This window comes from Hypanus sabinus, chromosome 6 (assembly GCF_030144855.1).
Source record: "Hypanus sabinus isolate sHypSab1 chromosome 6, sHypSab1.hap1, whole genome shotgun sequence".
NCBI classification, from domain to species: Eukaryota; Metazoa; Chordata; class Chondrichthyes; order Myliobatiformes; family Dasyatidae; genus Hypanus; species Hypanus sabinus.
The window spans coordinates 27,564,282-27,804,238 of NC_082711.1; the positions used below are offsets into that span (position 1 = coordinate 27,564,282).

Below are 239,957 nucleotides of genomic sequence, written 5' to 3' on the forward strand. Positions count from 1 at the left end.
CTGATATCGTTACATCCTTTAGAGGTCTAATCATACAATCAATAGTTCAATATCTTAACTGATTTTATAATTTCTAGATACAAATAGTAAATTTTGCATTTGCATATTTTTTCACTTCTATTTCTAGAAAGTAAGGGGACGCTTACCGTTGAAATCCGGCATTTTAGGCAGCATCATGCCGGCTGTCGAGGCTCGAAGCCACTGGTCTATCTGAAACGTCCCGGCCGTCACTTTGACTGGCTCCGAGTGATGAGTGCCTGCGAGCTGGGGATAAGGGTACGGCAAGGCGCCGGACTGGCCCGTCAGCGCCGAGTAGGTGTAAACCGGGTGGCCGTAGAGAGCCGACGCTGGGATGGCCCCGTGGGGATGAAGGCTGGTCATCCCGGGATGCTGCTGAACACTCAGGAAGCCAGGTTTAGACATGAGGTTCCCGAGAGTCAGTCTCGGCGGTGACGGGCTATCAGTGCGCAGGCAGTCGGAGGTGGCCGGGTGTTGGTCAAGCATAGGAGGGCTGGCACTGGAGGACGGGGGTGAAGTTGCAAGAAGGGGCGAACAAGTTTGCGGTTTGGGCAGATCAACGGCGAGGAGCGCGTCGATTCGGAAGTTTTTGGATTTTTCCATCGGCTTTTTTTATTCCACACCGTGGGAGGAAAAGTAACACGCCAGATTTTGTTGGAAAGAAAACGATGCCACGATCCGTTCTCGCTTCCTGCAGATACGGTTAGTTCTTTTCCTGTATTTACTAGACAGCAGCGTTCAGCTCCACCTTGGTTCAGTATTTCACACTTGAAGATCCTGACCTCTATCCCATTGGTGAAGCCATTCTTCCCTGCGCGTAGCTAAGTTTCTATTGGTCACTGCTCTGAAGCTTTGAAACATTTCAATAGGTTGAATCTGCTGATTTCAAGAGCTCCCCTGTTCAACTTCTCACACGTTCCGATCCCCATTGGTTGATAGGCAAACTTGCGGGAAAGAATCGGCGAACTCGGATTTTTGATTGGCCAATTCTTGGAACGTCACGCCTATTTACCGCATTATTTACGGCGATTGGTCCACTTATTGACACCTTCCTCGCCCATTCGTTGCCGTCATCAACATTATTTGAGAATAAGCCACTGTTTGTTATTGGAGGAGATAATCTCCACAATTAAAGTAATTAAAGGTGTTAATTCTTTTCCTCCCTCTGAGATTTAGCTCCAGTATGAGGCTGGGAAATACTTTGAAATTTGGAGAACTCCAGAGAGGCTGGTTCCTGTGTGATTAGAAATAAAATAAAAAGCAAAAGACCCAATAGCATTAAAAGTCTTATGAGGGGTCTTGACTCGAAACGTTGACTGTTCATTCATTTCCATAGATGCTGTCTGACTTGTTGAGTTCCTCCAACGTTTTGTGTGCGTAGCTCTGGACTTCCAGCATCTGCAGAATATCTTGTGATAATGTTATAGTCTGTGCTTGTGTCATGATTTTTAAGGATAGAAATTGAAGGTTTAGACTGTTTCGTCTATAGTCGATGGTATATAAACAAACAGAATTTTAGGCCGCAGTTCATTATGAGAAGGAATCCGGTGTGAACTGTTCTGCTAAAATTTACCACTTATTTTGCCCGCGGTTATTTCACCTAACACGAGTTCATGCACCTGTGTTGACTGAAGATATTGTTAACCAACCCCCATGTACTAATACCAACCACCTCCCCTCCCCCTACATACACACGCGCAAGAGGTGTGAGAACGCAAGCAAATACCTACTATGTGCTTTATTTTATGAAAAGGACACATTGTAAGCGACTGTGCAAAATGCACTCTTCGGGCTTTCTTTCCTCAGTTCATGTGAAGCCTTTCCCTCGTTCAGCTCTGAGATGGTTGATTGGATTAAATAAACAACCCGGGGACTAGGCATTAAGAGTACAGCTAAGAAACAAGATGCAGATGCTGGAAGAGTAGACCTAAAGTGACTTAAAACAAAAAAAAAGCAACATTTTTGCAAGTGTTTTGTTGGTATCGTTTTGCACTTACGAAAATACTGCAACGTATTTGCAACAGAGTTGTGAATGGCTTGAAACGTCAGTGGATACCACACATTTGAAAATCCCGGCAGTTCGTTTTTACCTGAGCTCGTTTACTTCAGGAAGGTTAATAATAAACTAGACCTTCTCATTAGCAATCCCCGAAGCCTTTACTCCCACATCGTTAAGCCCCCTTCAAATTTGAAAGACTGTTACAAAGTGAAAAAAAACAATATCTCGATTACGTATTGTTTTCATAGTTCTACTGTAAAGAGTCTTGATTCTTATGTTCGGTGACTTCTGCTAACTTCTAATTATACACCAGATAAGCGTAAGAACGTAAGGAACTGAAGCAGAAGTAGGTCACTGGTCCCTCGATTGACCTGATATCTTAAAATCTATCGGGCCATCATCGTAACATTCTGTGAAAAGATTTCTTAATTTTATTAACCACAAGGAATCAAATTTTTTCACAGCTTCAAAATGTAATGGACAGTTTACGATAAATAAGTTTACATAAGTATAATGTAGTATATTTTTTTAAAAATCGGACGAGACCGTTTCTTTAAATCCTGAATAAGGAGTCACCAACTTTAAAGTACTCTCGGTTGCGAAGCTGCTTCACTAGACCAGTACTGCAGCATGTGATTTTTTTTTTCTCTGACACATGGACAGGAACACCGAGAAGAAAGGAACCATCGCCACCACCTTTCCCCGTTTAATTTGGGTTTGCGGCAGCCGCTTTCGCAGCATTTCGAGGATTGATTCTGCTGTAGATAAAGGCATTTGTAAAAAAAGATGTCGTAGAACGTGATGCAATCATCGATAGTCAGCTAAACATCAGGACCCCATCTACTGCAGGCAGGCCATATTTGTGAAACAAATCTGTCCGTAACATTTTGACATAAAGTAACAAGATTGTGATATATTACGATGTTGATGGATAACGACCCTTCTGCCTCATCCCCGAAGAGGCAGCTTACATAGACGGATAATAATGGTAAGTTTATGAAAGCAATTTCTTTACAGAACGCACCGGACCTTCATCGGCCTAATCAGACAGCTCCACTTAATGGATGAACGGGTCATGATCGGAATTATTGACACCCAGCTCTCCGTAACCCGTTTCCCAATAAAGCTGATTACATTTTGTCAATTCATCAGCTAACCACTCTCACTGTGACTGCATCAAAGGCTTATTTGCTCAGGGGAAATCAACAAGGCACAGATCAAATCCATTACCTTCCCGAGGATTTCTGCTAGTCATTTTGCGGGCATTTTAGTTCCCCATCGCCCGTGTCGTTCCAATTTAACCATCTGAAAATAGAACTGACTCCGATCGGTTTTCAAAATAAAACTTTACAATTTCCTTTGTTTTAGAAACAAATAGCCACAATTAGTCAAAACTGTATCGATGGTTGATGTTTTCAAACTTGAAAACACCTTTATTGCAAGAACTGCGTCCATGAAGATTTAAGTTGTTCCGCAGGCATGTTGCACCGTTGAATAACTTCGTCTCCTTTTTTTGAGAAATTGATGCCACGTTAAGTGAAATGAGTGATCTCTATCTCTTTCCCCTCATAATTTGGGAACGTGCAAAATAATTCGTTATTTATATTAATACAATAGCCCGATTATTTCATATGATGTTAATTAACGCGAGGGATCTCCTGCTATTCTGGTATTGGTAGTAAATATGGAGGGTAAAAACAAGAGTTTTTCTAAGGAAAATCACAATCTTTCTCTCAGCTCTCATAGTCCGATTTTTTTTTACGCTTTACTGTTAGTTGGAAACAAAATAGCTTCTTAAACAAAAATAATGCAATACTTTGTGTTGTGCAGCCGGCCACACGGAAGAAAAAACATGCAGTAAAGGTGTTCAATTGAGATTAGTATAGATTCCATTTCTTTTTTCTTTTTCAAGGTCACATTCCTGTAAAAGAACAAGCTAGACCAAGCTGAAGCTCAACGAACTCGGATATGCCAGCCACCCTGACTTCCTCTTTGTTTCCATCACTGTTTCTCCCCTTTATCGTCCCTTTCTTTCCCCCACCCACTTTTTCTCTCTTTCCCGCCCCACCCCTATCTGGCCTGCTTAATTTACTGACCCCTTTCACACCAAAGTCTCTATACTATTCGGAAACACGAACAACAGAATTGGTTTCTTAAAAACACAAAATGCTGGCAGAACTCAGCAGGCCAGACAGCATCTATGGGAGGAGGTAATAACTACGTTTCGGGCCGAACCCCCCCCCCCCCCTTCATCAGGAGGGATGAAAATAAGAAATCAATAGGAATTGGTTTCTTATTATTTCTTCCCCGGGAACATATTAAGCAAAATAAAACTTTTGCTGCAGGTCCTCGTATTGCTTGGGATGTGATACACAATGTAGAAGCTTGGAGTATAAAAGTTACCAGTTTCCACAACACACGAATATTCCACACACTTGCAGCCGTTGTAAATGGATGTGTTTAGTAATCAACTTTGAAGAGTTGTGAAAGAGTTAACCACTGATAACTAGTATGGTATCCAAGGGTCTATTTTTATTACTACAATAAGTCGTAAGATGAAAATGCTGGACTTGGGTGTGTGTTCAGTGATCCTTGTATGGATGAGCTCCTTAGCTTAAGGAATTCCTCTGCGTCTTTCAGCGAACGTTCCACTTTTCATGAAGTATTTTCATAAAACTTAAGATGCGGAATAGAAGGGAATAATTCGTATCATTTTACCAATTTACTAAATATTCTTAACTAAACATATTTTCTGTGTCCTTTTCATAACGTCCTGCAATGCTTCAATAAAACACTGCGACGCGTGGTCACGGTTGTTCGGGGTGGTGGGGGCGGGGGGGGGGGTTGGTATTGCAGCGCATCTGAGTCCGGCAATTCCTAGCAGCGCCAATTTGGTAATGGGATGTTGGTGGAGGGGCATCAAGGGACGATTTCTTTCAAGTTGTAACATGATGTCCACTACATCAGAGATCCAATACGAAGGGCATAATTTGAAGATGATTAGAGGGAAGAATAGGCGGGACGCCGGATGTACATTTTTTGCACAGAGGGTGGTGGGTGTGTGGAGCGCCCTTCCACGGGTGATGTTAGAGGCAGATACATTACGGACAGTTAAGAACCTCTTAGATAGGCACGTGGATGATAAAAGAAATTAAGAACTCGGTGGGAAGGAAAGGTTAGATTGATATCAGAGTAGGTTAAAAGGTACAATATCGCGGGCCGAAGGGCCTGTATTGTGCTTTAGTGTTCTAAGTTCTAGAATAGAAGAGTCAACTTCGGCAAAGTGGAACTTGAACAAGGGCAGGAGATTTATAGGGAACTTGAAGATTCTCTTCTGTCCACCCTGAGAATGGCTAGAACTTGGTGGCACTATCCGTAACGGTGGCGGAGATAAGCATTCTCACAACATTTAACACATTTCTTTCGAGAACTTGAAAAAAAAAACAATCACATAGGTTGAAGTGCTGGCAAATAGTAAAGATGTGATAGCAGCATCTGTGGACGAAAGCATCTATTTCCTTGTTCTATGAGTCTATAACTCTAACATCATTACCATCTGAGCCACATGCAGCAATAAAGTAGATACTGGTATATATTAAAGTCTGTCCCTTATCGGTTCGTCAGGCCAGAGCTTATGCTGGTTTCTGTGGCGTGAAGTGACTGAGAGTACGAGACTCCCCGCCCCCCAAGTCTATCGTGAGGTTAGCCCCCAGCATTTTGCCACTACCCATTTTCAGCTGGGTGGACTGGAGCAATGTGTGGTTCAGTGCCTTGCTCAAGGACACAACACGCTGTCTCGGCTGGGGCTCAAACTCACGATCTTCAGATTGCTAGTCGAACGCCTTAACCACTTGGCCACGTGCCACACATTGGTATATATACAGACATTAAATTGATCAGATTTCCCCCAAAGGCACCCAATGCAGATGGCTAATATAGCTACCGGTGAAAATAGGATCATTTCAGGAAAGATCTCAATTCAAGACAAAAGCTTGTTATCTGGTGACGTGGTACTGGTGAATGTATAGGGTTAGCATGGGTTCCTGAATATATTGTCAGAAGACAGCTTGACTCCAAAGACCTTCAATGAAAACCTCACATCAACCACATCGAAATCAAACTGTTATTCATTGTCGTCAAATGACAGAGATATCTGGAGTGACTTATTATTCACCTAGAGACACAGCGCAGACTGGGCCGCGCTGCCCAGTAACGCACCTATTTAACACAGGTAGCAGACCCACTAACTGTGTAGCTCTTTGGAATGTGGGAGGAAACCCGCACGGTCACCGAGAGAACATACAAACTCCTGTACAGACGGCGCCCGAATTAAAGTCCGAACTCGGATGCTCGGTGCTGTAATAGCGTCGCGCTAACCGCTGTGCTATGGGAGCGCTCCATGGAATAGGAAAATGTCAAATTCCCAACCGGTTTCACCGCGCCGAACAGCATTCACGCAAATGTTCAAAAGGGCCACTCAACTCCTCTGAATCCCGCGGGTGAATAATTGAGGTGGTAGTTATAATGGATGAGGCTTGCCCAGACTATATTCACGTTGTCTTTTGCAAGTCTGCAATGATGCTCCTTTTAAAGTCAGGCTGAAGGACGGATTTCGTCCCCCACATTCATGTTAACGAAAGCTTTGATTATTTTTTCGTACTGGAATTTCTTTATTCGTTTTCCCCCTCTCTTTTTCATTTGGGTTCTGTACCATTTTAAACAGAACGTGCCAGGCGGAATCTTTTTGCTATACGTGTATCAAATAACTTGTGGGAGACTCTATCGTACATTCACACAGGCGAAAATATTCTCGGGTCATTCCTTCACGACGAAGAAGGCTCAGAGAGGCGGGCGGTAACAATGGAAAATAAGATTGTTAGACGAGGTATAAGTAAAGGTCGTCTGGGTGATAACGGATATGGGAGTGGGGGTCACTGTTTTCTGGAAAGGGAGGGCAACTCGAATGTCCTAGGATAGAAAACCTCATTTCGAGAACAAATGCGGCGGAGAAGAAGTTCACCGTACAGAAACACATATGGGGTAGGGGTGGAGTGTCTTTCCAATGCTTTTCAAATAACATCAAGATATAGAGTGAAATAATTTTAATCTTGCCATTGATGTCTCAGAAAGTGGAACAACTATATTCTTAAGGCAACATTAGAGTACGAAATGTTTAATATCGGGTAACTCTGCGGCTTGTTTTAAGTACAAGACATCCTGCAGATGCTGGAAGCCCAGATTCACACTGATACACACAAAATGCTGGACTGTTGAAGGATCTGGACACCAAACGTCGACTCGTTACCCCTTTCCCTAGATGCCTCCTGACCCGCTGAGTTCCCCCAGCGTTTTGTGCGTGTGCCTCTGCGGCTTGTTTCGCCCTGGAGCACAGAAACAGAACAGAATACAAAGTTTTCGTTCAATTATAAAAGAGACGGAAACAGTTAACTTTTAGCTGGTAGATTGGGATCACCTCCAATTGTGAGTTGGCAGACAGAAATCATCTCCTGTTCCTTTCACTGATAGAGTGTGGATCACGCCAGACAGCATGTGAAGTCTACATAAAGCAGATGTTTGCAGAATTGGGACCAGTCGACGTGTTTAATTGATTGTCTATTTAAATTATCTGCCAGCATAATTTTATTGAGGTATTAAAATACCCGTAATAAATAGGTGGGTCGAAATTTGGATGCTTGATACTTCTGCACTTTATTTCCTCTAACTTTTCACTGTGCGGCTTGCTAGAAGTGTAAAGCAATTTAAAAAGAAAGAACGCATTGAATTTGATACGGAGTGGACAATACTAGTAAGAATCAATGCACCTCTATCTGAACGGGAAGTGCGGGGCGCAGCAGTTGTGAAACAAATTGCATAGCGTTGGGAGTTTATTTTGCACGGTTTGCCTTCAACCTAAGCTATCTCTTTTCTATGTGAAAAAAAAACGTCTTCCGCCCTTTAGGGGCCTAACACCTTCTGTTCAGTTTAATTTCATTAACCAGCCACTGATTATTTCTATTAAACCCGGTGATATATGAAGCCATTTAGCTCCGCCGCCGCCGCCCTTCAGTCTGATTTATGACTCGCGATGCCGCTGCTGGCTCAGATGAAAAGGCTGGGAGAGAATTAATTTCTGTGCAACTTGGGTTAAAGGGGGAGAGGGAGAGAATGAGGGGGGAAAACCTCACACTGGGCCCTTTTTCCGGATGCTGTAAATTTGTATTACTAATTACTTTCACAATTAACTAAAATACAAATCAAGCTGACAAATTGTCCCAGTTTATATTTAATTAGCCACTCTAAATTTATGCATTATGAAAAGAGAGCTAAAGGGTGAAAGACCTTTCTGGGCGTCCTCTTTGGCACAATAAATTAGCCCGAGGAAACGAGAGCCTAAAATGTACCATTTTGTTATAAATCTTTTATATAATTATTTCTCAAAAATAAAGACATGATGAGCGAATCATAATATCATTACACGATTACTTTAAATGCATCCAAAAGACAAGGCTTCCCGCGTTGATTTAGTGGGACATCGATATTCTCATTCAGCTTCTATCCGCCGTGGATCTGTGCAAATGTTCGGTGGCTCCATTATGGAATAATTCTTCCCTCACCCCGCCGCTGTCGGTTTCTTTTTATTTTAGCCTAAATAATTAGTCAAAGCAGTCGTTTTAAAACAGCAGTTCTATTTAGTCTTGAGGGTTCTGAAGTCGAGCGGAATCAAAAGCAATGGCATTCAAATGCCTGCACATACAGCGTCAGACATCAAATTGCGGATTCTAAATTGGGTTCAGTTGGGAGACGACTGGGTTATTTGTTATTTTTAAAAAATATATATATACCGGAGTTCAATTATTTTCTTTGTGTAGCCATCAAGCTGAGTTCATTTTCAACGAAGAAGCGCGTTGGAGGAGAGAACTCCTGGTTCTGAGGGTGATGGGAGGTCCGGGCTTTCCTCACGAGGGATGCAGGAGCCGGCTGAATCTCCCTCATTCTGTGGCGAAATTAACCAGATTTGCGCAGGTTCTGGATGTGGAAGGGTGTCAACATATAATGCTTAAAACATATTCCTCACGAAAGTAAAGCTTGCATTGAAATTTAATATGATCCTAAAATACTGTGAATACCATGCGTTGTAGCTACTTGCCTGCTGTAACAGGACTAATCAGTAAATACTCAGGAACGACGCGAAGCAAATAAATACAGGTACAGATAGAGGCAACTTCCCGGCGAATTATTTTAATTTGGCAAATGTCTTTTTTTTTTGCATTTTCATTTATTGAACGGATTTCTCACATATTTGCAGACATGAATAAAGGCTGTAACTGCCTCCTCTTACCGAGTAATCATCATCCCAGTTACGAACGGGATGATAAATGTATCTTACTCTGATATGCGCGAGGTTGATTTCTCTCCCTCTCTCTCTGGAGCGTTGGAGGCTGAGAGGAAACCTGATGGAGGCTCATAAAGTTCTGAAAGACAAAAAAAAAGCGTAGATATTGTTTTCCCCAGGGCTGAAATGTAAAACACCAGAAAGCATAGCTTTAAGGTGAAGTGGTGGTGGTGATAGTGGGTTGTGAGATTAGATAGAGTTTAAGAGGAGATGTGGGGGTAAGTTTTTTTTACACAGTAAGTGGTAGATGCTCGGAACACGCTGCCAGGGTTGGTGGCGGAAGCAGCTACGATAGAGGCGTTTTAGAGACTTTTAATCTTGGAACAGAGGGATAGGGATCATTTGCAGATAGGTTTAGTTTAATTTAGTATCAGGTTAGCACCGGCACTGTGGGCCGAAGGGCTTGTATTGTGGCGATCTATCATTACTATCACGTCAACTGATTCTTTTACCAGGTGCTGGACTCGTCTACCTAGCAGTGCCCGAATTCTCCGACGAGGCGACAACCCCAGAATGACAATTTTATTATTTGTAAACGCTTAAAATTATGGCCCTTCAGAAGAAAGGTGCGATGTCGGCACTACTGCGGTATCACAAAATGGACTCCGTAGCTTTATCTCAGGCTGTTTAACCCGGCATCATGTTCCTCAGTGTCGTGTTCTGCACACGGCAACACACATAGACACAGGCCTCCAGATCTGTGTCTTGTGTAACCGTGATACGCTGTTGACCTCTGGCATAACGGACGTTTTTTATGGCTTCTCGCTAATAGAAAGCCATTAAAAAAAACCTTAAACCAGCATTTCAGTCTGATCCAGGCATGGCCTTATAGAGGAGACCAAAGAAGGGACGCTGATTACTGGAAGCCCACATTCAAACAAGTCTTTCGGTACAAATTAATGAAGAAATAAAGGCTAATTTCATGTCATATCGCCACACTATCTGTCGCGGCCACAAGATTAGGCATCACACAATGCGTGGTATAAATGTAAGCTTAATGGTTTTACCTGGAATTAAATCAACTCCATCCTACACCAAGAATAATTAATATTTTCTGCAATTTCTTCTGTTGACCTTGCTCATATATTTTATGTCCTCGTGTACAAAGTTCATTCGGGAAACGCCACATGTCCCTTCTTTGCCTAACTAATAAGGAGCATTAAACGATATTTCAGCTCATTCACGTTTGCTTATCTATATTTATGGCCCCGAGGTTCTGAATTCATTGTCACATATTTGATGTTCTGCATCCCAAGCGCAATTTTTTTTTAAAGAAAGGAATTGCTAAAATACTTAAAGAATAAATGGACATTTCGGATGATGGAAACTAGGTGGTGGAAGCGAGACATGGCTGATCTTAGACAATCAGCAAAATTAATAACGAGAACGAGATTGAAATTGCACTTAAGAGTGGAAACTGGATTGGAATTGTGCATGGAAGGGGTGGGTTAGAGCGTGAGGAGCCATACATAGAAATTAGGGACAACATATTTAAGAATGTGTGGTAGAAAGTATATTGACTGATTGTATCACAACCTGGTATGGAAACACCAATGCTCTTGAGAAGAAAATCCTACAAAAAGTAATGGATACATCCCTGTCCATCACGGGTAAAGCCTTTGCCACCATTGGCCCTTGCAAGGAGTGTTGTTGCAAGAAAACAGCATCCATCATCAGGGGTCTAAACCACCCGGGACATGCTCTTTTCTCACTGTTGCCATCAGGAAGAAGGTGCAGGTGATTCAGGACTCACACCACCTGGTTCACAAACAGTTATTACTCCTCAACCATCAAGCTCTCGGACCAAAGGGGATAACTTCACTCCACTTGCCCCATCACTAGACAGTTCCCACAATCTATGGACTCACTTTCAGGGATTCTTCATCTCATGCTCTTGATATTTATTGCTTATCTATTTATTATTATTTCTTTCTTTATGTATTTGCACAATTTGTTGTCTTTTGCACACTGGTTGAATGCCCAGTTGGCGCAGTCTTTCACTATTTCTATTATAGTTATTAATCTATTATGGCGTTGGCGCGTGGCCTAGTGGATAAGGCATTGGTCTAGTGATCTGAAGGTCACTGGTTCGAGCCTCAGCTGAGGCAGCGTGTTTGTGTCCTTGAGCAAAGCACTTAACCACACATTGTTCTGCAATGACACTGGTGCCAAGCTGCTTGGGTCCTAATGACCTTCCCTTGGACAACAATGGTGGCGTGGAGAGGGGAAGGCTTGCAGCTTGGGCAACTGCCGGTCTCCCATACAACCCTGCCCAGGCCTGGCCCTGGAAAACTTCCAAGGCGCAAATCCATGGTCTCATGAGACTAATGGATGCCTATTAATCTATTATGGATTGGTCAAGTATGCGCAGAAGAAACTGAATCTCAGTGTTTTATATCATGACATATATGTACTTTGATAATAAATTTACTTTGAATTTTGAACTTTTTGCATTCATGAAGGTCATGGATGTCCTATATTCAGTATACATTCCCATCTACTCCCGATATTCCTTGATTCCCATAGTTCCCAAACAACCACCATAAGGGCACAGAACTTAAGAACATAGGAACAGGAATAGACCATCAGGTCCCTGGGTCCTGCTTGCTATTCAGTATTAATATGTTGACCTATTTTAAGCCTCATTTCCTCTTCTACGCCTATCATTAGTTACCCAGTAGAAGTAGTGGATGGGGGTTCAATTGTACCATTTAAGAGAAGGTTGGATAAGTACAAAGATTGGAGGGGTATAGTCCAGGTGTGGGTCGATGGGGCTAGGCAGAATAACAGTTCAGCACAGACTAGATGGGCAGGATGGCCTGTTTCTGTCCTGTGGTGTTCTACGACTTAATGACTGTTGTCTTCTGTCTGTGCTTCTTCATTGTAACTCATGGTTTTGATTATTTTTCTAAATCTGTCTTTCTTTCTGAATCCAAGGAAACAGTAGAATATTTTCAATTGCTTTTCTAGCAAGTTGACTGAACCATCACCACTGCAGTTAGCACTTCTGTCTGATGGATAATTAGCAGAGCATTTATCAGGCTATTGACCAAGTGTGCCTTGTTATTAGCAGGAGCAAGAGGCCAGACAATGCATTAAGGACCGTAGCAGTGATTAGGACCAGTATGATGTGCAGGGTGAGGAAGAAGGAGCGTGAAAGACTGCAGATGGCAGGTGACCGAATGTGGGAAGGACGAAAGGAGGAACAGGAATATTTAAAAAACCTGTAAATGCTGGAAATCTGAAATAAAAACAGAAAATGCTGGAAAACTCTGCAGATCAGGGAGCATCTGTGGAAGAGTTAATGCTTCAGTTCAAAAACTCTTCATCAGAATTGAGGAAGAGCAGCCGAACCTGAAAACTTTGCAATGAAAACGACTGTACAGACAGGATCAGTGATCAAGAACTTTGAGGGTAAAGTGAGATTGCACACAGAACAGACCAGAAAAAGCTTCATAAGTGATCAAGATTAGGGTGGTGAACTGTCAGTGGTGTGGTGCTACATGAGCAAGAGGATGTGAAGAAAGCCAGCCACTAAGAGCAATGTGTATTATAGGAGTGAGACCATGAAACACAAGGACCAGCGACAGGACTAGAGCTCTGATAATAAAAGAATAATCAAATCACAGAATTTCAGTTAACTTATTAGCATTTGAGTCTAGCATATTCAGTTAATTTAATTTTTAATTTGCCCTCATGCTTGGCGCAGACATAAAATTAGACTCAGGTTTATTATCACTAAGAATAAGAGACATATATATACACATATGTGTGTGTCTGCAAGAAGAGAACAAAAGTCGTAAGCTAGTGTCAATGGGTTCATTCTCTGCTCCGAAATCTGAGGGGAAGAAGCTGTTCCTAAAATGTTGAGTGTGTGACTTCAGGCTCTTGTACCTCCTCTATGATGGTATTATTGAGGAAAGGGCATGCCCTGGATGGCAAGGATCCATAATGATGGATGGCATCTTAATGATGGGCCAAAGGGCCTGTTTCACTGCTGTTCTGTATTCTACTTATTCTTTGGCCTAGTCTACAGGCTGGTAAAATTTAACCATTACTTCATTAAATAGTAAATGTAACTAGATTAACTAGTAATAAAAACTTATGAAATTAGCAATTGAAACATGATCAGATAGGGATGTCAATGTAAGTGACATTCATACTGATAACATAAAGGACTAGGTGGAGATCAGTGGGATTCTAAGCAGTTTTATTTGGAGCAGATTCTGGATGATCATGGAGCTGTTGAGGTGAAATTTGAGCTGCAGAGATTGTATTGATAAGTATTTAAAGTACTTGATTGACCAGAATGTAGCCAACAGGTTTTTGGCTTTTCCACCCCTCCCACTGAGTAAGATTTCCTTCCAGTTCTTCATGTGACAGAAGCTACACCCTGATCAGCTGCTCCTGGTCCAAATGTAAGGATGTGCTTCAATCTAGGGCTGCCTCAGCACACGGACAATCTCTTTCATTCTTTTCTTTAAGTGACTCATAAAATGGTTTAGCAATCAGCAAAATGTCTTATAAAACTCCTCAAATCCTCCACCCACACTGAAATGACTGTTTTAGTCAAGGGCAGTGTTGACTAAATTCTAATTTATTCTGGTTTAAAATCGCACTGGTGAAGAACAGTGATGTCTTGCTGGCAGCAAACACAACTATTAATGACTTTATTAATCACACTTTTCCTTAAAAATGATCACTGCAATCAATAGCCTGTAACATCCCTTTCGGAGCTGAGCTTTTGAATCGCCTGTATGACCTGGCATTTTTGAAGTCTCGAAGGTACAGGATGGTTCCAGCATGGCACGTATGGGCCAAATCAAGGCGGTGGGGCTCGGGTCTGAGAGTGGAGACTGAGCCAATATTTGACTGCTGGAGTGGCTTGAGGCAATTCGAAGTGGCAGAACTGAGACAAGGTGGCAGGTCCCAGGCCCAAGAGTAAGGTACGACCCGCTGTTTGGCCGATTTAAGCACTGGGCCAGATTGAAAAGGCCAGGGTGTCGGGGACAGAGAGGGATGGGCCGGTGTTCAGCTCACTGCCCACAAGATTTACTCGTCTCTGTGCTGAACTGAGGCTGTGGCCTGCAACTAAAGGTTCTTGCATTGGCTATTGTCTCACTTCTGTGAGCTCCTGTTCTGAATGTTATTTGCTTACTTTTATGGTTTGCACAATTTGTTTTTTCATTGTATTAGATGTTTGATAGTCTTCTTTTATAATGGGTTCTATTGGGTCTCTATGTTTTGTGGCTGCCTGTAAAAGAGAAGAATCTCAGGGTTGTATAAAGTATGCATACTTGGATAATAAAAGTACTTCAAATTTTAAAATTCTAATTAATGGGTATCTGAGGTTTGTCCAGTGGTTGAGAGAGAGAGAAAGAGATGACACTTATTTTGTATTAGTTTATCCTTCTGAGTATAACGTTTTAACCCTTTCACTTCAAGTATTTCAAATAGCCCATCAACATTGTTTTAGTCATTTAGTCAGATGTCACCACCCCATTGTTAACACCTATTGACCCAGTACAGAGCACTTCAAGATGATCTGTCAGCAGTTACAATCAAATGCTGCTCCAGTGGCATACCGCTGGCCTCCTTGGTTTCACTGGTCCCTCTCTGTTTCTTTTCACTTGGCATTTACTTTCATTTTGCAGCTTGCAGCAAATTATCTACATGTTGGAACAAATGTTCTGCTTTGGAGGTATACTTAACATCCCATTGTCTTTCATGTACGGAAGATCATTGAGGTATAATGGGAATTTCTGAATAGATATTTACAAAGGTCACCAAATGTAAAACAACTCCAAACATTTTAATTCCACTCCTCATTCCCATTCTGACATGTTGGTCCATAGCCTCCTCTATTGCTACGAAGAAGTCACTCTCAGAATGAAAGAGCAACACTTCATATTCCACTTGCGTAGCCTCCAACCTGGTGGCATGAACATTGATTTCTCCAACTTCTTGTAATTTATCTCACTCACCCTTCATTTTTATTCCATTTTCTGGCTCCCCTCTTACCTATTCTCTTCTCCTCACCTGCCTATCACCTCCCTATGGTACCCCTCCTCCCTCCCATGGTTCACGCTCCTCTCCTATCAGATTCCTTTTTCTTCAGCTCTTTACACTTTCCAGCTATTGCCTCCCAGCTTCTTACTTCATCCATCTCCTCCCCCACCCAACTACTTTCCCTCTCACCTGACTTCAACTATCACCTACCAGCTTGTACTCCTACCCCTCAACCCACCTTCTTATTCTAGCTTCCCCCCTCCTTTCCAGAACTGATGATTTTGGTCTGAAACTGTGACTCTTTATTGCTTTCCATAGATGCTGTCTGCTCTGCCAAATTCCTCCAGGATTTTGTGTGTGCTACTCAAGACGACTATTCACTCCAAACCCTATGCGTAACTATAAACCCACTGATTCCCTCAATGACCAAGACCACTCTTCCTTCCACCCTATCTTGTGTAAGGACTCTATCTTATTTTCTCTCTTTCTCTGTCTTGGCCACATCTATTCTCAAGATTAAGCTCCTGTTCCATGACATCTGAAATGTCCTAGTTCTTCGTGAAAAATGGCTTCCTGTCTTCTGTGGTTAATGACCTCTTACTTATGGCACTTGTGTTCTCACCCTGCCTTTCCCTCAAACAGAATAAAGGAGCAGTTCCCTTGGTCCTTACCTTTCACCTTATTACCCTCAGCATCCATCACATTCTTTGACACTTCAACCAATTGATATATAATCTATCACCAATCACATCTTCCTATCCTCATGACTTTGTGATTTCCACAGGATCAACTATATTTGTGAAGCCATGTTCACTCACCTCCTAACCAACCCTCCCTCCCAGTCCTTGCACAACCTTAAGGAGGTACCACCCTCACGTCTAAACAGGGACCTGAACAGCCCTTCCAGATCAGGCAGAAATACACTTCTAACTTAGTCTATTGCATTGAATACCCATGATCGGTGAGATCAACTGTATACTTGGCTACCATTTTTCCAAGCATTTGAGGCCTATGGTCACCTTAGTTTTGTGCTTTTTTATTGCGTTGTACTGGTTTATGTTTTAAGGTCCCAGTTACAAGCTCCGCTTTTATTCCCAGACTGACTCGTCTGTCCTCAGACTTCTCCACTACCAGGCTGAGGTCAAAGACAAACTAGATGAACAATAGCACATAATCCACCTGTGTTACCTACAGCCCAATGGTATGAACAATGAATTTTCCTATTTCAGGTAATCCACACTCATATCCTTTCAATTCAGTTGAGTTCTCACATCCATCCTTGATTCCAACACCCTGCCCTTCCCCCAAACCCCTGATGTATTTACTATATCCTTTTGCAAAACAAAAGAGATGGTTGTTGACTTCAGGAGGGCATGGAGCGACCACTCTCTGCTGAACATCGACGGCTCCTTGGTAGAGATCATCAAGAGCCCCAAAATTCTTGGTGTTTACCTGGCGGAGAATCTCACCTGGTTCCTCAACACCAGCTCTATAGCAAAGAAAGCCCAGCAGCATCTCTACTTTCTGCAAATGCTGAGAGAAGTCCATCTCCCACCCCCCATCCTCACCACATTCCACAGAGGTTGTATTGAGAGCATCCTGAGCAGCTGCATCACTGCCTGGTTCGGAAACTGCACCATCTCGGATTGCAAGACCCTGCAGCGGATAGTGAGGTCAGCTGAGAAGATCGTTGGGGTCTCTCTTCCTGCCATCACAGACATTTACACTACACACTGCATCTGCAAAGCAAACAGCACTATGAAGGACCCCATGCACCCCTCATACAAACTCTTCTCCCTTCTGCCATCTGGGAAAAGGCTCTGAAGCATTCGGGCTCTTATGACCAGACTATGTAACAGTTTCTTCCCCCAAGCCATCAGATTCCTCAATACCTAGAGTCTGGACTGACACCAACTTACTGCCCTCTACTATTATTTATTGTAATGCCTGCACTGTTCTGTGCACTTTATGCAGTTCTGGGTAGGTCTGTAGTCTAGTGTATTTTTTTTGTGTTGTTTTACATAGTTCAGTGTAGTTTTTGTTCTGTTTCATGTAGCACCACGGTCCTGAAAAACATTGTCTTATTTTTACTATGTACTGTACCAGCAGTTATGGTCGAAATGACAATAAAAGTGACTTGATGCTCCGTCTCCCTGACCTAGTTCCATCAGCCAGCTAACTGCCTCCATGCCTAGTTCCACCCTCCCCTCCCCCTCTCCTTTTTACACCTGTCTCCCCTCCACACTCTCAGTCCTGATGCAGGGGTCTCAACCCCAAAACGTTGATTATCCTGAACCTGTACTTCATCCTGAAAGTACCTCGGTAGCTTCAGTCTGACCTGTTGAGTTTTTCTGGCAGTTTTTATTTTGCTCCGGATTCCAACATTTGTATTTCCGTGTGCCTCCTGTCAGCAATATCCAGGGTGGAGAAACACTTCAAGCTAATTTGTATCTGTCCATTTTGCGTAGGTGATTATGTTCAAAATTTAATGTTGCATGTTCAAACACCAAGTATTATTTGCCTTTTTCTTCTTGCAAGCCTAATTACAACCTCCATATACAGATGGTTTTCTTTAGGGATCAGATATCGATTAGCTGATGGGTGTGGAAGTTTGTTAATGTGCTCCACTCCCTCCACTTATCTATTATCATATTTACTTGTCATTATTGCATCTGCCAATTTTCAATCATATTTAGAGTCTCTGGGTCCATATGAAGTGATAAATATTTTGGTCTTGTTACTATTTAGTACTTGTTATTAGTCAGATTGTGCCATGACTAACCACAAACAATCATTAGCACATTCAGCTGCATTGCATAATTGTGGGCAAAAGACACAATGTAGAACATTGAAGGGTCCCCATTCATATATTGATCCCCTTTGACTTCAATTCTACCTGTGGTCAATTTTGTCACACTTGATTAAATTCTGTTTGTTGTCAAGGACAGCCGATTTCACCTCACCTCCAGAATTAAGCTCTTTTGACTTTTGTATTGATGTCTGGAGGTTCTGATGGGACTGAGCAATGGGTTTGGATTTAGATTCAGAATTAACTCAGAAGAAGGTTTGGTAGTGTGCATTAAATAGACTGGATAAGGGGGTGAAATTGTACACCAGTGTTAATGAGCAATATTTAAACTTGATTTAATGAGCAAAGGATTTCAAATTGTATCTGGAATTTTCTGGTTGAAATTATTTATTAGTTAACGGACAATGAATTTGAGTTTGGAAGTGGTTATTAGACTAAGTATCAGGTTTATATATGTATAAACCACTACTAACTCTTGAATTACAAGGACAATGGTACATTACTGCCTGTAGATTCTTTCCCCCACCTAAGTCACAGCTTCCTGATTAGAAAATATATCATCATTCCTTCAGTTTGAATCCCAGAACTTCCTCTCCAGGAACTCCTTGAAATCCTTCAGTAGAAGGATTGGAGTAGTTTAAAGGGTCATCTTTTCATCATCTTCAGAACATGATTGCATGGCATAGGCAGTAAGGGTGTTTTTCACAGTGATGCCCATAGCTCTAAAATGAATAGGAAAAAAGGTCCTGGAATAATATTGGATGTCAAGGAAGAAGACATGCAATAATTGAGTGCAGTTTGGTTTACTTATCTACAGGGAAGAAATACTGTAAATAAGATTCAAAGAGTACAGAGAAATTTTACAAGGATGTTGCTGAGACTTGATGAGACAAGTTTAGAGAAAGACTGACTTTATTCCCTGGAGCGTAGGAGAATGACAAGAGATTTGATAGGAGCATACACAATTATTAGGAGTATAGATAAGGTTGATGCAAACAGACCTTTTCCACTGAGGTTAGATGAAATTAGAACTGGAGGTCATAGGTTAAGGTTGAAAATTGAAATATTTAAGGGGAACCAGAGGGGCATCTTCTTTGTGCAGAGAGTGAAACAAATTGCCAGAGGGAGTGGTGGATGTGGGTTGGGTTCAATTTCAACCTTTAAGAGAAGTTTAGGTAAGTACATGGATCGGAAGGGTATGAAGGTATATAGTCTAGGTGCAGGTCCAAGGGACTAAGTAGAATAAAGCTTAGCATGGAGTAGATGGGCCAAAAGGCTTGGCTCTGTGCTCTAAGACTATGACTAAAATTTATTTCCCTTAAGTGTTCTGCTCAGTCAAATATAAACACATACTTTAAAAGCAATTAACGGATCCTGAAGTTTTCTTGCATAATAAGGATGTAATTGTATCCTCAGACACTAGATAAAAATCCTTGTCTTTGTGGCAATTTTTATTATCACAAAATAAATTACTCCATGCAAAGAGCTATGGACAAATAAGATTGACATTAATCCTGAAATAGTAAATTCTACATACTTGGAACATTTTCAGTAAAGTTGCTTCTGATGAAGGGGAATTAGAGAAAATGAACTTTAATTAAACAGTCAACATCAATCATGTAATATATTGTTTTAATTCACTGCATCAGATTTAGACAATAGTTCATTCTGGGGTTCAAATGTTAAACGACGAAACACAACAAATCTCCCTTCATTGAAATTGCCAGCACAATGCAAATATAATTAATGGCTTACATCAGGCTAAAGGTACAACGAATACCCTTGTATATCCACAGAACAAATCACCTGCAGGGAAACGATGATTAAAATCATGAATCAGTTGCCATTAATATTTGTGTTGCCTTGAGTTTTAGCACTGTTCTCAGTATTGGAAAAGGTCTTTATGTGTTGCTACCTATTCTGTGCTCATATTTTTGATAGTTTAGGTTGTACGAAAAGGCATATCTGGATTAAATAAAGAGGAGATTCATTCTAGTCTGTAGTGTTATTTCAGCAGTTGGGGAAGGCATTTTACATTCCACTCCTTTTCATTTTTAGCCTTCAATTCTCCTTTGCATTCGCAAGAATGAAAAAGGGTCAGTCAATATAGATGACATTTGATAATATATTTAGAAACAATTTTTAAAAAATCTGAAGTTGTAAAAGAAGCATCATATTGAAAAAATGTAATTGGAAGGAGCACTATTAGTAAATTAGCAAGGTCTTGAGGTAAATGCCAGTTTGATGAATCTTTGCAGAATTATTGATCAATTTGTAAATGGCACTTCTCAATATCTAACCTTTATTGTTTTGGCAATCACTTTCATTTGATTTGCAAGTTTGGTAGAAATGTTTCTTAAAATGATATGAAAATGTGTTTGTTTCATGGGCTTTGTACTGCACTTGTGGGGGGAAAATTCTATAGGTAACATCCCTGGAGTCTTACTGGCAGTGTCAATCTGTGGATTAAAAAAACCATATGCCAGTGGCTTGGGCAAATGCTGGAATAATTCTCACCTTTTATGATCCATAACATCTCACAATCTCATTGATTTATTGTCTGCCTGCATTACACTCTCTTTGTAACTGTAACACATTACTCTGCATTCTGTTTTCCCTTGCAATACCTCAATGCAATGTTGTAAGAAAATGATATGCATACTGCACGCATTATTTCACTGTACTTTGGTGCATGTAACAATAATAGACCATTTAAACTAATTTTCCTCAAAAACTTCACGGAAAGGGCTAAAATAATTTTCTTGCCTGCCTGGGTTTCAGAGGTTACGTGATGTTCTCACTCTTGTTGGGCTGAGCTGAAATGCAAATTTAATAATGTGCTGTAACCTGAAAACAACCCTATCTGCAAGAATAAATAAAAAAGATCAGATAACAAACCAATATTATTATAAAGTTAATCAAACATCAGCAATTATTTGAATATGCTGATAAGTACACATAATAAATAGAAGAGTGGCATTAAGAGTGAATAATCCATTGTCATGGTTAAGATTAGGAAAAAGTCTCTTTATTTAATACCCTACTAATCAATCTAGTTTACGTAGTGAAACTTGGATAAGGCTATATTCTGAGAATATAGCCTTATCCGTCCAAACTGATTTTATCAGTTTCAGTGTACCAACTGGCACAGGAATTAAAATAGATTTTTAGAAATGCAAATTTATAATAATTTTAAAAATTAGTTTGATAATAATTATGTGACAAGCTGCTATTCTTGATATCCAATATCTAAATGTTAAGCGGTCTGTTGACAGCAATCGAGATTAGGAACTGTAACTAAAACTTTGTTTAGAGGCAGATTCACCTGCTATGAGTATTCTCAGCAGACCATGCTTTTCATTATTAACACTGGCAAACTGCATACCATCACGGACACTAAGAACAAAACAAGTTCTCCACCGTTGCTCAACCAACGTTGGCCAAAAGGAGGAAAAAGGTACACAAAGTGAGAAAGTCATTACAGTATAATACAGATTCAAACTAAGAGAATGCACTGCAGGACCCTAGGAGTAATAAGGAACCGAGGGAGCTTGATGTATCTGTCTAAAGATCTCTTAAAGTAGCAGCACAGGCAGATAAGGAGGTTGGGAAGGCTTTGTTGGGGCTTATGAAGAGAATTGGTACGTTACCTAACAACTGTACAAACCATTATTTAAGCCACAGTTAGAATACAGTATGCAGCCCTGTTCACCACATTACTGGATGTGATTGCACAAAAGGGACAGCAGAGGTAGACTGAAGTGCTTCAGCTTCGAGGAGAAGTTGGATAGGGTTAGTTTGTTTTCTTTGCTGTAGAGAAGATTGGGGACAGACGGACATCTATACAAAATTATGAGGGGCATGGAGTAGGTAGATGGTAACAATTATCTTCATCATAGGTGACAATGACCAGTGACCATGTTAAATGGTAAGGGGTAGAAGATTTAGTGGGGATTTGAGAATCTTTTTTTCATCCAAAGGATGAAAATCTTGAATATATTACCTGTGTGATGGTGGAAGGAGCTCTCATAATATTTAAGAAGTATTCGGATGAGCACTTAACACACCAAAGGCTACAAAACTATGGTCCAAGTACTAGGAAGTGAAATTAGTATTTATGGGTACTTGACAATAGCTGGCACAGTCACAGTGATGTATAACTTTGGCTTAGGCAAAGTACAATGTCCAAGGCAAGTTTACAGTGCATACACATAAATGGAGGATATTTCAAGCAAGCTGCAGGCACATTTATCACCACTGGATTACAATATTATGGCAACAAAAATGACTAAGATATAAAAGGGCCAGATTGGGGACCAAATGTTCGTGGATAGAAAGTGTTCAGAAAAAATAGGGAAAGATGGATTGGAAAATATTGGCAGCATTGTTTCACGTGAATACCGCAGTGCTGAAGATGACGTCCCAACGCAGTAGAGAACAGAATCTATTTCAGTCGGGTCAAGTATAGCCATTGCACTGCTGGCTATACTCTATAGTCTGTTGCCCACTGGGAAGGATACAGATGAGAAAATTTGCACAAAAATTACAGAAATGCATAAAGGGCATAGATTGTGATAAAGGGAACTTCTAGTTACCCAATATATGCTGGGATAGGGAAAAACACAAGGTAAAAAGCAGAATCAGTATAAGAATCAGGTTGATTATCACTGACATAGACCATGTTGTGAAATTTATTGTTTTGTGACAGCATTACAGTGCAATACATTAAATATACTATAAATTACAATAAGAGAGATATATGAAAGAATATTTATATAGATTTAAGACCTTATCTATATAAGACTATAGCCTTGTTGAAGTCTATGCTAAAGGTCAGGGAGCTGTGGTCATTGTCTCTGAAATGCTTGCCCACTGAGAGATTTGTCACCTGACCAGGTTCAGTGCCTAATACCTCTTGTCGGCCTGTACACATATTGTGTTAGGTACCCTTCTTGGATACACCTAACATCTTCTGCCCCATCTAAACCTCTTATACTAAAGAAGTGCCAATCAATATTAGGGAAATTCAAGTCAACCATGACTGCAACTCTGTTATTTTTGCACCCTTCCAAAATCTGACCAATGATATTCTCCTCAGTGTCTCTGTTGCTATTGTGGGGAGGGGAAGTCTATAAAATACTCCCAATAATGTGTGTGGTCTCTTGTTTCTGACTTTCACCCATAATGGCTCCCACCACGATGTACTTCCTTTCTGTAGCTGTCTCATTGTCCCTAATTTGCAATGCCTCTCCCCCACTCTTTTCTCTCCTTCCCTGTCTGTTTTGAAACATCTAAACCCCAGAACATCCAGTAACCTTTCCTTCCCTTGTGACAGTTGCTAAATCTCTGTAATAGCCACAATATCGTAGCTATAAATCCATGATCTAAGCACATCATCCATGTTCTAAGTATCATCCTGGTACTTAACATTGCTATGTTTTGTAACTTCAAAACATAAAAACTAATTGAAAGAAAAACTAGAGAGTAAAGGAAAACTCTTGTACATTTGTTTTTACTTTAAGTGAGATGCGCATGTATGATGTATTATGACGGATGCAACTCACTTATTTTTACATATAACTTGTAATGAATTATTTAAACAAACAAAAATGCTTAATCAAACAATATAATTATGATATTACTCAAATATTACTGAAATAATAAATACACAAAACTCCTCCGTTTAGCTATAAATTTCCACTTAATATAGAATGCATCCCAACTATATACACAGTAGACTATATAAAACTACTACTATATAGACATCCACAGCATAGCATAGTAAATTTTAAATTGTCCCCATTCAGGCCTAAAGATTTAATCACTGGGGAGGCTTTCTTACTCTTGTCGGATAACGTCTTTCCTGACAAGGGGTGTCAATCAATCTGCCTGGCAGGTGAGACTTGTGCCTGTGAAACAATCCCAGGTTCTGGGGCCTCTTCCGTAGTGGTTGTAGGAGTTGACTCCGGGACTACAGGAAGTAGATCTGACAGCTCTGGACACCTTTCTTCTGGATGTGTTGGCTTGTCGAACAGTCCATGGCAAGCTTCACTGGATGATGTGGATAAATATGCGTGAGAACAAAGTCTGTTGTCATCATTTTCTTTGTCTTTTAAAGGCCACCTCACACTGCTTTGTCCATTGCTATTTCTTCTCATCTGTAGTAATCAGTCCAATGGGTGGAGCACAGTAGCCAGGTTTGGCAGAAGCCTGTTATAGACATTGACAAATCCTAAAAAGGACCACAACTGTGACACGTCCTTTGGCCTTGGGACATCCATTACTGTTTGAATTTTCTCAGCACACTTGTGTAAATTCTTCTGCATCAGTGGTGTGATCACAGTAAATGATGTTTGTCTTAAAGAATTCACACTTGCTCCATTGTGGTCAGAGCCTGTAATCTTCTAAACTTTAAACACTGTCTTGAGATTTTTGAAATGTTCCTTGCCATCCTTACTGGTAACAATGATGTCATCCAGGTAACACTGGGGGTCTGTAGTTTTCTGCCAGAGTGCTAGTGCAGATGCTACTCCAAAAAAAAAGCCTATTATAGCAACAAAGCTCTTTGTAAGTGTTTATGGTGAAGAACACTTTGGCCTCTTCTTCTATCTCCATTTGTGGGTAGACCTCAGCTAAGTAGGCTTTGCTGAAGTGATTCCCTCCAGAAAGATTTCCAAAGATACCCTTTGTCCTGGGCAAAGGGTATTGATTATGTTCAGTACTGGGTGATGTCACCACAGAACCTGACTGACTCATTCTTCTTGGCTACTGGGATCAGTGGTGTTCCCCTTGGGCTCCACTCAACCTTGGAAAGTACTGTATTCCTTCAACCTCCATGTGATCTAACTCACTGGCTACTTTATCACAGACGGTATCAGGAATCAGACGGGCATTGCAAAACTTAAGTGTGGCATTTTCATTTAGCACTATTTTACCATTGATATGTTTGAGTTTTCTAATGCCATCCAGTAGCTTTCTTAATTTGCTTTCAGTGACTCTATTGTGAGGGATGTGGCATGCAAATAGCGGACAGCTTTCCAATCAAATAGTAGCTGTCTCAGCCAATCATGACTCCACAACATTGCTGGCCCTTTTGTTTTTACCATGCACAAACCCAATGTAGCTTGTTGTTTGTAACAAATGTCATTCCCACAGGTGTTAACTTTTCTCCAGTATAAGTTATTAGTTGGATATCTGCAGGCTTCAGTTGAGTATCTTTGAAATGCTGATTAAACTCATTCTGTAGAGTGACTGAAACAACCAAGCCAGTGTCCAGTTCCATTTTAATTAATTTGCTGTTCACTTCTGGTGTAAGCCATATTGCTTTCTTTTGTTAGTTTTCATATTGTAAATCTCAAGTGCTCAGTCTTGTGTCCCCTCATCATTATCAGATTTTTCATCAATAGCATGCAGATTAGTGCTCTTTTTGAAACTGCAGCTTATCTTTTGATCTTTTTCTCTTCCCGGTTCAGACCATTTATTTTTGTCTGTTGAAATGCTCTTTGTATGCATCCTATTTTTTGCATTTTCTGCAAATTCCACCCTTAAATCTGCATTGGTCTGCTGTGTGTGAACCCCTGCCACAATGGTAATGCAATTTCTTTGGCCAGGCAGGTTTCCATTTAGACTTGCATTTTTGTTTACTGTCATTCCTGACTGCAACTCAACCGTGTCTCTGTCTGTGGTTTCCATTGATACAACAATTTCAATTGCTCGTTTAAATGTAAGTCGCGTTTCAGTTAGTTTTTGATAGCTGTCTTGTAAGTTTCCACAATCTAAACAATCTCTCAGTGCATCATTAAACTCATGACCTAATAGGAAATGCTCAGACAACTTCTTCAATTCAGCTACATACACTGAAATGGACTCTCCTTCCTTTTGACTCTGCTTTTGAAACCTAAAGCATTCTGCAATCAATGATGATTTCAGTTTTAAATGTTCATGCATTACTTTCATAATGTAATAAAGCTCATTTCGGCTGGTTTGGTTGCAGTAGTCAAACTTCTATGCAAATTGTATGCCTTTAAACCTAATGCACTCAGCAAAACCGGTACTTGTTTCTCATTGGCTATTTTATTTGCTTTAAGATACTGCTCAATTGACTCAGTATACATATTCATCTCTTGTGCAATCAAATACATCAATCTTTCTGATGTCATCAGCCATTTCTGTTCTTTTATTTTTATTTATTATTATTATTATTATTATCATCCGGTACTCGATGTTGATGGACCTGTGAATTTGTCCGCTTCCTGCCTTTTTAAAAACTTAATCATCCCTGTCTACTTTGCTGAAGAGACATTTGCTGTGCTGCTTCTTTTAAACTTGAACATCTCGCTGCACTTCAACAGGTAGGTAGTCGTCTTATGTTTGTTTAAAACTCACTTGTCACCACAGTTCCAGTATATTTTGTAAATCCAAAACATAAAAACTATTTGAAAAGAAAACAAGGGAGCCGAGAAATAACTCATGTACGTTTGTTTTTACTTTAAGCGAGGCGTGCGTGTATGAGGTGGTAAGCATCATGACGTATGTAATTCACCTATTTTTACATATATGTAAATGAATTATTTAAATGAAGAAGAATGCTAAATCAATAATCTATTTATAATATTACTCAAATACTACAGAAATATTAAAATACAAATTTCAACACACCCAGCTGACTGTATGTATGCCCTGTCCTTCCTCAGTCTCTCTATACATTGTATCTACCTTTACACCAACTGCTCCATCATCTACTCCATCACTCTGGTTCCCATTTCCCTGTTAAACTCATTTAAACCCTCATGAAAAGCTCCAGCAAATCTGCCTGCAAGGACATTGGTCCTTCTCAAGTTCAGGTGCAATCAGTAATACCATTCCCAGAAGAGATCTCAATGATCCTCAAGTCTGAAACCTGCCCCTGCACCACTTTTTCAACCACACATTTATCTGCCACAAATGGAAAGGGGCAAAGGGAGAGTATGAGAAAAGAATGATGGCAAAAATGTGAATCACAGAATTCTCCTTCGGCATATTGAGTAAATGGGAAGTAAGAGAAAAAGATAAGTGTATCAGGGACCAAAAAGGAAATTTAAGGATGGGTGGTACTTTTCATTGGTCTTTACAAGGAAGATGATGCTATTAGTTTCAGCAAAAGATGTACAAGAGAGTCTGTATGGGTTAAAACACTGAAGAGACGGAGGTACTAGTAAGGCTAGCTGTACTTAAAGTGAAGAAATTAGCTAGTTCTGATGAATGTATCTCAGGTTGTTGAGGGAAATAAGGGTAGAAAATGCAGAGGTATTGGTATTAATCTTCCAGACATCTGTAAATGGTAACACAAACAAAATGCTGGAGGAACTCAGCAGGCCAGGCAGCATTTACGTACGGAAAAGAGTAAACAGTCGATGTTTTTGGCTGAGACCCTTCATCAGGACTGATCCTAAAAGCCCAAAAAAGGAAACATTGGCTGCTTCCTCTTTTCCATAGATGCTGCCTGGCCTATTGACTTCCTCCAGCATTTTGTATGTGTTGCTTTGGATTGCCAGCATCTGCAGATTTTCTTGTATCTGTAGATGGTAAATTGAAGCTGGAGTACTGAAAAAGATCACTGTCTTGTTAAAAAGGGGTGCAAAGACAAAGCTAGTAACAATTGTGATGTGAGTAGGCAAAGATTAGCAAATGGGGTATAAAGCAGTAAATGTGAAATTGTACATTTTGGTGGGGGAAAATAGCTTATTATATAAATGGTGAGAGATAGGAGAACTGAGATACAGAGAGACTCAGACGTCCTAATGCATGGTTCACAAAAGCTTAATGTGCAGATACTCCAAGTGGTTAATAAAAGGATATTATTTCTTATTGCTGGGGAAATTGAAAACAAAAATAGAGGTTACAGTATACTTCAGTTACATGGGGCATAAGTGAGACCTGAGACCTCGTTTGAAGTATTAAAAGCATGTCAATATTTTGGAATTAGAACAAAGAACACCTAGAAGGCTGAGAGGGAATTTCATTTAAATAGATAAAATATAGAGGAGTCTTCGGTGAATATAAAGATAATTGTGAGAAAATCTCACATGAGGGGTAAGTTTTTTGAAGAGAGGGGAGGTTAACAGTCTTTAAACTTTTTAAAAACGCAAATGTAGACAGTTGATTGCAGAGAAGTAAAAGCTTATTGCAATTCAGAGGAAGTTTGAGGGACTGTGTGTCTACTCTTGCTTCAAATTGGTACATTCACAATGAAAGATCAGTCAGTTTACTCTTAGTTTAGTTTCAGTTATTTCCCTCAACAACTTGGGATACATTCATCAGAACTAGTTAATTTCATCATTTCAATATGTGTGAATTTTTAAGGGAAATGTTAATGGAAAATCAACTTAATGTGGTGACAGGGCATTGATGAGGGAAATGCAACAGAGCAATAAGACAAAGAATATGACACAGAATACAACATAGGCCCTTTGGCCCATCCAGTCCATGCTGACTATAGTGCCAATTTCCTGTGATCAGCCCACATCCCTCCAATTACTGCCCTTCCATGTACCTATTCAACTGCTTCTTAAATGATACTGTTGCATGTCTTTAACCATTTCTTCTAGCAATGAAAGTGTTTTCTCCCCTCAATATTGAAGATGATGGAATAAATTACTCTAGCTGCAGAAAGAGGAAATTAGTACATGACAGGAAATGGAACGGAGTAATGTTAGTATTTTTGTTCAGACAGGAAATGTAAAGCAGTGTTCCCCAAAAGTCAGATTTAGACTTACTTATCATATGCACATATAAACATAGTGAAATGAGTCATTTGCGTCAACAGCCAATACTCTCAAGGATGTGCTGAGGTCAGCCTGCAAGTGTTGCCCTACATTCAGGTGCCAATATAGCACGCCCACAATGTTCAGCAATACAATATTATAGCTGGGAGCTTAATGTCCAAGGATGCACATTGTATCAAAAGGACAGGCAGGAAGGCAGAGGGGATGGCCTTGCTCTCTCAGTCAAAAATGAAATCAAATCATTATAAAGAAGTGACATAGGGTCAGAAGATATTCAATCTTTGTGCATAGAGTTAAGGAACTGCGAGGGTAAAAAGATCCTGATGGGAGTTGCATACAGACCCCCAAATAGTAGTAAGGATGTGGTTTGCAAATTACAATCGTAGATAGAAAATGCCAAAAGGGAAATGTTACAATAGCTATGGGGCTTTTAATATGCAGGTGGATCAGAAAAATCACGTTGGTGCTGGATTCCAAGAGGGAAAATTGCTAGAATGCCTATGAGATGGCTTTTTAGAGTAGCTCGTGGTTGAGGCCACTAGTCAATCAGTTATTCTGGATTGGGTGTCCTGCAATGAACCAGAATTGATTAGAGAACTGAAGGTAGAAGAAACCTTAGGGTAAAATGATCAGAGTATGATTGAATTCACCCTGAAATCTGAGAAGGAGAAGCCAAAGTCAGATGTATCAGTATTACAGTGGAGTAAAGGGAATTACAGAGGCATTGGAGAGGAGTTGGCCAGAATTGATTGGAAAAGAACACTGGCAGGGATGATGACAGAGCAGCAATGGCCGACATAACCGTGGCTAACAAGAGAAGTCAAAGCCAAAGAGAAGACATATAATACAGCAAAAATTAGTGGATAGTTAGAGGATTGAAAAGCTTTTAAAAACTAACAGAAGGCAACTAGAAATGTCATTAAGAAGGTACAGATGGAATACAAAAGTAAACTAGTCAATAATATTGAAGAAGATACCAAAATCTTTCTTCAGATACATAAAGTGTAAAACAGAGGCAAAAGTGGATATCAAACTGCTGGAAAACGATGCTTCAGAGGTAGTAATTGGGAAGAAGAAAATGGCTGATGAACTGAATAAGTATTTTGCATCAGGCTTTACTGTGGAAGATACTAGCAGTATGATGGAAGTTTCAGGTGTCAGGAGTCAAGAAGTGTGTGAAGTTACCATTACTAGGGAGAAGGTTCTTGGGAAACTGAAAGGTCTGGAGGCAGATAAGTCACCTAGACCAGATGGTGTAAATCCAGGGTTCTGAAAGAGGTGGCTGAAGAGATTGTGGAGACACCAGCATTGAACTGAATTGACTTTATTACTTAAATCCTTTATATACATGAGGAGTAAAAATCTTTACATTACGTATCTGTCTAGATGTACAATGTGCAATTTATAGTAATTTATAATAAATAGTGTGTACAACAGGACAGTCAATATAACATAGAAATACAGTTGTGTCAGCATGAATTAATCAGTCTGATGGCCTGGTGGAAGAATCTGTCCCGGAGCCTGTTGGTCCTGGCTTTTATGCTGTGGTACCATTTCCTGGATGGCTGGAGTGACTCAGGTCCCCGGTGATCCTTCGGGCCCTTTTTACACACTTATCTTTGTAAATGTCCTGAATAGTGGGAAGTTCACATCTACAGATGAGCTGGGCTGCGATTGCAGAGTCCTGTGATTGATGGAAATACAGTTCCCATACCAGGTAGTGATGCAGCCAGCCAGGATGCTCTCAATTGTGCCCCTATAGAAGACCTTAGGATTTGGCGGGCCATACCAAACTTCTTCAATGGTCTGAGGTGAAAGAGGCGCTGTTCTGCCTTTTTCAAGAATTACTATATCTTTCAAGAATTACTATTTTCTGGAATGGTTCTGGAAGACTGGAAAATTGCAAATGTTGCTCCACTCCAGGAAGTGAGGGAGGCAGAAGAGAGGCAGAGGATAGTGGCACAGACACAGCCAGTTTTCAGCAGGAGTCTTTGATTGGACAATGGCACAAACACAGCCAGTTTTCAGCAGGAGTCTTTGATTGGACAATGGCACAGACACAGCCAGTTTTCAGCAGGTGGCATTGACTGGACAGTGACACAGATGCAGCCAGTCTACAGCAGAAGTCTTTGATTGGACAGTGACACAGACGTAATAGAAGTGTTCCCACACAAGTCTGGAGTGGAGCTTGAAAAACCCAATATCCACATAAGAGAGGTACCGTCCAGTGGAGCGGTCATCATAGTGGTCTGAGTTAGAGTGGTAAGGCTTTGGCTCAACAGGCTTTGGCAAGAACCGGCAGAAATGAGATAAGTAGGTAAGTTTATCTCTTATTGCATTTTCTTATTTAGCTCCTGAAAGAATAGTGGGTATGTCTGCAGGACCAGTGCTCTGTTTTGGGTGTCAAATGTGGGATTACCAGTAAACTTACAGCCTCCCTGATGGCCACGTCTGCACCAGTGTTAGGGAACTGGAGCTGCAGCTTGATGACTTCCAGCTTCTTAGGAAAAGTGAGGAGGTGATAGACAAGAGCTAAAGGGAGGTAGTCACCCCAAGGCTACAGGAGACAGATAAATGGGTGACAGTCAAGAGATGGAAGGGAAAATAGTGGAGAGCACCCCTGTGGCCAATCCCCCTCAACAATAAGTATTCCATTTTGAGTAGTGTTGGGAGGGATAACCTACCTGGGGGAAGCAACAGCAGCCATGCCTCAAGCACTGAGTGTGGTCTTGTGGCTCAGAAGGGAAGGGAACTGAAGAGGCTGGCAGCAGTAATAGGGGACTTTATAGTTAGGGGGATAGATAGGTGATTCTGTGGACATAAAAAAAAAACATGGTTGGTAATTTGCCTCCCAGCTGCCAGGGTCTGCAATGTTTCTAAACGCATCCACAATATCTTGAAAAGGGGAGGGCGGGCTGCCAGATATTGTGCTACATATTGGTGCCAATGAAATAGGTAGAAAAAAGGTTATGAAACAGGGTGTTAGGAAGGGAGAAGAAAGATCTCAAGAGTAGTAATCTCGGGATTGCTGTCTGTGCCATGCAACAGTAAAGATAGAATGAGGAGGCAGATAAATGCATGGCTGAGTAATTGGAATCAGATTCTGGGATCATTGGGGGCAGGTGTCACCTGTACAAAAGGGACAGGTTGCATTTGAATCCAAGGGGGACCAATATTCTTGCAGGCATGTTTACTAGAACTGTTGGGAGTGGTTTAAACTAACAAGGCAGGGGAATGGGAACCAGTATGATAGAGCTGAAGATGAGCCATCAGGTTTACAAGTAGATGGTGGATGTAACATGAATGTAAGGAAGGACAAGTGAATGATTGGCTACAAATGCATATGGTGCAAAGGGTTAAATTCTACCACAGAGGCAAAATTCAAAGGGGCAAATAATGCAGGACTGAAGGTGCTGTATTTAAATGCATGTAGAATTTGGAATAAGGTGGATGAACTTGTGGTGCATTAGAGATTGGTCGGTATGATGTTGTGGGCATCACTGGGTCGTGGCTGAAAGAAGGTCATAGTTGGGAGCTTAATATCAAAGGATATACTTTGTATCGAAAGGACAGGCAGGAAGGCATAGGCGGTGGTGTGGCTCTGTTGGTATAGAGATGGAATTGTATCTTTAGAAAGAGGTGAAAAAGAGTCAGAGAATGTCGAATATTTATGGGTGGAGTTATGAAGGGTTAAAAAAAAACATCATGGGAATCGTATATAGACCTCCAAATAGTAGCCAAGATGTGGGGTTGTGATTGCAAAGGGAGCTGGAAAGGGCATGTGATAAGGCTACTGTCACAATCACAATGGGGACTTCAATATGCAAGGGGATTGGGAAAATCAGGTTGATGTCAGATCACAAGAGAGGGAATTTGTTGAATAGCTATGAGCTGGCTTTTGAGAGCAGCTTGTGCTCGAGCCTACTAGGGGAACGGCTATCTTAGATCGGGTGTTGTGTAAAAATCCAGATTTTATTAGGGAGCTTAAGGTAAAAGAACCTGTAGGAAGCAGTGATCATAATATGATTAAATTCATACTGCAAGTTGAGAGGGAGAAGCATAAGTCACATGTATCAGTATCGCAATGGAATAAAGGAAATTACAGAGGCATGAGAGAGAAGCTTGCCCAGGTGAATTGGAGGGGGATACTGGCAGGGATGATGGCTAAAGTTTCTGGGAATTGTTCACAAGGTACAAGATAGGTATATCCCACAGAAGATGTTATCAAATGGCAGGGCTGAACGACTGTGGCTGACAAGGGAAGTTAAGGACTCCTTAAAAGCCAAGGAAAGGGCATATAAGATAGCAAAAGTGAGTGGGAAGTTGATTGATTAAACTAAATAAGCTCATCAAAAAGGTTGGATCTGTCCTTGGCTACACCCAGACTCTTTTGAGATAGTGGTGGAGAGGAAGGAGGTTTCTAAACAAACTGTTATCCTTTTTGGACAACCTGGCACATCCTCTCCATGCTATACTGAATTATCAGCAAAGCACCTTTTTCAACAGACTCATTCAGCTGCGCTGTCACAAGGATCGTCACAGAAAATCTTCCCTACTAAATGCAATAGGCATATACAACAGTTCATCCCTGTGCCACCGAGCGCACATCATAGTACAACAGTCTCTGCTTTATTATTTTGTACATTATTATTGCAAGTTGGTACATTAGGATTATGTATATTATTATTCTGTACTTTATTATTAGTTACGTCTGCACACTGCTAAGTGTATTTTTAAATGTTGCTGCTGTAATGAAAGAAATTCCTACTCGGGATCAATAAAGTGCTTATTAATATTATTATTTTTATTATCATGATTAGGAGGCTTTTAAAATCCAACAAAAGACAACTTAAAAGCTTTAAGAGGAAAAAGATGAAATAGGAGGGCAAACTAACTGATAATATAAAGCAGTGTACTAAAAGTCTTTTCAGTTATATAAAGAGTAAAAGGGAGGTGAGAGTTGATATTGGACCACTGGAAAATGAAGCTGGTGAGGTAGTAATGGGGGATGAAGAAATGGTAGATGAACTTAATAAGTACTTTGCATCAGTCTTCACTGTGGAAGACACAAGTAGTATGCCAGAGGTCCATGAGTGTTAGGGAGCAGGAGTGATTGCCATTGCTATTATAAAGGAAAAACTGCTAGGCAAACTGAAAGGTCTTAGAGGGATAAGTCACCTGAACCAGACAGACTACATCTCAGAGTTCTGAAACAGGTTGCTGAAGAGATAGCTGATGCATTGGTTATGATCTTTCAAGAATCATTTGATTCTGGCATGATTCCAGAGGACTGAAAAATTGCAAATGTCACTTCACCCTTTAAGAAGGGAGGAAGGGAAAAGAAAGGAAATTATAGGCCAGTTAGCCTAACCTCAGTGGATGGGAAAGTGCTGGAATCCATTATTAAGGACAAGGTTTCAGGAACTGGGAGACTAATGATAAAATAAGTCAAAGTCAGCATGGCTTCTGTAAGGGGAAGTCTTGCCTGACAAACCTTCAAGTTCTTCAAGGAAGTAACAAGCAGGGTGGGCCAAGTAGAGGCAGTGGATGTCATTTACTTAAGATTTTCACAAAGCATTCGATAAGATGCCACACATGAGGCTGCTTAACAAGATAAAATCCCAAGGCATTACAGGAAAGATTCTGGCATGGATAGAGGAATGGCTGACAGGCAGGAAGCAGCAAATGCGAATAAAGGAGGCCTTTTCTGTTTGGCTGCCAGTGACTAATGGTGTTCCACAGTGGTCAGTATTGGGACCACTACTTTTCACATTGTTTATCAATGATTTGGATAATGGAATTGATGGCATTTTGGCGAAGTTTACAGATAATACGAAGATAGGTAGAGGGGTAGGTAGTGCTGAGGAATCTATGTGATGGCAGAAGGACTTTGACAACTTGGCAGAATGGGCAAAAAAGTGTCAGATGGAATACAGTGTTGGGAAATGGATGATAATGTATTTTGGTAAAAGGAACAATCATGCAGACTATTATTTAAATGGGGAGAAAACATCAGATGTGCAAAGGGACTGAGGAGCCCTCATGCAAGACTTCCAGAAGGCTAATTCATAGGTTGAGTCTGTGGTAAAGAAGGCAAATGCAATGTTGGCATTCATTTCAAGGGGAATAGAATATAAGAACAAGGAGATAGTGCTAAGGCTTTATAAGACACCAGTTAGGCCACACTTGGAGTACTGTCAACAGTTTTGGGCCCCATATCTCTGAAAGTATGTGTTGTCATTGGAGAGAGTCCAGAGGAGATTTTCGAGGATGATTCCAGGAATGAAAGGGTTAATATACGAAGAGCATTTAGCTGCTTTGGGCCTGTAGTTATTGGAATGTAGAAGAATGTTGTCAGTACCTCCTGTTGAACTTTGTCTTTTTGTGTGTTTTCTCCCTAGCCGTCAGTCTGTGGTTTTGTATTCCCGTGTGCTCCTGTCCCCACTCCTGCTCTACTCCGGCCCCTGTATCACTGAGTACTCCACCTCTCACCTGTTTCTCATTATTATCTGTTTTGCTGCCACTTCTGTCTCACTGTACTCCACCTATTGTCTGCCTCGCTGTCTATTGCTCAGTGTATTTTAGTCCTGTGTTTTTACCTGTTTGTTGCCAGGTTATGTCAGCAAGTTTTCCTGAGCCTTTTAGCATTTGTATCTGAACTCTTCTGTCTGAATATTGACTTTGCCTGTTTCTCAATTCTGGTTTTTGGATTGCTCTGGAACTTTTTATCTCTGCCTGAACTTGACGCCGATTTTGTTACCTCTCTGGATTTGCTAATCAGTAAATATCACAGTGTGCACAGTACTTGGTCTGCGATTGATTCCCTGCTTCAGTGTCCTTATTGTATAACCTGGCTGGAATGGATCCAGCAGACCTCCGGTGTCTGAGACCTGTCCTGGAACAACAAGGAGTGATGCTGGGGAGACTCCAGAATGAGCTGGACTCCATGTTCAGAGCAGTGGAGTCGCTTTCTGCCAATGTAGCCGATCTTGTGACCCAGACTCAGTCACTCCAGCTGTCCCAGAGCGCCCATTAACATTCTGTGACTACATCTTCTGCCCCGCCCTCCACAGTCTTGCTTACTCCTCCCATCCAAGAGCCCTGCCTGCCTCCTCCAGGAAAGTAGTTGGGTGAGCCCGGTACCTACCGCTCCCCTACCTTCTTCCTGGTTATCCTGTCACCAAGTGTACTCAGGCCTTCAGCTTGTGGTTCTGGTGGCACTCTTAGGAAGATGACATCTGCAACTTTGTCTCAGCCTGCTCAGTCTGCGCTCAAGTCAAGAACTCTAACCAGTCACCTGCTGGTCTGTTACAGCCCCTACATAAGACCTTGGTCCCACATTGCCCTCGATTTTTGTCAGCGGTCTTCCCCCATCAGATGGTAACACCACCATTCTCACAGTAATTGATCATTTCTCCAAGTCTGTACACTTCATTCCTTTACTTACACTCTCCTCTGCCAAAGAAACAGCCAAATTACTAGTACTGCATGTTTTTAAATTCCATGGTTTACCTGTAGATGTTGTGCCAGACAGGGGTTCTCAATTCACATCCAGCTTCTGGAGGGCATTCTGTAATCTTCTGGGTGCCTCTGAGTCTGTCGTCAGGATTCCGCCCACGGACCAATGGCCAGACCGAGTGGGCCAACCAACACTTAGAGACAGTATTGCAGTGTCTGGTCTCCCAGAACCCCTCTGCATGGAGTCAGCATCTACCTGGGCTGATAAACTCTCATCCATCCTCATCCACCAGTCAAGTGCTGTCTTGGCTACCAGCCTCCACTGTTTCCTCCCCAGGAGGAGGAGGTTGGCATTCCATCTGCTGAGGCATTCATCTGCCATTGTCAGCGGATGTGGAAGCTCATTTGCTCTGCACTTCTCGGTGCTTCTGCTAGGATCTAGCGTCAAGCTGACCACCATCGCTCCAAGGCCGCATGTTACCGCCAGGGACAGCATGTGTGACTTTCAACCTGAGACCTGCCTCAAGGATTCCCACAAGCTCGCTCCTGCTTCATCGGCCCCTTTCCCATTGCTAAAGTCATCAGCCCTGCTGCTGTCCATCTCAAGCTCCCCTCCACTCTCTGCCGCATTCATCCCACCTTCCATGTGTCCCGCATCAAGCCTTTCATGAGCCACCCCTTGTGTCCTGTCCCCAAACTTCCCCTCCCCCACGGCTCATCGATGGATCAGAGGCCTTCACGGTGCATCAAATGCTGGACATTTGTTGCTGGGGTCGTGGCGTCCAGTACCTTGTGGACTGGGAGGGCTTTGATCCTGGGTCTCGCTTGTAACATCCAGGACCCCTCTCTCATTAGGAACTTTCATTGTCAGCACCCAGCTTTACCTGCCGTGATGCCAGGAGGCGTCCGTAGAGGGTGGGGAGTAGGTACTGTCAGTACCTCCAGTTGAACTTTGTCTTTTTGTGTGTTTTCCCCCCAGCCGTCAGTCTGTGGTTTTGTACTGCCATGTGGTTTTGTTTGTTTTCATACCCCATGTGCTCCTGTCCCCGCTCTTGCTCTACTCCGACCCCTGTATCACTGAGTACTCCGCCTCTCACCTGTTTCTCATTATTACCTGTCTTGCTGCCACTTCTGTCTCATTGTGCTCCACCTATCATCTACCTCTCAGTTTATTTTAGTCCTGTTTTCACCTGTTTGTTGCCAGATTGTGCCAGCAAGTTTTCCTGAGCCTTTCCAGCATTTGTATCTGAACTCTGTCCGAATATTGACTCTGCCTATTTCCTATTTCTGGTTTTTGGATTTCTCTGGATGTTTTGATCTCTGCCTTAACTTTGACGCCGATTTTGTTGCCCCTCCAGATTTGCGACTCAGTAAATATCACAGTGCGCACTGGGTCCCTGCTCCAGCTTCCTGACAAATGTAGGGGTGGGGGGGGTAGAGCGGTGGTGAGGGAGGGATCTCGTTGAAACCTACTGAATGTTGAAAGGACTAGATAAGGTGGATTGGAGAGGATGTTTCCTACAGTGGGAGTGTCCAGAACTCGAGAGCACAGCCTCTTTAAAACATAGGGAAGGAGGAATTTTTTTTAAGTCAGAGAGTAGTGAATTTGTGGAATGCTCTGCCAAAGACAGCGGTGGAGACCAATACTGTGGGTTTATTTGAAGTGAAAATTGATAGGTTCCTGATTGGTTAGAGCATCAAAGGTTAAGGTGAGAAGGCAACTGGATGGGATTTGATGGCTTTGTGGCTAAGTTTGCTGAAGATACAAAGATAAGTGGAAGGGCCGGTAGTGCTGAGGAAACAGAGAGTCTGCAGAGAAACTTGGATAGATTGGGGAAATGAGCAAAGAAGTGGCAAATGAATTACAATGTTGGAAAGTGTAAGGTCATGCACTTTGGTAGAAGAAATAGACGGGCAGACTATTATTTAAATGGGGAGAGAATTCAAAGTTCTGAGATGCAATGGGACTTGGGAGTCCTCATGCAGGATACCCTTAAGGTTAACCTCCAGGTTGAATCGGTGGTGAAGAAGGCGAATGACATGTTGGCATTCATTTCTAGAGGAATAGAGTATAGGAGCAGGGATGTGACGTTGAGGCTCTATAAGGCACTGGTAAGACCTCACTTGGAATACTGTGTGTAGTTTTGGGCTCCTTATTTAAGAAAGGATGTGCTGACGTTGGAGAGGGTTCAGAGAAGATTCACTAGAATGATTCCGGGAATGAGAGGGTTAACATATGAGGAATGTTTGACCGCTCTTGGACTGTACTCCTTGGATTTTAAAAGAATGAGGGGGGACCTCATAGAAACATTTCGATTGTTGAAAGGCATGGTCAGAGTGGATGTGGCAAAGTTGTTTCCCATGGTGGGGAAGTCTAGTACGAGAGGACATGACTTGAGGATTGCAGGGTACCCATTCAGAATAGAGATGCGAAAAAATTTTTTTAGCCAGAGGGTGGTGAATCTATGGAATTTGTTGCCACGGGCAGCAGTGAAGGCCAAGTCATTGGGTGTATTTAAGGCAGAGATTGATAGGTAACTGAGAAGTCAGGGCATCAAAGGTTATGGTGAGAAGGCGGGGGAATGGGACTAAAGGGGAGATTAAATCAGCTCATGATGAAATGGTGGAGACTTGATGGGCCGAATGGCCGACTTCTGCTCCTTATGGTCTTATGGATTAAGTGGGATTTGGGATGGAATGGCCTAATTCTGTTCCACTGTCTTACGGTCTTAAAGAAAACTATAGGACAGTTAGTCTGATCTTAATGGTTGGGAAGATGTTGGAGTTGATCATTAAGGATGAGTCCTCAGGGTACTTGGAGGCACATGATAAAACAGGCCACAGTCAGTATAGTCAAGCAAGATTTTCCCTTGAGGAAACTAATCTATTGGAATTCTTTGAAGAAATAAGCAGCAGGATAGACAAAGGAGAATCGGTTGATGTTGTGTACTTGGATTTTCAGAAGGTCTTTGACAAGGTGCCACACGTGAGACTGCTTAACAAGATACGAGCCCATGGTACTACAGGGATGATTCTAGCATGGATAACTGGCTGATTAGCAGAAGGCAAAAGGGAGCCTTTTCTGGTTGGCTGTAGGTGATTAGAGATGTTCCACAGGGGTCTGTGTTGGGACTGATTCTTTTTACATTGTGTTAATGATTTGGATGATGGAATTGATGGCTTTGTTGCAAAGTTTGCAGAAATTATGATGATGGGTTGAGGGGCAGCTAGTTTGAGGAAATAGGATACAGAAGGACTTGGACTGTTTAAGAGAATGGGTAAGCAGTTGCAGATAGAATACAGTGTCGGAAGTGTACAGTCATGCAAATGTGCTGTGGTAAATTAGTGGAAAATGCAGAGAGGGAGAGACAAAGCATTCTGAAGACGTGCACTTTAGACACAATTAAAAGCTTAATGGGATTTAGGCAGTGAGATAATGAACTATTTAAATGATGGATACACCTTAGGATAATTGGCATTGATCAAGCCTACTTTTATCTCTGCCAACCACAAAGCTGAACTTAAATATTCAGTAACAGTGGCTTGCAAAGATAATGGCCACAATGGGAATAAATGTAATGGTGCGTCATATGGTTATCCATGAGTACAATGTAATTTAAACTGCATTAACATCTTTTGGGGATGACACTGCAATATTAAACCATGTTATTGAGCTGCAGAAGGGATCAGTGGAATCGGAGTATATCTGCTGAAGTAGCTTTAGGACTAGAACAAGACACGATTGCTCTATATACCACCGATTCTGGGCAAGATGGCACTGGTGAACCACAGTGATGTGTTGCGGGCAGCTTACAAAACTTCTAAATATCCTTCTTCTGAACTCCTCTCACTGCCATCTGCAGCTTGTAATTTCCCTTTACTTTTGAACCGTCTTAATGAACTAGTGATTTCATGATCTTCTGAAGAACGTCGGATGTAATTCTCAGCATATAAGTATGGTACCTTTAAGCAGACGTAGGTACATGGTCATATGAGGGGGAGGAGGAGAGGAGTCCAAGCTAGACTGAAATACAGCGGATTGAAGCTTCCTCTACCCAGCATCTTGAGAGCAAATGTACAATTTCTGGAGAACAAGACTGAGGATCTTAGGGCAAGATTCTGTATTGGGAAATGAGAAATTGCTGTGTTCTGTGTTTCATGGAGGCATAGCTCACTCCGGACACTTCTGGCTATGTCAATAAGACCTGAGGTCTTCTCGATACACCAGATGGAATGCACTGCTGATTTGGAGAAGGCAAAAGGTGGGGTCTGTGTTTCATGATGAAAGCTTTGTGGTGCTCAGACACAGTGGACCCCAGACCCCAGTTTGAACTGACAAAAATATCTCCTCCTCAATATCCATCAGCACTCTTGATCCTCCAACCTGAAACATGTAACGATTAAGTACTGACCATTCTACTTACCCAGAGAGTTCTCTGTGATCCTGGCTGCCGTTTAGGCACTTCCAAAGCAATGTACCCTCTAATTTGTAATGACCAGTGAGCACAAAATTCTTGTGTCGTGCAATTTTTTTTTTGCCCAGTCACATTTTGCCCAACAACATTTGCACACTGAATTTTTAAGTGGGAGTAATCTGAAGCTATTCTAAGAATAATAAGCTACCAAGTCCAGTTTGTTGTTCATTGTTTAAAATAAATAAAATGATACACATCAATGAGTCTTATTTCTCATGTACTACATGACAGCTAGTAATAATATCAATATTTTCACATTATTAAAGTTCTTTGAAATGGTCAAACAAAACTTACAAGATTACAAAGCTCACTGACAAAATGTCCAGATAGGTATTTTATTTGGAAATCATTGCATACAGCACAGATTTTGTAGTTTTATTACATGAGACATAAAATTGAACAAAATAATCAACATATTTATGCTGCTTAGTCAATTTTCTCCCTCCTGTCTTTGAAATTTACCCACTCTTTGTAAACTCTGTCAAGACTACTAAATCCTCCTTCCAACAGATAGCTTTGAATTCTCATCAGTATGTTCAAATGACACTCATTTAAATGATTTCCCAGTTTATTTCTGATTTGATTCGTTAGGCTAAAACCACTTTCACAGGCACCACTAGATGCAAGAAAGGTTCTTCCAATGTCCATCGACTTTGCAAAGTCACTAAATTCTCCATTTTGAAATGCAAATATCACCATTTCAGAAGAGTTGGTAATGAGTTTCGATCTAATTTTTTCTTGTACAACAAATTTGAAGTCATTGTACTGCTTAATTATGACAGTATTTTCATCAAGAAAATCAGAATATTTTCCACACAAGGCACTGAATGGTCCTTGTCAAAACTGGAGTCACAATCTGCAAGCACAGAAAAACCAAAAGCTACCCATTCTTGTGGCTCATCCTCAGGAAACCTCTCTTCTAAATGAACACAGGGAAGGTTTATAAAGGTCAACAGAGAATTTATATCTACTGCCACATTTTGTAATGATTTTGCTATTTCTTCAAACATATGTTTTTGAACAATACTGTTGATAATGTCAAGAAATTCATACGGATAATTTTTGCTTCTCCAACTGTCTGGGATTTGAACACACTTTTCCATATTTTGGAGCTATCAGTTTCGCAGATTTTACTGTTTCCTTAAGTCACTCTTTTGCACTTCATGTCCTTTGCTTCTTTGGAATTCGACAAAGTGAATCAATAATTTCTTCAATAAAAACAGTATAAATAAGTCAGTTCTAAAATCTGCAGGCAAATCATTGCAAACTCCATGTTGTCAACACTGTCTGCATCAGAAACGGGAAAAGGAAATGTGATTGCGTATGATCGCGAAATATACTTAGATGCCAGTGAGGTAGGGGGTGGCAACCTTTTGTATGCAATTTTAATTGCTTTGTGCATTAGTAGTGAAAGATCTGTGCACGCACGCACACACACACACACACACACACACACACACACACACACACACACACACACACACACACACACACACACACACACACACACACCCCCCCCCCCCCCCTTAGAGGGAACAATGCTCCAAAGGCTGATGACAATCAGCAAATAAGAAACAGCCCATTCCAACGCATTTCAGATCACTGTCGAAGATTTCAATCAGGCTTGCTTGTAGAAGTCTCTCCTGTGTAATCATCAGCATATAACCTGCAGCATTAGGGATCCCAATACACTCGACCACTGCTATACTGCAAAAAGGAATGCCTACCATTCCATGCCTAGACTGCTTTTTGAGAAATCTGAACACTTGGGTGTTCTTCTCATACAGGCACAGGCTAAAGTGCAAGGCTCCAGACTTAAGGACAACAAAGAGGTGGTCGTAGGAGGCAGAGGAGTGGCTATAGGATTGCATCTCATCGGTGGACTGGGCTGTTTTCGAGGACTCATCAGAGAATCTGAATGAATACACCAGAGTTGTCACAGACTATAAAAACAGTGGTGGATAACTGAAGCCCCACAAAATCACCCAGTTTTCCCTAATCAGAAGCCCTGGATGAATCCTGAGATCCACAATGTAAAGGCCAGATCAGTGACATTCGGGTCTGGAGATCAAGTAGGATACCTGAGGTCCAGGTACGATCTTCAGAAAGACATCAAAATGGCAACTCTAGACCAAACTTGAATCACTGAAAAATGCTCGGCAGCTATGGCAGCGCTTGAATGCTATAACAGGTGGCTCCCCGGTTTTCGAACGTTCGCTTTATGACACCTCGCTGCAACGAAAGACCTGCATTAGTTACCTTTTTTTGCTAACAGAAGATGCTTTCACTGTTACAAAAAAAGGCAGCGCGTGCCCCGAGTAGCCAAGCTCCTCCCCCAGAACTGCATTCTAGCTGCCATTGCTCAAACACGTGTCGATTTATTTTGTGCATCTGTTAGCAAGATGAGTTCTAAGGTATCAGAAAAGCCTAAAACGGCTCATAAGGGTGTTATACTTAGCATAAAATTAGACATAATTAAGCGTTTCGATCACGGTGAACGCAAGTAAGGACGTTTGTCCGCGCGTTGAACCATTCGCACTATTTATATGCAGACAGAAAGAATCTTGAAAGCTGCCGATGTTACTGTTGCATCTGCTTGTAGTTTGACCATAAGTGGTCTCTCTTAGTCAGCATAAATGGATAAAATGGAAAGTCTATTGCTTGAGTGGATTGATGGGTGTACAAAGCATGGTGTTCCATTAAGTTATCTTATAAGGAGAAATCAGCCAGTCTTTTTAATAAGCTGAAACAGGTGGAATTTAAAGATAGTCATGGGTGGTTTGATTGGTTTCTGAGGTGAGAGCAGCTTCATAGCTTAAAGTTTACTGGAGAGAGTGCTTTGGCTGATACTGAAGCTGCCGAAAAGTTCCCAACAGAACTGAAGAAAGTAATTACGGAAGGTGATTATTCATATAAGCAAGTGTTTAACTGTAATGAAACTGCAATTTATTGAAAAAAATTGCCGAGCACCCCAACCTCCGACGACTCAGCCTAACACACCATTATCAGTGTGCTTGCTGTCTTCCTGATTTAAACTACAGCGTACATACATTATTTCAATTTTATATAGGCTGTGTATTTTGATGTTACTTTGGTAAGATTTGGCAGCTTCATAGCTTAAAGGTTACTGGAGAGACTGCTTCCACTACGTAGTGAGATAATGCACTACGCTAGACTGTGCTGCAATGATTGCAGAAAAGTATTTCTACTTTATATAAACTGTGTATTTATCATATCATTCCTGCTTCTACTATATGTTACTGTTATTTTAGGTTTTATGTGTTATTTGGCATGATTTTGTAGGTTATTTTTTGGGTCTGGGAACGCTCACAAATTTTTCCCATATAAATAAATGGTAATTGCTTATCACTTTATGATATTCCAGCTTATGAACTGTTTCGTAGGAATGCTCTACCTTCAGAGAGCGGGGAAACCTGTACCTCTTACAAAGTGAAACCAAGCAACATAGGTGACAACAAGGCTTCACTCAGTTGAGCTCAATGCCTTCTATGCACATTTTGGCCATCAAAATATGGAAGAACCTTCACGAACACCCACAAGCCCCAATGATCCCGTGATTTCAGTCTCTGAGGCCGACATGAGAGCACCCATCAGAAGGCTGAACCCATTGAAAGTACCCAGTCCAGATGGGGTAGCTGGCCGAGTACTAAAGACCTATCTTCATCAACTGGCTGGAGGGTTCACTGATCTCTTTAACCTCTCACTTCAGCAGTCTGAGATACCCACCTGCTTCAATTATACCAGTGTCTGAGAAGAAGCTGGTAACCTGCCTCAATGATTATCACCCAGTAGCACTGTCTCATGTCACTGCGATGAAGTGCTTTGAGAGGTTGGTGATGATGCATATCAACGCCTAAGAAGTCACTTGGATCTGCCCCAATTTGCTTACTATTACAACAGGTCCACAGCAGATGCCATTTCATTGGCTCTTCACTAAACCATGGGATACTTGGACAGCAAAGATGCAAACATCAGGATGCTCTTCATTGATTGCAGCTCAGCATTCAATCCATCATCCCCTTAAAACTAGTCAATAAACTTTAAGACCTTGACCTCAATAACTCCTTATGCAATCCTCAATTTCCTCACTTGCGGACCCCAGTCAGTTTGGATTGGCAAAAACAGTTCCTCCACAATCTCCATCACCACAGGTATGCACAAGGCTGTGTGCCTAGTCACTACTCCACTCATTTTACCCTTATGACTGTGAGGCTAAGCACAGCTCAGATGCTAAATTTAAGTTTGCTGACAACCACTGTCGTTGCCTGAATCAAAAGTGGTGACGAATCAGCCATATAGGAGGGAGACTGAGAATATAGTTGAGTGGTGCCACAACAACAACTTCCCACTCAATGTCAGCAAGACCGAGGATCTGATTATTGACTTTAGGAGGAAGAAACTGGAGGTCCATGAGCCTGTCTTCATCCTGAGTACAGCACTTAAGTACCACTACAAAGAAAGTATGGCAGTCCTTCTGCTTTTTTGGGAAGTTTATTATCACTGGCATGTGTCATGAAATTCGTGAAATTTCATTCAACATGACCTCTAAAACTTTGACAAACTTCTATAGATGTGTGGTGGAGAGTATATTGATTGGTTGCACCAAGGCCTGGCTTGGAAATAGCATTGCACTTGAATGGAAAACCCTACAAAAAGGTAGTGGATATGGCCCAGTCCATCACGGGTAAAGCTTCCCCACCATTAAGCATATCTATATGGAGCACTGTCACAGAAAATCAGCATCCATCATCAAGGAGTTCCACCACCCAGTACATACCCTCTTCTCCCTGCTGCCTTCAGAAAGAACAAACAGGAGCCACAGAATCTACACCACCAGGTTCAGAACAGTTATTACCACTTGACCATTGGGACTTAAGACCATAAGACAAAACAGAATCAGGCTATTTGGACCATCGAGTCTGCTCCACTATTCAATCATGGCTGATCCTTTTCTCCCCTCCTCAGCCCCACTCCCAGGCCTTCTTCTCGTAACCTTTGATGCCACATCCAATCAAGAACCTATCAAGCTCTGCCTGAAATACACCCAATGACCTGGTCTCCACAGCTGCCTGTGGTAATAAATTCCACAAATTCACCACCCTCCGGCTAAAGAAATTTCTCCACATCTGTTTTAAATGAATGCCCCTCTATCCTGAGGCTGCACCCTCTTGCTCGAGACTCCCTCACCATCCTTTCCACATCTACTCTGTCTAGGCCTTTCAACATTCAAAAGGTTTCAATTAAATCCCCCCCTCAATCCTTCTAAATTCCTGTGAGTATAGACCCAGAGCTATCAAATGTTCCTCGTATGATAACTCTTTCATTCCTGGAATCATTCTTGTGAACCTCCTCTGAACCCTCTCCAATGCTAGCACATCTTTTCTTAGATGAGGGGCCCAAAACTGTTCACAATACGCATGGTGAGGCCTCACCAGTGCCTTATAAAGCCTCAACATCACATTCCTGCTCTTGTATTCCAGACCTCTTGAAATGAATGCTAACCTTGCATTTGCCTTCTTCACCACTGACTCTATCTGCAAGTTCATCTTCAGGATGTTCTGTACAAGAACTCCCAAGTCCCTTTGCATCTCAGATTTTTGGATTTTCTCCCTGCTTAGAAAATAGTCTGCACATTTATTTTTACTACCAAAGTACATGACCAGTACATGACCATGCATCTTCCAACATTGTATTTCATTTCTATTCTCTTGCCCATTCCCCTAATCTGTCCAAGTCCTTCTGCAGCCTGACTGTTTTCTCAACACTACCTGCCCCTCCACCGATCTTCATACCATCTGTAAACCTGGCAACAAAGCCATCTATTCCATCATCTAAATCATTGATATACAGCATAAAAAGAAGCTGTTGCAACACCGATCCCAGCGGGAACAGCGATGTCACTGTCAGCCAACCAGAAAAGGATCATTTTGTTCTCACTTGCTGCCTCCTACCAATCAGCCAATGCTCTAACCTTTCCTGTAATGCCATGGGCTCTCAACTTGGGAAGCAGCCTCATGTGTGGCACCTTGTCAAAGGCCTTCTGAAAGTCCAAATATGCAACATCCACTGCATCCCCTTTATCTATCCTACTTGTAATCTCCTCAAAGAATTCCAACAGGCTTGTCAGGCAAGATTTTCCCTTACGGAAACCATGTTGACTTTGTCCTATCTTGTCCTGCGTCACGAAGTACCCCATAACCTCATCCTTAGCAATTGACTCTTAACAACTTCCCAACTACTGAGGTCAAGCTAACTGGTCTATAAATTCCTTTCTGTTGCCTTCCCCCTTTCTTAAAAAGTGGAGTGACATTTGCAATTTTCCAGTCCTCTGGCACCATGCCAAAGTCCAATGATTTGGACTTCACTCACCCCATTACTGAGCTGTTCCCACAACCTCTGGATTCACTTTCAAGGACTCTTGATATTTATTGCTTATTTATTTATAATTACAGTTTTTTGCATTTGCTCAGTTTGTTGTCTTTTGCACATTGGTTCTTTTGTTTCTTTGATTTATTGTCTATGTGTGCAAGGAAATGAAGGTCAGAATTGTATATGGTGACATATATGTACTTTGACAATAAGTTTGCTTTGAACTTTGATTAAGGATGGTTTTCTCGGGCATAAGTTTCTCTCATCTACTTCAGTGCTTAATAATGCTCACTCCCTCCTGAGTTTTACAGCACACACTTTGGAAATAGAATTTATCAGCTTACTCCACTTTATTGCATTTTCATTATGGACCAGATAACAGCACATTGCTTATATCCTGGCTAAAATAATGTTACTTTGAATTGAAGGCAAACAGTAATATAGCACAGACCCAGGCCTTTTGGCCCGACTTGTCTATGCTGACCAAAATGCCCATCTAAGCTAGTCCCATTGACCTGGATTTGGCCAAAATGGAAAGTGTATGTTAAATGTTGTTGTTGACCCTGTCTGAATTACTTCCTGTGGCAGCTTGTTCGTTTAAAGTACTTCAAAGTAAATTTATTATTTAAGTACAGATATGTCATTGTATATTACACTGAGATTCATTTTCTTGCAGGCATCCACAGTAATGTAAATAAACACATTCGAATCAATGAAAAACTGCACACAGTGAAGATGGATAACCAATGTGCAAAAGACAACACGTTGTGCAATTACAAAAAAGAAAAAAAGTAAATAGATAAGTAATAAATATTGAGAGCACGAGTTGTAGAGTCCTTGAAAGTGAGTCCATAGGCTGTGGAATTAGTTCAGTGCTGTGAAGTTATTTACCCTGATTCAAGAGCTTGATAGTTGAGTGGTAATAACTGTTCCTGACCTGGTGGTGTAGATCCTGAGGCTACAGTACTTTCTTCCTGACCACAGCAACAAGATGAGAGCAAGGTCTGGATGGTAGGGTGCTTGATGATGGATACTGCTTTCCTGCGACAGCACTCCATGTAGATGTGCTCAGTGGTGGGGGGGGGGGGGGCAGTCCCTGTGATGGACTGGGCCTATCCACTGTTTTTTGTAGGCTTTTCCATAACAGGGCACTGGTGTTTCCAGACTAGACTGTGATGCAACCAATTAATATACAGGTAGTCCCCGAGTTATGAATGTCCGACTTGCAGGCAACTCGTACTTACGAACTGAAGAAGGAGAACACTGTCCGCCATTTTAAGTTGGATCGTGACGCCGTCCGCCATTTTAAGTCGTTGCTGTTGACACTGTGTTGAGTGTGTAACTTGTATTTGGCTTAAATTTTTCTTAGTAAGATTCACCCTGACCCCGCCCCACCCTGTTCCAGTCGGCTGGTGGCACAGTGAGATCAGCACTGAGCTGGAGAACAGGGGTTCCCGAGTTCGATCCAGTGATAGACCGTTCCTGTGCCGGGTTGATATCGATCCAGTGACTCACGTACCATCCGTGCTGGGTTGATGTCGAGCTCGCAACTCGACCTCATAAAAAAAACTCTGCCACTTCCAGTTTAAATTCCCACGTGGAATATTGTGGAGGATCAAATACCCAAACCCAGCACAGCCCCTATTTGTCCCATTTAGCCTGTCTCAATGTGGTGCAGTTTAGCACCCAGGGAATCCAGTGCGGTGGTCCTTAGGACCCAGCAGAGCTTGGGACCTGCTGCCCCAATGTTTCTGTTCCATTGACGGGAAGCGATCGCGATTGAAAATAAAGTGGAAATAATAAAGCTTTTGGAAAGAGATGAAACGCCATCGGTCACTGGAAAAGCGTTAGGCTACAGTCGGTCAATGATCGAAACCATTTTAAAGGATAATGGATAAAGTGAGATTAATGGAGCATGGGAAAGGCCCTGTCCCGATGAAAGCTACAATTATTACTAAGCAACACAGTGGTTTAATTACTGGAATTTATACGTTTCTTAAGTGTTTTATATGCATAGAAAGGTAAAATATATACCATATACTAAGACAAACGTTTGACTAACTGACACTAAATAATACCGGATATACTTCCATACAAATCCGACTTAAAGACGGACTCAGGAACGGAACTCGTACGTAACCAGGGGTCTGCCTGTACTCTCCATCACACATCTTTAGAAGTTTGTCAAAGTTTTAGATGACATGCCATATCTTTACAAACTCTAAGACAGTAGAGGCACTGCCATGCTCTCTTTAGAAAGGCACTTATATGCTGGATCCAGGACAAATCCTCTGAAATCCAGTGTCTATGCCTTGAAATAGCCATCCGTTTATATTAATCCTATCTTGCTGAACTTCACTTGTAGCCTACGTCTAGAATATTCACAAATTACACTGCAGATGCTGGGGTCAAAGCAACATGTACAACACGCTGGAGGAACTCAGCAGGTCGGGCAGCATCCGTGGAAATAAGCAGTCAACGATTCAGGCAGAGAACCTTCGTCAGGACTAAAGGAAGGGGCAGGGGCCCTATAAAGAAGGTTGGGGGGGAGGGTGTGAAGAAGGCTGGTAGGTGCCAAGTGAAAAACCAGTAAGAGTTAAGATCAGGGGGTGGGGGGAGGGGATAGGCAGGAGAGGTGAAGAAGGAATGTAAGGGGAAAGCACTATGCGTAGTAGAAGGCAAACTTCACCTTTCCTGCCTATCCCCTCCCCCACCCCTTGATCTTTCCTCTTACTGGTTTTTCACCTGGCACCTACTAGCCTTCTTCTTCCCACCCTCCCTCCACCTTCTTGATAGGGCCCCTGTCCTTTCCCTCTTCAGTCCTGACAAAGGGTCTTGGTCCAAAACGTTGACTGCTCGTTTCCACTGATGCTGCCCGCCTGCTGAGTTCCTCCAGCATGTTGTACCTGTTGTCTAGAATATTCAAGTGACTGATTAGAAACTTCTTAATTGCTGTCAGCATCTCTGCTTCCAGTCTCTCTGGCAGTGCATTCCAGATACTCACCAGTGAAGGAAGTCTGCTTTCATGTCCCACTAAATCTCCTACCCCTTACCCTAAATTGATGTCTTCTAATTTAACTTTGATAAATTTGATAATTCCGATCCTTTTGAACATCGGAAAGACGACATTTACCCACTATGTGCTGCCTTTCCTACTCCGGGATCCCCTGTTTGTGCGATCCATGAGAGACTCATCTCTTACACTGCCACTACCTTGGAAGAAGCGCCAGAGGCGAGGGAGAAGGGCCGACGTCCTGGTGAGGCTGAGACAACTTGCAAATCTACCGCCACTCCCTAGCATAGTCCTGGCTAATGTTCAGTCCCTGGATAACAAGCTTTGTGAACTGAGAGCCAGAATCTCCCATCAGCAGGAAACAAAGGAATGCAACATTTTGTACTTCCTGGAGACCTGGCTGACGGAGGAGATACCAGATCATGCCATTGAGCCCTTTTGGTTCTCCCTGTTCCGGATAGAGAGATCGAAAAACCTCAATGGGAAGAGTAAAGGAGGAGGGGTATGCTTCATGGTTAAAAATGCATTCACTCAAATCTTTATGTTCCCCAGACCTGCATCACCTGGTGCTGCTGTGCAGACTCAACTAGCTGCCTAGAGAGTTCACAGCTGTTATCGTCACAGTGGTGTACATTCTGCCGCAGGCTGTTACAGACCTGGTTCTCAAGGAACTGTACGAGACCAGCAACCAGCCAGCTGGAGGCTACACACCCGGAGGCTGCCTTCATCGTTGCGATGACTTTAATTGAGCGTTGCTGACGAAAGTCTCTCTGAAGTTTTGTCAGTACATTCAGGTGAGCACTCGTGCAGATAACACACTTGACCATTGTACACTCCCTTCTGCAATGCTTACAAAGCACTCCTTCACCCAGCTTTTGGAAAATCAGATCACTCTTCGATCCTGCGTTGAAACAAGGGGTGACCATTGTCAAAGGTCTACTGTTGGTCCGACCAATTGGCCTCCATGCTGCAGGACTGCTTCGATGACATCAACTGGAATGTCTTCCATGATGAGGATGTCTCCAAATTCACTGATGGAGTCATGTGCTTCATCTTGAAGTGCACGGACAATGTTGTCCTCCAGAAGTTGGTCAGGGTCTTCCCGAACCAGAAGACATGGATCAATAGTTCCGTGCAAGCAGCACTCACGGCGCGACATCGAGCTTACATCGCTGGTGATCAACTAGAGCTCAAGAAAAGCAGCTGTGATCTGCCCAAAGCTATCACGGCTGTGAAACAACAATATAGGGAGAAGAATGAGTCAAGATTCACAATGAATAGCACACGTGACTTGTGGGGAGGGCTGCCTACCATCGCAGACTTCAAAGTCAAACATTGTGGTGCTACCAATACTGCGGCCTCTCCCAGATAAGCTCGATTACTTTTATGCTCAGTTTGAAGTTACAAACTCTGAGCTTCCGAGGAAAGCCACCGCTTACAACCTGCAACCTGGTCGTCTCTGAGGCTGAGGTACACAGATGTTTCCAATGAGCAGACAGTCGCAAGGCTGCGGGACCGGACGGCATTCCAGGGCAAGCAGCACAACTGGCAGGTGTGTTTACTGATATTTATAATCTCTCCCTCTCCCAGTGAGAGGCTGGTCGATGATTATATCTGTAGCTTGCTACCACCCAAAATGGACTCCCTACAGTTCGCCTACCTACACGACCAATCGACAGATGATGCAACTGCTCTACATGCCATCATTACACATCTGGAGAAGAAGGATGCTTATGTGAGAATGCTGTTCTTGTACTACAGTTCAGCATTCAACACCATAGTAACATCTTGGCTCAAGAAGAAGCTCAGCGCCCTTGGCCTTGACCCTGCCTTGTGCAACTGGATCCTGGACTTCCTGTCAGATCGCCAGCAGGTTGTAAGAGTGAGCTCCCTCACCTCCAACCCTCTGACTCTCAATACAAGAGCCCCTCAGGGCTGCATAATGAGTCCTCTCCTTAACTCCCTATATACCAATGACTGTATTGCCACTCACAGCTCCAATCTGCTAATTAAATTTGCCGATGACACTACATTGATTGGTCTTATCTCAAACAATAATGAGGTGGCCTACAGAGAAGAAGTCATCACCCCGAAAACAACCTCTCCCTCAATGTCGCAAAAACAAAGGAGCTGGTTGTGGACTACAGGTGGAATGGAGATGGATCAACCCCTATTGACATCAATGGATCTGTAGTTGAGAGGGGAAACAGCTTCAAGTTCCTTGGCATCCACATCACCAAGGACCTCACATGGTCAGTACACACCAGTTGTGTGGTGAAAAAGGCACAACAGTGCCTCTTTCACCTCTGACGGTTGAGGATGTTTGGTATGGGCCCCCAAATCCTAAGAACTTTCTACAGGGGCACAATTGAGAGCATCCTGACTGGCTGCATCACTGCCTGGTATGCGAACTGTACCTCCCTTAATCGCAAGATTCTGCAGAGAGTGGTGCGAACAGCCCAGCACATCTGTAGTTGTGAACTTCCCATGATTCAGGACATTTACAAAGGCAGGTGTGTAAAAAGGGTCCGTGGGATCGTTGGGGACCCAAGTCATCCCAACCACGGTCTATTCCAGCTGCTACCATCCGGGAAGTGGTACTGCAGCATAAAAGCCAGGACCATTAGGTTCCGGGACAGCTTCTTCCACCAGGCCATCTGACTTGATTAACTCATGCTGATTTGAGTGTACTCTATATTACATTGAAAGTTCTATTTATTATATATTATTATAAATTACTATGATTGCACATGGCACATTTACAAACCCCATTTCCAGAAGAGTTGAGATATTTTTCAAAATGCAATAAAAACAAAAATCTGTGATATGTTAATTCACGTGAACTTTTATTTAACTGACAAAAGTACAAAGTAAAGATTTTCAATAGTTTTACTGACCAACTTAATTGTATTTTGTAAATGTACACAAATTTAGAATTTGATGGCTGCAACACACTTAACAAAAGTTGGGACAGAGGCATGTTTACCATTGTGTTACATCACCTTTCCTTTTAACAACACATTTTAATGGTTTTGGAACTGATACTAATTGTAGTAGATTTGCAATTGGAAATTTTGTCCATTCTTGCTTGATATAATACTTCAGCTGCTCAACAGTCCGTGGTCTCCATTGTCTGATTCTCCTCTTCATGATGCGCCATACATTTTCAACAGGAGATAGATCTGGACTGGCAACAGGCCAGTCAAGCACACGCACTCTGTGTCTACAAAGCCATGCTGTTGTAGCCGGTGCAGAATGTGGTCTGGCATTGTCCTGCTGAAATAAACATGGACGTCCCGGGAAGAGACGTCACCTTGATGGCAACATATGTCTCTCTAAAGTCCTAATATATGTCTCAGAGTCAATGGTACCTTCACATACTTGCAACTCACCCATGCCATGGGCATTGATGCACCCCCGTACCATCACAGATGCTGGGTTTTGCACCTTTTGCTGATAACAATCAGGATGGTCGTTTTCATCTTTGGCACGAAGAAATCGATGCCCGTTTTTTCCGAAAACTAGCTGAAATTTGGACTCATCTGACCACAGCACATGGTTCCACAGTCTTTTGGTCCATCTGAGATGAGCTCGGGCCCAGAGAACTCACCGGCGTTTCTGCATAGAGTTGATGTATGGCTTCATCCTTGCGTAATACAGTTTCAAGTTGCATTTCTGGATGCAGCGTCGGACTGTGTTAAGTGACAATGGTTTTCCGAAGTACTCCCAAGCCCAGGTGGCTATAATTGTCACAGTAGCATGACGGCTTCTTAGGCAGTGCCACCTGAGGACTCGAAGATCACGAGCATTCAACAGTGGTTTCTGACCTTGCCCTTTACGCAGTGAGATGTCTCTGAATTCTCTGAATCTCTTCACAATATTATGTACTGTAGATGTTGAAAGACCTAAATTCTCTGCAATCTTGCGTTGGGAAATGTTCCTTTTGAACTGACTAACAATTCTCTCACGAATTTTGGCACAAAGGGGTGAGCCACAACCCATCCTTGCTGGCAAAGACTGAGCCTTTGATGGACGCTACTTTTTTTAAAATTTTTTTTTATTAGTTTTTCAAAACATTTTACAAATTAAAAACCCCAAATCCCAATGAGGAACATTAAAACAGTGCAAAATTAAGCATACAATAACAATATGCTATAAAGGAATTTAGCAAAAAAAAAGCACCTGAATTAAAGACAAGTAAGCTTAGTGTCCTCCCCAAGCCCCGCACAAGAAAAAACAACAGCAACTCCAGACCAACCACAACACAATATAGAGAGTATAAGTCAGGACTGCCAAACTCCCAGACTGTGAATACACTCAGCAACAGAGGGTAATAATGCCTTCTACCAGAAAAAAAAGGAGCTGAAAGCAAGGGACCAAAAAGAAAAAAAAACCCTAGTCAAGAGGAAGGTTATGAAAGTACTCGATAAAAGGTCTCCACACCTTATGGAACTTTAGATCCAAATTGAGAACTGAATAATGAATTTTTTCGAGGTCCAAACAGGCCATGATGTCGTTAAGCCATTGAGCATGAGTGGGCGGGGCAACATCTCTCCATCTGAGGAGGATCAAGCGTCTAGCCAGGAGAGAGGCAAAGGATAATATTCGGCATTGGGTCGGACCCAGACATAAATCTGTCTCGCCCCAAAAACCGAACAGAGCAATTAAGGGGTTTGGTTCCAGGTGCTGATTCAGAATACACGATAACGTAGTGAAGACATCTTTCCAGAATTTCTCCAAGCTAGGACAGAACCAGTACATATGGATGAGAGAGGCCACGCCCCCTTGCATTTATCACAGAGCGGACTAACGCTAGGGTAGAATCGAGATAGTTTAGATTTAGACGAATGGGCTCTATGAACAATCTTAAACTGTAAAAGGCAGTGGCGAGCACAAAGAGAGGTTGAGTTAACCGATTTGAGAACTGAATCCCAGCTCTCCTCAGATAAGGAGATATTTAAATCTTGCTCCCAGGCCATTTTGATTTTATCCATGGGGGCCCGTCGTAAGGCTGCTAGTTTATCTCGGATGATTTATATTAAGCCTTTACCTAGTGGATTCATGGAAAGAAATAGGTCCATAGCATTTTTCGCAGGCATTTCAGGAAAGTTAGGAATTAAAGGAGCAATAAAGTGTCGGATTTGGAGATATCTGAAAAAATGAGCATTGGGCAGATTGAACTTAACAGAGAGCTGCTGAAAAGAAGCGAAGCAATTAATGGACGCTACTTTTATACCCAGTCATGATACCTCACCTGCTACCAATTAGCCTGCTTAACGTGGAGTCTTCCAAACCGGTGTTACTTGAATATTCTGTGCTCTTTTCAATCTTACTTTATCTCTGTCCCAACTTTGGTTGAGTGTGTTGCAGCCATCAAATTCTAAATATGTGTATATTTACAAAATACAATTAAGTTGGTTAGTAAAACTATTGACAATCTTTTCTTTGTATTTGTGTCAGTTAAATAAGGGTTCACGTGAATTAACATATCACAGATTTTTGTTCTTATTGCATTTTGGAAAATATCCCAACTTTTCTGGAAATGGGGTTTGTAGATGGAGAAGTAACATAAAAGATTTTTACTCCTCATGTATGTGAAGGATGTAAGAAATAAAGTCAATTCAATAAGGGGAAGATACCCTGCTATCTACCTATACTGCTTATCACTTCATATGTCTCAATCATGTCCCCACATAACCTCCTCTGTTACAGGGAAAATAGACCAAACCTCTCCATTATCTCCTTATAGATGGATTACTCTATCCCAGGCAACATCCTGGTGCATCTCCTCTGCACCCTTTATAGCACTACCATTATTTTAAAGTCAGTTGCTTTCTTTCCCCAATAAGGAGATATTGAGCTCAACCTTTAACCCTTTTTTCTCCATCTCTTCCCATGATGGGGCTTGAGGTGAGTGACTGCTTTGAGTGTACTGCACTGGGGAGTTGGCCTGTCAATCAGCAACAATGCAAAATGTTGTTTGAGTTTTTTAAAACTGGATATTTTAAAACATTTAAGTGACCGTGTCTCCAAAGCCAATTTGCTCTGGTAGACATTGCCCGTCTAAATGCTCCTTGGCTTAATTCTTTACAGCATCTTGCTGTGCTGCTTCCTCCTCTGTCATTGGGATATGACTGAGGGAGGAACGACTGATATTGGTTCACTTATCTGAGAGTCACAGAGAACTACAGAACAGAAAAAGACCCTTTGGCTCATCTAGTCCATGTCAAATTCCATTTAGACTGGCTACTCCTGCACTGGGACCATAGCCCTGCATACCACTACTATCCATGTATCTATCTAAACCTCTCTTAAACATTGAAATTGAGCTTGCATGCATCACATGTGCTGGCAGCTCGTTCCACACTCTCACAAATCTCTGAGTGAATGTTTACCCTCATGTTCCGCTTAAACCTCACCTTTCACCCTTAACCTATGACCTCTGGTTATTGTCACACCCAACCTCAGTGGAAAAAGCCTGCTTGCATTTATCCTATCTATACCCCTCATAATTATGTTTTCCTCTATCAAATCTCCTCTCAATCTTCGATGTTCTAAAGAATACAGTCTGAACCTATTCAATCTTTTCATAAAACCCAGCAGATCTTCCAGACCCAGCAACATCCCAGTAAATTTTCTCTGCACTTTTTCAACCTTATTTACATCTTCCCTGTAGGTAAGTGACCAAAACTGCTCACAATACTCCAAATTAGGCCTCACCAACGTCTTATACAACTTCAACATAACATCCCATCACCTGTACTCAATACCTTGATTTATGAAAATCAATGTTCCAAAAGCTTTTTTGACAACCCTATCTACCCGTGATGCCACTTTCAACGTACTATAAATCTGTACCCCCCAGATCCTTTTGTTCTACTACACTCCACAGTGCCCTACCATTCGGTGAGTAGGACCGTCTGTAATAAATTCCATCTGCCATTTTTCCAGCTGATGCAGATCTCTCTTCAAGCCATGATGGCTTTCTATGCCCACTACACTGTCAATCCTGGTGTCATCTGCAAATTTGCTGATCCAGTTAACACATTATCACCCAGATCATTGCTGTAGATGACAAACAACAAAGGAACCAGCACTGATCCCTGTGGTACTCCACTAGTCACAGGCCTCAAGTCAGAGAAGCAACCATCTGCTACCATTCTGACTTCTCCAATCTAATTTGATATCCAATTATTCTGACAGACACATTCAAGCTTTGTACTCCCAAAATTTCATTTTTGGAGGCATCCCACTTATCAAAAACACACACAAAAAGCTGGAGGAACTCAGAAGGCCAGGCAGCATCTATGGAAAAGAGATTTCTGAGATTTTGGGCCAAGACCCTTCAGCAGGACCCCTTATCAAGTACATCTTTGCCTGAAAATAGCCTGTCACAATCCACACTTGCCAGATCATTTCTGACACCATCAAAATTGGCCCTTCTCCAATTTAGAATCTCAACCCACGGACCAGACCTATCTTTTTTGCATATTTACTTTGAAACTAATGGCACTGTGGTCATTGGATGCAAAGTGTTCCCCTTCACAAACTTCTGTCACCTACCCCGTCTCATTCCCTAGTAGCAGATCCAGTATCTTTCCAGGGCAATTGGACGATTTTGCAAACGTATCTTCCAAGTGCCTTGAGGTACCTGCTGTAGGTAATCATGCCATCAGCATCACGTAGCACGGCAAATTAGCCACGAGATTGTACCACATCTAAGGGATGTGGTTTTACAGATTTCCTTTTGATCTGCGGAGCTGCATTCATTCAGTTCATCAGGCCCGACCTGCACCTTTGTAGGTACTGGAAGGCTTGGAATGATAACTTGGTCAGTGATCACATGGTTCTGACCACCCTGACCTGAACTGGTTCGGTCAACGGGGACTCGCGGGATGGTTTATGTCAGAGGTGGGAGGACGGACATCTTCTCGATGGAAATAGTCATTGCCAATTTGTGGAGTTCAAACCTGATTGTTGTCTACTTCCTGCTGCGGGCGTACTCCCTCAGCGTTGCACTGGGTTTCAGAGCTCCAGTTTGCGACTCGCTCCTGCCGATTCCTGCCCAAACAGCCGGCCGGATAACTGTACGGTTATTATCCCGTGTCAAAAGTCTTTAAACGGGGGGGGGGTGGTTATAGTCATCTCTCACCACCCTGGACGGACTGACTGAGGGGTGGCAGGAAGAGGGGAACGCTTCGCAAAACGACAACAAACCACCCCCCTCCCATCTTGCCGGCACCCCGCGTCGCCGGTTGGGAGTGGGGGGGGGGGGGGGCGCGACAGGGGAACGCGTGTAACGGACGTGAGGCTGAGCCAATCGCTAATCAGCGGGCTCGGTCGCCGCTCGAGGTGTTAGGCGGGACCTCCGGCGAGGGAGGCGGGCCAGTTTGGAGCGGGGGTGACGGCGTGACTGCTTCCGGTTGTGCAGTTTGGGTTTCGGTTGCTGGCGGCAGGCGGCTGGGGCGTCAGGTAAAGGAGCCGGGCTGGGAGGAAGGGGAGGTGGGGAGAGGTCCGAGCTTAGACTGGGGCACGGCGGGGGCGGCAGCAGCTCTGGTGAAACCCTTTAACTTTTAATAAATAAAATGCTGCGCGTGTCCTTAAAAAATCAAATGAATATTTTATAACATTGAACTGACAGTGTCTCCAAAGCCGATTCGTTTTGGTAGATGTTGCTCTTCTAAACGCCCCCTTGTCTTTAATTCTGCTCTGCTTATCACTGTGCTACGTCCTGCTGAGTCATTTGGAGTGAAGACTAGCAAGAACAGGCTGACAATGCAATACACTACACGGTCAGGCCTTGGCAACACGGCCTATTCTGAGTTGGACAGCGAGCCTTCTTTCTTATTTACTTATAAATTACCGCAAAGCAGTCTCACTGCTCTTCTAAATCTTAAGGAGTTTAAATCTTTCCAGTTGAGTCCCGTTTTAACAGAACTAGAATTTGGGTGTTCTTGTAATAGATTCCCATCGAAAGAGTTACTCAACGTTATGAACGCAATTCATTATGTTCTTGTAAGCAATTTAATATGTTGTATGCTTTATATAGTAACTTAACTGCAAACAGTTCTAAAGATCGATCAGTATACTTGCTAATTCCAATGAGGACTCTGATCTACCTAACTAATCTTAAATGGTTTTGTATGAATTGCATTCATCTAAAATGCATTAATATATAGTTTTACAGCGGAATATTAAACAATGTAGTTTTCTGTTGTGAGGGGCAGCTGTATTATGTTGTTCATTGTCTCACTTATAGCTTATTGTTTAGTAGAAAAATTGCACAGGAGAGAGTGCAGAGATTGACAAGTCTCTAAGATGTCAGTAATCGGGTGTTTCAGCTATGAGGCGTGACTAGATAGGTGGATTTGTTTTTGGAACAGAACGCGGTGGGGGGGGGGGATGTTGACTTTGGTGTACAAAATCGAGCTATTTGGTTAGGGATAATGAGAAACTTTTTCCTTAATCAGAAAACACAGGATTAAGGGGAGGAGATTGAAGGAAAAGTTTATACCCAGAAGGCAAATGAGATCTGTAATAAGGGGACAGTGGAAGCTGTAAATGCTTGGATGAAGTTTTGAAATACTGTGGCATGGAAGCCTACTGGCTGACTACTGGAAAGTGGCATTAGTAGAATAGTACTCATGGCTGCAGGAGCTTGGTGGATCTAAGACCCTGGTTCCATATATAATTTTATGCACAAGAACCTGAAACACACACACTCAATAATTCAGGAACAGCTGCTTTCCCTCCGCCATCAGAATTCTGAACAATGGTCTATAAACACTGCCTCGTTATTCCTTTTTGCAGTAATTATTTGTAATTATTCGTGATTTTTTTGCACTGTACTGTTGACAAGCCTACAAATTTCACTCCTTATAAGTCAATGTTAAACTGATTCTGATTCTTAAATCAGCTGAATCTGAGCTACATTTTGTTTGCTTCACTGAAAATATTTGTTATTTAGGAGCTGTACTTCTACTAGATGGGATAACATACAGACATGTTCAGCTTTGAAGGTGATTTCAAAACACGGCCCAAGGTTTCTCTTGGTGGAGCCAGCAGGAAGGTTAGTAATCAATTATTTTTAAAAAATTTGTGCGTTAAGTGCATTTATTTAGTCTTATTTTGTACGTGAGGTTTAAAACTTGTAATTGTGTAAAACAAGATAAGGAGAACATCAGAAAGTTAAAGTCTACTCAACCCCTCTCAGATCTGTCCTTCAAGATGATCATGGCTGATCTTCTCCAGGCCCTTCATCCTCTTGTTTCAGTTCCTGTAGCACTCCATGCATGACCTTTCAACATTTTACCTACTTCCTCTTTAGCTACCTTCAATAATCTCCACTCCACAACCTTCCTGGGTAGACAATTCCAGAGATTCATCATTCTCTGAGGAAAAAGTCCCATTGCTCCTTAGTTTTAAATTACTGCTGCCTTCCCCCCCACCTGACCCACCCCACCTCAGCCAGTCTTATAACTTATTCCAGTTTCTCCCATTAATGGAAACATCTCAATATCTAGCTTGGTATGTTACCCAAGTTTATATTTCATTAAGATCAACTTTCATTCCTCCAAACTCCAAAGAATATATGTTTTTATATCATTTATATCTGTTTTATCAACTTGTATCTTTAATACTGTTTGTGATGGTATTAGAAAATAAAAACCTTCAGTTTTGTTATAAACATTACATTCTGAAGTATATAGAACATGGAGCAGTATAACACAGGATCTTCGATCCATGATGTCTCTGTTAACCATGGTGTCCAGTCAAGCTAAATCTATCTGCCTTCACTTGATCCATATTTTTCCATTCCATGTATGTTCATGTGCCTTTCTAATTGCATCTTAAACACCACTATTGTGTCTGCATCCACCACTATCCCTTCCAGTGCATTTCAGGCATCTACTACTGTGTAAAAGAAAAATTATTTGTATATCTTCATTACATTTTTTCCTTTATTTAAGGCTTCATAGAGTGCAAAATCCTGCTCATGCCCAAATTTATGGTTGACACCAAAACTGGGGTGTAGTGGACAATGAGGAAGGAGATAAAAATCTTAGTGTGATCTTGATTAGCTGGGAAAATGGGCTGAAAAATGGTAGTTGGAATTTAGTGCAGAGAAGTGTGAGATTTTGCACTTTGGGAGGACAAACCAGGGTAAGACTTGTACTGTGAATGATAGGGATTAGTCTCTTGATTTTTAACCAACAATCTATTTGTTAATCATCACTTGGAATTTCATGTCTCCAATAAAGGAACAATAGGTTGTGGTGATTCCAAAATCCTGCTGCTATTGCCATTTCAACTGATAAAGGATAGTTGATGTTTGGGAATAGATGTTATCCCCATGGTGGGCATTGCTGCATTTCTCATGCTACAAATTGCAGCCACATTGTGCTTTTGGTGGAAGTGATTAGTGCTTCAGATGATTGATAGAATGAGACTTATGCAAGCATCCTGAGTAATGTCATTATTGTACTCATCCAAGAAAGTGGAGAAAATTCCATCACACTTCCTGTAACATACCCTGGTGAAAGATTAAAACTCTGACGTGTTTTTGCAGTAACACCATTATCATCTTTTTTTTGCCACCTTGGATATGAAACTTATTTGCTTCCACTCCAGTCCTTGGCTTCACCTCAGAAACCAACGTGGAATATGTCGAATCTGGTGCAGGCAAGAAGGATTGGAGGTAGTGTAGTCAGAGTACGCTTCTGAAGGGGTTCTGTGTTACCAAAGAGATTTGGAGTTCTCTGTGCCTGATACTCCTTCAGTACTTTAATCAGTCACGTGTTCAGGATTTCAATGAGTTGTTAGAGACGTTACATTTTTCAAGGAGGTCCTGAGCACATCCTTGAAATGTTTCCTCTGTTCTTTTGGCAATTCCTTTCTGTGATTTGCTGCATGATACCTAGTCTCTGGCCTGCTATTGCAGCCATGGTATTGGTGTGGCTGGACCAACTAAGTCTTTGATCATTGGTGTATCTTAATGGGTTAGTTGTGGGGATTTATCTATGATACTTCACTGCATGATAGTCCAGGAAGTTTGGTACACAATGTTGTGCTGACCTTTTAACATACTCTAAGATCAAGCTGACCTTTCCCTCCTACAGAGCCCTCCATTTTTCTTTCATCCATGTCTGAGTTTCTTAAATGTCCCTAATGAATCTGCTTCCACCACCACCCCTGACAGGACATTCCACGCACACACCATTCTCTGTGTAAGGAACCTACCTTTGATATTAGCTCTGTTTTCCTCCGGTCATTGTATAAAATTATGCCCCCTTGTATTAGCCAGTACTGCCCTGGAGAAAAAGTCTCTGCTTATCTACGCAATCTATGCCTGTTATTGTCTTGTACAGCTCTATCAAGTCACCTCTCATTTTCCTTTGTTCTATAGAGGTAAGACCTAGCTCCCCAAGTCTTTCCTCAAGGTAATATAGAAGCATAGAAAATAGGTGCAGGAGTAGGCCATTTGGCCCTTTGAGCCTGCACCGCCATTCAGTATGATCATGGCTGATCATCCAACCCAGAACCCTGTACCTGCTTTCTCTCCATACCCCCGATCCCTTTAGCCACAAGGGCCATATCTAACTTCCTCTTAAATATGGCCAATGAACCAGCCTCAACTGTTTCCTGTGGCAGAGAATTCCACAGATTCACCACTCTCTGTGTGAAGAAGTTTTTCCTCATCTCGGTCCTAAAAGGCTTCCCCTTTATCCTTAAACTGTGACCTCTCGTTCTGGACTTCCCCAACATCGGAAACAATCTTCCTGCATCTAGCCTGTCCAATCCCTTTAGAATTTTATACGTTTCAATAAGATCCCCCCTCAATCTTCTAAATTCCAGTGAGTATAAGCCTAGTTGATCCAGTCTTTCTTCATATGAAAGTCCTGCCATCCCAGGAATCAATCTAGTGAACCTTCTCTGTACTCCCTCTACGGCAAGAATATCTTTCCTCAGATTAGGGGACCAAAACTGCACACAATATTCTAGGTGTGGTCTCACCAAGGCCTTGTACAACTGCAGTAGAACCTCCCAGCTCCTGTACTCAAATCCTTTTGCTATGAATGCCAACATACCATTTGCAGGTAATGCAGGTAAACATTAATGGAAAATGGTTAGACTCTTGTTGCTGATTGTTGCCTTTGTGTCTGTTGTCCACATCATGGTGTTGAATTGTATGCAGTAACTCCTTCCTTAATCTTGTCTGAATTAAGTCTGTTGTGCAGTCATCAATGAATGCCCCTATATATTACCTTGCATTCCAAAAAGGGCATTGCATTGATTAGTTGATCCTGGCTTGTTCAGTTTCATAAACTTATTTTTAATGTTTCATGGCATATGGTTATTCATCTTTTCCAGCTGCATTTGTGGATTTCTAGAAAGTGAGAGATGGTCTAAACAGTGTTCAGTAAAATTGTAGATCTGCATTCTATTGCATTTTACAGTTTATTTTCCTCCTGATCTTAATACTATAGAAAATTACAATAAATATGAGGACCTCCATCGGCTGGGGATGACCATGGTTATTGCGTTATAACTGTGTGATACACTAAGTCGGTATGCAAACTAGGGCAGTAGGACATGGAGGACAAGCTGGTGCCAGTGTAGCAGGCACCCCCTCTCCATGCACCTGCAAGCCAAAGGAACGGCAGAGTTTGGCACCAGCAGTGTTGCAGGAATTGCAAGTCAGTGTTGAACTTAATGTAGGACTGTTTTAGGGACCTCAGCTCTCATTTTTACCCTCAGGGTTTACTCGCAAAACATTTGCCATGAGTGGGTGTGGCTGCAAGGCAGTGGAGATTTGAGATCAGAGTTTCCCTTCTAGGTTAGCTGCCAACCATGGCTGAAGAGCGACTGGCTTTAAGGCACCAGTAATCTGCCTTTGTCCCTTCTCCTGTCAGTAGAAACAGCTCTGCCAGGTTTAGTAACTAAGTCACACGTGAAGGCCAGGAGCTAGACTTGATTGTCAGGCAATTTGCGATGCATGCCATTGGGACCATTTAATAGGTAGTGGGAGCCCCAGCCTCACTACCCCACCCACCCCAGTTTTAACAACCTTAAGGAACAATAAGCAATCAAAGAAAACGTGACTTCACACAAGGGCATTTGGCATCTTGTGCCCTTGCTGATTGGAAAAAGTGTGATCTAACCTAATCCAGTCCCAAACACCAGCCCTGTATTCTGTTGTTCTGTCTTACTTTAACTTGTTCATGAGATGTGAATTTCACTGGCACATTGCAATTTTGTTTTACCATCTCTCCATTTGTTGAATTGAGAGGGTGGCAAGAAATAATCACATGGGAGAGTCCAGTGTGTAGGAACTACTCAGGAAAGACGATGAGTGTGTGAGACTTTTTTACACTAGGGTTCTGTGGAGGCAAAATCAGTGAGTGTATTTTAAAGAAAAAAGATAACTTTTTCAAAAGATGTGGGTATTGAAAACTATCACAAGAGGAAATGAGGCTTTAGGCAGATTAGCCATGGTCAGTTTGAATGGTAGGGTAGTTGTTTTAGTACTGTCACATGTACCGAGATGTAGTGACAGGCTTTACAGAGTTACAGTGAAACTACAGTAGGCAAGCAGGACAAGGGCTGTGATGAGGTAGATTGAAAGATCAAGAGTTTATCTTTGGTATGAAGTTAATTCAAGAATCTGATAACAATGGGATAGAAGCTGTCCTTGAGCCTGGTGTTCTTTTATATTTTCTTTTGTATTTTCTGCTCACTGGGGGGGGGGGGGGGGAGTGGTGGAAATAGAATGACCGAGATAGCAGGGGCTATGTAGTGCAGACAGTTAATGGAGTTTGTGTGAAGGAGGCAATGGAAGGAAGAATGGCAACACACAAAATGCTGAAGAACTCAGCCGGCCAGGCAGCATCTATAGAAAAGAGTACTGTTGACGTTTCGGGTCCAGACCCTTCAGCAGGACTGGAGAAAAAAAGCTGAGGAGTATATTTTAAAGATGGGGAGGGGAGGGGAGAGAGAAACACGCGGTGCTGGTGAAAGCTGAAGAGGGAGGGATGAAGTAAAGAGCTGGGAAGTTGATTGGTGAAAGAAATGTAGGGCTGGAGAAGGGAGAGTCTGAGAGAAGAGGACAGGAAGTCATGGAAGAAAGGAAAGGGAGGAGGAGCACCAGAGGGAGGGGATGGGCGGGCAAGGATATAAGGTGAGAGAGGCAAAAGGGGATGGGGAATGGTGAAGTAGAGGGGGGTGGGGGCATTGTGGAAGTTCGAGAAATCGATGTTCATGCCATCAAGTTGGCTACCCAGACGGAATATAAGATGTTTGTCCAACTTCAGTGTGGCCTCATCACGACAGTGGAGGAGGCCATGGATAGACATTTAGGAATGGGAAGTAGAATTAAAATAGGTGACCACTGGGAGATGCCGCTTTTTCTGGCAGACGGAGTATAGGTGCTTGGCAGAGTGGTCTCCCACTCTACGTTGGGTCTCAAGGATATATAGGAGGCCACACCGGGGAGCACCGGACTCAGTACGTGACCCCAACAGACTCACAGGTGGAAATCCTCTTCCCAGCTGTTACTTGTAAAAATGCTATCCCCTTCTCTCAATTTCTCCATCTCCACCGCATCTGCTCTCAGGATGAGGCTTTTCATTCCGGAACGAAGGAGATGTCCTCCTCCTTAAAAGAAAGTGGCTTCCCTTCCTTCACCATTAACACTGCCCTCGACCACATCTATTTCATTTTGCACACGTCTGCTGTTAACCCATTCTCCCACCATCCTACCAGGGATAGGGTTCCTCTTGCCCTCCCCGACCACCCCACTAGCCTCCATGTCCAGTACATCGCTGCAACTTCCACTATCTCCAACAGGATCCCACCATCAAGCACATCTCTCTTTTCCCCCACCTCCACACTTTCTGCTTACTGCAGGTTTCACTCCCTGTGTGACTCCCTTGTCCATTCGTCCCTCCCGACTAATCTCTTTCCTGGCACTTATCCTTGCAAGCAGAACAAGTGCTACACCTGCCCCTACACTTACTCTGTCACTACCATTCAGGGCCTTAAACAGTCCTTCCAAGTGAGGTGACACTTCAACTGTGTGTCTGTTGTGTCCGATGCTTCCGGTGTGGCCTCCAGTATATCGGTAAGGCCTGATGTAGATTGGGGGACTGTTTCACCAAGCACCTATGCTCCATCTGCCAGAAAAAGTGGGTTCTCCCAGTGGTCACCTATTTTAATTCCACTTCCCATACCCATCTTAATTCCACTTTCCATTCCCATTCCGATATGTCTATGGCCTCCTCCACTGTCATGATAAGGCCACACATAGGTTGGAAGAAAAACACCTTTTCCCCTCTCACCTTGTCTCCTTGCCCGCCCATCGCCTCCCTCTGGTGCTCCTTCTCCCCCCCCCCCCCCCCCCTTTCTTCCATGGCCTTTTGTCCTCTTCTATCAGACTTCCCCTTCTCCAGCCCTGTATCTCTTTCACCAATCAGCTTTCCAGCTCTTAAATTCATCCCCCTTCAGATTTCATATCACCTTGTTTTTCTCTCTCCCTTCCTCCCACCTTTTAAATCTACTCCTTAGCATTTTTTCTCAGTCCTGCCAAAGGGTGTCGGCCTGAAACATCGACTGTACTCTTTTCCATAGATACTGTGTTTGTGGAAGGAAAAGTGGCTTAATTTTGATGTAATTTTCTTATGTATAGTCTTGTATATGCCAAACTAAGGAAGGCTGGCATATTTTTCTCCTTGCACAACACAAATAAATCAGATGGAGTTTCATAATCCCATGGATGCATGTTTGAGTCAAAGGCAACTGACTTGATAACTGTGTTTTTAAAATTAATTACTTGAATTTAAATATCATATTTAACAGTAAAATTCAAACCCATCTCTGGAATTAGTGGGTTCACTTGGTTGCTTTTCCTTTTGTGTGGCACAGTAGTGTAGCGGTTAGCATAACACTATTATAGTAACAGCTGTAAGATCGGGGTTCAATTTCCACCACTCTCTACAAGCAGTTCGTATGTTCTCCCCATTGACGGCGTGGGTTTCCTCTGGGTGTTCCGGTTTCCTCCTACGTTCCGAAGTTAGGCATACTATGTGGGCTCCAGAAGTGTGACGACACTGCGGGCTGCTCAGTATGATTCTTGCTGATTTGATGCAAACTATATATTTCACTGTATGTTTCAATGTGCATGTGACAAATTCAGGTAATCTTTATAGAAACTTAACCACTATATTGAACCTTTTGGGTTTATACGACTGTGGTTAATTTGTGTAGGGCTCTTGGTTATTAAAATACCACATTATTATATTCAATCATAAATTCCTTATTAATACCTGTGCCTTTGGTGAGTTTCCTTCTTTGGTATTATAATATGGTAACCTACAGCATCAGGTAGCTCATTATGAATTTGTTGTCCAACTAAATGTTTAACTTGAATCAATGTGCTTCTGAGCTCTGGTATTGTTACAGATGATCAAGTTCTTATCTAGGTACTGTATGTTTAAATCTGGTAGTTTTCTGTCATCTCCATCCTTTTAAGCAGTGAGTTCCAGATCACATAAAAATTGAATGGGAACATTTCTAATCCTCTCCTCTCCATTCTACAGCTTCTATGTCGCCCGACTATTGGCAAATGCTGCCAATACAAATGGCTTCTTAACAGAGGCTTCTCATGAGCCTCCACATCCCCACATCATTCTTTTCAAATCTTTTTATTATTATTATTATTATTATTATTCAAAAATAGCACAAGTACATTGAAGTAGCAACACTTACAATGCCTCAAAAAAGAAATTATCTAAAGGATTGAAAATTTTTGTGAATAAAAAAAGACCCTACTGAGCAAGAAAAGTGAGGAAAGAAAAGAAACCCATTGGGGGTACAACCCGGGAGCCATGCGTCATACAAAAAGCTTCTAAAAATAAACATCAAACCACCAACAAGGATAAAAGATATATTTTAAAAAATTTACATTTTTAGATTGTGGAGAAAATCTATTAATTAATTGAAATGATAATAACGAGCAAATGAGCCCCATCTCTTCTCAAAATCAAATAAAGGTTCAAAAGTTCGACTTCTAATTTTCTCCAAGCTAAGACACAGCATCACTTGAGAGAATCATTGTGACAAAGTAGGAGCTGATATATCCTTCCATTTCAACAAGATGGCCCTTCTAGCTATCAATGTAAAAACTGCAATAACATGTTGGTCAGGCACAGAAATACCATGGATATTTCGAGGAATTATTCCAAAAAGCATAGTCAATTTATTAGGTTGTAAATTGATTCTGAGTGCTTTAGAAATTGCTGAAAAGACTGACTTCCAAAACTGTTTTAATATAAAACATGACCAGAACATATGTGTCAGTGTAGCTATCTCAGTTTTACATTTATCACAATACTTGTCAACATTGGGAAATATTTTATAAAGTCTCTCCTTCGTCAAATGGTAACGATGTACAATTGAAAAAGGACGGAGGTCTCGCTTTGCCTAATCTAAGAATGTATTATTGGGCTGTTAATTTGCAGTATATGTTTCAGTGCCGGGCTCGGGAACAGAAGTTCTCGGGACTTGGGACAGACCACTCCCTAGTGCGCTCTCCACCGTGCCGTGTTGATGTGGAGGATCAAAAACTCAAAACCCAATAATTAAACCACTGCGTTGCTTAATAATAATTATAACTTTCATCGGGGCAGAGCCTTTCCCACGTAGCCTAATGCTTTTCCAATGACTGATGGTGTTTCACTTCTTTCTGATCGCTTTATTATTTCCACTTTATTTTCAATCGTGTTTATTTTCGTGAACAGAAACACTGCGCATTTAGAGCTCTGGCACTGGGTCCTAATGTCTACCGCATTAAGACAGGTTAAATAAGGTCTGGGGTTCCGCTGGGTCCTAAGATCCACCAGATTGAGACAGGTTGAATAAGGGACTTGAGCATCTGTGAATTATGGTATCCGCGAGGGGTCCCGGAACCAATCCCCCGCGGATAAGGAGGGCCGACTGTACTCCAAAGGATCATGAGATAGAAGTATCAGTCAGGAAATTGAATGTGAGGTAGAAGAGTAGTCATGCTTATGCCAGATTGTGGAGTTGACAGGCTTGTTTTGTTTGTCCATTCATTAAATGAAAGTATCCCATAATATCCTAAAATCTTCTGGCATTTCTATAGAGCTGGGTTATTGTACAGGATGGGGTTGCTAGCCCCTCCTCTCGCAGCCGGGTGTGGGACCATCTGTGGTGGAGTTAACATACACTTCAATATGTCATTATTTATGATTTCCCTTAACTTATTTACACTCAAGTGCTTTTGCTCCTCATATTTTGATAATTGTTTTACAGTAGAGTGGAGTCTCAGTGAGTAACTGAAATGTGACAATTGTTCTCTATTGTATATAATCCTAAACCAGTGTGATCATCTGCAAGCTGTGTGAGAATACTCTGAATTTAATTGTATTCCAGTGCTGTTATTGCATACCACAGAAAGACAGAGTTACTTACATGGGTATTAACTTCTTAAAATATTTTTATTTGAAGGAAGAAAAGGCTTCATTGCTGCACCGAACCCAGGAAGAAAGAAGAAAGCGAGAGGTAAATGTGCTCTAAGTTGTTGAAAACCAAAAATTATAGCAGAAGCAGGAGTTGTGCTGAAGTAATTAAATTAGCAATTAAACACCTAGCTAAGAAGAGGATCTATCCACTGAGGTTGGGTGGGACTACAACTAGAAGTCATGGGTTAAGGGTGAAAGGTGAAGAGTTTAAGGGGAATTTGAGGGGAAACTTCTTCACTCAGAGGGTCGGGAGTGTAGAATGAGCTGCCAGCGTGATTTCAATGTTTATGAGAAGTTTGGATAGGTATATGGATGGTGTGTAGGGGTGTAGTGGGTTATGGTCCTGGTGCAGGTCTGCGAATAGTCAGTTTATATTGTTCTGCACATACTAGTTGGGCCGAAGTGCCTTTTTCTGTGCTGCACTTTTCTCTGATTCTAAGCTCATCCCTTCTACCTAAACCAATGTCCATTTCCCATCATTTTCTGCTCATTCATATACCTGTCCAAAAATAAACGTGCCCTGCACACCTCCATTTAACTTAACACTTCTCATCTTAAGTGCACGCCTTCTGCTATTAGACATTTTGACTCTGGGAAAGTGATACCAGTTGCCAACTCTATCTGAGCATTTCATAATCTTTTAAATTTCTATCAGGTCTTCATTCAATCTCTGCCACTCTTAACAGTAATAGTGTTATATTCCTTTACAGCATTATCTGAGAATAATTGCAAGTATGAAGTTTTTCTAAACTAGGTCACACTTTTCAGAGCTTGCTGTTGATTGTTTTAGTATTATAATGGAAACAGAAAGAAATGCTCAGTATTAATATTTTTTAGAGAAAGTGTGAGAAGTGCTTCAGATATTGGACTGAGCATATAACAAAATGGAAAAATGTAATTTCTAGCATTTCAGGGAAAAAGGTATTTTACTGCTGGGCAATCTGCTTTTATGCTATCACTCTTAAAACTGGATGGATAGAAGCTTCCAATAAATGAACACTGAATGGCTTTAGCCTTGAGTATAATAAAATGCAGTTTTATGGCATAATTAAAGTGTTTATCCTTAATTTAATGAAGTGACCCGTGGCTTTGGTAAAACAATAAATAGAGATGCAGCTCTTAATATTGAAGAAATTATTTCAGGCTAATAGATCTGAAACATCTTTAATTATTTGTTGAAATCTAACTTCCACTGTTTTGCCATCTGCACTGACATGCAGGACTTTTATTAATAGGAAATAGGTGCAGCAAGCAATTAGGAAGGCAAATATTTGACCTTTATCACAAAAGGATTTAAGTACAGGAGCAAGGATATCTTGCTGTAGTTGTTGAGATCCCATCTGGAGTTTTATCTACTGTTTTGATCTTTTCATGAGGAAGGATGTTTTTGCCATGGCAGGAATGCAGTGAACATTTATTAGACTGCTTATAAGTGATAAGGAAACTTGGTTGATTACACTATTATTGATTGGAGTATTGAAGAAGAAAGCCCCATAATATTTGAACAGCACTTGACAAAGTATAGGAAAGGTGTTCCCTGTGGTTGGAGAGTCCAGAACCAGATTCCATAGCCTCAGAATATCAGTATCTCATTTAAAGCAGATGGTAGTGAGCCTGTGCGATTGACTCCCACTGAAGACAATGGAGGGTAAGTATTTAAATATATTCAGAGGAATTAGATACATTTCATGCTAAATGGATATTGGGAAAAGTTGAGATTATTTGTCATGATTGAGTTGAAGGGTAGCACAGGTCTACAGAGTTTGAATAGCTACTATTTTCTATTTCTATGTTTCCATCTCTTATCCTTTTGTAAACTCTGAGATTTGGTTAATTATGATGAGTGCTTTTGAATGGTCATTCATGTTCAAAACATATGGGTCTTAATACAGTGATGTTTCTGGGTATTAGATATTTTTGTTTATTCCTGAAGTCCCTGGTCATTAATATGATTTCAGCTACTATGAGTACATTTATCATGAATGTCTTTTAGCAGTGATAGTTGTAGTATACTACTACTTTAGGTATTATATCCAATTTTTTTCTTTAATCAGTATGTTTTGTCTTAAATCATAAATTTCCCAGCAAAAAGCATGGCACATGAAAGGTGTCAGCTGTTGGAATGACAGCTGCTGCAACTTTCCTGGTTCAAGTACTTTTGCAGTTTTATAATTAGTTGCAATTTTGATACTTCCATTTAATGTTTCATTTTCACAACTGAAACTTCTCCAAGGATGAACTCTATTGGATGTGGTCAGGATTAGGATTTGAATTCTTACTGGTTGTGGGTTCTTTCTGTTAAAGAAACTGTCATGGAGTGTTATTATTTAACATACTTACCTTGGCCTCCAAGCATTCAGTGAATGTCAGTAATTCTCTTGCCTTTCAATGCAATGTATTCTACAATGTCCTGTGTATGTTACTCAAAATGGCCTCTTTGGTTTGTTACAAGTAGGAATGCTTCTTTGTCGGATAAGTGTTTCTCTCGCCGTTGTTTCACTTTAGAATGGCTGATATGGTAATTGTATTCATTTGTTAATCAATGGGGAATGTTATTGTGTCTTGTGATGCTGGGAATTTGGGGGAGGGGTTTTCGCGGGTTTTTTGGTGGGAGGAGAGTGCGGGAGGAAGACGTCGAGGAAGGTGGACTTGCACTGCACTGCTCGGAAGACCCCCGGGCGTGGTCCTAGGTGTGAAGACGTGGAGGTCGGAGGCAAGCGACGAGGGGTCGAATGGTTCGTTGATTGAGCTCCAACGAGTGCACTAAACAGACTGAACTTTGATAAGTTGGCGCCTTTTGTTTTTTTCCTTGTATATATATGTATATTGTATTGCCTACTACTCTTTTAATTTTAGTAAACTCTTTAAAGTGTATGTCATAACGGTATTTGTTGTGGGTTTGATACTGTTGGCGGGCGTGAGGCATAAAACTTGATTCTCACAGCACCTGCGTGTACGGGAGGTGGGTTGGTGAGTGGCTGGATCTCCTTTTTCCCCTAGACATATACCAGCCTGTTGGGTAAGTGTTACATTTGTGGGGTGCTCGTCCCGGATTGGATTGTCAGGGGCTGTGGAATCGTGCAGGCAGCAGGGCGGAGATGGACAGAGATAAGATTTTTTGTTGGTGCCAGTTTGAAGATGTACCAGTACAGTACGCATGCGTAGTGAGCGGAGTGGATGTTCAAGTTTCGGGAGACACGATAGTGCGGGGCTTAAGTTCGGTGAAGGGTATTGGGCAGGTAGAATTGGTAGCTAAACGGTGTGGTAAAGAGGTAGAGTCTAGCTGGGTGTTGGTTCGTACGAGTGCTGAAGTCAGGACGGTGGAACTGCCGGCGACGGTCAATATACCGGGGGAGGAGGGGCCGTAGGGGCTCCACTTCTACAAGGATGAGGCTGAGGAGACATCGGAGGAGGAGTGAGAGCTAGAGGTGGACCCCAGAGAGGTGCCCGGCACTAGTAAAGGGAGGTGGGAGGAGGGAGTCGTGACTAAGCCCCGCTCCCCAGGTAGGGTGGAAGCCTCGGAGCTGGCAGCCGCACTTAATTCCCTGGTGGGAGTGGCCGAGAGGCCACGGCTGAAGCTGGGGGTGTTCTCCGGAGCCAAGCCTACTCCGGATGGGGAGGTGGACTATGAGACCTGGATCGAGCATATGTCTTTGATGTTAGAGGAATGGCCAGGCTCAGAGGAGGAGAGGAGGCAGCGATTGGTGGGAAGTTTGAGGGGTTTAGCAGCCAAAACCGTCCGGGAGTTGAAAGCTGAGAAGCCTGGAGCCTCAGTGGAGGAATGCCTAGAAGTTTTGGAGGGAGCGTTTGGGTTGTCAGGGGAACCCTGGCTGCTTTTAGCAGAGTTCCAACGCCTGGAACAATGGAGAGGGGAAAAGCTCTCCGAGTACATATTTAGGATGGAGGGGATGCTCTCTGGGCTGCGGCGCCGGGGGGTAGTGAAGGCGGCTGACGTGGCTAGCGTGAGGATGAGTCAGCTATTCAGTGGCTCTCTGGAGGAGGACAAGGTGGCGTGGACTATCCGGCAGGCTTATAGGAAAGGTCCCCCTCCATCGTTCGGGCAACTGATTAGAGAGGTGCGAGAGGAAGAGAGAGCGTTGGGGCGGAAAAGGGGCGCGGGCCTACGGGAGCGATCCTCAGCGATACAGGAAGTGGTGGCTGGGTGGAGGAATGACAATCCCCCGGGGAGTAGGGAACCCCCTTTGGAGGGGAGGGACAGGGGAGGTACCTACTCTCAGGGGCGATCAGTGCAGTGGATTGGGAGCAGGAGCCGTCCTGGGAGAGGAGGGGTGGCAGGCAGCGTGTGCTTTAACTGTGGGAAAGAGGGGCATTTCAGGTGGGACTGTGGAAGGCCGAGGGTGTGCTATAGCTGTGGAGAGGAGGGACACTTTAGGTGGGATTGTGAGAGACAAGGAGTCCCGCGGAGGACAAGCCCCCCTATGACTAAAAAAGGGAGAGGTGTCGGGAAACTTAGGAGAGGCTCAGTGAGGGAACAGACTGGAGCCTCTGGAGGAACACGTTCCCAGAGATCAGCCGGAAGACCACTGGGTGCCCACGCCTCTATTCCGGATGGGCTGGTAGGACCCCGTGCCAGTGTGGGTCTACGGATAGAGGGAATTTACGCAAAAGCCTTTCTTGATACGGGATCGCAGGTGACCTTATTGTACCGGTCTTTCTACAATCAATATCTTAAGCATTTGCCCATAGCCCCATTTGACGCCCTGCAGATTTGGGGTGTGAGCGAGGGTGACTACCCGTACGATGGGTACCTATCGGTGAGATTGGAGTTCTCGGAGGGCGATGTGGGAGTGTCGGAAGCTATTGAGACGTTGGTGTTGGTGTGTCCTGACCCGGTAGAAACCGGTGGTGCTGCCCTCCTGGTGGGGACTAACTCCCCAGTTGTGCGACGGCGCCTGGGAGCTTGTAAGGAGAAAGGGGGGGGGGGAAGACTTTCTGGAGACCGTCTCGGTGCATCCAGTGTTTCGAGCAGTGTTCGCAGAAGGGGTTGCCTCCCAAGGGCTGGACCCGGAGTGTAAACGAGGGACAGTGTGGTGTACGCAGGCGAGGCCCAAGGTGATCCGACCAGGGGAGGTAGCACTAGTGATGGGGACCCCCAGATTCCCAGGAGTGCCGACGGGAGAAGCCCTGTTAGTAGACACCCCAGACGATCTTGAAGGGGAGACACGATTTCCGGCGGGGGCGCTGGTGAGGCCCGAAGTGCAGAGACCAGGGGTGGTACATGCAAGGCATATAGTTATAAGTGTCAGGAACACCACGGCAAGAGAAATCACCTTTAAGAGGGGAATGCCGCTGGCACATCTGTTCCCGGTGATGGTAATGTCTAGCGCACTAGTGAGGACCCCTAACGGGGAGGGATCGGAGCATCGAAGGGAGCTGACCGCTGAAGCCTTTAACTTCGGGGATTCCCCTGTGTCGCCGGAGTGGAAACACCGGCTAGTGGAGAAGATGCTGAAGATGGAAACTGTTTTTTCTCGGGGCAAGTTTGATGTTGGCTGCGCCAAAAGCACTCCAGGTGACGGAGGACACCCCGTTCCGAGAGAGATCCCGGCGACTGGCTCCGGCAGATGTTGAGGACGTGCGACAGCATTTGTGCAAGTTGAAGGAGGCCGGAATCATAGCTGAGTCTCGAAGTCCTTATGCGTCCCCAATAGTGGTGGCACGGAAGAAGAATGGGCGAGTGCGCATGTGTGTTGACTACAGGACGTTGAATTGGCGAACTGTCCCTGATCAATATACTGTCCCAAGAGTCGAGGATGCGTTGGCCTGCCTGAGTGGTGCGAAGTGGTTCATTGTGCTGGATTTAAGAAGTGGGTATTACCAGATCCCGATGAGTGCGGCCGATAAAGAGAAGACCGCTTTTATCTGCCCGCTGGGGTTCTTTCAGTTCGAACGAATGCCCCAAGGTATATCCGGAGCCCCAACCACCTTCCAGAGGCTCATGGAGAGAACTGTGGGGGATATGAATCTGTTGGAGGTGCTGGTGTACCTGGACGATTTGAAAGTGTTTGGATCGACTTTGGAGGAACATGAGGAGAGGCTGTTGAAGGTGTTGGGCCGGCTTAATGAAGAAGGGTTGAAGCTTTCCCTGGACAAATGCCATTTCTGCAAGTCGTTGGTTAACTACATTGGCCATATCATTTCGCGAGAGGGAGTGGCTACTGATCCAACCAAGATAGAGGCCGTGACCACCTGGCCGAGACCCCAGAAAGTGGGTGCTCTGCGCTCATTTATGGGGTTCTGTGGGTATTACCGGCGATTTGTGAAAGGATATGCCAAAGTGTGTCACCCGTTGACTCAGCTGTTGTGTGGCTATCCCCTGGTGGGGAAGAAGAGGATGGGGAACCAGAGGCAGGATGCTGGAGGATACTGGAACCCGGCAGAACCTTTTGGCTCGAGATGGGATGATCAATGTGAAGAGGCGTTCCGATCTTTGAAAAGGGCACTGACCCAGGCCCTGGTGTTGGCTTTTGCCGATCCCCAGAAGCCATATGTGCTGCACACGGATGTCAGCCGAGAGGGTCTCGGGGCTGTTCTGTACCAGGAGCATGGCAAAGCATTGAGACCAGTAGCCTTTGTCAGCCGAAGCTTGTCGCCATCGGAGAGAAACTATCCCACTCACAAGTTGGAGTTCCTGGCGCTGAAGTGGGCGGTGGTGGACAAGCTGGGCGATTACCTGTACGGAGCCAAGTTTGAGGTTAGAACGGATAACAATCCTCTCTCTTATATTTTGACTTCGGCGAAGCTGGATGCCACAGGACATCGGTGGCTGGCGGCCTTGTTGGTATATGATTTCAGCCTGAGGTACCGCCCCGGAAGCAAGAATGTTGATGCGGATGCATTGTCTCGTCGGGAGCCGGGGTAGGAGGAGAGGGACGAGGAGTGGGAGAGTGTCCCTGCCCCTGGAGTGAAGGCGATGTGTCAGTTTGCTATCACCGTGAAGGCCGAGGGAAGAGGGAGGCTAGAACGAGCCGTGGACCATTTGGGGGTTTTTGACAACGCCATACCCCTAGTTTACTGTGACCTGACCGCACTGGGGACTAAATAGTTGCCGGAACTGAGTCTGGGGGAAGTGGCAGCTGCTCAACAAAATGACCCGGGCATTGGCACAGTGTGGAGAGCGGTCGAGAAGGGGGATGGGGCGTTGGCTGAGAAGGCGAAACACCCATGCGTGCCTCTGTTGTTGAAGGAGTGGTCTTGGTTGAAGTTAAAGAACCAAATCTTGTACCGGGTAACGACGCCTCCGGACCAACCCCGCTGTTGGCAACTGGTCCTGCCGGAGGAGTATCGCCAGGCTGTACTCCAGGCCTTACATGATGATTCTGGACACTTGGGGGTGGAAAAGACATATGGATTACTCAAAGACCGGTTCTACTGGCCCCGGATGAGGGGGGACGTCGAAGAATACTGTAGGGGATGCCGTCGTTGCATCCAGAGGAAGACCCTGCTAGCATTAGCGGCTCCACTGTCGCACTTGCAGAGTGCGGGACCTCTGGACCTGGTATGTATGGATTTCCTGTCTTTTGAGCCTGACACCAGCAACACCGTGAATGTCTTAGTCATCACCGATCATTACACTCGCTATGCTCAGGCATTTCCCACCAAGGATCAGAAGGCGACGACAGTGGCGAAGGTGTTATGGGAGAAGTATTTTGTGCATTACGGCCTTCCCAGGCGAATCCATAGTGATCAGGGGCGGGACTTTGAGAGCCGCCTTATCCAGGAATTACTGACTATGTTTGGGGTTGAGAAATCCAGGACTACCCCTTACCACCCACAGGGAGATCCTCAGCCAGAGAGATTCAACAGGACCCTGTTGGATATGCTCGGGACGCTGGAGATTGGGCAGAAAAGCAGGTGGAGTCGTCATATTGGACAATTGGTTCACTGTTACAATTGTACTCGCAATGATGCTACAGGGTATTCGCCCTATTATCTGATGTTCGGGCGGGAGGTGAGGTTGCCCATTGACGTGTGTTTTGGAGGTGGAGTGGGTGAATTTCCCGGGAAGTCCCATCTAAAGTACGTGTCCGACATGAAGAGGAAGTTACAGCGGGCGTACGAGTTGGCCGAGGCGGTGGCTACCAAACAAAATCAGAAGAATAAGATGCGGTATGATCGAAAGGTGAAGTTTGTACAATTATTACCGGGCGACCGGGTCCTTTTACGGAATTTGGGACTCCCTGGTAAGCACAAGTTGGCAGATCGATGGGCGGTCACCCCCTATGTAATAGAGAGCCAGATGCCGAACCTGCCCGTTTACCGGGTGAAACCTGAGGATGGAAAAGGGCCTATCAAGGTACTCCATAGGAAGCACCTGCTGCCACTGGGTCAAGCGGTGCAGGTGGATAAGGAGCCCAAGAGGGAGGTTGCGCCTAGTACAAGGACTCTGCGAGGGCGTGGAGAACGGGAAGAGCCCGCTGCTGAAGAGTGGGGACGGGTCCCTCACCCGGGAATGGCTACTGATTCAGAGGAGGATGACTCAGATGATTGGGCCCTGTTCCCATTCGCTGGTGCTCCAGTACCAGGAGAGGAGGCTCCTGGCCCTTCCCATACTGAATTGGGTGAGAGGAGGGAAGGTCTTGAGGGTCAGATGGAGAGGCAGCCTACATTGGTGGGAGAGAGGGTGGAACCCGAGCGTGAGCCGGAGAGATCTCAGGTGACGGAGGACCCCTGTGAGGAAGGGGGTGCGGGTCTGTCAGGTAGACCTGGGGTGTCCGAGACAGTGGGTTCGCAGGTGACAAGGGAGCCCAGTGGGGCAGAAGGGGTATGGAGATCTCAGAGGATTAGGTGCCCCCCGGAGCGGTTGACATATGTGGTACCGGGAGAACCGAGTGTGATTTCTACTGCTCTGGGTAGTTATGTCACTGCTTTCTGCACCTGGGTTGGGTTTTGTGTGTTGCAAGAAGCTTTGGGGAACTCTAGTAATGCCATGAGGGCATGACATTTGCTGGTGGGGAGAGAATGTACAATGTCCTGTGTATGTTACTCAAAATAGCCTCTTTGGTTTGTTACAAGTAGGAATGCTTCTTTGTCGGATAAGTGTTTCTCTCGCCGTTGTTTCACTTTAGAATGGCTGATATGGTAATTGTATTCATTTGTTAATCAATGGGGAATGTTATTGTGTCTTGTGATGCTGGGAATTTGGGGGAGGGGTTTTCGCGGGTTTTTTGGTGGGAGGAGAGTGCGGGAGGAAGACGTCGAGGAAGGTGGACGTGCGCTGCACTGCTTGGAAGACCCCCGGGCGTGGTCCTAGGTGTGAAGACGTGGAGGTCGGAGGCAAGCGACGAGGGGTCGAATGGTTCGTTGATTGAGCTCCAACGAGTGCACTAAACAGACTGAACTTTGATAAGTTGGCGCCTTTTGTTTTTTTCCTTGTATATATATGTATATTGTATTGCCTACTACTCTTTTAATTTTAGTAAACTCTTTAAAGTGTATGTCATAACGGTATTTGTTGTGGGTTTGATACTGTTGGCGGGCACAAGGCATAAAACTCGATTCTCACAGCACCTGCGTGTACGGGAGGTGGGTTGGTGAGTGGCTGGATCTCCTTTTTCCCCTAGACATATACCAGCCTGTTGGGTAAGTGTTACAGTATTTTCATCCTTTTCATGAGAATTGCTGTACTATATGAAATTAATGGAACTGCTGAGTGAAGTATGCATGTTCCATTCCAAAGCAAGTGAAAGAAGGGAAAAATATCTCTGCTTCAGAGTTTATTAGCCTGCTATGCTCTTCACGCCTGAGCATACAGTAAGTGAATCCAAGATACTGTTCATCAGTCATAGCGTGGCATTCAATAGCATTTACACCTCAGCATTAACTACCAAACTTCTAAACCTGGGGTTCTGTAACTCCCTCTATAACTGGATTCTTGACTTCATTATTGGGAGACCACAATCAGTGGGGTTTGGCAATGACATATTCTACTTACTGACAATTAACACAAATACACCTCAAGAATTCATGCTTAGTCTAGTGCTGTACCCTCTACACTCATGACTGTGCAGATAGGCACAGCTCAAATGCCATCTATCAGTTTGCAGATGACACCACTATTGATGCTGAAATCTCAGAGGACGATGAAGAGGTATGAGATTGTGGTCGATTGTTGGTTGAGTGGCATCACAACAGGTTCTTGCTGACATTGTGTACAAGGCTAAGGAATTGATTCTTGACTTTAGGAAGGGGAAGTCATTAGAACACACACCAGTCCTCATTGAAGTGTCAGCGGTGAGGGCAGATTAAGCAGCTTCAAGTTCTATATCATGAACATCTTGAAGGGTCTTCTTAGGATTTTGAGGAGATCTGGTATGTCACCAAGTATTCTTGCAAATTTCTGTAGATATTTCGCAGAGAGCATTCTGACTGATTGCATTAGCCTCGTGCATAGGATTACAAGAGGATGCAAAGGGTTGGAGACTGAGCTTCGTCACATGCACAGCCCTTCCACTGTTGAGGACATCTTTAAGAGGTGAAGAAGGAGGCATTCATTACAAGAAAAGAAGAGCTTACGAAAGGTTCAAAAAACTAGGTAATGATAGAGAGCTAGGAGATTATAAGGCTAACAGGAAGGAGCTCAAGAAAGAAATTAGGAGGGCTGGAAGGGGGCCATGAGAAGGCCTTGGCAGACAGGATTAAGGAAAACCCCAAGGCATTCTACAAGTATGTGAAGAGCAAGAGATAAAATGCGAGAGAACAGGACCAATCAAGCGTGACAGTGGAAAAGTGTGTATGGAACTGAAGAGATAGCAGAGGTACTTAATGAATACTTTGCTTCAGTATTCACTGCGGAGAGGGATCTTGGCGATTGTAGGGATGACTTGCAGCAGACTGAAAATCTTGAGCATGTAGATATTAAGAAAGGGGATGTGCAGGAGCTTTTGGAAAGCATCAAGTTGAATAAGTCACCGGGACCGGATGAGATGTACCCCAGGCTACTGTGGGAGGTAAGGGAGGAGATTGCTGAGCCTCTGGTGATGATCTTTGCATCAGCAATGAGGACGGGAGAGGTTCTGGAGGATTGGAGGGTTGCAGATGTTGTTCATTATTCAAGAAAGGGAGTAAAGATAGCCCAGGAAATTATAGACCAGTGAGTTTTATTTCAGTGGCTGGTAAGTTGATGGAGAAGATCCTGAGAGGCAGGATTTATGAACATTTGGAGAGGCATAATATGATTGGGAATAGTCAGCATGGCTTTGTGAAAGGTAGGCCATGCCTTACAAGTCTGATTGAATTTTTTGAGGATGTGACTGAACACATAGATGGTAGAGCAGTAGATGTAGTGTATAGCAGTAGTTGGAGCAATGCTGCCAGGATAATCAAGGACACGACCCACCCAGCCAACACACTTTTTGTCTCTCTTCCCTCTGGGAGAAGGTTCAGGAGCTTGAAGATTTGTATGGCCAGATATTGGGAACAGCTTCTTTCCAACTGTGATGAGACTGCTGAACGGATCCTGACCCGGATCTGGGCTGTACCTTCCAAATATCTGGACCTGACTTGCACTACCTTACTTTCCCTTTTCTATTTTCCATTTATGATTTATAATTTAAATTTTTATTATATTTACTTTGATTTGTACTTCAGGGAGTGCGAAACTCAAGAGTCAAATATCGCTGTGATGATTGTACGCTCTAGTATCAATTGTTTGGTGACAATAAAGTGAAGTATATGGATTTCAGCAAGTCATTTGACAAGGCACCCCATGCAAGGCTTATTGAGAAAGTAAGGAGGCATGGGATCCAAAGGGAAATTGCTTTGTGGATCCAGAACTGGCTTGCCCACAGAAGGCAAAGAGTGGTTGAAGACAGGTCATATTCTGCATGGAGGTCGGTCACCAGTGGTGTGCCTCAGGGATCTGTTCTAGGACACCTACTCTTTGTGATTTTTATTAATGACCTGGATGCAGAAGTGGAGGGATGGGTTAGTAAATTTGCTGATGACACGAAGATTGGAGGTGTTGTGGATAGTGTGGAGGGCTGTCAGAGGTTACAGCAGGACATTGATAGGATGCAAAACTGGGCTGAGAAGTTGCAGAAGGAGTTCAACCCAGATAAGTGTGAGATGGTTCATTTCGGTAGGTCAAATATGATGATGGCATATAGTATTACTGGTAAAACTCTTGGCAGTGTGGAGGATCAGAGGGATCTTGGGGTTCGAGTCCAAGTTGCGCAGGTTGACTCTGTGGTTAAAAAAGCATACGGTGCATTGGCCTTCATCAATCATGGGACTGAGTTTAGGAGCCGTGAGATAATGTTGCAGCTATATAGGATCCTGGTCAGACTCCACTTGGAGTACTGTGCTCAGTTCTGGTTGCCTCTCTACAGGAAGGATGTGGAAACCATGGAAAGGGTGCAGAGGAGTTTTATAAGGATGTTGCCTGGATTGGGGAGCATGCCTTATGAGAATAGGTTGAATGAACTCGGCCTGACGGAGGATGAGAGGTGACCTGATAGAGGTATATAAGATAATGAGAGGCATTGATAGTGTGGATAGTCAGAGGCTTTTTCCCAGGCCTGAAATGACTAGCACAAGAGGGCACAGCTTTAAGGTGCTTGGAAGTAGGTACAGAGTCGATATCAGGGGTAAGTTTTTTTTTAACAGAGATTGGTAAGTGCGTGGAATGGGCTGCCGGCAATGGTGGTGGAGGCTTTGTGGGCCGAAGGACCTCTATTGTGCTGTAGGTTTTCTATGTTTCTATTACCCTTGTCTTTCAAAACATGTCCTCTTCTCGATACTGCTATAGGGGATGTGATACAAGAGCCTAAAGATGTACACTCAACATTTTTGGAATGTTCTCTTCTCTGCCATTAGATTTCTGAGTGGTCTGTGAATCCACAGATATTCCTTTCTTTTGCACTAGTTATTTAATTTTGCACCATACTGCTCCCACAGAACGACTGGTTTCATATCATTAGACAGTCATCGTAAATTTGATTCTTTTTCACTAACGCCACTGTTGATGGTGCACTCAATCTTGATTTTCTGTTTTCTGATGTTTTGCTCTCTCTCTCTCTTCTCTCAGTTAGACAATAGGATTTCCCTTGTCCTTGCCTTCCTCCCTCTCAGCCTCTACATTCAGTGGATAATCTTCATAATTTCTGCTGCCACCAGACACACCTTCATCTTCCTTTTCAGTATTTTAAAATGACTGCTCTTTCCATGGCTTTCTGATCCATTCTTCCTTCTCCACCAACCTCTTCCCTCTTCATGACTTTATCCCCATGCAGTCATGGGAGATAAATATTCTTTAATATGTTCCTTTCAGTTACCCAAGTAAAGTAGCAGATCTCTTGAGTTTTCAATTTAACTTTTTGTTTGGTTTATGTTGAAAAAACTTAATGCAGATTAAATGATCACTGCAGAGCACCTCGTTTAATCTTCAAGGGTGATTGTGAGCTTTTATACTTGTTACATTAATTCTTTGTATACTAGCTTTAGAATGTTGTATTGTTCCAATGTAATACCCAGTATAAGCTTGAAGAATAGCACTTTTTGTCATAGTTTGTCTTAGTTGTCAGGATTAATTGCTAAATTTACAATTTCTTGCTTTTTGCACACTCTCCTTCTCTTTCTTTCTTCTCTCCCCCCACCCCTTCATGGCATTGCTGTTCCTTTTGCTTCCATTCATCTCCTTTCTCTTTTATGTCTCCACCTGCTATTTTAAAAAAATTGATAATTCAACATCCTTGGTCTCCACCCTATCACAGACATTCTCATTGTTTTCTTCACTGCTTCTTGGCGACTTAAGATGTGCATGTCTTCCCCTCCTTCCAATTCAGAAGAGTCTTAAATTCTTAACACTTTCTCTCCCAATTACCATAGCATGATCTGACTATTGCTAGGATTTTTGTTCGCTATTTTCACCATTTACATTTTCTCCAAATATGTATTAATATTTACACATTTTCTTTAAACTGTACATTTGCTCTGATTTTTGATGTAGGCTATTCCTCGAGTAGGTACTGTTCATTTTACATTCATTGTGATGAACTGATTGTTGAAAACTGCAAATTATAGGAAGGCCTTAATAATTTTTTTTCCTTTTCAGGAAGAAAGACGAAGGCAGAGGAACGCAGTTATTATTCAGTCCTTCCTCCGAGGATACAGGGACAGAAAACAGCAAGTATGTTATATAAATTAATGAAGTTTCAGGGTGCTTGAAGAAAGTTGAAAATTTTATAGAGGTGCAGCGTGATCGCCAATTTATTGTACAGCTACATAGATTTTAAATGTATTTGTCTTCAGATTACTAATAGTTTAAAAAAGCGATCAAATTCCTTTAAAAGACAAACCAGTTTGGAAATACTGTGTATGTTTTTGAAATGAAACAATTTTCAGTAAAATTTGCTCTTAGGTGAAAATGTAAACTATTCTTATCTCTGTGGTATTCAGAAAATTTACTGTGTTGGTGGTTCCTAGTTGTAATCCTTGGTTCACTTCTTTACTGTTATGCTGTAGGTAATTATAAAAAGTGGGGAGGATTATTTAGAAGTGGGAATAACTAAGAAACATAGAAATCTGCAGCACATTACAGGCACTTCAGCCCACAATGTTGTATGGACCATATAACCTACTCTAGAAACGGCCTAGAATTTCCCTACTGTATAGCCTTCTATTTTTCTAAGCTCCATGTACCTATTGTATCTGCCTCTGCCACCTTCGCTGGCAGTGCATTCCACGCACCCACCACTCTCTGTGTGAAAAACATATCTCTGACATCCCCCTTGTATCTACTTCCAAGCAGCTTAAAGCTATGCCTCCTCGTATTAGCCATTTCAGCTCTGGGAAAAAGCCTCTGGCTATCCACACGATTATTGCCTCTCATCCTATATATCTCTGTCAGGTTACCTCACATCCTCTGTTGTTCCAAAGAAAAAAGGCCACGTTCACTCAACCCATTCTCATAAGGTATGCTCTCCAACCCAGGCAATATTCTGGTAAATCTCCTCTGTATTCTCTCTATGATATCCACATCTTTCCTGTAATGAGGTGACCAGAACTGAAAACAATACTCCCAAGTGGGGTCTAACTAAGGTCTTATATAGCTGTAACTTTACTTATGGCTCTTGAATACAATCCCATGGTTGCTGAAGGTCAACACACCATATACGCCTTCTTAACAACACTGTCAATCTGCGCAGCAGCTTTGAGTGTCCACTGGACAGGGACCCCGTTGATCCTCCACATTGCTAAGAGTCTTACCATTAATATTATATTCTGTCTTCAAATTTGTCCTACTGAAATGAACCACCTCACACTTATCTAGGTGGAATTCCATCTTGCACTTCTCAGCACTGCTGCAACCTCTGACAGCCCTCCAGACTGTCCACAACACCCCCAACTTTTGTGTCATCAGCAAACTTATTAATCCACACTTCCACTTCCTAATCCAGGCCATTTATAAAAAATCACGAAGAGGAGGGGTCCCAGAACAGATCCCTGCGGAACATCACTGGTCAACTTCCTCCATGCAGAATACAAACCATCCACAATCACTTTTTGCCTTCTGTGGGCAAGCCAATTCTGGATCCACAAAGCAAGGTCTCCTTAGATTCCATGCTGCAGTACTTTCTGAATGAGTCTTGCATAGGGAAACTTTTCAAATGCCTTACTGGAATCCATATACAGAAGGGTTGGGTGCTACAATGATTGGAAACATCATTCAATCATATAAAAATGGTTCATTCTTTACTGATAATAGAATTCCAATTTTTAAAATTTTGTTTGCAGCATACGATACAGCGAAGTGAATTTGATCATTGTGTCTCCATTGCACAAGCTGGCGGAAATTTTTCTATCAGTGACGGATACAATCTGACTGTTTTAATAAGAAAGCTCTTATTTTTTTACAAACAAAATGAAGATTTGGAGAGATTGGTAAGAGAAAAAATATCCCTTTGCAATTAACTGCTTGATTTGTGTAGCTCCAAAGTCATCATCCTCAGCCCCATCATCCCTACTGGGGCTTAGGCTGCCAACAGTAGCTCACCAGTGTCCTCTGTCCTGGGCCAGTCTTTCACGTTGTCTCTAGGTATAGCGCATCTTCTTGCTGTATCCTTCCAATCCATGAATGTCTTCTTTAGAGCTTCTGTTGGTCTTTCTATAGCATTGGGTTTTTATGGGAAAGGGTTGTTATCCTCATGCCCAACCCTCCTCCTTTCGCAGCCAAGCTTAGAACATTCATGGTAAAGTTAAGTGGAAAGTACACAAACAAATTGCTTTCAAGAAGCACTTGATCATTTTACACATTCTTGGCTAGGTCACTTCCATTTGTTCTTCACAGGCTTATATGGGTGTAAGTACCATTTTAGATATCTAGGACATTTCATATAACATAAATGTTGGAACATTTTACAAATCAAAAGAACACCAGCAATTGTCTAGTGTTTATACTATTAACTTAGGGAGCCCACTAAATTAATAGCCTTTCCTTTTTGATGGCTCAGAAAACTCTTTCAAAAACGTATGATCCTAGTGCTAAATTTTGAAGTTTGAATCAGTAGGGATGGTGCTGGTTTAGAGTGCAGCACATTCTTGTCCATCATCCTCAGCTGTTTACCCATTTGATTTTTTTTAAGTCCATGGTCTTCTTTGTCTTTGAGCCTGAAGCCACGTGAGTAATAGGATTATTTGAAGTAGTCATTGACCATTACAGCATGGAAACAGAACATTTGGCTCACTTTGTTGAGGCCCACCATTGAGCATCCATCTGTGTTAATCCTACCTTCCCTACTTGACCCATAGCCTTCTATACTTTAGTGATTCAAGTAGTTCAATTGTTCCATTTAATATCAGAGTATGTGTACAATATACAACCTGAAATTCTTGCTCTCCGCAGACATCCTGGAAACAGAAGGAGATCCCCAAAGAATGAATGATTGTAAAAAGATGCATGAGCCCCAAAGCCCCTGACCCCCCTCCCATGCACAAGCAACGTCAACCCTCCCCCTCCCTCAAATTATTCTATCATAAAGCATTGGCATTCCCACTATTCCCCATGCAAACAACAGCATGATGTTAGTCTGAAGCATTGCTTTTTTATTTCGAGTTTCCTGACTTGAGCATTGGCAGATCAATTACTGAGTGCAGAGCCCTCCAACAGCTACTCTTGCTGTCTTTGATGTTCTGGCTCCCGCTACATTTCAGTATGCGACACCAATGAGAATTTGTGTCCACAGGGCTGCACAGGCCCTAAAGTTGCCTGACTTCAGGCCAACCCTGGACGTACTGAAACGTGGCCGATTGGTGAGCTCAAAGAGCGGGTACATGCTGTCGTGTAGAATTGCAGTTTTTGAGTGCTACTGCAGATTAAAAATCTTGATAGGGCCCCAGCCACCCTGAAAAGGAAAACACAGACATTAGAATAAGAAGAATTTAACTGTCTTACTTACGAGCTAGAAGTTGCCCTCTTGCACCATCTTTCGCTCTGCCCATACAACCACTTAAGCTGTCAGATGTGCGATTCTGTACAAATGAATACTAATTCCATCACAGCAATTGGGGGAAACTGAGTTTGTATGACCTCGATTTAAAAAAAAAATTATTAATGGTGAATGTGAATACTAGGTTGTCATTTTCAAAAGAAAATTTCTGGTCATTGATAGTTGGGTGCTTGACTTTCAACTGATGTCTCAAATAGCTCAGAGAGCTACGTAGTTTAAGTGCATTTAAGTGTAGGTATTCCAGAAAGTATATCTGCCTAAAGGGTCTGGAAAGAGATGTGAGCTCCCAAAAAGCTGTGTAACACAGTGCTGCTCTAGTCTGTTCCCAGAGACACATCCTGTGACCAATTGCTGCTGGAAAATTACCAGCTCAGTGAAAGATACATTTCGGTCTGCTTCACATTTGCTGGTATTTCAGCATAAAAGGTTGCTACAACTGAAGATTTTAGACCAGAGCATTTTGAAATCCAGGACTCCATATTAAGGAATGCATGGAAACACCACTGCAGAATCTGTATGAAGACTTAACTGACATTGCAGATTGAGAGGCTGGAGCATGTAATTAAAGGAAAAGTTGATATAATGTAACTTTTGTGCCAAATATTGTATTGTAGGTGGTGACATAAGTAATGTTATTTTGAAAATAGATACATAGTGTGTATTAAATGGCAGTGGCAAAACGTGCTGACAATTTGAAACAGATTGAAATATGAATGCCATATAAAATACACGTTAAAATGATGTGCCTGATTTAAAGTGACTAATTTCTCTTTCTCTTTCAGACATGGATTTGTCAAAATTTGGTTAAGCATAGTGGTTTGTATGTGCAGCAACTAGTCGATTCTAACAAACAAATATGTTTGTATCAAATAAAGCGCTTATTGGCTTTATGTTGCAGGTAAGCAGTTTTGTGACAGTGTTGGTATCTGTAAATATCATTAGCTTATTGGAGAATGGGAGCTTGTAATAATGATGTGAAAAGGTAAAATGTGAACTGAATTTCTTGTAATTATCAGTAAAAAAAATATTGAGCATGTTATCCATTGTAATCGAGCATTTCAATTAAAATAATTAACAATGTCATAGCTCATCATAACAGTCATAAACTTGAGTACGATACAAAAAGCGGCAGTGGTTCTAAATTGAAACGAAACATCAAAGGTAAATACAAAACTTGCATATAAATATCAAAAATGGAAGGATCAGCAGATGATGTATGCACTGAAAGATCAAGGCTTACCTGTTGGAGAAGCCAAAAGCTGCAGATGCTGGAAATTTGAAAAATGTGCTGTAGATACTCAGTAGATCAGGGAATATCTGCAGAAAGAAACACAGTTAATACTTTGTGAGACTTTTACGAAAACCCAAGTAGACCTAATTCATTGATTTACTCCATCTAGTCCGCTAGATATAGTCTCAAAGAACTCAGTAAGTATTTCAAGCATGACTTCCTTTTCCTAAATCTATGTTGACACTGCTCCATCATATTTTCTAGTATCTTGATATCTCATCTTTGATTGTAGATTCCAGCATTTTCCATCTGTTGCTGCCATGCTAACAGATGTGCGGTTCCTATTTACACTCTACTCCATTTTTAAATAGAGGATTCTATTTACTACCATGCAATCTGTGAGGACCTTACAGAGTCTATGAAGGCACATACACCCACCATCTTACCATCTTTATTTTTTCAAATCTTGGGGATCTAGATCATCAGGTCTTTAGCATTTAATTTTTAGGTTTCATTAACTGTGCCAATAGCATTTCTTTATAAATATTAATGTTTTATTTCATTATTTGATTCATCAAAATTTCTGTATCCAGCCATCTGTCCCTCATACATAATTTCTATAAGTTAGGTGGAAAGCATTAGATTCAGATTGAACTTCAATTAAGCTTCTTTCAATTTGAATTTAAAAAGATTGTAGACTTGACCAAAATTGCCTGCTTTTATGTAATGTCCGGACTTCCACTTGAAGGATAGCCATTAAGTGAAGGATTGTTGTTATCAGAGGATCTATATCTCAAAAAGCAATCAAATCTATATCAGAATAAACTTGTGTATCAAGTTAACAATTTGCATCATAGTTTCAAAAATGTTTTTGACCTTCTAAAGCTTAAACTTCAATGGTAAATATTTTTCATTATCGTTAACTGTTATGAAGAAAGTCATGATACTATTGTGACAAAACCCTAACGCTAACTTCACTTGATATCAGGGTTTTTAAATAAAGTAGGTGGGATTATTGATGGTGCCCTAACTCCCAATTCTCCATTCTTAAGGAATTGTTCCATTTCATTGGAAAATTACAGGCCACTGCTCTGTTTAAGAAATGAGATGAAAATCAGGAAGTTAAACAAGTTTTCTTAACATCCGTTGCTAGGAAATTGAAGTCTATGATTGCAGATAGAACTGAATGAATATTTTTACAATGTTTCCTTTGATTAGTGAGTATTCAGCATTGTTTTGTAAAATGTTGTTTATGCTTGTTGCATCTGACTTAATTGGACAGGAGAAAACTTATGAATGTTAAAAGGACCGGAAGACCTTTAAGTCTCTCATAAGCAACTGTTGGCTAAAGTTGAAGCTCATGGTAATTGAAGGCAATTTAAGAAATTTTTGAATTTTCAAAGATAATAGAAATATTCATAAGCTTATTAATAGGATATAACTTGTGATGTAGGGAATTGTGTTTGAGTTATTAATGACAAAGGTAACTAGTGAGAAATGTCTGAGAAATGGAATGTCATGAGATCAGAGGAGATGCTTGGGACTAAATTGTTTCTTTGTATAGCGAAAATGGCATGTAATTTGAAAGCATATTTATCTCATTAAGCTTTCCAAGTAATGTACTTTTGTGCCTTCATAGATTACTGAAGAGCTGTAATAATGAAACCTTGAATGTTACTGTGCCTTTGCGGATGTTGGAGATCTTTTCCTCAGAAAAAACATATCTGCCCTTTGTACGGGATGTTAATAGCGTAACATCAATAGTTGAACAAATTTTGCACTACATGGTTCAGAAAGGTTAGTAATTTCTAATCAAGGTCAATGCTGTCCTAAAGTATTTTTAAATATTGGATTTTGAGCTTAATTTCTTCATCTTGAGGTAAAAGTAAACATTTTATTAACTGCTGCTTTTAAATTTTAATTCTTATGGTTTGTGTACATCTGGGGAAAATGTTGCTTTAATCATTTAAGTTTGTTAGATAATTTGAATTCATAAATTGTCCTTGCTCATGGTTGATGGCTCTACCCTTTCTGATGGCAACTGGTAACTATCACTTCCACTTCTTCCAGCCTAGTTTGAGTTGAACACTCAGTGGAAAAATCAGATAGTTTGTTTTGGAGAAATCAAATCCAGATTGAATGACTACTTTGGCCAACACCTCTGCTCAGTCTGTAGGTGTGATACTGAATTTCAAGTGGCCTGTAACTTTAAAATTTCATACAACTCCCACTCAGCCCTTGTAGTCTAGTCTCCTGTTCTCACCCAACAAGGCCCATTCCAAACTTAAGAATAGTATCCCATATTTTTTTTGTATGGTCACTTTGGATTTGACATTGAATTCAACATATGATCTGCTCATGTTTGTTCTCTATTTTGCCCAAACATTTTCGGGTCTAGATATATATAATATATGCTGGAAATCTGAAATGAAAAAAATGCTGGAATCTTTCAATTGATCAGGCAGTGTCTGTAGAGAGCAGAAAACGTTATTTCTGATTGATGACTTTTCATCGAGATTGCAAGGTCTAAATTTGTTGGGTGTATAATAGGCATAAAGACCCACTGTTTTCAATGCATATGACACAATGTTGGTGCTGTAGCATTATTCACTGTATTTAATATATTTGGGCTTGAAAAATTATTTTGTCTTGGCCTAAAATATCGAGAATTAGGTGTATCATGCTTGAAAAAATAATGACTAAAATTTCTTCAGTGGAGTAATTTAAAATTGAGCCTGAATTTATTATTAACAATATATAAAATTATCAATTTGATTCCATTTGCTATTGTGCCAACTGGAATGAGCCTGGCTGTTGTTTGCGTCCGCACTGAAAGGCAGTTCACAATGTAACTTGTGTATGTTTAGTTGTAGGGTTATGAGATACAAACCATTCACTACATATTAATATTTTGTGTACTTTAACAATGTTTATTTTCCCCTGATATGCTACCTTGTGTTTTCTTTTGCAGGTTACTATAAATCACTTTACATGTTAATTAATCATAGGCTTCCGTCAAGTTTAGAGTATTCTGATATTTCACAGATTTCACGTGTTCCACTTGCAATGACACTGTTGGAGAATTTCTTGAAGCCCCTGCACTTTCAATATGCTTCATGCCCAGAAGGTTCAAGGTGAGAGGAAAATATCACATAGTGTGTAAACACTTGATGATACTAAGAAAGATTTCTTATTTAAATTTTTTTTAGTATTTTGGAAGCGCTGATGACAGTGTGTCTTGTTGATATTGCAGTGTAGTGTATCATAGTTTCTGTTGAATGCATATTAGTTGTTTTCATTCAGGAGTTATACTTAAAAGTTCTTTTTATAATTGATTCCTAATGATTTTTAACTTAATGCTTTTCAATATATAGTAACTTTAATGCTGGGTTACACAAAAGTGTTTAATTCGTGAAAAGTTATTTGTATTTACATCCTTAAGTTTTCATAACTTGGGAAATAGAAGCATTCCATGTCTACCAAACAGAAAGTCCCAAGTTCAGACCCTAGTTTCTGAATTTTGCAAGGAAATTCTAATGTTTCCGTCTCAGAAAATCAGTCAGCAGCCCACTTTGGGAAAACTGGTGAGAAAAAGGGCAAAACATTTTGCACACATTGCTAGTGCAGGATGAAGGGTAGTGAGTCAGTTGTAGCCAAAAGAAAATTTCTCCACAGCCTGAAAGCCAGCTGTTATCTTTTGTAACTCTAAAACATAAAACTAATTGAAAGCTAAACAAAACATGGAGCCAGAAATGTGTTTTAGTTTTGTTTTTACTTTAGCTTGACACACGTGTGTGAGGTGGCGTGATGACATAGGCCGTTCACATACTTTTACATATCACCCGTAATTAAAGGAATAAGTATGCTTAATCAAACACTATATTTACAATATTACTCAGATATTACTGAAATATTAAATACACATTTATCACCTATTTAATCAGATGGTTAAAACTGTTAAACATTGTCCAACTAGAAGAGCGAGTTAATAATTTGCTGGTGGTTTCACATGGTGGTGGGGCTTTCCCGGGCTGGAGAGGAAACATGTAGAAGTGGGAGGGGGAAGCAGAGAGAAAACATGGATGTAGACACCAATGAGCTGGAGAAGAAAAGAAAAGATGGCTGATTTGTGGAAGCAAGGAGGTGGCAAGGTATAAAGGAGAAATATTGAGGCAGAGTAAAGAAGGTGGAATTTTAGGGACTTGTGACATGCAGAAAGAGAAAAGATTTTAGGTACTGGAAGGATCAAGGTTGAGAAGATTTAGCTAAGAGTGTGTAGAGAAATGGGAGAAACTCTGAGCATAGTTCAAAGTAAATTTATTATCGAAGTATGTGTACACTGCCTTGAGATTCATTTTCTTGCAGACATTTTGTGTGTGCTGGGAGTAATAGTGTGAGTGTGTACATGTGTGCTACAAAGCTGGTGTCTGTTATTTGTACTTCCTTGCTATAGGAACTGGGAGGAGTCTAATCAGACCAATCTATGTCAGCTTTTTGCTTGAACAATTTTAATTTCTGTCTTTTGTTAGGCATTTAGTTTCTTCAAAGCTAGTGATTCTCAAATTTTAGATTCTAAAGGTGAACATGTTACTGCTTTTAAATAAAAAATGCAATGTTGGCAGCCCTTTGAAAACGTGGATTACGCTTTCCCCCATTGAATTGAAAGCCAACTATTGGAAGGGTCTTTTTAACAAAAAGTTGAATTGATTTACTCTGGCTGATGTTCTTGCATGAACTCTTGGAACAGTTTCTAATGGTAGTTTCAGGAGTGAAATGCCTCACAGTTTTTCCAGTGCGTGTTGGGAATAGGGAGATTACATTTGATTTAGATTCAACTTTTTCAACCAAAGTACAAATTCTATCTTTATCAAATATGTAGGTAGGGGAAAGAAATATATTTATTGTGTCCATCCCTTTAAATACAGCAAAAAAAAAGATTCTGTGCACTTTAATACTTCACAGTATGTGCAGTTTGCTTGTCTAATATATTAACTAACAAACTTTGCTCTTATTTATAAATTATGTCCACACAGGCATCAAGTCTTTGCTATATTGGCAAAAGAATTTTTCACTGCACCGTTCACAGATCAGATCTTCAACTTCCTTGTTCCAGCACTGTCTGCTGTGGGGACTTCCTTTCCTTACGTCCCTTTCCTAACTGCACTATTAATACCGAAAACAACCTCTTCAGTAGGACTTACTTATACCAAGGATATGGCACCTTGGCTCCTTTACTTTGTTCTTGCTGTAGGTGAATCACAGATAGGTAAGTTTCTTGACTCCCTTCAGTATTTTTTTTGTATGTAGAGCGGGCACCTTGTAAAATTTGAAGGTAATGACTTGCCAACAATTTTTGTCTTGGAATTATTTGTGAATACAGTTTTTCTTTTATGGATCAAATGTTTTTATAGTGAATTTACTTTTATGTATTTTTCATTCGTTTAATTGCACATGTTTCTCAGATACCAAATATAATTTTGCTGTTTTAACATTGTTACTTAATGGTATTCTGTATTGTTAAGTGTTCTTTAATACAGTATGAGCGAAAGGAACATAACCGTAAATTTTGTGTTTTTTTTAATTAGCATTTCTGTCTGAGAAAGGCATGCTTGTGTACCTAAAGATGCTTCAGATTATTTTACCGCAGTTACCTGTTTCTTTGACTGAGTCAAATGGCAAAGAAATTGGTAGTGACTCAGAAAATGAAGAGGAGGAGGAGCGCAAGATGGTTACCAACAAAGTAAGAAAAATATGTGATTGCTTTAGTTTCCAGTTGCTGTTAAAATAGCTTTTAATTGTGTAAATTTTATTGAAACTGGTTTCCAAAGCTCATTAAGTTTCCACAGTTCTTGATAAAATTATGGACTGCTTATCTTTTGTGTGGAAAAGCAGTGAATAATAATCGCAAAGTTACAAGCTTTCAGGAAATTTCTTTGGTCAAGTTAATTGGAAGTGGTTTAATTAAAAATGATATTGACTTATCAGTGAATTGATAATCAAATTCTGCTAAACACATGGTACCATTCTGAAAGTATCTAATCATGTACAAGAGCAAAATGTGCAAAGCTAACAAGATTTTTTAATTAGGCCTTCATTTAACTTCATGGAATGGAAGTTAAACAAAGGCCTGGAATCATGGAACACTACAGCATGGAAGCAAGCCCTTCAGTCCATCTAGTTCATGCTAAACTATTAAACTGCCTGGTCCCACTGACCTGCACTGGACTAAAGCCCTCCATACCCAGTTGAAAGGATTAGATAAGGTGTATCTGGAAATGATGTTTCCTCTGGTGGGGTATCCAGAACTAGAGAGCACAGCCTCAAAGGTGACCCTTTAGAACAGAAGTAAGGAGGAATTTTTTTTTGCCAAAGAGTGGTGAATCTGTGGAATGCTGTACCACAGACTGTCGTGGACAAGTCCGTGGGTATATTTAAAGCGGAAGTTGATAGATTCCTGATTGGTTGGTGCATCAAGGGATGTAGTGAGAGGGCAGGTGTATGGGGTTGACTGGGATCAGCCATGATGAAATGACAGAGATTACTCAATGGGCTGAATGGCCTAAATCTGCTCCTATGTCTTATGGTCTTCTACCACTAGTCTTTAGTTTGAGTACTTTCTCCACAGTGGGCAATTTTATCATGATTGGCTACAATTTTTCTGGTTGTTCTTGGTTTCTGTAATCTTGATAGTGTTGTGAATGTAACATTTATTCAAAGGCTGAACAACATGTATTAGAATCTGAATTTGTAGTTTTGCTTTCTGCCAGGGTTTATTAGAAAATGATAAGCCATTGCACACACGTGTACCCTTCCTTTTCCAAATGACATAGGCTTATACAGCAGAAGCAGACCTTCAAACTGGGCTCAACCTAAGATTAAAAGCAAACCAAAGAATATATTGAACCAATGGATGGCCAACCACATCATTGGTTCTGAGCTATCTGAGTTATGCTACCTAACTAATACTAACTATTCAGGTTTAAGGTAGACTCAGTAAATTATTTTAAAAACAGTCAGGTTGCTTGGAAGGGGGATGGGAATCTGATAATTATTTCAAAACTGAGAAATGAAAATTAGTGACGGTTTAAGAGAGAGAAGAAAATAGCCGCAGGAATCTGACTGTACTTAATGGTTTATACATAAATGCAGTAAGTTGAGTGAATAAGATAAGTGAACTGATGCTCGAGACAGCTGTGTGGAGAAATGAATTTAAAAAAACAAAAATACATTAAAGAAACTACTATAGTTATGGGAAAGGATATATTTTAAGGGTTGAATTGCAAAGTGAGTAAGGAACAATCGCTGTTGGGGAAACTAAAGACTTCAAAAGTAAAATTGAGAGAGGGCAATTTGTAGGCTAACTTTTTTAACCATTGCTAAAGTGCTAAGACAGTATCTAGGAGACTTCAATTCTTTCAACTGGGACGCAATTAGAATAAAAATTATTGAGAATGCAAAGTTTGTAAGTTGCATTCAGGTGAATTTTATAGGTAGTATGGTGCAAATCAGACTCCTGAATTCAGAAGGGGTATGTGGGGGAGTGGTGCAGTTTGGATTTGGAGAATGATGCTGGGCTGGTGGAATTTAAAAAAAAATCTCTTGATATCTTTGTTTTATCATTTTCAATGGTGTGTATGGAATAGATTTTTAATGCTTTAATGTTTAGGGGAAGTCTGTTGCTATAAATTGGATTTAATTATGAGCATAAAACATAAGATATAGGAGCAGAATTAGGCCATTTAGCCCAACGAGTTGCTGTGCCATTTCATCATGGCTGATCCAATTTTTTGCTCAGCTCAGTCTCCTGCTTCTCCCTAACCAATCAAGAATCTATCTGCCTTAAATATACATAAAGACTTGGACTCCATAGTTAAATGTGACAAAGAATTCTGGAGATTCACCACTGTCTGGCTAAAGAAATTCCTTCTCATCTCCGTTCTAAAAGGACACTCATCTGATGTTTGGGGAAATTTTTTCATAGAGGAGTGGATGCCTGAAATGCACTGTCTGGGGTATTGATGGAGGCGAATATAATAGAGGTGTTCAAGAGACCTCAAACACAAATGTACAGGAAGTAAAAGAATATGGACATTGTGTAGGCAGGAGGGTTTATTTTAATAGGGTATTCGATTACTAATTTATTTGGTTTATTTGGCAACATTATGGGCCTTTCCTGGTGCTGTGCAGTTCTATGTTGTATAATTTGTTTCAGAACCGGCAGATGGAGTTCAACCCAGATGAGTGTGAGGTGGTTCATTTTGGTAGGTCGTATGATAGAATATAGCATTAATGGCAAGATCCTTGGCAGTGTGGAGGATCAGAGGGATCTTGGGTTCCGGGTCCATAGGACATTCAAAGCTGCTGCGCAGGTTGAATCTGTGGTTAAGAAGGCATACGGAGCACTGGTGTTCATCAGTCGTGGGATTGAGTTTAAGAGCCAAGAGGTAATGTTTCACGAGAGGTAATAGGACCCTTAATTGAGCCCACTTGGAGTACTGTGCTCAATTCTGGTCGCTTCACTACAGGAAGGACGTGGAAACCATAGAAAGGATGCAGAGGAGATTTACAAAGATGTTGCCTGGATTGGGGAGCATGCCTTATGAGAATAGGTTGAGTGAGTTTGGCCTTTTCAACTTGGAGTGACGGGGGATGAGAACTGACCTGATAGAGGTGAATGGTGAGTGCGTGGAATGGGCTACCAGAGGCGGTGGTGGAGGTGGAAATGATAGGGTCCTTTAAGAGACTCCTGGATGGATACATGGAGCTTAGAAAAATAGAGGGCTATGGGTAAGCCTAGGTAGTTCTCAGGTAAGAACATGTTCGGCACAGCTTTGTGGGCCGGAGGGCCTGCATTGTGCTGTAAGTTTTCTGTTTTTCTAATCAGAATAATTGATTTTGTTTCTTTTGCATATTTGTATCTGGAATGAATGTACTATTATTTGGTTCTTTTTAAAGGGTAATGGTAGAATTTCAGTGAACATAATTACTGCGGAATGTCTCAAGAAGCTGGACACTAAACAGCAAACAAATGCCTTGCTTAACTTGGTTTGGAAGGAATCTGTAAGTGAAGATGTTTTCACTATGATGGCGTCAATCTGCCACACACTGATGGTGCAACACAGAATGATGGTTCCAAAAATCAGGCAAGTGAATTCTCAGAGAATAAAACTTAGTTCTGAATATTTGTTTGCCATAAGTGTCTCTAAGATTGAAGGCAAGCAGCTATTGAAGATATTTTGAATTGCTAATTTGCTTTGATATGGAAATAAACTTGAGTCATTTTTTAAAGTGGTGTTCTCCAGACCTCATTTTGCCTTGACATAGTCAAAGCTTCTGTGCTTCAATACTGTAAGAGATTAACCATCAATGTGTTTGTTTCATCTGCAAATCTTTTAAATTAGAATCTTAAAAAAAATTAGATTTTTATTTCAGATTCTAATTTGTATTTGTAGGCCACTGTTCATTTGCAAAGTTAATATTGAATTTTGAAATAATGATATGATGACAATATATGTGAACAACAATTAGACGGAGCACATTAAACTCGAAGACAAATTTTGTTAGTGGAGTGTCTGTGCACAGACACAATATGGAGATGTACACAAACTATGACTCATCAATTAACCAGATCATTGGAGCTAAGTCACCTTTGTACACCTGTGATCATTGTCTACAGCAATCTTTGAATCATCAAAGTGCAAAAGAAGCCATTTGGCTTGTCAAGTCTTCTGGTATGACTTCCTTCTGTGCCATAATGACAAATATTTAATTTGTAATTTCTCCATAGCTGTTAGTTTTTTTAAAAGTTCTTTTTAAAGTGACTGCTGAAAATTGCGTGGTATGGGATTTTGTGGTTTATAGGGCACTAACTTAAACATGTGGAAACTATTAAAAATTGACCTAGACAGATTAGGAGAATGGGTAAAGAAGTGGCAGATGCAATACAGTGTTGGGAAGTGTATGGCCATGCACCTTGGTAGAAGAAATAAAAGCATAGACTATTTACTAAATGGAAAGAAAATTCAAAATTCTGAGGCGCAGAGGGACTCCGAAGTCTTAGTGCAGGATTTTCTAAAGGTTAATTTACATGTGGAGTCTGTAGTGAGGAAGACAAATGTAATGTTAGCATTCATTTTTGTTAGCAAGAATATAATGCTGAGGCTTTTTAAGGCACTGGTGAGCCTCACTTGGAATATTATGAGCAGTTTTGGCCCCCTTATCTAAGAAAGGATGTGCAGACATTGGAAAAGGTTCAAAGGAGGTTCATGAAAATGATTCCGGGCTTGAAAGGCTTATCAGATGAGGAGCGTTTGATGGCATGTACTCACTGGAATTCAGAAAAATGAGGGGGATTTCATTGAAACCTATAGAGTGGATGTGGAGACGATGTTTCTGATCACAAACAAGAGAAAATCTGGTGATGCTGGCTGTTTCCAAAGGTGAGGTAGTCTTGGATTAGAAAGGGCAGTACGGTAATGTAGTACTTTGCATAACTCTTTACAGCACAGGAGATGTGGGTTCAATTCCCGCTGCTGCCTGTAAGGAGTTTGTATGTTCTCCTCATGACCAAATGGGTTTACTCCAGGTGATCAGGTTTCCTGCCACGATCTATAGGCATACAAGTTTGTAGGCTAATTGGTCATTGTTAATTGCTGCATACTTAGGCTAGGATTAAATCAGGGGATTTAATCGAAGGGCCACTTCCATGCTGTATCTCAATAAGTAAGTAAGTAAGTAACTAAGTAAAAAAGAAAGAAAGATGCAGAGCTATGCCACTCATCCCTTTGTGCCTGTTGTGCCATTCAAAGAGATCACGACTGGTCCTTCAGGAACATTTCTGAGTACTAACCATATATCCCTTGATTCAATAATTTGCAAAATACTAGCATTCTTTCTTAAATATGTTGAATATTAAATATATTAAATTAATATATATTCTTAATAATATATTCTTTCCTATCAAGGGGGAAAGAATTCCAAACATTCTAAATGAAGAAGTCTTCTAGACCCCAATGGCTGGTCTAGACTTCTCAGCCAAAGGAAGCAATCTTTTACATTTCCCTTGTCATGCTCTGGAAAAGAAATATTTCATCAAGATAATTTTCCATTCTTCAAGACATGTCAGATTATATAGGCCCATTCTACTTAATCTAATATTATGTACCTACCATCCCAGGAATCAATCTACTAAACTGTACTTGTATCATGCGTTCATCCTTGCAGAGAAAGGCTTGACAGTACTCCAAGTGTGCTGTCCACAGAACCGATGATAATTAGACAAAAGTTAGACACTTTGCTCTTGTATTCAGACCCGCGTGCAATAAAAGGCCAGGGTACCATTTGCCTTCCATGTTAATTTTCAGTGATCCATATGTAAGGATGCACAGTCTCCCTGAACAACTTTTCATCTGTCATCAGTTTTTAAAAAAAATTGCTATTCCTGATTGTTCAGCATTAATTATGCCTGTAAATAGGATGCCAATACATTGATGTTAATTAACATGCAAACTGCAAAAGTAAAACTGTAAAAGTATGCAGGTGGTAGCATAGGAACAATTAATTAGGAGGATGGCACTCAGGAGGGTTTTTGGAAGCAGGTTTTGCATTTTATTCTTTGGAATTGGTGTAATAACTCTCTCATGGCTTCTTCAGAGTTAATTGTCACAATTCCCCCTGCAACCATCCCCTCATAATGGCTTCGTGCATTTGCTGTTTGGTTACTCAGCTGTAAGACTTGCTAGTAATTGCTCAATCCTCTGCTATATGTTGCTGGAAAAAGAAATGTGTGCTTTTGATTTCTGGAATGCAATATTGGGACAGGGTACCTTGAGGATAGGGGGTTAAAAATAACAGGGAGGTTTGATTATTCTACCATGTGGCTTATTACTCTTCATGGGTTTATAAGGGACAAAGCTTTCCTGGAGAATATTAATTAGGTGAAGTAAATTCAATTATAATGTAGACAGATTGTGGCTGGTACAAGAAGATTTACGTACCAGATTTATTTTCCAATCTAATTGTCTTTTTGTGCCTCTACATAAATTTGCCATAAAGTTATTGTGGTTTCAGCTCAGAAGTAATGCAAGGTTTGTTTAATAGATGTAGGTATACTTTCATTCAAGTTCAAGGTAAATGTATATTGCCATATACAACCCTGAGATTCATTTTCTTATGGAAACTGCTCCCGGTTTTTGAATTGCAGTAATTACCTTATTTAAATTTTCTCAAGTTTTGCTGTTTCCATTTCCCATATATTTTTAAAGTCAAGCAACAAATTATGTTAAAGGTTTGGTTCAATTTTGGAGAAATGGTTAGAGCAATGTTTGTTTTTCATTCATGTACTTCTAAATTTTTTTCTAATGTACTGTGCAACATCGATGGATGCAATCATAAATTTATGGCTTTTGTATGCTAAGGCAAGGATCAAGTTCAAAACCGGGATTTCAGCATTCAGATTTGTTTTCCTATATTTAAAATAACAAGGTACGTTGTAAAAACTGAGATTTTTCAGATGAGATGTTAACTTTGCAGCTCTGATATTTTGTAAAAAGGCCTATTCCACTGTTCAAAAATTTCCCAGTATACTTGTCACTAAAATCAACAAGTCATTTGTCATTGTTTCTTCTAAATTTGTCTGTCATATTTTGCTGCTATATTATTTATGTAATTTCAGAAAAGTAATTATTTGGGGAGTAGTGGAATAAATTCAGTTTATGTTGCTAAATCAAAGAAATCAAAATTCTCAAATTTAATTTTGTGTTTCTTTAATGGATCACTGTTAAAGTAAAAAAAATTGGGTCTTGCAAATAAGCTGTTCTTAGTCCATATTTGGATGGAAAAGTAGGTTGACTGGTTAGTAAGTTGGTAGATGACATCAAAATTGGCATAGACAAGAAGGGTTGTCAAAGAATGTAGCATGTATTAGATGAGCTGGACATTTGGGTGGAAAACGGTAGATCAAGTTCGGTGCAGAGAAGTGTGAGATGTTGAATTTTCAGAGGCCAAGTAAAAAAAGCAAAATACACTCGACCCACATATAGCTGTTTGGGTTGCAGAAATTTCCTGTTGAGGATTCACAAATCACAATTCAAGAAACGGAGATACAAAAAATAGGAAATGGACCATTTGCAGGTAGATGGAATTAATTTAGATTGGCATGTTGGCATTTATAAGGTAAGCAGAAGTGCCCATTCCTGAGCTGTACTGTTCTATAGAAGAAGAAGGAAAATGTGCTAGGGTATTTTTACTGATGTTTATGAAATAAGCTTTGGGAATTTTATGATTATTTAAGCTAACTTCGGGCTTACTATCATATTGTATTACTATCATATAGTTTAGCAGCAGTTCTTACAATTGGTTAAATGCAGAATTTGATAGCTGTTTAAACTATAGAACTACTTTCAGTCATTAGCTACTGTTATGCCAATGTACAATTAGAACAAAACTACTTTCTTGAAGATTGCAGAACCAGTCATTTTTCTAGTTGCTTCAACATTATTTTCCATATTTCTTCCTTCAGACTTTTTCTGTTGTTTAACAAAGCCTCACATTCAGATATGAAGTAGTTTGTCCCGTAAGAACACATGTAACATCAGGTCCTCTGGCTCTTATTCCCTACAGTTCCACTTAATTCTCTCTAAATTATTCTGTCACTTGTCATTTTCCTCCAAATTGTCATGCCACCTTAGTGTATTTTTGTAATTTACAGTATCCCATTAACCTACCAACCATGTAGCATAGTACAAAACCTTTTATTTTGTGCTGAGGAAGCATTTATCAAATGAATCAGAATCAGGTTTAGTATCACTGACATGTTAACATTTGTTTTTGTGGCAGCAGTATATTGCAACACAATAAATTACAATGAAACATGCGCGCACACAAAATTAAATGTAACGTGAAAAGAGAGCGAAAGGGCAGAAAAAAAGTGAGGTGGTGTATATAGGTTAATTCCCTTTTCAAAAATCTGAGGGAGGGGAAGAAGCCATTCGTAAAATATTGAGTGTGTTCTTCAGGCTTCTGTACCACCACCTAGATGGTAGCAGTGAGAACAGGACAAGTCCTAAGTGACGAGGGTCCTTAATGATAAATGCTGCCTTTTTGAAGCATTGCATTTTAAAAGTGTTCTTGATGCTGGGGGTGAGGGGGCGAGTATTCAAGATGGAATTTTCTGCAGCTTGTGACAATGTGCAGTGGCCCCTCCATACCAGATGGTGATATGACTAGTTAGAATGGTCTTCATAGTTCATCAGTAGAAATTTGCAAGAGTCATTGTGACATACCAATTCTCCTCAAACTCCTAGTGAAATATAGCTGCTGTTGTACCTTCTTTATAATGTATCAATATGTTGGGCCCAAGTTCTTTAAAAAGCTAAAGCTTTGCAAGTTTTTTGTGTAAAGAGATTAACCCATCTTGAAATCTAAGGACTGTCAATACGTGAAGCCAGTAAATAAAGAGATAATGAATGATTTTAGGAACTCCACTATGGTGATGCTATGCTCAGTAAAAGTGATTTAGAGCATGGCATTCCACACAGGAAATGGCAGCTATGCTCAGTACAATATAGCCATAGTATGGCTTTCTTCACTTCAGTAAGCACCTTTACAAATAATTTGCTGGTAGATGTGGTCTGTGAGACGCATTTAAAATTAGTAGTTATTGCCCAGGGAGGTAGGGTATTTATAGCAATAAATGCAGACATCCCAATTCAGCATCATCCATGTTCTTGAAACCTCACATCCTGCCTTGATGTAATTAGCCTGCAAAATGCTAATTATCCTAATTGAGCATTGACAATTTCATTGACATCTTATTTCCTCTGGTGGCTATAAAGACTTCTAAACTAAAAGAGTAGCTAATAGGCTTTCAGTGCATTATTTACATTGCTGTTTTACAATGGACAGCATTCGGCACAAAACAAGATGAACAGAGGCACTTAAATATACAACCAATTACTTTGTGGTTCTGGGCTTTAGTGTTAGAGTATTTTGTCAACTTTCAAACTTATTTTTGATACAGTGATGGTGATACCAAAATTAGCTAAGATTTATTGAATAACCAACTTGTAGTTGGTAAGTTGGATGATGCTTTTACATCTTAGAGTAGATTTACAGAGCATTTGAACATATGTTTGGTTAAATAATATCTGTATATGTATTGTTAGTAGTTGCCAAGTGTTACAAGTCCATGCTGACACTTGCACGTGAAGATTTGGGCAATGCTGATAACTGCAGTTTCCAATTAAGTGCCAATTAAAAGTGTAATCTATTCTGATGTGCAAATTGTTTAGTTAGACAGAGCAGTGAAAGTTACTGGAGGCACTGGTAGTTTGTGTGAGATTCAGGAATAGATATTTAGTACCTGTGTTGTGCAATCTTAGTGTTGACTGAGATTAAGATGAAAATATAATTTAGTAAATATATTTAAAATAAGTATTTTGCTTTTTGCATTTGTAACATGTTTGTATACAAAAGTGTCTCTCTCTGGCTCGAACTTCAGAACAAATGGGAAATTGTTCATCTTGTAATCCAGAACCAAGATCACCCAAACCTCAGTGGCAGAAATACAACACACTGCAGTTATGTTAGCTTGTGCTTGGAGTCCAAATTCCAGAAGCATGAGAGATTTGGCCTTCCAATAAAGACCCACAAAGTCCTTCTCCTCTATAGCACAGCCTCCAGCAATTAAGGTTTATGATGAGACTCTGAACACAGTAGGCCACTTGTTATATCTTTGGAGCCACCTTTCAGTGAAGGCTGAAGAATTTTGACATTGCCATTGATGTGCCTTTGTTCAGTGGAGGAAAAGGCTATTTGAAGATGAAAACATGAACCCTGTGATCTCCTGGGCAGCTGTGATCCCAACCTTCTGGACTATGTACAGAAGCCATTTCAAAAATACCATTGATGGTGTTTCTGAAAATCCCTTAAACCTTATTAACCAAAATAAGTCAAGCAACATCATTGTCCTCTTCCCAGGCTAACCTTCCCAGTGTTAAGGCTTGGGTTACATCCTGTCCTACTGCGCATGTTGCATTCATGTGACCAACAGTATAGTTACTATTCCTAGATCTGTCAGGGCAGATTTGTGGATCCTTGGTTGAAGACAGCTGAAAAATGACAGAGTTCTTGAAATGGCATTGAAAACCTTGAGTCTGCATTGTGGGAACACAGAACTTGTGTAAATAGCATTTGGATTGCACCACCATGCAGGCTAAACACTAGCTTGCTTTGCTTGTTATATCTGTTGATGGCTCTGTATTTCCCACCTTGGCCTCATCAACTTCCTTAAAACCCAGAGACCTGCAGTCGAAGTAATTCATCTGTGATTCTGAGGGACAGCTGAAGAAGAATAACAATTTTGCAAAAAGTGTAAGTAGACAGTGTCAGAAGATCTTTAATTTTAAGATGGGGATGGGAACCATATAATGGAGCTGAGAATGAACCAACAGGTTTACACATAGATGATGGGTGTAATATGAATGTAGGGAAGGACAAGCCAATGACTGGCTACAAATGCGGACAGAATGAAGAGTTACATTGTACTACAGATGCAAAATTCAAAAGGGTAAAGAATGCAGGTGCTGTGCTTAAATGCACGTAACATTCGGAATAAGGTCCAAGAACTTGTGGCGCATTTGGAGATTGGTCAGTATAATGTTGTGAGCATCCCTGTATCATGGCTAAGGGAAGGTTATAGTTGGGGGCTTAACATGAAAGGATATACTTTGTATTGAAAGGACAGGCAGGAAGGCGGAGGTGGTGGTGTGGCTCTGTTGGTAAGAGATGGAATGTAGTGTTGGGAAATGTATGATAATGCATTTTGGTAAAAGGAACAATACTGCTGACTATTATGTAAATGGGGAGAATGTTCGAACATTAGAGTTGCAGAGGGACTTGGGAGTCCTCATGCAAGATTCCCAGAAGATTAATTCATAGGTTGAGACTGTGGTAAAGAAGGCAAATGCAATGTTGGTATTTATTCCAAGGGGAATAGAATATAAAAGCAAGGAGATAATGCTGAGCCTTTATAAGACACTAGTCAGACTGCACTTAGTGTTGTCAACAATATTGGGTCCCATATCTTTGAAAGAATGTGTTGTCATTGGAGAGTCCAGAGGAGGTTCACAAGGATGATTCCAAGAATGAAGTGGTTAACATATGAGGAGTGTTTGGCAGCTTTGGGCGTGTAATCGCAGGAATTTATAACAATGCAGGGGGATCTCATTGAAACCTACAGAAGAAAGGACTAGATAGGGTGGATGTGGAGAGAATGTTTCCTATGGTGGAGGTATCCAGAACTAGAGGGCACAGCCTCAATATTAAGGGATGACCGTTTTGAACAGAGGCAAGGAGGAATTTTTTTAGCCAGAGAGTAGTGAATGTGTGGAATACTCTACAACAGACTCTTGTCGTAGCCGTACCTACATTTAAGGCGGAAGTTGATCAATTCCTGATAGGTCAGGGCATCCAAGGATATGGGTTTGACCATGATAGAATGGCAGAGCAGACTAAATGGGCTGAATGGCCTAATTCTGCTCCTATGTCTTATGGTCTAAAATAGTGAAGGATCTGAAATTTTAATTATTTGTTCATGGGATAAGGACAACATTTACTACCTTTTGCTAATTTTTCTTGGAAGTTTTGCTGAAGTATTGCAATTTGTATGATGGTACTCCTGCAGGTCTTGTTGGTTTTGTCAGTGGTAATAATTATTTTTATTCCTCTTGACCAGTTCAACTGACAAAAGTTGTGAGTTTAGAATGTGAACTTTGTGTTTCCATTGTTCATTACTTGAACCAGAGTGCATAGTTTTGGAAGGTGGAATGAATGAGGTGGTTGGGATGGATTGCTTTGTCTTGGCTGACGTGCTGGTTCTCTGGTTAGAGTTGCACGTGTGCAGGTCAATAGAGATTACTCTGACTTGTTGGGGAAAAATAAAACAGATCATCTAACCATTGATCTGCATTGTTGGCATGAATTTTGTGGTTGAAATAGATGACTTTGAGACAAAGGTGATGATTCCATGAATGTTGGCAAATTTGATGCCATTGAGTGTTAAGAGTAATGATCAGTGCCAGGCTTGATAGAGGTACTTATTTCCTTATGCTTATTCATATTTTCTTGCAACACAGAATGAAGTTGTTCATCCCAAGCACACATGGGATATTTTACAGCAGCCAGTTAACCTTTGAGATATGGGGGAAACAGTCACATTAGAGGAGCAGAAGTACAGACACCAGACATCCACATGTACCGCACCAGAGGTGATGGTAAAACCTGGGTATCTGGTGCTGTAACATGTGCTGTTCATTTGCATATTATCCCCAAATTTATGCCATTGTTTTTCTGCAAGTGAGAGAGCTCTATCATAATCTAAGGAGTCTAGAACTGAACACACTTACTTACTTGTGTTCTTCTTTCTACCATCAGGGAAAAGTCAGTTTAAACTGGTTGGTTTTGATTTAAGTCACTCTCCTGAAGTATTCTCATAGTGATGCCCTGTGGCTGAGGTGATTGACCTCCAACAACTACATTCTTTATGCTCAATAGAACTGCAGTCACTGAAGTGTTACGCTTTGAGCTTAACATGGCTCTCTTGATATCAAGGGTACATGTGTCTGCCTCAGCTTTGAAATCTACCTTTTGCCCAGAATTTGGTCAAGACTTTAAAGTGTTTAGGAATGGAGCGTGGATCAATTCAGTGTGTGCTTGCCTTCTCTTGGAAGTTTGCTGATGCACTGAATCAGATTAGTGGATTTAGCAGGATAGTAGGGTAGATGTTTCCTTTAATTTAAGATGTTTTTTGTGGTACTGACCTTTTTGGGGTGTGTGCAGTATGGTATTTGGTTATCATCAAATTGTAGCATAAGTGAGAAGAGCTGAAAGTTGAAGGAAGTTTTATTAATGCTGGACCTGTCTTGATTATATAGGCTGCATTTTAAACTGGTATGTTACTTAATGGTATATCTGCAACTCTTTTCGATCAGTATTCAAAATGTAATCAGATGTCACCTTTTGTTTTCAGTACAATGTGTGTTTTTGAGAATAGCTTTATTTGTCACTTGTACAATATATCGAAACATACAGTAAAATGCATCATTTGCATCAAATCAGTGAGGATTGTGCTGTGCAGCTGATGCACCATCAATAAGTCTTGGAGACATGAGGCGAACAAGCAACAAATGACCACCACACTACATCCTGGAGACTGAGGCCGGGGCTGTGTCTCCAATTGCCTTAAAACCGGGGTCCGTGGGAGGAGCCACAGGAGCAGTCAGCAGGGGGGCGTGTCCAGACAGGTATCTGCAGCTCACCACAGCGACCACGTCAAAATATAGGAATAAAATAAAAACACAATATTCTGTTACAGTGGCATGCAAAAGTTTGGGCACCCCGGTCAAAATTTCTGTTATTGTGAATAGCTAAACTAGTAAAAGATTACCTGATTTCCAAAAGGCATAAAGTTAAAGATGACACATTTCTTATAATATTTTAAGCAAGATTACTTTTTTATTTTCATCTTTTACAGTTTCAAAATAACAAAAAAGGAAAAGGGCCTGAAGCAAAAGTTTGGGCACCCTGCATTGTCAGTCCTTAGTAGCACCTCCTTTGGCAAATATCACAGCTTATAAACACTTTCTACAGCCAGCTAAGAGTCTTTCAATTCTTGTTTGGGGGATTTTCGTCCATTCTTTCTTATAAAAGGCATCTAGTTCTGTGAGATTCTTGGGCCGTCTTGCATGCACTGCTCTTTTGAGGTCTATCCACAGATTTTCGATGATGTTTAGGTTGGGGGACTGTGAGGGCCATGGCAAAACCTTCAGCTTGCGCCTCTTGAGGTAGTCCATTGTGGATTTTGAGGTGTGTTTAGAAACATAGAAAATAGGTGCAGGAGTAGGCCATTCGCCCCTTCGAGCCTGCACCGCCATTTAGTATGTTTATGTGGGGGGAGGGGGGAATGTCTTTGTTTCTTGACACAGGTTCAGGTGGCAAAACTTCGTTACAGAAATTTACAATATAGGTCTGCATTTTGCAAAATATGAATAGTGTTATTTGGGCACACTGATTCTGTCAAGCAGAAAATAACCTCTCAATGGTTTCTCTTTTGACTTTGTTCACCTCATCATGTCTCGTGAAGATAGCTGGCTGATTTTGAAATTTTTTATTAGTGAAACCTTTTTACTGGGCATCTAGAGATGTGGCTCATTAGCTCCTCACTAACAGCCACTGGAATCAGCAGTGAGAAAACCCTTTATTGACTCATATAGGGTAGATACGATACGACTTGGATCCCACCAAACCCATGAGGTTGGGATGTCTTGACCACCCAAATGCCGATTTGTGTGAATACTGTGTACAGTAATTTACTGCTCCTATGAAATTGCCTGGCAGCTAGACATAACAGAACCGTGCGCCACAGACACACATCACAGGACACATAAAAGACGAACAATGTAGATCACCAACATTTCATTTGAAGTTGCACTGATGATGTTTCCTAGCTCGGTAATGAAACGTCTGCAAGCTAGCAAGCCAGCTCAGCGAGCTACTCAACAGCAACTAGATACAATGATAATGTATATTTATGAAAATTAGCTTAACCAAACAGTTATTAAAGAAAAGGAAAAAAAAACACATAAGGGCCTATCAAAACTAAATAGTCAAATGTGCACAGATTGGAGCTCAAATCACCAACACATGTTCAACTCATATTTACCAATCCCTGGTGGAATTCCCCATTTTGGGCTCCATTCCCGCTGGATCCAATCCTACGGCTGGTGCTATTGAGCTGCTTCTCTCTCCATTTCCCACTGAAGGAAAACCTCGACCCACCTCAGTGTCCATCACAAAAATCTCTCCTGCAGTGTTCTCTGGAACCTTCTCCCAGTTCCACCATCCTGATTGGATGACGCAGCATTCCTAAACATTCCGTATCTTTAATGTAACCCAAATACTATCAGCGGAACATGCTGCTTCGACAAAAAACCATTATATGAAGTACCCTACAACATTAGCAGTAAAATCATAACCAGGGCATTACATTTGTAAACTGAAAAGTGCTTTGTGGACATTCTTTGGGCAAGAGATAATTGCTTGATCAAGTGGATGGGGAGCTGAAAGAGAAAATGGTATATATCTTAATCACAGAACAGAATCTATAAGCTATTAAATCAGAGTGGTCTTAATTTAAGGACTTAGTAATGGAATGGGCTGGTCAGCCCTTTTCTATGTTCTGCCTTTCTATCCGATCTGTGCCATCATTCAGTATAAGCCTATTCAGCCTCTGATTTGAAAGAATTTGTCCCATTGAAGAGTTTACTATTGCTCTTTTTCAAACAATTCAATTTAAGCTAATTTTAACAGTTTAATTGAAGGACAAAGAATCAACAGGTGTTCAGCTCACTTCTTTGGGGCTTTTCTCAACTCATCGCTGAACTGATTGTGTGGCTGTGGCCTACAGCCACTGGGCTCCTGAACTGGCTCCATGGCTGAGAACTCAATTTGGGGGACCCTGCAGTTCATGTTCTGTGTATTATGATTACTTTTTAATTGTTTACATGATTTGTTCTGTTTTTGCATGTTGGATGTTTGATGGTCTTTGTTGTATGGGTTTTTTCATGAGTTATGTTTTTTGTTTTGTGGCTGTCTGCAAGAAGATGAATGTCAAGGTTGTATATGATACACATGCTTTGATAATGCACTTTTGAACTTCTTGATTATGGGTAATATTTTGTTCACTTAGTAAATGAAACAAAAGTTCTTGTTAATTCTGAAATCTATAAAAAACTATTTGAAACCATTATTAAAACAGCTTTTTACTCCTCTCAACATCACACACAAAATGCTGGTGGAACACAGCAGGCCAGGCAGCATCTATAGGGAGAAGTGCTGTCGACATTTCAGGCCGAGACCCTTCGTCAGGACTAACCAAATGGAAAGATAATAAGAGATTTGAAAGTAGTGGGGGGAGGGGGAAATGCGAAATGATAGGAGAAGACCGGAGGGAGTGGGATGAAGCTAAGAGCTGGAAAGGTGATTGGCGAAAGTGATACAGAGCTGGAGAAGGGAAAGGATCATGGGACGGGAGGCCTCAGGAGAAAGAAGGGTGGTGGGGGGGGGGGGGAGCACCAGAGGGAGATGGAGAACAGGCAAACAACTAAATATGTCAGGGATGGGGTAAGAAGGGGAGGAGTGGCATTAACGGAAGTTAGAGAAGTCAATGTTCATGCCATCAGGTTGGAGGCTACCCAGCCGGTATATAAGGTGTTGTTCCTCCAACCTGAGTTTGGATTCATTTTAACAGTAGAGGAGGCCATGGATAGACATATCAGAATGGGAATGGGACGTGGAATTAAAATGTGTGGCCACTGGGAGATACTGCTTTTTCTGGTGGACCGAGCGTAGGTGTTCAGCGAAACGGTCTCTCAGTCTGCTCCTCTTTAAGGTTTCTCGTGGGATTTACTCCAGTATTTGTTGTTGAAATTTCATTATTTAAGGTGCACATTTGAAGAAACCTGTGGTTGTCTCCATTTAATGTGTGTTTAAAAGTTCATGAGTAATTGAACTGACTGGTTCAGTACCAAGCCTTGATTAATTGTGTGTAATAGTAAAGTAAATGCATTAGACACTGGAAAAGGCTTGGGTAAATAAAGCAGCAAGAAAGACCAACAGTCCTGGCTGGAACACTTATTTAAATTCTGAGTAGGTGTTGGATTGAGCTCAGCTGTGCAGATTTTTAATTGTAACTTGGATTATTATTGTCACATGTGCCAAGGTACATTGAATGCCATTAGTATGGATCATTTCATTACACCAGTGCATTGAGGTAATATAAGAGAAAACAACAGCAATGCAGAGTAAAGATGTTACAGTTAGAAAGTGCAGTGCAGGCAATGAAGTGCAAGGCCATATCGAGGTAGATTGAGGTCATGAGTCAATCTTTGATTAGGGATTGTTTTGTCGTCTTGTAACAATGGGTTAGAAGCTGCCCTTGAGTTTGCTGATAAACTTTTGATGGGAGGAGGGAAAAGAGAATGTCCATGGTGGGTGGGGTCTTCAATTATGCTGGCTGCTTTATTAAGTACAGACAGAGTCCATGGAGAGAAGGCTGATATCCATATATTAATCTGTGTTCACAACTCTCTGCATTTTTTTTGTAGTCTTTGGTGGAGCAGTTGGCATACCAAGACATGATGCATCCAGATAGGATTTATAATCATTTAGTACGTTTATAAAAATTGATGGTCAAAGGTGTTGTGCCAAATTTTGCTATCCTCTTGAGGAAGTAGAGGTGCTGGTGTGCTTTCTTGGGTGTGGCATTTTACATGGTTGGAACAAGCTATCGGTGATGTTCACTCCTTGGAACTTGAAGCTCCTTATGCCCTTATCATTGTTGAAGTAACAGAAGTATGTTCCCTGCTGCTCTCCATTTCCTGAAATTAATGATCAGCTCTTTTGTTGGCACTGAGGGAAAAGTGTTGGCATGGTACTATGCACTGGGTATTCTATCTTCTTCCTGTACTTTTATTTGTTGAGATTCAGCCAACTTCAATAATCTCATCTGTAAATTTGCAGATGGAGTTAGAGCGAAATTTGACCATGAGGTTGTGAGTGTAAAGGTAATGAAGTAGGGGACTGAGGTTCTGAAAACAGCATAGAGTTGGGAAGGAAGCTGAGAAGCAAGATTTCAAGAGTAGTAATCTCGAGATTGCTGCCTGTGCCTTGCAACAATGAGGACAGGAATGAGGTGGCAGATAACTGGCTGAAGAATTGGAGCAAGGAGCAAGGATTCAGATTTCTGGATCATTGAGTCCTCTTCTAGGGCAGGTGTGAGCTGTTTTTTAAAAAAAGGGAAGGGTTGCATCTGAATCCGAGGAGGATCAATATTCATGTGGGCAGATTTACTAGAGCTATTGGGAATGGTTTAAATTAAGCATTTTGTGTGTGTTACTTTGATTTCCAGCATCTGCAGATTTTCTTTTATTTATGATAGTAATGGGGGACTTCAATATGCAAGAGGATTGGGAAAATCAGGTTGGTGTCAGTTCGCAAGAGAGGGAGTTTGTTGAATGCCTACGAGATGGCTTTTTAGAGCAGCTTGTGCTCGAACCTACTAGGGGAAAAGCTATCTTAGATTGGGTGTTGTGTAATAACCCAGATCATATTAGTTAGCATAACGTAGAGGAACCCTTAGGAGCCAATGATCATAGTATGATTAACTTTATTCGGCAATTTGAGAGGGAGAAGCCTAAGTCATATGTATCAGTATCGCAATGGAATAAAGAGAATTAAAGAGCTATGAGAGAGAAGCTTGCCCAAGTGGATTGGAGGGGGATACTGGCAGAGGTGACAGCAGAACTGAGATGGCTGAAGTTTCTGGGATTAGTTCACAAGGTGCAGGATAGATATGTCCCACAGAAGAAATTGTTCTCAAATGGCAGGGATAGGCAGCCGTGACTGACAAGGAAAGTTAAAGACAGCATAAAAGCCAAGGAACGGGCATATAAAGTAGCAAAAGTGAGTGGGAGGTTGGATGATTGGGAAGGTTTTAAAATCCAACAAAAGGCAACTAAAAAAGCTATAAGAAAGGAAAAGATGAAATATGAGGGCAAACTAGCCAATAATATAAAGCAGGATACTAAGATTTTTCTGTTATATAAAGAATAAAAGAGGTGAGAATTGATATTGGACCATTGGAAAATAATGCTGAAGAAGTAGTATTGGGGACAAAGAAATAGCAGATGAACTTAATAAGTACTTTGCTTCAGTCTTTACTGTGTAAGACATGGGGAGTGTACCAGAGGTCCATGATTGTCAGAGAGTAGGAGTGAGTGCCATTGCTATTACAAAGGAAAAATTACTTGGTAAACTGAGAGGTCTTAAGATGGATAAGTCAACTGGACCAGATGGACTACATTCCAGAGTCCTGAGAGAGGTCGCAGAAGAGCTAATGGATGCATTGGTCATGATCTTTCAAGAATCACTTTATTTTGGCATGGTCCCAGAGGCCTGGAAAATTGCAAATGTTATTCCACTCTTGAAGGGAAGAAAACAAAAGAGAGGAAATTATAGGCCAGTTAGCTTTAACCCCAGTGGTTGGGAAAGTGTTAGAGTCTATTATTTGGGATGAAGTTTCAAGGTTCAAAGTCTGCATGGTTTCTGTAAAGGGTAATCTTGTCTGACAAATCTCTTAAATTATTCGAGGAAGTAACAAGCAGGGTGGACAAAGGGTAGGCAGTGGATGTCGTTTACTTAGATTTTTGGAAAGCACTTGATAAGATGCCTCACATGAGGCTGCTTAGCAAGATAAACTTCTGTGGTGTTTCAGGAAATGTACTGGCATAGACAGAGGAATGGCTGACAGGCAGGAGGCAGCAAGTGGGAATAAAAGGGGCCTTTTCTGGTTGGCTGCTGGTGACTGGTGGTGTTCCTCAGGGGCCAGTATTTGGACCTCTACTTTTCACATTGTCAATGATTTAGATAATGGAATTGATGGTTTTTGTGGCAAAGTTTGTGGATAATACAAAGATAGGTGTAGGGGTAGGTAGTGCTGAGGAAGTAATGCAATTGCAGCAGGCCTTAGACAGATTGGAATACAGTGTTTAGAAATGTCTGATAATGCATTTTGGTAAATGGAACAATGGTACAGACTTTTATCTAATTGGGGACAAAAGTCAAACATCAGAGGTAGAAAGGGATTTAGGAGTCCTTGTCCAAGAGATAATGCTGAGGCTTTATAAGATGCTAGTCAGGCTGCACTTGGAGTATTGTCAATGGTTTTGGGCCCTTTATCTCAGAGGGGATGTGTTGTCATTGGAGAGAGACCAGAGGAGGTTCACTGTGGACGATTCCAGGAATGAAGGGGTTAATGTATGAGGAGTGTTCGACAGCTTTGGGCTTGTAATCAGTGGAATTTAGAAGAATGCAGGGTGGTGGTGGGGGGTGGATCTCGTTGAAACCTATGAAATGCTGAAAGAACTAGATAGGGTGGATGTGGAGAGGTTCCCTCTGGTGGGGGTATTCAGAACTAGAGGGCACAGCCTCAAAATTGAGGGGCAAACTTTTTGAGCAGAAATAAGGAGTGATTTTTCGCCAAAGAGTGGTGAATCTGGAATGCTGTGCTACAGACTGCGGTGGAGGCCAAGTCTGTGGATATATTTAAAGTGGAAGTTGAGAGATTCCTGATTGATGGGGGCATCAAGGGATGTGGTGAGTGGGCAGGTATATGGGGTTGAATAGGATCTGGGATCAGCCATAACAAAATGGCGGAGCAGACTCAATGGGCTGAATGGCATAGTTCTGCTCCTATGTCTTAAGGACACAGCCTTGTGGCACCAGTCTTGAGGATAACTTTAAAATGTTTATTTTGAGGGTAGGCAGTGGCTGATATGTTACTGCCTATCCTTACTGACAGTGCTTTGTTGATGAGTAGGTCAGGATCCAGTTCCAAACTCGATGTTTTGGAGTCTCATATCAAGAAATTTGCAGATGAGTTTTCTTGGAATTACTGTATTGAAGGCAGAGCTGTAATCTATAAACACTAGCCTAACATAATCTGATTTCTGGTCAAAGTGGGAGAATAAAAGCTTTAAAAACAGAAGAATGGCATCAGAATGCCATCGCCTCCCTCTTGTGCTCTTCCCCCCTTTTCTTTCTTTTCTTTCATGGCCTTCTGTTCTCTCCTATCAGATACCCCCTTCTCCAGCCCTGTATCTCTTTCACCAGTCCTGCTGAAGGGTCTCAAATCGAAACATTGACTGTACTTTTTTTCCACAGATGCTGCCTGGCCTGCTGAGATTCTTAGCTGCTGCTTCAGTAATCTATTTTGCTCACTAAACTTGATGTGTGAACTGGAAAAGAATCTAAGTTTAAAGTGCTGGTGTTGGTTTGTTTTGAATGGGAACAATGCAAAGCTAGGGAGGAAGGAAAGAGAAAAGGTGTTGCTATAAAACTCCAAGTTAATCCTTGCTGTTATGGCTGTATGTGGATGTACAAGAGGTAATGGCACTAAGAAGGCCTGAAATTATTTTTAAGCAAATGTGCAATAAGACTGGCAACTTTTTCCACACAGTATTTGAATTTTTTCTATTTCTGGAAATTTGCTGTTGTCTGCTTTATGCTATCATCCAAGACCAATTTCTGCCAAAAAATCTTCGTAGGTTGCCTATGTATGTAATGGATTTGTCAATGATATGAGATAGCATGTTGAAAAAAAAGAAATTGGAAAGATTCCCATATCAGCTGTCTCAAATATCTGTAACATCATATTTTTCCATTGGTTCAGTGGGAAATGAGTTTTATGATAGCTGGTTATCAACTTTGACAGTTACTTTCATAAGATTCTGTCTGTTATAAAATTTGGCTATAAGTGTCATCATTGTACATGACCTTTACTATATTATTTATGCCAAAAGAGTTTCTCATTTACATTTAATTTCATGTAGAAAATATGGAATTTTTTTTAGGAGAATTTTGCATTTGCTGATTTAAATTTGGTCTTACTAATTCACTTTAGCTTATTACAAAAGTGAACTTGTCATGGGAAAAATAAGTAATACTTTAAAAAAAATAGAATTGATTCTCGGCAGGTAATTGACATTCTTTGTCAAAATCCCCGTCCATTAAAATTGCTTACAGTTTCTCCTTAAGGACTGAAGTGTATTTTTTATACTAGAAAACAAATTTGTATTTTCTATTTTCCAAGATTTCATTGGGCAGACAAATTTATTGTCATGAGTTAATTAAAAAAACATGAGAAAAATTTGAAATAATGATGCTAATGTCATGTAATTCTGTGCTTGAACTGACGCAATTGCAAAATAATATGTTTGAGCAATTATAACTATTCAGTCACTAACAAAGGCAGCAAAAAAAATAAAATTCATATGGTTGGAATGTTAGTATACTTCACAGATTTGTTCTTTCATATTCCTCATAGTCTGATAATTAAAATTTGTATGAAACCAAGCTCTTCTCATTTTTATTTCCCAATTTTCTTTCGATTTATAACAAGTTTTGTACTGAGCATCATACTATGTTTGTAGTCAGAAAATGATTAGCCATAATAAATTATTGTATATGGCATAGGATTGAGTTGATTGTCTGCTGGGGAAATTTTTGAATTTAGAATTTAAATTAGGCCTTTCGTAATTTATAAATGTTTCTGACAATATCTTTTCTTTCAGACTTCTTTATAGTTTGGCATTTAACGCACGATTCATGCGTCACCTTTGGAATTTGATTACATCTGTAACAACAAAAATGATAACAGGGTAAGCACTTTTTGTGTTTGTATTCACCTTTTTTTGTGTTTTCTGTACTCTTAAATTTCTGAGATGTGGGCATATTTGACAAGGCCAGCTTTTTATGCCCATTCCTAATCGTCTTGGAAGATGTTGGTGAGACATTGCTTTGAGCTGCTGCTTTGAAGGCCACTTTGAAGGTGCTTAAGTTATTGCTGGTGGAGAGTTCAAGGGGTGAAGTAGTTCAAGAATTCTGAGTTGTACATAAAATTTGCATCTTTTGACATTCTTATCTGCTGCCTGCCTATGTCTTTTTTTTGCATGATATGGGTCACAGGTCTAGCTAAGTATCTTGCTGAATGACTGCACTACAGATGCACCTGTTCTTAAATACTTAATGTAACTCATTGTTCTGATAAGCAATTTTGGTGCGTAAAATGCTCTTCTTAATTTCAAGGATTGAAATCTGGTTCTGTTGGCATCTGTTTACCATTGCACCTTTAAGTCCTATTTGTTTTACAATTGCTTTTCTGTTGACCCTGTGTTATGCACAACTGTTTCATTAAACCTATGCAATATAGAATCTGGCTCAGGTGAATCATATTAATTAAATAAAAACAAAGATTCGCTTTTTGGGCAACACAAACAATGCTGGAGAAACTCAGTAGGTCAGGCTGCATCTGCAGTCTCATATCTCTGATTAGCTTTTTGAGTAATTTGTAAACATGCATCTAAAAGCACATGACTGTTTCAAACACCTCATAAATGACTATTCACAAGCTGAATCAGATAAAAACATTACATGTTTAACAGGTATAATACCCGCAAAATGTAGTGTAGTAGCTCAGCTCACATTTACTTCAAGGATTTTAGGGAATAGCAACACACACAAAATGCTGGTGGAACACAGCAGGCCAGGCACCATCTACAGGGAGAAGCACTGTCAACGTTTCGGGCTGAGACCCTTTGTCAGGACTAACTAAAAGGAGAGATACTAAGAGATTTGAAAGTAGTGGGGGGAGGGGGAAATGCGAAATCACAGGAGAAGACCGGAGGGGGTGGGATGAAGCTAAGAGCTAGAAAGGATAAGTTTTCTTTTATCAACTATCATAGCTTCTTGAACACCAAGTTACAAAAACAAGTTCCAGTTATGTATCTTCATTTAAAATATTGCATGGGAATTAACAGAAAAAACGTACTGTAGGACTGTGCAGAGTAATTCGGGCAGGGGACCTTAAGCCCAGTTTAAGATACGGGTGTTGAGGAGCTTCTTAGAGGAAGGGGGAGAAGCGTACTCATTTGCTTATGCAATACATACATATGCCACTATTTACCTAGTTTTAAGATAATTGAATAATAAGTGCAGCTTCTTTAGTTTTCTGTATTAATGGATTCCTTGGCATCAACTAATGTTATTTTGATAGGCATGAAATAAATATTTCACCAGGTTTAGAATTAAGTGGCTAGTCTCATGATAAGGAGTTACTGAAGCATGCGATGAGAAGGAATAGCAGTGGTTAATCCTTAGAATCCTCTGTTCCAGAGAACTGTGAATGCTGAATCATTTCACACAGTTGGATTTTTTCAATCATATAGAACTGAGGTGATGGGTATCTGGCAGAAAAATGAACTGAGACCAAAATCAAATTAGTCTTGTTATTGCAGGCTCAAGCAGGATGTATCACCTTCTCCTACTCCTATTTCCTGTTCCTATAAAAATATATTATTGTGATATATCATTTTTAGAACCTGAATGACAACACTTTTCGGACTTTTGGGTCTGAATTTGCAACACTTTGAACTGATGAGTCATAATACTATGAAATTAATATATTCAAATACTGTGTGCACTAAATCGTTGCTAAATGTTTTAAGTATCCTTTATACTCCCAAATTACTACATCCACTTGTATTTGGAGCTCTGCTTTCACTGTCAATTCTGAATTACATGACCGTATGGGTAACCTTAGCAATATTAAAGAAGGGTTTTAAGCTGTGTGCGCTGTAAAAAAAAATGTCATTAGCCAGTTCTTCAAATAGAAAGATTAATTTGACCAGTTTGAGGGCAAGCAAGATTTTAGAGAATTTTTTGTTGGACTTAGTTTTTGAAACAACTACTGAGTCCTATATCAAAAGAGGCATATGCTTTAACTTGTATAATGTTTACATGACCTAGATAAACCCAAGTCATTTTCATATTGGGACTTATTTGCTTAAAGAAAAGTCATATTTACAGTAATTCATTTTCTATTCAGTGGTGTTTCCTAGAGGTTAAGTTTGGGGGTTTGATAGAGAGTGCGGCAAGTTTCTATTTTCAGTATAGCCTTCAGGAGACTGAAAAATTATTCTCTTTCAATGTTGCACACTTTCCTAAAGGAGCTGATCCCTTTTATTGATGTCTAGTATTAGCTAACTTTCCTCTTGCTATTATGAGAAAAGAAACAAATCCAACATTATTTTTGTAGCAACTCTCGAAAACCTTACTGGGACAATTGTTTTTTCCTGTTGTGTATTACTAATTTTTCCACTGATTAGATAAAGAAGATACATTTTCAGATATCAACTGGCCTATTTTGTATAGGTTTTGATCATTTTATTTGTAGAATAGTATTTTAATGATTGTGCTACATTTATCAGAATTTCTTCATTAACGTTATGTTTTTGTGCATTTTAGGTCTTTGGTCCCTTTGCTTCATCTCATCTCACGAGGCTCTCCAATGTCACTTGAGGACTCTCATCGGATCATACCTCTCTTTTACCTCTTTAGTTCCCTCTTCAGCCATTCCCTTATTTCAATACATGACAATGAATTCTTTGGAGAACAAGCTCAAGGAGGTAACGTGCATAAATGGAACATAGCTTAAAATAGTTTTTTTTTCCACAGTGCTAAGCTGCTACAGAAGATATTTTTAAGTTGAATCATGTACCGAAATGATAAGCATATATACCTTATTTTTTCCCCTTATAGCTGTTTTGCCATAAATGCCAATGTTAATTCTGGGGAGTATTTGCTACTTTTTTTTTCATTCCTGAATCGTACTTTGCACCAAAGCTTATTTAAAAATTATTATTATTAGGGTACCTTGTCTTCTCCCCCACCCCCATCTTGCCATAATTGAAAATCCTAAAAGACTGCAGATGCTAGAAATCTCAAATGGAAACAAATGCTGGGAACAGTCAGCCAGTAATGCAATGTCTATGGAAAGAGAACCAGTTATGTTTCAGATTAAGGATTCTTCATCAGAACTCATTGTGAAAACATCACAGCCAAGCTCTGCTTTTGTCCGATAATCCTTCTTGAATGTTTTAGTTAAGTACTGGATAATATGGCACAGCATGTTTGCTTTTCCACGTTACTTGGTTATTGAGTTCTATTGTTACTTTTGCATCCATGTTTGTGTGTTATTTTAACTTAATTTCTGGGATGAATGCATACTGGCAATGCCAGGATGTGTTGCTCATTTATAATTGCCCTTGAAAAATTGGTGTTGATCCATTTTCTTGGGTCACTGAATTTCTTTCAGTGAATGCAGGCCAACAGTGCTGTTGGTAGCAACTTGTATTATTTAGATCAAATAATGAGGAAATGGTTGGATTCGAGGCCAGGCCAATGCGTGATTAGGCTTTTCACATGCACCTAATGTCCTTGTTCTGTTTTGTGTTGCACATTTTGGAAACTGCTGTATGAATAGGTCAGGTGAATAACTATACTGCTTTTCTGTATATGATACACACTGTAGCCACAGTCTTGCAGTAGTAATGAAGGGAATGAATATTTGGAGAGAGCTGGGGTGCCAATTGAGCAGGCCACTTTGTTCTGGATGGTGACTACTTGATTTTTGTTTTGGGAACTGCACCTATCAAGACAAGTGGAGAGTTTTCTGTAGGTCTGGACATGAGCCTTGTAAATGATGGAAGGACTTTGGGGTGTCCGGTTCTGAATTGCTCTCATAGAATATACAAGACTTCATATTTATTGTCATGTACACAAGTGCAGTGAAGTACAGATACAATGTCGATTCAGACAACACAACATACTTCTGTTATTGTTCAAAATTCAAAATAAATTCACTAACAAAATACATGTTGCCATGTACAACCCTGGGATTCATTTTCTTGCAGGCAGTCATAGTAAATACAAGAAACAGAATAGAATCAATGAAAGACCAAACCCAACAGGATGGACAAAAAACAATGTGCAAAAACAACAAACAGCAAAATCCTAAAGGAAAGAAGCGAAAAATATAATTAATGAATTAAAAATAAATAAACATTGGAAACATGAGTTGAAGAGTCCTTGAAAGTGAGTCCATAGGGTGTGGGAAAAATACAGTGATGGTTTGAGTGAAGTTGAGTAAAGTTATCCCATTTGGTTCAAGAGCCATATGGTTGAGGGGTAATAATTGTTACTGAACCTGAGGCTCCTGTATCTCCTCCTTGATGGCAGCAGTGAGAAGAGAGGATGACCTTGATAGTGGAGCCCTTGATGATGGATGCTGCTTTCCTGCGACAACACTCCACATAGATGTGCTCAATGGCAGGGAGGGTTTACCCATGATGTACTGGGCTGTATCCAATTTTTGTAGGCTACTCCATTAAAGGACATTCGTGTTTCCATACCATGCCATAATAAAAGCAGTCAATATACTCTCCACTGCACATCAATAGAGATTTGTGGAAGTTTTAAATGAGATGCCGAATCTCTGCAAACTTCCAAGAAGGTAGAGGTGTTGCTGTGCTTTCTTTGTAATGGCACATATGTGCTGGACCCAGGAATGATCCTCTAAACCTCCAAGGAATTTAAAGTTGCTGAGCTTCTCCACCTCTGATTCCCTGATACCCCCAGTAAGACTGGCTCGTGTACTTCTGATGTCCTACTGAAATCAATAATCAACTCCTTGATGTTGCTGACATTGAATGAGAGGTTGTTGTTGTGGCACCACTCAGCCAGATTTTGGCTTCACATCAGACGGAAAGGGGGGAAAAAGATTTGGCAAAGCAAGACAATGCAACAAAAAAAAAGTCCATGTTAGTGCAAGAAATCATCTGTAGTGTTCTATTGCTGAGGTAGAATTAGGGTCATGCAGGGCAGTTCAAGAAACTGATGGTTATAGAAAAGTAACTGTTCTTGAACCTGGTGGTGTAGATAGTTGATCAGCTAAGTCAAAAGGTTTGATTCTGTACCAAATTAAGTGAGCAATTAGAGGAGGTTGTTAAGTTATAATTACCTAATTACATGTTTATCGTATTTATTTTATAAAATCCAGCTATTGCAGAGCAATGAAGGGCTATGAAAGTAGGTGTTTACCAGATACATTCCTTTTTGCTGCTTATTAAATATTGTAAAGCTATAATTGGTTACATTATTGTTCACAAATCCTGGTGCTTGAGCATCTGAATCACTTCATTCCATTTCCAGCAGTTTCTTTAAGCTCACAAAGGCTCCACTTCCCATACTGCTTAAACTCAATTGGGCCTATTCCATAGTCCTTTGAAACTTACTAGGTTTTCCTTCCCTGCACTCTTTTTCATGGGAAATTTTATTATATTATTGTATAATAGCAAATAGAGTGGTTTAAAACATATTGATATATTAATAGCAGTAATATCCAGTCTAGATAATTTTCATTGGCACTAAGAGTTTAGCCATTGAAACCATTACAATTTATTTAGTCCATTTACTTAATGATTTTCAAATTCCTAGTTGGTTATAAATGTTAAATTACATGAAGTAATTGGCAATTAAGAAGGGAACTATATCCAGGATATTTTCTCAACTATAGTTTGTTTACGTGAAAACTTGGTTGAATCTCAGTAATGTTGCTATTTTGCTTCTTTAGGTGTGAGTGAACATCCGGTTACAATGATGCCATTCACTTTAAGAGAGTTAGTAACATTATCCCGTTGTCTCCGGGATGCTTGTCTTGGAATTATTCATTTGGCATATCCAGAAACTAAACCGGAGGTTCGTGAGGAGTACATTGTTGCATTTAAGAGCATTGGTGTCCATACAAATGCAGAAATGCAAGAACGAATTGAGTCTGAGAGGAAAAGGTGGATTCAACTCTTTAAGGTATAGTAGAAGAGTAAGAACATATTAATAACTAGCATTTTCAGTTGAACCATAAATGCAGCAAATATTTTGAAATTAGCTATAATATTTATTTTGTATCTTGTGTCATTCTGAGGTTATTCTTGGAAAGGTTTGGTGCCACACTTTCTTTTGCTTATTCATGTAGACTTCAAAGGCTGCGCCAGTATTTAATTGCCCAACCCTAATTGCCCTTGAGGTGGTGGTGGTGAACTGGCGCTTTGAACTGTTGCAATCCTTGAGGTATGGATATGCCCCCAGTGCTGCAAGGAATGGAGTTCGAAGATTTTGAGTTAGCAGCAATGAACAAATAGTGATATATTTCCAAGTCAAGATGGTGTGTGGCTTGGAGTGTAACCTCCAGGTGGTGGTATTCCCATGCTTTTGTACTCCTTTACTGTCTGGCTGATTTAGGTTGTGGGAAGGGTCATGGTGAGTTGCTGCAGTGTATCCAGTATATAGTGGAATGAGTAAATGATTGTGCACTGTGTCTTACTGAATTGGCTGTTATGTCCTGTAACATGTCAGGCTCCTTGTGAGTTTTCGAAGCTGCACTCATCTGAGCAACTGCAGAGTATTCCATTACACTCATAAGCCCTGCAGATGGTGGGTGAACTTTGGAAAGTTAGGCAAGTTACTTGCTGCAGAACTCTGAGCCTCTGACTTGCTCTTATAGCCGTTGTATATGTGGCTACATATTGTTGGATGTATTTAAGGTAGAGGCTGATAGGTTCTTGATTAGTGAGGGAATTTGAAGAAAATGGATTAATGGTGTTCAAGGGGGAAAAGATTGAATGGCGGAACAGACTCCAGGTGGAATGGCTTAATTTTGCTCCTGTATCTTCCAGTCTTATGGTTACTCCCATTCTGATTCTGATAAATGGGTAGTGATAGTGGAGGATTTGGTGATGGCAGTGCTGTTGAACGTAAGAAGGTGATAGTATTTTTTTTTTGGATATTATTATTGGAGACAAAAGACTATATACATTATTCACTGGTGTTTTTGCGGCATGAATACCTGCTATCTGCAATTTATGACTTGGTAGTGAGTGTCTGAATGTGCAATAGTAATGGCATGTATCAAAAACTGAGATGCATATATTTTTGTATTTTTAAACAGAAACAAGAGGCTTGACAAGATACAGCATTAGCCATAACCTTGATGGTGGAAAAGGCTCATGGGCTTACGTTGCTTTCCTCATTTCTTATAAATGAAAGTAGAATTAATCTTTTCAGGGTGGCTTTGCCTATTATTTGAAAAATCCATTTTCTCAATTAAGAACCAGCACAAAGATTTTCAAAACAGAAGGAAACCATACAATTATTTGAACTTTTTATTTAATTTAATTTGATCACAGCTGGTGGATAGCTTTCTACTATTTGCATAAGTGGGTGCCATAACCTGAAATGAAACCTTAATTTGAAACAGTTTCTATGAGAGTCATTACAGCTGTACTGAGTGGGTCCTCTATATAAAGTGGCATCAGTGTTTTACAGAGTGTGTGTAGGCCTCTATTAGTCTCATGAGACCATGGATTTGCACCTTGGAAAGTTTCCAGGGTGCAAGCCTGGGTAAGGTTGTATGGAAGACTGACAGTTGTCTAAGCTGCTAGTATCCCCTCTCCACACCACCGACGTTGTTCAAGGGAAGGGCATTAAGACCCATACAAGCTTGGCACTGGTGTTGTCACAGAGCAATGTGTGGTTAAGTGACTTGCTCAAGGACACACACAGCCTCAGCCAAGGCTCGAACTAGCGACCTTCAGATCACTAGACAAACACCTTAACCACTTGGCCACGTGCCAACACTTTTACAGAGTAGAACAGCTGCTGTTTTTAATTTTCTTTTAACAATACCTCATAACGTTTCTGTTTAATGATTCTTTCAAACATATTCTGTAAAATTAACATAATATAATTTGAATTTACTCTCTTAAATTAAAAATCATTCACTTTTATCCCATGATTTAAGTTTTGGAGTATGATAGAATAGTTATAGAGTTTTGTTAATTTTTGTTTTATGCTTTATCATTGTGAAATTGCTGGAAAGTCTCAGCAGGTGACATCTGTGAACTAACTAGGAAAGAAGAAACTAGTTAGTTACATGTTGCAGAGAGGGTGAATCAAATCAAGTTTAATTGCCATTCAAACCATACATGGATACAGCTGATTTGAGAAAGCGTTCCTCTGGGGTCAAGGTGCAAAAACATACACATGCATTCAAAATAAGGAGAAAGGAAAAAAGAACATTGTTGTGTCAGAAAACAAACTTTTAGACCAAGTTACTGAACAACAAGTCCTGCAAATTGACGTTTCCCTCTAGTTCAGCCTGTAATTCCATTGATCCATCACTGGAGGGCAGCACTGACGGGAGAGGCCATCCCAAACCGAGCCCGGATGCCATGCTACAATGCAGGCCTGAAGACTGAGGCCTAGTCCGAGCTACAGCTGAGACGACACTGCTGCCTCGTTGCCTGTAACACCATTAAACAAGAGAAGCAGGCCTATGGCAATCAATGTCCCACAGGGTCTAAGAATCACACAGAAACATCCAAGACAGTCGCTCGTGGTTTCACTGCGTGCTACATTCACGCCAACTTGAAGGCACCGACTCTGATACCTCTGAGTAGTAGACAGCAGCACAATCTCCAACCAGGTCAGCTCTTCCGAACACAGTCTGGTTTCTCTTGTGGCGTGGCTCAAATCCCCTGGACCACTGGCCTGTTCTTAATGACACCCTAGCTAGCTACTTGGAACAATGAGTAGATCACGGATGCAATGGGCCTGCTGTACAGGTAGTTGTTGGAGTAAAGAATACTCTTACTGTGTATAAAAACACATTTAACAAGGAAAAAAAAAACTTTGGTTGGCCCCTGAGAGGCCACTGCGTGTATACGCGTTGCCATCCTACTGGAAGGCAAGGTTGTATGACAAAGGGGACATATCTATGACAGGGTATGACCAGGATTGCAATTGGGATGAGCTGCAGATGAAGCTAATTTAATAGAATAGTAGGTTTATCTGTGCTTCAAGAACTCTGCTGTAATTTGCTAAGTTGCTGTTTTCTGAGTTACCATTTTAATCAATACAAGATGCAATACAGCAGATGCTGATGAAATTAATTAGATCACAGTATGCATGGTATATGCTGGACTAAGTAAAAGAATGGCTCCAGTTGGCCCTTGATATGAATGCAGGGTGATGGTGGATAACTTGCTTTTCTCAAAGCTGTTTCAATGTGTAAAGTGTTTCAATGTACTTCTTCTTGCCCTTTAAATGCACATTCAGTCTCAGTGCAAGATACACAAAAGGTCTTAATTATGTTTCCTTTGAATGAGTTGCCAGATTATTTGTAATGGGGATCAAGAAAAGATGAGCTCATAGTGACAGAAGCAAAATGAAGTGTTAAATTATAAATGGTTCACCTCATTATTGGATTCTATATTGCTAGCTATAATTGTTACAAATAAACTGTGAACTTTCATTGGAAAAAAATTTGTAAGTGACATAGAACAAGAAACATGGTGGTCTACTGATGCTTTTCATTTAAACTTTGCAAAACTGAAATGCATTTCCCAGATTGAATATTAGATTTATAGTTTTATTTCCCAGTGACCCATAACACGCTAATGTGGAGAGGAAGCCATCAACCAATTCTTCTGTTCCTTTATCGCAGCTTTTTTTGGATCGGAACAAAGCAATCTATTTAATTGAAAGAAGTTAATTGAATGAAAATGATCAACTAAGCTTGTATTAATATTGCTAATGGAAGATTCTGCCTGGCCGTGTTTGGAAAGAGATGTCATGCTGGAGTTTTGCAGGCACCCATTAATGCTTGCACTTAACCTGATGGGCTAATTAAGGAATGCTTATTCATTCTACAAGTCAGGGATAGCTGCTATTCAAACCAATCAGCTTATTCTTTATAATGTATTGCACTTAAAGAAAGCTGTTAGGACTGGCAGGGATAGTAACTGATGATCTTTTGATTGAGATGAATACAGTGTTAATATATTAGTAAATTTAAAATTATAATTAGGAAGGCTAGTGAATCATTGGCAAAATAACTTGTTTTTTGACTAATTTTAGTCAATTTATATGGAGTAATTAAATAGTTCAATTTGATTTATAGGCTGACTGAATGTAATGCTGGTTTCTTGAGAGAAGACAATTGTTTTAAATTGTGCAGTTATCATTCAAGTGAGCTTGAAGATCTCTTGGACAGTTGCCTTGCACTTGCTGTAAATGTGAACCATATGTGTTCCTTTTTAAGACATGCTGAAAGCAACTTGCTAATTGATATGGTCAGCCATTTGCAGAGGATTTGAGGCATTTATCACTTAAATTGTTTAAATGACAGCTTGTTAAGGTAATGTCCAAATCAGGATTAATTGGAGTGCTGGTTCGTTACTATTTCTTCTTCTGGCTTTAAGATTAGCTTTAAGTTTACTATGATTAGATTGTACATTGTGTGGCATGCGTGTCATACTTGATTTTTTTTCCCCCAGTGGTTAATCCATATTCATGATTGAAATGCTGGAACTATTTAGCAGGTCAAGCTTTATTCATTGTGAAAAACAATTAACAGTTGAGATTTGTGACCTGTCTTCAGGCTGTAGTGTTCACATTTATCTGCATTACCAACTTTGAAGTTTTCCAAAGTTTTTTTGTTGGATATATAACTTGCTTATATTTTCTATGGTTCTGTGCATTTTTCATTATGGTTTTGATAAATGCATTGCAGTAAGTACCAACTATGTAGGTTTTCTGTTTATCACAGATTATTTGATTAAGGGGAGCATGCCTTATGAGAATAGGTTGAGTGAACTCAGCCTTTCCTCCTTGGAGCGAAGGAGGATGAGAGGTGACCCGATAGAGTTGTACAAAATGATAGGCATTGATCATGTGGATAGTCAGAGGCTTTTTCCCAGGGCTGAAATGACTAGCACAAGAGGGCACAGGTGCTTGGAAGTAAGTACAGAGGAGATGTCAGGGTTAAGTTTTTTTTTACGCAGAGAGTGTTGAGTGCGTGGAATGGGCTGCCAGCAATGGCGGTGGAGGCAGAAACGATAGGGTCTTTTAAGAGACTCCTGGATGGGTACATGGAGCTTAGAAAAATAGAGGGCTATGGGTAACCCTAGGTAAATTCTAAGGTAAGGACATGTTTGGCACAGCTTTGTGAGCTGAAGGGCCTTTACTGTGCTGTAGGTTTTCTATGTTTCTATATGCTCACACTGAATATTTGATTTGCTATGCATGATTGTAATGTAGTATATTATTGGTAAATTGGTTTATTATTGTCACATGTATTGACATACCATGAAAAACTGTTTTGTATGCCATCCATTCAGTGCATTGAGTTAGTACAAGGGAAATCAATAACAATGCAGAATAAAATGTAATGGAAGAAGTGTAATGCAAGCAGACAATGAAGTGCAAAGTCATAATAAGGTGGATTATGAGGACAACAGCCCATTCTTATCGTACTAGAGGCTAGAAGCTGCCCTTGACCCTACTGGTACATTCTTTCAGGTTTTTGTATCCTCTGCCTGATGGGATATTGTTAAGAGCAAATTTCCAGGGTAGGTGATGTTTTTGATTTTAAAGCCATAATGCATAGGAGCATAATTAGGCCATTCTGTTCATTGAGTCTGTTCTACCATTCCACCATGGCTGATTTATTATACCTCTCAATCCCATTCTCCTGCCTTCTCTTCATAACCTTTGACACCCTGACTAATCAAGAACTTATCAGCTCTGCTTTGAATATGTTCAATGACTTATCTTCCACAGCCATTGTGGCAAGGAATTATTACCCTCTGGCTGAAGAAATTCCTCCTCATCTCCGTTCTAAATGGACGTCCTAGCCTGAGGCTGTGCCCTCTGTTCCTAGACTCACCCACTATTGAAAACATCCTCCTTACATCCAGATGTTTTAATATTTAATAAGTTTCAATGAGATACCCTCATTCTTCTAAACTTCAGTACAGGCCCAGGGCCATCAAATGCTCCTCATACATTAACACTTTTATTCCTGGAATTATTCTAGTGAACCTCTAGACCCTCTCCAATGCTAGCACACCTTTTTTCTAAGTAAGGGGCCCAAAACTGCTCACAATACTTCAAGTATATTTTGCCCAGCGAATTGTCGGGATGGAGCTCCCAGGACTGGACACCATCTATTCCAGCAGACTCAGGAGGAAAGCAATCAGCATAACCAGAGACACCACACACCTTGGCTACTCTCTGTTTGACCTGCTGCCATCCAGCAAAAGGTTCAGGAGACTAAAAGCCAGAACAAATAGACTGAGGAACAGCTCCTACCCCAGAGCTGTGATCTCCATCATATCACTCCCACAGAGCAATGATTGAAACTGTGAGCACACACATGCACACACGAGGACTCAAATACTTGCACTAACGGCACTTTGTGCATTACTAGGATATTCTAGTGCTTATTTTATCTATTTAATACTGTTTTTCATTACTGTCTTTATCTACTGCTTTATTTAATTGCCTGAGAGGAAGCTAAACAGAGTTTCATTGCACCTGTGTATAATGACAATATAGATCATTCAACTAATACCTTGTAAAGCCTCAGCATTACATCCTTGCTCTTGCATTCTGGTTCTCTCAAAATGAATGTTAAAGTTGTATTTATACCTTCCTTACCAATGATTTAACCTGCAAGTTGACCTTCAGGGAATCCTGCACCTCTGATTTTTGAATTTTCTCCCCATTTAGAAAATAATTTACACCTTTATTCCTTCTACCAAAGTACATGATCATACCCTATACAATATTCCATCTGCCACTTCCTTGTCTATTCTCTCAGTCTGTCTGCAGACTTGCTGCTTCCTCAACACCACTTGCCAATCCACCTATCTTCATTTTGTCCGCAAACTTGATGACAAAACCATCAATTCCGTCATCCAAATCATTGACATACAATGTGAAAAGAAGCAGTCCCAACACTTATTCCTCTTGTGGAACACTACTAGTTACCGTCAGCCAACCAGACATGGCCTCCTGTATTTCCACTTTTTGCCTCCTGCCAGTGAGCCAGTCTTCTATCCATGCTTGTATCTTTCCTGTAATACCATGGGCTCTTACACAGCCTCGTGTACAGCACCTTGTCAATGGCCTTCTGAAAATCTAAGTACACAATGTCTGTTGATTCCCTTTTATCTATCCTGCTTGTTATTTCCTCAAAGAATTCCAACAGATTTGTGGCAAGATTTTTCCTTAAGGAAACCATGTTGATTTAGTCCCGTTTTGTCATGTGCCTCCAAATACCCTGAGACCTCATCCTTAATAATAGATCCAGCATCTTCCTAACCACTGAGGTCAGAATACTTGACCTAACTGGTCTTTCTTCTGCCTGCCTCCCTTAAGGAGTGGAGAGAGATTTGCAATTTTCCAGTCCTCTGGAACCATTCCAGAATCTAGTGATTCTTGAAAAATTGCTAATGCCTCCACAATCTATTCAGAACCCTGCCTGGGGTGTAGTCCATCTGGTCCAGGTGATTTACCTATATTCAGACCTTTCATCTTTCTCCTTAGTATTAACAACAACATTGATTTCTGCCCACTGGCACACTCGAATTTCTGGCATACTGCTAGTGTCTTTTATCGTGAATACTGACGCAAAATACCAATTAAGTTCCTCTATTTCTATGTCTCTCATTACTACCTCCCCAGCGTCTTTTACCAGAAGTTCAATTCCATTCTCGCCTCTTTTATGCTTTATATATTTGGAAAAAAACTTTTGATATCTATTTTATATTATTGGCTAGCTTGCAATACAAAATTAGCTACCAGAAATTTTTTCAAATATGTGAAGAGTAAAGGAGAGGCGGGAGTGGATATTGGACTGGTGCAAAATGATGCTGGAGAGATAGTAGTGGAGGAGATAAAGAAATAGCAGCGTAATTTAAGTACTTTGCATCAGTCTTCATTGTGGAAGATATTATGCCAGAAAAATATGCCAGTATACCAGAAATTCCATAGTGTCGAGGGCAGAAGTGAGTGTTGCTGCTGTTAATATGGAGAAGATACCTAGGAAGATGAATGTTGGCTGCTTTACCAAGGCAGCTGGAAGTTTCTGCAGTGTTCAAGGTGGAGAGGCTGGTTTCCATTAAGTGCTGTGCTGTCCATAACTTTACTTTTTCTTGCATTGTTGGGCTGAGTGGTTGCCATACCAAGCTGTGATACATTCAGATAGGATGTTAACTTATTGGAGACAGCAAATAGGCCTTGAAATGTATTTGTGTTTTTATCTTGGCATTAACACTGGGGACAAATGTCACCTCTGGTTCATGCAGAATAGTATTAGCACATGGTTTTTTATTGGTAATGAATATCCTTGAAACAAAATGGTGCAACAAGTTTTTGGTGTAAGTTTTAATACAATTATATTAAGTACTTTATTGATCCTGAATGGGAAATTATTTTGTTACAGCAGCAACATTTAAAACACACTTAGCAATGTGCAGATAATAATAAAGTATGAAATAATAATATGCACAATAATGTACTGATGTACAATAATGTATGAAATAATAAAACAGACTATTGTACTATTACATGTGTTCTGTCACACAGAGATGAACTGTTGTATGTATGTGCTTATTGCATTTGGTAGAAAAGATTTTCTGTAACAATCCTTGTGACAACAGAGCTGAATGAGTCTGTTCAGAAAGGTGCTCCGATGTTTATTCAGTAGGTCTTGGAGAGGATGTGCTAGGTTGTCCATAATGAATAACGGTTTGTCTAGTGACCTCCTTTCCACCACTAATACAAAAGAGTCTGGATCTAGGCTTTTTGATCAGTTTATTTAGTCCTTTTGCATCACCAGCATCGATGCTGCTTTATGTTGGGGCACCAGTAAAGAAGTCTATGCTCGCTACAAGTGACTTGTAAAAGATGTCCAATGTCCACCTGCACAACATTGGAGGATCCTTAGCTTCCTTAGAAAATATGAGATAATTTCAGCATGTATTCAGTTTCATTTCAAGTGACAATTTATATCTAGTGTTCTAATAACCGATAACCTTTAGTATGGCTGAAACTCCCAGACACCATGAGCATGGCAGCACTTTACTAATTTAGCCACTTGTTATATCTGAAGACTGTGAAAATAGTGAAGATCCCTATGAGCTTCATCCAGAGGGAGTAACATCACTATCATCACCTGAAATCTACAGCAGAGTCAATAGATGTTCATTAGAAATGGTAATTTATCTGTTCTTTGTTAGTGGACAATTCTAGCAAAAGCTGCTTTGAATATCATCACTTGCTTGTCCAGAGAAGATGATGGTTATTCTTGAACAATTTGTTTATGTGACCTTCTCTTGAGATGCAGCATCAAAACCACTACAATTATATTAGGAAATTCAAGTTGTAGTTTAAAAAGATAGCTCACCTAATTGACTTGTGAGTGCATAATACTAAACTAAGTGCTTGTTTCATTCCCTGTAGCATCAGTGAACTCTGGGAAAAGAATGATCATTACAACTAGCCTCGGCCTTATTTAATTGAGCGAGGAGTTTATCCTTTTGAGTCATTCCTTTTGAATATTAGTATTCAGTGCTTGGGAATGTCTTTGGTTTTGATATAGATTTGATGTGTGAGAGGGAGAGAGAGAGAGAGAGGGGAGGATGAAAGAATTAACGCCTTTTGTTTAAGATGCTATTTTGCTGGTTGAGTGTTTGAGTTTTAATCCAGCAAGTTTTGGACTATTTAAAAAGCACAAGCACATTAGTTATACAAAATTAATGTGAACTTGTCTTGCATAAAATTTAAAGTTGGAGCAGTTAGGATTCAAAAATTCTGGTTAATATTTTAAAATCTTTATTCCTCAATTTCTTCTGTACTTGAGAAATATATATCCATCATAAAGATTTGGAAAAATAATAACAGTCATTGAGTAGCAAGATGTGCCCGTATGAAATGAGCTATTACTTGTGCAGAAAAAATATAGCGGTGATATAATTTAAATCACTTTATTTCTTTCATACAGGTGATCTCTAATTTAGTGAAAATGCTGAAATCGAGAGACACAAGAAGGCAGTTTTGTCCACCTGATCATTGGCTTTCTGATCAAGTTAATATAAGAGCTGATAAGGTGTGTGTTGCTAATTTGCATGATCATAGGTGAAGGAACTTTCAAATAAGGTGAAGTGAATGGATTTTTTCAGACTCTTCAGAATTTAATAATTAATAACATGCTCGATCTGGTTTTGTGAATTTGGTTATTCTAATGTAATCTACCTGACACATGAATTAAAAGAGTGATGTCAAGTACTTGTGGTAGGTTTTCTTTGAGTGTCACATCCAAATGGGTTAGTGGTTTTCAAAGGCATTGTCAGTAATTGAACTGTCATTCTGATATACTGATTAAATTTCTCTTTTTGACTAATTACACTGAATTAAGGATGACTTGCTTCACTCCTGTTGAGTAGAATCTTAGATCTGCCACAAGTTGGGCAAGAGGTGCATGACACGATGGGTGTCTGGAATCTCCAAGACGTGATGCACTCCTTCCATTGTTTTCACTTGACTTCCACATTCTACCATCAGTGATTTGAGATTCTTAATACTGTCAGGCATGCAATTTCACTACTTTGCTCCATCACAAGCTATGCATTCCAGTGATTCAGCAAGCATGTTTTTTCCATCAAGGAGACCTCCTTTGAAATACCTAACAAAAACTGCAGCTGTCATTCAGGGCTTCAATTTTTGCTCGATTCTAGATACTGAAGTCGATGACTTGTGAATAAGCTGCTGTTAGCTGTTCATCCAGTTGGAACTTATAAATAAACGTAACTAATAACGTCAAATCAAGCTCTTTGGCTTAACTAGTTCTCATTATTCTTTGCCATTGGTGAATCTTTGTCATATCTACATACTTGGTAGCCCTTCAGTTATCTTTATCCTTCGAAGGAAATGTCTGTAACTTATAGCAAAGACAGAAATGCTAGAAGAACTCAGCCAATCAAGCAATATCTGTGGATAGAGAAAATGTAGTTCACATTTCGGGTCAGCAAGCTTTCTTAGAACGTTGACTGATTTCTCTTTCCACCATGCTACTTGTCTAGTAGGGTTCTTCCAGCATTTGTTTTTCTCATTCCAGACACTGTAGTACTTGTTCTGACATCTATAACATATATTTTGATTTTGTTAATAAATTAGTGCAACTGTTAACCAAATAATTAAGAAAGCATAAATAGCCCCTGAACTTAATCATTGAAAACTTATCCTTTTTAATTGGCTAATATAAATTATCCCCAATAATGTTTAGATGAGTGTGATAATCTAGGGGAGTTGTTAAGAATGTGGGTTAATTAAGAAAATTGAATTAATGTAGGATTGCTGTAAATGGATAAGTCACCATGAAATGCAGTGGATCCCTTTTTAGTGCTAGCCTTAAACCTTGTTTAAAGGCTATTGTAAAAAATTTTTATACTATATTCACTGCAATTCATCTTCTGATCTTTGGGAACTTGGTATTTCTAAATTCCCTTATGGCATCGTGAAATTTGATCAATCACATTCTCCCACTAATCTTTCTTCTAACCTTTTCTTTCTACATGCCTATCAAATCCCCAAGGTTTTATTACCTATATGCTAGAGGCAATTAACAGCTGTCAATTAACCTACCAACTCACAAGTCTTGGTATTGTTGTAGGAAACTGGAGCATAGGGTGAAGCACTGTTTGTGTGGAGTTTATACACACTGAAACTCCACAGAATGCACAGGATTGGACTAGTTCATTGATGTTACAAGGGATCAACTCTTCCAGCTGTGTCTCCTCAAATAATTCTGAAGTTATCAGATTTTTTGCTTTTGAAATTTGTGCTGGCTACTTTAACTTAATCTTGTTCTTATAGATGACATCCCATCCTACCCACACACACATTCTAAGTTAACTGGCCTTGATTATAGCTTTACTTTAAAAAAAAAACTGTGATCTATTCCTTTGCATTTACCCATTCTAAGTCCTAAAATATAATTTTAATATCAAAAGCAAATTCATTCCTCAAAATTAAGATTTGTTAGGTTAAGGTGGTTTTTTCATGTATTTTAGACACAGTGATGAAAATCTTATGAATTACGCAAAATTGTGTCATAAAATTAAAATTCATTTTGCATCTCAGTCTTGAGAAAACAGATCTAGCCTATCTTATAACTTGGGCTGTCTGTCATGGCAATGTCATTGTGAATCTTTTTCTGCACTCTCCAGCTTAATGAAATCCTTTATAGCATGGCAGTCAGAATTGCAAAGATCTAACTGTGGTCTCAACAGTGTCATGATGTTCTAACTCTTATACTGAATGTCCTGACCTATGCAGATAGGTGTATTACACACCACCTGCACACCCTGTCTACCTGTATCACCATATTCAGGGAACTATGCACGTATACTGCTGGTTCTACAGCACTTTCCAGAACCTTGCCATTTACTCTGTATTTCCTACCCTTACTTAAATTCTCAAAGCACATCACTTTACCCTTGTCTGAGTTAAGTTCCATCCGCTGTGCCTGTGCCTACTTCTCCAGTTTTGATTCTGTGATAAAGTTATCTATCACAAATTTTAGTGTAATCTGTAAACTTGGTTATCCTGCCACCTGTATTCTCACCCAAATTATTAATATACGTGACTAATAGCGAGGGACCCAGCACTGATCCACGTGGTCCACCACTGGTCACAGGCCCCCAGTGTGAGGGAAAACAGCCCTCCATTATCACCAATTCTGATTCCATTCCTATCACCAAGCCAATTTTATACACAGATCATGTAGCTCACCCTGGATCTCATGATATCTAATTGTGAGGGACTTTGTCAAAGGTCTTACTAAAGTCTGTGTAGAGTATATTTACTGCCCTGCCCTTGTCTGTCATCTTTGTTACCTCTTCAGAAGAAAAACTCATTTGTGAAACATAAATTTCTGTATACAAAGCTGTGCTGATTATTGTCTTTCCAAAGGCAGAGAGATCTCCTCTCCCAGATTTCCTTCCATTAACTTTTCTACCACTGACATTAAGCACTGACCTGCAGTTCCCTGGTTTGTCCTTCTTGCTCTTCTTAAGTGAAGGCACAAGATTAACCTGCCTCCTGGTATCTCAGCTGTGGCTGTACTTGAAACAAGCTGGGGAAAAAGAAAGTTCTTGAAATGTACGTCTGATGATTTTTTAGAGTATTTTGAAGAGGTAACAAAGGAGGTAGATGAAGGTGGGGCAGTGAACATTGTTTATATAGACTTTAGTAAAGTCTATATAAATCTTCACCACAGGGTGGTGAAGCTGGCTTTCATCAGTCAAGGCATCAAGTTTAAGAGTAGAAGAATTATGCTGTAGTTATAAAAGTCATTGGTGGGACTATTCTTGGAGTGTTGTGTACAGTTTTGGTCACCCTATTATAAGAAGGACATTATCAAGCTGGTGAGGGTGCAGAAGAGACTTGAGGATGCTGCCTGGATCAGAGGGCCAGAGTTATAGTAGAGGTTGGTCATGTTGGTTCTTTATTCCTTGGAGTGTAAGCGAATGATTGGTGACCTCAGAAGCTTATAAAATTGTGAAAGGTATGGATAAGGCAGACAGTCATTGTAATCGTCAGGATTAGGGAGTCAAAAAACTAGAAGATGCAGATAGAAGAGGGGGAGAGATTTAAAAGGTACGTGAGAACTAACATTTTACACAAGGATAGTCAGTACCCGGAATAAGCAGCTTGAGGAAGTGATTAGGTGGTACAGTTGCAACATTTAGGAGGCATTTGAATAGGTACATGGAGGGAAAGGGCTCAGAAGGTAATGGGAGTAACACAGGCAGCTGGGGAGGATGCTGTGGTTAGAATGGACCTGGTGGACAGAAGGGCCTGCTTCTCTGCTGTATGACTCCATGTAATGGGATGTATTAAATAAAATGCTGCCAATGGAGTTGCTGCACTCAATGCACTCACCCTGCATCAAAACTGGGGAAAATTAGACAAATAACAGGTCTTTGGCAAGTACAAAGGTAAAGAGAGGGAATTGATGGAAGATAGAGGTTAATATGATGTGAAGCAAAAGGAATGGATAATAGAAATTTTTTAGAAGTGTCCATAAAGATAGCAATGATGCCAAGTAGAAATCATTGAAGTCATTCAGTTTATAAAGTTAAATAGGGTCTAATCAGATCTTGTATGGACTTGAACAGTATGTTAAAATATTGACTTTTTTTTGTAAAGCTAGTTATTGGCAATGATAATTTCTGCTTGTGTCTTCTTTTGGCTGTTCACTCGTTACTTTCAGCCATTTCCTCTTCCTTTGCACCGTTATTCCTTTTTTAATTAATCTCCGACCAGTCACAGACCTTTCTTGCTCTTTCCTTTTCTATCTTCTTTCCCTCCCTTCATACATAAAACCTGTCACATCTAACCTTTGCCAGTTCTGTTACAAAGGTCATCAATTTGAAGCATTAAGTATTTTTCTCTCACCACTATATTTCTTGACAAATATTTCAAGATTTTACTTTTAATTTCCAACATCAACACTATATTGTTTGTGTTTTACTTAGCTTAATTGCCTTCGTTTTCTGGTCACCAGTTGTCAATACTAAATTGATTATTTGACATGCCATTTTGTGTTTTATAGAAATACTAATGTGAATTCCTGTGAGGCATTTAAAGTAAATGATATAAATTGTAAAGTTATTGTTTTAAGACCTGCAATTACTTAATGTCAGCATCTCTTTAATACTAGGTCACACAACTGTATGTGCCCTCAGCCAGGCATGTATGGAGGATGCGTCGAATGGGAAGAATAGGACCACTGCAATCGACTCTCGATGGTAATTGCCATCCTCTCACTATAGTTAATTTATGTTGGTGGTACTTATTGCATTAAATAAGGAGTTTATTGCACAATTCACTGCTAAGTCAATACATGTCTGTAGAAATTGCTGTCACCGTTTCCATCAGAAGGGTTAGGAGTACACTGAACAGAAAAATAACAGAAGTATGAATGATGGTGGACTAGAAACATAGAAAATAGGTTCAGGAGTAGGCCATTCGGCCCCTCAAGCCTGCACCGCCATTCAGTATGATCATGGCTGATCATCCAACTCAAAACCTGTACCTGCTTTCTTTCCATACCCCTGATCCCTTTAGCCACGAGGGCTAACTTCCTCTTAAGTATAGCCAATGAACCGGCCTCAACTGTTTCCTGTGGCAGATTCACCACTCTCTGTGTGAAGAAGTTTTTCCTCATCTCGGTCCTAAAAGGCTTCCCCTTTATCCTTAAAATGTGACCCCTCGTTCTGGACTTCCCTAACATCGGAAACAATCTTCCTGCATCTAGCCTGTCCAATCCCTTTAGAATTTTATACGTTTCAATAAGATCCCCCCCCCCCCCAATCTTCTAAATTCCAGTGTATAAGCCTAGTCGATCCAGTCTTTCTTCATATGAAAGTCCTGCCATCCCAGGAATCAATCTGGTGAACCTTCTCTGTACTCCCTCTATGGCAAGAATGTCTTTCCTCAGATTAGGGGACCAAAACTGCACAGAATATTCTAGGTGCGGTCTCACCAAGGCCTTGTACAACTACAGTAGAACCTCCCTGTTCCTGTACTCAAATCCTTTTGCTATGAATGCCAACATACCATTTGCCTTTTTCACCGCCTGCCGTACCTGCATGCCCACCTTCAATGACTGGTGTACAATGACACCCAGGTCTCGTTGCATCTCCCCTTTTCCTAATCGGCCACCATTCAGATAATAATCTGTTTTCCTGTTCTTGCAACCAAAGTGGATAACCTCACATTTATCCACATTAAATTGCGTCTGCCATGAATTTGCCCACTCACCTAACCTATCAAAGTCACCCTGCATCCTTCTCACAGCTAACACCGCCACCCAGCTTCGTGTCATCCGCAATCTTGGAGATGCTGCATTTAATTCCCTTGTCTAAATCATTAATATATATTGTAAACAACTGGGGTCCCAACACTGAGCCTTGCAGTACCCCACTAGTTACTGCCTGCCATTCTGAAAAGGTCCCGTTTACTCCCACTCTTTGCTTCCTGTCTGCCAACCAATTCTCTATCCACATCAATACCATACCCCCAATACCATGTGCTTTAAGTTTGCACACTAATCTCCTGTGTGGGACATTGTCAAAAGCCTTTTGAAAATCTAAATATACCACATCCACTGGCTCTCCCCTATCCACTCTACTAGTTACATCTTCAGCTAGTTAAAGAAATCCAGAAATTTGTGGCTTATGCCTAGTTTGTGTGAAACATCAATGGATAATAAATTTGCACTGTATTGTCAAAACAGACAAAAGTACAGGTAGTCCCCGAGTTACGAACGTCTGACTTACGGACAACTTGTACTTACGAACCGAGGTCAGAGAATGCTGTCCGGCATTTTAAGTCGGATCGCAACACCGTCCACCATTTTAAGTTGTTGCCACTGACACTGTGTTGAGTGTTTAACTTTGCATTTGGCTTAAATTTTTCTTAGTAAAATTCACCCTGACCCCGCCTGCTCCACCCCCCGTTCTGCTTGGCTGGTGGCGCTGTGAGATCAGCTGGAGAACTGAGTTTCTCGAGTTTGATCCAGTGATAGACCGTTCCCATGCTGGGGTGATGTCGAGCTCGCAACTCAACCTCAAAAAAAAACAACGCCACCTCCAGTTTAAATTCCCCACACGGAATATTGTGGATGATCAAATACCCAAACCCAGCACAGCCCCCACTTGTCCCATTTAGCCTGTCTCAATGCGGTGGTCCTTAGGACCCAGCGGACCTCGGGAGCCGGTGCAGCTGGGGACCCGCCACCTGCAGTGTTTCTGTTCCATTGATGGGAAGCGATCGCGATTGAAAATAAAGTGGAAATAATAAAGCGTTTGGCAAGAGGTGAAACGCCATCGGTCATTGGAAAAGGGTTAGGCTACAGTTGGTCAACGATCGGAACAATTTTGAAGTATAACGGGTGAAGTGAGAATAATGGAGCATGTGAAAGATGCTGCCCCGATGAAAGCTACAATTGAGGCACGCAGTGGTTTAATTATTGGAATACATACGTTTCTTAAGTGTTTTATAAGCATAGAAAGGTAAAATATATACTATATACTAAGACAAATGTTTGACTAACTGACGCTAAATAATACTGGATGTACTTATTCCGACTTCGTACAAATCCGACTTAAAGACGGACTCGGGAATGAAACTCGTATGTAACCCGGGGACTGCCTGTATGATAAAGTTCTGCTTGTGCTGTGCTGCAGTACAACTGTTCCTTTATGTATCAAGACTGAGGTTTTAGAGACAGTAGAGAGAGAAATTGAAAGTACATATTTTCAGCAAAGAGTTAGAGGGGGTGAAATTATTTTTATTGTGCTCCAAATAACTTTGTTAGATAATTCTATTACCGCCAGGTAAGGATGCATGTTAAAAGTAGAAAAAAGCAGATGTAGGGCTAATCTGCTTATCCATTGCTCCTGTATCTATAGGTATATAGTTGTTGGAACTGTGTGGAAACAAAAAAAAAGAGATTTCGCCTTGTGCAGCCCATTTCTTTACATTCTCTAATGGCTACACCTGAGCCCTCCCCTTATGTACACATCCTTAAGTGAATCGTTTTTGCCAAACCATCTTTTCAGCTCTTTCCTTGGGACTGTTTTTATCTGTGAAGCTCTAGGATGTTTTTTACATTAAGGGTATTGTATAAGTGATGAGATAGTGACGATCAAAATTGTGGAATCATTTAAATAAAACACAGTTGGATGCAGTTATAGCAGAATAGAGAGATATTTCACTTGAAAAGATGGTCTGCACTGAATCACATCTTAACCTTTATCTATTATGTGAATCAAAGATGCCAGTTATAATATCACTGTTTATTATGTAGCCCCTGGGCTTAATTTGGAAGTATTTTTAAAAATTTGCATTAAAATAATGATTTAATAAATTATACATTGAGTCATTCTTGATTTTACTTTTAATAGAAAAATGCAATAAAATTGTCATTTATAGTGTCAAAATAATAAATGTATTAGAGGTGGAAAAGCTCTTTGCCTCAAAGCTAATTGTGAATCTGATATTTATGCAATGTGGACATTATTTTGCTATAGTTCTGATACATTCTATTTTATGTGGATTTGGATGAATTTTCAAGTCTGCCTGTGATTCTAAAACTCTTTCCTGATGGAGCAATTATACCTTTAATGTTAAATGACTTGAAGTTTGAATCCAATTCAGTGAAGAGTACAGTGTGAAACAAGCAAATAACAATGTGTGTATGATTTGTTTAATGCCACTTGACTCCACATGGAATAAACTCAATTAGTGTGAAAGTACCGTTGAAGCACATATGGCTGTGTTTATTTGGCCTTTTTCATTTACTTAAATGGCAGCAACTGGAATGATAAATAGGCTTCATTGATTAGCAGAGAACATATTTCTCGTAAAAGATAGAATCTTGATGGAGAAATTCAGATAAAATTGACTAATTGACCAGAATAATTGAGCTCTAGTGGTAGGATGGTGGCTTTACTTTGCTGCACAGGCAGATTTTGTTTGAATGCTTTTTACCCTGTGCGGATTAACAAGTAACATGGAGCTAATGAAAAATATTTGACAGATAAACAATTTTCTTCCTGTTTTGGTAGACATTTGTTCATATTATGATTATGTCCTTACCTAAGCATAGTACAAAGTGTTGAATAGAGATAAAGTTCAATGCTGTCTCTCAAACTTGCAGTCTTTAACATTTAGAAAGAGAAACTGTTACCTGTAAATTTTCCTTGAGGTGTCAACATACCTCGTATGTAGTGTAGTGGTTAATTGAGCCAGCATTTGGGGCTCAATTCCTTCCCACTGCTATCTGTAAAGAGTTTGTACATTCTTCACATTTCAAAGTTGCACTAGTAAGAGTTAGTAACTTGTGAGCATAATATGTTGGTGCCGGAAGTATGGCGATACTTGTGGACTGGCCCCCACCCCTCCCCCAGCATATTGGTTGTTGGCGCAAACAACACATTCTCTGTATATTGGATGTGTATGTGACATAGAGCTAATCTTATTCTGATTTGGAAAGGTAGTGATGAATCTTTCCTATTTTTTTGCTCCCAGAACTTCCTTTCTAACAGTTCCAAAAAGGCAACTTCAGGACTACTAAGGGTTACTTAGAATAGTTAATAAATGCTGACTGAACAATGCTTGTTTTTAATTTTTATGTTCTACATGTTTGGGTATGTGAAATGTACAACCAAAAATATTCTGTTCAAAATTAGTATTGCTCCATTTCACAAATTGTAAGTGCCGTAGCTTTATTTTTATACAGAATTTATTGTATTGCTATGTATGCCTTATTAACCACATACTGAAATTGCCTTGCCACCTTTACATGTTCATGCTTACCTTCTGGTCTCTCTTTTTTTGAAACCGTATCTTTCAGTCTGCATTTGCCTTATTCTTCCTATCAAATGCATCACCTCTCATTTGTTTAGGTTGAACTCCATTTGCCCTTTTTCATCCCATTTCACCAAAGCATTAATATCTCTGCAGCCTAAGACTACTTTCCCCGCTGATTTCAACACTTGTCAATTTCTGTGTCACCTGTGAACTTACGTGATCAAGTCATTCACGTTTATTTCAAACAGTAAAGTTCCCAGCAGTGGTCGTTACTGGATACAGTCGGTCACAGGTGCCCACATCACCTCATTCCGTCTGGGTAGCTTCCAACCTTATGCAATGAGCATTTTCTCCAACTTCTGGTAAATTTTCCCTTCCCCTCTTCCCTTCTTCATTTCCCTACTCTTTTTCTCTCCTCACCTGCCTATCACCTCCCCCAGTGCCCCTTCTCCTTCCCATTCTCAATGGTCCATTCTCCACTCTATCAGATTTTTTCTCTTGCCCTTTACATTTTCCACCTACCATGTTCCAGCTTCTTACTTCACCCCTCCCCCACCCACCTGGCTTCACCTATCACCTTCTGGCTTGACCTCCTTACCCTCCCCCACCTTTTTCCGGCTTCTTTCCCCTTCATTTCCAGTCTTGATGAAGGGTCTTGTCCCAAAATGTCGACTGTTTATTCATTTCCATAGATGCTGCCTGACTTGCTGAGTTCCTCCAGCATTTTGTTCATATTGCTATAGATGCTTTTAATGTCTTCTTTGTCTGGTCCTCTGTTAAACTAATGAAATTGGCCTTCTCCTAATTTAAGACCTTAATTACTGGTTCAGCCACTATCTTCTTCCATAACCATAGAAAATGTTCTGATTATTGATTACTTTGTTCAAAAAGGTCCTTACTGGCATTCCCTCTATTTGACCAGCTATGTTTGCCAAGATAATGCACTTTCCCTTGTTTGTTTGTCTACTACTAAGTAAAAACACATTCCTGAATGCACTGAAAGAGTCTGCCCCTTCTGAGCCTTTAACACAATAATTCAGATTTCTAGTGATAGAACATTTCATCTGGTGATTTTTGAACATGTCTTTTTCATCTGCATTTTGCAATTTCCACATTCTTTTCTGTTTTTGCTCCAACTGCTGTTTATTCATTGACCAGATGATCTTTCAACTTGTTCCTATGATCATTCTGATCTTGCACTCAGGCATCACCTCCCTTAGCTTAAGTTTATTTTGTCCAGTTCTAAGAGCTTTCAACCTAAAATGATGACTGTTTCTCTTAACGCTGATGCAAATCAGATTTTCTGTGTATTCCCAACATCTTTGATTTTACTTTGCCTCTGATAGATAGCCTAAAAGTGCATTGCAGACAGTAAAGTTGGCTTATGTGTGTATAGTTAAATTCTAGCTCACATCAGAACATCAACTTATTCTTGTATTTTGATAGTGGCATAATGGATGATTTGCAGTTTGCTGATTTAAAATTTTGGCTTTATTGGCTCATGCAGCTTTCAATAAACCAAACTTTAATATAGAATTTGACTTTGTTTTCCAGTTGGTCAAGAGCCAGCTCAGTTATCTGTAGCTGAAGAGCGTCATCTTGCCATTTTAACTGAACTACCGTTTGTAGTTCCATTTGAAGAACGAGTAAAGGTAAATATTATTCCCCTGTAAAGTTACACCCTGTGATTGTGTTTATCAATTTACCGTTAACTTATTTCATGGAAAGTTACTTTCAAAAAAGAGAACAGCGCAAGAACAGGCCTTTTGGCCCACAATGTTATGCCAAACCAATTAAATTAGTAATTAAATGAATTAAATGGCTAACTAATCACTTCTGCCTACACAATGTTCATATCCTTCCATTTTCCTCATATTCATGTGCCTATCCATCTATATCTATATACACGTGTGTGTGTGTACATGTACATATATATTATATTATACCCCTTGCCCCTCACATCTCCTTTGAAATTAGCACCTCTTGGCTCATGCCCTGTGGTATTAGACAATTCAGTCCTGGGAAAGATATACTGTCTGTCTCCTCTATGCATTTCAAAATCTTATAAACCTCTCAGATCTTCCCTTAGCCCCCTGCCGCTCCAGAAAAACAGCCCAAATTTGTCTAATCTCTAATTATAGCATGTGCCCTCTGATCCAGGCAACATCCTGGTAAATCTCTTTAGCACCCTCTTCAAAGCCTTGGCCTCCTTCCTATAATAGGGTGACCAGAAATGTATGAAATACTCCAGATGCAGCCTAACTGGAGTTTTATAAAGCTGCAATGTGGCTTCCTGACTTTTGAGCTCCTTGATGCTTTTTAAGAGACCCAACACTACATCCTTCTTTGCTTTGAAATGCCCAAAAAAACAGTATCAATGCACTGAACACAGATCTCCCTATCCTTTGCGTCCTTCTCCATGCTGAATACTGATGTAAAGTACTCTTTGAGGATCTCACCTAGATCCTCTGCATCCAAGCAAGTGTGCCCCTATTTATTTTTTAAAATATTTTATTTATAATTTTCTACAAACTACAACAAAGAAAAGAAAATCAATAATATATATAGAGGGATCATTGCCATATAAACAAAAATAACAATAATACATGTCTTAACAAATGAGCAAGTCACCAATAGTAAAAAAGGAAAAAAAAGAGAAAAAGAAAGAAAAGCACCCAATCCATCACCTATCCAACTCTCAAGCCAATCATTATACGAGATACACTTTTATTACCCCAGAACTATATATTGTAATAAAAAAAAAGGTGGGGGGCAGCTGGCTACCTGATCAGAAAAAAACAAAAGTAAAAAAAAAGCTGGAAATGTAGGGCCCGATTATCAAGGAAGAAAGGAACAAACACCTGTCAATCTAGCTGAGAGTTATGAAAATATTCGAGAAAAGATCCCCACACCCTATGGAACTTTATGTCCGAATTAGGAAGAGAGTAGTGAATCTTTTCGAGATCTAAACAAGACATAATATCCCTAAGCCTTTGAGCATGGGTAGGGGGAACTACATCTCTCCATTTAGGGAGTATTGCTCGTCTGGCTAAAAGAGAGGCAAAAGACAATGTTCGTTGTTTAGCCAGGGTCAAATGCTTGTCAGGGTCTCGAAGAATACCAAAAAGTTCAAAGGATCAGGTTCCAAATGACAATTTAATATAGAAGATATAGTTAAAAAAAACATCTTTCCAAAATTTTTCCAGAGTAGGACAAGGAAAAGGGAAGCCTCACCTCCTTTGCATTTGTCACACCAGGGACTAATATCAGGATAGAACTTCGCCAATTTGGTTTTGGACATATGAGCCCTGTGGACGACTTTAAACTGCAGGAGACAATGACGAGCCCATAAAGAGATTGAATTGACGGATTTAAGAATTGAATCCCAAACCTTGTCGGACAAAGAAAAACCTAAATCATGCTCCCAAGCAGTTTTAATTTTATCACAAGGGGCTCGTCTGAGAATCATAAATTTAACATGAATAGTAGAAATTACGCCTTTGCCCAAGGGGTTCATTTGAAGAAACAAGTCTACAACATTTTTATCAGGTTGTTCAGGAAAATGTGGTATTAAAGGGCTAATAAAATGTCCAATTTGAAGGTATCTAAAAAAATGAGTATTCGGTAAATTAAACTTTATAGACAACTGTTCAAAAGATGCAAACCAATTATCTATAAAAAGATCTTCAAAACGCCTGATACCTCTCCTACACCAGTCTTGGAATGTGGAATCCTGCATAGACGGTTGAAATAAATGATTGTATAGAATAGGACTAGAGAGGGGAAAACTATGAAGACCATGGTATTTTCCAAATTGAACCTATATTCTCAGAGTATGCCTGATTACAGGATTAATAATAGATTTTGGCAATTGGCAAGGAAGAACAAATCCAAGTAAAGCTGGAATAGATAAGTTCTTATAAGGGTTTAATTCCATTGCCACCCATGTTGGACAAACAGACTGATTATAAAAGTAGGACCAAAAGATAATATTACGAATATTGGCTGCCCAATAATACGAACAAAAAATTAGGCAACGCCAAGCCACCTTCCCTTTTAGGCTTTTGGAGATGAGCTTTATTAAGTCTGGGCTGTTTACCCTTCCATAGGTATGACGAGGTAATAGAATGTAAAGAATCAAAGAAAACTTTAGGAATAAATATAGGTAAAGATTGAAATAAGTATTAAAATTTAGGGAGAATATACATTTTAATTACATTAATTCACCCAATTAAAGACATGGACAGAGGTGACCACTGTGCTAATCTCTGTTTTGTAAAATTTAAAAGATTATTGAAATTCTCATTGAACAGTCGATTATAGTTCCTTGTTACGATAATACCAAGATAAGTAAAACAATTGTTTACTGCTTTAAAAGGGAGTTTGTGAAATTCTAATTCTTGTGCTTCCTTATTTATCGGAAAAAGTTCACTTTATGCAGATTAAGTTTGTATCTGGATAGCTGACCAAATTTATTGAGAAGTGAAAACAACAAAGGTGAGGAGGTGGTCGGGTTTGATACAAAAAGTAACAAATCATCGGCGTATAGAGAGACTTTGTGGTCAAAATCGCCCCTCCAGATCCCAGTCAGTTCGGTACAACTGCGAAACGCAATTGCCAATGCCTCGATAGCCAGATCAAATAACAGAGGGCTTAAAGGGCATCCCTGTCGGGTGCCACGTTTAAGATCAAACGGTTGGGATTGCTGGGAATTAGTCAAAACTGATGCAATTGGATGGGAATATAGTAACTTAATCCACTTAATAAAATATCCAAAATCAAATTTTTCTAAAACCACAAATAAATAGTGCCACTCCACCCGATCAAACACCTTTTTGACATCAAGAGAGATAACACATTCAGGGGTCCCTGATGAAGATGAATATAGAATATTAAAAAGACATCTAATATTGAAAAAGGGAAGGCGATTTTTAATAAAGCCAGATTGATCCTCAGAGATAATTAAGGGTAAAATAGTCTCCAGCCTATGGGCCAAAACTTTAGTTAAGATTTTAGCATCTACATTTAATAGAGAAATCGGCCTGTATGAAGCACATTCTAATGGATCCTTGCCTTTTTTCGTTAAAAGAATGATAAAAGCCTCATCAAATGATGCAGGCAATTTATTTTGTTTAAAAGAATCAGAAAAAACTAAACTATGTTGGGATAAGAGCAATGAGGAAAATGATTTATAAAATTCTGTAGAGAACCCATCAGGACCAGGAAATTTACCAAGTTGCAAAGCAGAAATAGCAGAGGATATTTCCTCTAAGGATAATGGCTCATTCAATTTATGTTTAAGATCAGAAGAAAGTTTAGGAATATTTGAACTATCGAAAAATTGCATAACAGTAGTATTTCCATTAAAGGATTCAGAGGTGTAAAGTTGAGAGTAAAAATTCTTGAATCATTAATTTCAGACTGGTCTACACCAATATTCCTATTACTCATTAGAATTTTAGTGATGTGTTGTTTTGCTTTAGAGCGCCTAAGTTGGTTAACTAAGGACTTACCAGATTTATCCCCGTGAATATAGAACTTACTCCGACTGCCTAAAAGTTGGCGTTTAATCAAATAAGTAGAAATAAGATTAAATTTAGTTTGAAGTTCCATTCTTCTCTTGTATAACTCCGGATCCTTGACCTGGGTGTATAATTGGTCTATAGCTTTAATCTGATTGATCAATTCTAAACATTCTTTGTGAGTTTTTCTTTTAAAATTTGCTGTGTAGGAAATTATTTGACCTCTTAAATATGCTTTCATTGCATCCCAATCCACCTGACTAGAGGTTTCTGGTAGTGCGTTAGTATTTAAAAAGAAAGTTATCTGATCCTCCATAGATTTTACAAAGTCGGATTAAAACGCCAGTGTTTATTTACTTGAGAGAGGCCAGGGAGAACTATGGACAATGTAAGTGGGGCATGATCTGAAATCAATATACTCTTATAGCCACAAGAATGGACGGATGGGATCAATTGATTATCAATTTAAAAGTAGTCGATTCTAGTAAATGTATGGTGAACTTGTGAGAAAAAGGAGTAATCTCTTTCATGTGGATGAAAGAAACGCCAAATATCAGATATTCCATAATTAGAAAGAAAAGATTGAATAAATAAAGCAGATTTACTTAATTGTCTAGGGATAGAAGAAGATCTGTCCAAAACTGGATCCAGCCAACAGTTAAAGTCACCACCCAATATAAGAGAGTATGAACTTAGTTCTGGCAATGAAGGAAAAAAACGGTCAAAAAACCCTACATCATCTGAGTTAGGAGCGTGAAGGTTGGATAAGACCACCCTTGTATTATAAAGTTTCCCCGAAGCGGTAATAAAATGACCATTAGGATCAGATATCTTATCCTTCAGTTATCAGTTCAAAAGAAACATTTTTGTTTATAAGAATTGAAACGCCCCTCGCCATGGCCTGAAAAGCTGAATGGAAGTGTTGTCCTGCCCATCGTGCCATAAGACGAGAATTATCTGAGTGATGAATATGTGTTTCTTGTAAAAAGACTAAACTCTAAGCTCTAAGCTGTTTAAGATGTGCGAACACTCTCTCCCCCTTTTAACTGGATGGTTCAAACCCTTAACATTCCAGCTGACAAAGTTCAATGGACTAACCATTGAACATAAGGAAAAAAAAGGATAGCAGGCATTAAACCATATCTGAAATTTATATGTAATTCTGGGGCAAAAGTATAGAAGAAAAAAAAACAGGATGAAATTACATCCTGTATAGTACAAACATGTCAAAATTCCATATATAATATTACCATTGGAGTTCCCACCCACACTCCCTAAACCTACAACAAGAAAACGGCAAATACAAAGCAGCAAGCTCTCCCTGAGAAAAACTAACCCCCTACTGGACTTCCAATTAGGTAACATCTTAATTATCTCCACTCCAACTGTTGATACAGTAATGGAAATAAACACCAAAAAGCTTTAAGAGTTACAAAGGTTTACCTTAACAAGAAAAAACAATACATTCAAAGTTTGTAAATCTTAAAGTATAATAATGGTCTAAAAAAACTTTACCCCAACCTTCCCGCTAGAGTTGATAAACCGAAAAAAAGATAATCTATAAACTCAGTTATACAGGAAAAAAAACCTTTAACGTCAAAGTAAGTACTCCAACCGAATCAAAAAATAAGAAAAAAAAACACACAAGTAGCATCTTGAAACACAGGAAAAAAAACACTAAAGAAAAATCCATTCGAGAGGAATTTGATCCAAACCCGAAACTGAGTTTAAAGGTACAGCATCAACTGCTGCTTAAGGTTAAAATAATCTAACTGGAGAGAAAAAAAATCATCACCTTTAAAGAACTAAAATTATGTAAGATAGAAACTAAAATTGAAAAAATGGAAAAAAAACACTTCAATAGGACAATGCAACATAATTAAGCTACTAATTAAATAGATGTGACAACAGCTACATTTTAGGTTTAAAAAAGAAAATAACAAGATTTGTAGAAATTGGAGACTGACGTCTGAAAAAAAAACAAAAAATCATTCAAAGACATCGTCACTTCATGAACCAATATCAATTTTTTAATGCGACACTGACTCCATTTTGAAATAAAGTCTCCAAAGACCTTTAAGAGGTGTCTAATTACATAGTTTCACAGTCAGCTCTATTTAAGGAAAATGAAAATGTCCATACTGAAAAATAATCCATCGTATCGAAATATATTGAGTTAAGTGGATAATGGAAAAGATAGAAATAAAGATTAGAATATTAGAGAAAAAAATAACTGTTATCTAAACAGAAACGAAAAAGGCTGAAAAGAAAAAAAAATCATATCATATCGTATCTGAGGAAATCGAAGTAGCAGATAGGCTATCAATGAAGGTCTGTGCCTCTGCAACCGAATTGAAATGTTTGAAGTCGCCATTCCTAAGCTTGATTCGGAGCCGGGCTGGATAGGCGAGAGACGGATGAAGTCCACGATCGTAGAGAACTTTCATTACTCCTCTGTATTCAGCACATTGACTCATAACTTGAGGTGCATAGTCCTCTACTAAACGGATAGCATGACCTTTATATTGAAGCGTTTTACATCGGTGAGCTTCTTTAATTAGTAAATCCTTGATTTGGTAACGATGGAGGCCAATTATCACTGGACATGGTCTCTGGCCATCCGCTGAGCGAGATGTAAAGATACGGTGCGCTCGATCAATCTCTGGAGGTCTGGAAAGTATTTCGCTTCCAAAAATCTCACATAGAAAGTTTAAGAAAACTTTGACAGGAGATCCCCCTTCAACAGTCTCAGGCATGCCGAGAATTCGAAGATTTTGGCGTCTACTCCTGCTTTCAAGGTCCATAACTTTAAGAGTTAACTTGCTATTATGCTCCTTTAGAATAGAGCAAACTCTTTCCTGGTCTTTACGACGACGGTCTAGTTTCTCCGTGACTTCAACATGTGATAAACGTTGAGCGTGATTCTCCAGTGTAGAGTTGATTTTATCCAGTTTCAGTTCCAACAAACTAAATTGAGAAAACATATCTTGTTGGGTTTGTTCTAACAGCGACACAATTTCACTCAAGGTTGCTCCCAATGGAGTGTCTTTTTTTGCCGATTTAGTAGGCTTAGATACACTCATTGTGCAGCCAGCAACTTCAATAGTGGGAGGAAGAGTAAGAAAGAAATGCAGGTATATGAAATGGAGCGGAGCAATAGTTTTAGCAACTTAAGCTACCGCCATCTTAACCGGAAGTCTGCCCCTATTTATCATTGAGTGGTCCTACCCTCCTACATATCCTCTTGCTCTTGATGTGTGTATAGAATGCCTTGGGATTCTCTTGGCTACTTGCCTCTCTTGGCTTTCCTAATTCCCTTCTTGAGTTCTTTACTGGCTTCTTTATAATTCTACTTGTTATTCAAAATTGATTAATGTTTCCAATGAAGTATTATATGATGACATATTTGATTAAAAATCAGTAAAAATAGTTTTTTAGTTGCAGTGCATATGAGTTTTATTCTGTAAAGTTTTTAGTTCATTCTAATCCTTTACAGATTACTTCCATTTCAAAGTTTTCCACTTTTCTCAACAAAATGGATGTTAATCCCATTAGTTCATTATTTTGCTTCTGAAGATCACCAAGGTTGAATTCATTATATAATTATGCTCATCCTAATTCTGCTTGTTTACAATCCATTGCACCAAAGTATATTGCCTGTAGTTGAGTTGGAATTACAAACACAGATATATATTGTTTACTTTAGCACATTTGAGTTCAAATGAGGTGAAGGAAAATCAAGGAATTGATAGATGCTAGAAGTCTGTAACAAAAAAAAAAGAAAATGCTGGAGAAACTCAGCAAGTCAGACAACAGCTGTGAATGAGAAATAGAATTAATGTTTCAGGGTAAAGATCCTTTATTTGTTCAACTCTTAAATATGCCAGTTAATTGCCATAAATTGATATCTTGAGTTTGCATTTCATCCAAGTTATTTAAGCAGAAAATTACCAAGTATTTTCACAATGTTGATTTGACAACAAAACATACTGGGAATGCTCTAGAACTTGTCTGGCCATGTCTTATTTACTACAAAGGAGCTACAGGCATGACACTGAGTTGAAGACAGTGGCATTTTGATGATGAGGGATTAAAAATATAAAATCTAAATACAGACGGCTGAGTGGTTATTACTATGACTTTCCAAAACAGGTATTTGTAGCATTAGAGGCAAGCTAGTTTATTGTGCATTTTCTCCTGAATTCCCTCACACTTACACAGATTAAATATATATTTCATATTTATTGACGATGCTGCTTAAGGAAATGGGGTCTTGCCATCTACTCACCCTAAAATATTGCCTTGATTTCCTGCTCCAAAATAAATTTGATTGTCAGATTGAGTATTTTACATTATAGTTTTTAACTGGAGTTGATAATGCACATCTCATTTTGAGATAATGATAGTTAATGACTTGTTGGGAATTTATTCTCCCTGACGGCAGGTTCTTGTTTTCAGTTCAGCTTGAATGTTCATATGCTCCTCAGCTAGGCTAGTGCAGGTGGGGATGTCAGGTTCATTTGCCCACAATCTAATCATAGGAAATTAAGTTTAATATGATTCCTTTTAACAGATCAGTAGTTTGGGCTCATGGATCCTGGAAGTGGTCTTTATTCTCTTCTGCATTCACTCATAAAGCTGTGTCCTAATTAATGTTTTATCCAGTTTGAGTTTAATTTCCCTTTTCTATAATTCAGTGTCATGAACAAATCATGCTAATTGCCATCTTAGTTGCATTGTCCGCTTTGCAATGTCTTTGGGGATCTAGGAATGTACACTGTGATTCCTCTATTCACTAGGGTTGTCTGAAAACCTTATAATTGAGATGGCTGATATTAGTTAATTGTCCTTTAAATAAAAGGTACTTTGTTGTTGAGTAATTTTATTAATATATATGGTCTGTTGGAGTGTTGTCTATTTTTTGTTATTGTCATTGCACTTTAAAAAAGCAAGGAAGTTTGTATCACATGAAAACAATTCACAATACTTAAAAATGTACAGCATCAGTCCTCTTATTTAAGGAATGCTTTTAGTGCATTGGAAGCAGCTCCAAGAAGACTTACTAGATAAATCTGGAATGGGGAGATTAGGAAAGCTAACCTTGTATCTGCTGGATTTTGGAAAAGTGAGAGGGGTCTTGATTGAAGTATAAGATCCTAAAGGGTCTTTGATGGGGTGGATGCGATGATGTTTCCTCATGTGGCACCTTTGGAGCCAAGCAATATTTTTAAGAAAAGGGTTTTCCCATTTAAGATGTATTAGGTGAAATTTTTTCTTTGAGAGTTACGAATCTCTGGACTGCCGTTCTTCGAAGCGACATGGTTTGAATATCTTAAGGCTAAGTTGGTTGAAGCTGATGGGGTGGCGTGAACGAAAGATTATTGGAGTTAGATGGGGATGTGGAGTTTGAACGTAGAATCAGATCAGTATGGTCTTATTAAATGGTAGAGTAGACTTAAAGGTCCTAGTGTCCATTTTTGCTAATTTGTATCCATATTTCAGGCATGTGTATTAGAATTTAGGCACCCAATCAAAAACCTTAGTTGATACTGTTTGCATTCAAATTGTACTAAATTTAAAAACAAACTTAACAGATATGGTGTTTGTTTGGCATTTTTTCTGTCAATTTTCCTTAACTTTACCTGCAGTGATTTCTTTTTAAGATCTTCCAAAGATTGATCATTGCTGATAAGCAGGAAGTGCAAGGGGAAGGGCCACTTTTAGACGGGATCAATGTCATAATTCGACGCAATTACATCTATGAAGATGCATATGACAAGCTGTCACCAGAAAATGGTAGGTGTGGTGTTGGAGAGTTGCACCTTGTGTTTTTACATAGAATAAATTTGACAATGTTTATTCAATCATGTTAATTAGCTTGTCAAAGTTGAGCATAATATGTTGGAAGAAAGTCACTCTTCATGAAATAATAATGAAAATGCCCAGGGTATTTAAGATTGTTATCAACGGTATTATAAATGTGCTTAATATTCTTGCTGTAGTTGTAGTTTTAAAAAATTGCTTAATGATGAAGCTTTTCTCTAGTTCTTGATTCCTGTGTGGTGTCTTGAGTATGTCAGAAAAATAGTTCACGGGCCACAATACACTCTAATTCTCTGCATTGGCATCTCATGAAAATGTGAAATAGTGGATTGCTTTGAGGCTAGCCTAATCTATATTATTCTCTAATGCATTTATATGGTACCGCTATTCTCAGTGCAATGATTGTTAAAATTTAGTAGTCTAATCAAAGATGTGCTAACTTTAATACCTCTAAGACAGCGCGGTAGCATAGTGGTTTAGCAGAATATGCTTTACGGTACCAGTAATCCGTGTTCAATTCCCACCACTGCCTGTGAGGTGTTTGTACATTCTCTCCATGACTGCGTGGGTTTCCTCCAGGTGCTCTGGTTCCCCCGCCCCCCCCCCCCCCCCGAAGTCCAAAGACGTGCTGGTTGGTAGGTTAATTGGTTATTATAAATTGTTCCCTGATTAGGCAATGGTTAAATTGGGATTGCTGGGCAATCGGGCTGGAAGGGCCTGTTCCATGCTGTATTTCAATTAATCAAGAAATAAAATAAATGTGTGTGTGTGTGTATGTGTATGTATATATATGTGTGTGTGTGTATATATATATGTATTTCTGTGTGTATATAAGTTATAGTATGTGTATATATGTACCTACACATACAAATTGGAAATCTGTTATATACCATGTGGTCAACATTAGTTGTACATTGATCTGTGTAATTATTCCATCTTTTTACTTATTAAAGAAAACCTGGTAGGTCTGATCACCTGAAAGTAGAAGGACCTCCATTATTTGGAATTATATTAGAACTAATGGTGAATTTTTCAACATTTTCCCTCGTGGAACCAAATAATTTGATCCATGTGGTAGTCCAACTATTCACTTATCAGTGAGATGGGTGGGCTTGGGCAGTGGTAACAGCTTCTCAACACCAGGCTGAATATCACTCAGAAGGAGTCTCAGATCCCAAAGTTCAGTAATTTGCAGTTCGTTTTTGTTACTTTGAAATAAGTTAGTGACTGCACTTAATCCGCACTCCACTAAATATGTTGTTGGGAAGGCAATAAAGAACATCTTGATCTTTTTACAATGTGCAGGATAGTCTCAGAAATTTCTTACTGCAACCAATAGTCTTGATATGATTTATTTTGAACCTCAGTTTATCAAAGTCATTTTGTAGTGAGATCAGTTCTTCTATCTTTCCTGTTAATTCTTCATTACAAGTGTTCAAGAATGGATTTATTATTCAATTTAGAACTTGGATTGAGAGAAGATCCTGAAGTTTCACTGTGACATGTCTTTATGCAACTCACCTAGATCGGCACAGTTTTCTTGAAGATCATTATCTGTTATTCTTTCTTTTCCAACTCAGAGTGGCCTAGAAATTGAAAGATGTTGCGATGACCAGTGTTGCACTTAGATAGGGGTAACTTGGACAGAAATGGGGAGACAATTGATTTGACTTTGATAAGATTCAACTATTTTTGCAATTAAAATTTGATTTCATTTAACTTTGTGAATAATCTTGACAAATAAGTAATGTCACATTGATTACTGAATGAAGTATTTGAATCTTCAGGGAATTTTATCACAGTGCATAAAAGCATCTCAGGCAGTTTCCTTTTGACAGCCATCTGTGCGCAACAGCAAGTGCTCAAACTGTTCATCATTCTTAATACAGATCTCTCAAAATAGTCAAGAATTGAGCACATGGGACTTGATTTTATTTACCTCTTGTAATAACAGTATTTAATAATTTGTGTAGCCTATCATTTAGGTTTTTGCAACAGGTTGTTGTCTATGAATTACTCAGTGAGTGGTAAATAAGTTAAGAACAGCTTTTTTTAAGAAAGCAATAACAGGCAAGAAAGTTTGTGCACGGAACATGCTTCTCTTTGAAAAATTGCTCAACGGCTAGAAATATTGACTTCCCCTTCATAGCTGTTTCCAGTCCCATTGCAAATAACAATTCTTGAACAATGCTTTCATTTTTTTATGAAGCAAATATAACCAAGAAGCAAAGATTCATTACCTGGCAAAGCAAGTTCTGTTGTCCAAAGTATTTTGCTGAATGTGCTTTCCACATCCTCAGACATTAATACATCTTTGAATAGAGTTGTCACTGATTGGAGTCAGTTTAATTATTTGGTCTGGTGATTTATGCAAAAATTGTACTCAGAACCTCCCTTACTACTGGCTTCAATTTACGAGGCTTTAAAATATAGCAATGAGCAATGAAATGTTGTAGGAAGCGTACAAACCATAACTGTGTGGTTGTGAAATGCTAGCAGACATGTTCTGAAGTATTTTCTGTTTCAAAAAGTTTTCACGAAATGACTAAAAATAAGCCAAGTTCTTGTTTGCTTTATCAGAGCGTATTCTCTTCAAATGTTTGAGCATGGGTGGTTTCACTGCCTCATTTGGAAAAAAAAATTGTCACACAACAGACACATTGCTTGGTGCTGGTATAGATCCATATATGCCTGAAGGTACATAAAGTGGGGCAGTGATATCTCAATAGGGCCGTGGGCTGGAGAAATACGGTCAAAACCATTCAAAAGGGCAAATTCTGCACTTTACCCCATTGAACGCCGTATCCTAATTTGCAGGAATTGTGTTACTGCATTATAGTATTAGAGTATGGGAATCTCTACTACAGTAGTGAACGGCAGTAATGTATGGTTTTGGCCCAGAAATAACATGATTTCTTCTGTCCAGATTTCTCATGAAATATCAAATGCAGAAGTGTCAAGTGCTTTTCAACAACTATGATGAGCTTAAAGCAAAATCTTAAGAGAGCAGTAGGGTTAGCTAGATATAAGTTGATTACATGATTATTGTAATCAATTATGAGACACTGAGGATCAAATGCTGTAATATGTAAATAATTTATTAAGTTAAGCCTGTAATTCCTCAGCTGCCCCCTTTATCTTCATCGCTCCCTTAGAAATTCCCACCACCCCCAGGGGGATGGTATCAGTCACTTTGGAAACCACTGGCCTAAATGAACTAGTGTCTTTACCATCTCCTGAAGACTCAGTGAATTTGACTCTGAGGAATGCAGGTACAATACTTTGAAGTGGGTGAAGTTCAGCCATCATCACCAGATGCAAGGGCAGAAGTGACGGCTGGGGCAGACTTTAAACCAGATGAAAGCATCAAGACCTGGGAGCAGAAAACAAACTGCTGTTCAGCACTACTACTCCATACCGGCCAAGGTCCCCCATTTGAGACAATCCTGTCTGTTTGGTATATTTCCTGTTTTTCTCACTGCTACCATCAGGTGGGAGGTGCAGGAATGGGTTCCATACTGCCAGGTTTGGGAGCTGTTGTTACCCAGTAGCCATCAAGTTCCTGGACTGGCTTTGCTCGTCTCAGCAGTGAATTGACTTCGCAGCCTTCAGGGAGTCAGTTTTGGGGACTCTGCCACTCACATTTTCAGTATTATTTACATTTTTTATTTGCATGATTCGTTGTCTTTTGCACGCATTGGACGTTTGTCAGATTTTATGGGTTTTTTTTGTGAATTCTATTGTATTTCTGTTTTCCTGTGAGTGCAAGAAAATGAATCTCAAGGCAGTATATGATATACTTTGATAGTAAATGTACTTTGAACTTTGCTGTTATATATGGTGGGGTATTAAAATCTTACCTAAAGTCAGATGAAAATTTGTATTTCCACACAATACATCTAATTTTAATGATCACAAAATCTAGACAGCTCCATCGTGGGCACTAGCCTACAAAGTACCCAGGACACCTTTAGGGAGCAGCATCTCAGAAAGGCAGCGTCCATTATTAAAGACCTTCAGCACCCAAGGCATGCCCTTTTCTCACTGTTACCATCAGGCAGGAGATACAGAAGCCTGAAGGCACACACTCAGTGATTCAGGAACAGCTGCTTCCCCTCCACCATCCAATTCCGAAATGGACATTGAATCTTTGCGCACTACCTCACTTTTTTAAAAATATACAGTATCTCTGTTTTTGCACATTTAAAAAAATCTATTCAATATACATAATCGATTTACTTTATTAAGTTTTTATTTTATTTTTTTCTCTGTCTCTGCTAGATTGTTTTGCATTGAACTGCTGCTAAATTAACACATTTCACGTCACATGCCGGTGATAATAAACTTGATTCTGATAAAATATAGAATGTCTTAGTCATCATTTCAGCAAGGTGTAGCCATCTTATTTTTCATAAGAGATATAATTGCCTGAAATTTTCAGTCAGTATTAAAGCAATTGTACTTGCAGCTGATTTTGAAGAAATGTTCCCCCAAATGTTTAGAAATCTGTCTTGAGAATTTTCCTATTTAAATGGCATCTGACATGATAAGATATCAAACCCTTAAAAAATATATTTTTATCAAGCCAGATAGTTTGCTGGTCGTAATTATAGCATTGTGTTGTTTTAAAACTCAAGCCTATAGTGATTAAACTCAAAATTTTCAGGATATTTTGAAGTATAATCTCTTGGGTTAATATTAGAAGAGCAACTAATTTGCAATAAAATTTCAGGAGAAAAATTTATTTATCTCCAGCGTTAAACCTTCAAAATGCTTTATTGAAAAATGGTAGTTGGAATTTATTGCGGGCACTTATGAGGTGTGAGGCTTGGGAGAACAAGCCAGTGTAGGACTTGTACAGTGAACAGTAGAGCAATGAGGGGTGCAGTAGAACAAAAGGGTCTGAGGAGGATCTTACTCATTCTGGGGGTGATGCGAGTGTGGAATGAACTCTGAACAGAAGTGGTGGATGTGGGTTTGATTGGAACATTGAAGGGAAGTTTGGAGAAGTACATGGATGGGAAAGGTATGGAGGACTGTGGTCCAGATGGGATTAGGCAGAATGACAGTTTGGCTTAGACTAGATAGACCAAAGGGCCTTTTTCTGCTGTAGCACTCTTGACTTTACTGGGACTTGGTTTGCAAGCCTCCTTGCTTTTAATTCCATTGATTTGATTAGAATTGAATGATATGAGATGAATATTAATAGCACCCACTATTTTTAAGTGTACTTAGTCCTAATGCCTTGTCTAATTTTTTTATTAGTCTTGTAAATGTGATAAATTTGACATTTTAGCATTGGTTGAGAGGAAGATTTTGCATTTAAAGTGTGATAGAGTAAACGTTTAAAAAAGCTCGAATGCATATAATGCTAAAATAGTCCCATTTTAATAAGAAAGATGTGATTTTATTGGCTTGCATTTATTTTCTTCTAGTCTGTTTCTGGTAACTTGCAGTTTGTGTGTGCTGTTTAACTCTGTGTCAAAGTGCATCTACTGAACAGCACAAGAATATCAGCCTGGACTGAAGCCACTGGGGCTTTGTGTGACAAATCCAACTAATCCCACTTGCTTGTCATTTCACAAACGAAGAGTTCTGTAGATGCTGGAAATCCAAGCAACACACACAAAATGCTGGAGGAACTCAGCAGTCCAGGCAGCATCTATGGAAAAGAGTATAGTCGACATTTCGGACCGAGACCCTTCATCAGGACTGGAGAAAAAAGGATGAGGAGTCAGAGTAAGAAGGTGGGGGAAGGGGAGGAAGAAACACAAGGAGATGGGTGAAACTGGGGGGGGGGCATGGGAAGAGGTGAAATAAAAACCTGGGAAGTTGCTTGGTGAAAGAGATACAGGACTGGAGAAGGGGGAACCAGTTAGGAGTGGACAGAAGGCCATGGAAGAAAGAAAAGGGGGGAGGAGCACCAGAGGGAGGTGATGGGCAGGTAAGGAGATAAAGTGAGACGGGAATAGGAATGGGAATGTTGGGGGGTGGGGTGGCAATACCGGAAGTTCAAGAAATCAGTGTTCATGGAATCAGGTTGGAGGTTACCCAGATGGATTATAATGTGGTGGTCCTCCATCCTGAATGTGACCTCATCCCAACAGTAGAGAATGCCATGGACTAACATATCGAAATTGGAAGTGAAATTAAAATGGGTGGCCACTGAGAGATCCTGATTTTTCATGTGAGTGGAGTGTAGGTGCTTGGCGAAGGATTCTCCCAATCTACATCGGGTCTCACTGATATACAGGAAGTCACTCCGGGAGCACTGGATACAGTAGATGACCCCAATAAGCTCACAGTTGAAGAGTCACCTCACCTGAAAGGACTGTTTGGGGCTATGAATAGTAGTGAGGGAGGAGGTGTAGGGGCATGTGTAGCACTTGTTCCACTTGCAAAGGTAAGTGCCAGGAGGGAAATCAGTGGGGAGAATCGAATGGACAAGGAAGTCACATGGGGAGTGTTCCCTGCGGAAAGCAGAAAGTAGGGGACAAGATGTGCTTGGTGGTGGGATCCTGTTGAAGATGATGGAAGTTATGAAGAATTATGTGCTGGACATGGAGGCTTGGGGGGTGGGAGTGGTTGTTGTTTCATATAGCTGGTGTTTTTCTCTTCACTCTATTAATTGGTTTTTATCAAGCCACTCCTCCAGTTGAAAAGTTGGCTTGATTCATGGTGAAGTGTGACCCAGGAGCAGCAGACACGAGTCTGCCTGTTCAGGAACCTGGGTTGGATCAGTCTTTGTCTGGCATCTTGTTCACAGTTGTTCCAACATGGGTGGCCCTGAGTTGGCATCGCTTGATGGAGACCTTAAAGCCCGCAAGCCTCCACACGACACCATTGTGTTGATTCAGGTCATTGGGGGGGCGGGTAGGTGAGGACAAGGGGAACCTTATCCCTGGTGGGGTGGCGGGGGGATGGGGTGAGGGCAGACGTGTGCAAAAGGAAGTGATGTGGTTGAGGGCAATGTTGTCCTTTCATTGTGATACTGTATAAATACCATAAAGGAAAGTATTTGTAGATTCCCAATGAATACAATGTCTGAATTTGCCTTTACTGCTGAAGGTACTATCACTTGTAGTCTTGTAGAGTGATAAAAGGTCATTGCAAAGACTGAAAATGTTACTCTTGTAACTGCTAAATCAGGACCAGAATTAAAAACAATCACTACCCTTGTCAATGCATTTTAAGTATTTTAAACACACTGGGCAACAAGATTTTGTACCGACCTTTTAACCTACTCCAAAATTATTCCTCCCACATAGCCCTCCATTTTTCTTCCATTTGAATGCCTATCTAAGAATCTTTTAAATGTCCTTAATGTATCTGCCCTTACTATCATTTCTGGCTGTGCATTCCACAGACTTACCACTCTGTGTGTATTTAAAAAAACAACTACCTCTGACCGCCCCATACTTCCCTCCAAACACCTTAAAGTTATGCCTTAGCATTAGCCATTGCCATGCTGGAAAAAAGGCCCAGGCCTCTTATTATCTTATACACTTCTTTCAAGTCATTTTTAGTTCTTTTGCCAATAGCTTTCATTCTGTGTATCTAATTGATGACTCTTTCACCCATGGCAATGTTTTTTTTCTTTTGTTGATATCTGTCATAATTTAATTACCTCTGTTGTACCTTCTGGCAAAGTTCTGTGTTCCAGAAGGAATGGTCCTAATTGCTTTATTCTCACATAACTGAAGTCTTCTATTGCTGGAATCTTTGGCACCCTATTCAAAGCCTCAAGTCTTTCCTAACGTGCATGCTCTAAATTGAGCATAATGTTCCAGTTGTGGCCAAGCCAGCTTTCTGTGAAAGTTCATTGGTTGCTCTTATGCTTCATTGTCTCTGAAGTCCAGGATGGCATTGTATTTTTTTGGTTAAAACCACTTTCTCAGCCTGCCATAATACTTTTAATTATCTACATACCTACACATCCAGATCTGTTCTCTCGCTTTCTGAAGAATTACTCTCTTGTCTATATGGCTTTTCTTCTACCAAGATGTAATCTCTCTGTATTCCTCTAGTTTGGAAGAATGAAGGGTGAACTTATTCAATGTTATAAGATCGTAAGGGGGCTTGACCGGGTAGATGTTGAGATATTGTCACTCATGGGAAAGTCATAAACAAAGGATCATTGCAGTTCACAGTGCCTCCAAATTCTATATCATCAGCAAATTTGAAACTTGTGCATAATGAACATCAGTCAAAATTATTAATCTAGATGAAGAGAAGCAGCAGATCTATTACTTACTGATCATAAATGTAATAGAAATAATAAAACTCCATCTTATTACCTCTGTTACATTTATGATTGGTAAAGTCTTGCAAGTTACTTCATAACTTTCCCTTATTACTTTATGCCCTGGGCATTTTCTTGCTTTTTGAACTAGTCATCTTTACAATCTACATTAGAATCCGAGCACATCAATGTCATGATCCAGGCTGTGTACTGTGTCTTGAGTAGTCCAGTGACCTTTTTTGCTTGGGGCAAAAGTGAGGCACCGTTATGTCCTCTCTGCCCTGGTAGAAGGACCCTGGAACATACCTTCAGCAGCTGCCCAAAAGCCCTGGGAGAAGGCTGCTACCACTGACACCGTAATCAGGTACAGAAGGCAGTGGCAGGGAGTATCTCATCAGCCATTAACAGCAGTAGACAGTTCCACCAACACAAAGCCCATAGCCTTTGTCAAAGCTAGAGATCAACCAAAATCTCAGCCCAGATCATCAGGAGGTTTGCTCGCCATAGCATGTTTGACAACTGGAAGTTGATCTTGGCAAGCAACTAAAGTTCCCTGACTTCATCCCATCATCATCCCTGAGGTGTGACATGGTCATTCTGTCAGAAATCTTGAAACAGGTGGTCATGGTATAACTGACAGTTCCTTGGGAAAACTGGACTGAGGAGACATTTGAGCATAAGAAAGCCAAATACCAGGAGCTGGTAGAGAAGTGCCACAGAAGGGAGGATGATGCAAGCCTTTTGAAGTGGGGTGTAGAGGTTTTGCTGGCTACGCGCTGTGCAGAACCTACTCTCTCCTTTGCATTACGGGGGCTGCAAAGAAGAGGGCCATCAGGACTGTCATAGAGGCTGCTGAGTGATGGCTATAGATCAAGAACTGTGACCTGTGGACCAATGCTGCTGGGACAATAGCCAGGGCTTGATCAGCCCTTGCTGGGTCGCCTGGGTGAGTATGTCTGATGGTGAAAGACCCGAAACACCCCATGACATCAGGTTACATCCCTGATGACGTGTCCCAGCTCATCCTAGGATGTACCTCAGCATCGTCAATGCAACCATTGTTACATTCCCCAGAAATTCTCTTGGCCTAATGATCTGAAATGCTCCTTGCCCTTGATGTCCCTTCCTTTCTGAAACCTGCTCACAATTGCCCATTGGCCAAACCTTGATCACATCCTTTGGGTTCTTCTTACTATTTTATGCATGTCTTTGGAAATGGTTATATTTATGTTTAACAGATTGTTAAACGTCCTGCTTAAATGTAAATTCTTGCATATGGGATTTGTATGTGGTGCTTCCACTTGTGAGCAAATCCTGAATTAGGTTGTAAATATGAGCACTAATTAACTGAATTAGGAATTCAAGCAAAATAACTCAATGAGTATGTTTGATATCATTGGAACAACTAATCTGGATGTGTTTGAAGTTCACAAACAGAAGAAATGTAAGGATATATTGATGCAGTGAGAGGAATTAGGATCAGATACAGATTAGTGTTTACATCCACACATATTTTGGGGCATATCACTTTTCTATAATTTAAAAGGGAGACAGAAAGTTGGTGATGCCATTTGACCTTTTCTGGATCTAACATTGAAAATATTACCACTAAGCAAAATAACAAGAGGGCTTCTGGTGAAGCTGGATTCAGCTCTTGCAAGATATGAGGTATAATCACATTGTTAATAGAGCACTTAAGTTTAGTGCATTTTGCTACTTGTCATTACAACTGTGGCTCTTATATTTAGAGAGCTGGAGCTAGTAATTCAAGTTTTCCAACAATACACTGTGGAATTATTAGTGGATATGTGTTACAAGATCTATGATTTGTGACAAATGATTTTTTTATTACCTGGATTTATTCGGAAAGCAGCATATTCATAGCCTTTGGGACCTTTTAAGTAAAATTCTACTTTAGTAGCAAATCAAGGAATGTATGTTAAATAGAAATTAATGTGCCATGTCAGGGAAACTGCTGAAAAATAAGTAATCCTAAAGGAAATCTGTAGGGAAAAGAATGTGATTTAAATAAAAATGAAATTAGCTCCATTCATCATTTTTAAGAGAATAAAGCTAGCAATAAGATAAAATTCTTAACCTTTAAAGATTCAATTCTGGATAAATGATGTGGATTATTTTTGATCAATGGTTTGGAAATTCAGTCAGATTTGTGTGCAGAAGAGATTTTTTAAACAGATGTTGACAATGAATGTGAAGATATCTAAAGATGGATATATCTTTCTCTACACATAGTGTCTGACTTGTTGTTTTTCCAGAATTTTCTGTATTTGTTTTGGATTTCCAGCATCTGTATTTTTATAGTGTTCAATTGCTGGAATGTGGAGATAGGTTTCATCCTCCATGTTTCAAGATGAATTTACCAAAAAAGGCAATTTAGTCATCTATCCTGCAGAAGGTGATTATTATGTGATAACATTTATTCCCCTTCTTTTAAAACCAGTTAACTTTCAAAGACTATATTATATACTTTGAAAGAGCCTTTCACAAATGTTTTGATTAAGTAACAGCTGATTTCTGGTATTTACTGTTGTAAATGTGATCAATGTGTTAAAGTGACCAGAATATGAGGACATGGGATCCAGGGGAACTTGACTGTGTAAATACAGAACTGGCTTGCCCATAGAAGCGTGGAGGGTTGTTGTAGGGACGTTGACAGGATGCAGAGCTGGCTGAGAACTAGCAAAATAGAGTTCAGCATGGAAAGTGTGAAGTGCTTCATTTTGTTCGATCATATTTGAAGGCAAAATACAGGATTCTTGGCAGTGTGGAGGAACAGAAATCTTGGGGTCCATGTCCATAGGTTCCTCCAAAGTTGCTACACAAGTTGATAGGGTTGTTGTGAAAGTGATGGTGTGTTGGCCTTCATTAGTCGGGGGATTGAATTCAAGATCCGTGAAGTAATGTTGCAGCTCTATAAAACCCTGGTTAGACCACACATGGAATGTTGTGTTCATTTCTGATCACCTTATTATTGGAAAGATGTGGAAGCTTTAGAAGGGGTGCAGAGGAGATTTACCAGGATGTTGTCTGGACTAGAGGGTATGTTTTATGATGATCGGTTGAGCAAGCTAGGGCTTTTCTCTTGAGCAAAGAAGGCTGAGAGATGACTTGATAAAGATGTACAAGGTGATAAGAGGTATAGATGGAGTGAACAGTCAAAGACTTTTTCCCAGGACTGAAATGGAAAATACAAGTGATAACTTTAAGGTGATTGGAAGAAAATTTTGGGCAGATGTCAGAGATCAGTTCTTTTCACAGAGAGTGGTATGTACGTGTAATGCTCTATCAGGGGTGAGAGTAGAGGCAGATACATCAGGGGCATTTCAGAAACTCATAGACAAACGGATGATGGAAATACACAGTGTTATGTAGGAGGGAAGGGGGCAGATTGCTCTTAGTGTAGGTTAAAAGGTTGACACAACATTGTGGACCCAAGTACTGAGCTGTAATGTTCTCTGTTCAGTGTATTTACTACTTCAGCAAAGGAGTATGCATTATGTTGTAAATAATAAAAAAAAGTAAAAAAGTTCATTTTTTGTTCTCTTTTCCAGAATCTGACCTGAGAAAAAGAATACGTGTTCACTTATTAAATGCACATGGTTTAGATGAAGCTGGAATTGATGGTGGAGGAATATTCAGAGAGTTTCTTAACGAGCTGCTGAAGACTGGCTTTAACCCGAACCAGGGATTTTTCAAAACGACGAATGAAGGACTTCTGTATCCGAATCCTGCAGCAAAAATGCTGGTTGGGGACCACTATACCAGACATTATTATTTCCTTGGAAGAATGTTGGGAAAGGTGAGAATTTAATTCATAAGGTACCAAGTGTGCATCAGTGTTTCATGGGAAAGCAGCTGGACGAAGATAATGAGACCACCTTTTCCTTCAAGCTAAATTTAAAGAAAAAGTTTGTCATGTATTACATTTGGAGTCCAGACAATTGATGGGATTATTTTAGGAAGTACCAATATAAATAGCAAGATTTTTTTTCAAAGTCTCAAGATATCCAAAGCATCAAGGAAGAATGGTTTTGTCAGTTCATAAAGAAATAGTAGATGTTCTAATGATCAAAGTATAATGCTGAGATTGATAGGTTCTTCATTGGTACAAGCTGGCAGATCAATTGAGCTGAATAGCCTTTTTCTGCTCCTACATTTTATGGTTTTATAATTTTCTTGCAATTTGTTGTCCATCAAGCAGTAGATAATATGCTCCCTTAGCATTTGCAATGAGCAGCAGCAATAGGTTTTCCCAGTCAAGATTTAGTGCCTCTGTGCATGTGAGGAATTTAGCTGGCTTTCCCCCCCCCCCCCCCCCCTTTCTGCATGAGCACAACCACCCAGTTTTAACAGACTGGCAAATGCTATTTATCTGTCACTATCCTGATTGACTCAACACATTAATGAACCAAATGCAAACAAACAGGTCCTCAAATCAACTGTATTAATTAGGTAATGCAGTTGTGACAGATGCTTATCTCTGGCATTACTCAGATTGACCTGTTAGTCATCTGCTAAACCTGGGTTTGTTATTTGGGGAGGGAGCCAGTTGCCCAATGGCACTTCAGAAAGTATTGATTTATTATTGTTATATGTATCAAGATACAGTGAAAAGCATGCTTTGCATATTGTTTATACAGATCAAATCATTACATGCTGCATTGACATTCTGCAGTAACAATGCAGTATAGTCTAAAAAGCTGAAAAAGGAGTGCAGTGCAACACACACAAAATGCTAGAGAAACTCAGCAGATCAGGCAGCATCTATGGAAATGAATAAATAGTCGATATTTCAAGCTGAGACTGTTCTTCAGGACTGGAAAGGAAAGGGAAAAGACGCCAGAATAAAAAGGCGGAGGGAGGGGAAGGGGGATAGAAGGTGATGGGTAAAGCCAGATAGGTAGGAAAAGTAAAGGGCTGGAGAGGAAGGTATCTGATAGGAGAGGAGAGTGGACCATAGGAAAAAGGGAAGGGGGACCCAGGGGAAGTGATAAGCAGGTGAGAAGAGGTAAGAGTCCAAAGTGGGGAATAGAAGATGGGCGGAGTGGGAGGAAAAATTTTTTTAACTGGAAGGAGAAATTGATATTCATGCCTTCAGGTTGGAGGGTACCCAGACAGAATATAGGGTGTTGCTCCTGCACCCTGAGGATGGTCTTATCATGGCACATGTCAGAACAGGAATGGGAATCAGGATTAAAATGTTTGTCCATTGGGAAGTTCTGCTTTTGGCAGATGGAGCAGAGATGCTCAATGAAGTGGTTCCCCAATTTATAAGAAGTGCAGTGCAGGTAGATAGGTGGGCCTTCAGTTGATTGGATCAACTATGGATGTTTTGTCCTAGTAGCTGTCTACACAAGCCAGAGCAGTATGATATGGAAGGCAAGCTGTTGCCCATGCAGCAAGCTCTTCATGCTGCTGATGAATCCAAAGGAATGGTAGAGACCAATACAGATACCTGCAATGCAGGTGAAGTGCAGAGATCATAGCAAGATATACAGTATGAGGCCAAAAGTACATCTTACAATAAGTCCGTTCAAGAGTCTGATAGTAATGGGATAGAAAATGTCCATAAGCCTGGTAAGACATGTTTTCAGGCTTTTGTATCTTGTGCTGATGGGGGAGGGGAGAAGAGAGAATGTCTGATGTGGGTGGGTTGTTTGAAAAGTTGATTAAGTTGGCTGCTTTACTGAGAAAGCAGTATAGACAAGAGTCCATAGAGGGGAAGCTGATTCCTGTGATGTGTTGAGCTGTGTCCAAACTCTCTGCACTTTCTTGCGGCCAAATGCAGAGCAGTTGCCATACCAACTTTTCCTGCATCCAGAAATATGCTTTCTCTGGTGCGTTGATAAAAATTAGTAAAGTTGACAGGGACATGCCAGATTTCTTTAGTTTCCCCAGGAAGTAGAGGTATTCGTGAGCTTTCTTAGGTGTGACATCAATGTGGTTGCAACTTAACTTGAAGCTCTCAAACATCTCATCTTCGACACAATGTCCACAGTGTTCTATGGTTCTATTTTGGAGGGATATGGCCCAGGTGCAGGTCAGTGGGACTAGGCAGAAAAATGGTTCGGCACAGCCAAGAAGGGCCAAAAGGCCTGTTTCTGTGCTGTAATGTTCTATGGTTCTATTAATTGATGTAGACAGGAGCATGTGCACTGTCTAAGTTTTTGAAGTCAATGACCAGCCTTTTCTGTTGACATGGATGGAAAGGTGGTTGTCATGACACCGTAACACTAAGCTCTCGATCTCCTTCATATAACTCAAATAGTCGATATTTAAATAACATTGTTATTTAAGATGCAATAGTTTCATTTACAATCTTATAGATGGACTTGGAGCAGAATCTGGCCACACAGTCTTGAGTGTACTGTGCAACTGCATCAAAGCTCCAGCAATTGAATTCATGTTCGACATCTGGTGCTATCTGTGTGTAGTTTGACATGTTCTGTGTGTAGTTTGACATGTTCTCTCTGACTGTTTGGATTTCTCAATTGCTTGCTTCATTAACAAAGGACATGCTGGCTATTGGCTTTATTTGTTTTTAATTTAGAGATACAGCATGGTACAAGTCCTACCAGACAAGCATTCCCACACTGCCAATTGTATCCACATCACCAATGAACCTGTACATTTTTGTAATATGGAAGGAAACCAGAGCAGCCGGAGGAACCCCACACAGTCCCGTGGAGAATGTACAAACTCCTTGGAGGCAGTGGTGGGATTGAACCTAGTTGGTTGACAGTGTATTAGTGTTAGGTTAACCGCTTTGCTACTGTGCTTAATAGACTATTGTAAATTACCCCTGTTGTAGGTGGTTTTGGGAGTGGAGAGATGATTTTATTAAATGAAAGGATAGGTGGAGCAACGAAAGCTTAGAGCTGACAAAGTTGAATTGCTCCCTATGTCATAAGAGAAAAGCTTTCTGGCATCAACAATTAGATTTGACTGTCTTATCTGTCTTAAGGTAGACATAGAGTGAGTTCCTTATCTTCACTCTGGTGTTTATTTCTTCCAAGAAACGTATCACGGGTGCAGATTTTTGCTTTTCGAACTCCACTAAAAAGTAATCCATTAAAGCTTTAATCTAAAGAATTTAATGAATGCTATTTCAATGTGCCTCTGTTCTCCCTGTCTTTAGGATTTACTTGTTGATCACAGGAAGGATCCATATTGAAAGTAAATGGATATTGGGTGCTGGATAAATATGATTGCACCCTAAACTTAATGATCAGGGATCATAAATAACAGGAAATGCAGGCATTTCTATACCACAATAGAATCACAGGAAGAGAGGATAAAAACATTTGTAGCATTGAAAATAGCAATTTAGTATAAAATTTCAATGTTTTCCTCAAATAACTAGTTATTAAATCAACAAATTTTTGCAAACATAAATGAAATACTGCCTAAGATGTCATTATGCTGTTAGAAATTTAAAAAAACAATCTCCATGTTCTTGGTGGAGTAAATTTTTACATTTGCATTTTTCAAGCATGCTGTTTTTTATACCAGTGTTGCTTTGTAGATCATGTGAATATTTTACATAATGTTTTACAGAAAATGCAAGACATATGTAGCAATTTGGTTGCATTTGTGGAGATGGTGTTAGCATTTCGAGTTGATGACCTTTCATCAAAACCAGAAATGGTTAATGACAAAATTATTATAGAATGTAATGGAAAAGGAAAAAGACAAAAATGAAGGTAGAAAGATGACAATGAAGGTTGCTAAGCAGATATTAAAAAATTAATTTTGTTTAAATTCAATTTGTTTTAAAATTAAAGATCAACAAATCATATTATAATCATTCTTGCAGTTGTGTTGGCATGTGGCCAAGTGGTTAAGGCTTTGGGCTGGTGATATGAAGGTCGTTAGTTCGAGCCTCAGTCGAGGCGGCATGTGTATCCTTGAACAAGGCACGTAACCACACACTGCTTCTGCATGTTTATAGCCCAGTGCAGTATGGACAAGACAAGAGGCAGTTTTGTGAATCTTTTGGGGTGACATGGTAGTGAACTGATTACAGCACCAGTGATCTAGATTTAATTCTGCTGCTGTTAGCTGAATCAAAGAAGCTGATAAATCGGCTTGTAGGAGGGAGATTGAAAATCTGGGTGAATGGTACTACAGCAACAACCTCTTACCTCAAAGTCAGCAAAACTAAAGAGCTGATTATTGACTGCAACAGGCAGAAGCTTGAGGTCCATGAGCCAGTCCTCATTTTAGAGAATTGAAAGTGGAGAGGATCGGTGACTTCAAATTGGCGATACCATAACAGAGGTCTGTCCTGGGGCTAGCATGCAATTGCTATTACAAACAAGGCACAACAGTTCCCTTCTCAGAAGTTTTGACATGTCATCTAACACTGACAAACTAATATAGATGCATAGTATAGTATATCTTGACTAGCTGCATCATGGCCTGCTTTGGAAACACCAATGCCCAGGAATGGAAAAATCTACTAAAAGTGGATACAGCCCAGTCCATCATAGGCAAAGCCCTCCCCACCATTGAACACATTTACAAGGAGTGTTGTCTCAAGGAAGCCGACTCGGGGGTTCTGGCCACCATGCCTCAACTTCTGAACTTCCAATTGACATTTGGGCTTTGATCATCGATGTTGACCCCAGGACCCGTGGATGACAATGGATGAGGATCCTGAACTCTAGGCTTCGAACTCTGGACTCGCAGATGACAGGATGCAGAACCCCGAGTTGCCATATTTGAAGAAAGCAAATGGAATATTCCAACACATCTTGATGCCAATAAAGTTGTTTATGAGATGTTTTGGTAAAAGTGTTGCAGACTGAGTTTAGTGAGTTAAAAATGAATTGTTTCAGGTATTTACTCAAAATTGGTACTGTCAACGATGAAGTTAATTATATTTTGATTGTAATTGAGAACAAAATGATTGTAAATACTGTACGTTTCATGTCTGAGCAAAAATTGCCTTTTGGGGTTTATTGATTGCTACCTATATTTATTGGGGCATAATTAATTCAAATTTACTTAACTGCATGTGCAGTGCTTATTTAGTGTGATTCAGTGCACTAAGGCCTTTATAGCCATCCTAACAGAAGGGATTACCTCATGTTGCTGGCCACTTGTCAATTAAACTTTCCATTAAGAGATGATTCTTGATTCTGTTTGTGTGGTGATTGCATTTTGTTGGCTTTAAATCAGGCTGCTAGACAGAGCATAAATAAGCAGTCAAAATATGTGGTAATGGCATTTTGATCTGTTTCATAGTTGAGACCTAAAGGTCAATTTGATATATTTTTTAAAGATACAATTCACTTTACATGTAGCTTGGATTTGTAATGCTTAGTAAGCTTGTTTCAAAAATGTTGCTGTCTTGTTTTCTCATGTAATCTGCAGACTTCAGCAGATATCAAAATCATATAGTTACAAAGAAAAGGGCTTTTTAATGTACCTTTTATGATTTAGAACATCAGAAAACATCACGTTTTACGGCTAGTCAAGGACTTTAAAAAAAAAACAGCAAAAATTGCAGATGTTAAAAATATCTGACCCAAAAATATACTGGAGATGTTCCGCTGGTCAGGCAGCATCTGTGGAGATTCAAACTCGAGTTAACATTTTCAGGCTAACAGCTACTCACCAGAACCTAGAAAAGCTAGTTTCAAGTTGCAGAAAAAGGAGAGGGGTAGAGGGAACAAAAACGCACATGGTGTTGATAATTGAACGGATGAAGATACAAGAGATTGTTGAAATAACACACTAACTGCTGGAGGAACTCAGCGGTTCAGGCAATATCTCTGGAGGGAAATGGATGATAGGATGATAGGATGGCAGAAATATATTCATTATTGTTAAACTGTCTCAGAGAGGTTCAAATGGAGAGTTGTGAATGAGAATAGAAATGGGAAGGAAAAAAGTACTGGAACTTGGGTACAAAACAGCATTGCTGGAAATCTAACAAATGTGCTAGAAAGGGCACACTTTGGTATCTATGGAGAAAGAAGAAACTGAATTAATTTTACAAATTGATGAGCTTTTATCAAAACTATTTATTTCTGCTATAAACTGAATTTAATGCAGAGCCCCAAAGACTTATGTGCCTTGAGTATGAATTGATTAGAATAATCTGTCTATCTGTCTGAATAACGCAGGAGACCAGAGACAGAGTTGTGAATTGGGTGGAGAATTATAGTGACAGGCAGCTGAAAGGTTGGGGGGGGGGGGGTGTCACCTTGTGGCCTGTAAAGAAGGCTCCCCAAACCTACATTTACAAGGGGACAATATTGTGAACTTCAGTTCAGTACAGTACACTTAATTGGAAGTAGTACTCATGAATTCTGTGTCACCTTGAAGGACTGGAATTCTCGAGAATGAGAGGAGGGAAAAAAAGAGAAGTATTGTATCAGATGCAAATATATTGGAAGATATTGTGAGAAAGGGAATGGGTGTTAAGGAAGATTACAGCATTAATACAAGAATTTGCCAAAGGAAAGATCCCTTCACAATGTTGAAAGCAGTTTGATGGTAGCAAAAATTGCTGTGAATGATCTCCTGAAATTGGAGCTAATACAATGGAAGGTAAGGACAAGGGGACCTTCTTCAATTACACTTGCTTTAATATAATTGCAAATGCAAGTTTTTTTTTAACATGTAGCTCATAACAGCTCCTACCATACCATCCTCCAGCTCCCTGTTGCCCATCTTTACTTCCCTCCCCCTCCTGGTTCCTTCTATCCACGACCTTCACAGTTCATTAACATGCATCTTCTCCCTCCATCTGGTTCTGGTTCCATCTTTAATGGCAGAGTGAAAATGAGCATGCTGCTTGCAACTTGCCCATTTTTGATCTTTCTGGTTTTAGTTTAATGTCATTCATCAAGGATGAGCTTCTGGTGTGTTTCTCCATGCCTTACCCATACCAATATAGGAAATGTTTTTATCCAGGATGTCTTTCTGAGGCTTTGTCTCAAAAAGGTTTCAATGAGATCCCTCCCCCCCCCCCCCCCCATTCTTCTAAACAGGCACAGAGGCATCAAATGCTCCTAATACTGTATGTTAACTTTTTCATTCCCAGGAGAGTTCTCAAATCTGTAGACATTCTCTAAAGTTAGCATATCCTTTCTTAGATTTGGACCCCAAAACTACTCTTGGTACTGCAAATGTTTGTGACCAATGCCATATAGATCCTTAGTACTGGAATGAAGTGGAAAGCATCTGCTGAAAATCCATGTTCTTTAAAACTGGAATTCAATATTCAACACTATGGCAATACCCTTATTTACTTTGAAATCCATCCTAAAAAATGAAAATATGCTTTTAAGAGAAATTGCAAATAAGTCAGCAGCACCAATCCCCCAGAGCTAGTTGCTTCATAGAAATGTCTTAAAAGAAACTTGAAAGAAGTTTTACATTTTATCAAAATGATAGTATCTGTTGCAAGGTAGCATGCACTCCTTTGTTTACGTGATTAAGCCAGCAGTTATCCCAAATGAAGGCAAGAATTTACAAAGCTTAGGGGAAGCTTCTAAGCTTCTCTTATCTGTCATAAAGTGAGAATAAACAGAAACCCCAAATAACCAATATAGGGATTATTGTATGATGTAGCATAGTTTTCACAATGGATTGGTACTAGATTACAATCTATATTATTGATTTGTTTCTTAAAAATATAAAATTTTGTAGCTATCAAGGTTAAAAGCATTTACATGTATTGATGTAAGAACTCATAATGGAAATCAAATGTCCAAACTATGAAAGACTGAATATGGAAATGAATAGGTGCAAGCAATATATCAAGGACCTTTTATTGAAGACATGATTTATAAATTTCTTACAAATTTGGAATTAATTTAATCTTCTCCCAGAACAGCAATATATCTTATTTATTATCGAATCCTAGTCTTATTTCTCAAGTATGCAGTTTTATCTTACTTGGGGGATGCTAAGAGTTTTGTTTATAGAAATTACTGTTTCAGAGAATCTCATTTGATTGAGGCCATCTTCAAAAGGCATTGCCTCAGTAAGGTGGCATCCAACATCATGGGCTTTCATGGTCTATTATTACTACAATCATGGAGGGGGTGTAGGAGCCTGAAGAAGCACACTCAATGTTTCAAGGAGCAGCTTCACGACCACCATCAGATTTCTGAATGACCTATGAACAGTAACTCACTATTGCTTTTTTGCGCTATTTGTTTTATTTCTTATTGTAACTTAGTACTGTATACCTTACTGCTGCTGCAGAACTACAATTTTCAGTGTTAATGATAATTCTTCAAAAAGAAAATAATAGCTTATGAGCCTCAATTTTTTAATGTTGTTGCTGTTACATTCAAGAGAGGTAGTCACAACAATGAATAAAGAAAACATTTCAAAACATTTTGTGCAATATTTTTGTTCTGGAGGAAATTTCATGACATATGCCAGTGATTTTAAACCTAATTCTGTTTTTGAATTCAGCAATTCAACAATGCGATAATGATTTGGAAATTAAGTTCCAATTCTGGAAGAGAGAAATTTGGGCATGTATTTGGAACACTTCTGAATGGGAAATCTGACTTCTGTTAGGTAGCTTGAGCTTCAGTGACTCAATCCATATGATTACCCAGTAGTAGTGTCTGAGGCAGTATTTGGAAACACTTCCTGGCTGCATGAGTGCAAAACAAATATGTAAACTTTTATTTCCAGCAAAACACCACAACTTTTTGCTGTATTTAAAATGTCTTTATAAGCATGCAACGGAAGAATATATTTAAACCTTATTGTCTCAGTACTGTATCTGTTGAGTGCAAAGACATCACTAAACTATGCACATAGAATAAAATTAACCAATCAAAATGGGCTTGAAAAATGTATTAAATCAAATTTGTATATATATTACAAGATCTACTCCTGGCAGATCTCGAACTTGCACCATTCCTTCTTAATTGTTAGATTGGTACTACCTGAACTAAGCTGATATACTTGAGAAAATTCAGATTGTGGACTGGCATTTCTTTAAATGTTGTCTAAACTATGAAATTCATAAGGAAAACACAATGGACAGCTTTTATTTATGGTTTATTTTAAAAGACAAAGTGAGCACCAATTTGCATGTATTAGATAATTAGCAATATTGAATTAGTGAAACCCCATTTGAACACTCAGTAAATTAGAGCTCATGCTGTTTGTAAAAAGAAAGTGGTACCTTTTGAAAGTGTACAGTCTACAGCTATAAAAGTATAGTGTGGCATTAACATTGCTGTTATGTATGTTTAAATAGTGGACTGATGATGTGGTTACTTTTAAGGTGAACCTTAAGAATAATTGAGATCAATTGTATTTCCATTCTGTTTAAGAATATGGTGATGGAATGGTGCTTAATTTACCAGATCAATAACCCAATAATTTACCATTCCAGGGATTAGAATCAAAATCTCATTATGACAGTTGAAGAATTTAATGAAAGGGCAATGTATTAAATAATGGCAGCCACAAGAAGCTGCTGGAATGACTCTGGTTGACAATACTCTGGCCACTTTATTAGGTACAGGAATGGACCCAATGTTGACTTCTGCTGCAGTTGTCCTTCCACTTCAAGGTTCTGTGTGTTGTGTGTTAGAGATGTTCTTCTGCTTATCACTGTTGTAACATGTGGTTATTTAAGTTACTGTGTCCTTTCAGTTTGAACCAGCTTGACTATTTTCCTCTGACTTCTCTCATTAACAAGGTGTTTTTGCCCACAGAACTGCCACTCACTGGATGTTTTTGTTTGTTTTTCACACCATTCTCTAAAAACTGTTGTATGTGAAAATCCTAGGAGTTGAGCAGTTTCTGAGATACTCAAACCGTGCCTTCTGGCACCAACAATTACTTCACATTCAAAATCACATAGATAGCTTTCCTCATTCTGATGTGTGGTTTGAATTACAACTGAACCTCTTGATTATGTCTGCTTGTTTTTATGCATTGAGCTTCTGCCACATGATTGGCTGATAAGATATTTGCACTAACGAACAGGTGTACCCAATAAAGTGGCCACAGAGTCTAGTGTTCAGAAATCTTATCCTGTCTGACTAATACGTGAACCTAGCTCTTTTTTTCTTAAGTGCCCTGTCTAAAATGTATGCAATGCAAGGGAATTAAGAGCGGGCAATAAATGTTGGCCTTAGCAGTGTTGCCATATCCCCCCAAAAAGTTTTAAATTCCAGTAAAGTTTTGCAATGCAGACAAATTTAGCAATAGTTCATTCACACTTACTGTTAGTTTATGTCTGTGTGAAACTCTTAAATTTGTGCTTCATTGATAAAACTTTGTATGTATTCTCAATCATGTACTCTATTAGACTCTTGTAAATTTCCTTTGAAGTTTAATGACATGAAGGTCAGTGTTTGTGCATAGTTCCAAGTATAGTTTCAATTGATGGTCAAAGAAGAGCCAGCATTGAGTTTCTCTATTGATCCTTAATGCCATAAGTTCCAAGTTTATTTGGCAGCTCTTGATATCATTCACATGTTTTCAGATGGTGCTGCCATTTTCATTAATTGCACAGCACTTACTTATATTAAATAGTTTCCTGCATAATTAATCCTCCTCCATTCAATTATTTTGGCTCTGATTTGGTCAGTGAATATTTTTATATAGCACAGATCCTGGGAGTGAATCTGATTGTTTTCCTTTTAATGTTGTCATTGTGGCTTATTATGTGTAATATTACAAGGAGTTGATCAAAATTTGCATATTCATGAAAGCATATGCATATTACGATTCACATTTGAAACTGAAATATTGTAACTTTTCATGAGTTTATGGATAATGTAAAATGCATCTTAAGTAATATTTAAATGCATGTTCAAAAGTGTACTTACATGTAAGTTTGTCTTCAGCCAGAGGCTAAAGTTGTGCCTACATCTGTTCTTGGTCTCTCAATCACATCCTTTTGTGGTCTCTGCTCCTTTACTTCAAAAGCATTTGACGTCATTACATCTTCTGAGAAAGTTGTCCATGATGCAATACATATGCACATCATAGTTGATACCTGAATTTTTCCAGCCATGGGTATTTATCCTTGGAAACCCATTCCTTTCCATCTTAGAATGAGGTGCCTTTTCAAGCTTGTTTCAGTTCAAATTTTTAAATTACCTCTTTAGATTGTTTTAAATTATTGAGCTGGCATACTTGGGCTGCATTCCAGTTAATGTTGTTCCATTCTCTTTCAACATTCTTTTTCATTTCAAACGAATTGTAAATTTTACTCTATCCTACTTCATGTATGTCAAAAGTATAAAATTTTGACCGTTGATACATATTATCAGAATAGGGTTTCAAAATAATGCAGTTTAAATAGCTCATGGAGAAGTGACACAAGCTTGCAAGCGGTGTAGCAGCTGTAGTACTTGTCTCTGTCCTTCCCCTTTCCTGAATTTTAACCAGCTGTTTAAGGTTAATTTTAGGAGCTGCAAATCATTGCTGACTTAGATAAGGTCCTCCTGTCAAAAGTCCAATTTTAAAATGTTGGGTAGAAAGGTGGATTTCTTAACCTGCATCCTAGACTAAGAACATGGGAATTCTTGTTTAATTATCCAGCTAATTTCTAAAATCCAGTTAGGGTCGAACTGGTAGCACCCTCATTCCCTCACCAAGATTATGCGACACCAAATAAAAAGAGTGAATGTTGGAAATGCTTAGCTAATCAATTGCATGTGTGAAAAGAGAAAGAGTTAACAATTCAGTCATGAACTCGTGTCCAAATGACTCCTATTGCAAACCCAACTCCCTTTTACGTGTTGTAGTACTGTTTATTACAACGATACTGATCGTTAATTCCTTTGTTTTATTCATTACAGGCCCTATATGAAAACATGTTGGTAGAGCTTCCTTTTGCCAGTTTCTTTCTGTCCAAACTCTTGGGCACTAGTGCTGATGTTGACATCCATCACCTTGCCTCACTGGATCCTGAAATGTATAGAAATCTGCTCTTCCTGAAGAGTTATGATGGTGACGTTGAAGAGCTTGGTCTCAATTTCACTGTGGTAAACAATGAACTGGGGGAAGCACAGGTAGGTCTTCAATTTTATGGATTACCATTCAAAAACTGATGGCAGAATAGTTTGAAAAGAGCGACTTCATAGCACCGATCTTTGTATACTGCGTTGACAGATGGTTTTTTTCCTGAAGATTAGTGCATGTGTATATAACGGGTTACATTTGTGGTCAGCTGAAACTGTGTACATAATTATTAACTATTATCAACTGTATTTGTAATTTTTATCACTGTAATTTTCCAGTATAATAGCTGATAATTTGAGCCCAAGCCATGTTGTTTGACTTCAGTTGGTGTTTGATGTTACAAACTATCTCTCCTATTTATGTCCCTCATAATTGGTAATTGATTTATTATTGTCATAGTAAAAAGCTTTTTTTAACAATCTAGACTGATAAAAGTTCAAAGTTAGTTTGTTACTAATGTATATGTATGTAACCATATATAGCCTTGAGATTCGTTTTCTTGCAGGCATACACAGTAAATCCAAGAAACAATAGAATCATTGAAAGACAGACATTCAGTCAATGTGCAAAAGACAACAAACTGCAAATACAAAATAAAAAGAAAAAAAAAATGAGTAATAAATATCACGAACCTGAGATGAAGAGTTCTTAAAAGTGACTTCATGAGTTGTGGGAATATTCAGTGATGGGGTGAGTGAAGTTGAGTGAAGTTATCCCTTCTGGTTCAAGAGCCTGATGGTTGAAGGGTAATAACTTGTAGACCTTGGTAGTGTGTGTCCTGAGGCCCCTATGCCTTCACCATGATGGCAACAGCAAGAGGAGAGCATGGCCTGGGTGGTGGAGGTCCTTGATCATGGACGCTACTTTCTTGTGATAATGCTCTGTGTAGATGTGCTCAACAGTGAGGAGAGCTTTACCCTGATGGACTGGACCATATCCACTACGTTTTGTAGTATTTTATGTTCAAGGGTATTTCCATAACAGGGCGTAATGTAACCAATCAACATACTCTCTAGTGCAAGTTTAAAGAAGTTTGTTAAAGTTTTAGATGACATGCTGAATTTTTGCAGATTTCTGAAGAAGTAGATGGGCTGCCATGCTTTATTTGTAATTGCATTTTTATGCATTTTGAATTTGAAGTTCCATAAACAAGTACATTGAGGTAGTACAAAAACTTTTAAAATGCAATGTAGGTAAACAAATAAGGTGTAAAGGTGGTTGTCTGAGAGATAAAGAGTTCATCTTTGTCATAAAAGATCCTTTCAAGAGTTGTAAAGTGACTAGATGGAAGCTGTCCTTGAGCCTGGTGATATGTGTTCTCAAGCGCTTGTAACCTCTGCATGATGGGAAAGGGAAGGAGAGAGAATAACCGGGGTAGGGGAGTTATTCATTATGTAGACCGCTTTCCGAAGGCAGTTGGAAGTGTAGACCGGCAGTGGAGAGAGAACTGCTTTCTGTGATGGACTGGTCTACATTCACAATTCTGCGGTTTCTTGTGGCTAGCCACACCAAGCTATGATGGGATGTGTTCTTTGGTGTATTTGTAAAAGCTGATGAGGGTCATCAGGGACATGTCAAATTTCCTTATCCTGAATAAGTATAGGTACTGGTGTGCGTTTTTGGTCATGGTCACTACGTGGCTGGACCAGGACAAATTGTTGGTGATATTTACAGGAATTTGAAGCCCTCAAACATCTCCAACTCAGCACCACTGATAGATTCAGGAACATGGACTCGTGTCACTTCCTGCAGTCAATTATTTTATTAATAGCTGACATTGAGGGAGAAGTTGTTTACTTGGCACAAAGCCACTAGGCTCGACATCTGCTTCCTGTAGTCCACCATGTCATTGTTTGCTATCCAGCCCAGTACGAAAGTATCATCTGAAAATTTATAGGTGGTGTTCATTAGTGTTTGAGGAGTGAAATAAGGGTTTGAGGACACACCATTGCAGGGCATCAGTGTTGAGGATAGCCACTGGGTGGTGTTGCTGCCTGTCTCTACTGATTGTAACCTTCAGATTAGGAAATCAATCAGTTGCACAGCAGGGTGTCAAGGCCTGCATTTAGGTGATGGGAGATGTGTTTGTCTGGATTTCTGGTATTGAAGGTGGTTCTATAATCAAGAAGATAGGGAGTATGTAAACTTCTGTAACGTTATCCCCCAGCTACCTGTGTTGCATTGAGAACATTTTGGTGAGCCTCTTCTGCATTCTTTCAATTGCTGCCACATTATAATACACTTAAGTGAGGTCTAAACTGATGCATTATACATTTGCAACTCAATATCCTAACTCTTAAACTGAATGCCTCAGCTTATGAAGGCCTGCACAGCAAAATACCTTTCTCTATACTCTATTGACCTGGGTTGTCACCATCAGGAAGTAGCTTGCACCCCGAAGTCTCTCTGTACATGAACATTGGGTAGGTTTCTGTGATAGGCTACCAGGATTTGACTCGTTCTACCCTCCCCACCCCCAACTACATTATGTCTCACTTTTCTGGATTATGTTCAATCTGTCCAGTCTGCTGTATCCCCTACAATCAAGAAACAGCCAGGGTTCTAGCAATGATCCCCATGGTGTGCCATTTGTTTACAGACTTAAGGTATATTAAAAACAAATCACCTGTCTACCCATGTTGCTTCCTATCACCCAGCTAATTTCCCAACATGTCTTGGGTCTCTTGTACCTTAACTTTCTAGAAAGCAGATGCTGGAAATCTGGAGCAACACACAAAGGAGCAGCGCCTATGGATGGAAATAGACAGTCGATGTTTCAGGTCAAGATCCTGCATCAAGGCTCTTCACAAGTCCTGATGAAGGTCGTTTCAACTGTCTATTTCCTTTCAAATTAGCTTCAAATGCTATAGGAACAAAAATTAGCAGGCCATTTGCCCCTTCAGCTCTCCTCAAGGCTAATCTCTATCTCAAAACTATTTTCCTGCTCTCTCAACATAATTTCATGAATAATATTGGTCAGTCAATCATTTAAACAATACACAGGGTGGGCAACAAAACCAAGTATTGCACTTAGGCTATGTCCACACTACACCGGATAAATCCATAATCGAAGCTTTTTCCCTTTGTTTTTACCTTCCGTCCACACTAAAATGGCGTTCTCGTCCTCCGAAAATGGAGATTTTCAGAAACACTCTCCAGAGTGTGTAATTTTGAAAACACCAGATTGGCCAGAGCAGTGTGGACAGGGTAACTAGAAATCTAAAAACACTGTCGTGACGTGCTGGAACCGATGGTGACGGCAGCACGCCATTTCATTGTTTTCCTGAACGCAACCTAAAAATTTCAGAACAGACGACAACGAGACTGAAACCAGAAGAGTTAGAAATGTACTCACCAAATACTTTGACCCATAACTTACTGAATAAGTATACTCAGTTTGCCCTGTTTTCTGTCCTTGCTTGTATGAAAGTGGTTTACCTATTTATGCAGGTACTTCTCTGACAATAGTTTTAGTTTTAAGTCCTCCTGCGCGAGAGCTAACAGCTGTCCGTTGTTTAAGTTTTTCTCGTCTATAACTGAACAAACACGCAGCAAATCTTTCACGGTGAGATTCGACACCAAACATGTCACTTGTTTTCGGTAGATGTGCCCTGAGCATGCGCAGTAGGAGGAGATTTGCCAAAATATCCATTTTAATGTGGACAGGTATTTTTTTAAAGATATTTTTTAAAACGCTTAGTGTTGATGCCTATTGTTTTTATGCGAAACTGCCATTTTCAAAATTATCCGGTCTAGTGTGGACGTAGCCTTAGTAGAAATCTACTCTTGGCTCAGAGGACTAGTAAAGTTAAAAATGAAATACAAATGTTTTAAGAGTTGATGAATTTCCCAGATTTGTTCATAAAGAGTTTAATTAGCTTATCCACAACTGGAATACAAATTTGTAGTCTCATGACATGTGAAGGTTTTCAAGAATGCACAAGTGATTTGCTAGAATAGTTTTTATGAGGTTGACGGGGTTCCTGAGAGAAAAAATGACTGAGAATTAGTATGATGTTTAAAACCATAAAGAATTCAGAATGAGTAATAGAAGAGAAAATAATTTGCAAGACAGCAGCTGAAGGGCTGATAACGAGAGGGCATAGGCATAAGGTAATTAGGAAATAAATCAGAGATGACAAGGAGAAGATGTTTTCATGCAATGACTGGTTATAATTAGAATGTACTTTTGCCAAGGTTGAAGGATGTAGTGGGATGAATTCAGAACATTCTGAAAGGGGAATGTGAGCAGCCAGAGGTCTTAGTCCATATTGGTACTAATAACATCGGTAAGAAGAGTGGTGGAACCTCAAATGGAATTTAGGGAATTGGGTAAAAAGTTAAAAGAAGGATTTAAAATGTTGTAATCTCTATTTTCTACGTATGAAAATTTGGCCTCTCTTCTGCCTGTCATTTAGGGTACCACCCTCTGCCTTATTTAAGCTCTCCTGAGCAGCATGAGCAAACATCCCTGCAAGGATATTGAACCACTTCAGTTCAGGTACAGCTCATTCATAGAGATCTCAATGATCCACAAACTCAATGCTTTCATCATGCTCTTTAGCCCGACATTCTTCTGCCCTATTTAATTATTTCTATACTTAACTAGCATCTGGCACAGGGAGTAATCCTGTGAATAGGAAATGTATTTATTGGTTCAGTATCTTTGTAAACAAGTCCAGATGAAGTATCTTCAGCTAGTTATAAGAAGCAGGGTAGAATATTATTGAGGCACTGATCAAATTGTTTTTTTTAATGCTTTTTGGCTTTGAATAATGCCAGGGGAATTGCATAGTAACCAATGCTGTGCCATTGTTTCAAAGAGGTGAAACAACTAAACAGAGTATTTTCGGACCAGTTAGTTTTATTTTGGTGGCAAATAAGTGGAATCAGCACTTAAAACAAAGTAAATCTTATTTAAGGAGACATGGATTTATCAAGGGCAGTAATTATGGATTTGTTCAACGAATTTCTGAAGAGACAAGAAAAATTGATGGCAGTGTTTGACATAGTTGAGATGTATTTTAGTAAGGCTTTTGATGATGTCCCAAAGGGCTGGCTAGTCAAAAATATAAAAATGGATCAGTGAGATTAACAAATTGTATCCAAAATTGCCTCAGTGGCAGGTAGTGAAGTATAATGAATGGTGTTTTCTATGACTAGAAGGCTCATACTAGTGCTTTCTAGATAACTCGGTACTTGGTTACAAGCAATTAAAAAAATATAAAAACATAGAAATCCTACAACACAATACAGACCCTTTGGCACACAATGCTGTGCCGAATGTACTTTAGAAATTATCTAGGGTTACCCATAGCCTTCTATTTTTCTAAGCTTCATGTACCTATCCAAGAGTCTCTTAAAAGATCCTATTGTATCCATCCCTACCACCGTCGTCGGTAGCCCATTCCACGCACTCACCACTCTCTGCGTTTATATTTTCAAAAAACTACCCTTGACATTTCCTCTGTACCTCCTTTCAGGCACTTTAAAATTATGCCGTCTCATGTTAGCCATTTCAGCCTCGGAAAAAGCCTCTGACTATCCACAAGATCAATGCCTCTCATCATCTTATACACCTCTATCAGGTCACCTCTCATCCTCTGTCGCTCCATGGAGAAAAGGCCGAGTTCACTCAACCTATTCTCTTTCTTTTCAAATCTTTTTATTATTATTATCCAAAATACAAGAGTACATCTAAGTAACACTTACAATGTCTCAAAAGAGACAACAAATTAAGGATATTAACAATATTAAGAAAATTAACCTATTCTTATAAGGCATGCTCCCCAATCCAGGCAACATCCTTGTAAATCTCCTCTGCACCCTTTCTATGGTTTCCGCATCCTGTAGTGAGGTGACCAGAACTGAGCACAGTACTCCAAGTGGGGTCTGACCAGAGTCCTATATAGCTGTAACATTACCTCTCAGGTCTTGAACGCAATCCCTCTGTTGATGAAGGTCAATACACCATATGCCATCTTAACCACAGAGTCAATCTGTGCAGCAACTTTGAGTGTCCTATGGATTCTGACCCCAAGATCCCTCTGATCTTCCACACTGCTGAGAGTCTTGCCATTAGTACTATATTCTGCTATCTTATTTGACCTACCAAAATGAACCACCTTACACTTATCTAGGTTGAACTCCATGTGTTAAAGATTTTAGACCTAAAGGTAGTGGATGTAATGAAGGAGTTTTTCACAATAATACAGAGAGGTAGAGATGGTCTGATCAGTTGGCTGAAAGTTAGCAAGTAGAATGTTATCCAGAGAAGTATGAGATAATGTATTAGGGACCTTAAACAAGATGAGAGAATATACAACAAGTGGGTGAATATTGAGCTGTGTGAAGGTACAAAAACACCTTGAAGTTTACAGATTCTTGAACATAATAATACGTACTTTATTGATTCTGAAGGGGAAATTTCTTCGTTACAGCAGCGACATTTAAAAACACACTTAGCAGTGAGCAGTCTTAACTAAAGCATAGCTGACTGTGTGATTTATAATGCCATGTAGATGCTATGTATGCTAAGGTATAAAATAAGGGATGTTAGGCAAGAACTGTAGATGACACCAGTTAGGACGCTTTGTGATTATTACATAAACACATGAAATTCTGCAGATGCTGGAAATCCAGAGCAACAGAAAAAAAATTCTGGAGAAACTCAGCAGCTCAGGCAGCATCTTGGAGGAGCAACATCTTGAATTCCATCTAGGTAATCTCCAACCTGATGGCATGAACTTCGACTTCTCCAACTTCATATATTTTTTTCCTCCTCCCCTCCTTCATTTCCCCACTTTGGCCCTCTCTTAACTCTCCTCACCTGTCTATTACCTCCCTTTGGTGAACACCCCACCTTCCCTTTTTGTCATGGTCCATTCTCCACTCCAATCAGATTCCTTCTCCAGCCTTTACCTTTTCCATCTATCACCTCCCAGTTTCTTGTTTCATCCCCTCATCCACTTGGCTTCAGCTATCACCTTCTAGCTGGTACTCTTTCCCCTTTCTCCACCTTCTTATTTTGGCATCTTTTCCCTTCTTTTGTAGTTCAAACATACCTTTGCTCATTGCGGCCAAAAAGTTCTATTTTAACTTAATCAGTCCATAGGACTTGTTTCCAAAATGCATCAGGCTTGTTTAGATGTACGTTTGAACCTTTTGAATAGAACTTTTTGGCCTCAATGAGAAAAGGTATGTTTAGAGAAAAAAAAGTGCAGAATTTCATGAGAAGAACCCTTCTCAAGCACAGGGGTGAATCGATCATGCTTTGCGCTTGTGTTGCAGCCAGTGGCACGGGGAACATTTACTGGTAGAGGGAAGAATGAATTCAATTAAATACCAGCATATTCTGGAAACAAACATCACGCTGTCTGTAAAAAAAAAAGCCGAAGATGAAAAGAGGATGGCTTCTACAACAGGATAATGAACCTAACCACACCTCAAAATCCACAATGGACTACCTCAAGAGGCGCAAGCTGAGGGTTTTGCCATGGCCCTCACAGTCCTCTGACCTAAACATCATCAAGAATCTGTGGATATACCTCAAAAGAGCAGTGCATGCAAGACAGCCCAAGAATCTCACAGAACTAGAAGCCTTTTGCAAGGAAGAATCGGTGAAAATCCCCCTAACAAGAATTTAAAGACTCTTAGCTGGCTACAAAAAAGTGTTTACAAGCTGTGATACTTGCCAAACAGGGTGTTACTAAGTACTGCCATGCAGGGTGCCCAAACTTTTGCTTTGGGACCTTTTCCTGTTTTGTTATTTTGAAACTGTAAAAGATGGAAATAAAAATGTTTTCTTGCTTAAAATGTTAAAGAAATGTGCCATCTTTAACTTTATGCCTTTTGGAAATTAGGTCATCTTTTACTTGCTTAGCTATTCGCAGTAACAGAAATTTTGAGCAGGGGTGCCCAAACTTTTGCATGCCACTGTACTTGGATTTCCAGAGGTTCCACATAAAAGACTTATCCATAAGATATGGATGCACAGAGTTGGGGGTGATGTATTAGCATGGATAGACGATTGGTTAACTAATAGAATCAGAGAGTAGTTGGGATACACGGGTGTTACTCTGGTTGGCAATCAGTGGTGAGTGGTGTGTCGCAGGGGTTGGTATTGGCTCTGCAACTGTTCACAATATACATTTGCAATCTGGAAGAGTGTAGTGTATCTAAGTTTGCTGATGATACTAAGCTGAGTGGAAATGCAAATTGTGCAGAAGATACGGAGGGTCTGCAGAGAGATGTAGATAAGGTTAAGTGAATGGGCAAGGGTCTGGCAGATGGAACACAATGTTGGTAAATGCAAGGTCATCCACTTTGGAAGGAAAAATGGAAGAGCAGTTTATTATTTAAATGTTAAAATTGCAGCATGCTGCTGTGCAGAGGGACTTGGGAGTGCTCGTGCGTGAATCATAAAAGGCGGTTTAGCTGGAGCAGCAGGCTATCAAGAAGGCAAATAGGATGTTGGCCTTCATTGTTAGAGGGATTGAATTTAAGGGCTATTCTGCAACTGTACAGGGTGCTGGTGAGGTCACACCTGGAGTACTGCGTGCAGTTCTGATCTCCTTGAGGAAGGATATACTGGCTTTGGATGCAGTGCAGAGGAGGTTCACCAGGTTGATTCCTGAGATGAGGGCGTTAGATTATGAAAAAAGATTGAGTCATCTGGGACTGTACCCACTGGAATTCAGAGAATGAGAGGAAATCTTATAGAAACATATAAAATTAGGAAAGGGATAGATAAGATAGAGGCAGGAAAGTTGTTTCCACTGATAGGTGAGACTAGAGCTAGGGGACATAGCTTCAAGATTTGAGGAGTAGATTTAGGATGGAGTTGAGGAGGATCTGCTTTTCCCAGAGAGTGGTGAATCTGTGGAATTCTCTGCCCAATGAAGCAGTGGAAGCTAGCTCTGTAAATATATTTAAGACAAGGTTGGATAGATTTTTGCCCAGTAGGGGAATTAAGGGTTATGGGGAAAAGGCAAGTAGGTGGAGATGAGTCCATGGCCAGATCAGCCATGATCTTTTTGAATGGTGGAGCAGTCTCGACAGGCCAGATGGCTGACTCTTCCTCGTATTTCTTATGTAGGATGGAATGGCAGATTTATTTTATAAATGTTTGGATTTGTTGATCCCATCAGAATATTCATGCTAATAGTAAAAAAAAAAAATAGCTCGTTCTTGCTGTGTATTTCTGCTTTTATAAATGTGGCTAGTGTTACAAGGTTTTGGTGCAAAAATGCTAATTGCAGAAAATTATGAATAAAAATATAAATCTCACATTTAAAATTAAACCATAGCAAATAATTTGCTGAAGTGCAAAGGGTACTCTCAAACTAGAGAACAAATGTAATGCAGTTCATCACTTAAATACTGTATACAGGTAAAACATTTCTATAGTATTTTAACCGAAAGCCTTTTACATGTAGGTTGTGGAACTGAAGCTAGGTGGAAAGGATATTCCTGTGAGCAGTGCAAACAGGATAGCCTACATCCATCTTGTTGCAGACTATAGACTTAACAAGCAGATTCGACCGCACTGTCTTGCATTCAGACAGGGTGTGGCTAATGTTGTGAACTTGGAGTGGCTGAGGATGTTTGACCAACAAGAACTTCAGGTAAACCATAATACAAAGTTTCTGTGCCTCTGCCATCCGATTTCTAAATGGACATTGAATCCATGAACATTTTCTCATTTTTTCTGTTTGCGCACTATTTTTAATTTAACTGCTTAATTATATATATATAATATATATAAATTTGTTGCTACATTAACAAATTTCAGGACATATAACAGTGATATTAAATCTGATTCTGTGGGACCCTTCACATGCTTTTACATATAACTGATAATGAATTATGTAAACAACAAAGAATTCTTAAACAATGTATTTACAATATTGCTCAAATATTATTGAAATATTAAATACACTACAGGGGAGAGGGGAAATTATGGAATGTAATTTAGTTTGTAATTTAATCTCAGCAGATTACTGTAATTTTTCTAAACTTAGGGTATTTATCTTCATCAAAATTGCAAGGGAATGAAAAGTCTGTAACAAAGCTATTAAATTTGGAAAGACTTTAAAGTGTTTCTCTAATCCAAAGTTTGTTTTTATCTCTATCAACAGGTTTTGATATCTGGAGCACAAATACCAATCGACCTGGAGGACCTGAAAAATTTCACCAACTATTCAGGTATAAGTTATTTCTAAATGGCCAAGGAGTTATTCTTGATGAATCAAATAATATCAAAACTTGGATGTGAAAAATAAGCAAATATGATCATGCTGTTTGTAAAACTTGTACATTTGTAGTTGGGAACATTTTAATTGGTGTTTTAAACAAGTAGGGAATGCTTGTTGTGAAAAAAATAAATCAAGGTAATGTTTTCACCCATGCCAATCAGGTTATCCTCTCCTCTTGGACTCCAATTCTGGTAGATGGTTACATTTCTCCATGTTCTCTGATATGTGACATTATTTCTCCATCTCTTCTAATAAATTCAAGCAAGACATTGGCATAAGAGAGACACAAGGAATATACTTGTTAAAGCTAGAACAGTGGAATTTGGCTGCAAGGTAGCAACTTAAATAATTTCACTTGTGTGGACAAGTTGTCCAGCAGCTAATGTACAGAGGTAGAAAATGGGAGAGAAAAGAAATCTGTTTTTGTTTCCCAGGATAATCCTAGATTATTGTGCAGATATCACGTGGGGTAGTTAAGGATGTTAGTGCTTGATTTACTCCAGCCTGACGGAATGTATTATGTGTCAGCCATGTTAAAAGCTGCGATTGGGACTTGAATGGGACCATTCTGAATTAATGAAGAGTATAAGGGCTAAGTTTTACTAGGACAAGTTATCTAAAGAAATGTTGAAGAAACAAGTGTACAAATCAGCAGCAATTATAGCAAATAAACAATTGAAGGCTAGGCAGTTGAATTTGTTCTGTTTGGGAATGAACAAAAGTTAGAGGGCTGTGGAAGAATCAGGCAGCATAAAGCAATTTGTTGGTATTTCCAGTGGTGCAACTGGAGTCGAATGAATGAATTGGATTCATGAATTGCCATTAAGAAAGTTCTTATTCAAAGTTCAAAGTACATTTATTATCAAAGTATGTATATGTTGTACAACCTTGAGCTTTGTCTCCTAACAAGTGGGAAATTAGGACCAGGCAATAAATCTTTTCTTTTCGATATTGGTAACGTTCAAAAAGCAAGTGTTAATTATGGAGCTGAACTCAAATTTTCTAATTTTCACTTTTCACTAATGTTGTCATAAGAAAAATTATGAATAAGTACTTATTGTGTTAAATATACAGAAACTGGCTGATGAGCAGACAGTAGAGGGATGGACTATTCAGATCCTTGAAACAGAAATCAAAAAAGGTTGAAATATTCACAGGTTAGGCAGTATTTGCAGAAAGAATTAGCAGTTCGGATCCTTTTGTCAAAAGGCAGCTTGTTAGAGAATTAAAGTTTATAAGGTACAGACATGGGGGGAAATGTGTGAATAGGGCTTATGAGGAGGAGAAGCAAAATATATAATGCCAAGTGGTAAGAACCTTTCAACACACAAAATGCCAGAGTAACTCGATGGGTCAGGCAGCAGTTATGGAGGGAAATGAACAGTCAATGTTTTGGGCCTGGACCCTTCATTACGACTGGAAAAGAAGGGGACAGAAGCCAGATAAAAAGGCAAGGGTGAGGGGTAGGAGGTGGAAGGTGATAGGTAAATCCATGTGAGGGGGGAAAGCAGGAGGGTAGGTGACGGCTAAGAAAAGGGAATAATGAAAACCTGTGAGGTGATAGGTAGGGAAAGCAAAGTGCTGAAGAAAAAATCTGTTGTCCTGTCCTATCAGATGGTGGAATAAAGGGAGAAAGGCGGGGAACCAGAAGGAAGAAGGTTGAAAGTAATGAGGGTGGAGGAGGGGAAAGGGGGCAGTAATGGAATAAGCTATAAGGGAACGTGGGGGTGGGGAAAGAGTAATTATCAGAAGTTAGAGAAATTGATGTTTCTGCCATCAGGCTGTAGACTACTAAGACAGAATGTAAAGCTTCATGGTAGTGGAGGTGGCCTTAGACAAAGACGCTAGTGTGGAAATGAAAAGTGGAATTAAAATGGATGGCTACCAAGAGATTTTGATTGTTGTGGCAGACAGAGCAAAGTGCTCAACAAAGCAATCTCCAAACATGACACCCCTGTAGAGGAGGCCACACTATGAGCTCTAGATGCAATACATGACACCAGTGGATTTGCATGTGAAGTGCTGCCTCACCTGGAAGAATTGTTTAGGGCCCTGAATCGTAGTGCAGAAGGATGTTGAGGGCAGGTGTAACACTTTGCCCAGTTGCAGGATAAATACAGTAGCTGGAGGGTGATCAATGTGGAGGATGAGCAGACAAGAGTGTCATGGAGAGAGCAAAATGCTGAGTTCCTCCAGCATTTTGTGTTTGTTGATCTGGATTTACAGTAGTCTCACTTGTGTCTGAGTGAGAAGGACCTTTGCGTAAAGGTTATAAATAAAACTGACAATGTCATTAACCTGTAGAAGAGGATGCTGCCTGGACTTTTGTGTCTGAGTTATAGGAAGAGTTTGGCACACTGGATCTTTATCCTTTGAAGCATAGGAAAATGAAAGGTGACCTCACAGAAGTTTATCCTTAATGGATATGGATAAGATGGATGATCACAGTTTCTTTCACAGGGTTGGGGGGAGTCAAACTAGAGGATATGGATACAAGATTTGAGGGGAATGCTTTAACAGAGAACTGTGAGGTGACTTCTCAATACAGAGGACAGTGAATACCTGAAATGAGCTGTTAGAGGAAGAGGTCAAGGAGGGTACAAATTGTAACATTTAAGAAGTATTTGAATAGGTATATGGCAGAGGCATCTTGGAGAGTTATGGGCCAAACATAGGCAAATAGAACAAGAAGGGAGGTCAGCATGGACCAGTTGTTTCTGTGCTGTTTCCTGTAAGACTCTATTTTCTAGCATTCCTTGTTTTTAGTTATTGTGAGAGGATGGGAAGGGGTTACACAGGACAAACTATATACTCTTCTAATAGAGTGAAGACCAGGAGAGGTTGTTGACAGAAGTAGTGGTGAAGTGCAGATGCCTCCTGATCTATTACTTGGAGTAAAATGAACTCTTGATGTGTCAATCTACCTTGTCAAGGCCTTATTTGTCCTCCTGCACTACACTCTCTGCAACAGTATTCTGTATTCTGTTACTTTGTTTGGAATGAACTGTCTGGATGGCATGCTGACAAAAGCTTTTTGCTGTATTGCAATACTTGTAACAATAATAAGACAATTAAGTTATTTCAAATTCCCAGTATCTGCAATCATGTTGCTTTCTAAATCACATTTGTTTCTACATTCCTATTGAGGGGCAATTTAGTGTTGGATTTAATATTAAATTTCATTATGTTATTGCCTTCTACTTCAACTGAAGTAACCTTCCTCTGATTTATGTGCACGGATTATGTGTCAGGGTTAAAATAACCAGCCTAACCATTCTTAAATCCTTTTTATTGCATGTCTGAGAACGTTTTATTTGTTAGTCAGCTAAGCACAGTTTGCCTTGATTGCAAGAATGTTTTTAATCATTAATGTTAATTGTTGACATGGTGTTTCACAAAACAGCATCGACATTTCGTGGCTATGCAGTGCCTGCTTTTTGGACTTGGTAAACAAAATTGAAAGATTTTCTTAATATTTTAATCTGATTAAGTAGGATTTATTAGTCTGATACTAGTTATAATTTCTGGTTTCCGTTTACCTATGGCAATAGAAGCTGCAGGAACAGATTCTGGTTGTAAATTTTACTTTTATTCGTTCCCAATTAAATCTGCCTGCAATAAGATCAAACTTATTTTTTAGTTCTTTACTGTCTGGTAGTCTCTAGAATGTATTTGGAATATCAACAAAATGATTAGTAGCTGCTACTCAACAGGAACTGAATGGGGCACAGGCTGAATTGGTTGAATGTTACATTCCTTTTTCATTTATTTTCTGGATCTGGATATGTCTGACAGCTAAGGATTGCCAACGATATGACGATGATGAGCTGCTGTCTTAAATTGCCACAGTCCTTCTGGTGCAAGTGCTTTATTGTGCTTTGGGGTCAGAAGTTCCAGGATTTGGGCCAAACAATGATGAAAGAACAGCAATCTGTTTCCAACTCTGGATGATGTGCGATTTAGAGAGGAACTTACAAATTGTTATTTTTGTATCTAATTGTTTTCAGAATTAGGGCATCATTGACAAAGACTTACTGCTCACCTCTAATTATCCTTGAAAGCTAGTGTGCCAGTGTGGTCCTGGTACCTGTTGACTTCAGTTTTATCAGGAAACCAATATTAAAAGCAGTTGCTATCACCTCACCTTTGGACTTCATCTCCTTTGGAATATGTTTGGACCAAGGCTTCAATAAATTCTAGAGACTAGTAGTGGTGTTAATACCAGTACTCCTGACTATCTCGCTGGGATTTAGACTGTGGAATATGACAGCCATCAATCCTATAAAATGAAGCACACTGACAGTTTTCGGACCAGAATGTACTTTGTGTACATGACTAAGTGCAACTGCAGCACTTGTATCTAGAAAATATTGAGCACCATTGTGGCAGTTAGTGTAATTCAGCTCCTCATTCTATTTCACCTTCATGATATGATTACTCATTGCTGAATCTCTAATCTTCTGTGTTATGTAGATGGACTGGTAAATCATAATTACAGGTTTAAGGTTATTCTAATCTGTTGACACTTTATTGTGAATGACACCAGTTTCTGGGTGTCCTTTTACATCAAAGGAAGGACGCACAATTACCAGCAAAAACACATTTAGAAAGACAGCTACAAATATTACATGACCAGTAACTGAGAAAGAAATCCATGAATACTGAGTATGTTGGACCTGCTTGTTTGACTAATGACACTAGAGGACCTCAGCAGATCAGGCAGCGTCTATGGAGGGAAATGGAAATTGACATTTTGGGTCGAAACTCTTTACCTATCTGTAGATGGATATTTAGATCTATCTATATATGGATAGTTCCTTTTATCAACTTCAGAGTTTTTTGCATGTGAACCAGCATGTTGGTGACTGTGCAATAGTGTAATGGAGTTTGCTGTAATTCATTAGCTGTGAAAAACCAGGCTGATTCTGGGTTAATAAGGAACACCTTCCACACCCTGATATCTCTTCACAGGCTGGCTCATTTACAATACAAAACATGTATGGTATAAGCCACTGGAACACTGAAATGTTCCAGCAAGCCTACGTTGCCTCTGTGGTACTGTGTGATATGAAGCTCAGAACTTTATTGTGCAGATATCAACATTGATCATTGTTGAAGATGTATGCAGTGAAGTAAGAGGGACAGCAGTGGCAGATGGGATATGCATCTCGAACAATTTGCAGAAAGTTCAATGTCCCTTAGAATAAATCAGCCTGCTTGTTTGGCATTCGAGGACTCTGTCAATTATCCTAAATATTTACTTCTATTTACTTCATATATTTATGTATTTACTTCACAATTCATTATATTGTATGCCGTTTTGGTCCCCTAATCTGAGGAAAGACATTCTTGCCATAGAGGGAGTACAAAGAAGGTTCACCAGATTGATTCCTGGGATGGCAGGACTTTCATATGAAGAAAGGCTGGATTGATTAGGCTTATACTCGCTGGAATTTAGAAGATTGAGGGCGGATCTTATTGAAACGTATAAAATTCTAAAGGGATTGGACAGGCTAGATGCAGGAAGATTGTTCCTGAGGTTGGGGAAGTCCAGTATGAGGGGTTACAGTTTAAGGATAAAGGGGAAGCCTTTTAGGATGGAGATGAGGAAAAAGTTCTTCTCACACAGAGTGGTGAATCTGTGGAATTTTCTGCCACAGGAAACAGTTGAGGCCAGTTCATTGGCTATATTTAAGAGGAAGTTAGATATGGCCCTTGTGGCTAAAGGGATCGGGGGTATGGAGAGAAAGCAGGTACAGGGTTCTGAGTTGGATGATCATACTGAATGGTGGTGCAGGCTTGAAGGGCTGAATGGCCTACTCCTGCACCTATTTTCTATGTTTCTTCCATTGCTGGAATCCTGTGGCTGCACTGTACAGCTGTAAAATGTGCTCCAGATACAGTGCCTATAAAAGATAGTCACCCTCCTTGGAAGTTTTCATGTTTTATTGTTTTACAATATTGAGTCACAGTGGATTTGAGGGTGGATAAAACTCCTGGACCTGATGGAATGCACCCTTGGGTTCTGAAGGAAGTAGCTGGAGAGATTGCTGAGGCATTAACAATGATCTTTCAAGAATCAACAGATTCTGGCATTGTGCCGGTTGACTAGAAAATTGCAAATGTTACTCTGCTAATTAAGAAAGGTGCTAGGCAGCAGAAAGGAAACTATAAACCTATTAGTCTGACATCAATGGTTGGAAAGTTGTTGGAATCGGTGGTTAGGGATGAGATTATGGAGTACCTGGAGGCACATGACAAGATAGGCCAAAGCCAGCATGGTTTCCTGAAAGGAAAATCCTGCCTGACTAACCTACTACAATTTTTTGAGGAAATTGCAAAGGAGATACAGTAGATGTGGTGTACTTGGATTTTCAGAAGGCCTTTGACAAGATGCTGCACACGAGGCTGCATCGCAAGATAAGAGCCCATGAAATTACAGGGAAGCTACTAGCATGGGTGGAGCATTGGCTGATCGGTAGAAAACAGAGTGGGAATAAAGGGATCCTATTCGGCTGACTGCCAGTTACCAGTGGAGTTCCACAGGGTTGTTGGTTTTTATGATGTATGTCAATGATTTAGACTGTGGGATTAATGGATTTGTAGCTAAATTTGCTGATGAGACAAAGATATATAGGTGGAGGAGTGGGTAGTGTTGAAGAAACAGAGATCCTGCAGAGAGACTTAGATAGCTTAGAGGAATGGGCAAAGAAGTGACAAACGAAATAATGTTGTAAAGTGTATGGTTGTGCACTTTGGTGGAAGAAGTAAATAGGCAGACTATTATTTAGATGGGAAGAGAATTCAAAATGCAGAGATGCAAAAGGACTTGGGTGTCTTTGTGCAGGATACCTCCAGGTTGAGTTGGTGATGAAGAAGGTGAATTCAATGTCGGCATTCATTTCTAGAGGTATAGAATACAGCAGGGATGTGATGTTGAGGCTCTATAAGGCACTTGTGAGACCACACTTGGAGTGTTGTGTGCAGTTTTGGGCTCCTTATTTTAGAAAGGATATTTTGACAGTTGAAAGGGTTTAGAGAAGATTCACAAGATTGATTCCAGGAATGAAAGAGTTACCATATGAGGAACATCTGGCAGCTCTTGGGCTGAATTCCCTGGAGTTCAGGAGAATGATGGGGGGGGGGGGGTGGGGGGGATCTCATAGAAACATTCCGAATGTTAAAAAGCATGAACAGATTAGATAATACAAAGTTATTTTGCATGGTGGGGAGTCTAGGACAAGAGGGCACGACTTCAGAATTGAAGGAAGTCCATTTAGAACAGAGATGCAGAGAAATTAGTCAGAGGGTGGCAAATCTGTGTAAGTTGTTGCCACAAGTGGCTGTGGAGGCCAAGTCATTGGGTGTATTTAAGGCAGAGATAGATAGGTTCTTGATTAGTCAGGGCATCAAAGGGTATAGGGTGAAGGCAGATGAGTGGGGATGACTAGAAGAATTGAATTAGCCCATCATGATTGAATGGTGGAGCAGACTCGATGGGCCAAATGGCCTACTTCTGCTCCTAAATCTTCAAAGGTTCAGAGGTACAATTTAATGTCAGAGAAATGTATACAATATATATCCTGAAATGCTTTTTCTTCACAACTATCCATGAAAACAGAGGAGTGCCCCAAAGAATGAACGACAGTTAAATGCCAGAACCCCAAGGTCCCCCCCAGCTCCCCTCCACCTGTAACTGGTAGTGAACAATGATCCCTCCTCCCCCCACCAGCAAAAAAAACGTATTGGCACTGCCACCAAGCATCCAAGCTTGAGCCAAGCAATAGCAAAGACAGAGACTTGCAGTTACACCAAAGACTTCGTGTTGCTGGTTTATGATGTTAATAGTCTGTTACGTTGCTTTTTTCAAGCTTTGTGCCTGAAGATCACACAAATTGTGGGTCTCCAGGCACACAGTCATAGATATTTCGACTCCCCCAATGACACACGGGTTTTCTGTCGTGACACTGACCCTCAATCCACCCATCTCCAGAGCCGCAAGATCCTAGGCTTCTGAATCCGAGCTGGACTGTTAGGCAGAGCCTTTGGTGTGCCAGACAATGGCTGGTTATGGAACCCATTGTCGCAAAGAACCATATTCAGCAAGTAATTCCAGGTCAGGGTCTTCAAAAGAACCCTGAAAGGGAAAAATAGAGGCATTAAGGATGGAAATAGAGCTGTTTCTGAAGATGCAAGCAAATACCGTTAATACCGTTTGGCGGTATTAAACCTCCTAAACTCCGCATTTTTGGCTTTTTGAACACTGATCACAGAAAAAGACATTTTCCTGTCAAAGTGAAAACAGATCTCCACAGTGATCTAAATTAATTACAAAAATAAAGCACACAATTATTGATACCATAAGTATTCACCCCCTTCAAGTTAATATTCAGTTGATGCACCTGTGGCAACAATTATAGCCTTGTGTGGATAGGTCTCTATCAGCTTTGCACATCTGGACACTGCAATTTTCCCTCATTCTTCTTTACAAAACTGCTCAAGCTCTGTCAGATTGCATGGGGATCATGTGGCCCTTGTCAAGTCCAGCCACAAATTCTCAGTTGGATTGAGGTCTGGACTCTGACATTAACTGTGCTGTGTAGCTTTATGCTTGGGGTATTGTCTTGCTGTAAAACAAATCTCCCATGTTGCAGTTTTCTTGCAAACTGCATCAAGTTTTCCTCAGTATTTCCCTATATTTTGTTGCATTCATTTTACCCTCTACCTTCACAAGCTTTCCAGGGCTTGTTGCAGCAAAGCATCCTACAGTACGATACAGCCACCAGCATGCTTTATGGTGGTGATGTGTCTTTGATGATATGTGGTGTTTGGCTTATGCCAAACATAGCATTTAGTCCAATGGCCAAGAAGTTCCAATTTTGGGTTTATCATACCATAGAACCTTCCAGCTGACTTCAGAGTCACGGAATCAGAATCAGACTATTATCACCAGAGTGTGTCATGTAATTTGTTAACAGCAGTAAAAATAAATAAGTAAGTAAAATAATTACAGTTATGTATGTTGAATAGATTAAAAATCATGCAAAAACAGAAATAATTTTAAAAAGTGAGGTAGTGTTCATGGGTTCAATGTTTATTGAGGAATCAGATGGCGGGTGGAAGAAGCTGTTCCTGAATTGCTGAGTGTGTGCCTTCAGGCTTCTGTACCTCCTACTTGATGGTAACAATCAGAAAAGGGCATACCCTGGGTGCTGGGGGTCCTTAATAATGGTTGCTGCCTTTCTAAGACACTGATCTTTGAAGATGTCCTGGATACTTTGTAGGCTAGTACCCAAGATGGACCGAACCAAATTTATGACCCTGTGTAGGAGCCTCTCCCCCCGACCAGACAGTGATGCAGCCTGTCAGAATGGTCTCCATAGTACATCTATAGAAGTTTCTTTGAGTGTTTTTGTTGACATGCCAAATCTCTTCAAACTCCTAATGAAGTATAGTTGCTGTCTTGCCACCTTTATAGCTGCATCAATATGTTGGGACCAGGTTAGGTCTCAGAGATCTTGACACCCAGGAACATAAAGCTGCTCTCTCCACTTCTGATCCCTCTATGAGGATTGGTATCTGTTCTTCCGTCTTACCCTTCCTGAAGTCCACAGTCTGCTCTTTTGACTAACTGATGTTGAGTGCAAGGTTGTTGTGACACTACTCCATTAGTTGGCATATCTCACTCCTAAACACCCTCTCATCTCCATCTGAGGTTCTACCAACAATGGTTGTTTTATCATGAATTTACAGATGGTATTTGAGCTATGCCTAGCCACAGTCATGGGTAAGGAGAGAGTAGAGCATGCATTCTGGCAAACTCTAGCTAAGATTTCATGTGAGTTTTTTTTAACAGTGGCTTTCTCTTTGCTACTATCCTTTCTCAGCCACTGAAGGTTGTAACTCCTCCAGAGTCCTCAGAGGTCCCTTGGTGACCTCCTTCACAAGTCCCCGTCTTGCACGGTCACTCAGTTTTTGAAGACTGCTTGCTCTAGGCAGATTTACAGCTGTACCCTATTTTTGCCTTTTTCGTGATGATTGACTTGACTGTACTCCAAGGGATATTCAGTGACTTAGAACTTTTCTTGTATCCATCTCCTGACTTGTGCTTTTCAATAACCTTTTTGCAAAGTTGCATAGAGTGGTTTTTTGTCTTCATGGTGTCCTTTTTGCAAGGATACTGACTCACGGTGGTTGGACCTTCCAGATACAAGTGTATTTTGAAACACTTTGACAGCACACAGGTTTATGTATAGCTAGGACACCTTAACTAAATATGTGACTTCTAAAACCAATTGGCTGCACCAGTGATGATTTGGTGTGTCATATTAAAGGGGCTGAATACTTATGCAATCAATTATTTCATGTTTTATATTTGTAACTAATGTAGATCACTTTGTAGAGATCTGTTTTCACTTTGACAGGAAAGAGTTTTTTTTCTGTTGATCTGTGTCAGAAAAAGCCAAATGAAATCCACTGTGATTTTTTAGGCACTGTATCTGCAGCACATTTTGCAGATGTATGGTGCAGCCACAGGATCCAGCAACAGAAGAAGTAAATGTTTAAGATGATTGATGGAGTCCTCGAATGCCAATCAAGCAGGCTGATTTATTCTAAATGACGTTGAGCTTTCTGTAAGTTATTGGAGATACATACCCCATCTGTTGCGAAATGGCTAGACTTTTACATGTTTTTTAAAAATCTGTAACAGTGTGTCATCGCAGAATTATGTATGCACCTTAAGGATTAGTGGAAGTATATGATACAGGTATTTTACAAAATAGTGTGAATACATTCCAGGCTGTGCTTACAGTAGAGTGCGTGATCATTTATAAACCGGGGTATAATAAAAATAAAAATCTTGCTGTACTACTGGAATGCTACATTGGCCATCTTAATAATGCAGTCAGGATTCTGACCTGCAGCTGACTTTCATGAAAGTAATATAAAGTAGTTTATAACTAGGCCTTAATGGGTCATATATAATTACAACATAATTTATTGGCTTGGTTTTTTTTGGGTGTAATTAAAAATATTAATTTATGTTGTTTCCAATTTCTGATTTCAAGGACCTTGATCAGAATGTAGAATTCAAAAGTCTAAATCAATACAAACAAAAAGGAATAAAAGATAATCTGTATTCTGGGCATCATCTGGAGTTAACATTTCAGGTTGCTGACCTTTTGCCAGCACTCAGTTGGAAGCCCAGTGAAAATGGTGAATCTTAATAAATTTTCAAACGTCAGGAAAAAAATGTTTCAGTTCATTTTAACTGTGGAATATCAAATGCTGTGCATTTCAAGTTGTAAGGAAACCCTACATTTCATTTCAAAAAGGCTAAAAAGAAATCAGAAATAATTTCTTCTCAGAACATTCCAGTGTCAAAAGTTGGCATGCTTTGTGCTCATAATTCTCAAAGCAGAATTGGGCACTACTAACTCAAATGAAGGCAAATAAATTCACATATTTGGGTGAAGGGCTTTTGGCCAGATTTTTGTGGAGATGGATGAACCAAGTTAGGTAAGGAGTTGAAAATAATGCTAATGGATTGCTAAAATGTATGGAGTTTCAATGAAAGACTGTCTTGCAAGCCATCCATACAGGTAATTTTCACATCAGTGTTTTGAGTTGGCACAAGGTAAAATAATAATAGAATTCAGAATATAGTATTATAGTTACAGAGAAAATATAATGATTAGTAGGCAATGTTGTAATCAGATGCATTCTGAGGTCAAGAGTCCATCCTATTGTATAAAGGGACCATTCTATAGCTTTATAGCAGTGGGATGGAAGTTGTCTGTGAGCCTGTTGGTACATGCTTTCAGGCTTTTGTATCTCATTGTTTATTTGTTTTCCTTTAACAGCTCATTTATCTGTTATCATGAAAAATGTCTTGAGATTTTGTCTTGACAATTTCCAGATAACAACCTCTAGACTACCTTTCACAAAGAAGAGAAAATATGCAGATACTGGAAATCCAAGCAACACACAAAATGTTGGAGGAACTCAGCAGGCCAGGCAGCATCTATGGAAAAAAGTACAGTCGATGTTTCTGGCTGAGACCCTTTGGCAGAACTGGAGAAAAAGATAAGGAATGGATTTAAAAGGTGGGGGGAGGGGAGAGAGAAGCGCAAGGAGATAGGTGAAACCAGGAGGAGGAGGGATTAAGTCGAGAGCTGGCAAGTTCATTCGTGAGAGAGGTACAGGGCTGGAGAAGGGAGAGGCAGAAGGTCCAAAACATTGACTGTACTTTTTCCATAGATGCTGCCTGGCCTGTTGAGTTCCTCTAGCATTTTGTGTGTATTTGTCTAGACTATCTGTTGATGTTTTGATATTTACCATGAATAAGGAATGTGTTCAGAAAAGCAAAGATATCTATGATCTCTTTAATATTTTTCAAAGTATGTTTGGACATTGCAATTTTATAATAACTTTTGAAAAGTGACTCTATCTATGTTTTCTCCTTCATTGTAGGTGGTTATTCAGCAGACCATGCAGTTATTAGAATATTCTGGAATGTCGTAGAAAATTTCACAAATGATGAAAAGCGGAAATTGCTTAAGTTTGTCACGAGTTGCTCTCGACCACCATTGTTGGGATTTAAGGTAAAGGTTCTGGACCTTCATGAATATCCTACATTTGCAAAAGAAATATATTGACCTTTTCATGAACTGATCCAGTTTCCATGTTTTAATCATTGAAGCAAAATGACAGGAATAACACATTTCTCTTCACAAGCTTAAGGAGACTTCCAAAATTTGTTGCTCTCCAATGAAGTTTCTTTAGCAAAGCTAAAGAGAAATAGAGATAGTGCAATTGTCATTTCACTGTTAAAGCATAAAGGAAGAGAAAGTCTAAATCAGATTTTGTAATTGAATAATTAAATGATGGAAGGATTGAGTATTCAATCTGCTCTGCCATTTACTCAAATTTTGGCTAATCTGGCCTTGGCTTTGGCTTCACTTTGATGCAATTCCCTCTTACTTTTGACTCTGTATTGTCTTAATCTTTGTTTGCCTAAACTTGTACTTGTAATAAGATTTGGCCTTTTCAGCACTGGAGTTTGGAGAAGAAATTGCTCCTCACTTTTTCTAAAATGGGCCATCATCCTTACTTCGAAACTACACTTAACGTTTACTTTACTAAGCACCTTCTATACTCAACACATAGCTGCTGTAACCCATCCACTTCAAGGTTCGATGTCTTGTGTGTTCTGAAATGCTTCTCTGTGAGCTTGAACCAATCTGGCCATTCTGCTCTGACTTGTATTTAGTTCTGCATTTATCTTTAAATAAAATACGTGGTGCAATTATGACACTTGTCAATCCTCTATTGTCTATTGTCCTGATCTCGTTGTCTGAAATAAGTATAATAACATAAAACTGACATCTATTAAAGCTTTGTCATTCCATCACACTTTGACAATAATTGTAAAGTGCATGCCAGCTCTTTTAGATATATCAAGTGCCCTGTCATCAATTATCTGTACTCTGCTATATCCAGTAGGATACTACTTTTTCATGAATCACTTGACTGTTAATTGCAGTAACAGCATTTCAGCAAGTTGGTCTAATCTTCTGATGGTGCCAGTTGGCATTCACTTTAACTGTCAGTGTGCTAATTAAGACAAAATGTAACTGTATAGCCAAGTATTTCTAAAATATAAAGTACTTGTGTATATCATGTCAGTACTTGACTATTCTAATATTTAAGGGCCGATCTGCAGAGCTCAGTTGTCCCTCATTTCCAACAATTGTTAGTGAACAAATCTTTAGGATTAAACTTAAGACACTGCAATCTAGAACCAAGGTCATCCTTATCTGAGCAGTAAAGCTGTAATAAGCAAATGCTACATGCATGGAGAATGAGCTCCATGTTGAATAATAGGCTGTAACATCTGTAAGACATAGGTCCCCTACTGATCTGCCTCTACTGTATCACACTTCCCTCCATCAATAAAAGTTCACGGTGGAAAACATATTCGACTTTCCATATCTTGGGAAATGCCTCCATGTGATGACATGCTATGTAGCAGCACAAGATTTGAATGGGAGAAATTTTCAGGGGTTCCTACATCGGACTTATTAGCTACTTCAGAAAGCAGAAGACTGGAGTGGAAGGAAGTCATCCTTGATCCCAAGGGATCGCTTAAGAAGAAGAAGGAAAAATCCATAGTGCTTTAGATTTCAGAGGAGGTGTTTGCTGACTTGAAGCTAATTAAGTTGCATAAATCTCCCAGGTCTGACAAGATGTTCCCTCACATCCTGTGGGAGGGAAGTGCAGAAACTGCAGGGGTAGAGCAGAGATATTTAAATCGTCCTTAGCAACAGGTGAAGGACCAGAGGATTGGAGGGTAGCTGATGTACTGCTGTTTAAGAAAGCCTCTAAAAGTAAACCAGGAAGTTATAGGCTGGTGAGCCTGACATCAGTAGTGGGAAAGTTATTGGAAGGAATTCTAATGGACCAGATGTGAGTATTAGGATAGACAGGGAACGGTTAGGGGTAGGTTTGTGTCTAATTATTAATAGAATTTTTCAAGAAATTTACCAGGAAAGTTGATGAAGTCAAGGCAATGGATGCTATCTATAGGACTTTGGCAAGGCATTTGACAAGGTCCTGCATGGGAGGTTGGTCAAGAGGGCTCAGTTGCTTGTCATTCAAGATGAAGTAGAAAATTGGATTAGACGTTGGCTTTGTGGGGGGAGCCAGAGAGTGGTAGTAGATGGTTGCCTCTCTGATGGGAGGCCTGTGACTAGTGGAGTGCCGCAGGGACTGGTGCTGGGTCCATTGTTGTTTGTCATCCTTATCAATGATCTGAATGATAATGCGGTTACCTGGATCATCAAATTTGCGTAATACCCAAGATTGGGGTATAGTAGACAGGGAGGAAGACTATTGCAGCAAGATCTGGACTAGCTATAAAAGTGGGCTGAAAATGGCAGATGGAATTTAATGCAGGCAAGTGGGAGGTGTTGCTCTTTGGGAGGACCAACCAGGGTAGGTCTAATCAGTGAATGGTAGGGCACTGAGAAGTGCAGTAGAACAAAGAGATCTGGGAAATCAGGTCTATAATTAATTCAAAGTGGTGCCACAGGTGGATAGGATCGTAAAGAAAGTTTTTGGCGCATTGCCATCCCTAAATTGAATTATTGCGTGCAGGAGATGGGATGTTATGTTGAAGTTGTATAATATGTTACTGAGGCATAATATTGATTATTGTGTACAGTTTTGGTCACCTGTCTACAGGAAAGATGTAAATAAGGTTGAAAGAGTACAGAGAAATTTTACAAGGATGTTATCGGTACTGGAGGACCTCAATTATGAGGAAAGACTGAATAGGTTAGGATTTTATTCCTTGGAATGTAGAAGATTAAGGGGAGATTTGGTAGAAGTATACAAAATTGTGAGGGATATACATAGGGTAAATGAAAGTAGGATTTTTCCACTGAGATTCAGTGGGACTACAACTAGAAGCTGTGGGTTAAGGGTGAAAGGTTAAAAAGTTTAAGTGGAACATGAGGAGAAACCTCACTCAGAGGGTTGTGAGAGTATGAAGTGAGCTGACAGCACAGCTCCTTGTGAGCTCGATTTCAGCTTTAAGTTTGGATAGGTACATGGTGGGCTATGATCTGGGTGCAGGTTGATAGGACTATGCAGTTTAAATGGTTTGGCACAGACTAGATGGGCTGAAGGGCCTGTTTCTGTGCTGTACTTTTCTATGACTTTTTGACTTGTTTAAGTATATTATGAGGCATGTGTTATTTTAACCTGTATTTGTTGCATGTGCCCCTTTTCCCCATAATAGAATTTCAGTAAATATTAATGGGTTAGTGTGAAGATTTTGTGCAAAGTCCACTTCCATTGATAAATTGTGCTAAGTAATTCAACTTAATTTGTAAGCTGTATTGCAATCAGCTGGTTACTGATTAGTCACTCGACAGCAATCTGAGAAGAACAACTTAGAGCATCATGTAATAAAAAGTATTGTATTGAGCAGTATTTTGTATAGAGCGTAAATAATACTCAGAACATGATACAAACTTAATAAAACACTAATATTGAAATGGAGATCTTTAAAAGCTGCAGTTATGAGCTATAATGACTCTGGTCAGAAGGTGATTAAGTATTTATCACGTGTGCTTTGATAGTTTATGATATTTAAATAGAGGCTACTGTGTGCCTTTAACAATCTATCCCACTTTGCTCCTAGCAGATTTTGATGGTATGATTATGCTTGAACACTTGGTCTGTTTCATAAAATTGCATTATATATTGCATTGTATATTCTGGTTAGCACAAAACTTTGGTTTCATTTGGGGTGTGTGTGCCTTGCATCAGAATTACAGATGTTGAACTTTAATTGAAATGGAAACCTCAGTTCACAAAGCTATATAATATTAAAAATATTCCAGATGACTGGATGTTTCCAGTAAGTGAAACTCCTGGAAAAATGTGCCATTTCCAAAAGTTCACTGGATTTAAGATTCAAAGTACATTTATTATCAAAATATTGTATGCAGTATACAACCCTGAGAATTGTCTTCCCACAGACAGCAACGAAATAAAAAATATCTTGGGATCCATTCAAAGGAAAACATCAACACCCCCTCCCTACCCACGCAAAAAAGAGCAAAAAACACGGAATTATTAATCACCAGCCGAAAAAGTAATTGAGAGAGTTGAGGAGTATTCAGTTCAGCCTAGTTCAGTTCAGTTTAATCTAGCACTGTGTCGTACGTTATCTGCAGGCCACCCTGATCGAAATTGCACAAAATAACAACAAAAAAGGAGTGACTAGAAGCCAGGAACACATCACAACGTGGACTGCAGAGACCAATCCACAAACCACGTTGATTAAACCTTACCTAGGACCCAGGACTCCAATAGCAGTGAAGGACAGAGAGAAAATTCAACTGTAGAGACCTTCCCCTGGGAGCAACGAACAAGAGAGACTGTCACAGGCAGACACCTCCCTCTAGCACAGCGAGCGAGAAGGAGGCTGGTAGACAGTGTTGAATACCTGCTCGACTTCCAGTCTTGCCTCAATGATTTCAATCTTCCTCAACACTTTAATTGGCGAGAAATGGAGTCAATCATGGGCTCGTGCCCCGTATCCAGGATTCTTGGCCTTGAGGCCACATGCTTCACTCAAAATCTCACCAAACACCCTTGGAGACAACAAAGTGCCAGATCACTCAATCTGGCACTTTACCACACACTACCAAATGTAGATCACAGGCTCCAAAGGTAGCAGAACCACATGGGGGAAAAAAAAAGGATTTAAAAGAAGTGGAAGAAGTAAATTCATGCACAGACTGAAGGATGTTGTCCTTGGTTGTGTTGTTCGCTGGCGTCATCTTCTTCAAGAAAATGGTGTCAAGTAGCAGCAGCAAGAAGGTGTTGGGTGCTCTTGATGATGGATGCTGTTCTGTGTAGATGTCTTAAGTGATGTGAAGGCCTTTACCCATGAGGACCTGGGCAGTCAAGGGCATTGCTGTTTCATACTAGTCAATATACTCTCCACCATACAACTGTAGAAGTTTGTCGAAGTTTTAGGTGTCATGCCGAATCTTCGCAGACTCCTAAGGAAAAGAGGTGCTGCCGTGCTTTCTTTGCAATTGCACTTGTATGTTGGGCCCAGGAGGGGCTCTCTGAACTGATTACACCGATGAATTTTAAGTTGCTGACGCTCTCCACCTCTGATTCTCCGATGAGGACCAGCTCACGGACCTTGATTTCCTCCTCCTGAAGTCAACAGTCAGCTCCTTGGACTTGCTGACATTGAGTAAGAGATTCTTATTGTATCACCACTCAGCCAGATTCTCAATCTCCTTCTCGTATGCTGATTTGTCACTGCCTTTGATTTAGCCTACTACAGAGGTTTTGTCAACAAACTTAAAATATGGCATTAGAACCGTGCTTAGCCACACAGTCATAAGTGTAAAGCACACACCTGCAGTATAAGTAAAATAAATTGCATCTTTATGCAATTATAATTTCTGTAGCATTATAAAAGCTTTATAAGGCCATAAGACATAGGAGCAAATAAGACCATTTGGCCCATTGAGTCTACACCATTCCATCATGGCTGATTTATTATCCCTCTAACTTCATTCTCCTACCTGTAGCCTTTGACGCCCTTACTAGTCAATATCCTATCAAACACTGCTTTTTAAGACAAAATTGAAATGATCTCAACCGACAAGGGTGGGATTCAGACTTGGCACATGCAGAGCACATATATAAGTAGTACGTAGCCTTAGGGCCGTCTGATGGTGTAATGGCATCAGCACTGGATTTCGAGGTGGATGCTCCTGAGTTCAAATCTGGCTGGATCCCAACCTGGGCAGCAGCAGAATCTGTGTGGAAGAAAGGCCTGGCAATTTACTACTGTATCTTGCTACAAAAACCCTATGGAGAACTAGAAACTCAAATTAGTTCACATTTTTAATTCAAAATTTACTGAAAATTCTTCTAAAATAACTTTGAGTTACCATATTCTTGGTAAATTTTGGATGAATTTTAATTACCACAATTTGGGGCAAGGTGTCCATGGGGCACAATATAATAATTTGCCCCATTACATATGTATGGTCATGATGACAACTCGATGGCACTCAGCAACACAACCTTAACTGCTCAGCTACCTCATTGCATAAATGAGCTGTTTTGATAAGTCTGAGAGATTGTGAAATTTATGCCTCAATTAATTGGGTGAATAAATTTTGTTTTGTGTTCATTTTGGTCAGTCATCTTGTATCAATGTCCTCTAGTGCTTGACATGAGTAAAGCTGTGTTAACTTTTTGTAGCAGTGTAACTCCTCATGTCCTGAAGGTGTTACGGCCAGGTCCTGGGTGAAATGCAGTGGCCTGTAAGAATCCTGGATCAACCTCATGCATTCTGATAAATTGTGTTGTCAGAGGTCTTTTTACAATGTTTCTAAACTCACTGATTTACAGACATTGAGAAATAGTTGATGTATATAAGTTATTTAAATTTTAAAATGTTTTTGAGGTAACTTTTAAGAAAATAAATAGATTAAGCCATTTGGCTCCAGTTCCCTTTTTAATAAAGTTCAGCGCTAGATGTACCTGTCATAAGTCATATGTAATAGAACAAATTGTGTCCAGGGTACACCTTGCCCCCAAGTCACGATCATTAAAATTCATCCAAGATCTATCATAGCTATGGTAACTCAGAAGTTGTTTTAGAAAAATTTTCAGTTAATTTTAAATGATGAACCAATTTGAGTTTGAAATGACTTGCCATGAATTGTTTTTAAACTTTTTACATTTTTACAAAGCCATGCTCTGCCTTTCTTTCTCCAATTATTTATCAAGAGTATGATAACCTAGGACTGGGCTGTAAGTCGTCTTTGCTATTGTCCTGTTACTGGTCTTCTAATTAATCCCATTGATCAATAAAACAGGATGAATTTGCCAGATAGTAATCCTTAATGCGTGAAGAATAAATAACTGCTATTAAGAATCATTTGTCAAATCCCTTCCAAATAACTACCAGATAAAAGTGGCCAAATTGCCCTTATCTAATTTGTACAATTTGTTGACTGAGTTGATCCTTGTTAGACTTTACAGTTCTCGACCTTGATAGTGATTGGAAAGTTGGTTAGAAAATGGCTATTGTACAGGTAATATTATACATTTAAGTGCTAAGCATATGTTTTTATTCTATATTTGTCATTGTCTTCTGGAATTGGGTTTGCAGAAAAAGATGTCCCTAGTAATCAGTATATCTCATTTGGTTTTGCTGAATAATCACATTTCAACAAGTTTAGAGTCTCAATTTCATCACAAATATAATTTGCAGGTCATTGGCACTTTCATGAAATTATTACTCAAGGCTCTAGTCTTCCTGTAAAATGGGAAAAAGATGTATTGCATTATTGGAAATACTTAAAATTACAGTAGACCCTAGTGTCAAGAAATGAGGACTGTACTTGGCAGTTAGTATGTTTTTTTTCATATTCCCTTATTCCCCTTAACCCTACCCAAGCTGAGATCAGTTAACTCAGCAGACAGCAAGCGTCCTGGTTAATGTTTGCTCATCCACCTAAGTAGTTTTACTTTTGGTGGTGCTTTGATCATGTGGGGAGGGAAATTGGTCTGTAACTTTGCACCAGAATATCACTATTGATATGAACATTGTTCTCCCTTTGTCTGGCTTGGAGAAACAATAAATTTAGAACTCTTTGTAAACTGTTGACCTGTCAGTAGACTTGGTTTATTGTGTATTATTCTAGCCTGTGCTTTTGTGGTGATAATTTTGCATCCTACCAATTCTCAGTTTGAAGTGAATTAACAAATGTATCTTCTAAGATGAATAGATGGCATCAGCAGACCATGCAAGAAAAAACCACTAGGAAGATGTGTAATACAACGAGACAGATTTATATATGCACAGGGGAGACTGCAGTGCCTAGAGTAATAAGTTGTGAATCTGAACACAATCTGCCAAGCGTATAAAGCTTCTGGGCCATCCATTTTTAGCTGTTAGTACCTTGCATTTATTTTCACCAGCCGTTTCATTGCTTGATAAGCATTCTGCTCAAAGGCTGCACTTTGACTTTGCCCTGTATTAATGCTGCCTTATCTTTAATTAAGTGCAATAAATGTCCAAAAATTCATTAGAAAAGAAATAGCACTGTCAACGCTAATCCATTTTAGAAGATGATTGAAATCTTTTTCAGAAAATCATATGTTCCAGAATAAAACCTCCTGCAAGCAGTAATAGTTAACTAAATCAGTAGGCAGATGAATGAATAGTTAAGCTAGCTCTAAGTGGTATTTTACTACAGCCTTAAAGTGTTAAATTTCTACTTCAGGATCAACAGTATTTATATTTCTACATTGTAAAGATTTCATAAATGGTTTTAAGATATTTTACAAGAACTATGATATTCATGAGTTATACTATAAAATTTAAAGACTAGAATGTTCCAGGATATTGTAGAAAATCCAGATCTTTAATCATTAGCATCTACTGTATAAAAAGAGTATATTTTTCTAGTTTGGAAATGGTTAATATGAAGGGGCATAATTTTAAGGTGATTCCAAAACTAAGAGGGGATGTCACGTAGGCTTTTTAAGTGCATGAACTACATTGCCAGGGATGGTGGTAGAGGCAGCTACATCAGGGACATTAAAGGGACTCTTAGGTAGACATTTGGATAAAAGTTAAGTGGAGGGCTATGGGGGAGGGAAGGATTAAGATTAAAAAGTTGGCACAACATTTTGAGCCAAAGGGCTGTACTGTGTGGTAGTTTTTTTTAATGTTCCAGATCAACTTGAAAGTGAATATTCTTGTACTGAATATTGCCTCCAACTGATAGTAGCTTTTTAAATATTTGGTACAAATTAGCAAATATTTGTAAAACACTCTTAGTTTAATAAATTAATGAAGAATGAAATAGTCTGGCATGGGTAATTGTGATGAGATTATTACTAAATGAGATTATTACTAAATAAGATTATGTAGTAGCAGCCATAACAGAACTGGTAAGGCGTTTTTAGGTATCTTTTTCTTTTTTCTACAAATGGTATAAAATTGTGAAATAATTCAATACTAACATTTAATTATAGTAACTGATGCTGCACAAGTGATTGTGCCTTGTCATTTCTTTTCTCAACTGACAGTTAAATTTTAGATGGAGCAAAGATTGTTTAAATTTTAAACATTGAGATTGAGAATATTTCTTTGTACTTGTAATTGAAAGTGTCTTCAATTTAAAGTTAATTAAAGGTGTTGAGGAATCAGTTTATGAAGACTTATTCAATTTTTTTAAAATTTAGAGTGCATACTTTGTTATAAGCAATAGCTGGTAATATCACATGGACTGTCATTATGGGCTATCACATCTCCTGCTTTCTTATTAATCAGGTGGTAGAATCTTATTGCTCTCTAAACCAACTGTATTTCTGTTTATTTTTCCTTTTCCAGTACCTCAGATTTAGCAAACAGTAAATTAACCTTCAAGTGTGTTTCATTGGCTATTTGAGCTGAGCCCATTATGAGGATTTTGTGTTAGGGTGAAATTCATGAAGGGATGGATGTGCTTGATATGAGAGAAACTGAGTTGATGAGTAAATTGCTTCTTCGAATGTTGTGATTTTAAACAATTTTCTGAAATTTTCCATTAATCAAGAAGAAATCAGTTTAAGTTTCTCTATGATATGCTATCATTTGAGCTGTTATCATTAATGCTACGTTATATGGAGACATACAGGGAATTCAGGGAGCCACAAGTGATAGACACCTACCATCTGAAGAACAAACAAGCCTGTGTGCACTCTTTAAACCTTTTGAAGAACCAAGAACCAATCTCATGGTTGTACATAAGATAGTACAGGAAGTAAGAATTAAAACCATAACATTATGAACTAATCAGTACAACAATTAACATTTCTGAATTTGAGCTGACTTTCAAATTGGTGTTTCACTCTGTCATCCACTCATGTCAGTAAAAATCCTGGAGAGTCATTTCAAGCATAATGTTGGGGTGAACATGTCTTATTTACCTTTTATCAATTCGGATGAAGGGTTATGGGCTTGTTTTCGAAGTATTTCTTTCCCCCTACTCTCCTCCTATACATTGAGCATTTCCAGTATTTTGTATGTTTTTCCATCTTCATTATCCAATGTAATTTTGTTTTTGTTGTGGGTTCAGAATCTTTGAAGATTTTCCTCAACATGTCTCAGTGAATTTAAGGCTAAACCATTTAGTTTCTGAAGCTTCCATAGTCAGAGAAGGACCAGATTGAGTTTTTGTAAATATATTTTGCATGACATGGTGAGCTATGTAGGTACACAATATCCAGAATGTTACTTACTATACAGGTTTTGAGAACATGAAATATTTTATCTTTCAACAATAATTTTCAATTCATCTTTTAATGATCTGAAGGTCAGGATAATTCAGGAATTAAATGCAATTTAGGATTCATTGAGATTGTGCTTATGCTGAGGTTACCATTGCATCCTCAAAGACATTCATTTAGAATGAAAAAAGAAACCTAGGTAATTGTAACTGAACAGAGCTGTTTTCTTTGTGGAATAGTCTAACTCTATTTTTACTTTGATTTTAGGAATTGTATCCAGCGTTTTGTATACACAATGGCGGGACTGACCTGGAGCGTTTACCCACAGCCAGTACTTGCATGAACCTTCTAAAACTTCCAGAGTTTTATGATGAAAGTCTTATGAAGAGTAAATTACTTTATGCAATTGAATCAGCAGCAGGCTTTGAGCTAAGTTGAAGTAAATATGAGACACTGACAGTTGAGAATGATGGATAGTGTTTACAACATGTACCAACAATCAAAGTTCTCACAAAGGGAATGAAATGAGTTGTGTAGAATCAAATGGGTTTTAATAAAGTGAACTGCAAAGATGAAGCTTCTTCTAATCATATATTTGTAGCTCAGATGGATGTATGATCAAAAGCTACTTTGGGCGTTTCTACTGTTAAGATTGAGGCTATGATGCTCTGGGCCTGTGCTGTATGGCGTTAACCAAAGATTCAGCCAATGTTATATGGTAATTAAAACAGGCAATAAAGCAAGCCATAATAATGGAAGATATTTGCATTTAAAATAGGCTTTTCTTCATTAGAAGCCTATTTTTATATGGCAGTTTGTGGCTAATGGTTTTTTTTTAAACTTCATACTGGTTACTTGCATTTTAAGCACATAAACCATGTAACTGCTGCATTTTACTTTTTAAAAAGTTGCACATTTCTTACAGTCTGTTTTAAATCACAATTATGTCCCAATATGGAACCCAATAAAACATAGAGGCAATTTACAGCCTAGATTAAGATTGTATGGCGTGACATTATATTAATTATATGGCCTTTCTGCATAACTGTGGTGAGAGTTCTGAATAAGATGCATTAAGTGAATGAGATATTATGTGGACAGATTACTTAATCACAATAGAATTCAGCTTGCTCATATAAATAATTCTGTTAGGCCATGGTATATGTGTTTAAGACAAAATTTAGTCAGCAGTTTCTGTAAACAGAGATGTGAATACATGTTTTATCTGCATCTGTGAATACTATTGTTTTTGTTCTGTATCTGTACAGTTTTCTCTTGTGTATTAAACCTCTGTACTATCAAAATAGTCCTTATTGTTAAGAGTTGTAACTTTAACAACTATTAAAATTTGAATAATAGAGCTGATGTGTCATTTTGTACATTTCTGTTAGGAAAGATTACTGAGAATTGCATGAAAAACCACGGTTTAAGTAAACTAATGAAAATATTCCATTATTTTGCTTTAACGTGAAGATCCTAACACTTCAAACACTAATTGTTAATTACAAATTTCCATATAAATTTTTGACTGCCTTTTATTCAATAAATGTTTTTATGGGGTAAAAAGAAAGCTCAAGATAGTCTTTGTCAATACTCCAGAGCTCTGAGAGACAGTGCCTAAGGTTGTTTATTGCACAAGTATACTCAGTTCAAAATAATTTAATCCTACATAATAAACTGTTTTCTAAAATAGTCTGAAGATTTAACATGTCAATCAATAGTTTGTTATTTGATACATTAAGCCACAACGTTCTGATGCTAGGAACCTATTTTAGTATGTCTGTTATTAAAATATTTGCAAAATAATCTCTCAGAAAACTTAACCTATGTATATCAAATTAAAAGAACATTTAAAAATTTCTTTTATGCCAATACATTCCATATCCAATGTAAATCTCTCAGCTGGGACCTTATTGTGAACTCCCTTTAAAATTCAGTGCTTGAATCCAAATGTTTAATGTGTTGAGGCAAGTTATTTTGTATTGTCAACTATAGGAAGTTCCTACATCATCTTGCAATGAAGAATCAGTAAATTAGCATGAGTCACTGAAACCAATTATTAATGGAACAAATGCACAAAATTATAGGACAGTCACAGATTTTGTCTGAAGCTGTTGTAGCACAGTGACAGTCAGTTTAGCATACTGTTATCTTTCCAATGGGGACAAGTATTTGCAAAACAAAGTGGAGAAGTATAGTCAATTAATTGACCGCAATGCAAAATACAACAGAATTAGTAGTTACGCTTGTAACAGTTCCACGCTTTTGAACTTGCCCATAAGATTTGAATTCATTTAGTTTGTTCATAATTGCCTTTGAAAAGATGATGGTGTGCTGCCATCAAACCTCCCCCCCCCCCCCCCCCCAATTTTAAACTTATTCCATTGCACTACTAAGAAAGAGGTTATAGCATTCTGATCTGGAAAGATTGAGAGATGATATTTCCAGGTTAGATTGATGTGTGATTTGGATGGATTTAGCAGTTGTATTTTCATGTGCTGCCTTCATTTGTACTTAAAAGGTACTTAACGGTGAAGTGCTAAGGGGAATAGTGGAAGAAATATTGGCAAGTTGTTGCAGTGCATTTTGTATATGTTAGACACCAGCCATAGTGCGCTTTTGATGGACATGGTGCATTATTAGGATGATGGATGTGCTCCCATTTGGTAGTTTCAATGGTTCTTGGCATGTATGGTACAGATCTGTGCCTTGGAGATTATGAAAATTCAGTAGTTAGGCAATGAGTCAATTGCAGCAAGATATCCAGAATAACCTGATTCTGTAGCTTCACTATTTGTATTGTTGATCTAATTTGAGAACGTTGGGCAATGTTAGTGCTGGAGTCTGCAAAGCTTGTACTGCTGAATGCCATGAGGATTGAGGGATCAGGGAAAGGAGAAGGGTGATAGTCAAATCATCATACACAACAGAAACAAGCTCTCCACCTTACTCATCCGTATTCACCCCACTTATCTACATTAGTTTTATATTATTCTATGCCTTGGTTTTCATGTATCTACCCATGTGCCTCTTTAGATATTACTGTTGTGGCTCTACCATGCAGTTCATTCCAGATACCAACTACTTGGTATGAAAAATGTACACTCCAGAACTTTATCCTCTCCCTCTCACTTTAAGTCTATGATCTTCAGTTTATATGGCACTACTATGGGAAACATAGCCCCCTATTATCATCTCTTAGCCTACTCTGCTCCAGAAAAAAAACAGACCCAACCTCTCCAATCTCTCCAGATTTATCTAGCGATAGAGCGTGGAGGAGATCCTTCTGGTCTTTCAAGCCATGCTGTTCAGCAACCCCAATTTAATCTTAACACAATCACATAACAATTTACAATAGCCAATCAAGCTACCCAGTAAGTCTTTGGACTGTGGAAGGAAACTGGAGCACTCAGGGAAAACCCACACATTCCATGAGGAGGGTGGACAAAACATGACAGGATACACAAGCTGTACTATGGTACCCAATAATTCAAGCCCTCTGGTCCTGGCAATATCTCATCCAACTTAACCACAGTTTTCTTACAGTGGATCAACTGGAACTGTACACAGTATTCCAAGTGTGGTCTCATCAATGAGTTGTACAGATGTAACATGATATCTTTAGACTTGTACTCAATGCCTCAACAAAAAATAGAATGCCATGTGCCTTTTCCACTCTGTTGCTAGTCGCCAGGAACTGCACTTGTACCCTGTCTCTTTACACTACAACACTCTTCAGGGCTCTAACATTCATTGTGTGTGTGTTCTGCTCTTGTTTAACTTCCCTAAATGCATCACATCTCATATGACTGAGTTAAATTTCATCAGCCATCCCTTTGTCCACTTCCAGCTGATCAATATTTTGACTTTAGATATCCTCTTTCACTCTCCACTATAGTAACAAATCTGGTGTCATCTGTCAATTTACTGATCATGCTACCAAATCATTAATAAGACTCAGCACCAATCCTTGAGGTCCAGCACAAGTTACAGGTCTCCAACCTGAAAAACAAACGTCGTTTATCACCATCTAGATTCGTGTCTCAAAGCTAATCTATTTATTTGGATAGCTTGTTGTATTCACACTTTATGGACTAGCCTACTGTACATAACCTTGCTAATGTACATGCATACAACAGCCAGCACCCTACCCTTGACTATTCTCTTGATCACCTCTTCAAAAAAAAGTTCAACGTTAGAGTGGTTGTTCAATTTGAGCACCTCAGGACTTGAACTTCAGTAGCAAGTGGATCTCCAGCTTCATTCATGGTTTCTGGTTGGGGATACTTCTCTGGTACACAGTCCTCTCTGCACATTTGCTGCTGAAGTTTGTGATGGCAGTGGCATACTCATTTAGATTCAGCTGGGTCCTTAAATTACTTACCAGCCTGCAGACTTGAAGTTGTTGTATAGAAGCTCAACTGTTTTGTCAAACAGAACTGACCCACCATATCTATAATATCATGTAGCATGGTGAAAAATTCTGATCATCTTTCATGCTATTGCAACGGTTTATAATAAAAGTTGTTATTGTAATATCTCTTCAAAAGAGTTTTGTGCTGTTAACGAAGACTTTGGCAGTGTTTGCCCTCTAGTGGTGTGCATGTCATGAAGCATTTTTTCAGGGATAAAAAAAAGTTTCAGATTTCAATCCAATGGTATCAAAGGTTTTCAAAATAACAACAAACCCCATTTTGTGAAGTGTAACTGTTTAAAAGTAACACATTTTAGAATTGGCAGACTATCATAATAAAATAACAAGGAAAAGGTCTTGTGTAGCATTCTATCTCAACTTTGCTTCAGTGTTTCACAGGCAGAAAATTACTTTCTGAAGCACAGATGCTATTGCTACATAGTTTGTATCCAAACTGCATGTAATTCCAGATAAACGAGCACAAGACATATTCTGTCCCAGCATTTTGTGAATAGAGACAGGCTGTGAGTTAAAGGAAATGAATTGCCCCTCTTCTGAATCTCTACGGGGTGCAACTACTTGCCAAGCATTAGTTCACAGGGAACTAACAACCTTGGTTTAACCAAAATATCATTCACAAACCCATTGGAAATGTTAATGTTCATATTGAGTCGAGTACAACCCCCTCTTCAGCTTTTCAAAATGCTGAGAAACCCAGAACTCTTCCCATCAACGTAATTATTTAAAGATATATTTTCAGGATCAGTGTGTGAATAGCAGTGCCAGCTTTTAATATTGCCCTTTGCCTTATTTACCTTCAGAACATGGAGGTGAGCTACCTTCTTCAACTGCTGCAGGCTTTCTGTAATGGTAATTCTTTTGGGCAGGGTGTTCTAGGAATTAGACCCAGTGCTGTGCAAGAATGGCAAAACATGTCAATGGTGCACAGCTTGATGTCTTGATGGAGAATCTACGGATATTGGTGCTCCTACTTAAAAGTTGCTCTTGCCCTTCTTGATGATTGAGAATAAAGATTTGAGAGGCTCTTTCAGAATAGCTTGGGTGAGTAACTGCGAATCTTGAGCAACACACATAAAAATGTGGAAGAATTTAAAATGTCAACTGTTTATTCCCCTCCATAGATACTGCATGACTTGCTGAACTCCTCCAGCATCCTGTGTGTGTTTTGTAAATGATTCAAACCACAGACACGCATTGCTACTGGTGCAGGGAATGTCTCCTGGGTGTGGTTCGTGCAAAGTTAATCAAGTGGGCTATTTTGTTCACTTATCCAAGCACATGGAGTATTCCATCACACTCCTGATTTTGTAGATGATTTGTTACTATTCATGAGGAATGAAGAGTATTGCAAGTGAGGGTTGCTATAATTTCTGAACATAGTGCATCTAAAAGTAAATTTCAAAGTGGCTTGGTTTGACACCAGCAAAGAAATTAAGATTAACATAAATCAAAGGTTCCTGACCTGGGGTCCACAGACCTCTTGGTTAATGATAGGAATCTGTGGCATTAAAAAGGTTGGGAACCTGATATAAATGGTGGCTAACAATCAGTGCAGACTTGGTATATCTGTGCTATAATATGATTCCATAATCTTTCAGTGCTCTTTGGATATAAGGATGGTGCAGGGTGAAAACTGTTCAAAAAAGGGGGTAGAAATATGCCTGGCAACTACAGTCGAGTCAATTTAATCTAAGTAATGGGAGAATTTTTAAGAAACACTGATCCAGTACAGGATTAATTGTCACCTGGAAGAAAATGTATTAATTGAGGCAAGCCAGCATAGATTTGTTAAAACCTAATCATGATTAACCAATTTGATTTTTTTTTGATGAGGTAAGGAATAGAGTTGATGAGGGTAATGCAGACACTATGGTGACTGTGGGCTTCCAGAAGGCATTTGATAAAGTGCCACGCAACAGTCTTATCAGCAGTGTTGACGCACATGGCTGAAAAGGGACATTAATGGCATGGCTATGAAGCTGGCTAAATAATAAAGTCAGGGTGAACAATGCTAGAGTTATTGCTTTTTATGTTCTACATTTTTGACTTGGACTAAGGCTGCAATCCATGATTTCTAATTTTGCCAATATTTTGACAGTATTGTGAAGACTTGTCTGTGGAGGCAAAGCTGTTGGGTATATTCACAAGTCAGTCAAGTTGAGGTTGATAGACTCTTGATAATAAGGGTGTCAAAGATTATGGAGAGAAGCCAGGAGAATGAAGTTGAGAGGAAAATAAATCAGCAGTGATTAAATGGCAGAACAGACCAGATAGGCCAAATGGCCCGACTCTGCTCCTATGTCTTATGGTGAACTATGAAGAAGGAAGTGTGGAGATAAGCAGGCTGGTACAATGTGCAGCTGATTGGCAGGTAAAGTTTAACATGAGAAATAGTTCCTGAGAAGTAAGCATTGTCCAGGGTCTATTATGAACACTTATTGTCAGAGAATGGTATTTTACAGCTTGGCCAGGTTGACAGAAAACCTTTGCCTTGCAGATATTGAATGTAGGCTCATCTTCCTCTGGATTTCTGACTGTTTTAATGTGGAGAAATATGAGGAGATGCATTGTGGTAGGAGGAATGAGGAAAGGCAATATAAAAGATACTATTCTCTAAGGTGCAGACACAAAGGGATCTGAGAACCTTTGCCACATTGAGAAACCAAGGAGCAGAAATACCTATGAGTCAATTTTGCTGTATTTCTCATGGAGAATTGAGCCTATTCTTTCTTTGTCTGTCTGACAATCTCTTCCTGTGCAAGAGCTTGATATAAAACATCCTTGTTGGAGGTCTGATATTGTGCATGCAAGTGGCCGCAACAGCCAAGATCTCTGAGTGGAGATTCCGTTTCGTATTACCAAACCGACAATGTTCCATAGAAACATAGAAAACCTACAACACAATACAGGCCCTTTGGCCCACAATGCTGAGCTGAACATGTACTTACTTTGGAAATTACCTAGGGTTACCCATAGCCCTCTATTTTTCTAAGCTCCATGTATCTATCCAAGAGTCTCTTAAAAGACTCTATTGTTTCCGCCTCCACCGTCACCGACAGCCCATTCCATGCACTCACCACTCTCTGAGTAAAAAACTTATCCCTGACATCTCAACTGTACCTACTTCCAAGCACCTTAAAACTGTGCCCTCTCACGTTTGCCATTTTAGTCTTGGGAAAAAGCCTCTGACTATCCACACGATCAATGCCTCTCATCATCTTAACACCTCTATCAGGTCACCTCTCATCCTCCATTGCTCCAAGGAGAAAAGGCAAAGTTCACTCAACCTATTCTCATAAGCCATGCTCCCCATCCAGGCAACATGTTTGTAAATCTCCTCTGCACCCTTTCTATAGTTTCCACATCCTTCCTGTAATGAGGTGACCAGAACTAAGCAGAGTACTCCAAGTGGAGACTGGCCATGGTCCTTTATAGCTGTAACATTACCTCTCGGCTCTTGAACTCAATCCTACGGTTGATGAAGGCCAATACACCATATGTCTTCTTAACCACAGAGTCAACCTGAACATCAGCTTTGAGTGTCCTATGGACTCAGACCCCAAGATCCCTCTGATCCTCCATGCTGCCAACAGTCTTACCATTAATACTATATTCTGCCTTCATTTTTGACCTACCAAAATGAACCGCCTCACACTTACATGGGTTGAATTCCATTGGCCACTTCTCAGCCCAGTTTTGCATCCTATTGATGTCCCGCTGTAATCTCTGACAGCCCTCCACACTATCCACAACACCCCCAACTTTTGTCATCAGCAAATTTATTAATCCATCCCTCCACTTCCTCGTCCAGGTCATTTATAAAAATCACGATGAGAAGGGGTCCCTGAGGCACACCACTGCTGACTGACCTCCATGCAGAATATGACCCTTCTACAATTGGCTTTGCCTTCTGTGGGCAAGCCAATTCTAAATTCACAAAACAAAGTCCCTTTGGATCCCAGGCCTCCTTACTTTCTCAATAAACCTTGCATGGGGTGCCTTATAAAATGCCTTGCTGAAATCCATATACACTACATATAACCATATAACAATTGCAGCACGGAAACAGGCCATCTCGGCCCTTCTAGTCCATGCCGAATGCTCACTCTCACCTAATCCCACTGACCGTCACTCAGCCCACAACCCTCCACTCCTTTCCTGTCCATATACCTATCCAATTTTGCTTTAAATGACAATACCGAACCTGCCTCTACCACTTCTACTGGAAGCTCATTCCACACAGCTACCACTCTGAGTAAAGAAATTCCCCCTCATGTTACCCTCAAACTTTTGCCCCCTAAGTCTCAACTTATGTCCTCTTGTTTGAATCTCCCCTACCCTCAATGGAAAAAGCCTATCCACGTCAATTCTATCTATCCCCCTCATAATTTTAAATACCTCTATCAAGTCCCCCCTCAACCTTCTACGCTCCAAAGAATAAAAACCTAACCTGTTCAATCTTTCCCTGTAACTTAGGTGCTGAAACCCAGGAAACATTCTAGTAAATCTTCTCTGTACTCTCTCTATTTTGTTGACATCTTTCCTATAATTCGGTACATCTACTGCTCTACCTGAACCACTCCTGTCCTCATTGATGATGCAAAGATCATTGCCAGAGGCTCAGCAATCTCCTCTCTTGCTTCCCACAGTAGACTGGGGTACATCTCATCTGATCCACAAAGCATTTTCCCCTTGAATCACATGCATCCTTACTTTCTCAATAAGCCTTGAATGGGGTACCTTGTCAAGTGCCTTGCTAAAATCCATATACACTACATCGACTGCTCTACCTTCATCAATGTGTTTAGTCACATCTTCAAAAAATTCAATCAGGCTTGTAAGGCACAACCTGCCCTTGACAAAGCCATGCTGACTAATCCTAATCAAATATTCCTCTTCAAATATTCATAAATCCTGCCTCTCAGGATCTTCTCCATCAACTTACCAACCACTGAAGTAAGACTCACTGGTCTATAATTTCTTGGGCTACCTCTACTCCCTTTCTTGAATAAGAGAACAACATCTGCAACCCTCCAATCCTCTGGAACCTCTCCAGAGGATGCAAAGATCATTGCCAGAGGTTCAGCAATCTCATCCCTCACCTCCCACAGTAGGCTGGGATATATCTCGTCTGGACCCAGTGACATATCCAACTTGATGCTTTCCAAAAGCTCCAGCACATCCTCTTTCTTAATGTCTATATGCTCAAGCTTTTCAGTCCACTGTAAGCCATCCCTACAATTGTCAGGGTCCTTTTCCATTGTGAATACTGAAGTAAAGTAATCATTAAGTACCTCCACTACATCCTCCAGTTCCTTACACAATTTTTCACTGTCATACTTGATTGGTCCTATTCTCTCACGTCTTATTCTCTTGTTCTTCACATACTTGTAAAATGCCTTGGGATTTTCCTTAATCCTGCTCGCCAAGGCCTTCTCATGGCCCCTTTTGTCTCTCCTAATTTCATTCTTAAATTCTTTCCCTCTGGCCTTATAATTTTCTTTATCATTACCTAGTTTTTTTTGAACTTTTCATAAGCTTTTCTTTTCTTCTTGACTAGATTTTCTACAGCTTTTATACACCATGGTCCCTGTACCCTACCATCCTTTCCCAGTCTCATTGGAATGTACATATGCAGAACGCCACTCAAATATCCCCTGAACATTTGCCACATTTCTGCTGTACATTTCCCTGAGAACATCTGCTCCCAAGTTCCTGCCTGATAGCTTCATATTTCCCCTTACACCAATTAAATGCTTTCCTGACTTGTCTGCTCCTATCCCTCTCCAATGCTATGGTAAAGGAGATAGAATTGTGATTACCATCTCCAATATGCTCTCCCACTGTGTCTTGACAACTGATCAGGTTCATTTCCCAATACCAGATCAAGTACAGCCTCTCCTCTTGTAGGCTTATCTACATATTGCATCAGAAAACCTTCTTGAACACACCTAACAAACTCCACCCCATCTAAACCCCTTGCTCTAGGGAGATGCCATTCAATATTGGGGAAATTAAATCTCCCATCCTGATAACCCTGTTATTATTACACCATTCTGTGTTGGTAATCTCCAACTTCTAGTAATTTCTCCCCTATTTTCTCACTTTCCCTTTGTTTTCCCTCATTCCTGTGCCTCCACATCCCTTTTCTTCTCCTCTCTCACCTCATGGCCCGTCCATCATCTCCCTCTGGTTTTCCACCTTCTACTCTTTATTCCATGGTTTACTGTTCTCTCCCATCTCCTTTCCTTCTTCTTCAGCCCTTTGCCTATTCCACCTATTGCCTCCCAGCTCCTCATATCGTTCCCTTTCATAATCCCTCCCCCAGCCACATAACTTCCTCTGTCACCATATTACCTGCTGGTTTGTGCTCGAATTCCCCCTACCTTTTTATTCTGACTTCAGACTTTTGTGGGAGGTAATTTATGGATCATCTTACAAGCTATCAAAATAGCTATCTCTATGCCTATTTGTGAAAGAGGCTGCAGTTTCCACATAGACCTCCATCATTCCTTCAGTGCCACCACAGAACCTAAGCCAAATGAGCTATAGTTCAAACCAATGCTGGAGGAACTCAGCAAGTCAGGCAGCATCCATGGAAATAAATAAACAGTTGACATGTTAGGGCAAGATCCTTGTTCAGGACTGGAAAGGAGGTGGGAAGATGTGAGAATAAAAGGGAGTGGGGAAGAAGGATAGCTAGGTAATAGGTGAAGAGGTGGAGATGGGTGGGAAAGGTTAAGGGCTGGAGATGAAGGAATCTGATGTGAGTGGACCATAGGAGAAGGGGAAGGAAGAGCGGCATCAGGGGAATGTCCAGTAAGAAGACCAACATAGAGAATAGAAAAAGGAGGAAGAGGGAGGGTTTTTTTTAAACTGGGAAGAGAAATCAGTATTAATATCATCAGGCTGAACACCACACAAAAGGAAAATTAAGTGTTGCTCCTCCACCCTGAGAGTGGCCTCATCATTACCCAAGAGGAGGCATGGACCGACATGTTGGAATTGGGTATCAGAATTAAAACGTTGATCCACTGGGAAGTTCTGCTTTTGACGGGTGGAACATGGGTGCTCGATGGTGAGGTCCCCGATTTAGGACGGGCTTCATTAGGAGCATCAGATAAAATAGATTACCCCAGCAGATTCACAGGTGAAGTGTTGCCTCACCTGGAAGGACTGCTTGGGGCTCTGTTCTATGTAGCCAGCGAAAAGGCAGGTGTAGTTGGGGCTGATGTGGGTGCCAATGGCTACCGCTCACGTTTAGAGGAGCTGAAGGCCAGGATCCTTCTTCGGGACTGTTGAGGATGAGGAGCGGTTCTCTCAGATGGTGGAGGGTGGTGGTGGACTGCTACATTCAGAATCAAAATCAGATTTAATATCACTGGCATGTGTCGTGAAATTTGTTGAATTGTGGCAGCACTACATTGAAATACACAATAAAGACTATAAATTACAAAAAGTATATGTAAAAAAGAAAAATAAGTGGTGCACAAAGAGAGGGGAAAATATTGAGGTAGAGTTCATGTGTTCATTGTCCACTTAAAAATCAGATGGCAGAATTCTGAAGATGGAGGGCTAGAGGATGTTCCTGAAATGTTGAGTGTGTGTCTTCAGGCTCCCGTACCTCTTCTTGATGGTAGTAATAAGAAGAGGGCATATTCTCGGTGATGGGTGCCACCTTGTTGAGGAATCGCCTTTTGAAGGTGTCCTGAGTACTGGGGAAGGTATGCCCGAGATGGAACTGGCTGAGTTTACAACTTCCTGCCAGTTTTTCTGATTCTGTGCAGTAGTTGCTTTGAACCACATGTTGATGCAACCAGTAAGAATACTCGCCAGGGCACAACTGTAGACATTTGCAAGTGTCTTTGGAGAAACCATTTCTCCTCAAACTCCTAATGAAATATAGCCGCTGTTGTGCCTTCTTTGTAATTACATCAATATATTGAGCCCAGGAGAGATCTTCAGAGATGTTGACACTCAGGAACTTGAAACTGCTCACTCTTTCCACCTCTGATCCTTTGACTTCTCCTTCCTGAAGTCCACAATCAATTCCTTGATCTTACTGATGTTGAGTGTCAGGTTGCTGTTGCAACATCACTCAATCAGCTGATCTATCTCACTCCCGTGTACCTTCTCATCACCATCTGAAAATCTGCCAACAATAGTTGTATCATCAGCAAATTTAAAGAAGACATTTGAGCTGTGCCTGGCCACACACTCGTGGGACTGGAGAAAGTAGAGCAGTGGGCTAGGTGCACATCCTTGAGGTGTGGCAGTGCTGATTGTCAGTGAGGAGATATTACTGTATTTCTGACCCACAGAGATTGCATTGTCCTGGTGAGGAAGTCATGGATCCAGCTGCAGAGGGAGGTACAAAGGTTTTGGAGTTCTGAGGGTATGATTGTGTTGAATGCAGAGCTTACAGCCACATCATGTAAGAAACTTAAATGGCTGATCCATGCAGTACACTTGTTGTCATGGGCTTTCAATCAGAAAGACAACCAATAACTCCAGCAAAATAGAAATGATTCTGCTATTTATTTCAACTAATTAGATATTGTATCATAATCTAGTTTATCTGTCAATTCTAGTTATTTTAAATTTTACCACAATTTAGTGACCATAGGGACATCTGAAGGTGTGCTGATGTAATGATTAAGTGTTTTAGGAAAGCAAAGGGGATGCATGGGAATTTAAAGGTTTGGAAATTCAACGTGAAGAAGTGGAAATATAGTATACCTCTTCAACTATGGTTGGTGGTTAATACAGCCAGCTTAGCTTATAACAGCTTTAGTCAGCATGAACAGCTAATTAAAAATACACAAAATAATGGATTAAAAATCTGTTACATCGAAAAACTGTTTAACACAGAAGCAACTATATGAGATTCTTAAGACTCTAATTTCTGAAGCTCACTAATTCTATTTTAAATATGGTCAGATAGATCAACTCATAAAGGAAAATTGAAATTCTAGTTTCAAGGCGGTCCAGGATGATGTGTGCACGATGTATATTGATTCAGTACAATTAATTGGGATTGCAGAGGCAGTAAGTCCCTGAGTGGATCAGCAATAAAAAAACTGATAGATTATGGAAATTCACAGGATGAGACTGTGAAGGCATATTCTGGAATTATGGTATATAGCAAATACCACTTTAACAGCAGCCGGTCTTCAGATCTGAACGCCGATTGTAGATTGAATTTCAACTGCAGCTCGGGAGCTGCACTTTTTGAGGTTGATTGCACACAACAAACACTCCACTTGATCACAGAAGGCTGCATATGCATGAATGTGGCCCAGAATCGGTGGGAATTACCATTTATTTTGGGTGTCTGGTGTGTGGGTGTGAAGACGGAGGTGTTTGAAAATTATATGCTATTACCTTTGATTTTTAGCAAGTAAAGATGTCAAGTAATGTTGGATCAGGCAAGCCCCATGCTTCCAAGAGTGTTTTAAATGCTGAATTAAGACCTCTATATCCATCAGCACCAGTGACTTTATTCATAATCACAACAGAAACCTTGTGTAAATCAAGAAGTAACAATATTAAGGATGGCTCTAAGACTTCCTTTTATTATGTCAAATCCCCTGGATAATATTGAATTTTTCTATGCTCCATATGTTACATGGACCTTAGAAAAGTAGAGGGCTATGGGTAACCCTAGGTAATTTCTAAGGTAAGGACATGTTTGGCACAGCTTTGTGGGCCAAGGGGCCTGTATTGTGCTGTAGGTTTTCTATTTTTCTATGCTTCTTTCTTTTTTTTAATCACTATTTTTATTGCAACACCAACAAATTACATTCAATACAACCAGTTGCCGATTACATTTTGACTGTTTAACCCAGCCACCCCCCAACCCTCATCCCCACCCCCCTCTCCACCCCTCTCCCTCCCTCCCCTCCACCAACCAACTGAATAGTAGTGCATACACAGACAGAGCATTCCTATTTTAACAGGAGATCTTTTACGTTAGATATCAAATTTGTCCACATTAAGATTGTGTTTGGTCGTGCATCATTCACTCTTGCTGATTATAATTCCAGGTAAGAAATGTCCAAAAAGCTCTGAAGCCAGTGAGTACTTTAAATATCATGGGGAGGTTTCCAACGCTGGACGACAATCTTCTTAGCTGCAGTCAGGCCTGCCAGCCAGACTTTGCGTGTTTTTTCCATAAGGGAAAGGTAGGAGTCATCATTTAGGAGATGTACAGCAGGATCCATTGGTAATTGTTGCTCCAGTGTTTTTAAAACATAGGGGAGAGTTTGTTGAACATTTGCTTTATAAGCTAGTGTGTCATCCACATAAAGTGATATTGAATGTGATATTGTACCTACTTTAATAGGGGAGATCTGAGTAGAGTTTCTAATTAAATGTGCAAGTGGTTCAATAGATATAGTAAAAATTAAGGGAGACAGAGGGTCCCCTTGTCATGTGCCCCATCCTATATCAAATAACTTTGAGAAACCTCCTCCCACACATACCTGGGCTGAAGGATTAGCATACAGTGTTTGAATCATATTGACAAATTTATTGCCGTATTTAAATTCTTTTAGAACTCTCCAAAGATATGGCCATTCAAGGCTATCGAACGCTCTTTCAGCATCTAGAAATAGCAGGCCACAGGCAGGCGGGATTTTACGTGTTGCACTCAGTATGTATAAGAGCCAGTGAATATTACCAGATGCGAGATGTCCCCTGATAAAGCCCATTTGATCTGGGCTAATTATTTTCTCAACTACCGTCTCGTCTACTGGCTAAGACTTTGGAAAATATCTTGAGGTCAGTACTTATCAAGGAGAATGGACAGTAATTGCACATTCCAAGGGGTCCTTACTGGGCTTAGGTATAACTGTGATCAGGGCCATGTTTCGATCTCTACAGAAAGCACCATTTCCAATAGCATAATTTAATGTTTCTAACCATACTGGTCCAAGAATATCCCAAAGTGCTAAGTAAAGTTCCACAGGTATGCCATCTATACCTGGCGTACGGCCCTTATTTGTAGCTTTGACTGCTTTAAGTAGCTCATCCAGTATAGTAGGAGAATCTAGAGTTCTGGTGTCATCTAGTGACAACGTAGGGAGGTGTAATCCACTAAAAAAATCTGTGAAGTCATTCTCAGAAGGAACTGAGTCACTTGTATACAGTTCTTTAAAGTAATTCTTGAATGTCTCATTTATTTCCTCTGTTGAAGATATGACTCCATGTTTAGCACATCTAATCGCTGGTGTAGACCTTTTAGCTTCCTGTTGTTTGAGCATTGATGGCTCAGTCTGCTTCCTTCTGCGTAATACTTATGTTTGGTTATATGGATCATATATTCTGCCCTGCTTCTTAATAGATCATTTAATACTGCTTGTTTTGTTTTGAGCTCGCTTTCTTTTGTTATGGCGTATCTCCTTTTGAGATCATTCTCCAAAACCTTACATTGTTCTTCTAGGGTGGAAATCTTTTGAAGTTGGCTTTTATGTAGGTGGGAGCTAACCATATGGCATTATTTTGTAAGAAACCCTTCATGGAGGCCCAAATCACTGTCATATCCAAGACACTATTTTCATTTAAATTTATAAATTCCATCAGTTTTGTTCTCAATCATGTTAGAAATTTGTCATTTTTTAGAAGAGTGGATTTAAACCTCTGCCATAGTTAAAAGTAGATATGACTGGGTTGTGATCAGATAGACGTCTGGGCAAAAATTCTATTGAGTGTACCAAAGGCAGCAAACTGGAGGATATGAGAACGTAATCTATCCAAGAGAAAGTTTTGTGGGGAAGAAGGTATAGTCTTTAGCAGATGGATTATGCACCCTCCACACATCAGTTAGATTTAAATCCATTAGAAAAAGGTTAAGTGCTTTGGAAGCAGATTCTTGAGAGATTGATATAGTTGACAATAGATATAGTAAAAATTAAAGGGGACAGAGGGCCCCCTTGTCGTGTGCCCCGTCCCATGTCAAATAACTCTGAGGAACCTCCTCCCACACATACCCAGGCTGAAGGATTAGCATACAGTGTTTGAATCATATTAACAAATTTATTGCCAAACTTAAATTCTTTTAGAACTTTCCAAAGATATGGCCATTCAAGGCAATCAAACGCTCTTTCAGCATCTAGAAATAGCAGGCCACAGGCAGGTGGGATTTTACGTGTTGCACTCAGTATGTGTAAGAGTATATGAGGCAGTCATAGATGAGAGCTACAGGGAGGGGGTCACACCTAGGCTGCTGAAAGCAGGTCATTGGGTGACAGTCCGAGGGGGGAATGTGAAGATCTGAGACAGGTAGTGCAGAGCACCCCTGTAGCCATTCCCCTGAATAATAAGTTTACCATCCTGGATACTGTTGGCGGGGACGACCAACCAGGTGTGAGCCACGGTGGCAGGACCTCTGGCGCTGAGTCTGACCCTGTGGTGCAGAAGGGTGGGACAGAGAAGAGGAGAGCTGTTGTCATTGGAGACTATAGTCAGGCGAGCAGACGGGAGATTTTGTGGATGTGAGAAGGACACCCACATGGTTTATTGCCTCTCGGGTGCCAGGGTCCGGGATGTCTCTGATTGGGTGCATGACATCCTGGTACGAGAGGGAAAGTAACCAGAAGTCGTATACATGTTGGTACCAACAACATAGGCAGGAAGTGGGATGAGGTCCTGAAGGGTGAGTTTCGGGAACTAGGCAGAAGGCTGAAGAACAGGACCTCAAGGGTGGCGTTCTCAGGATTGCTGCCAGTACTACGTGATAGTGATGGTAAGAATTGGAGGAGATGGCAGTTGAATGCGTGGCTGAAGAGTTGGTGCAAGAGGCAGGGTTTTAGATTTTTCGACCATTGGGATCTCTTCTGGGGAAGGTGGGACCTGTACAGATTGGATGGGTTGCACCTGAACTCGAGGGGGAGCAATATCCTTGCTGGTAGGTTTGCTAGCATGGTTCGGGAGGGTTTAAACTAATTTGCAAGGGGGATGGGACCCGTAGCGATAGAGCAGTGAAAGAAGTGCATGGAGTAAAGCCAGATCTAACATATAGAAAGGCTTTGAGGAGAGAGCAGCAGAATAAAGGGTATAAAGGTAGTAAGGTAGAAGAGCTAAAGTGCGTGTACTTCAATGCAAGAAGCATCAGGAACAAAGGTGATGAACTGAGAGCTTGGATACATACATGGAATTATGATGTAGTGGCCAATACAGAGACTTGGCTGGCACCAGGGCAGGAATGGATTCTCAATATTCCTGGATTTCAGTGCTTTAAAAGGGTTAGAGGGGGGTGAAGGGGAGGAGAGGTGGCATTACTGGTCAGGGATACTATTACAGCTACAGAAAGGGTGGGTAATGTAGCAGGATCCTCTTTCGAGTCAGTATGGGTGGAAGTCAGGAACAGGAGGGGAGAAGTTATTCTACTGGGGGTATTCTATAGTCCCCCTGGTAGCAGCAGAGATACCGAGGAGCAGATTGGGAGGCAGATTTTGGAAAGGTGCAAAAATAACAGGGTTATTATCATGGGTGACTTTAACTTCCCTAATATTGATTGGCACCTGATTAGTTCCAAGAGTTTAGATGGGGCAGAGTTTGTTAAGTGTGTCCAGGACAGATTCCTGTCACAGTATGTTGACAGACCGACTAGGGGGAATGCCATACTAGATCAAGTGGGTGTGCATCTGGGGGGCTGTGATCACCACTCCCTGGCCTGTAGCATTATCATGGAAAAGGATAGAATCAGAGAGGACAGGAAAATTTTTAATTGGGGAGGGCAAATTATGAGGCTATAAGGCTAGAACTTGTGGGTGTGAATTGGGATGACGTTTTTGCAGGGAAATGTACTATGGACATGTGGTCAATGTTTAAGGATCTCTTGCAGGATGTTAGAGATAAATTTGTCCTGATGAGGAAGCTGAAGAATGGTAGGGTGAGGGAACCATGGGTGACAAGTGAGGTGGAAAATCTAGTCAGGTGGAAGAAGGCAGCATACATGAGGTTTCGGAATCAAGGATCAGATGGGTCTATTGAGGAATATAGGGTAGCAAGAAAGGAGCTTAAGAAGGGGCTGAGAAGAGCAAGAAGGGGGCATGAGAAGGCCTTGGCGAGTAGAGTAAGGGAAAACCCAAGGCATCCTTCAGTTATGTGAAGAACAAAAGGATGACAGGAATGAAGGTAGGACCGATTAGAGATAAAGGTGGGAAGGTGTGCCTGGAGGCTGTGGAAGTGAGCGAGGTCCTCAATGAATACTTCTCTTCAGTATTCACCAATGAGAGGGAACTTGATGACAGTGAGGACAATATGAGTGAGGTTGATGTTCTGGAGCATGTTGATATTAAGGGAGAGGAGGTGTTGGAATTGTTAAAATACATTAGGATGGATAAGTCCCCGGGGTCTGACAGAATATTCCCCAGGCTGTTCCAAGAGGCGAGGTAAGAGATTGCTGAGCCTCTGGCTAGGATCTTTATGTCCTCGTTATCCACAGGAATGGTACCAGAGGACTGGATGGAGGCGAAAGTTGTCCCCTTGTTCAAAAAAGGTAGTAGGGATAGTCCAGGTAATTATAGACCAGTGAGCCTTACGCCTGTGGTGGGAAAGCTGTTGGAAAAGATTCTTAGAGATAGGCTCTATGGGCATTTAGAAAATCATGGTCTGATCAGGAACAGTTAGCATGGCTTTGTGAAGGGCAGATCGTGGCTAACAAGCCTGATAGAGTTCTTTGAGGAGATGACCAGGCATATAGATGAGGGTAATGCAGTGGAAGTGATCTACATCGATTTTAGTAAGGCATTTGACAAGGTTCCACACAGTAGGCTTATTTAGAAAATCAGAAGGCATGGGATCCAGGGAAGTTTGGCCAGGTAGATTCAGAATTGGCTTGCCTGCAGAAGGCAGAGGGTCGTGGTGGAGGGAGTACATTCAGATTGGAGGGTTGTGACTAGTGGTGCCCCACAAGGATCTGTTCTGGGACCTCTACTTTTCGTGATTTTTATTAATGACCTGGATGTGGAGGTAGAAGGGTGGGTTGGCAAGTTTGCAGACCACACAAAGGTTGGTGGTGTTGTAGATAGTGTAGAGGATTGTTGAAGATTGCAGAGAGACATTGATAGGATGCAGAAGCGGGCTGAGAAGTGGCAGATGGAATTCAACCCAGAGAAGTGTGAGGTGGTACACTTTGGAAGGACAAACTCCAAGGCAGGGTACAAAGTAAATGGCAGGATACTTGGTAGTGTGGAGGAGCAGAGGGATCTGGGGATACATGTCCACAGATTCCTGAAAGTTGCCTCACAGGTAGATTGGGTAGTTAAGAAAGCTTTTGGGGTGTTAGCTTTCATAAGTCGAAGGATAGAGTTTAAGAGTCACGATGTAATGATGCAAGTCTACGAAATTCTGGTTAGGCCACACTTGGAGTACTGTGTCCAGTTCTGGTCGCCTCACTATAGGAAGGATGTAGAAGCATTGGAAAGGGTACAGAGGAGATTTACCAGGATGCTGCCTGGTTTAGAGAGTACGGATTATGATCAGAGATTAAGGGAGATAGGGCTTTACTCTTTGGAGAGAAGGAGGATGAGAGGAGACATGATAGAGGTGTACAAGATATTAAGAGGAATAGATAGAGTGATAGCCAGCTCCTCTTCCCCAGGGCACCACTGCTCAATACAAGAGGACATGGCTTTAAGTTAAGGGGAGGGAAGTTCAAGGGGGATATTAGAGGAAGGTTTTTTTACTCAGAGAGTGGTTGGTGCATGGAATGCACTGCCTGAGTCAGTGGTGGAGGCAGATACACTAGTGAAGTTTAAGAGACTACTAGACAGGTATATGGAGGAATTTAAGGTGGGGAGGTTATATGGGAGGCAGGGTTTGAGGGTCGGCACAACATTTTGGGCCAAAGTGCCTGTAATGTGTTGTACTATTCTATGTTCTATGTTTTGACGATGATTTATCGAGGTTATTGTTTACCAAAGCATTTATGTCCAAACGAACATATAGTTGGTAGTCACTTAATTTCAGTAATTGTGAGGTAATTGAGAGAAAAATTCAACCTTGGATATAGTTGGGGCATATAGGCTAATGAATGCAACTTTTTTTACCCTGAATGGATGTACAACAGAAAGCTAGACGTCCTTCATTGTCGGCGCCAGTGCTTTGAATTGATACATTAATACTATGTCTCATTAATATCATAACTCCTTTTGTATGAATACCATCAGCTGATGCCACAACGGGTTTATAAAAGCGGTTTTGAACCCTGGGAATGTCATTAGGTTTAAGATGTGTTTCCTGTAACAGCGCGATATCTATTTTCTTTCTGCGTAAGAAATCTAAAGCCTTTGAACACTTGTAGGGAGAGTTTAGTCCTCTAACACGAAATGATACAATAGTAAGATTTTCTGTGTTGCTCATCTTCCCCTGGATCTGTTGTTGTAAGTTGGTGGCAGATCCCTGAGTTACCCCCTTCCCATTCCCCCATCACCCCTTGCATTCAACCCTTTGTAACATCTGTGAGTGTCACTTAGCAATGTCAGACACTGAACATTAACTGCCCCCCTCTAGCACCAACAAATTAGAAAAGCAAAAGCGGTTCTCATAGACAAGCATATCAAAGAGACAAGAACCTGGTCAAACCTGTTAACCTATACTGTGTAATCAAAACCATTCCCATCTCAAATATAGTATAACACATAATCAAGACCCCAACAGCTTGCTCGTGGGAGACCGTTGCTTAGCGATGACGCCAGTAACGTCTTATCTGGCACCCAGGAATGTAAACAAGTCTACTGGAGACATAACCCAAAATGAACATGTACAACTTAAGTTATTCAGAACACACTGCTGCTTTCAGTTTCATTCTTGATGAAGTATGACATTTGGGTGTGTTGAATATCACCTTAAAAAGTAAAAGATAAAAAGTATATTCTAGTCGGACTTATTTCACCTTACCATATTATCCTTGTACTAACAAATTAACTGAGCCATTAACTTAAAACTCTGACCTGCAATAAGCAGAAACAAACTGGCCCCTTAGTTAACAAAACACAAAAGTGCATCGAAAGACTATCCAATAAAAGAATGACCAGAACACTTCACACCGAGGATGCTAACTTGCCCGTGCCTGTTAGATTGCACACACAGACTGGTCCGAGCTCTTAATGCAGTTCCATCTCCTCCTGAGGGGCGTGTGGACTTTGCCCAGGGTCTTCTTCCATATCTCCCAGCACCGATGATTTCAGAGCTTCTTTCGCTTCCTCTGCCGAGTTAAACGACATCTTCATGCCCTTGATATTCACTCTCAAAATCGCCGGGTATATGAGGAATGAGTCAATACCCTTCTGTTGAAGTATAGTGCGAATCTCCCTGTATCCCTGCCATTCCTGATTCATGCCGGGTTTGTAGTTGGCGAAGAACTGCAGCTGGGTGGCATCAGGGAGAGTAGGTTTGGCTTTCCTCGCGCCCTCCAGGATAGCCTGCTGGTTGGTGTACCACAGAAGCCTAAAGACCATGGTCTGCGGTCTTGTGGTGTTGTTGGAAAAGATCCTATGTGCTCTACCGATCTCCAATGGAGTGCTGGAATCCAATTAGGCAGCATCTTCTGGAGGTAACCTCTTGGATCGTTGCCTTCAGAGCCTGGTGGTAAGTTGACCAGCCGCACGTTGTTCCTCTTGGACCTATCCTCCCAAGTCATTTAGCTTCTTCTGTATCTTAGTCACCTCTGTGAGACAAGAGTTAGTAACTTTCTCGTTATTGCGTAAGCTAACCTAGAAGGGCCGAGATGGCCTACTTCTGTGCCGTAATTGTTATATGGTTATAAGTTGATTGTAACTTCAATGTTAATCATAATGGCTGAGAAACCGCCTGCCTTAATTATGTTGGATTTATTCCTTTTTATTGCATTTTGCCCATCTTAGAATGCTATCATAGGTTTTCTTTATCTTTACAAGTGTTGTTATAAAATATAGTAAATACATTGAAAGCTGTTAATTGTTCCTTTATACTACAATCATGATATTTATTTGAAATAGAGTTTGAACTTCAAAGCCAATTTTTAAATTTTGCAGGAATCCACCAGGGGGCACTAAATACCATATTTAAAAATATTCATTAAAAAGTGAATGAGGAACACTTTTTCAACTACTGCATTCAAACGAAGTTATAGAGCTTTGTAAAAAACGCAACAATAGCTTCAAACATCCAATCCCTTCCTCAACCCCCAAAAAAAGACATATTGCCCACCCGCCAATCTGAAACTGAAGGAGACCAATATAAAATAAACTCCAGTCCACACCAATAATAGTCACATATGAATCGGAATTTCAAAAACATCCTCCGTCAACATCGAGGACAGCCATCAGCTTGAACTCAGTCCTTCTGTGGGGTGTTCATCTGCCAAGATGTAGCCTCCCATGGAGGGGGGGGGGGGCTTTCAGCCTGATGCAGCTTCCCATGGGGTGCGTTTTCCAGCTGGCGCAGCCTCCCATGGATAGCGACATCCGACGTGATGTGCCCTCCTGTGGGAGCAACGTCTGTCCCAATCCAGCCGCCCTTGGGGAGCGACCTCTGGCCTGATGCAGCCTCCCGTGGGGAGCGACATCCGACCTGTCGCAGCCTCCTGTGGGGAGCGACACCATTAAGAGCGACTGCCGATCAAGCCTCCTCCACATTCGCCTCGATGTTTCCCTCTTCCTTGACGTTTTGATAGGCGAGAAATAGAGTCGATCATAACCCTGCACCCTGTGTCTGGTCTACTATTTGTAATCCTCTCCTGAAAATTTCTTGGGCACAGCGGAGAGTTAGATCAATCGACTCAATTCCGAACTGTTTGTCACAGGCTCCAATATTTTCTTAAACATGATTGATATAAAGAATGTAAAATGTTTAGAAAAAGTGAAATAATTTACTATCTGTAAGATGTCGCCCAAGGAATTGACGTTTGCTGGCGCCATTTTGACCAGAATATATCATTGCATCGTTTAACTACTCTGCGGCTGAACTTTTGTAATCTTGAGACTTTGCTATTCCAAATCATTCCTGACCTCAAACTTTCCATCCTACTTGTACTTAAGGTTGCTCAAAACTGTTAACCTCACTCTAACTCATTCATCCACTTCCCTTGTACTTTTCATCAACCTAAAAGTTAATCTCTCTGGGTATGGAACCTTAAGCTACTTGTTAAGACCTGTCATGTTTGATAATGCTCCTGGAAGACATCTAGAGAAGTTTTGCTGTGTTAAACAATCTGTAGCAATATGGGTGGTTGTTGTCATTGTTATAGCATAATTAATCTTTGTAACTCTAGTTATTACTCTGTGATTTATCAAGGCTCAACTATTACTTCATTGGGATGTACTGCTGTAAAATCTGAACTGCTGGGAAAAGGAGTGGCACATGACAATTCACTATTAAAGTGCATGTATCTCCCTAATTCAGTATCAATAATGCAGTACTTCACTTCTCTTACAGATGTTGGCAATTGGCCTCATAGCCACCGACATTTTCCGTTAACACACAAAAAAAACACTAAGCTGAAAGCTTTCAGTGTATTTTGATGATAGTGCTGGTATATGTTAATATTTCAATCCCACCCCCAGCCAAGGTTGATAGATAGGTAAAATGGTAAAGTTTGTGTTTGTGCCTATTTTACTGGCTAGGATTCCTACAGCATGACAGTCATATGCCATGGGCAGATGGGGCTTAATGGAAATAAGAAAGTCAATCACCAATGGCATTATATTATATTCCATATGAGTTTAACTCCAGCAATTGAAAGGCTGATTGTGATAACAGCAAGAGGGCAGATGAACCCCCAAGGAGTAAATTTTATATACTTAGAGCTTCTTTCTGGGTCACTCCAGCCACTAAAAAAATTGATGGCATGCAGACCTCTAATTCAAATAACTTTCTTGGTGGTGTACTAACTTCTGTGTTGCTCCACCAACTTCTGGTTGCAAAAGATGGTACAGAGAAATCTGACTGAAATGTAAAGTTAAAATATCTGCTTTAAGATCTCACATGCTCAGTTGTCTGAGAGTATCCCGTCACCCTGAACCCAGCTGTTATGTACACAATGAGAATAAAATCAGGGCTCACTGGAGTCATGGCTGGCAAGGAAAATCTGTTGTACCTTCAGTCCATAAGAATATTTATCCCTCAAGAAGTAGCTTAAAAATCCAGACGTACAAAAAAGCTGGATGAATTCAGCAGGTCGGGCAGCATCCGTTGAAAGAAGCAGTCAACGTTTTGGGTCGAGACCCTTCGTCAGGACTAAAGAAGGAGGGCGCAGCGGCCCTATAAAGAAGGTGGGGGGAGGGTGGAAAACCAATCAGTGGAAAGATCAAGCAGTGAGGGAAGGGAAGCAGGGAGGGGATAGGCAGGAGAGGTGAAGAAGGAATCTAAGGGGAAAGCACTATGGGTAGTAGAAGAAGGCAGAGTCATGAGAGGTGATAGGCAGCTGGAAGAGGAGACAGAGTGAAGGTAGAGATGCACCATCAATAACTCACTCTGAGACATAAGGCCAGATATCGGCTTTTATTGACTGGAAGAAGGAACAAACAGTGAGTGACCACCATACTACATCCTGGAGACTGAGAGGCCGGGCTCAGGCCTTGATCGCCTTTATACAGGGGTCTGTGGGAGGAGCCACAGGAGCAGTCAGCAGGAGGTGTGTCCAATCAGGTATATGTAGTTCACCACAGGTAGGATGGGGGAAGGGAGAGGGAGGGAATTACCGGAAGTTGGAGAATTCGATGTTCATACCAAGGGGCTGGAGACTACCCAGACGGTATATGAGATGTTGTTCCTCCAACTTTAAAAGGCTTAAAAATCCATCCACATTTCCTGTTCCCATTTTCAATACTACCCTTATCCTCTAGTAAGCTTTCTCATTTCTCCTTAAATGTTGATGCGACAGTGACTTTCAGGTGCCAAGATAATGAAAATAGGGACAGGAATTGAAGCACATTTTCAGCATGTGCTTAGTCCAAAACATCATCCTGATAATGAGGTTGTGATATGCAATAGGAATAGTTATCCGAGGGTCCAGGGGCTTGCAAAAGGCCATTGCTTATTAAGGAGGTTCAGAATCAGAATCAGGTTAATTATCACTGATATATGCCGTGAAGTTTGGTGTTTTGTGGCAGCAGTACAATGTAAATACACAAAAAAGTACTATAAGTTGGAATTTTAAAAAACATCATCACAATAATGTTAATAAATAATGCTAAAGTGGAATAGCAAGGCAGTGTTTAAGTGTTCCTGGCCTATCAAGAAATCTGAGGGCAGAGGGGAAGAAACAGTTCCTGGAACATTGAGCGTGGGTCTTCAGGTTTCTGTACCTCCTCCCTGGTAGTAATGAGAAGAGGGTATGTCCTGAATGGTGAAGGCCCTTAAAGATGGTGACATACTAAATCTCCTCAAACTCCTAATGAAGTATAGGTGCTGGCATCCTTATGTCATGACTGCATCAGTGTGTTCAGCCCAGGGTAGATCCTCTGAGATGTTGACACCCAGGAACATGAAGCTACTCCAAAATCTGAATGTTCCAGGATGTTTGGCTGAACTCCATCACCCTTCTATCACCAATTGTTGTCAATGGAAGATACATTGATTGTTTTATATTCATAAAAGCGGAGCTGTGAAAAGGACCACCAAACAATTTTGAAGTTTTTTGTTAAGACAGCCAAGATTGACTGGGCAGGCAGGTAGATAGTTTCGTGAGGTGTATTCACTTTGTAATCCATGCAGGACTTTTGTGTGCTCCAAAAGTGTAGCGATTACTTTAAAACAAACAAAGTGCTGAGAGTCTAAGCCAGGAGATCAGCACTGTATGATGCGTTTCCACAATAATGATATTCCAAAGTTGAAAAAGGTGCTTTCAATGTTTTATTATGAGACCAGCAAAGATGGATGTTATAGTGACAAAAAAACTAACAAAACTAAATTAGCAATATTGCAATTTTAACATTCAATAATGTCCCAATTAGCATAACTAAGCTATTGAACTAAATTAGTGGTCAATGAAAAAATATCACCCCGTGGCTTACCTCCTCAACTAAACTAATTAAGCGTGAATATGTAACTACACTCAGTTGCTTCTACCACCTCCAACGCACATGACAGATTACCATAATAAACACACCACAAAAATAATGCAGACAGAAAATAGAATCATGGCTCCAACCAATAGAAAAATGATTCATGACTCCTACATGAACCATGGACGCAAGTTTCTCAGAACAACCAAATCCTCCTTCTCTGCTTCAGAGCTGGGCCAAGAGTCAGTGGGGGCATTGCATATTTTTATGGAACTTTAAGCACATCTCTAAATCTTTTCCTCTGGTAATTTCTTCCTACAAATAGAGTGTTGGCTTCAGGAGTCTGGTATAAGGTAGGTGAAGTACTTGATACTGGTTTATTATTACTCCATGTACTAAAACATTTTGTGTGCCAACAGACAGATCATTGCTCTTTTTAAAAAGGCCATGCTCTCTCATTACTACCATCAGGGAGGAGGCACTGGAGCCCAAAGACTCACATTCAATGTTTTAGGGACAGTTTCTTCCCCTCCACCATCAGATTTCCAAACGGAACATGCCAAGAACCCATGAACTCACGAGTTTGCTCTCTTTTTGCATTACTTATTTTTACTGTATTTCATATTGTCATTGATAGTACCTTTTTACATATTGCACTCTGCTGCTGCCGCAAAACAACAAATTTTATGACAAATATTGGCGATAATGCACCCGATTCTGATTCTATGTCGAGGTAGAACAAAGTAAAACAGAATGAATATAGTGTAACAGTTATAGAGAAAGAGCAGTGTGGGTCAACAAAAATACAAGTGCAAGGGCCACCAGGTAGAGTGAGAGATCAAGAGTTCATCTTTATCCTACAAGAGGTTCATTCAAGAATCTCATAACAGCAGAAGCATAACCAGTGAAGCAAATTAGGATTTCAGTACTGTGTATTGGCGTGGGAGAGGACACTGATGTTGGTTCACTTATTCGTCCAGTTCATCATAGAGGAATTAGCATAGACAGCATTGGTAGATTTTGCCCAATGCCTTGAGATGCCTATTGTAGGTGCACAAAGACAAAAGTCACTGTAAATTGTGGGTTTGTTGCAGAACTGAGGTTTGGATCATCAAACATCCTTAATTCCTTTAAGCAACTATTGGCTGGCCTGCTGCGTGCAACTTCATTATCAACGCCAAACACAAGAGATTCTGCAGACATTGGAAATCCAGAGCAACAAACATGAAATGCTGGAGGAACTCAGCAAATCAGGCAGCATTCATGGAGGGGTATAAACAGCTGATGTTTCAGGCCAAGACCCTTCATCAGGACTGGAAATGAAGAGGGCAGAAACCAGAATAAGAAGGTGTGGTGGGCAGGGAGGGTGGAAGGTGATTGGTGAAACCAGGTGAGTGGGGGGGGGGGGTGAAGTAAGAAGCCCGAAGGTGATAGGCGGAAAAGGTAAAGGAATGAAGAGGGAATCTGGTAAGAGAGGAGAGTGGACCATGGGAGAATGTGGAGGGGCACCTGAACAAGGCAATGGCAGGTGAGAAGGGATAAAAGGGGAGCCAGAATGGGAATTGTCAAGAAGGAAGAGGTGGGAAAACTTACTGGAAGTTCGAGAAATCAATGTTCATGCTGTTAGGTTGGAGGCTACTCGGGTGGAATGTTTATTCTTCTCCATAGATGCTGCCTGACCTGCTGTGTTCCTCCAACATTTTTGTGTTTGTTACTCTGGTACCCAGACATGTTTTCCCCTTGCAATCCAAAGTATTGTAGGACGTTTAAAAATGTTATGTGTTGTAGTGCAGGGGTCACCAACCTTTTTTGCACTGCGGACTGGTTTAACATTGACAATATTCTTGCAGACCAGCCGACGGGCGGGGGGGGGGGGGGGGGAAAGGTGGTGGTGTTAATCACGACCAGAGTATAGGTGATAAGTCAACTATGAGTCACTTATAAGTGGCTAATACACTCAATTTCGTTTCTGAAAGGGTTTATCTAGAATTAAATATTAAACACACAGCGCATATTTTCCTCGCATGAATATAGTGATTAAGTCAATTATAAGTCAATAGAATCATAACATTTTAAGTAACGTTTGGATATTAAAAACACATTTGGAAATGGACGCAACGTTTTCAGTGTTTTCGTGGCCATCTCAGGATAATCAGCCTTAACTTTGATCCAGAATGCCAGCAGGGATGTTATGTCAAACATACTTTTCAGCCCACCGTCATTTGCAAGCTCGAGGAGTTGATGATCTTCCTGCGCTGACATGGATGATTCACCAGGGACATTCACAAGTGGGTCACCGACCTATTCCTTTGCACGTCTTGGGTCGTTTGTGGTTGGGAATTAATGCTCGAATTCTGTCGACAGCGAAGATAGGTGATCGCGCACCAGCTGTGAGAAGGACGGTGCAGTCTCAGTCTCTCCCAAAATCCCAGCTAATGTTGGCAACATGTCAAATATGCCCCTGTCCACTTGCAGTCCCCACAGTTCCAGTTTGGCTTTGAAAGCACTTTTATCTGCCAACTTGAAGACAGTTGTCATGCTCCCCTGAAGGGACAAATTGA

General features: G+C 40.2%; 2 protein-coding genes and 2 long non-coding RNA genes across 5 annotated transcripts in view; 1 reads left to right on the forward strand and 3 right to left on the reverse strand.

The window, feature by feature from the left end:
• mnx1 (motor neuron and pancreas homeobox 1) overlaps window positions 1-621 on the reverse strand; it is a 3,669-nt gene extending 3,048 nt beyond the window's left edge. The window contains exon 1 of the mRNA XM_059971317.1: window positions 147-621. Within this exon, the coding sequence (XP_059827300.1) occupies window positions 147-621 (475 nt within the window). The remainder of the gene's footprint in view (window positions 1-146) is intronic.
• Window positions 622-53,432: 52,811 nt separating this feature from the next.
• LOC132394978 (uncharacterized) lies at window positions 53,433-58,585 on the reverse strand. Of its 2 annotated transcripts, none has more exons than XR_009512469.1 (3): window positions 58,298-58,585; window positions 55,582-55,707; window positions 53,433-54,365 (listed from the first exon to the last, which is right to left on the reverse strand). It is a non-coding gene; the product is annotated as an uncharacterized LOC132394978 (long non-coding RNA). The 2 variants fall into 2 exon arrangements; XR_009512470.1 differs by having other exon boundaries at window positions 57,891-58,585.
• A 141-nt stretch (window positions 58,586-58,726) lies between these two features.
• ube3c (ubiquitin protein ligase E3C) lies at window positions 58,727-212,405 on the forward strand. The gene is made up of 24 exons (XM_059971878.1): window positions 58,727-58,799; window positions 60,295-60,396; window positions 69,852-69,905; window positions 83,940-84,014; window positions 85,622-85,768; window positions 88,116-88,231; window positions 90,204-90,361; window positions 91,536-91,698; window positions 93,598-93,830; window positions 94,150-94,304; window positions 97,520-97,707; window positions 116,752-116,838; window positions 119,483-119,643; window positions 122,649-122,881; window positions 132,921-133,025; window positions 137,643-137,730; window positions 143,855-143,952; window positions 153,486-153,618; window positions 165,460-165,707; window positions 177,715-177,927; window positions 187,315-187,503; window positions 188,017-188,083; window positions 200,608-200,738; window positions 211,237-212,405. The coding sequence occupies exons 2-24, from the start codon at window positions 60,331-60,333 to the stop codon at window positions 211,405-211,407; spliced, it is 3,279 nt and encodes a 1,092-aa protein (XP_059827861.1). The 5' UTR covers window positions 58,727-58,799; window positions 60,295-60,330; the 3' UTR covers window positions 211,408-212,405.
• On the reverse strand, window positions 86,959-106,986 carry LOC132395377 (uncharacterized). The gene is made up of 3 exons (XR_009512594.1): window positions 106,973-106,986; window positions 88,574-88,650; window positions 86,959-87,228 (listed from the first exon to the last, which is right to left on the reverse strand). It is a non-coding gene; the product is annotated as an uncharacterized LOC132395377 (long non-coding RNA).
• Window positions 212,406-239,957: the final 27,552 nt, after the last annotated feature.

What these genes read in the sequence shown, in the direction of transcription:
- ube3c (XM_059971878.1), top strand. Translation starts at nt 60,331, where the DNA reads ATGTTCAGCTTTGAAGGTGATTTCAAAACACGGCCCAAGGTTTCTCTT. An exon ending in GCAAGATGGTTACCAACAAA is followed by an intron (nt 94,305 to 97,519) that starts GTAAGAAAAATA and finishes TTCTTTTTAAAG; the next exon opens with GGTAATGGTAGAATTTCAGT. An exon ending in CACCATTGTTGGGATTTAAG is followed by an intron (nt 200,739 to 211,236) that starts GTAAAGGTTCTG and finishes CTTTGATTTTAG; the next exon opens with GAATTGTATCCAGCGTTTTG.